The sequence below is a fragment of the Scyliorhinus torazame genome, chromosome 3, assembly GCF_047496885.1.
Source record: "Scyliorhinus torazame isolate Kashiwa2021f chromosome 3, sScyTor2.1, whole genome shotgun sequence".
Taxonomy (NCBI): Eukaryota; Metazoa; Chordata; class Chondrichthyes; order Carcharhiniformes; family Scyliorhinidae; genus Scyliorhinus; species Scyliorhinus torazame.
In genome coordinates, this window is record NC_092709.1 from 333,463,665 (window position 1) to 333,752,022 (window position 288,358).

General features: G+C 47.7%; 2 protein-coding genes across 2 annotated transcripts; one reads left to right on the plus strand and one right to left on the minus strand.

Annotated features, from left to right (window-relative positions):
• Positions 1–9,061: 9,061 nt before the first annotated feature.
• LOC140409636 (snake venom metalloproteinase BjussuMP-2-like) lies at positions 9,062–61,797 on the minus strand. The gene is made up of 15 exons (XM_072497970.1): positions 61,720–61,797; positions 61,254–61,393; positions 54,335–54,450; positions 42,467–42,555; positions 38,631–38,709; positions 36,922–36,998; positions 36,227–36,359; positions 33,974–34,027; positions 31,280–31,351; positions 29,541–29,713; positions 26,855–26,936; positions 23,512–23,648; positions 21,426–21,531; positions 10,735–10,786; positions 9,062–10,296 (listed from the first exon to the last, which is right to left on the minus strand). The coding sequence occupies exons 2-15, from the start codon at positions 61,306–61,308 to the stop codon at positions 10,097–10,099; spliced, it is 1,425 nt and encodes a 474-aa protein (XP_072354071.1). The 5' UTR covers positions 61,309–61,393; positions 61,720–61,797; the 3' UTR covers positions 9,062–10,096.
• A 19,277-nt stretch (positions 61,798–81,074) lies between these two features.
• LOC140409297 (sperm flagellar protein 1-like) lies at positions 81,075–232,170 on the plus strand. The gene is made up of 7 exons (XM_072497677.1): positions 81,075–81,387; positions 86,674–86,785; positions 178,301–178,460; positions 202,693–202,732; positions 204,947–205,034; positions 215,302–215,413; positions 230,375–232,170. Exons 1-7 carry the CDS (start codon positions 81,255–81,257, stop codon positions 230,474–230,476), a joined length of 747 nt encoding a protein of 248 aa, XP_072353778.1. The 5' UTR covers positions 81,075–81,254; the 3' UTR covers positions 230,477–232,170.
• The last annotated feature ends 56,188 nt before the right edge of the window (positions 232,171–288,358 follow it).

Below are 288,358 nucleotides of genomic sequence, written 5' to 3' on the forward strand. Positions count from 1 at the left end.
CAGCCTTACCAACGTTCTATACAACCGTAGCATGACTTGCCAGTTTTTATGCTCGATGCCCCATCCAATGATGGCAAGCATTCCATATGCTTTCTTGACTACCTTGTCCACTTGTGTTGACATCTTTAAAGATCTGTGGACATGCACGTCCAGATCTCTCTGACTTTCAATAAGAGTTTTGCCATTTACGGTATATTTCCCCTCTATGATAGACCTACCAAAATGCATTACCACACATTTGTCCGGTTTAAATTCCATTTGCCATTTCTCTACCCACATCTCCAACCTATCTACGTCCTGCTGTATCTTCTGACAATCCTCAGCACTATCTGCCACTCCATCAACTTTGGTGTCATCCGCGAACTTACTAATCAGACTGACTACATTTTCCTCCAAATCGTTTATGTACTCTACAAAGAAAAAGAGCCCCCAGCACAGTGGAACACCACTAGCCACAACCTTCCATTCAGAAAAACACCCTTCTACTGCTACCCTTTGCCTTCTGTGATCGAACCATTTCTGTATTCATCTTACCACTTCATCTCTGATTTTGTGTGAGTTCACCTTTTGTAACAGTCTGCCATGAGGCACCTTGACAAAGGCTTTACTGAAGTCCATGTAAACAACATCCACTGCCCTCCCCACATCAATCATCGTTGTCACCTCCTCAAAAAACTCGAACAAGTTAGTAAGGCACAACCTCCCCTTCACAAAACCATGCAGTCTATCGCTTACGTGTCCATTTGTATCCAAATGGGAATAAATCCTGTCCTGAGAATTCTCTCCAATAATTTACCTACTACCGACGTGAGGCTCACCGGTCAATAGTTTCCAGGATTATCCCTGCTACCTTTCTTAAACAGTGGTACCACATTAGCTATTCTCTAGATCTCTGGGATCTCACCTGTCGCCAATGAGGATACAGAAATGTCAGTCAAGGCCTCAGACATTTCTTCCCTTTCTTCCCTCAGTATTTTGGGGTAAATTCCATCTGGCCCAGGAGACTTATCTACCTTAATATCTTTTAAAATACCCAATACCTCCTTCTTTTCGATGTTAACATGATTCAGACTGTCCACACACCCTACCCAAGAATCATCTTCCACAAAGTCCCTTTCTTTGGTGAACATTGATGCACAGTACTCATTTAGTACCTCGCCCACTTCCTCTGGCTCAACTCATAGATTCCCCCCACTGTCCTTCAGTGGTCCAATCCTTTCCCTGGCCACCCTCTTGCTTTTTACATATGAATAAAAAGCTTTGGGATTCACCTTAATCCTACTTGCCTAGGACTTTTCATGATCCCTCCTAGCCCTCCTAATTTCCCGCTTCAGTACAAAGAACAAAGAACAAAGAAATGTACAGCACAGGAACAGGCCCTTCGGCCCTCCAAGCCCGTGCCGACCATACTGCCCGACTAAACTACAATCTTCTACACTTCCTGGGTCCGTATCCTTCTATTCCCATCCTATTCATATATTTGTCAAGATGCCCCTTAAATGTCCCTATCGTCCCTGCCTCCACTACCTCCTCCGGTAGTGAGTTCCAGGCACCCACTACCCTCTGCGTAAAAAACTTGCCTCGTACATCTACTCTAAACTTTGCCCCTCTCACCTTAAACCTATGCCCCCTAGTAATTGACCCCTCTACCCTGGGGAAAAGCCTCTGACTATCCACTCTGTCTATGCCCCTCATAATTTTGTGTACCTCTATCAGGTCGCCCCTCAACCTCCTTCGTTCCAGTGAGAACAAACCGAGTTTATTCAATCGCTCCTCATAGCTTATGCCCTCCATACCAGGCAACATTCTGGTAAATCTCTTCTGCACCCTCTCTAAAGCCTCCACATCCTTCTGGTAGTGTGGCGACCAGAATTGAACACTATACTCCAAGTGTGGCCTAACTAAGGTTCTATACAGCTGCAACATGACTTGCCAATTCTTATACTCAATGCCCCGGCCAATGAAGGCAAGCATGCCGTATGCCTTCTTGACTACCTCCTCCACCTGTGTAGCCCCTTTCAGTGATCTGTGGACCTGTACTCCTAGATCTCTTTGACTTTCAATACTCTTGAGGGTTCTACCATTCACTGTATATTCCCTACCTGCATTAGCCCTTCCAAAATGCATTACCTCACATTTGTCCAGGTTAAACTCCATCTGCCATCTCTCCGCCCAAGTCTCCAGACAATCTAAATCCTGCTGTATCCTCAGACAGTCCTCATCGCTATCCGCAATTCCACCAACCTTTGTGTCGTCTGCAAACTTACTAATCAGACCAGTTACATTTTCCTCCAAATCATTTATATATACTACAAAGAGCAAAGGTCCCAGCACTGATCCCTGTGGAACACCACTGGTCACAGCCCTCCAATTAGAAAAGCATCCCTCCATTGCTACCCTCTGCCTTCTATGGCCTAGCCAGTTCTGTATCCACCTTGCCAGTTCACCCCTGATCCCGTGTGACTTCACCTTTTGTACTAGTCTACCATGAGGGACCTTGTCAAAGGCCTTACTGAAGTCCATATAGACAACATCTACTGCCCTACCTGCATCAATCATCTTAGTGACCTCCTCGAAAAACTCTATCAAGTTAGTGAGACACGACCTCCCCTTCACAAAACCGTGCTGCCTCTCACTATTACGTCCATTTGCTTCCAAATGGGAGTAGATCCTGTCTCGAAGAATTCTCTCCAGTAATTTCCCTACCACTGAAGTAAGGCTCACCGGCCTGTAGTTCCCGGGATTATCCCTGCCACCCTTCTTAAACAGAGGAACAATATTGGCTATTCTCCAGTCCTCCGGGACATCCCCTGAAGACAGCGAGGATCCAAAGATTTCTGTCAAGGCCTCAGCAATTTCCTCTCCAGCCTCCTTCAGTATTCTGGGGTAGATCCCATCCTGCCCTGGGGACTTATCTACCTTAATATTTTTTAAGACACCCAACACCTCGTCTTTTTGGATCACAATGTGACCCAGGCTATCTACACCCCCTTCTCCAGACTCAACATCTACCAATTCCTTCTCTTTGGTGAATACTGATGCAAAGTATTCATTTAGTACCTCGCCCATTTCCTCTGGCTCCACACATAGATTTCCTTGCCTATCCTTCAGTGGGCCAACCCTTTCCCTGGCTACCCTCTTGCTTTTTATGTACGTACCTTCCTACTTTCTTTATACTCCTCAAGGGTTCCGACTGACCCCACCCTTCTAGATCGTATAAAAGAATCCTTTTACTTTTGGACGAGGTTCACAATATCTCTCATTATCCAAGGCTCCCTAAACTTCCCATATTTATCCTTTGTTCTCTCAGGAACGTGAATTTCCTGAATCCTAATCAACTGTCGCGTGAAAGACTCCCACGTGTCCGATGTTGATTTACCCTCCAACATCCGCACCCAATCCAAATTCTTCAATTCCTGTCTAATGTTGTCGGAATTTGCCTTTCCCCAGTTTAGCACCTTAACGCGAGGGTTACCCTCATCCCTGTCCAAAAGTACCCTAAAACTTCCAGAATTGTGGTCACTACTCGCAAATGTTCCCCTACTGAAACCTCAACCACCTGTCCAGGCTCATTCCCCAGTACCAGGTCCAGTACTGCCCCTTCCCGAGTTGGACTATCTACATATTGCATCAAGAAGGCTTCCTGGATACACGTTACAACTCTACCCCATCCAATCACCTAGCACAAAGTGAGTCCCAGTCTATATAGGGGAAATTAAAATCCCCTACCACAACAACCCTGTTACGTTTGCACCTATCCAAAATCTCTCTCCCTACCTGCTGCCCTATCTCTCGCTGGCAGCTGGGGGGCCTATAATAAATGCCCAACATCGTGATTGCGCCCTTCCTACTCCTGAGCTCTACCCAGATTCCCTCAAGCCACCCCTCAATCTCCTAAACTCCAGTGGAAACAATCACAGAATTGTTACGGGGCAGAAGGAGGCTATTTGACCCACCATGTCTGCACCAGCTCCCAAACGAGCAACGTGACTTAGTGTCATTCTCCGATATTTTCCCGTCGCCCTGCACATTGTTTCGATTCAAATAATCATCTAATGCCCTCTTGAGTGCCTCGATTGAACCTGCCTCCACCACACTGCCAGGCAGAGCATTCCAGACCCCAAACACTCGCTGTGTGAAAATGTTTTTTCTGACATCACATTTGCTCCTTTTGCAATTACTTTAAATCTGTGCCCTCTCGTTCTCAATCCTTTTACGAGCTGGAACAGTTTCTCCTGATCTACTCTTTCTCGCCCCCTCACGATTTTGAACATCTCTATCAAATCTCGTCTTAGCCTTCTGCTCTCCAAGGGGAACAGTCCCAACCTCTCCAGTCTATCCTCATAACTGAAGTTTCTCATCCCTGGAACCATTCTTGTAAACCTCTTCTGCACTCTCTCCAAGACGTTCACAAGCCCAGTCTATCTAGCATTTCCTCATGGGACAACCCAATCTTTCCAGGTATCAACCTTGTAAACCTCCTCTGAATGGCCTTCACTGACATGCTACATGTCACCACCAAGCGTTGTTGAAGTATTAGCCCTCTGCTCAATGACGTATATTAGCTGCCTGTCTGATAACCTTGATTTTGAAACTCCTGCTCAATTAGATTGATTTCAACTGCAATTAGAGTTGTCAGAGTGTGCCTTGATGTATGTTGCCAAATTGCCAGTGAGAAGTAGACACTTGCATTTATATGGCACCTTTCAAGATCTCAGAACGCTCCAAAGTGTTTAATAGTCCTTTCGATGCTTTTGAAGTGGAGTCAGTGTTGGAACAAAGGAAACATGGCAGCCAATTTGTGCACAGCATGTTCCCACAAACAGCAAGGTTGAAAGTGCTGATTGAGGGATAAATGTTGTCCAGGCATAAATAGTGTTGTCGAATATTTACGTCCACATAAAGAGACAGGCAGGGCCTCAGTTTAACGTCTCAGTCAGAAGGCACCCTCTCAGACAGTGCAGTACTTCCTCACTACTTCACTGGAATTGCAGCATAGGCTTCTATACTCAAGTCTCAAGCAGAATTTGAAGCCACAATCTTCTATCTCAGAAAGCATGCGTATTAGTGGCTGAGTTATCGCTGACATCTGAGCAAACCTTTTAATGATTTATAAGCTGGAAGGTCATAGAACCATAGAACCACATTAAAGGAGTGTGGTAGCTTGATAAGTCACTAATCTTGTGGTAAAAGCTTCTGGGGCGTCATTCTCCGACCCCCCGCCGGGTCGGAGAATGGCCGTTGGCCGCCGTGAATCCCGCCCCCGCCCCCGCCGAAGTCTCCGCTCCCGGAGATTGGGCGGGGGCGGGAATCCAGCCGCGCCGGTTGGCGGGACCCCCCGCTGGATTCTCCGGCCCGGATGGGCCGAAGTCCCGCCCAGAAACTGCCTGTCCCGCCGACGTAAATCAAACCTGGTATTTACCGGCGGGACCAGGCAGCGTGGGCGGGCTCCGGGGTCCTGGGGGGGGGCGCGGGGCGATCTGACCCCGGGGGGTGCCCCCACGGTGGCCTGGCCCGCGATCGGGGCCCACCGATCCGCGGGCGGGCCTGTGCCGTGGGGGCACTCTTTCCCTTCCGCCTCCGCTACGGCCTCCACCATGGCGGAGGCGGAAGAGACTCTCCCCACTGCGCATGCGCGGGAAACTTTCGGCGGCCGCTGACGCTCCCGCGCATGCGCGGGGAAACTGACAGCGGCCGCTGACGCTCCCGCGCATGCGCCGCATTTCCGCGCCAGCTGGCGGGGCAACAAACGCCATTTCCGCCAGCTGGCGGGGCGGAAATCCCTCCGGCGTCGGCCTAGCCCCTCAATGTTGGGGCTAGGCCGCCAAAGATGCGGAGACTTCCGCACCTTTTTGCCGGCGCGATGCCCGTCTGATTTGCGCCGGCTTTGGCGCCAGTCGGCGGGCATCCCGCCGTTGGGGGAGAATTTCGCCCCTGATGTCTAGCTGTGAAATTCGGACGACAGAGAGTTTCTGAAACTAAAACCAGCGCGAGGCACGCGTGTACAATCTTTCTTAAAAGTGGCAAATACGTGAGCTGGCAGGGAGGAAAGATGGTGTTGAGGTTTTTTTTTTCTAGCCTGCCTGTTGCTTGACGGGCTGACCAATCCATGGACCTCACTCGAGGGGCAGGAGTAGGCCATTCAGCCCCTCGAGTCCGTTCCGCCATCCAATACGATCATAGCTGATCTCATGTCGGCCTCAATTCCACTTTCCTGCCCGATCTCCATCACCCCATTACTGCTTAAAAATCTCTCTATCTCCGAATTACCAAATGCAGAAACCTAGGTTTGGTAATTAGGTTCATACGCAGATAGCCTGGCTGTTTATGTTCTCCCCAACATGGCATTCTATGTCATCTAACGTCGAAGAGGGTGACCCACACATATAGCTCTGCTGCAATGGGCAATACGCCAACCAATATCTCCCTTTATGGGTGAGATTTTCCTCTCCTTCCATTGCCTGTTCTGTAGAGTCGGAGTGCGGCTCGCCAGTGGCGGGGCCTACTGGTCCCGCCATTGTCTCATTGATCTGACCCCCTCGCCGCCGGAACCCCGCCAGCATGGACGGCCAGAAACTCCCACCCGATGTCTTTGATGAAGCTTTTGACCACTTGCCCAAGAATCTCCTTATATCTCAGAGGAGGTTTGACAATGTGCCCATGATGTTTTGCTACAGTGAAGGTGCTATATAAATGTAACTCACTGTTGTTGTTGCAGTGTGATAGAGCATTTCGGCTGTTTTTATTTCACCGTTTTCTGCCCTGAGCACACATCATAAGCGGAGGGATTAAAGTGCTAAAAGGTGGGACATGAGGCAGGTCTAACAGCTGACCTCTCTTGTGGTATAGTTCACCTCGTAATACCTCTGCACCTCACCTCCAAATGTAAACATAGTGCCAACTCCATTGGCCGCTTTCTACAGTCTGTGGCTACGGGCAATGTTTCGCCATGAGACCTGGCTTAACGAGAACTGGACTGAAGTCTGTCCAAGCTCAAGAGCAGGACTTTGATCAAAAATCATGGGGAACCCATGTGGGGGAGGGAGATTCTTTTTTTATTAACCCCTTTATGTCTGAACCCAAGGATCCCTTCACGTTTCTAATCCACCGCTTCGTTCTGCATTAATTGAAACACTTCAATGTTTTCGGATAAGTTGTTCAAACTCCCAGTGTGTGTGTGTTATCATGACGGGCTATAATCCCCTGCTTGTTAACCATCCATTCAGAGTCAGAATGATTGCCAACAATGTATAACCTTGGTCGATTTAACTTGGCACTCGCTTTCGGTGCTCTCAAATAGCAATGATATTTTCCTACCCAAGCAATCAGACACCTTAATTTAAATGTATTTCCTCACTTTGAATGTTTGGTGTGTATTGTATAATTCATGAGATAGATTTGAAGGGCAGCGTGACTTCAATGATCCTGACTGACTTGACTTGCTTCGATGGTACCCCTGCAGGTCCTGGAGAAGAAGCAGCACAGTCTGATGTCAAAGGGCAATGATGAGCGTAAGAGATGACAAGTGTAGACACCCTCTGCCCTTCTTCATCAATGACAAGCATGCATTAAGGCACCACAAGGTATGGTATTAATCATGGAGCATCTGTTACCTTGTTCTTCCAAAAGTTAATTCTATTTGGTGTTCATTTGTCAAACATGGAAAGGAATCAATGCCATCGCACGGGTGATAATGAGCAATAGGAGCTCTTGCTCAACTCTTCCCATGTGACGCCGGGCTTTCCAGTGTCAGGAATTTAAGACATTATGAAAGGTGAATGGAAGTGAGGGGTAGATATGAATGGTGCCTGTATATTGCTCACTGAACACTAGATGGCCCTGTGTTGGGAGTGTCACGGCCCCCTGGGCTAGTGCGCTGTCAATTCCAGCCCCACTTGACCCGGAGTCGCAACACAGGTCAAATTAGATTTTGTTTAAAATAACCAAAGTCCTCGGCTGAGTCCAATAAACTACAGTCACCGGATTTGTAACTTCAAAACACAAGTAATATTTTATTATGATAAGCATTATAATTAAACAGGCAGAAAACATAACTGACAGTCTATTACCCCTTTTCCAACCTTCCCTTTCTAACTGAACCCACTCTATACACACACACACACACACACACAGACAAACAACACAGAGGGGAAAGGGTGTTGGAAAGGGATAGAAAAATCTTAATAAAATTAAAAGGATAAGGGTCTTGATGCACTGGGATGACCTCCAGTCAATCTATTTCTGAAGCTCAGGCTTTCAATTTGGTACTTCTTTCTTTTACAAAGAACAAAGAACAAAGAAATGTACAGCACAGGAACAGGCCCTTCAGCCCTCCAAGCCCGTGCCGACCATACTGCCTGACTAAACTACAATCTTCTACACTTCCTGGGTCCGTATCCTTCTATTCCCATCCTATTCATATATTTGTCAAGATGCCCCTTAAATGTCACTATCGTCCCTGCTTCCACTACCTCCTCCGGTAGCGAGTTCCAGGTATCCACTACCCTCTGCGTAAAAAACTTGCCTCGTACATCTACTCTAAACCTTGCCCCTCTCACCTTAAACCTATGCCCCCTAGTAATTGACCCCTCTACCCTGGGGAAAAGCCTCTGACTATCCACTCTGTCTATGCCCCTCATAATTTTGTATACCTCTATCAGGTCGCCCCTCAACCTCCTTCGTTCCAGTGAGAACAAACCGAGTTTATTCAACCGCTCCTCATAGCTTATGCCCTCCATACCAGGCAACATTCTGGTAAATCTCTTCTGCACCCTCTCTAAAGCCTCCACATCCTTCTGGTAGTGTGGCGACCAGAATTGAACACTATACTCCAAGTGTGGCCTAACTAAGGTTCTATACAGCTGCAACATGACTTGCCAATTCTTATACTCAATGCCCCGGCCAATGAAGGCAAGCATGCCGTATGCCTTCTTGACTACCTTCTCCACCTGTGTTGCCCCTTTCAATGACCTGTGGACCTGTACTCCTAGATCTCTTTGACTTTCAATACTCTTGAGGGTTCTACCATTCACTGTATATTCCCTACCTGCATTAGACCTTCCAAAATGCATTACCTCACATTTGTCCGGATTAAACTCCATCTGCCATCTCTCCGCCCAAGTCTCCAGACAATCTAAATCCTGCTGTATCCTCAGACAGTCCTCATCGCTATCCGCAATTCCACCAACCTTTGTGTCGTCTGCAAACTTACTAATCAGACCAGTAGGTTTTTTAGGTTTGAGGTGGTTTTCTCTGGCAAGTTTGTCTACTTTCTCTGCAGACTCAGCATCATTTCAGGTTCACAGCTAAGGATGTGTCGGTCATCCACTGCTTTCAGAAAAATAGAGCAGTTCTTTCTCTTTAGCAAGGAGGAGTGAGAGTGGGAGTTCCCTTCGCTCCCAAGATCTAAACACTTCCGCTAAGTTCTCTCAGAAAGCAAGGCGCAGGAACCAATCGCTGACTGTTGTCAGGCAGAACGCTGTACCTGGCCGACCCATGAGTTGCCAGTTAACCAATTGCGATTTAACCCCTGCCTTAAAACAATGCGTAAAGGAATGTCGTTTGAGTGTGTTTATGTATGATAGAAGATACATACAATGCCGTCCTTCAAACTGCAATACGGTAATAATTCCTGTTTAAAATAAATGTTCACATTTTGGGGGATTATTCAAGTTTCACAGTGACTAAAAAAGAAACCATAGACTGAAATATATCCTCGGTTTCCACTTGAACGTCTTCACTAATGTTAACCAAACAGGTTGGTGTTGAGTTTTCAGTGCAGTCATTCTGGGTTTTAAGATTGCCTCTCTTCAGTTTATTTGGAGGCTTCAAAGCAGCAAAGTCTTCATGGAGAAATCTCTCTGGCAAATCTATAGGCACCTCAGGGCTGGTTTCAATGGTCAGTGGTCACAGATCAGGAGCTCGTCATGCATCTTTTAATATTCCTTCCTATTGGGAAAAAAATTTACAGAAGATGGTTGCAGAAATATCTTTGTGTCACTTCTGCATGACATCCGATCTTCTTTCCATTCCCTAGGCCAAAGCTGGCAAGAATAAAGGGCTGGTCCTGAGAACATGTCTTTCTGGGCACCTTTAGTTAGCTCCCTTGGAAAGTAGATGTGAAGGCATTCTCTTGATCTCGCAGGCAACCCTGTGATTCAACAGTGCATTGCTGAGGGAGAGATCCGAAAGAGTGGTGGGTGCTTACAGTGGTGAATTCTTGGCCTTTCTTCTGGAAACCTACCATCGCAAATCCAGCACTAACGATGAAGAACAACGACACAGAGACAATAGCGCCTATTATTGGAAGCAAGTAAAATGGATGTTAGCATCCATGCTGCAAAAAATCTTTTATAACAATCATAACAATCTATTGAACAAAAAGAACTTTGGGTAGGATTCTCTCGCCCACCCCCCCAGTGCTTCTTGGCGGCTCGCCATTCGCTGGCAGCAGGATTCTCTCTTCCCGCCGCTTGTCAATGGGATTTCCCCACTGAAGCCAGCCCACCCCAACGGGAAACCCGGGGGGGGAAAGCAGGGGGAAACGAGAATCCCAACGGCTGGAGAATTCCGGCCTTTATCCCCCTTCTGGATCTTTTGCGGATTTCCTTATATCTATGTCCTCTGGTTTCAATCCCTCCTTCAAGTGGAAACAATTCCTCTTTCTGCACCCCAGAGTGATTATTCGCATTCTCTGCCCCCCTGTCACTGAAGTTCTTAAGGAGACGTACTTACCAATTTTGTAGTGGTTTGAAATATCGTCATTCACTAATGCTGCTGTGATATTCTGAGAAAGCAAAACAGTGAAACCAGTTACCCTTACTACTCCGTCACTGTCTGAAAATATCCAGGAAAGTTGGTGAGGAGGAACACAAACACAACTGATCAGAGTGGGTAAGAACATAGCCTGGTGAACTCCTGTGTTAATGAGCATCAAGGGCAGCGCGGTAGCATTGTGGATAGCACAATTGCTTCACAGCTCCAGGGTCCCAGGTACGATTCCGGCTTGGGTCACTGTCTGTGCGGAGTCTGCACATCCTCCCCGAGTGTGCGTGGGTTTCCTCCGGGTGCTCCGGTTTCCTCCCGCAGTCCAAAGGTGTGCAGGGTAGGTGGATTGGCCATGATAAATTGCCCTTAGTGTCCAACATTGCCCTTAGTGTTGGGTGGGGTTACTGGGTTATGGGGATAGGGTGGAGGTGTTGACCTTGGGTAAGGTGCTCTTTCCAAGAGCCGGTGCAGACTCGATGGGCCGAATGGCCTCCTTCTGCACTGTAAATTCTATTACATCAAAGCGGTATTTCAGAAGAAATTGGAGCAGCTTTGGTGGGAGGTCATTGAAGGAACTCATGTTACCAAATCCTGTTCCCTCCCTTGAACATGTGTAAATCAATGACCGATTGATGTTAAGATCAGAGTTTCAATATCACACTTAAGGCCAACAGTAAATCAGCAATGCCAGAAAGCGTTCTAACCATGATAAGGGCCTGAACTTTAAAGGTGATGGATAATATGTGAGTTAAGGAAACGGTTTCAGTCAATGGATGTTTTTGTGACTGGAAGGCTGTTTCCAGTAGGGTTGCACAGGGCTCAGTACAAAGTTGCACTTTTTAAAAGTGGCGTCAGTGAGCGCTGGTGGGGCTCTAAATCTGAATATAGATTCCGGATAAAGGCATTCAATAAGTTGCCACACAGAAGATGATTGCAAAAAATAAGAGCTCGTGGTGATGGAGGTAATATATTAACATGGATAGGGGACAGGCTAACAGGAGGAAGAGAGTCGGGTCATTTTCCGGTTGACAAATTGTAACTAGTGGATTGCCACAGCAATCAATGATGTTACCTTAACTATTTATGATCTATATCTATATGGTTGTCGCAGATGAGGGTTTTGTTTGACATTTCGGTCAGGCCGAATTGCTGCCGTAGTTGGTTCCAGGTCTGGAGGGTGGTATCAATGATTTAAATTTAAATGCAGCGGGCATGAATGTGGTTGAAAGTGAAGCAGAATCACAGAGAATCACAGATTTGTTTCGGCGCAGAAGGAGGCCATTTGGCCCATCGTATCTGGACCAGAACGAAAAGTGGTCTGCTGGAAGATATCAGTGTCAGGGGGGCAAAACATTGGCAAATGGAATTCAATCCAGAGAAGTGTGTGGCGAATTTGGGGAGGATTTTCTTTAAATCTGGTAAGCAGCAGATTCATTGGAGATGCTAGGGAAACAAATTTAATCCAGTCCTAATGATCTGCTAGACTACAAAGAACAAAGAACAAAGAAATGTACAGCACAGGAACAGGCCCTTCGGCCCTCCAAGCCCGTGCCGACCATACTGCCCGACTAAACTACAATCTTCTACACTTCCTGGGTCCGTATCCTTCTATTCCCATCCTATTCATATATTTGTCAAGATGCCCCTTAAATGTCCCTATCGTCCCTGCTTCCACTACATTGCTGTCTTTTACTCGGGTCGTGGTGAATAGAGTTTGGGGGATAAAATGGTCAGTTTTCTCTTTGGCAGGACTACAAAATGCAACAACAGGGTCGCAAGTCAGGTTCAAAGAAGATAAACACTTTGGAAAGGGACCAAAAGGATCATCTGCTGCCTGGGCCAGGGTTGCAGTTGCTTCTGCTGCAGCTTCCATTCAATAAAGTTGCCTTCCTGAAAGCAAATGTTCAGGAAGAGCTGCATTCAGTGCAAGAGTCTGAGCTTTAACAAGGGATGACAAGGAAGAGGACTAGGCCGAAACATGGCATCAGCTCTGAAGAAGGTGGAGAGGGAGTTGGGAAATCTTCCATGCTAATGAGAATAACATGAATTGCTTTACTGGCGTTGATGGAGGAGTTAGACAGGGAGACGTTGAACTGCACATGGAACTCTCCAGGGCTGAATATTCGGTCTGGGAGCGGGACCCCGATGTCAGACAAAACATCAGTTATGGCCAGAGGGTGGGCTGACCATCCAATCAGGACAGCAGACGGGTTTTCAAAGCTGGAAGGTTGAGGAAGAGGCCCTCCAATAGTGGTGCAGAAACATTGAATGCGTTGATTCTAATCTTGCAACATTCCCAGATTCCGGAAAGGTCCCAGCAGACTAGAAAACCTCATATTATCAAAAGACAGGGAGACAGAAAGCAGGAAACTATAGACCAGTTAGCCGAACATCTAATGAAATGAAAATCGCTTATTGTCACAAGTAGGCTTCAATTAAGTTACTGTGAAAAGCCCATAGTTGCCACATTCCGGCGCCTGTTCGGGGAGGCTGTTACAGGAATTGAACCGTGCTGCTGGCCTGCCTTGGTCTGCTTTCAAAACCAGCGATTTAGCCCTGTGCTAAACAGCCCCTATCATATTAGAATCCACTTTTAAGGCAGTAGTAGCAGGCCATTTAGAAAATCATAATACTTTCAGGGAAAGTCAACACAGTTTTGTGGAAAGGAAATTGCGTTTGAAAAATTTATGAAGGTTCTTTGAGGATGCAACAAGCAGGGCGGATAACGGGGACTCAGTGGGTGCAGTGTTTTTGGATTTCCAAAAGGCATTCAATAAGTTGCCACACAGAAGATGATTGCAAAAAATAAGAGCTCATGGTGATGGAGGTAATATATTAACATGGATAGGGGACAGGCTAACAGGAGGAAGAGAGTCGGGATAAATGGGTCATTTTCCGGTTGACAAATTGTAACTAGTGGATTGCCACAGCAATCAGTGATGTTACCTTAACTATTTATGATCTATATCTATATTCAGATTTAGATGAAGGTAACAATTATATTATCGCCACATTTGCTGACGATTCGAAGGTAGGTAGGAAAGGAAGTTATGAGGGGGATGCAAAGGTCAAAATTATCCGGCAGTTCCCGCCGGCGGAATATTCCGGCCCTGTTGAGAGAGGCCCACTACCACAGCTTTCCCGGCGGCGGAATGTGTGAACAACGGGAAGACTCGTTGACAGCAGCAGGAGTGGATGAGCCCGCCGCCAGCCAATGGCAGGCCACCTCTCCCACCGCAAAGCATGCTGGGGGAAGGCAGAAAATCCCACCCGATGGGAGCAGCTTTGAGCCTGGAATAGCCGTGCGTGGGATTGCTGACGTGGGAGGAAAATCCAGAGAGAATAATTTCCCGATTTTCCATGCCTCTTGCCGGTGCTGTCAAGGGGTTCGTGCCCACAAAGAGCAAAACCCCATTTTAATGTTTTTGAGTGTATTTCAATGTTACCCACCCTTCGCCACATGATGCCCCTAAGTGAATATTCAAACCTCGCCGGCATGACACAACATCAGCGAGATTTACAACAGCTATTTGAAGACTTGTATCAGTGGAGGGCATTCCCCACCCCCCTCCCCCACCCCCCTACGGTAGGTACAATTATAAGTATAGCCCCCAGGAGGGACTGGGACCTGCCCTGGCACTGCCCCTTGGAAGTGCCCCTTGGCACAGGTTGGCACTGCCAGGTTGGCACATCCAGGTTGGCAGAGTACCAACCCGACAGTGCCAATCTGTACCATGGAGCCCCTGATGATTGTGCAGGGGGAAGGCGGGGGACTTCGGAATGGTTGGAGTAAGGGGCGGGGCAGACAGTAGATTTTCAGTTCTGATCAGTGTGCCCCGATCTCTGTGGGGCCGGCCTTGCCAGTTCTATCATAGAATCATAGAATAATAGAATTTACAGTGCAGAAGAAGGCCATTTGGCTCATCGAGTCTGCACCGGCTCGTGGAAAGAGCACCCTACCTAAGCCACACCTCCACCCTATCCCCATAACCCAGTAACCCCACCCAACCTTATTGGACACTAAGGGCAATTTAGCATGGCCAACCCACCTAACCTGCACATCTTCGGGCTGTGGGAAGAAACCGGAGCCCCCGGAGGAAACCCACGCACACACGGGGAGGATGTTCAGACTCCGCACAGACAGTGACCCAAGCCGGGAATCAAACCTAGGACCCCGGAGCTGGGAGGCAACTGTGCTAACCACTGTGCTATCATGCTGCCCACTATCAGCGCCCCCCCCCTCCCCCCATCCCACCCCCACTGGTGGCAACAACCCCACGCACTAATATTCTTTACGCAGAGAGACTCAAGATCTGGAGTGAAAACTGAGCTGTGCAGCTACAGAGCTGCACAAGATTTCAGTCTGAAGCTGACATTTTGAAAAGAATTTGGTAAAATTGCACTCGCTGATTCTGCAAAGGGATAACAGTTAAGCTGAGGGAATGGTCAAAAACTTAGCGGACGGATTTGGATTTGTTTACTGTCATGTGTACCGAATACAGTGAAAAGTATTTTTCTGCATGCACTCAAACAGATCACTTAGTACATGAAAAGAAAAGAAAAGAAAAGGAAAATACATAATAGGGCAACACATGGTCCACAATGTAAATGCACAGAGAGGTTGGCCCTTGGTGGAAGGAATAGAAAATCAGAATATTATAGAACGTAGAACATAGAAGGGCTGTTTAGCACTGGGCTAAATCGCTGGCTTTGAAAGCAGACCAAGGCAGACCAGCAGCACGGTTCAATTCCCATTACACCCTCCCCAAACAGGCACTGGAATGTGGCAACTAGGGGCTTTTCACAGTAACTTCATTGAAGCCTATTTGTGACAATAAGAGATTTTCATTTTCATTTTTCATGGAACATTACAGCGCAGTACTTTGGCCCTCGATGTTGCGCCAACCTGTGAAACCACTCTAAAGCCCATCTACACTATTCCCTTATCATCCATATGTTTAACCAATGACCAATTGAATGCCCTTAGTGTTGGCGAATCCACTACTGTTGCAGGCAGGGCATTCCACGCCCTTACTACTCTCTGAGTAAAGAACCTACCTCTGACATCTGTCCTATATCTATCTCCCCTCAATTTAAAGTTATATCCCCTCGTGCTAGACATCACCATCCGAGGAAAAAGGCTCTCACTGTCCACCCTATCTAATCCTCTGATCATCTAGTATGCCTCAATTAAGACACCTCTTAACCTTCTTTTCTCTAACGAAAACAGCCTCAAGTCCCTCAGCCTTCCCTCATAAGATCTTCCCTCCATGCCAGGCAACAGTCTGGTAAATCCCCTCTGCACTCTTTCCAATGCTTCCACATCCTTCCTATAATGCGGCGACCAGAATTGCATGCAATACTCCAAATGCAGCCGCACCAGAGTTTTGTACAGCTGCAACATGACCCCATGGCTCCGAAACTCAATCTCTCTACCAATAAAAGCTAACACACCTTACGCCTTCTTAATAACCCTCTCAACTTGGGTGGCAACTTTCAGGGACCTATGTACATGGACACCGAAATCTCTCTGCTCATCCATACTACCAAAAATCTTACTATTAGCCCAGTACTCTTACTTCCTGTTATTCCTTCCAAAATGAATCACCTCACACTTTTCTGCATTAAACTTCATTTGCCACCTCTCAGTCCAGCGCTGCAGCTTATCTATGTCCCTCTGTAACTTGTAACATCCTTCCGCACTGTCCACAACTCCACCGGCTTTAGTGTCATCTGTAAATTTACTCACCCATCCTTCTACACCCTCCTCCAGGTCATTTATAAAAATGACAAACAACAGTGGCCCCAAAACAGATCCTTGTGGTACACCACTAGTAATTGGACTCCAGTCTGAACATTTCCCATCAACCACCACCCTTTGTCTTCTTCCAGCTAGCCAATTTCTGATCCAAACTGCTAAATCACCCTGAATCCCATACCTCTGTATTTTCTGCAGTAGCCTACTGTGGGGAACCTTATCAAACCCTTTACTGAAATCCATATACACCACATCAACTGCTTTGCCCTCATCCACCTGTTTGGTCACCTTCTCAAAGAACTCAATAATGTTTGTGATGCACGACCTACCCTTTGCAAACCGGGTTGACTATCTCTAATCAAACTATTCCTTTCCAGATGATTATACATCCTATCGCTTATATATCTTTCCAAGACTTTGGCCAAAACATAAGTAAGGCTCACTGGTCTATAGTTACCGGGGTTGTCTCTACTCCCCTTCATGAACAAGGGGACAACATTTGCTATCCTCCAGTCTTCTGGCACTATTCCCGTAGACAAAGATGACTTAAAGATCAAAGCCAAAGGCTCAGCAATCTCCTCCCTAGCTTCCAAAAGAATCCTAGGATAAATCCCATCTGGCCCAGGGGACTTATCTATTTCACACTTTCCAGAATTGCTAACACCTCCTCCTTATGAACCTAAAGCCCTTCTAGTCTAGTAGCCTGAATCTCAGTATTCTCCTCGACAACATTGTCTTTTTTCTGTGTGAATACTGACGAAAAATATTCATTTAGCACCTCTCCTATCTCCTCGGACTTCACGCACAACTTCCCACTACTGTCCTTGACTGGCCCTACTCTTACCCTAGTCATTCTTTTATTCTTGACATATCTATAGAAAGCTTTAGGGTTATCCTTGATCCTGCCTGCCAACGACTTCTCATGTCCCCTCCTGGCTCTTCTCAGCTCTCTCTTTAGGTCCTTCCTACCTAACTTGTACCTCTCGAGCGCCCTAACTGAACCTTCATGTCTCATCTTTACATACGCCTCCTTCTTCCTCTTGACAAGTGTTTCGACTGCTTTAGTAAACCATGGTTCCCTCGCTCGACCACTTCCACCCTGCCTGACAGGTACATACTTATCAAGGACACGCAGTAGCTATTCCTTGAACAAGCTCCACATTTCCATTGTGCCCATCCCCTGCAGTTTTCCTCTCCATCCAATGCATCCTAAGTCTTGCCTCATCACATCATAATTGCCTTTCCCACAGATATAACTCTTGCCCTGCGGTATATACCTATCCCTGTCCATCACTAAAGTAAACGTAATCGAATTGTGGTCACTATCACCAAAGTGCTCATCTACGTCCAAATCTAACACCTGTCCTGGTTCATTACCCAGTACCAAATCCAATATGGCCTCGCCTCTCGTTGGCCTATCTACATACTGTGTCAGGAAACCCTCCTGCACACATTGGACAAAAACGGACCCATCTAAAATACTCGAACTATAGCGTTTCCAGTCAATATTTGGAAAGTTAAAGTCCCCCATAACAACTACCCTGTTGCTTTGACTCCTATCCAGAATCATCTTTGCAATCCTTTCCTTTACATCTCTGGAACTTTTCGGAGGCCTATAGAAAACCCCTAACAGGGTGACCTCTCCTTTCCTGTTTCTAACCTCAGCCCATACTACCTCAGTAGACAAGTCCCCATCAAACGTCCTTTCTGCCACCGTAATACTGTCCTTGACTAACAATGCCACCCCTCCCCCTCTTTTGCCACCTTCCCTGAGCTTACTGAAATATCTAAACCCCGGCACCTGGAACAACCATTCCTGTACCTGCTCTATCCATGTCTCCGAAATGGCCACAACATCGAACTCCCAGGTACCAACCCATGCCACAAGTTCACCCACCATATTCCGGATGTTCCTGGCATTGAAGAAGACACACTTTAAACCACCTTCCTGCCTGCCGGTACACTCCAGCAACTTTGAAACCTTACTCATGACCTCACTACTCTCAACCTCCAGTATACTGGAGCTGCAATTCAGGTTCCCAAGCCCCTGCTGAACTAGTTTAAACCCTCCCGAAGAGCATTAGCAAATTTCCCCCCCAGGATATTGGTACCCCTCTGGTCCAGGTGTAGACCATCCCGTTTGTAGAGGTCCCACCGACCCCAGAATGTGCCCCAATTATCCAGAAATCTGAAACCCTCCCTCCTGCACCATCCCTGTAGCCACGTGTTCAACTCCTCTCTCTCCCTATTCCTCGTCTCGCTAGCAGGTGGCATAGGTAACAACCCAGAGATAATAACTCTGTTTGTCCTAGATCTAAGTTTCCACCCTAGCTCCCTGAATTCCTGCCCTACATCCCGATCCCTTTTCCTACCTATGTCGTTGGTACCTATGTGGACCACGACCTGGGGCTGCTCCCCCTTCCCCTTAAGGATCCAACCACGATCCGAGACATCACGGACCCTGGCACCTGGGAGGCAACACACCAACCGCGAGTCTCTCTCGTTCCCACAGAATCTCCTGTCTATCCCCCTAACTATGAGTCTCCAATGACTAATGCTCCACTCCTCTCCCCCCTTCCCTTCTGAGCAACAGGGACAGACTCTGTGCCAGAGACCTGTACCCCATGGCTTACCCCTGGTAAGTCGTTCCCCCCCAACAGTATCCAAAGCGGTATACTTGTTACTAAGGGGAACGACCACAGGGGATCCCTGTACTGACTGCTTCCTCCCAGCCCCTCTCACCATCACCCATCTATCTTTAAATGAAGAGACCGCGGAATGCTGTTAAAATGGGATCTCGGTGTCCTTGCACATGAATCACAAAAGTCAGCATGCAAGGACATTAAGTAATTAGGAATGTGATTGGAGGTCAGCATGTGGCGCAGTGGTTAGCACTGGGACTATGGCGCTGAGGACCCGGGTTCGATTCCTGGCCCTGGGTCACTGTCCGTGTGGAGTTTGCACAATCTCCCCCACAACCCAAAGATGTGCAGGTTCGGTAGATTGGCCAACCTAAATTGCCCCTTAATTGGAAAAGAAAATGATTGGGTACTCTAAATTTAAAAATAGGAATGTGATTGGAATGTTAGCCTTTTTTGCAAGGGGGGTAGAGTATGAAAATAGGGAGTATTACTATACAGGGTATTGGTGAGATCGCACCTCAATACTGTGTACGGTACTGTGTATAGTGGGGAGGTTGTGGCACAGTGGCATTGTCACTGGTCTAGTCAACCAGAGACCCAGAGTAATGTTCTGGGGACCCAGGTTCAAATCCTGCCACTGTAGATGGTGAAACTTGAATTCAATAACAATGGAATTAAAAGTCTAATGATGACCATGAAACCATTGCCAATTGTTGTTAAAAACTCATCTAGTTCACTAATGTCCTTCAGGGAAGGAAATCTGCCGTCCTTACCTGGTCTGGGCTACATGCGACTCCAGACCCACAGCAATTAGCGATGCCTAAGTCCCATGAACGAATAATAAAAGACTCTTTGCTTAAGGTGAGAGGGTTCACAAGGCTGATTCCTGGGATTGTTTCTAATTCCATCGTGTGAGTATCACTGGCTGGGCCACTATTTATTGCCCATTCTTGATTTGCTCTTGAACTGACCGGCTTGCGAGACCATTTAAGAGTCAACCACATTGCTGTGGATCTGGAGACATTGGAAGGTATTTATTTAAATCAAATTTCACCATATGCTGTGGTGGGATTCGAACCCAGGATCCCAGGGCATTATCTTGGGTCTTTGAATGCTTAGCCGAGTGACAATACCACTGAACCACCGGATGAAGCGGTTTGCCTGATGAGGAAAGGGTTTCCCAATTAAGACAGGAATGAAGAGGAATTTCTTCTCTCAGAATATCATTCGTGTTTGGAATTCTTTCCCCCTTCAAACAGTGGAGGGCCAGTGAATGTGTTATAATAATAATAATCTTTATTATCATGAGTAGGCTTACATTAACACTGCAATGAAGTTACCATGAAAATCCCCTAGTCGCCACTTTCCGGCGCCTGTTCATGTACACGGAGGGAGAATTCAGAACGTCCAAATTACCTAACAGCACGTCATTCTGGATTTGTGCGAGGAAACCGGAGCACCCAGAGGGAACGCAAGTTGACAGGGGGAGAATGTGCAGACTCTGCACAGCCAGTGACCCAGCCGGGAATCGAACCTGTGACCCTGGCGCTGTGAAGCAACAGTGCTACCGTACCAGGTATAGTTGGACAGAGAGAGTCAAGGGTTATGGGGGGGACAGGCAGGAAAGTGAGCGAAGGCCTCAATCTGGTTAGCAATGCATCGCGGAGCAGGTTTGAGGGGCTGAATGGCTTACTACGTCTCCTATTTCTGAATTATGATCTCTCCAGCACTGATGGACAGTAACAGGGAGCTGAATGCAGTTAAAGGAGAAAGAGGATGCCTCCACCTTATGGCACATTCAAAAAATGTTTAAAAAAGTAAAATCTCCAAACAGGTCAAAGTGGCACTGTCGAGAGGGAACCCCGCCACTGGCAATCTGTGATCGCACCAGGGGCCTTTAGAAATTGCAGCTGCGGGGGAAGGGAGAGTTTAAAAGGCGCATTGGAGCACTGTCCCACTGATCTGCCACCACAATGTCACCTCCTCTCACTGGCTGTGTTTGATCACTGCATCGGCCCTGCCTGCCAACTGAAAAATTGCATCTGGCATAAGAGCCTTATTGGGCCATAAAATAAACCTTTCTTGGCTACCTGCTATTTTCAGGCAGATAGCCAGATGGCCTCCACCCTGCCTTGGCCTTCCCCTGAATGGATTGGAGCAGGACAGTGCAGGGGACAGCCATTCTTAGTCACCCCCCCCACTCCCCCTCCTCCAGGGGCTTCGAAAATCCAGCCCCAGAAACCAATTTCCTCACTCACCATGGAGGCATCTGGGTGGTCCAGTAAACAGCTGATGTCGTGGTGATTCAAGAACCGCTCGAGGTATGCTTGGCTGCAATTGCTGAATACTGGATTCATCATCCCTCTGCACACAGGGGAGCACATTTTCAAAGGGAAAAAATTACGTGAGGAAAACTGAGGCATTCACCAAATACGCTTCAATCAATTTTTTTAAAAATTCATTCTTGGAGGGGGTCAAAGCATGGTATCGGGGGTGAGGGGCTCAAGTTATCTGGTCAGATTGGAGAAGCCAGGCTGCTTCTCTTTAGAACAGAGAAGGTTAAAAGGAATTATTTTCCCCTTTACTCTTTTAGGGGTTGTGGGAAAGGTGGGCAGCATTTGTTGACTGCCCATGAACTGAGCGGCTTGCTAGGCCATTTCAGAGGGCAGCTGAGAATCAACCACACGTTATAACAATAGTAACTTATCAAAGGGATAAACTTGCAACTGGGAACGAGGAGGGCTAAGAGATATGATCGGGCAGACAGTGGCGTAGTTGCATTGTCACTGGACTAATAAACCAGAAACCCAGGGGAATTCTCTGGAAACCAAGGTTCGAATCCCACCACGGCAGATGGTGAAATTTGAAACCAATAAAAATCTGGAATTGAAGTCGAATGATGACCATGAAACCATTGTCAATTGTTGTTAAAAACCCATCTGATTCACTAGTGTCCTTTAGGGAAGGAAATCGACCATCCTTCCCTGGCCTGGCCTACGTGTGACTCCAGGCCCACAGCAACGTGGTTGACTCTGAACTGTCCTCTCAAGGGCAATTAGGGATGGGAAATAAATGCTGGCCCAGCCGGCGACACCCATGTCCCATGAACGAACTAAAAAAAGGAAAGTGGAGTGACACTGGCTGTGTTGCTCTTGTAGCGATTGGCAGGAACACAATGGCTGAATTGCCTCCCTCTGTGCTGTAACAATTCTATGATCCTAAGGTATAGTTCTTCTAGCATAGTTACATAAAAAGGGTTTTATTGAGCGCCTGTGCACCAGGCCAGCTGTTGGCTGAAGTATTCTTCCTGTTTGATTGTGAGTCCCACCGATCATGTTCATTTGGTTTGAATGACAGTCTTCTCATTGGGCGTTATTCCCCCACTCGGACTTCACATTACAGCAGAGGTGACTTCTGCCAGTAATAGGTAAAGGTAAAGTCGCCATAGTGCCAGATGACCATTAGCTGCTTTCCCCTTTGAGGGGGAGAGCTGACTGGCGATGATTTAACCTGAGGATCACCACACCTCAGATGAGGGTCAAGGTTGAGAAGGCGAGACCTTCATGAATAACGTCAGCCGGTCCGGTGCTGCCAGATTGCTGGCAAAGCCACATTCTGATGGCGTGTCTGCTGTGTGGAATGGAACCTTAACCTACAGGGCTTCTAATGGAGTCACATGCTGGTCCAGCTCAGCTTTATCCCTCATGAGAGTTAAGACGCATAACCCTGGGGAGAGAAGGAATCAATAGCACGACCGTCAACACCAACTTGACGCATGTGTTGATAAATATGATGCCTTTTTATTGCAAGAGTCTGGGTCCTCCTACCCCCATTTACAACAGGGCTCTTTACAATTAGTAGTTCCTTTTGCGTTCAAATGGAGATAAGCCAAATGTACTAGGCATCGTGTTCATCATATTGGCATTATGCGTCAATAGAATAATGACCCTGCTATTAGAGCTACTTTCGCTATTGCTGAGTGGAGGCACAGCCACTTACATAAAGAACAGCCACTGCGTTTTAAAAGATACCTCCACATGCAAAGTGCTTTGAGGCTTCTCAGCAGGCGGACAAGGTGCTACCTGAGCGCATATTTTGGCACATGATGGGGGTCATTTTAACTTTAGCCGATAATCAGTGGCACTCAATGAAGGCGGTGAAAATGATCACCGGGAGAGGTTTACGAGTAGGCTGCTTATTCAATATTGCAGATCAGCCATTGGCAAAATGGCCCCGCTTGGTTTGTACATAATTGTTACACAGAAAACAATTTTTAATTATTTCTAACGAATGATCTTGAAAAGCTCATCGAACAGAATGAAGATAAATGTTAATTGTCCTTACACAGCTGATGTTGCCATCAAGCACCTCCCAGAGGTGACAAGGCAGTGACAAGTGGATGTGTCATGATGCATTCCCAGATTGTGACCTATCTCATGAGCAATATATTTAGCCACTTCTCTGGTGCTAGCCCACGTACCCTGCAGATGTAATGAAAAAATGGCATTCATTAGCATGACACATAAAGCAACAGCTCCACCTTGATATAATCTTCACATACAATGTGAATTCATCGACAGAATCATAGATTATCATAGAATTTACAGTGCAGAAGGAGGCCATTCGGCCCATCGAGTCTGCACCGGCTCTTGGAAAGAGCACCCTATCCAAGGTCAACACCTCCACCCTATCCCCATAACCCAGTAACCCCACCCAACAACCTTAAGGGCAATTTTTGGCACTAAGGGGGGTGGGGAGGTGGGGGGTAGGGGGGTGGGGTGGGGGGGCGGTGGGGGGGGGGTTAATAACAAGGTTAGGTTGGAAAGGCAGGGCTTGTTCTCCTTGGAGCAAAGGAAATTGCGGGTAGATTGAACAGAGGTCTACAAAATTATGACAGGTTTGGCCAAGGTCGCCAAGGAAAAGCTCTTCCCCTTAATTGACTTTATTAAGATTATTGGATACCGATTTAAGATATCGGGTGGGAGATGCAGGGGGAAATGCAGAAGAACTTTTTTACACAGTGAGTGGTAATGGTCTGGAAGTCGCTGCCCACGAGGGTGGTTGAAGCAGAAACAGCCAATGACTTCAAAAGGAAATGGGATGGACACTTGAAGGAAATAGGAGTTGCAGGGACTGAGTGAGAGAGCGGGACTGACTGGATTGCTCTGGGGAGAGCCGGCATGAAATTGATGGGCCAAATGACCTCCTTCTGTTCTGTTATTGATTCTATCTCTCCAATCCCACCGTCCCACTCTCTCCCCTTCAACCTCTCTTCCTCTATTTCAAATATCTCTTCAGAGATGTCAATGTCACTGCCTTATTAACTCCCATTGTTTCAACAGCCCTCTGTGCTGTTTAGCACAGGGGCTCTCAGGGGCTGTTTAGCACAGGGCTAAATCGCTGGCTTTGAAAGCAGACCAAGGCAGGCCAGCAGCACAGTTCAATTCCCATACCAGCCTCCCCGAACAGGTGCCGGAATGTGGCGACTAGGGGCTTTTCACAGTAACTTCATTTGAAGCCTACTTGTGACAATAAGCAATTTTCATTTCATTTCATTTTCAAATAAACATTTTGAGACGTTTCTCACTGACAATTTTAAACTGACCTCGTCACAGACTCGCAAACAGAGGAAACAGTCTAAGTACCTGTTTAAAACTATTCATTGTTTAGACAAATCGGTACTACATTTCTGTTGTAATACAAGGCAAGCAATGAGTCTGTGTTAAATTACTGCGGTGATTTATTTAACTAAGAAGAACTTCATATACAGAACTGTACAACTACTATACAGGCCCAGTCCCTTCGACTCCCAAGCTAACTCTGACCAAACACCAACAGCCAAGTCCGTGCCCAAACACCTGATGGCTAACATTCATTTATTCCGTCCCCATAGGCTCAGGGGCCTACCACGTGACCCGCGAAGGATCACCCCTTAAAGGGACTACGTTACCACAAATTCTTTTTAGCCTTCTCCTAACCGGTGCAATAATCACTCTAGATCTTGATTTTCACCATACTTGACCAATGGTACATATTTCTTTTCTCCCTGATAGCTGTTAAATGAGAAGAGTTTCAATGTCTTAATCTAATTCCACGTGGGAATACACATTTGGCACAGAACTGGTTGTAATTCTGCTCTACTTGGCAATCCTATAGTGAGAGGAATCACGCGATTAGCAGGTGCGAGAATTGGCACACTCACGTAATATTAGAGTTTGGAAAGATTGCAAGGGGGAAGTTAAGAGAGCTGCAGCTGTATCTGACCCATGCTTAATACAATTCTATATCTAACCAGCGTAATAATTGAGCTGTGCTATTTCTGATCCTGGTATATTTAACTTCTGCGACAACTGACCTTTGGATTCATTCTTGGGACGTAAGCATTGCTGGCAAAGGTCATTATTTTTGCCCATCCCTAATTGCATTTCAGATAGTGGTGGTGAGCTGCCTTCTTAAACCGCTACAGTCCACATGCTCTAACTTGAACATCTGTAGCTATTATGTACCATCTTAGTCGATGTTTCATCTGACTCATGCTATATCTAACATTACCTGACCCATGTTATAACTATTTTACACATTAGCTGATTCACGCTCACATCTGATGCCGACTTTATATGATTCTGATTGTACCTGATCCACATTTTATCGATCCACACTTTAGATATGATTCTCTGGCCTCCCCACAGCTGTGTGTTTCTTGGTGGCAGGAGGCAGCCCACCATTGGCCAGCAGCGGGTTCCTCTGGTCCCGGCGCTGTCAATGGGATTCCCATTGAATCCACCCCACGCTGTTGGGAAATCCGCGGCGGGGATTCGCCATCAGCAGGGCCGAAAAATCCCACCGGCGTGAACAGCCGGAAGATCTCCTCCTTTGTCTGATTCAGGTTGTATCAGGGCTACACTTTACCCGATTCACATTTGGTCTGATGCACACTTTATTATCTCCATGAATCCCAGAATTGTTACAGCTTAGAAGGAAGCAGCACGGTAGCATAGTGGTTAGCACAATTGCTTCACAGCTTCAGGGTCCCAGGTTCGATTCCCGGCTTGGGTCACTGTCTGTGCGGAGTCTGCACGTTCTCCCCGTGTCTGCGTGGGTTTCCTCCGGGTGCTCCGGTTTCCTCCCACAGTCCAAAGATGTGCGGGTTAGGTGGATTGGCCATGATAAATTGCCCTTAGTGTCCACAAAGGTTAATTGGGGTTACTAGGTTAAGGGGAGGGGGTGGAAGAGGTGTGTGCTTGAGTGGGGTGCTCTATCCAAGGGCCGGTGCAGACTCGATGGGCCGAATGGCCTCCTTCTGCACTGTTGATTCTATGATTCTATGAAGCCATTAGGCCCAGTGCGTCTGCACCAGCTCTCCAAACGAGCAGCATGATTTAGTGCCGTTCCCCTGCCTTTTCCCACTTACCGCTGCACATTGTTTCCATCCAAGTAATTATCTAATGCCCTCTTGAATATCTCAGTTGAACCAGCCTCCACCACACTTCCAGGCAGTGCATTCCAAACTCCAACCACTCGCTGTGTGAAAATGTCTCAGTGTAAATGGTCCCTGGATTCGGTGTCTCAGACAATGATCACGCCTGTTCTATATCGGACCTTAATGCTGATACAAGGTGCTCCTTTCGGCCACATTCACCTCAACAAGCACAAAACTTCATCCAATAGATCATCCTGTGCAAAATACCTGGACAACTCCTCCGCTTCTCTCCTTTGAGCACATATCATTCAGGTATGCTTCCCCTAGCGACATTCGAAAAGGCACACCACTGGAGGAAAAATAAATAAAGGGGAGAGTTGTTCCATGAAAAGGCAAACAAAGTTTGATATAAAGCAGTATTGGCAGCAAGGCACCCCCTTTAAATAGCGTTGGAAATGTTAATATCTCCAAATACTTTTCATTTGGTCAGCAACCACAGTACTATTACTGAGGACACAGATCTACTGCGGCCAGCCTGTCTCAATAGAAAATGTAAATCAACAGCTCCCCTCAGTGGTACATCACTGTAGAGCCCCAAAACATCCCACAACATTTCTTACCATGTCAATTCAAAAAGCATGCTAATGGAGGTGGACATGCATTTCGCCGCCCTCCTCTCCCACAGTATCTTGAGGAGAAAGAGGGAAAGGTGTTAAGTGAGGGAAGTTATCGAGGTCTGTGGGAGCTGAAGAGCCATGATGTGGAGATACCGGCGTTGGACTGGGGTGAGCACAGTACGAAGTCTTACAACACCAGGTTAAAGTCCAACAGGTTTGTTTCGATGTCACTAGCTTTCGGAGCGCTGCTCCTTCCTCAGGTGAATGAAGAGGTCTGTTCCAGAAACACATATATAGACAAATTCAAAGATGCCAAACAATGCTAGGAATGCGACCATTAGCAGGTGATTAAATCTTTACAGATCCAGAGATGGGGTAACCCCAAGTTAAAGAGGTGTGAATTGCATCAAGCCAGGACAGTTGGTAGGATTTTGCAGGCCAGATGGTGGGGGATGAATGTAATGCGACATGAATCCCAGGTCCCGGTTGAGGCCGCACTCATGTGTGCGGAACTTTGCTATAAGTTTCTGCTCGGCGATTCTGCGTTGTCGCGCGTCCTGAAGGCCGCCTTGGAGAACGCTTACCCGGAGATCAGAGGCTGAATGCCCTTGACTGCTGAAGTGTTCCCCGACTGGAAGGGAACATTCCTGCCTGGTGATTGTTGCGCGATGTCCGTTCATTCGTTGTCGCAGCGTCTGCATGGTCTCGCCAATGTACCACGCTTCGGGACATCCTTTCCTGCAGCGTATGAGGTAGACAACGTTGGCCGAGTCGCACGAGTATGTACCGCGTACCTGGTGGGTGGTGTTCTCACGTGTAATAGTGGTATCCATGTCGATGATCTGGCACGTCTTGCAGAGATTGCCATGGCAGGGTTGTGTGGTGTCGTGGTCACTGTTCTGAAGACTGGGTAGTTTGCTGCAAACAATGGTTCGTTTGAGGTTGCGCGGTTGTTTGAAGGCAAGTAGTGGGGGTGTGGGGATGACCTTGGCAAGATGTTCATCGTCATCAATGACGTGTTGAAGGCTGTGAAGAAGATGACGTAGTTTCTCCGCTCCGGGAAATACTGGACGACGAAGAGTATTCTGTCGGTTGTGTCCCATGTTTGTCTTGTGAGGAGGTCGGTCCGGTTTTTCGCTGTGGCGCGTTGGAACTGTCGATCGATGAGTCGAGTGCCATATCCTGTTCGTACGAGGGCATCTTTCAACGTCTGTAGATGTCTGTTACGCTCCTCCTCGTCTGAGCAGATCCTGTGTATACGGAGCGCTTGTCCATAGGGGATGGCTTCTTTAATGTGTTTAGGGTGGAAGCTGGAGAAGTGGAGCATCATGAGGTTATCCGTGGGTTTGCGGTAAAGCAAAGTGCTGAGGTGACCGTCCTTGATGGAGACGAGTGTGTCCAAGAATGCAACTGATTTTGGAGAGTAGTCCATGGTGAGTCTGATGGTTGGATGGAACTTATTAATGTCATCGTGTAGTCGTTTCAGTGATTCTTCGCCGTGGGTCCAAAGGAAAAAAATGTCATCGATGTATCTGGTGTATAACGTCGGTTGAAGGTCCTGTGCAGTGAGTAGGTCCTGTTCAAACGTACGGAGCTGAAGAGAACCAAGGGATGGGGTAAAAAAGTGAAGTTGAGTTACAAGATCAAAGAGAATGTTTCCTCTGGTGGGGGAAGGACATATCTGGATGCCATCAATGTAAGGTGATTACCAAGAAATCCAGTCGGGAATTCAAAAGAAACCTCTTTATCCAAAGAGTGGCAAGAATGTGAAACTTGTTACCAACAGGCAGTATCGGTACATTTAAGGGGAAGCTGGATACATACATGAGGGTGAATGGAATTGAGGGGTAAGGTGATGGATTTAGATGGGTGGATGCTCGAATGAAGCATAATACCAGTATGGACTGTTTGTCCGAGGTAATCCTATGCATGATCAGTCATGATCATATTGAATGGTGGAGCAGATTTGAGGGGGCCACATGGACATAAGAAATGGGAGGAGGCTCATTTGGAGCATAAACGACAGTTGTTTCTGTGCAGCACATATACTTTTTGGCTGGGATGCTCCGACTCCGCTGTGGTGGGACCCGGCGTGGGGAATGCGGCAAGCCAGCCAAAAATCCATTGACTTTCGGCCACATCGATCCCAGCCGCCAGATAGGCTGGAAAATTCTGCCCTGTGTAATTGAAGAGCGTGGCTGACTTTGGGAGCGGTTTGTGCATTACAATGGGTGCTTTCAGGGCTGTAACCTGCCTACTGTAAAGATTCCTACGCAATGATGCCAGTCTAAATCCAGCAGCCTGGTCATTCTACAATGGCACAGACCCACAATTACCTGATAAGTTGGGCGTTATCATGATGTTTCCTTGGCACAAGCTCTTTGCTTCTCCATTTCATAAAGTTTAGCAGAGCCTTTGAGGTATCCCCGCTGGAGCCAATCTTATTTTCATTTGTCCAGATTTCTATGCCAACAAGAAAAATCTGGATATTTAACTCCTTGTGGTAGATCTGAAAAACACAGAATCCCAACAGTGGGCTTAGAACTTGCAAATCCCCCTGAGAAATTCTCACTCAGGCTTTCCGTCGCTACTGCCCTTCATCACATCATCAATGATGCAGCCATGCCCATTCCTCCATCACGCCTCCTCACTCTTCCACTCGTTTTTAAACTCTACTTCCTTCACTGAACTCTCCATTTCAGTCCCGTGGTGTTTTCACTGACAAGTGCGCTATCTAAATCCAAATAGTTATGGATAGTATTGCCTCAAGCACCGCCATGAAAGGCCCCATCACTACAAGGACTTCAGCAGTTCAAGATGAAGGTCCACCCCACACCTTAACTGGGTTGGGCAATACCTTCTGGAGACAAAATTCCTTTGCTAGAGACACTCACATCCTGTGATCAAAAACTTTACTGTCTTTGCGGAGAGGGAGGGCTCATCGAGGGTTTTTTCACATCGCAAATTACAAAGGCAACCGGTTGCCATGGTTTTATTGAATGGAAGATTGTGCAAAACTTTAAGTGCCTAGTGACCTACAGTGGTAGTGCTTGGTAATTACAGAAAGTGAGGCAGCACTTAGCATGATTCTGAGCAGGAGACATGAGATTGTGAAATGTGCTTCACCGCAAACTTGTCCGATCGCCCTATCGCTGTAGATATGTCCTTTCCAACTCCGTGAAGGATTGCACTGTCTTTTGCAATGAAAATAAGTGCTTATGGAAAATGTTTTAAAAAGTTTACACGGCTTGGTTCTTAATGCCCTGATAACTTTTCTCTCTGCTCGCTCTCGGGAACCCAACATATTTATCATTCACCTTACATTCAAGGTAGTGAAATCAAAACCCGGGACAGTCTCCTACTCGAAACCATTCCTTTCCAGGCCCTCAACTCCTTAAAACAATTGCTCCTCTCTTCCTCTTTTAAAAATCTTTTAAAACCCAAGTTTTTTTTAAATAGATTTAGAGTACCCAATAACTTTTTTCCATTTAAAGGGCAATTTAGCGTGGCCAATCCACCTACCCTGCACATCTTTGGGTTGTGGGGGTGAGACCCATGCAGACACGGGGGGGGAATGTGCAAAATCCACACGGGCAGTGACCCGGGGCTGGGATCGAACCCGGATCCTCGGCCCCGTGAGGCAGCAGTGCTAACCACTGTGCCACGCGCCGTCCCTAAAACCCAAGTTTTGTAAGGAGCAACAGGTCCACACTGAGTTGGTCGGGTAAAAGAGAACTTACTTTATTTCACAATTATCTATTGTGTACAGTTCCAGTAGCTCCTTACTGGGCTTTCACTCGGTGCCTGGCTGTCCGACTCTATTTATACAAAATCAAGTGATAATTGTTAAGGGTCCCCCCACCCCATTATCGGGGAGCTCATACTCTGCGAGCTCCGCGGGGTGATGAATCACCCCTACCCTGCAAGGCCCTTGCGGGTTATAACACCAAGGTTGGCTGTTTTAAGTTAATTATCTTTTGCCATACTCTATACTCTTTCCATCCTCAGTGGGGTGCTGTATGCACTTTGATCTTTCACCTGGACTGCCCAGTAAGGAAGGCATTGTTTCTCTTACCTGATTAACATGATGTGCTAGAGTAATCAATGTCTCCTGCGTCTTTCTGAGGTCCCCTTCATTTTGGAGAAACTGTGAAAAGACAAGATGCGAGCGAGTGGTTCGGATGTGCTTACGAAGAGAATGTCAGTAATGAACTTTTGAAAATTGATCAACGGTTTTTGTTTTGTTCTCTTTTCTCTTTATCCTCCTCCTCCTCTGAAGGGTTTGTCTCACTATGAGATTTAAACCAGACTGTTTTTTTTTTTGGGGGGGGCAGCAAATAAGTTCAATAAGCCCACAGAAAGGCTGGGATTTTCCCACCCCACTCCCCTTGGCAGGTTCTCCCGTGGCCTATGCAGCCTGTCACTGACCACCAGCGGGGTCCCGTCAAAGTCTACGGGCTTTTCCCTGGCTCGCCCGCACCGCCGCCGCCAGGGAACCAGCCACAGGTGGGCGACTTCAACAGGACTGAATGTTGGGCAGCATGGCGGCACTGTGGTTAGCACAGTTGCTTCACAGCTCCAGGGTCCCAGGTTCGATTCCTGGCTTGGGTGACTGTCTGTGCGGAGTCTGCACGTTCTCCCCGTGTGTGCGTGGGTTTCCTCCGGGTGCTCCGGTTTCCACCCACAGTCCAAAGATGTGCAGCTTAGGTGGATTGGCCATGATAAATTGCCCTTAGCGACCAAAAAGGTCTGGTGGGGTTACGGGGATAGCGTGGAGGCATGGGCTTAAGTGGGATGCACTTTCCAAGGATCGGGCAGACTCGATGGGCCGAATGGCCTCCTTCTGCACTGTAAATTCTATGATTCCCACCTGTGGGAAGGGTCTGAAAATCCCACCCAAAGTCTCCTACATTTCTAATGTTTCACCATATTTTGCAATTCTATATCTCTCTCTGGGATCGTATCCAAAGAGCCATTTTTGCAGTTGCCCATACAAACTGTAGTCGAAAACGTGCACGACCATTTAACGATTAGATTGTTCGTATATTGTCATACTTTCTTTCCCCTCTCTTGGAGAATGCTGCAGATAAGTGTTGGAAAAATTTTAAAGGCTGATTTCAGCCACCTGAATGCTCCTTCTGTGGGCAACAAGTCATGAAATGAAAATCGCTTATTGGCACAAGTAGGCTTCAATGAAATTACTGCGAAAAGCCCCTAGTCGCCACATTCCGGTGCCTGTTCGGGAAGACTGTTACAGGAATCGAACCGTGCTGCTGGCCTGCCTTGGTCTGCTTTTAAAGCCAGCGATTTAGCCCTGTGCTAAACAGCCCCTCTGGAGTAAGGCTTGAACCCAAAGCTTCAAACCCAGATCCTTCGGGCGTAATTTACCGGCCGCATTCCGCTGGAATCGGGACGGGCGCAGCCAGTAGATCCCCAGAGAAGCCTCCCCCGGGATTCCCAATGGGCATTACACCTCACGAGATCTAACCAGATCTCGCAAGACGGCGCTATCTAGATCCCGCCCACAATGGGCCGGACCCAATCTCTCTCGGTTAAGTGTGTTTAGAAAACCATTTAAACTCTGCTAACGCCGTATCGATCGGCCACCCGCATCAATCGGCCTCACCGAGAATATCCCAGCTGAGTGTCGATTAGTACAGGTCCCCACACATGGAGACCAGATATACTGGCACTACCAAAATGTATGAGTTTGCAAATACAAAGCTCCCTATCTGTCGTGGAAAATGAGATCATAGTCTCATAAATCCTTTTCCGAACTAAGTTGCACTGATTGTTTCATTGTCCTTCACGATATCTTAGTCCCACAAAACCTCTGCCTGTATAAGCTCTATCGAACCTTGCTTCTTACTTTTAACCTCTGGTTCTTTAACTTGTGCCTCTCTCAGCCACATGAATGGCTTCTTCTCTCATCTGCTGGGATGGTCCCCAGTGCCCCCGTGGCCACACAGTTATTTTTCAGCAGCCGAGCAACGAGCATCGAGAGTCGTGAACACCGCCCAGTCCATCACACGAACCTGCCTCCCATCCATTGACTCCATCTACACCTCCTGCTGCCTGGGGAAAGCGGGCAGCATAATCAAAGACCCCTCCCACCCGGCTTACTCACTCTTCCAACTTCTTCCATCGGGCAGGAGATACAGAAGTCTGAGAACACGCACGAACAGACTCATAAACAGCTTCTTCCCCACTGTCACCAGCCTCCTAAATGACTCTCTTATGGACTGACCTCATTAACACTACACCCTGTATGCTTCATCCGATGCCGGTGCTTATGTAGTTACATTGTATACATTGTGTTGCCCTATTATGCATTTTCTTTTCTTCCCTTTTCTTCCCATGTACTTAATGATCTGTTGAGCTGCTCGCAGAAAAATGCTTTTCACTGTACCTCAGTACACGTGACACTAAACAAATCCAATCCAATCTAAGTCGGTTGTGATTTGGAACAAGAACTTTTACCGATTTCCCCTCCCTGCATCACCCCAGCAAAGTCTTTAACCGTTGGGTGCGAAAGCCAAATTTAGGGAACTCAGGCCAGGAATCAAACCTGGTCCCATCTGTATATTCAGTTACTATAACCAGGCATTGTATTTACCCATTCAGTTAGCAGGACAAAGTTCTTTGAAGGTGAAGGGGATGGCTGTTGAGGGACATGGAGTTCAAGCACAGATTTCCCATGATCTGATGAATGGCAGAGCCAGATAGAGGGGATGAATGGCCTTCTAAGTTCCAATGAAAAAAAAATTACCTCCTCTCTGTCAGCCACAAGGAAGAGCTCGATGCTGAGATTGGCTTTGCGACTCTGGGAAAGAAGGATGAGAAAGATGAAGAGGAAGAACACAATAATGAATACATGTCCCCATTAATCTCTTACTTACACAAGTGAAGAATAGTCTGCACTTATAAGACGCTTCATCGTGTCTCTCAGACACCCAAAATATGCCACATACAAATATAGAGGGAGGTGGCGACGGCACAGTGGTATTATCCCTGGAATTGTAAACCAGAAATGCAGGTTAGTGCTCTAGGGACCCGGGTTCAAATCCGACCATGGCAGATTCAATAAAAATCTGGAATTCAAAGTCTAATGATGACTATGAAACGAGGGTGTAAACCCATCTGATCATTGTCTGGTCTGGCTGTGACACCAGACCTATAGTAATGACCTAGCAAGCCACTCAGTTCAAGGCTGATTAGGGATGGGCAATGAATGCTGGCCTAGCCAGCGATGATCACATCCAATAAATACACAAAAAAATATGTACTCTGAAGTGTCTGCTCCTATGTAAGTCAGCATACTGCCATTTTGGAACACCACACAAACAGTAATGTAACAGTAAATGTCGATGATGGTGCTGTTTAATATTCACACCGGTCTCAGTTTAATTTCTCACTTCAAGGAGAGAACTTCCTCGCTATTGCACAGAGTGTCAGCCCTCGATTGTGTACTCCAATCCTCAGGTGGATTTTGAATACAAGCATTCTGCTATCAGAAGCAAATTAAACACTCCAGTTGAAAGTAGTTACGCCACTGTCAAAAGCTATTCATCAGAGCGTAGGAACAGGAGAAGGCCATTTAGCCCCTCGAGCCTGTTCTGCCATTTAATGAAATCGTGGCTGATCGGTGATCTAACATGCCTTTGCCCGCTATCTCTGAATACATTTTTTTACAAAAATCTATTTGCAGGTTTAAAATTAACAATTGATTCTACCATCAGTTGCCCTTTGCAGAGTAATGTTACAATCATCTGCCATTTTTGCCTGGCTCGAATCTTTAGCCAACCCCCCCCCCCCCCCCCCCAGTCCTAGACTCCCAAACCAGCAGAAATAGTTATTCTCTATTTACTCTATCTGTTCTCCTTAATCACCTTTTAACCGTCTAAATTCCTGGAGACACAGCTGTTGTGTTGTGCTTCTTCATGTAGCATAAGCTGCTTCCTTGATGTATACTCTGACAAAGGAAGGTTCAGACTTGGAGATAGCTTTACACATTTATTGAACAGTTATCAATTCTCCTACTTGAGTTCGGCTCTCCTGCTAATCTTACTATAATAACTCAATCTAACTAACCAGTCTGCTCTAATCCATGCGGTGGGTGTGATGCTTCCTGATCTGCCCCTGTCTCTCTGAGTGTCAACTATGGAAAGAGAAAGAGCATGTGTGCCCTGTCCTTTTATATGGGTAGCCCCCTTGTGGTAGTGTCACCTCTAGGTATGTCTTGACTGCCCATTGGTCGTGTCCTATCTTACTGACCTATTGGTTGAATGTCTGTGTGTCATGATGTCTCTGGTGCTCCCTCTAGTGTTTACCTCGTTGCAGTGTACCTACATTAACCCCTTGTGCATTTACAGTGATGCATATCACCACAGCAGCCATGATTTGTGTCATCTCTACTTGCAATTAAACTTTGATGGACTATAATCATTGTGATAAATCTATACTCTACACTCCCTTCCAAGGCCTTGAGTGTGGTGCCCAGAACTGCTCACAGCACAGTTATCTAACTGGGGCTTTTTTTCACCCTTTCCTTTGCCTCCATACCTTTCTTATATTATGGAGATAAAAACTGTTCACTCTCCTGTACAAGTGTAACATCACTTGAGCACTGAAATTTGTTCACCCATTTTCACATTCTATCTTACCTTTATGCCACTTTGTCTCTTCACGCTGCCTTTAACGCTTCCGTGCTCGATACAACTTTGTTGCAATCTCTTCTAAATCCAACCTATCACCGACCTACTACTTTGCTCCAGCTGCTATCCCGCATCTTATAGAATATACATTTCTCCCTCTCTTTAGCTCTGAAGAAGAGTTACCCGGCCTCAAGACGTTAACTCTTGTTTCCCTCTCTGCTGCTGCTTCCAGGGCTGCTGGGTTTTTCCAGCATTTCCTGTTCTAATTTCAGGTTTCCAGCACGCAGTATTTTGTTTTCATGATAACATCGCTTCTCTGCTTTTCAGTTACCCCCCTCTAAAATTAAAGGTCAGCCTTGATTCCTCACCACCAGTTTCTCGGGGGATGGGGAAAGGTGCCTCTTTGTGCGGACGCGTCCCAGCCGGCTCACTTTGTGGTTGTGACTGCTGCCTCGCACAGGATCGATGCCATACTGCTTATCTCCAATCGATACGTAACCGCTGCAAAAAGAGGCATTCATAGGTTCTCAAAAAAACAGAGACTTAATTTTGGACAAGGCCAATAGATATTGGGTTAACAGAAAGAAAAGACCGGTATTTATGTAATCACATTTCATCGCCTTTGGGTGTCCTTGATACAGCCTATGAAGCATTTCTGGCGTGCAAGCTACTCTTGTTATGTAGGAAACACAGCAGCCAATTTGCTCACAGCAAGCTCCCACAAACAAGCGATAGTGAAGCGATCTATTTCAGTGATCTTGGATGAGAAAAATATATTGACCAGGACAGAGGCGAGAAGTAACCTGTTCTTCTTGGAAACAGTGCCAGATCTTTCAAAGCTACTCGAGAGGGCAGGTGGGGTCTTGCTTTAACATTTCATCCAAAAGGCAGCGCCGCTGGTGCAGCACTCCCTCAACACCTCACTGGAGTGTCAGCCGGGACTGGGGCTATAACCCATGGGAACTTATGATTTGGAGGCAAGAGTTCTACCAATCGGCCACAGCGAACCTCTTAATGAACCAGATTGTGTGGTTCACTCATTGATTTAACTATGAGGCTATACCTGAGACCTTGGCAGGTGCAAAGAGACACTGAAGAGTCTTCTACTCCCTCAACGGAACCCGTGTAGCAGCAGTGATTCTGAAACATGAGAAGTGTCTGATTTAATGCTTCGATTGTCCAAGAGCATTTCATAGATTCATAGAATTTACAGTGCAAAAGGAGGCCGCTCAGCCCATCAAGTCTGCACCAGCCCTTGGAAAGAGTACCATACTTAAACCCACACCTCCACCCTATCCCCGTAACCCAGCAACCCCACCTAACCTTTTTGGACACTAAGGGCAATTTAATTTCTTACATCTTCTTACATCCTTCTTACATCCCTCACAATGTTGGTGCTTACTTTAATAGATATATGTACGGATAAATTACATTTTTCTTCCATTTGCTTTCCAGGTGTTCACACCGCTCCACGGCATTGCTTCAAAGTTACTGGTTACTCTCCAGTTCCTCTTCCAAGGAACCAGATGTGAACTCAGCTATTCAGCAACGATATTCATCACAGAGGAGCACGATCATATATCACGATCATCAACGCATGTGCAATGAATCATAGAATCATAGAACTTACAATGCAAAAGGAGGCCATTCAGCCCATCGGGTGTGCACTGGCCCTTGGACAGAGCACTTAAGCCCCTAACTCCACCCTATCCCCGTAACCCAGTAATCCCACCTAACCTTTTTCGGGCATAAAGGCAATTTATCTTGGCCAATCCACCTAACCTGCACATCTTTGGACTGTGGGAGGAAACTGGAGCACCCGGAGGAAACCCAAGCAGTCACGGGGAGGACGTGCAGACTCTGCACAGACAGTGACTAAGTCAGGAATCGAACCTGGGACCCTGGAGTCGAGAAACAACAGTGCTAACCACTATAACCACTATAAGGGCAGCGCGGTAGCATTGTGGATAGCACAATTACTTCACAGCTCCAGGGTCCCAGGTTCGATTCCGGCTTGGGTCACTGTCTGTGCGGAGTCTGCACATCCTCCCCCTGTGTGCGTGGGTTTCCTCCGGGTGCTCCGGTTTCCTCCCACAGTCCAAAAATGTGCAGGTTAGGTGGATTGGCCATGCTAAATTGCCCTTAGTGTCAAAAATTGCCCTTAGTGTTGGGTGGGGTTACTGGGTTATGGGGAAAGGGTGGAGGTGTTGACCTTGAGTAGGGTGCTCTTTCCAAGAACCGGTGCAGACTCGATGAGCCGAATGGCCTCCTTCTGCACTGTAAGTTCTATGATATGCTACCATGCCACCTGTAATGCTAACAGGGATTGAAAGTAATAATTAATAGCAGGAGTAGGACAATTGCACTCCTGGAACCCCACCCCCTACATCCTCTCATCACCCTACTAATTGATTGGCAGTGATCAGGTTTGGGATTTACAGGGTGCTTTTCCCACCCTCTTCCCCATCCCTAGATTAGGGACTCCAGGAACGTTGAGGACATTTGGCACTCCCCCCTTCACCTCCATGGCTAAGCGCAGCACAGTCCAGGGGACAGGCCTGACAATCTCCATAATGCATATGACTCAGCTGCTTCTAAAGTTAGCCCAGTGAATCATGAGGGCAGCCTTTGGGAAAATATACAATTATGTTGGCAAGGTGAGGTGAGAGGAAGCTTGTATGGGGCAGGTTCACTGGCACAGGAAAGTTGGCTGAATGGCTTGTCGGTGTGCTAATAAGTACAAAGTAATTCTGTGCTAATCACAAGACTCACCAGATGGTGCCGTCCCTCCATCACCATGGAACCATCCGCTAAGTAGTGCGATTCGCTGTAGGTCTTGGTTAACAGCTCTCTGAGGAAATGAAACAAAGAAAATCTGCGTTATAGCAAGTCCCACCACATGTTTGACAAGGAATAACATACAACTCATTATCCTTAAATGTTCAGTGAGGTGATTAAGTTGTTTTATTCGGGCTCAGCGGAGAGCACTCTTCTCTCTAAGTTAATACGTTCTGGTCCCACTCCACAAACTTGAGCACATTCGAAAACTCCAAGTGTTGTACTGAAGGGATGCTGTGCCAATTTGTGGAGGCGATATTAAGTAATTTGCCCCTTCAAGTGGATGTAAAAGATCCCATATTTTGAAGGTAGGCAGGGGGGTTTCTCCCTGATGTACTGGCCATTATGTAGCCTTTGATGTTCATCGCTAAAAACAGATTATCTGGATAGTCATTAACATCTTGTAATTTGTGGGACCTTGCTGTTAAACATTAGGGTGTTCCAAATCCTAGAAAGGAAATGATGGGACGTCTGCCCTCAACTGTTTGGTATAATGTGAGGAAGGATGTGAAGCCCAATGAAGGATGTCCCAGCAAATTTCCTTCGCTTGTGAATCAGATGGGATTTTACGACAATTGACGATGGTTTCATGGTCATCATTTGGCTTTTAATTCTCGACGTTTTTAAATTAAATTCAATCCACCATCTGCCATGGTGGGATTCAAATTGAGGATTACTAGTCCAGTGACTACACCGCTGCGTCACCACCTCCTATCAAAAGTGAATTAGATAAATACTTGAACGAGAAAATAGTTTCAAGGCAGAGGAAAGAGTGGGAAGAATGAGATGGGCTGGACTGGCTTTTGAAATGAAATGAAATGAAAAATGAAAATCGCTTATTGTCACGAGTAGGCTTCAAATGAAGTTACTGTGACAATCCCCTAGTCGCCACATTCCGGCGCCTGTTCGGGGAGGCTGTTACGGGAATTGAACCCGTGCTGCTTGGCCTGCTTGGTCTACTTTAAAAGCCAGCTATTTAGCCCTGTGCTAAACCAGCCCCTAAGATCAGGCACAGAGTCAATAGGTCAAATGGCTACCGTCTGTACTGAACTATTCTATGATTCTATGACAACATTGCCAGGTCTGTCAGTGCCATCTCAGGATCAGGCTATTCCGTCCCATCGAGCCTGTTTCCACCATTCAATTTGATCAAATAATTCAAATAATAGAGACATACTGTCGAAGATTTTTGTCTTGTACTCATCAGGACAGATACTAGATTGCCAAATTTCAAAGGGAGCAATCATTTATACTGCATGCAAAACTGGGTGTTGATTGGATGACAAGTCGATCGATTGGTCAAGGCAATGCCATGAATAATTTAACCGGGAATTATTGCCCGCATGCTTTTGGTCAATTCAAAAAAGGCACAAAGCTCGGACATATTCTGTCTGCTTCCTGGGGACAGATCCCTCCATATGAATATGTGTAGCTTCTAACAATCTTATTTTAAAACATGTAGACTGGCATCTTGGTTCGTTATGAAGAACATTTTCAAGTTCAGGTGATAAAAATGAGCAAAGCTCTGTGTAGTTTGTTCGTTCACCGATTCTGTAGAGCTGTGGAAAGCGTCATGAAGCCAGTGGTAAAACTCTGATCTGCCCGACCCCGTCATTCTAAAGTCAGTGTCTGTTTCAAACCTACAGCCGAACTTATCACCAAGTTACTTATTAATTCAGATTACCTTGCTTTGTCAATAAATAAATGGTCATAAAATATCTACAAATCTTCCAATTATAGGATGGGTTCATTCTCAATCATTTGTGTGCTCATTATGTGGAAGAAGCTGGTTCTTGGAATGGTCATAAAATCCAATCTTGTCTCAAAATTTAATATCTCATAAACACCAATCACCAATTAAAGAGGAACTGCTTCCAGTGATAAGAGGGTGAGTAACCAGAAGTGAACATTTATATAGTAATGCAAGTTGTTATGGTCTGGAATGCGCTGCCTGAAATAGTGGTGGAAGTAAATTCAAAGGTAAATTAGACATTAGGCACAGTGGTTAGCACTGCTGTCTCATGGCGCCAAAGTCCCAGGTTCGATCCCGGCCCTGGGTCACTGTCCATGTGGAGTTTGCACATTCTCCCCGTGTCTGCGAGGGTCTCACCCCCACAACCCAAAGGTGTGCAGGGTAGGTGGATTGGCCACGCTGAATTGTCCCTTAATTGGAAAAAATGAATTGAGTACTCAAAATTTATAAAAGGAAAATTGGACATTTACTTGGAAGGGAAAATATTACCGTGGCGTGGGATTAATTAGAAAGCTGCATCAAAGAGTTAGGTTATTCTATAATTTTATATCATTAATGACACACTTCTGAAGGCCAGAATTAGATTCAAATTGCAATTTACTCCCAGGTATTTTGTATCCCCACCTGAACACACACACACATGCACACACGTGCACATGTACACACGCACACATGCACACAAATGCACACACACTCATGCACATACATTCACACTGATACAAACACGTGGACGCACACATGTACACACACCTACATACAAATGCACGCATGTACACACACACTGTATGCAGACAAACACACCCCCGCACACACCTACAAACACAAACGTGCATGCACACACAAACACGCATGTCATAATATACACCAGTATATCATGGTGCAGACACACACTGATGGACACACAGTGGGACCAATCAACATACACAACACCACAGCCAATTACCAGTGAGAGCACTATAAAGAAAGGGGGCATCAGAGTTCCCGCTCATTCGAGTAGCAGCTAGCTAGGAGCACAGAGCTCACAGCCTGCAACACAGACATTCACCATGTGCTGGGTGCATCAACTGGTTAGGACAAGGCAAAGGTCTTTAGTTAAAGCTAGTATTGTATTTACCCACAGTTCAAGTATGTTTAAATAGTTAACCTTTTAACAAAATAGGGTTGCACTACTTCAAGTATTGGTGACCTGCATGTGATCCAGAACACCCAACACATCAACGCACACATACACTCATGCACACACACCTACATACATACACACACACAAGCACCACACCTACATGTGCAGACACACACATTTGTGTACATACATATGCATGCACACACATGCATGCATGCATACACACCTACGCAGACACACACACGCATGTACACATATCTACATACACACATACGCATTCACCTCCAGGATGTCAATAAGAATCGAGCACTGAATGCACAATGAATTGCCTCCTCTCTTTGTTGGCTGCAAGGATCCACCGTAAAATTGGTTTGGGCACCAATTCCTTATGGGCATGGATGCCCAGCACCAGTTCCAGTCATAGAATGATGGAATCATGCAGAACCAGAATCATTCAGCCCACCCTGCCAGTGTTGGCTCTTTCAAAGATTTATCCAATTAGTGCTTCCACTTCCTTGCTCTTTCCACATTACATTGTATTTCTTTAAATCCGTTCAATTATCTAGCAGGATTCACTTTTGAAAGTTCTTATTGAATCAACTTCCACTGCATGTCAGGCAGTGTATCCCAGTCCACAATAACTCACTGTGTAACAAACAACTCTCCTTCTGGCTCTTTTGTCAGACTATCATAAATCTTTTGTTGGAATTTTTCCATGGGCTGTGGCTGTCATTGGCAAGGCCCATCCCTAATTACCCTTGAAATGAGTGCTTGCTAGTCCATTTCAGTGGGCAGTTAAGCGTCAACCACTTTGCGGTATGGGATCACAGTCAGGCCAGACTGGTGTGGATGGCAATCCTTGTGTCACTGTGTCGTGATAATGAGAGATGAGCTTACCGTGCCTTCACCAGGTGCAAGAGGTGGTCCCCCCCTCCGAACCTCAGCAAGTACCGTACTTGGTCCTCCTGATCATTCTGCAATCCCCACTGAAAAGTAATGGAACAGGAATGGCCCATCACTGGACAGTACAATTACCCGGAAGATACAAAACGGAACTTTCCTGAAGCAAAAGAGCAACAGCGATATTGGAATCTTACAGGAAGCTGAGAAAATGTGTAAGTAAAAACAGACCAGATCTGGCAACGTAAAGGGTCGGGAAGACAGATGGAGAAAGAGAGAGAGACACACACCCAGATAACTGGCTGGATTTTGGCCCCGACATCAGTACCAATTTTGGATCTCACTCCCCACTCAAGGTCATTGTGTAATGTCCATTTCATTTTCAAGAGACGACAAAATACTGCTCCTCCTCCACAATATCTGTCCAATTGTAGGCAGCATGTACAATCAGGAAGCCAGAGTTAGAAGCAGCAGGCCCCATATAAAGGGCATCAATCAGCCATCGATACGGCTGCAGCCAGGCTTTTCTTATCATGGAGGGAGCAGGTTTTCATGGAATATACGCAGCAGTCTCTGGTGGACGGACCGCCCCATGGTTCAGCAACTCACATGAAATGCATCACACATTCTCCTTTTACTAGTTCATAATAATCTGGATTCCCTCATCGCCCAATGAGCCTGTTTATGGCTCCATTCCTTTTGCACTTGTTGAAATGTTCCAAGTCTGTATCTGAAACATCTCTTCCTTGTAAATCGGCCAATGCTCCATTCAGGTTTTTCCTGTCAGTCTCCCATCCCACTTTACCCTGGCGACTTCCCTTGTCATGACATTGAAATTTCTTCCAATTTCAAAGTTCTCTCTTAAATTGTTCCTTGTTCTTCTTTAATAGTCTAAACCTTATGATGCAATGATCGCTCTTACCCAAATGTTGCCCCAGAGGCACTTGGTCCACCTCATTTTCTCGCACTAGATCCAGCAATCCTCTCTAATTGGTCTGAGAACATACTGATCAGGTAAGTTATCCTGAACATAATTCAGAAATTCCTCCTCCTCCCTCGCCTTTATTTTAACATTATTCCTATTAATATTTGGGTAATCAAAGTCCCTCACTCTCACCACTTTATAGTTCTGCCATATATCTGTGATTTCCCTGTAGATTTGTTCCACTATCCCTCTTTCTCATTATTTAGAGGTCTATAAAATATCCCAAAGTATTGCGAACTTGCTTTTTTTGCTTCTCAAATGGATCCTGGCCTTGCCTCCTCAAGGACACCCTCTCTTTCCAATGTCTCAATGCCTTCCCTAATCATTACTGCCAACCTACCTCCCTGTTTTTCCTCTCTCTCTTTTCTGAAAACTATATTGTTGAATATTAAGTGCCCAGCCGTCGCCATTTTTAAGCCATGTTTCTGCTATTGTCAGTATATCATGGGTGGGATTCTCCGGACCCCGCCGGGTCGGAGAATCGCCGGGGGTCGGCGTGAATCCCGCCCCAGCCGGCCTCCGAATTCTCCCACCCCCCAAAGGTCGGCGAGGCGTGAATTGCGCCGCCCGCCTCAGAGAATGGCGGGGACCAGCGCGACTCAATGGGTCCCGGGGCCGCCCGAATTCTCCGGCCCGCGATGGGCCACGTTCCCGCCTGTTTTTGCCGGGTCCCGCTGCCGTATATCAAGGTAGGTCCCTACCGGCGGGAACTAGCTCCGTGTCCGGCCTCCGGGGTCCTCGGAAGGGCGCGGGGCGACCTGGCCCCGGGGAGTGCCCCTACGGTGGCCTGGCCTGCGTTTGGGGCCCACTGATCCGCGGGCGGGCCTGTGCCGTGGGGGCACTCTATTCCTACGCGCCGGCCGTGTAGGCCTCTGCAATGGCCGGCGCAAAGGTGAAACCCCCCTGCACATGCACGGGGATGACGTAAGCAGACACTGACGCTCCTGCGCATGTGCGGACCCGCGCCAGCCGGCGGAGTCCCTAGGGCCCCGGCCGGCGGGGCGCAAACCACTCCGGCGCCGTCCGAGCCCCTGAAGGTGCGGAGGATTCTGCACCTTTGGGGCGGCCCAACGCCGGAGTGGTTCCCGCCACTCCACTGCGCCGTTTCTGCCCGCCCCGCCAATTCCCGGAGAATCCCGCCCCAGATTCCCACATGGTTATTTGTGGTTTAGGTCACCAAGTTACTCACCATACTTTGTGCATTTAAGCATATGCATTGTGATCCTGTCTTTACATTCCTCAAAGTCCTTCCTATTCCGCTCCTATCTAATACGGTATTACATCCTTCCTTAGTATTGTCCAACACTCTCTTTTTTGCAACCTATTCCTCTTTTCCACTTTTACATGCTGGTGCCCACCCTCCTGCTTATTTAGTTTCAACTTTCCCCAACCACATTTGTGAACCTTCCCATGAGCTCCTCGCACTCTGTGGATCCATCATCCTCAGGAGTCAAGTGCCGCCTCCACCAGTGCAGATGCAAGCACCTCTGTGGGGCCTCAGGCGCAAGGTGAGCATCATGCCACACAGGAGTACGATGCAGCTGCAGCTGTGGGCATTGCCTCGGAGGACAGGTGAGAGCTCCATCTATGCTCTTCCTGGCTGTCAGAGATGCTGAGACTCGGGGGCCATAAACAGCAACAGGGGATGCGTGGATACAGGTAAGAGTTTCCTGAGCCAGTGTGGGCCCTTGCAATGAAAATGGGGCAGCACATTCATGACAGGAACACCACAATATCTCAGACGTGTGAGCAAAGGAGCTCCTCCGTTGAACAAGTGGCCACGCTTATGTGGAGTCATGTGAGGAACTCCATTAAGGGATGCAGAAGGGACAGAGTGGCATGAACTGAGTGTATGATAAATTTTGCAGTGATGAATGTTCTGTTGCAATGACAGTGTTGGGATACATCAATGCTGGGTTAGCAGAGTGCTAAATCGCTGGCTTTGAAAGCAGACCATGGTAGGCCAGCAGCATGGGTTCAATTCCTGTACCAGCCTCCCTTAACAGGTGCCGGATTGTGGCGACTAGGGGCTTTTCACAATAACTTTATTTGAAGCCTATTTGTGACAATAAGCTATTATTATTTCATTTCAATAGGTGCTCTCCAACTCCTTTCTAAAATAATTTTTACGGGACGTGGGCGTTACTGGCTAAGTCAGCATTTATTGCCCATTCCTAATTGCCCTTCAGAAGGTGGTGGTGAGTTGCCGTCTTGAACCATTGCAGTCCTTGAGGTGTTGGTACACCCGCTGTGCTGTTAGGGAAGGAGTTCCAGGATGTTGCCCCAGTGACAGTGAAGGAACAGCGATATATTTCCAAGTCAGGGCTATGGGTGACTTGGAGGGGAACCTCCAGGTGGTGGGGTTCACAGGTATCTGCTGCTCTTGTCCTTCTAGTTGGCACAGGTCGTGGGTTTAGAAGGTGCTGTCTAAGGAACCTTGGTGAGTTACTGCAATGCATCTTGTAGATGGTACACACAGCTGCCACTGTTCGTCGGTGGTGGAGGGTTTGAATGTTTGTTGAAGTGGGAGCAATCAAGTGGGCTGCTTTTGCCCTGGATGGTGTATAGATTCTTGAGTGTTGTTGGAGCTGCACTCATCCAGGCAAGAAGGGAGTATTCCATTACACTCCTGAGTTGTGCCTTGTAGATGGTGGACATGCTTTGGCGGGTCGGGAGGAGTTACTTGCCATAGAATTCCTAGTCTTTGACTTGCCCTGATAGAAACAGTATTAATGTGGCTCGTCCAATTTAATTTCTGATCAATAGTAAGCCCCAGGATGTTGATTGTGGGAGATTAAGCGATGGTAATGCCATTGAATGTCAAAAGGCTCTCTTGTAGGAGATGTTCATTGCCAGGCACTTGTGTGGCGCGAATGTAACTTGCCACTTGTCAGCCCAAGTCTTCTATTGTCCGGGTCTTGCTGTATTTGGACATGGACTGCTTCATTATCTGAGGAGTTGTGAATGGTGCTGAACGTTGAGCAGTCATCTGCAAACACCCCCACTTCTGACCTTATGATGGAAGGCAGGTCATTGATGAAGCAGCTGAAGATGGTTGGGCCTGGGACACTACTCTGAGGAACTGCTGCAGTGATGTCCTGGATTTGAGATGATTGACCTCCAACCACCACAACCATCTTCCTTTATGCCAGGTATGACTCGAACCAGCGGAGAGTTTTCCCCCTGATTCCCATTGACTCCAGTTTAGCTAGGATCCCTTGATGCCACACTCGGTCAAATGCTGTCTCGATGTCAAGGGCAGTTACTCTCACCTCGCCTCTGGCATTCAGCTCTTTTGTCCAGTTTGAACCAAGGCTATAATGAGGTCAGGAGTTGAGTGACCCTGCTGGAACTCAAACTGAGCGTCCAATGAGCAGGTTATTGCTGAGTAAGTGCTGCTTGATAGTACTGTTGTTGGCACCTTCCATCACTTTACTGATGATGGAGAGTAGACAGATAGGATGGTAATTGGCTGGGTTGGATTTGTCCTGTTTCTTGTGTACAGGGCACACTTGGGCAACTTTCCACATTGGAAACTTTCGACCAGGGAAACGTGAATGCCAGGAAAGGGCCGAGGGAGGCAGGGATGATGTCCATGGTTTCAGTACTCAAGAGGCCCGTCTTACAATGCCTCCCCCTTGGTCCCTCTGACTGAGACACAAAACCTCAATCCTGAAATCAATGCAAAGTTCTGCCGATTCGGGAGATCTGGAATAAAAACAGAAAGTGCTGGGAAAACTCAGCAGGTCTGCATCTGTGGAGAGAGGGACGACAGTAACATTCTGAATCCAATATGACTCTTCCACACAACTGAAAATCATAGAATCATAGAGTTTACAGTGCTGAAGGAGGCCATTCGGCCCATTGGGTCTGCACCGGCCCCTGGAAAGAGCACCCTACCCAAGTCCACACCTCCACCCTATCCCCGTAACCCAACTTAACCTTTTTGGACATTAAGGGCCATTTAGCATGGCCAATCCACCTAACCTGCACATCTTTGGACTGTGGGGGGAAACCGCGCAAACACGGGGAGAACTTGCCGACTCCGCACAGACAGTGACCCAAGCCGGGATTCGAACATGGAACCCTGGAGCTGTGAAGCAACTGTGCTAACCACTGTGCTACCGTGCTGTAGGAATATGTTGGGCTTTATGTTGTTGAAAAAGTGGGAACAGGTGGAGCAAATAAGAAGGTCAGGGATAGGTTAGGTGGCAGGGGAGATTAAATGATTTCAAGGAACGCAAGACAAAGGAACTGGTAGTGACAGTATGAAAGACACAGAGCATTGGTCCAGAGTAGGTGTTAATAGCAGAATAAATGCCTGAAAACAAGAGAACTGGATACATATTGGCACTTGACCCCATGACAGAGGACTGCCCGTTCAGGGATGTAGTGGTATAGCCTATGGCAACGTCTTCATGGGCACCATGACCCTCAGGATGGGCATTACAGTCACCTCAGTTGGCAGGGTACCACATCTCTTTCAGCCACAGGAGCTCTCGAAAGATGGAAATGGTAGCGCCATCATTTTTCAGTTCACCTGGGTGCAAAGCTTATGTTCACTGCACGCACTTTACTGTCATGAAATGGGCTGGGCCTAATTCCTGTCATGAGTCATGTCATGTTTATTGTGAAACGTTCATTTCATCAGAACATCCCGTCTGTGTCTCAGCTCTATGAGAGGCAATGTGCCAAGGTAAACCTGCTGGAGACTTGACGTATCACGAATGCTGAATCCCATGAATAGTGTCTGTGCCGCTGGCCTCTTGATTAGTGCCTGATAGGTGGCAAGCACCTATCGGAGGATCTTTTTCATAATTTTTATTATTGTCACAAGTAGGCTTACATGAACACTGTAGTGTTACCGTGAAAAACCCCAGTCGCCACATTCCGGCGCCTGTTTGGGTACACTGAGGGAGAATTCAGAATTTCTTAATTGCCTAACAAGCACGTCTTTCAGGACTTGTGGGAGGAAACGGGAGCACCCGGAGGAAACCCACGCGAACACAGGGAGAACGTGCAGACTCCGCACAGACAGTGAACCAAGCCAGGATTCGAAGCTGGGACCCTGGCGCTGTGAAAAAACAGTGCTAACCACTGTGCTACTGTGCAGCCCGTGAGGAGACGTGGCCCTGCGTCTGGACGCCCTGGGCTTCCATGTCAGCCTGGTCGATGTGCTGGCACCCACTGTAAGCTCCGGATGGCCTTGTAATCTTGCTGGATATTCCTGATGCACAGTCCCCTTCCCCCTCGCCCTCCGTCAGCTCCATTTCTCTCCACAGGGCCACCTTGAAGAGCCACACTGGAGTCCACCCCTCATCAAGTCAAAGCACCATAACCACATCTTCGGGAGGAGGATGACCTGCTGAATGGTGGCTGTGAGATGGCGATGGTTTCATCGGCCCTGTACTACCGTTGCAGTGCTGCGTTCAATGGACAGGAGTCGTCTCTTCAAAGCAGAGATGTCTGATGTCGTGGACAGCAGCAGCACCTAGGAGTGCCCGAGGATGAATCAATCAGGAAGCCTGGGTGCAGGCCAGAAGGAACTGTTCACAATGGTAACACACCAGACGCATATTTAATGAGTGGAATCGTTTCCAGTTGATAATTAAATTAAAACCCAGACTGGTGTCTCAGATATAGTTACATGGGTTAGGGTTAGGGTTTGCATGAATCTCTTCCTGGAGGCGGAGCTCACAGTCCTCTGTGCTTGCCTGGCTGTATCTGCGGTAAAGACGATGAAGTCCGATGCCCTCTCGTACAGGACATCCATCACCTGAGGGATTTTTAAAAAATTCATTCATGGCATTTGGGCATCGCCGGCTGTGCCAGCATTTATTGCCCATCCCTAATTGCCCCTTGAGGGGGCAGTTAAGAGTTAATCACATTGCTGTGGATCTGGAGCCACATGTAGGCCAGACCAGGTAAGGATAGCAGATTTCCTTCACTAAAGGACATTTTGTGACAATCAACAATGGTTCCATGGTCATTGTTAGACTTTTAATTCCAGATTTTATTGCAATCAAATTTCACCATCTGGATTTGAACCTGGGTCCCCAGAGCATTTCTCTGGTCTCTGGTTTATTAGTCCACTGACAATACCTCTATACCTCCGCCTCCCTGTGGGCAGTCAATATGAGACCTCACAGAGGTCCGCCTCTGACCCCAAAATGAGGCAGACACTTGGACATTCAAGGTCACTGTCACCAGGAAAGCTGCTGGGAGTGGATGCTCCCCCTACATCTTGAGGCCAAAGGTTATCTTCCAGGTGTGTGCACAGATTATTCATCACCCACCCTTAACCCGCATCGCGGCCTGCAGCACTGATACTCGGACAGGCTCAAAAAGCTGATCATTTTGTGGCACACTCGCTGATGTGGTTATCATCTGCTTATCCCTCCTGCCCCCTCATGCAGCTGTGCAACTCCCCCTTAAATGTGGGGCAGCACGGTGGCGCAGTGGCTAGCACTGCTGCCTCACGGTGCCAAGGACCCGGGTTCGATCCCGGCTTTGGGTCACTGTCCGTGTGGAGTTTGCACATTCTCCCCGTGTTTGCGTGGGTTTCGCCCCCACAACCCAAAGATGTGCGGGGTAGGTGGATTGGCCATGCTAAATTGCCCCTTAATTGGAAAAAAAATGAACTGAACACTCTAAATCTATTTTTTTTTAACTGCCCCTTAAATTCAGCCATGCCATTACTTGCCTCAGCTACTCTTTGAGGTGGTGAGTTCCGCACTCTCACCGCTCTATGAGTGAAGAGGATTCTCCTGAATTTCATATAGGATTTATCACTGACCACCTGACATTGTTGACTCTTTTGTTTTGGTCTCATTTATCAGTGGAGATTTCTTCTGTCACTGCCTCTGTTTCCCGTATGTGATTAAAAATTGAAAATATTACCTCATTCAGTTAATGAATTCAACGGTTAAATGACTCAGGTGCTGCGATCGGGAAACCGGCCTGATTGCAGTAAACGTTGAGCGGTGTGGCAATTCAAAGACAGAAATGTCTTTTTTTATTCTTTAGTCGCAAGATCTGATCACCTGAGATGAAGAAGGTGCTGGTGCCAACTTGCTGGCAGATGGCTGCGATTTGTATTTGCCTCAGGAGCACCATAAAAAGACAACACAATGCAAAATATGTGATTTGCATTTCAGATGAGAATCTCTGCCAGTAAATAGCCTAAGGCCCTGCGTGTGTTGATCTGATCATCGGCCTGCTACTGAGAGTGCCACCAGAGGCAGATGAGGAGAACCTTTTTCCGCAGTGGGTTGATACGACCTGGTACAATCATAGGTTTAGATCGAATTTACAGTGCAGAATTTCCACTGCCTGGCCACTTTCGGAATGGAAATGGATAAAATATGTGAATAAGGAGTTTTAAAGAACGCAGGGCCGCGGGGAAAGAGCGGGAGAGAGGGACCGAGCTGGGCCCGCCATGGTTCGACTCTGAGTCACAAGGCTTTTGTTCAAGTCCTGCTCCAGGGCTTGAAGATAAATATTGGGGCGAACAGTACTGAGGGAGTACTGCATTGCCAGAGGTGCTGCCTTTTGAGCGAGTTGTCAAGCCTCGCGCCCCCCCAACGGTCTGTACGCTTGGACGTAAAAGACTGTTTTGAAGACGAGCAAGGGAATTGTCCCCAGTGTCCTGGCCTCAGTCAACATCACAAAACCAGACCATCTGCTCATTATCACATTAACTATTTGTGGGAGCTTTCTGTGCGCAAATTAGCTGACACGGTTTCAGCAGTGACTACACTACAAAAGTACTTCTCTGGCTGAAAAGTGCTTTGAGAAAACTAGTTGTCAGGAAAGTGTTGTGGGCAGCACGGTAGCACAGTCGTTAGCACAGTTGCTTCACAGCTCCAGGGTCCCAGGTTCGATATCAGGCTTGGGTCACATTCTGTGCGGAGTCTGCACATTCTCCCCGTGTGTGCGTGGGTTTCCTCCGGGTGCTCCGATTTCCTCCCACAGTCCAAAGATGTGCAGGATAGGTGGATTGGTCATGATAAATTGCCCTTAATGTTCAAAAAAAAAGTTAGGTGGGGTTACTGGGTTACGGGGATAGGGTGGGGGTAGGGTAGGGTGCTCTTTCCAAGGGCCGGTGCAGACTCGATGGGCTGAATGGCGTCCTTCTGCACTGTAAATTCTCTGAAAAGTGCAAGTCTTTTAATTGGAAAGTTCTTTCAATAATAATAATCTTTATTATTGTCACAAGTAGGCTTACATTAACGCCGCAATGAAGTTACTGTGAAAATCCCCTAGTTGCCACATTCTGGCGCCTGTTCGGGTACACAGAGGGAGAATTCAGAATGTCCAATTCACCTAACAGCACGTCTTTTGGGACTTGTGGGAGGAAGCCGGGGCACCCGGAGGAAACCCACGCAGACACGGGGAGAACGTGCAGGCTCCACACAGACAATGACCCAGCGGGGAATCGAACCTGGGACCCTGGAGCGGTGAAGCAACTGTGCTACCCACTGTGCTGCCATGCCGCCCAAAGAGCTGGCATGGGCTTGCCGGACTCAGTGGTCTCCTCTTGTGCTGTAAGAATATGCTGCTTTACAGTAACTAAGGTGGCATCATGGCATGGAGAAGGTGCAAGGGCCTGTCCAGTGGGATACCATCAGAGGAAATCTGAATCACGCCATGTTATTTTTAACAGTTTGCTTTATTTATTCTTTCATGGGATGTGGGTGTAACTGGCAAGGCCAGCTTTCGATGCCTGTCCTTAATCGCCCTTGAATTGGTGGCTTGCTGGGCCATTTCAGAGGACAGTTAAGAGTCAACCTCATTGCTCTGGCATCCAGACCACGAGAGGATGGAAGATTTCCTTCCCTAAAGGGCATGAGTGAAGTAAATAGATTTTTGTAACATTCACTCATGGTTGCCATTACTGAAATTCGCTTTCAATTACAGATTATATTAATACAATTCAAATTTCACCAGCTGGGCCTGGTGGTGGAAGATTCCTTCCTGTTACTTCCTTTGTTCCCCTTTTTATATTTCACCTTTATTATTTTTCGTTCCGTGGATCGCCAATTGAGACATACCTTTAAGTCGAGCGAAGCAAGTGGAGTTTCAAACCGCTTGCTGCCTGCAACACGTTGTTGTCAAGTTTTGTATTTGTGTTTGGGATGCTTTGGTGCCCAGCAGACTGGAGGGAATCAGTTCAATTGGTTAAACGCCGACCAATGGGCTGGCCAGGGACAGTGTTCTGCCTGGCAAATAGTCAGCGATTGGTCCCTGTCAGATTTGTTTTTGGGAGAGAAACCTCTACAATCTCAAAGGAAGAGGGGCCTCCCTCTGTCTCTCCTGTCAGTTGCCTGCTGTCTTCGTCGGTCTGCAGTGACGATCGTTACAAGCTGAAGTAAAAGAAAGTAGCCAACTGAAGACCTAACCTTGAGAAAGAAACTAACTGGAAGTCATCCATCTGAATCAAAGATCCTTTATCCCTTTTATTTTATTACAATTTATCTTCACTCTCCACCACCTTTTCCCATCTGTGTTACTTGTGTGTGTGTGTGTGTACAGGGGATGGGGTGAGTTAGAAAGGGGCGAGTTGGGAATCAGATAGTAGGCAGCCAGTTGTATTTTTTGCCTATTTCATTATAATTACTGTGAATAATGACTGGTTGCTTGGTTTGAATTTACTAAACCGGTGACTGTATTCACATTAACTCAACCAAAGCCATGAGTATTAATATAAAATGTTATTCCACCTGTGCTGCGCCTCCGGGTCAAGTGAGGCTTAAATTGACCACGCATTAGCCCAGGGTGTCGTGACAGCGTGATTTGAATCCACATCCCAAGGGTTTCAGCCCAGACCTCGGAATTACTAATCCGGTAACATTACCATTACGCCATTAATAAATTCGCTGGGGAATAGCGTTGCGAGGAAAATATTAGTTTTAGTGCAGGAAAATCGAAAGATTACATCACGATGTAAAAAGAACAGAAGAACTAGGAGCAGGTGTCGGCCATCTGGCCCCTCGAGCTTGCTCCGCCATTCAATAAGAGCTTTTTGTGGACTCAGCTCCACTTACCCACCCGCTCACCGTAACCTTTTATTCCTTTACTGTTCAAAAGTCTAGCTATCTTTGCCTTAAAAACATTTAACGAAGTAGCCTCAACTGTTTCACTGGGCAGGGAATTCACAGATTCACGACCCTTTGGGTGAAGACATTCCTCCTCAACTCAGTCCTAAGAGGCTCTTTCTCAAGTTGGGCGAAACACAGAGGCAGAGTAGTAGGGACTGCATTTTACTTTTTGCTTCTGCCATTCAGAACCACATGTAACTCAACTCCCGAACTAACAACACCGTGGGCATACATGGGTGGCACAGTGGCTAACACTGCTGCCTCACAGTGGCAGGCACTCCGGTTCAATTCCGGCCTTGGGTGACTGTGTGGAGTTTGCACCTTTTCCCCGTGTCTGCGTGAGCTTCCTCCGGGTGCTCCGGTTTCCTCCCACAGTCCAAAGATGTGCAGATTAGGCGGACTGACAATGCTGAGGTTCCCCTTAGTGTCCAAAGATGCGCAGTTTAGGTAGGGTTACGGGGGCAGAGTGAGGAAGTGGGCCTAAGCAGGGTCCTGTTTCAAAGGGTCGGTACAGAATTGATGGGCCAAAAGGTCTCTTTCTGCACTGTCAGGATTTGATAGTTCACCACATGGACCATAACAGGATAAGAAGTTGGCTTCTTAGGGCAACGCGGGATTGGCAATAAATTCTGGGCGTGCCAGTGATGCCCACATCACTTGAATGAATCTACGAAGAAAATCTGATCACCAACATTAACAAGATGAGAAGAGCCAGAACATTCAAAACAAAATTTAAATCAGCCGCTTTTTTCTTTGCAAACCACCGAGAGTCAGCCTTACCTCGGTGATATTCTTCGATAATAAACTCTTGGGTTCAGTCAGCTTTCTTGCTGTGGCTGTTTCGTACACTTGGGAATATACGGAGCGCCTCTTCTGACTCTGAAAGCAGCACCTTCCTGAAAAGGGGAAGTCAAGGTTGTCAAAGCAGAAAGCAGGCAGCAGGCAAACAGAGACAGTGGGCGAACACACCCAGATGGTGTCACCGGTCTAAAGGCAAGCCCAATGGAGTATTGCGCGAACAGAGGTTTGATCCCCTGGCAGCCAAACTGCCGAATCTCAGGCCTTGGTATTAAAACCCAATGAGGGGCTGGAATGAGTGGCCATGGGGGCTACACATGGAACGGGACCTCAATCGGAAATTCGGAGGCGGAAGTATTTCAACCAGTGCTGGCTATTTTCTTGGGAATGTAGCAGAGAAATAGAAGCAGAAACTATTAGCTGTGGAAGACTTTTCATAACACTCGTTGTGGGCCAGGAAAAGTGCCGGAATTCTTGTCCTGGCTCTTCAAAGGAACCTTCCGCCTGCCATCTCCCAGTTGTGGTTTCTGTCTAGCTCCCCCCCAGGGTTGGAGACAAACCCCACCTCAGATCTGCAGCCTGATTGGTGGGAATGGTTTCCCAATGGTCCAAGGTTTCAGCCTCCTGCCATTTGTTTTCTTGCTCAATCTGTCAGTTTAACTGGCTGTCGGGCAGGATTTTGTTTATCTTTGTTCTTTGATGGGATCTGGGCGTCGTTGGCAAGGCCGGCATTTGTTGCCCATCCATAAGTGCCCTTGAACTGTGTGGCTTGCTAAGCCAATTCAGAGGGACACATGGAAACATAGAAAATAGGAGCAGGAGGAGGCCATTCCGCCCTTCAGATCTTCTCCTCCATTCATTATGATCGTCGCTGATCATCCGGATCAAGAGCCTGATCCTGCCTTCCCCCCATATCTGTTGATCTCCCAAGTGATATATCTACTGGCTTCATGAAAACAGTGTTTTGGCCTCAACTGATTTCTGTGGTAACGAATTCCACAGGCCGACCACTCTCTGGGTGAAGAAATTTCTCCTCATCTCAGTCTGAAATGGTCCACCTGTATCCTTAGACTGTGATCCCTGGTTCTGGACACCCCCACCATCGGGAGCATCCTTCCTGCATCTACCCTGTCTATTCCTGTTAGACTTTTACAGGTTTCGATGATCCCCCTCATTCTTCTGAACTCCAGTTAATACAATCCTAACCAACTCAATCTCTCCTCATAAATCAGTCCCGCCATCCCAGGAATCAGTCTGGTAAATCTTCTCTTCACTCCCACTATAGCTAGAACATCCATCCTCAAATAAGAACTGCACACAATATTCCAGGTGTGGCCTTCCCAAGGCCCTGTATAAATACAGCAAGGCTTCCCTGCTCCTGTACTCGAATATTCTCGCTATGAAGGCCAACGTACATTTGCCTTCTTTACCACCTGCTGTACCTTCATGCTTATCTTCAGCAGCTGGTGTACGAGGACACCTAGGTCTCCTTGTACATTCCCCTCTCCTAATTTATGGCCATTCAGATAATAATCTACCTTCCTATTTTTATTATCAAATTTATCCAAATTATACTGTATCTGCCATTCATTTGCTCACTTGCTCAAGTTGTGAGTGGAGCCATCCACATCTCTGTGGCTCTGGAGGCACATGTAGACCAGACCAGGTAAGTGTGGCAGATTTCCTTACCTACAGGGCAATAGTGACCCAGATTGGCCTTTATTTCAATCAATGATAGTTTCATGGTCACTATTACTGAGACTAGCTTTTGATTCCAGATTTAATTAATTGAGTTGGAATTCCACAAGTTGTCGTGGTGTCATTTGAACATATATCCTCAGAATATTGGATGAATTGGATGAAAAGGTTTAATAAAAAAATATAAATCCAGTGGAAACTCTGGATCCCATTCCATGGCCGGTCACAATCATGCTCCCCACACCTTCCCCACCCTCCAGTCAGTATAGAAGCCATAGAACCATACGGGACTGTCATATGAGAAGAGACCAAATCAGTTAGGATCATATTCATTAGAGTTTAGAAGAGGGGATCCTATAGAAACTTACAAAATTCTAACAGGATAAGACAGGGTAGATTCAGAAAGAATGTTTTCAATGGTGGGGAGTCCAGAACGAGGGGGTCATAGTTTGAGGGTAAGGGATGAACCTTTTAGGACTGAAGTGAGGAGAAATTTCTTCACCCAGAGAGTGGTGAATCTGTGGAATTCACTACCACAGAAAGTAGCTGAGGCCAAAACGTTGTGTCATTTCAAGAAGGAATTCGATGTAGCTCTTGGGGCTAAAGCAATATAGGGGGTAAGGCGAGATTAGGGTAGTGAACCTGATGATCAGCCATGATCATAATGAATGGTGGAGCTGGCTCGAAGGGCCGAATGGTCTCCTCCTGCTTCTTTTTGTTTTTGCTTTTAATTTTTTTCTGTTAATTTAGAGTACCCGATTCTTTTTTTCCAATTAAGGGGCAATTTAGTGTGGCCTATTCACCTACCCTGCACATCTTTGGGTTGTGGGGGTGAAACCCATGCAAACACGGGGAGAATGTGCAAATGCCGCACGGACAGTGACCTGGGACCGGGATTTGAACCCAGTTCCTCAGCGCCGCAGGCAGCAGTGCTACCACTGTGCCACCGTGCAGCCCCCTCCTGCTTCCATTTTTGTTGCAAGTTTCTATGCATAGCAGCACAGCAAGCCATTCGACCCATTGTGCTTGTGCAAGTTCTTTGAAAGAACTATTCAGCAAGTTCCACTCCCCTGCTCTTTTCCCATATATTTCCCTTCAAGTACTTTTTCTATTCCTTTTGCAAGTTATTATTGAATCTGCTTCCACCATGTCAGGCAGTGCATTCCAGAATATCACCACAAACTGTCTGAAAAGGTTTCTCCTCATCCCCCTCTGGATCTTTTGGCAGGTTTCTCTGTTGTTGACTTATTTAGTTTTATTTCTGAATTTTGATAAATGGAATCATCGTATTTCTGGAGAATGGAGCAAGGCCTTTATTAGGCTCGTCGTTACTTCAGAGCTCAACCTTGCCTACTCTCCCACTCACTGTGTCTCTCAGTCACCTCTCTTGACAGAAAAACCAATGGAAATACAGACCTGTGCTCCTGATAGCAAGTCAGTAACCAATTCCATCTACTAATTGCCTCTTCAATCCATTTGTACAGAAGGCTTCCCTGGCAACATATTTTACAATTCACAAGAATACCAATAGTACAAGGAACAGCAATTTACACTGCATGAGAAGAGAGTGCTGATTGGAGAATGCACCCGGAAACAGTTAACTGTCAAACTTTTGTTCAAATTCAAACCAGGCAGGTCAACACTGAATGATCAAGGCATTGTCATGGAGAATGAACTAGTAAATGGCTGTCCCCCAAGCTCCAGCAATTTAGATTTAAATTTAAATTTATTGTCACATGTACAGTGAAGTTTATTTGTCACATGTACCGAGATACAGTGAAAAATATTGTTCTGCATACAGTCCCGGCACATCAGTTCAAACATGAAGAAATATCGGATATACATAGAACATACAGTGCAGAAGGAGACCATTCAGCCCATTGAGTCTGCACCGACCCACTTAAGCCCTCACTTCCACCCTATCCCCGTAACCCAATAACCCCTCCTAATCTTTTTGGACACTAAGGGCAATTTATCATAGCCAATCCACCTAACCTGCACGTCTTTGGAATGTGGGAGGAAACCCATGCAGACACAGGGAGAACGTGCAGAATCCGCACAGACAGTGCCCCAGCGGGGAATCGAACCTGGGATCCTGGAGCTGTGAAGCCACGGTGCTAGCCACTTGTGCAATTCGGCAAGCCTTGCTTCAGTGAGAAAAATATCAAACATTAAAAATCAGTTTCTACAACAGCGTACATTCTGTCAAACGATCACTATGCATGTATATTGGATACAATAATATCCACGTATATAGTTCTCTCAAACACAGCTCAACGGGTGAATCTACATGTTGCAATCCTAAATATGCAATGTTAATACATAGACATAGACATCGGGTGAAGCATACGGAGTATAGTGCTACAACGCTAAAGAAGATGTGGAGAGAGATCAGTTCAGTCCATAAGAGGTTCATTCAGGAGTCTGAGAACGGGGGCGGGGGGAGGGGGGAAGGGGGGGGGGTGCGGAAGAAGTTGTTTTTGAATCTGTTAGTGCGTGTTCAATTCTTGACCTGAAAACATTCTGCCTGATTTCTCAATCACAGTGAGAAACTGAGCAAATGCTTTGGCTCCGTGGCACTCACAACTTTAGGAATTATTTAATGCAAAAGTTCTCACTTGAATATAGATTTTTTTAAATATAGAAGTAAACACGCTGCTTTGAATAATGTCAGGCAGCTTTTGTTGTGTCTTGCATCGGGCGCAACAACGGAAATAATTTTCGGAGCAGCTGTTAAAGACTGCAAATAAATTAGATTTTAATTATTTCCTTCCTGAGTTAACAATTAAAGGTAATTGGAAATTAACAACAGAAACTGGAAGCTTAATACACAAGTGCGAGCACACAAAATATTGCCTTTAATGACTACGCGTCATACCATCATTCAGTTGAAACCTAATTGCCACAATCTTTCAGTAAATAATTGTTTATGGTGAGTAAGCACGTACATTTAAGGTTATTAAAACTTAGCGGTATATATGTATATATTTGTGTTTGTGTGGATACTCAATTGTAGGAAATGTAAGAGGATAGCAAGAACAATACGGCGAGCCTTGCTTCAGTGAGAAAAATATCAAACATTAAAAATCAGTTTCTACAACAGCGTACATTCTGTCAAACGATCACTGTGTATGTATATTGGATAATATCCACGTATATGTAAACATGTAGGGTACGATTCTCCACTCCCGCGCCGGTTGGGAGAATTGCCTGGGTCGCCAAAATTTCCCGCGACACCGGTCTGACGCCCTCCCGCGATTCTCTCAAGCGGCGAGAACGGCCCCGTCGAGTTCCGCGCTGCGCAGGCCGGAGAATCGCCCGAGACACCCCAAATGGCAATTTTTCTCCACCACCCCCCCTATTCTCAGGCCCGGATGGGCCGAGCGGCCAGGCCAAAACGGCGGGTTCCCCCCGGCGCCGTCCACACCTGGTCGTTGCCGGCGGGAACAGCGCGGGAACGCTGTGGGGGCGGCCTGCGGAGGGCGGAGAGGGGAACCTGCACCAGGGGGAGCCTCAAATGGGGTCTGGCCCGCGATCGGTGCCCACCGATTGTCGGGCCGTCCTCTCTGAAGGAGGACCTCCTTTCTTCCGCAGCCCCGCAAGATCCGTCTGACCTCATCTTGCGGGGCGGACTCGGAGAGGACGGCAACAACGTATGCGCGGGTGGCGGCAGTTATGCGGCGCCAGCCGCGTCATGTATGCGGCGCCGCCTTTACGTGGCGACAAGGCCTTCGCGTGTAAATGACGTGGCCCCGCTCCTAGCCCATTATCGGGCCCTGAATCGGTCGGGATAGGGGCCGTTTCGCACCGCCGTGGATCTCGACGGCGTTCACGATGGCGTGGGCACTTTGGCGCGGGAGTGGAGAATCCCACCCGTAGTTCTCTCAAACACAGCTCAACGGGTGAATCTACATGTTGCTTTGAAAGTGGGGTGGTGGATTGTTAAAAAAACAAAAGTGAAGTTTCTCTGTGCTTATTAGAAGTAAAATAAATAGGCTAAAACCTTCGCTAAACTAAGGGTATTAAATATTTTTCACCCAGATGATACACAAATATATACATATACACTAATAAGTTTTAATAATCTTAATGCACTTCATTGCAGTGTTAATGTAAGCCTACTTGTGACAATAAAGATCATTGTTAGTAAATTTCTAGACTTCAGCATTATCGCCATCTTCTGTGAGGCAGTTTCCAATCCAACATTTCAACTCGGTGAAAACACTGACATGAAATCTGAGTGAGTTTGTGATTTATATTTGAGATCCAGAGGGCAGCACGGTGGTGTAGTGAGTAGCACTGCTGCCTCATGGCGCCGAGGTCCCAGGTTCAATCCCTGCTCTGGGTCACTGTCTGTGTGGGGTTTGCACATTCTCCCCGTGTTTGCGTGGGTTTCGCCCCCACAACCCAAAGATGTGCAGGGTAGGTGGATTGGCCACGCTAAATTGCCCCTTAATTGGCAAAAAATGAATTGGACACTCAAAATTTATTTTGTAAACAAATTGAGATCCAGGCCGCAGAAATGCGACCTGCATTGTGTTTGAACTTCATGAATTATACGTTCATAAGGCATTTACAGTTTGCTTCTATCGCATGTGCATTTAAGGTTACTAAAGATTAATGTTGTGTGTGTGTGTGTGTGTGTGTGTGTGTGGGTGTATTCAGTTGTAAGAAAAGTAAGAGGACAGTGAATAACAATCCGGTGTCGATGTAGTAAAAATAATCAAAGATTAAAAATTAGTTTCTACAATACTGCACATTCTGTCAACACAGCTCCATTGGACATACATATTGTATGTAATAATATCCATACATATGTAATATACACAGCGATCACAATTAGAGTACAACGAACAAATCTCTACTTTGCTTTGAATACTGAATTACACATTCAAACACATAGCACTCTGCATTTCATTTTTTTTCCCTCACTATTCTTCCATCTTACATTTTAAAATTACTCCTTAATAACATCAATATTTCTGAATAGCAGAAATAAGTTGATCAATAGCGAGAGCTGCCTAGAAACAAATGTTGCCCTTTCATACTTTAATATGACCAGTTAGTGTCCCCTCTGGGAAACGTATAAGATACAAAATAAGCCTATGGTTAGTGAGTCTTCACTGTTGTTGTACAGTAAATTCTCACTGAATCCACTGTCTATTGATGGCCTGTGTCGCTCACTATCTGAATTGTACAGTACCTCTGGGAGCCATGCAGAGCAATACGATGAGGATGAGCAGCTGTAGAGATTCCATTGCAGCTCCAACTTTAGAGGCCTTCACTCCAGGAGCGATCTGTGTTGACAGTTCGGAATGAACTTGCTCTTTCTGATGGTACCTGCTGGATTGTTTATATTAACATCAATGAGAATTTCTAGAATTATGCAAAAGATTCCGTGGAGCTTGATCCCGCCCTCTCTGAAATCTGATCCGTCTCTAACTCTCATTTACTGATTCTTAGAATAGCCTAATCTTCCTGAAAGCATTCTAGCTTCACAAGTTTACAAAGATTACAAATCTTGACTCACACATTCAGAAAAATATACACAACCACAACCGCCACCGCCAACGCCAAACCCCCTCCTCACCCACAAAATAAGTCATTCGCCGACATTCCGGACTAGATTTATACTGCCCACAATGGAAAATTCAAAGCAATAATACTACCTCCTGGAGAGAGCCTGTCACCTCAGGACTTCAGTGCTCGTTATGTGTTCTACCTGTCACTATTTGCATTGATCTACCTGTAAAAACAAGGCGACACTAAATCAACATAGCGTGACACAGAATTCCACCAAATTTGTTGCCACAGAGATGATTGCAACATTCAGCTTACATTTATATCGCACCTTTCAAATGAATTGAGTTAAAATCAGCTAAACCGATGGCCCATCTCTTTCCACAGTCACATAATTGATGCTTCTTCACTATTCTGGTTGGGCGGCATAGTAGTGGGCGGCATGGTAGCACAGTGGTTAGCACTGTGGCTTCACAGCCCCAGGGTCCCAGGTCTGATTCCCGGCTTGGGTCACTGGCTGCGCGGAGTCTGCACGTTCTCCCCGTGTGTGCGTGGGTTTCCTCCGGGTGCTCCGGTTTCCCCCCACAGATCCCGAAAGACGTGCTGTTAGGTGAATTGGACATTCTGAATTCTCCCTCAGTGTACCTGAACAGGCACCAGAGTGTGGCGACTAGGGGCTTTTCACAGTAACTTCATTGCAGTGTTAATGTAAGCCTACTTGTGACAATAAAGATTATTATTAAACATTATTATTGTTATTATTATTATTCTTTACCATTTGGTAACCCTCACACCTCAGCAACTCCAAGTGTCACTTCAGGACTTGAGCACAAAGATCAAGGCTGAGGGGGTGCTGCACTGTCGCCGGTGCCGTCGTTTTCTGGAGACGTTAAACCGAGGCCCTGTCTGGCGGACATAATAGATCCCGTGGCATTATTTCAAAGAAGGGCAGGGGAGTTATCGCTAGAATTGTGGCAGATATTTATCCATCAATCAATGTCACAGGAGCAGAATGCCTGATCGTGATCACCTTGTTGTTGACGGGAGTCGGCTGTGTGTAAATTAGTTACGAAGCTTCTGACATTGCAGCAGCGACTACTCTTCAAAAATACTTCATTAGCTGTAAAGCACAATGAGGTGGCATGAGATCGTGAATGGTGCTACAAAAATGTAAGTCTTTCTTTCTCTTCCAGACAGAGTATCACAAGAGAACTGAGGAAGATGAAGTAGAGCGGAGACATGTGAGAATGATGGAGATAGTTCCAAAACAACAGGTGGCAGTGCGGCCCCTTTCTGGGGGGCAGGCTTGGCGGACCATGTGACCGGCTCGGGGCCAATCGTGTGGGTGCGTGCGAAACATGGCCAAAAGCAAGTTTGCGCGAGGCCCTGAGAGCAGGGGTCTGGGCAGTGTGGACCTCGGAGCCCAAGAGACAAGATCCATCCTATTGTGTTCTGTGTCTGTATTGTTGCCAACTTTGCCTTTTATCAATAAACCCCTTTGTTGCAACTGGAAACCCCCAATGTGTTTCTCGAGTCATTAGGGGAGGCAATGTCGTAGTCGTATTGTTCGTAATCCAGAGATCAGGGTAATGCCCTGGGGAACCGGGTTCGAATCCCACCATGGCAGACGGTGAATTGTGAATTCAATAAAAATCTGGAATTGATTGTCGATTGTTGTAAAATACCCCTCTTGTTCACTAATGTCTTTGAGGGAAGGAAATCTGCCATCTTTACCCAGTCTGGCCCACATGTGACTCCAGATCCACAGTAATGTGGTTGACTCTTAAATGCCCTCAGAAAGGGCCTAGCCAGCCACAGTTCAAGGGCAATTAGGGATGGGCAATAAATGTTGGCCCAGCCAGTGACATCTACTACCCATGAATGAATAATGTTTTTTTTTAAATCGCACAATCAGAAGAGAAAAACTGAAGTTGTGGCATCACAACTAGTGTGGAGGGTGAAGCCCAATGAACAACAGATAAAGCGGGTAAGTATTTCACCATCGAGATTAAGTTATTTATATTATTGGTTAGTATTTTCAAGAGTTAGAGTTAGTTCAGCTATTAAACAGCCGTAAAACAAAATAGTGTTAAATAATGTACCAGAGGAGCTGAAGCACATTGTGTGCACATCCCTGTACCAAACCCATCCGAGCCTCAACTCCACCATCCTGCCCGTTCTCCATAACCCTTCAACCCATTCTAACTTGGTGGAGAAAGTGTAGAAAGAGCAAGAATTAGATGGAATGCATAGGCTGAATTGTGTCTTGTGAAAATTTGAGTGTTTACATCCCCCAGCAACGTAATATCCAGTGCGGTGACCTCAGGTCATGATCCCAATGTCATCACACCAGTTGGCAATAATACAGCAAGTGGGCAGACTTTGAAATCAGGACTCTGTCCGCCATTTTGAAAGTATCAATTAATGGGCATTTAACTTCATTGGTCAGTGCACAAGATAGCACCCTCATGGAACCATCTACAACCCTTTATGCATGGACATCTCCATAACAGTGTCTCACCCACCCTACCAGATCATAAAAGGTCATTGAGGCACTTCCTGTGTCCAAGTCCTCTCGATGGCCCCAAAGATATTGACCTCTGCAACCTCTGCCAAGATCAGGCTGGGGTATCTCCACTTACCCTAAGCTGGCATGAGAATCTTCCATCTGGAGGAAGGCTCACAGGATGCCATCATGAACTTTGAGGCCATCCTTGTCCTTTCACCGGGTCATCAGCTCATCACTTCTCTCATCCAACTGTGGAGAAACAATGAAGTTTACTGCCTGATGGTCCAGGCCTCCCTATAATCATCATGGTTATGCTTGAAATGCATTTGGCTTTTTCATTCCTGTCAAGGTTTCTACCACCTTCCCATCAGTAACTCCATATACATATACATAAAACTTGGCATTCACCCGCATCATTGCTTCAAAATATTTGTCAGCAGCATAAAAAATCTTACTTCACGACTACTTTCACCCCTGGTGCACCTGACATTGGCCCGTGCCAAGGGTCCCACCCTGCCCATGTAACTGTCTAACTGCTTTTTAAAAGACAAAATCGTACCCACCTCTACCACTGCCTCTGGCAGCCCGTTCCAGATACTCACCCTCTGTGTGAAGAAAATAGAGTCATAGATGTTTACAGTATGGAAACAGGCCCTTTAGCCCAGCTGGATATGTTTCACAGAGCATCTGGGTAATATTGATCATAATATAATTAAGCTTAAAGTAGATTTGGAAAGGAACAAAGTGCAATTAGAAGTGAAAATACCCAACGCAAGAGAGAATTTCAGTGATTTGAGTCAAGCTCTAGTGAAGGTAGACTGGAAACAAAGGATTGTCCTGGAAAACAGCAAATGGGAATGGTAGGCCTTTGAGGCAAAACCACTTCAGATGCAACTCATGCATATTCCTAGAAAGTGGAAAGATGATACATTCGAAGCTTATGTTCTCTGGATGGGAAAGGAACTCAAAATTAAAATAACACAGAAAAAAGGAGGTTTATGACAAATGTCGGGGACAGAATATTAATGAAAAAAACAAGCAGGATAACTTCAAGGGATAGGGAAAGGCCAGTGGTGTTGTCACTGGGCTCGTAATCCAGAGAGCCAGTGCAGTGCTCTGGGGATCCGGGTTCAAATTAATTTATTTAAATTCAATAAAAATCTGGGGGAAAAAAACCTAATGATGCTACCATTGCGTAAACAAGTTCAATAATATCTTACCTGTGACTCCAGGTGCAATGTGGTTGACTCTTAAATGTCACAAAATAATTAAAGAGAGTATGAGAAAGGATTAGCTTTTAACATAGAATGTAACTCCCAAATCTTTAATAAACATATAAAAAGTGAAAGGAAAATTTAAAATATCAAATAGAGGTAAAAAATAAAAGTGGTTAGCACAGTTGCTTCACAGTGACAGGGGGCGTCATTCTCCGCCGGCGGGAGTCTCCGTTTTGCCGGCGCCCGGGGGTTTCCCGACGGCGTGGGGCTGTCCCACAATGGGAAACCCCATTGACTGGCCGGTGTTACGGAGACTCCCGCCAGCCGGTCGGGGCAGAAATGTGGTGGGGCGGGTAGGAGAATTTCGCCCAGGGTCCGAGGTTCGATTCCCGGCTTGGGTCACTGCCTGTGCAGATTCTGCACGTTCTCCCCGTGTCTGCGTGGGGTTTCCTCCGGGTGCTCCGGTTTCCTCCCACAAGTCCCGAAAGGCGTGCTGTTAGGTAATTTGGACATTCTGAATTTTATCTCTGTGTACCCAAATAGGCGCCGGAATGTGGCGCCTCGGGGCTTTTCACAGTAACTTTATTGCAGTGTTAATATCAGCCTACTTGTTACAATAAAGATTACTATTCTAAAAGGAAATAAGGAGATAGAAGGAATAGACTCTTTTTACAGTGCAGAAGGAGGACACTCAGCCCATCGAGTCTGCACCGGCCCCTGAAAAGAGCACCCTACCCAAGCCCACACCTCCACGCCATCCCAGCAACCCCACCCAACCCTTTTGGACATTAAGGGCAATTTAGAATGGCCAATCCACCTCACCTGCACATCTTTGGACTGTGGGAAGAAACCGGAGCACCCGGAGGAAACCCACGCACACACGGGGAGAACATGCAGACAGACAGTGACCCAAGCCGGGAATCGAACCTGGAACCCTGGAGCTGTGAAGCGACAGTGCTAACCATTGTGTTACCGTGCCACCCATGATGAATACATTTAACCTGTGCCCACAGATTTGAAGATAATTTTCCAGCAGACGAGTGGGGAGCAGAGAAACTGAATATAATAAAATTAAATCGAAAAGTGGTGCTAAATAGGTTGCCATCACTCAAAGTTAACAAGATAGGATTCCTGAGGATAGCCAGAATGGAGATAACGGAAGATCTGACTACAATCTTTCAATCCTCCTTCTTGACTAGATTGGTACCAGAGAAATAAAAGATTGCGGCTGTTGCACACCTGTTCAAATAAAGGGGAGGAAAGGCTGAGTGGTGGAAAATGCGACTCGGCAAGAAAGAAAAAATTGCAATTAAAAAGCACCTTTCAAAACCCTGGCAGATCGAAAAACACTGTAGAACCAATGAAAATACTTTTTGAAATACTGTAGGAATTGGAGCAGCCAATTTTCACACAGGAAACTCCCACAAAGAACAAGATGACAATGACCAGGAGAATATTGCCTGCTGGTGAAAATGGCAAAAACACGGCAGATGCAAGTTAACATGGATTGGAGTAAAGTGATGCACTTCGGAAGAAACAACATGAGGAGACAGAATTATCTAAATGGCACAATTTTGAGAGGAGGCCCAGCACACCGGGGTCTTCCCTCCCTCTGTAACTTCCTCCAGCCCTATCTCCCTCTGAAATCTCTGCCCTCCTTCGAACCTGGTCTCTCGCGCATTCCCAATTTGCATTGCTTCCCACTGGTAGTGTTAAGGATTGAGGAAAATTGAGTTGAAAAAATGAAATTGGGATACAATATAGGGGATGAAAGGGGATTGGTAAGTGCAGAGATGAGGGAATTGGCACTTATGTGCTCAAAGCCGGATTCACAGGGTGGGTAACATCAAATGGAAAAAAATGATATATTCATTGAGATAACTGAAGAAAGGGACACAGTAGAAACAGCTACCATCATAGCTACACCCAGCTGCAGAAAGCAGCCTCCCGAAAATAAATTATTGACAAAAGGTTGCTGTTTAAAATCCAAAACTTGACCTGAGAAGATTACGCCTTCACTGAAACTGAAGACAACTTTGCCAAACATAAACAAATGACCTGTGCATGGTAATGATCGGCTGGATTTAGCTCGTAGAGTTATATAATATTGGACGTTGTTTGGAAAAAAAGGGCGTCTGTGATTTCAGGGCACACAGGTAGTTGGAACAATGGGGTAACTTCATGAGACACTGTGTGTGTACAGCCATCAGTGTACTGTAGTAGCGTATTATTGCCCCTCTTGTCGTGTGTCTTTCTTTTAAGTTAATAAACATTCTTTATTAATTGATCACAAAATGGCTGGACTGTTCCTCCCTGGTTTGCATATCTTTCCTCACATTATACCAAATTGAAGTATACAGTGTTCCAAGTTACTCTTCTGGGTTTTGGGATACCCTTGTATTTAACATCAGAGGGGTTCTTATAACAGTAGCCATGCCTTCAACTGCCTTGCCCTGAATCTTTGGAGTTCCCTTCATGAACCTGTCCACCTCATTACTTCTCACTATCTCTTCTTCTTTAGGGAGCTTCTATAATCTCGATCTTCAACCAAGTTATTGCCGTCAAATTCTGTTTGATACTGTACCTGTGAAATGCCTCGGGAAGTCTCACTTCACCAAGGTGCCATATAAATGTACGTTTTGCTTGATCCAATGCACATGATGAAAATTTGGATTAGAAATAAAAGCTATTGACAATTTTTTGGTAAATTATAATAATAATCTTTATTAGTGTCACAAGCAGGCTTACGTTAACGCTGCAATGAATTTACTGTGAAAAGCCCCTAGTTGTCACATTCCGGTGCCTGTTCGGGTCCACTGAGGGAGAATTCAGAATGTCCAAATGACCTAACAGCATGTCTTTTGGTACTTGTGTGAGGAAACCGGAGCACCCGGAGGAAATCCACGCAGACACGGGGAGAATGTGCAGACTCCGCACAGACAGTGACCTAAGCCGGGAATCAAACCTGAGACCTGAAGTAAAAAACTCACCACTATTCTTAGAATTCCCCCTATACCAAAAAGGGTCAATAAGACATTTTAAATGGTGAACAGGGAATCTCACTCCCTGACTCCGATGCAGACTTAGGTGGGTGCTATTCAGGTCAAACTATATTTTCAAGTTATCCCCCGGTATAACCCATATTTTCATAGAAGAATTTTAACTACTTACCACTTAGTAGCATCGATCCTGGGCTCCGCATTGCTAAGTAAGTAAAGTAAACTTTGTAATAACCACAGTTTCAGGTTAAAACTTTTAAGTTATTTTATTATTATATTTTTTCTTTTAAAAGATGCAATCATTGTCTTTACAGAAAAGTAAAAACATCTTGCTTCTGGATTCTCCTGGTTGGTTGAAAAGACCTTCAGGTCCACCTTGACAATCTCTCTTCTTTAGCTTTTGGTCTTCCTCAGATGGATTCGCTCTTCCGCTCGGTTGCTATGTTCTATCTGTCCCATGTACTGAGCTATGAGAGCTAACTCTGCTGGCTGTCCCCTGTTTTAGGATTTATATACCCCTTCTATCAGTTATTAAGTTTATATGATATTATCGTAAAGTAACTTTATTTACTCTTGATTGTACAAGATACCTTTAATCTTAATTGTTTCTAACACGACTATGTATTCATATTGAGCATGATTCAGCTCATCGATCTCTGATTACATTGCTTCCTTTGTGATGTTCAAAAGTGCTTTGACCCCAGAGGGGTGTTACACCTGTTTTCTGTAATTTATAAAGTTGCTTTATTATCAAATAGTGCCCCCAGCTCAGAACTCTGACTCCGATTTGAGTCTAACGTGTGTTCCCGTGGACACATTGTCTCCAGCTTCCCATATTCACCTGGTGTCAGCAGAATTTCACACCTAAACACTTGTCACCCAATTCAACTGAAATTCCTAGCCATTCTTTTCTAGCTGCTTACTAAAATAATTAACTTCAAAGAAAGTGCGAAATATTGCTTTTTTCCATATAACTAAAAGTTCAATCTGCTGTGACTTAAAAGACATACATCAGTTTTACAGCTTGAATAGTCACAAGCTGTTTTCTTAAAGCCTGTTTGATAAAGGCTATCTGCATTTCAAAACCGTCTTTTGCAGCTGCTGTTAACCCTTCGTAGGATTTTCTCCTACATTCTCTCATGTAGCCTTAGGCCAGGTATTGCCAGATGCCAAAAATATGTTTCAAATGACATATTTTCCCATTTTTTCTTTTACAGACCCCGGCGCAGTGAAGCAACTGTGCTAACCACTGTGTTACCATGCCAAATGGAAACAAAGAATATTGCAAGTGTGCTTTCGACACTTGTGGAAAGACCTTCAGAGAGTGTTGGGGTTTCAAGGTCCATTGTAATGAGCACATGAAAGAACCTGCCAGAAGGAGGGACGTGAAATGATTGGAAATCATTGGAAGGTAAAACAAAACAAAGATAGGGTTAGTGTAATTTTGGGTGTCTGTCTCATCAATAGCTCTGTCCAAAACATTAACCTCGTGCATTTTTACTTTCACCAGACATGCTTTGTGTTCTTCTAATTATGGTTCTTACTTCAATGTATTGATGCATAGTTTGGATCTTACTAATGCTGCTAACCTCCGGACTTGCAGTACAGATCCTGAGTCTGTGGTTTGATATTACGTGTCAAGACTTACTTGATTAGCGGTGACTTTTTTTTTCCACATTGCACTGCTGGGGCTGGTTTAGCACAGGGCTAAATCTCTGGCTTTGAAAGCAGACCAAGCCAGGCCAGAAGCACGGTTCAATTCCCGCACCAGCCTCTCCGAACAGGCGCCGGAATGTGGCGACTAGGGCCTTTTCACAGTAACTTCATTTGAAGCCTACTTGTGACAATAAGCGATTTTCATTTCATTCACAATTCTGCTGTGCCTGTCACTCCAGCCGGGGTGTGTGGAATGCTGGCGATAAATGTTGGGGTGGTAGGGGGGTGATAGGAATGTTGGTGAGGATGGAGGGGGTCGGGGGGGGGGGGGGGGGATGTTGGAGAGCCCCAGAAAGCTCCGTGGGTCTGTGGATTGTCAGGCTAAGGTTCTGATCGGCACTCCCCATCTCTGTGGAGTTGCTTGCTGGCTTTATGAGGCCCCGCCCCACCCCGTCAGGGCGATGTTGTAAACCACGTCTACTGATTTGTTTCTCTCTAAGTGACTCACTATCTGGAGAGAAAACTGGGGTGGGATTTTCCGAGCTTGCACACCAAATCGCGATCGGCACGGGGCAGAGAATGGGCGTTGACACTGAATATCGGCACGACACCGCTCCTACGATTCTCCATTCCTCGGATAATCACCGCGAATACTAGGCGCCGATTCACCAACGAAAATTGGCAGAATTCCCGACGGCGGGTTCTAACCACGTTTTGCCTGTCGGGAATGTCATAATGTACACACAGGTATAAGATGGTGCACAGACAGGCAGTGATTGACACACAGGATCACCAGTGAACACACAGAACACAGCAGCCAATCACCAGACAGGACACGATCACTATAAAGCCAGTGGGCACTAGTTTTCCCGCTCTCTTGGGATCCAGCCTCTGAGACAGTCAGAGCCCATGAGCAGCAACTAGAACATACACCATGTGGTAGTAAGATAGTCTGGTTAGGTTAGCCTCAGGTCTCCAGTCAAATCAGCACAGTGTCAACACACAGTTAAAGTATTATGATAATTAAGAGTTCAATGAAATCAAGTTGCATTTCTTCAAGTGTTGGAAGCCTGTCTCTCTCACTGCTGCACTAAACGCAGTCCTCGCAGACCCGGCATACCCAACACATCAGGGAATGGCCAGTGGCGGCTGCGGAGTCAGGGACAGCCAGGCTAGGGGTCGGGGGCCACCGATCCGCGGGCGCGCGCCATCTTGTGGGGGTCCTATATTTTCAGGGCGGTCCACGGTGTGAGTCCGCCATGTCACGCGGGGGGCCGCCGAAGTCCGCCGCCGTGCGCATGTGCGGACCCCCGACCGTATGTGCAGGGCCCTGTATCGGCAGCCAGAGCTGCGAGGAGTACTATATAAATACTATATGTATTATAAAAACTGAATATACTGGAGCGGCACACAGAAGGATCATCAACCAGAAATGTTAACTCTCTGGTCAGGATTTTATATTCGAGGGTCAGATGGGCTCTCCACCCAACCAAACGTACAATATCATTAAATTATGTTCGGTGGGTTTGCTGACCTCTTTTTGCAAGTGTGTAATTTTGAGGTAATCGGGGTACGTGCGTGAATCGGATGCGCCAATTAATGTCACTAATAATCCAATAGACAGCGCTGCCTTGGTGATTTTTACTTCATTGCACGGGCAAAGCAGGTGGGCGGAAGCCATGTCCTTATCATTCCCTCATCCAAGGGCAGGATGAAAGGCTGCTGGAGCAGCAGCACTTCCTCTATCATTGCAAGTTCAATGCTGAATGGGAATGGATACATACAAAGGTCCTGAGGCTTTCAGTAGCTTTCCCAGGCTGCCTTTCAGCATTTCAGCACTTCATATTTGCTGGATGGTTTCCCTGAGGATTACAGCACAGTGCTCCCTCATTTGCAAGGCACTGGTCCTCTGCATCCCGTCTCATGGGGATAGTGAATTCTGCTGGTGGGACCTTCTCTGAAAACTAAGAGAGGGGCAGGAGGGAGGGGGGGGATGGGTGCAGGTGAGTGTGGGCAGTGTCCCAGGGAGAGACCTTGAAGGGGAGAGGCACAGGCTCAGTTGGTTTAGGACCAGCAGGGAGGCCAAGGTGAGAGGGTGCGCCGAGGGCACCATTGCCCAACAGGTAGAATGCACAGGCATCGTTCCAGCTACCTCCAACTATCCAGCGCTGCATGAAGCATGTATATGTCACACCGCCTCCATCTGCGCGGGTGGACATCCCACGCTGGTGGCTTTGAAGGTCACAGGGTTTAAAAAAATATTTTATTCAAGGCATTTTCACATAAAAACACAAAATATCAGAACAACAAAACAACTCAATAAAGAACCACAACATGCCTGCACCGCATCCCCCCCCCCCCCCCGGCAGCAACACCCTGCCACATCTCGCTTTCTCCATTTTAACCACCTCCCTAAACAACCCCCACCTTGCTAACCCATCAATCCTCCATAAACAAATCGATAAACAGCTACCACCTCTTGAAGAACCCCTCTGCCGACACTAGCAAAGCGGACCTGACCTTTTCCAGCCTCGGGAATTCTGCCAGGTCGCTCCGAGTCCCACCAACCTAGCAAAATCCATCTCCGGGCTATCAGGGAGACAAAGGCCAAAACATCGGCCTCTCTAACCCCCAGGACAACCGGGTCTTCAGACACCACAAATATCGCCACCTCTGGACTCGGAATCACCTTCACAACCAACACCTTGGACATCACGTCCGAGAAACCCTACCAGAACTCCCTCAGTCTTGGACATGCCGAGAACATGTAGACATGATTCACGGGTTCCCCCACCCCGCACAACGCCCACACCTACCGTCTACCCTTTCAAAGAACCTATTCATCCTCACCACCATCACCTGAGCCCTGTGCACCACCTTAAACCTCACACACGGCGAGGACGCGTTCACCTTCTGCAAGGCCTCCGCCCCACGTCTCGGCCCGTAGCTCCCCTCCCAGCTCCTCCTCCCATTTACATTTAAGGTCCACCAAGGCTCCATCCCACTCCATCAATTCCTTATAGATATGCGACACCTTCCCCACCCCTATTTGATCCTTTGACAGCACCTGGTCCTGCAGCCCCATGGGCGGCAGCCCAGGAAAGGACGGCACCTCTTTCCTCATGAAATCTGAACCAGCAGGTACCTAAAGCCATTCCCCCTGAGCATACACTTCCTCCAAGTCCTCCAGCCCCGCAAATCTTTCCCCGATAAATAAGTCCCCAAAACTCTCAATTCCGGCCTGCCGCTACCCACTAAGTCTCGCATCCAGCCCTGCTATTGCGATACCAATGGTTGTCGCAGATCAGCGCCCACACCTAGCCACCCTCCACCCCAAATGCTGCCTCCACTGCCCCCACACCCTTCGGGCAGGCACTGCCACTGGGATCGCGGAGTCCCTGGTCGGCGAGAACGGTAAAGGAGCCAACAACAAAGCCTGTAAGCACGTACCCCTGCCACCTCCACCCGCCCCCACGCCGTCCCCTCCCCACGGCCCATTTCCTCACCATTTCAATGTTTGCTGCCCAGTAATAATTTATCATATTCGGCAACGCCAGCCATGCCCCCTTTCTCCACCCCCACCCCCACCCCACCCCCCCGCCCCCCCCCTCACCCCGGCCTGGCCTCGTCCCCTTTCCGAAAAAGCCCACCTCACCCGCGTGGTCTTATCCGCCCACACAAGCTGAAGATCGGTCCATTGACCTTTTTAAAGAACGACTTGGGGACAGAGATCGGGAGGTTCTGAAACACAAACAGAAACCTAGGCAACCCTGTCATTTTCACTGCCTGCACCCACTCCGCCAGTGACAGCGGCAGCACATTCCACCTCTTAAACCCCACCTTCATCTGCTCCACCAATCGGGCCAAGTTCAGCCCATGCAGCTGTGCCCAGCTCCTCGTCACCTGGATACTCAAATACCTGAAACTAGCTCCCACCGCCCTAAACAACTACTCCCCCAGTCTTCTTTCCTGCCCTCTGGCATCAATCGGAAACACTTCACCCTTTCCCATGTTCAACTTAGATCATAGAAACGGCCAAATTCCCTCAAAATGTCCATAGTACCTCCAATGGTTCGAGATATACGCTGTTGCTCTGTTTCGGTCCTAACAGCGTCGCCAATACTGTGGGTATTTCTATTTACCTTAGTGAACCACAAGCCTTCCCTTATATCGATCAAATGACCACACAACCAGTTAGTTAGTTCAAAAGATGGTTTATTTACATACACAAGAGTTATCTCAACATGCAAACACAATATCTACTACAAGTTAAACTACACCTATCAGCTACAATAACCTATACTTAGTTTCAGGGCGACCGGCACTGTGCAAATGGATAAGGCCTTTATCTGGATTTCACTTGCCTGGTTCGAACAAAGCGGCTCTGTCTCTGCTGGGCTCATCTGTCAGGTAGCAATCGTTGGTCTTGAACGTAGCTGGCTGTTCCTGCTGTAATTGGGTTTGGCACAGGCCAGATCCAAAAGAGACAGAACACATGGCTGTGCTCTCTTTCATCCCTCTGGGATTTCACGCTCTTTGGGGCGGTCCTTAACCTTGGACTCAATAGTTCGACAGGGCTCTGATCACTGTCTTCGATTTTGGCCAATAAAGGGGCGGGTTTCTTGGTAGCTGGGCGGGTCCTTAGCGGTCATTGACCTTGGCAGTTGTGCTTTCTGAGTAAGGGGAATGATGCCGATCAGTCTGTGGCTGTACCGGTTGCTTGATTGGAGTTCTATTGTCCAGGGAAAATGGGCCATTGAAATGTAAACGAGCGAGGGTTTCGGTCAGGTCTGGTTACCTATGTTTTAGATGCACTTCGGCTGTGTATCTGTCTGAGTCCTGGGTTGGCCATAATTCCCATGGTCCTTTGAAATGAAAATGAAAATCGCTTATTGTCACAAGTAGGCTTCAAATGAAGTTACTGTGAAAAGCCCTTAGTCGCCACATTCCGGCGCCTGTTCGGGGAGGCTGTTATGGGAATTGAACCATGCTGCTGGCCTGCCTTGGTCTGCTTTCAAAGCCAGCGATTTAGCCCTGTGCTAAACAGCCCCTCAGGTGGCCATCTTAGATGGCCTCAACACTAACAGGTCGTCCGCGTACATCGAGACCCTATGCTCAGCACCACCCAGCTCAATCACTCTCCAATCCCTTAGCGCCCTAAGCGCCATTGCCAGTGGCTCTATCACCAAGGCATAAAGCAATGGGGAGAGCGGGCAACCCTGCCTCGTCCCCCGGTTTAGCCCAAAGTTTCCCGAGCTCACTCGGTTTGTCCACACGCTCGCAACCGGCGCCCTATATAGCAGGCGGACCCAATCCACAAAACCCCTGCCCCAACCCGAACCGACCCAGCACCACCAACAAATATGCCCACTCCACCCTATCAAAAGTCTTCACCACTACCTCTACCTCGTGCCCCTCCAAAGACACAAAGACATGGCAATTACATTGAGTAGCCTCCGCACAATCGCCGAAAACTAACTCCCTTCACAAACCCCATCTGATCCTTGCCTATCACCCCCGGCACACAGTCCTCAATCCACAATGCCAACTCCTTCGGCAATAACTTGGCATCTACATTCAATAATGATATCAGGCGGTATGACTCACAGTTCTCCGGATCATTACTGTTTTTTAAAATCAGGGAGATGGAAGCCTGTGACAATGTAGGGGAGAGTTCCTCCTCTCCCTCCATTCATTATACGCCCTCACCAACAGTGGCCTGAGATATGCCCCAAACCTTTTGTAAAACTCTACCGGGAACCCATCCGGCCCCGGGGCCTTACCCACTTCTATAACCCCATACCATTCATCAGCTCCCTCAGCACAACTGGTGCCCCCAGCCCCTGAACCAGCCCCTCCTCCACTTTGGGAAACTCCAACCCATCCAGGAACCGTCGCATCCCCTCCTCCCCGGTTGGGGGCCCCGACTTGTAGAGCCTCCTCTAAAAGGCCTCATACATTCCATTCACCCCCTCCGGGTCCATCACCACCTTACCCTTATCATCCCTAACTCTGCTAATATCACTCGCTGCCTCCTGCTTCCTCATCTGATGGGCCAACATCCTACTTGTTTTTTCCCCGTACTCATACACTGCCCCTCTGGCCCCCTGCAACTGCCCCATCACCTTCCCCATCGACACTAGTCCAAACTCCATCTGGAGCCTCTGCCTCTCCTTCAGCAACCCTGCCTCCGGCGCCTCCGAATATCTCCTGTCCACCTTCAAAATCTTATCCACCAGCCTTGTCCTCTCCTCCCACTCCAACTTTTCCCTGTGCACCCAAATCGATATAAACTTTGCCCTAACTACAGCCTTGAGTACCTCCCACAGCGTGGCGGCTGTAACCTTCCCCCGTGTCGTTCAACTCCACGTAGCCCCAAAAGGCAGCTGGCAGCCACTCACAGACCTCCTCGTCCACTAGCAACCCTACTTCCAGCCTCCACTGCGGTCATTGGGCCTCCCCTGAGCCACCCGTAAATCTACCCAATGCAGTGGGTGTTCGGAAACCACAACCATCAAATACTCCGAGTCAGCCACCCCCGCCAGCATCACAAAAAAATGACAATCTAGGACTACACCCGGTGCACATGGGAGAAGTATGAAAACTCCTTCGCCCTCGGCCTCCCAAACTCCATGGGTCCACCCCCCATGCACTCCATGAAACCCCTCAGCTCTCTCACCACTGCCGACACCCTCGATGACTTGGAACACAATCGGTCCCAGCTTGGATCTATGACCGTATTAAAACTATTGGACAATAGAACTACTTAAAGGCAGGGAACAGTTTGGTTGTGTCAGTAAAATTAATGCTTTGGATATGTTGATGGTCCTAACAACACCGCAAACAGATGTTTACCTAAGGCAAAGTGGTAACAATGGGGAAAAAAACACAAAGGGTTCAAAGGACAGGACAAGGTGTGAAGTTTGCATTAAAATTCTAAAAGGTAGATTTACAAAATGGAGGTAATTAGATATGACTTCTGAAGTGACTAGTTCACATAAGGGAAAACCTAAAGGGAAAAACTGTATATCAGAAGCGTCCATCTTATGCAAGGGTAGCTGTTTGAAACCTCAGCCAACAGCAGGAATAGTTGTTTTGACTCCCACCAAACCATGTCTGTGAAGAATACCTCCCATGTATAGCCAGGTGTTTTGTCCTATATCAGAAGCAAAAAGCCTGGTGTAGTAACTGTTACTGGATTTTGTTTATAGTTCTTAAAAACCTGGAAGATGTTGTGGAAGTTTGGGGAAAATGAGCTCTGAATGAAATAAAGGAATTGGATAAAGTTAGTGCTACCGTCTGTAGCCATTGTTTTAGTTAAGTGTACTTCTATTGTTGTCTATTTTATTTAAAATCATCACTAAATGTCTGGGACATCACTTTCTGGATTTAAAATCTTTCCTCAATTATATAAAATTGTAAAATGCAGTTGAGGGCAGTTTTTTCCGAGTGTCCTTTTTGGAATTTGGAATAACCCAGCGTTTACCATCAACCGTGTTCTTCACATATGCCATCTCTGCACTCACCCTTGCCAACTGTAGAAGATCATTGAACTTTTTTCAATGCTGTAGCCACGTGCAGTGCTCCACATCATGCCCACTGACCCGGACGGAGGCCGCTGTCCAGGCATTTGTTGTCAGATGGGACGACCTTCTCTTGCCATCCCTGTGCATTAGCTTTTGCCGCCTGGCACATGCCTCTTCCACCAGCGCTCCCAGGCACTCATCTGAGAAATGGGGGGAAGAGCGCCCACCTGACTTAGCCTCCTGCATTCCATGGCCTTCGAGCGCTGAGGCCACTGACAAATAACAGGATAGTTATTTTAATGATTGCAGCCAACTCCCTCAGCCTCCCCCACAACTCCTGGGAGCCGCCGCTACAGTTTTCCAACCTTCTGCCGGGTCACCATCGGGCCTAACGTCCGACACATTTCCACATCCGCAAACTGAAAACCCAACCGACCATTGCGTTTCCCGCTTTAATTGGGCAACCATCGTAACATCATGTGGATAGCCCGATCTTGGTCGGGAGCAGGTTTGACAGGAACTCAGCAAAGCTCCTTTGACAGCACTTTCCAAACCCATGACCACCACCATCTAGAAGGACAAGAGTAGCAGATATCTGGGGAGCCCACCACCTGGAGGTTCACCTCCAAGTCACTCACCACCCTGACTTGGAAACATATTGCTGTTCCTTCACTGTCACTGGGGCAACATCCTGGAACTCCCACCCTAAAGCACTGTGGGTGTACCTACCCACATGGACTGCAGCGGTTCAAGAGCAATTTGGGATGGGCAATGAATGCTACAGCCTGGGGCCAGCGACACCAACATCCAGTGAATGAATAAGAAGAAAAATTCCATCTGCCATGTTCTTGCTCAATCACTTAGTCTGTCCAAATCCTTGTGAATCTTCTCTGGATTCTCCTCACAGCTCATATTCCCAACAGTTTTGTGTCATCAGCAAACTTGGAAACATTACATTTGCTCCTCACATCAAAATCAGTGATGTAGATTGTGTAAAGCTGAGGCCCAAGAGCTGACCTTCCAGTACCCCACTAGTTACAACTTGCCAACCTGAGAATGGCACGTTTATTCCTACCCGCTGTTTTCTGCCCATTAACCAATTCTCAAACCATGCCAATATATTACCATGATATATATTATCATGAACTCTAATTTTCCTTACTACCCTCTTGGGTGGGACCTCATTGAAAGCCTTCTGAAGTTGCAAATCTGTCACATCTGCAGCTATTTATTCTGATAGTTACACCCTGAAGAAATTCCACCGGGTTTGTCAAGCATGATTTCCCTTTCATACATCCACATGATTCTGCTTAATCCTACCATTATTTTCTAAGTGTCCTTTTATCACATTTTTAATAATAGATTCAAGCATTTTCCTTACGGCCATCCCCTAGTCACCCCCACTGACCCCCTGCTGCCCCCCTCCGCCTCCCCTTCCCCCCATCCAGGCCTGGCGGAGGCGCCGGGCCCGCCAACCCCCTCCTCTCTGCCAGCCCTGAGAACCGGCAGGACCGGCAGCCCCTGCGTGTCCGACCTCCTCTCTCTTCCTGATCATCCTCGGCGCCCGTTTCCCGATTATTAAAACCACAAGTGAAACTTGCCGTCGGTAATTCCCCCCCGGCGGAGGTGGAGCATCGCGGAGACCCCGAAGAATACTGTGTCGGGCCCGTTACTGATATGGAAACGCCGTTTACTGTACGTGCCGAGTAGAAAGCATTACCACTGCTGCCGAGGCACCTGAGCATGGAAATCTGGTCTGCGCCTGGCGCTCACCACGATTCTAGACCGATTCTCCGCCCAATCGCCTTTATCGATTTTGGGGTTGGCCCACTGAGAATCACACGCTATACCTTCAGTAAAAAGTAGCTGGAAAAACTCAGCAGAGCAGTTCACAACTGTTTAGAGGAAAGCAGAGCTAAAGGTGTAGGTCAGTAACCATTAGTCAGAACCATATCATTAAAGCAATGTGCATCAGTGATCTCATGCACCATGCCCATTTTGGTAATTTACTCTCTAAGGCTCATTAGTAAGTCCTCCCAACCTATGGATTTCATGAGAAGTATTTAAATATAAATATTGGGGGGGGGGGGGGGTACTAAAAAATGCTATCTTTGAAAATCTTCAGAATATTAGTGTCAACCAACTTCCAGATGATAAACTATGGTAGAATTCTGCGCAGCAAGGACTGACATGCACAGCAGGTAATAGTACTAAAATAGTGATTTAATTTTGTAAGTTTGCTCTGTTTTGGTAATTAAGTTATTTGTGTGGCTTTTGTTTCTATGTTTGTTTTTTGTTTTATAATGCTCTTGTGAAGCAACTTTTGTTACCTTCAAAGCACTTATATGAGTTGCGGATTGTGATGTTACCGGAATAGCAATCCACCAGCCCAGGCTAATGCTCTGGATTCAAATTCTATCACAGCAGCTGGTGGAATTTAAATTCAGGTAATAAAATCTGTAATTGAAAGCTAGTCTCAGTAATGGTGACCAATGATGACCAATGAGCAGCACGGTAGCACAGTGGTTAGCACAGTTGCTTCACAGCTCCAGGGTCCCAGGTTTGATTCCCGGCTTGAGTCACTATCTGTGCGGAGTCTGCACGTTCTCACCGTGTCTGAGTGGGTTTCCTCCGGGTGCTCTGGTTTCCTCCCACTCCAAAGACGTGCAGGTTAGGTGGATTGACCATGCTAAATTGCCCTTCATGTCCAAAAAGGTTAGGTGGGGTAACTGGGTTATGGAGATAGGGTGGAGATATGGCCTTAAGTAGGGTTCTCTTTCCAAGGGCTGGTGCAGACTCGATGGGCTGAATGGCCTCCTTCTGCACTAAATTCTATGAAATTCAATCTGATTGATTAATGTCCTTCAGAAAAGGAAATCTGCTATCCTTCCTTGATCTGGCCTACAGATGACTCAAGACTCACAGTATTGTGATTGACTCAACTGCCCTCTGGAATGGCTGAGCAAGTCACTCAGTTCAAGGGGCATAAAGGAATGGGCAGCAAATGTCGGCCTTGTCAGCAATGCTTACATATTCCATGGAATAATAAATTTAAAATGTTGTTTACGAGTTGTACCCCTTAAAAAGTAAGAAGTCTTACAACACCAGGTTAAAGTCCAACAGGTTTGTTTCAAACACTAGCTTTCGGAGCACTGCTCCTTCCTCAGGTGAATGAAGGAAGGAGCAGTGCTCCGAAAGCTAGTGTTTGAAACAAACCTGTTGGACTTTAACCTGGTATTGTAAGACTTCTTACTGTGCTCACCCCAGTCCAACGCCGGCATCTCCACATCATCCCTTAAAAAGTGGTGGGGGAAGGGGAGCACACGTTTGTTTGTTATTTTTGTTGGTTGGCAGTGGGATAACTCAGTTCCTGTTGCCTTCAATCAATCAACACAGGCAGGATGGGCAGAACGGCCTCAAGCTGGCAGCTGCGTCCATTCACTGAAGGCACAAAGCCTGTCGGGAGTAGTAGTTTCCCGCGGCGCCTCCGTCCAGCTTCGCGGGGGGCGGGTTCCACGGGACGGAAACTGCAAGTCCCAGGTTGCCACCCACCGGAAGTGTGGCGAGAAGGTCGGTTACCATGGCAATGCGAGAAAAACAACATGGCGTCCCTCCGCAGGTGACCAAGGAAGGGAATCGCCTGCCAGCCCTGTTCTGTGGTCGCTAAAAGTCGGGCGTCCAGTTCGTTGTTGTTGTTTTTTTTTTTGGGGGGGGGGGGGGTTCAGCACCAAGAAGCGTTTGTGAATAGTTTGGAGGTGTGTGTGTGGGAGAGTCGGCATGACAGCATGTGGGAGAGCCGGCATGACAGCAGGGATGGATGAGGAGAGCCTGCAGGACCTGTACTCCTGGGTGGATACCATCCACCTGTCCAGAGCCAAGCGCAACATCGCCAGGGATTTCAGTGATGGAGGTGAATGTGGGGCCCACCGAGACCGAGAGAGAGCTAACCAACCAGTCAAATTGGCAACTTCACCCCCATGCCCATCCCACACCATTTCCCCTGTGATTTATTTTTTTAAATGTCACTGGCTTTAACCTGACTGCAAATACAGGAAAGGAAAACGCATGGGCAGATGTTGGCAATCTGCACACACACACAGGTGCAGAAACACATGTAACACACATTGCATGCAACAATAATAATCTTTATTAGTGTCACAAGTAGGCTTACATTAACATTGCAATGAAGTTACTGTGAAAATTCCCTAGTCGCCACATTCCGGCGCCTGTTCGGGTACACAGAGGGAGAATTCAGAATGTCCAATTCACCTAACAGCACATCTTTCGGGACTTGTGGGAAGAAACTGGAGCACCCGGAGGAGACACACGAAGGCTTCACACACACGTGCATGCTGCGCTCACATGCTGTGCACACATTCACATGTACAGGCACATGTTTAGCACACATTATGAAAACAGACATGCTTACATATAGATACATGATTAACACATACTCAGCCATGCAGCAACAGGTGTTTGCTTAAACATACCTACATATGCACATGAAAGGCACAGATAAAAACATATAATGGGTCGTAGACACACATAGTAAAGTAAAGTGGCCATAATCCCTGATGACCATAGGCTGCTTTCCCCTTTGAGAGGGAAGGCTGACTGGTGGTGATTTGACCGGAGGATGATAGGCACAGATAAACATATATTTGTAGACACACATACACAATCTTACATAGGTACAGACAAAAAGGAAAATATTGCAGATTTCTAAAAATCAGAAAGAAAAAAATGAATAATGCAAGATACACTAAGTAGGTCTAGCAGCACCTATAGAGATAAAAAAATAGTTAACATTTCAGGTTTCTTTCATCAGAATTGACATAGATGCATAAATTGTGCACACGTACTTGTACACACACAGAGATACAAACTCACATATACATATTAATACAAATATATATGTATCATGCATACATACACATTGATTGCATATTTATGCACTTATATATTTACACACATACACCACTCAAAATATATAACACAACATACTTGAAGCATACCTTGCTGTAAGAACCTGATACAATCACGTAAGTAAAACGGGTTACTGAAATTAAGCATATTTCCCCATTCATTAGAAAGTAAAGCAATAATTCTATTATTTTGTAAATGCATTGAACTTCATTAGGAAAAACATTATTGTAACCTCATTTTTCATTGTTTAAATCAGTTTGCTTCGAACTTTTCTGTGTCGGGGTGCAGGAACGATTTACCTGAATAGAACAAGGGATGAGGGACTTAATTTATGGAGAGAGACTAGAGAAGTTGGAATTGTTCTCTCCAGAAGATTTAAGGGAGATTTAGTAGTCAGAGTGATATAATGGTGCGAGGAGGTCATTCAGTCCACCAAATCTCTGCAAAGCAATCCAATCAGTCCTTTACCCCATTCTATCCCCATAATCCACTATGTTTATTTACCTCAAGTGCCCATCCAATTTCCCTTTAAAATCATTGATTGTTTCTGGTTCCACCACGTTCCTGGGCAGCAAGTTCTAGATTGTTACCACCTACTGGAGAAAAAAATTCTTCCTCACGTTCTCACCCCCTCCCGTATCTCTCACATGGTCCTTGTGCCATGATGGAATGGGAACAGCTTCTCTTTGTCTACCTTACCTAATTCTGACATAATCTTGTACATGTATCAAATTTAGCCTCCTTTGCTCCATGCAGAACAGCCCCAGTTTCTCCAACCTAATCTTGTAGCTAAAATCCCCCATCCCTGAAATCATTTTGGTAAATCTTTTCGGCATCCTTCACAGAAAGGAGGCGATCACAATTACAATGGGTTTTGATAGAGTAAATAGCGATAAACAGTTTCAACTGGAAAGGAGGTTGTAACAGATGAACACCGATTTAAGGCAATTGGCAAAAGAATTTGAGGGGCGATGAGGAGAAATATATTTATACAGTGAGTTATTATGATCTGAATTCACTGCCTAAAAGGGTGGTGGAAGCAGATTGAACAGTAACTTTCAAAAGGACACGAGAGATATACTTGAAAATTTAAAATTTGCAGACAAAGAACAAAGAAAAGTACAGCACAGGAACAGGCCCTTTGGCCCTCCAAGCCTGCGCCGACCATGCTGCCCATCTAAACTAAAATCTTCTACACTTCCGGGGTCCGTATCCTTCTATTCCCATCCTATTCATGTATTTGTCAAGATGCCCCTTATCGTCCCTGCTTCCACCACCTCCTCCGGCAGCGAGTTCCAGGCACCCACTACCCTCTGTGTAAAAAACTTGCCTTGTACATCTCCTCTAAACCTTGCCCCTCACACCTTAAACCTATGCCCCCGAGTAATTGACCTCTCTACCCTGGGAAAAAGTCTCTGACTATCCACTCTGTCTATGCCCCTCATAATATTGGAGACCTCTATCAGGTCGCCCCTCAACCTCCGTCATTAATGATTTGGATGAAGGAGTTGAAGGGTGGGTCAGTAAATTTGCAGACAATACGAAGATTGGTGGAGTTGTGGATAGTGAGGAGGGCTGTTGTCGGCTGCAAAAAGACATAGATAGGATGCAGAGCTGGGCTGAGAAGTGGCAGATGGAGTTTAACCCTGAAAAGTGTGAGGTTGTCCATTTTGGAAGGACAAATATGAATGCGGAATACAGGGCTAACGGTAGAGTTCTTGGCAATGTGGAGGAGCAGAGAGATCTTGGGGTCTATGTTCATACATCTTTGAAAGTTGCCACTCAAGTGGATAGAGCTGTGAAGAAGGCCTATGGTGTGCTAGAGTTCATTAACAGAGGGATTGAATTTAAGAGCCGTGAGGTGATGATGCAGCTGTACAAAACTTTGGTAAGGCCACATTTGGAGTACTGTGTACAGTTCTGGTCGCCTCATTTTAGGAAGGATGTGGAAGCTTTGGAAAAGGTGCAAAGGAGATTTACCAGGATGTTGCCTGGAATGGAGAGTAGGCCTTACGAGGAAAGGTTGAGGGTGCTAGGCCTTTTCTCATTAGTACGGAGAAGGATGAGGGACGACTTGATAGAGGTTTATAAGATGATCAGGGGAATAGATAGAGTAGACAGTCAGAGACGTTTTCCCCGGGTGGAACAAACCATTACAAGGGGACATAAATTTAAGGTGAATGGTGGAAGATATAGGAGGGATGTCAGAGGTAGGTTCTTTACCCAGAGAGTAGTGGGGGCATGGAATGCACTGCCTGTGGAAGTAGTTGAGTCGGAAACATTAGGGACCTTCAAGCAGCTATTGGATAGGTACATGGATTACGGTAAAATGATATAGTGTAGATTTATTTGTTCTTAAGGGCAGCACGGTAGCATTGTGGATAGCACAATTGCTTCACAGCTCCAGGGTCCCAGGTTCGATTCCGGCTTGGGTCACTGTCTGTGCGGAGTCTGCACATCCTCCCCGTGTCTGCGTGGGTTTCCTCCGGGTGCTCCGGTTTCCTCCCACAGTCCAAAGATGTGCAGGTTAGGTAGATTGGCCATGATAAATTGCCCTTAGTGTCCAAAATTGCCCTTAGTGTTGGGTGGCGGTGTTGACTTTGGGTAGGGTGCTCTTTCCAAGAGCCGGTGCAGACTCAATGGGCCGAATGGCCTCCTTCTGCACTGTAAATTCAATGATAATTTATGATTAATCTAGGACAAAGGTTCGGCACAACATCGAGGGCCGAAGGGCCTGTTCTGTGCTGTATTTTTCTATCTTCTATGTTCAGTGAGACCTATGGGGAAAGAGCAAGGGAAGTGAAGCGAATTGGATAGTTCTTTCAAAGAACCAGCACGATGGGCCGAATAGTCTCCTCAATGTGCTGTCTGATTCTGTTGGACTGACTGTCCAAACATGAAAACACCATTAGCTGCCCAAAGCAAAAACTTACTGCAGGGATAAAATGCAAGTACATCAGCAACTACAGAAACTTTCAGATAATGCTAAATCTGACTTCCTCGAGGATCTGAGAATTTAAATTGATTACCGTCAGGAGGCATCACAATGTTTTAAGGGCTAAGACCATTCACTAAAATAACATCAAAAATCAACAGCGCGAATGTCATAGAATCAGAGATTGATACAGTGCAGGAGGCCATTTGGCCCATCGCGCCTTTGCTGTTGAATGGCAAACACACTGCACATTCTGGCAATACAACTACTCCTGTTACAATAATAATCTTTATTAGTGTCATAAGTAGGCTTACATTAACACTGCAATGAAGCTACTGTGAAAAGCCCCTTGTCACCACATTCCGGCGCCTGTTCGGGTACACAGAGGGAGAAATCAGAAAGTCCAATTCTCCTAACAAGCACGTCACCTGGGGACCTGTGGAAGGAAACCGGAGTACGCGGAGGAAACCCACGCAGGCACGGGGAGGACGTGCAGATTCCACACAGACAGTGACCCAAGCCGGGAATCGAACCCGGGTCCCTGGCACTGTGAAGCAACAGTGCTAACCTGTTGCAGCATGTATTTTATAATAGAGTTTAAAGTTTTTTTAAACTACCATGTGGAGTTAATATAAACTCCTTTGATGTAGTGTTTGAATTGTTGGTGAGTTTGGATGAAGAAAGCTTTTCAGCCCCACTCCAGAATACCAACATTACAGTAAATTGAGTTGAGCAATTCCCCCAAAGACTCAAACTAACTGTGCTCCCACTGAATCAGCCGTTTTGTTTTCTGTCTGTTTCCAGTGGGGACTTAAAATTTCATGATGTTGATGGACAAATTATTTCCGTCAGCTCCTGTCTTCCATTCAATTCAGTGCTGCACTCCCATATAGTGCATCTTCTCTCATATGTGTGCATTTTCCATCATAATAAGTGGGCATTGTACAGAATTATGTTCTGCTGGATTTGCTGGGGTGAGTGGCATTGAAAGTCATGAAAATTCAGCATCTAGAAAGTGTCCAATGGGTACGTTTCTCAGAGAAGGGTCGGTTTGGGGACTGCGGTAACTCCTTATGTTTGACAGTCTGCCAGTGTAAACTCACAAACGAGAAGTAATTAATTAGGGCAGGGCTGCCTGCATCCACAAAACTGCAGCCTGCAAGGCATAAGTGCCTTCAGGAGAGCAGGAGACAAAAATACATTTCAAATTTCAGTCAATCCCTTCTATATTGTGAATTTAGGAAAATGGGCAGGTTTTGTGCCTGTATTTTGAGTTCAGTGTTACTCCATAGTTTCTGTCTATGCGGCCTGAAATTTACTGTGCTTTGATTCCAGTTTTAATCGCTGAAGTGGTGAAGTTTCATTTCCCCAAACTGGTTGAGATGCACAACTACACACCAGCCAATTCAACCCAGCAGAAACTGAACAACTGGACTCACCTGAACAGGTAACAGATTGACATCAACAAATGCACAAAAGAAAGACCATCAACCACTGATGGGCATGATATATTAAAACAGTTGCATGGGCTTTTGTTCAGATGGTCCAATGCAGAGATCTCAGTAGTTCACCAGAATATTGTGCATGCCTGAGGCCAGGTGTAAGCAGGCGTGCTTTGCAGACAGTGTCTCATTAGGGGACATAGTCCAGAAATTAGAGGTCGATGTTTCAGGATTGAAATTTGTGATATGACCATGTGAGGAGGGGTAAAAATTACTCCCTTGCTCTATTACTCCCGGCCTGACTGTAACAGGGTTTCAGTTGTGAATTTAAAGAGGATGCGTTTTGCCATCGTCATAGAGTCATGGTCATAGAGTCATACAGCACAGAAAAGGCCATTCGGCCCACCGAGTCTGCGCTGGTCAAAAACAACCAGCTTCTTTTCTGTTTTATTTTTTTTCACCCGCGGACTTCTGGGAAGGCCCCCCCCCCCCAACCAATAAATTCTGGTGGAGAGGAAACCCGAGACACAACACGTGTACTGTCTCCCACCCACCCTCCTCCTCTAACCTAATAATAAGATCCATTGGTGTGAGGTAAGTGCCATATTATATTATTATTATTAGCATTATTATATTATATTATTAGCATTGCACAGGTCAAGGAGACACAGCCGGAGTGAGAGAGATACAGACAGTGAGAATTTGGTACTTTGGTGCAGTAAGGTAACCAGGAAAGGTAAGTGGTTAATCTAATTGTGCTGTTTTTCAGTTAAAAGTGCAGGGTAGTGTCTGATTGGCTGAAGCTGCCCCCACCATAAACTTAAATTAACTAATTAATTAATTAGTGATGGCTGGTCAGGTGATGTGCTTGAGCTGCTTGATGTGGGAGCTGGCAGATCCCATTGCGAGCTGCAGCGACCACATCTGCAGTAAGTGTTGGCTGCTCGAAGAGCTCCGGCTCAGAGTTGATGAGCTGGAGTCTGAGTTTCAAACACTGAGGCACATCCGGGAGGGGGAGACTTACCTGGACACTGTGTTTCAGGGGGCAGTCACACCTGTCAGAGTAAGTAGTTTAAATCCTGCCAGTGGCCAGGGACAGCAGGGTGTGACTGCAAGTCAGGCAGGTAAAGGGAACCAGCAGTCAGAACTCAGGAGCCTCAGCCCTTGACTCTGTCCAACAGGTATGAGGCACTTGCTCCCTGTGTGGATGGCGAAAAGGGCTGCAGGAAGGATGAGTCAGCTGACCAAGGCACCATAGTTCAGCAGGCCATTCAAGGGGAGGGAGTAAATAGGCAAGTTGTAGTTGTAGGGGATTCTATTATCAGGGGGATAGATAGTATCCTTTGTGAGCAGGATAAAGAGTCCCGCATGGTATGTTGCCTGCCCGGTGCTAGGGGAGCGGGACATCTCTGACTGGCTTGAAAGGATACTGGAGAGGGAGGGGGATGATCCAGTTGTTGTGGTCCATGTCGGTACCAACAACATAGGCAAGTCTAGGAAAGAGGACCTGTTTAGAGATTATAAAGAGCTAGGATTCAAATTAAAAAAACTGGTCCTCAAGAGTCATAATCTCCGGATTACTGCCCGAGCCACGTGCAAATTGGCATAGGGAGGCAAGAATAAGGGAAGTTAACACATGGCTGAAAGAGTGGTTTGGGAATGAGGGGTCCCTTTTCATGGGACACTGGCATCAGTTTTGGGACAGGGGGGACCTATACCGTGGGGATGGTCTCCACCTGAACCGAGCTGGGACCAGTGTTCTGGCGAAAAGGGTAAATAGGGTGGTCAATAGGACTTTAAACTAAAAATTGGGGGGGAAGGGAAAGTCAGGGAACCAAGAGGTGAAGTAATCAGCGGGGAGCGTAGCTGCTTAGGAATAAAAAAAAACACGAACAGACAAAACTCAAGAGTGGTTACGATTGTCCCCATCCCACAAAATATGACACAGTGTATGGATAGGCTCAGTAAACCAAGGTCCACCACACTAAGAAAACAAAAAGGGACGGCCAATAGAGAATTAAAGGTGCTATATTTAAATTGGTGCAGAGTACGGAACAAGATAGATGAGCTTGAGGCCCAGATTGTGACTGGCAGGTATGATGTGGTAGGCATCACAGAGACATGGTTGCAGGGGGTTCAAGACTGGCATTTAAACATCCAGGGATTCACAACCTATCGAAAAGACAGAGAGGTGGGCAGAGGGGGCGGGGTTGCCTTGTTAATTAGCAATGAAATTAAATCAATAGCACTCAACGACATAGGGTCGGATGATGTGGAGTCTGTGTGGGTAGAGTTGAGGAACCACAAAGGCAAAAAAAACATAATGGGAGTTATGTACAGGCCTCCTAACAGTGGTCAGGACCAGGGGCACAAAATGCACCACGAAATAGAAGATGCATGTCAGAAAGGCAAGGTCACAGTGATCATGGGGGACTTTAATATGCAGGTGGACTGGGTAAACAATACTGCCAGTGGACCCAAGGAAAGGGAATTCGTTGAATGTTTACAGGAGGGCTTTTTGGAACAGCTTGTGATGGAGCCCACGAGGGAACAGGCCATTCTGGACTTAGTGTTATGTAATGAGCCAGGCTTGATTAAAGATCTTAAAGTAAGGGAGCACTTAGGAGGCAGTGATCATAATATGGTAGAATTCAATCTCCAATTTGAGAGAAAGAAGGTAGAATCAGATGTAAAGGTGTGACAGTTAAATAAAGGTAACTACAGGGGCATGAGGGAGGAACTGACGAAAATCGACTGGGAGCAGAGCCTAGTGGGAAAGACAGTAGAACAGTAATGGCAGGAGTTTCTGGGAGTAATTGAGGACACAGTACAGAGGTTCATCCCAAAGAAAAGAAAGGTTATCAGAGGGGGGATTAGGCAGCCATGGCTGACAAAGGAAGTTAGGGAATGCATCAAAGCAAAAGAGAAAGCCTACAATGTGGGAAGTCAGAAGATTGAGAAGGCTACAAAAACAAACAGAGGATAACAAAGAGAGAGATAAGGAAAGAGAGGATCAAATTTGAAGTTAGGCTAGCCAGTAACATTAGGAATGATAGTAAAAGTTTCTTTAAATATATTAAAAACAAACGGGAGGCAAAAGTTGACATTGGGCCGCTCCAAAATGACGCTGGTAATTTTGTGATGGGAGACAAGGAAATAGCTGAGGAACTGAATAAGTACTTTGCGTCAGTCTTCACAGTGGAAGACATGAGTAATATCCCAACAATTCCGGAGAGTCAGGGGACAGAGTTGAATATGGTAGCCATCACAAAGGAGAAAGTGCTAGAGAAACTAAGAGGTCAAAAAATTGATAAATCTCCAGGCCCAGATGGGCTACATCCTAGAGGAGATAGCTGAAGAAATAGTGAAGGCGCTTGTTATGATCTTTCAAAAGTCACTGGAGTCAGGGAAAGTACCAGAGGATTGGAAAATCGCTGTTGTAACCCCCCTGTTCAAGAAGGGAACAAGGAAAAAGATGGAAAATTATAGGCCAATTAGCCTAACCTCGGTTGTTGGCAAGATTCTAGAATCCATTGTTAAGGATGAGATTTCTAAATTCTTGGAAGTGCAGGGTCAGATTAGGACAAGTCAGCATGGATTTAGTAAGGGGAGGTCATGCCTGACAAACCTGTTAGAGTTCTTTGAAGAGATAACAAATAGGTTAGACCAAGGAGAGCCAATGGATGTTATCTATCTTGAGTTCCAAAAGGCCTTTGGTAAGGTGCCTCACGGGAGACTGCTGAGTAAAATAAGGGCCCATGGTATTCGAGGCAAGGTACTAACATGGATTGACGATTGGCTGTCAGGCAGAAGGCAGAGAGTTGGGATAAAAGGTTCTTTTTCGGAATGGCAACCGGTGACGAGTGGTGTCCCGCAGGGTTCAGTGTTGGGGCCACAGCTGTTCTCTTTATATATTAACGATCTAGATGACGGGACTGAGGGCATTCTGGCTAAGTTTGCCGATGATACAAAGATAGGTGGAGGGGCCGGTAGTATGGAGGAGGTGGGGAGGCTGCAGAAAGATATAGACAGTTTAGGAGAGTGGTCCAAGAAATGGCTGATGAAATTCAACGTGGGCAAGTGCGAGGTCTTGCACTTTGGAAAAAAGAATAGAGGCGTGGACTATTTTCTAAACGGTGACAAAATTCATAATGCTGAAGTGCAAAGGGACTTGGGAGTCCGAGTCCAGGATTCTCTAAAGGTAAACTTGCAGGTTGAGTCCGTAATTAAGAAAGCAAATGCAATGTTGTCATTCATCTCAAGAGGCTTGGAATATAAAAGCAGGGATGTACTTCTGAAGCTTTATAAAGCATTAGTTAGGCCCCATTTAGAATACTGTGAGCAATTTTGGGCCCCACACCTCTGGAAGGACATACTGGCACTGGAGCGGGTCCAGCAGAGATTCACACGGATGATCCCAGGAATGGTAGGCCTAACATACGATGAACGTCTGAGGATCCTGGGATTATATTCATTGGAGTTTAGGAGGTTGAGGGGAGATCTAATAGAAACTTACAAGATAATGAATGGCTTAGATAGGGTGGATGTAGGGAAGTTGTTTACATTAGCAGGGGAGACTAGGGCCCGGGGGCACAGCCTTAGAATAAAAGGGAGTCACTTTAGAACAGAGATGAGGAGAAATTTCTTCAGCCAGAGAGTGGTGGGTCTGTGGAATTCATTGCCACAGAGGGCGGTGGAGGCCGGGACGTTGAGTGTCTTTTCGACAGAAGTTGATAAATTCTTGATTTCTCGAGGAATTAAGGGCTATGGAGAGAGAGCGGGTAAATGGAGTTGAAATCAGCCATGATGGACTCGATGGGCCGAATGACCTTACTTCCGCTCCTATGTCTTATGGTCTTATGGTCTAACCACCTAACTATTCTAATCCCATTTCCCAGAAGTTGGTCCATAGCCTTATATGCCTTGGGATAGCAAGTGCACATCTAAATACTTCTTAAATGATATGAGGGTCTCTGTCTTCACCACCCTTTCAGGCAGTGAGTTCCACACACCCGCCACCTTCTAGGAAAAAGGTTTTTCCTCACTTTCCCTCTAAACCTCCTGCCCCTCACCTGCCCCAAATCTATCCCCCCTAGTCATTGATCCCACTACCAAGGGAAAAAGTTACTTCCTGTCGACTCTATCTATGCCCCACATAATTTTATACATCTCAATCATGTCCTCCCTCAGTCTTCTCTGCTCCAAGGAAAACAATCCAAGCCTATCCAATCTCTCCTCCTAGCCCAAACACTCCAGCTCTGGCAACATCCTGGTAAATCCCTGCACCCATTCCAGTGCTATCACATCCCTCCTGTAAAGTGAATTCCGGAACTGCACACAATACTCTATCTGTGGCCGAACCAACATTTTATACAGTTCCAGCATACCCTCCCTGCTCTTAAATGGGCGGCATGGTAGCACAGTGGTTAAGTCTGTGTGACAATAATAAAGATTATTTTCTGTTCTTTCTACTAAAATGGATGACCTCACATTTTTCAAATTATATTCAATCTGCCACGTTCTTGCCCACTCACTAACTCTGTTTAAATCCTCTTTACGTCTTCCTTACAACACACATTCCTGCCCACAGAGGTAGCAACGAGAAGCTTCAGTAGATGCTGTGGCTCAGTTGGCAGCATTCTCAGACTGCAAAGGTTCTAAGTTCCAACCCCACTCTGTAAAACTCAAAGCTGAATCCCCAGTGCAGTGTGATGCACTATCAATTACGATGAGACGAGAGTAGAGAGTAATCGAGGCTTTATTAAGCAGAGATGTGTTGCCTCCTGCAGCTGCTACCGAAATGGCAGCAGTTCGGTGAGCATACACATTTATACTCCACCTACTGGGCGGAGCCAGCAGGCAGGGATCTATCCCCATACCTGTAGTACAGGAGCCTTACCATATTACCTCTAATACACGTATTATACAAACAGTGGTGACTACAACATTCACCCCCTGTAAAAAAAATGAGTCCAGCGGGGGTGGTGGAAAAACTATTTACAGGTATGTGAGAATTTTTTAAGTGTACAGTTTGGTGGAAGTTTACAAATTTAGCTGGTCGGGTGCCTTGATCCTCCGCTGTGAGCGCCGCAGTCACGGTGGTGATGCAGGCGCCGGCTTGGTCGCCTGTGACTCCGGGAGCGTGTAGTCCTCATCTTCATCCCCGGGTGACCAATGGGAGGACGGATCGTACTGGGGCAGGGACTGTAGTGAGGTGCGCAGGGGGGGAGGATGGGTGGCGCCGGGGCAATCGGAGAGGGGGGGAACCAGCTGGTGCCAGGTCCCTGAGGGAGACTGTGTCTTGGCGGCTGTCGGGGTAGGCCACATACGCGTACTGCGGGTTCGCATGCAGCAGCTGTACCCTTTTGACCAACGGGCCCGCCATGTGGAGCTGCACGTGTTTGCGGAGGAGAACGGGTCCTGGAGCTGCCAGCCAAGTTGGGAGTGAAACCCCGGAGGTGGACTTCCTAGGGCAGGCAAGGAGACGTTCTTGGGGGGTTTCATTAGTCGCAGTGCAAAGTAGCGATCGGATGGAGTGGAGCGCGTCGGGGAGGACCTCCTGCCAGCGGGAGACCGGGAGATGTTTAGACCGTAGGGCCAGCAGGACGGCCTTCCAGACCGTCCCGTTCTCCCTCTTCACCTGCCCGTTTCCCCGGGAGTTGTAGCTGGTCGTCCTGCTCAAGGCCATTCCCTTGCTGAGCAGGAACTGACGCAGCTCATCACTCATAAAGGAGGATCCCCGGTCGCTGTGGACATAAGAGGGGAAACCTAACAGGGTGAAGATACTATTGAGGGCTTTGATGACTGTGGCAGACGTCATATCGGGGCATGGAATAGCGAAGGGGAATCTGGAGTATTCATCGACTACGTTCAGGAAGTACGTTCGGTCGGAGGAGGGGAGGGACCCTTTGAAGTCCATGCTGAGGCGTTCAAAGGGACGGGAGGCCTTAACCAGGTGCGCTCGATCTGGCCGGTAGAAGTGCGGTTTGCACTCCGCGCAGACCTGGCAGTCTTTGGTGACCGCCCTGACTTCCGCAATGGAGTAGGGTAGGTTACGGGCCTTTACGAAGTGAAAGAACCGGGTGACCCCTGGGTGACAGAGACCATCGTGTAGGGCCTGGAGTCGGTCCACTTGTGCGCTGGCACATGTATCTTGGGATAGGGCCTCGGGGGGCTCGTTGAGCTTACCGGGGCGATACAAAATCTCGTAATTGTAGGTGGAGAGCTCAATCCTCCACCTTAAGATTTTATCATTTTTGATCTTGCCCCGCTGTGTATTATTGAATTTGAAGGCAACCGACCGCTGGTCAGTGAGGCGAGTGAATCTCTTGCCGGCCAGGTAATGCCTCCAATGCCGCACAGTTTCTACGATGGCTTCGGCCTCCTTTTTGACAGAGGAGTGCCGAATTTTGGAGGCATGGAGGGTGCGGGAAAAGAATACCACGGGTCTGCCTTCCTGGTTGAGGGTGGCGGCCAGAGCGACGTCTGATGCATCGCTCTCGACCTGAAAGGGGAGGGTCTCATTGACCGCATGCATTGCGGCCTTTGCGATGTCATCCTTGATACAGTTGAAGGCTTGATGGGCCTCAGCCGTCAGGGGGAAAACTGTGGAGTGGATGAGTGGGCGGGCCTTGTACGCATAGTTAGGGACCCACTGAGCATAATAGGAGAAGAACCCCAGGCATCGTTTGAGGGCCTTGGGGCAGTGGGGGAGGAGAGTTCCATGAGGGGAAGCATGCGGTCGGGGTCGGGCCCTTGAACTCCACTTTGCACAACATAGCCAAGGATGGCTAAGCGGTTGGTGCTGAACACACACTTCTCCTTGTTATACGTGAGGTTCAGGAGTTTGGCGGTGTGGAGAAATTTGAAAAGGTTAGCGTCGTGGTCCTGCTGGTCGTGGCCACAGATGGTGATGTTGTCTCGGTACGGGAAGGTGGCCCACAGTCCGTACCGGTCAACCATTCGGTCCATCTCCCGTTGGAAGACCGAGACCCCATTAGTGACGCTGAAAGGAACCCTAAGGAAGTGGTAAAGGCGGCCATCTGCTTCGAACGCAGTGTATTGACGATCCGCCTTGCGGATGGGGAGCTGGTGGTAGGCAGATTTCAGGTCCACTGTAGAGAAGACCCGGTACTGTGCAATCTGATTGACGATATCAGATATGCGTGGGAGGGGGTACGCGTCGAGCTGCATGTACCGATTGATGGTCTGACTGTAGTTTTTCCCCAGTCTTTACAACTACCACTTGGGCTCTCCAGGGGCTGTTGCTGGCCTCAATGATGCCTTCATGCAGTAGCCGCTGGACCTCCGACCTGATGAAGGTCCTGTCCTGGGCACTGTACTGTCTGCTCCTGATGGCGACGGGTTTGCAATCCGGGGTGAGGTTTGCAAACAGGGAAGGTGGGTCGACCTTAAGGGTCGTGAGGCCGCGTACGGTGAGGGGTGGTAGGGGTCCGCCGAATTTTAGAGTTAGACTTTGGAGGTTGCACTGGAAGTCCAGGCCGAGTAGCAAGGCAGCGCAGAGGTTGGGGAGGACGTAGAGCCGGAAGTTGGTAAACTCTACGCCCTGGATTGTGAGCGTGGCGATGCAGTACCCCCAGATTTCCACGGTGTGGGATCCGGAGGCCAGGGAAATTCTCTGGATAACGGGGTGTACCGCGAGGGAGCAGCACCTTACCGTAGAGAAGCGGATAAAGCTCTCCGTGCTCCCGGAGTCGAGAAGGCAAGGTGTCTTGTGGCCATTGACTTTCACCGTCGATGTCGCGGTTGCGAGGTTGTGCGGCCGGGACTGGTCGAACGTGATGGAGGCGAGCTGCGGCTGGTGTTGGTGCTCGATCCAGCTGACCCTCCATCCTGAGATGAACCCCAGGGCCCTATGGGCACCGACTGGGAGAAGGGAGCTCTGGGTGCCAACCCGGAGCCACCCTACAGAGTGGTGCCGCTGGCCACCAGCTCCCCAAGATCAACTCACCCCCCAACAATGACGCATCTCGGTGTCAGCACCTGGAAGTGGGGCGGGGCCCTCTAGCCACAGGGCCCCCGGAGGACTCCCGCCAGGATTCTCGAAGGCCACGGGATGCGGTAGGCAGCAGGCTGCCTCCACCTCTGATGTGCATCTTTGCTACACACCTAAGCACAGCGATAGAGCACGGAAGGCTTAGCAGGTCCAGGATCACGGAGAGGGCACTGGGGGGAACTGGGTAGAGGGTAGGGTGAGGAGAGTGCGATAGGGGAAAGGGGTGGGGAGAGGGTTTGGGAGGAATGTGGAAGGTGGGGCGGCACAATCGGGGCAGTTGGGGGACACATATGTACAGCATTAAAAAACATTGCACTCGAGAAATATGAAGCCTCTGGCACTTTCCATCGCAGTGCGGGCTTACCACCAATCCCCTGCCCAAGCCCCCCCCGAGCATGGAGATATTGGATGTCTCTCACTGTCCCCCTGCCAGACACACCACCTGCAGGTGATGGGTGTGAGCAAACACTCAGCAGACAGACGGGGCTCAAACTATGTCATAGATTAAGGCGCACTGGCGCTCAGCTCTCTGCGGGTTATTATCACCTCCCTGCCCTCGACAGTGACCCCTGACAGTGCCGACAGTCCCATCAGCCTGGAGTGATGTTACACAGACCTTGGGAGGGTGGAACAGGATGGCTGGGGGTGGTAGAGAATGAAGGGGGGGGGAGGGAAGGTGGCGGGAGAGATATGGTAGAGGGGGAAAGAGCGAAAGGGAGGGAAGGGGGAGGGAGGAGGACGTATGGGGCCGGGATGGGATGATAGATGAGGTCACGTCCTATGTGAAGTGGGCAAGGATGAGCGCCTCCCTCGCCCTCCGGGATTGCCAGACCCTCGCCGCTGCTGCTTGTCATCCATCCTCCAGCTGGTCCTGCGGGTCCACTCCAGGCTCATTCTCCAGCCCCTCCTGGTCCGGCGCCTCCTCGTCCTCCTCTTCGGAGCTGGCCACATATTCCTCCTCCATTTCCCCTCCAGCATATTGCCCACTGTTGTGCCAGGTTGTGGAGGGCACAGCAGACCACCACAAAAAATGGGTGACCCTCCAGGGGGTGTTGAAGTGCACGACAAGAACGATTTAGGCATCGGAACCGCAACTTGAGTCCGATGTAACGTTCAATGACAGCCCGGTTGGGCGCATGAGCCTCGTTGTATCGGGTGTCCGCACCCATCACCGAACGGAGCACTGGCCCCTTATCCCCCAAGTGCTAACCGGCCATCCTGGCGTGGTCCTCAAAGAGGCCAGGGATGTCCAACTGCCCCAAGATGGAATTGTTGTGCACACTCCCTGGGTAGCATGCACAAACCTGCATGATCTTCGTGTGGTGGTCGCACATGGCTGTTCAGGGAGTGGACCCCCGTCCTGGTGATGACGGGCACTCCCTGATTGCCTGTTGAATGCAAGGCAACATGCTTGGCATCCAGTACCCCCGGGAGCTGGGGAATCCGGGCGATGGCAGAGAACCCTGCTGCCTGGCATCTTGTTGGGACTGGTCCATGTCAAAGTTTATATAGTTCACAGTCCGGGCAAACAGGGCATCTGTGACTTCACGGATGCACTTCTGGGCTGTAGCTTTTGACATGCCACACAAGTCCCCGCTCAAGCCCTGGAATGATCCTGAAGCGTAGACATTCAGGGCTACGGTGACCTTGACGGCCACCGGGAGCGGGTAACTTCCACCTCCACGTAGTGCCAAGTTCGCGAGGCCATGGCACAGGTGCCACACCATCCCCTTATTGAGAACATAGAACATACAATGCAGAAGGAGGCCATTCGGCCCATCGAATCTGCACCGACCCACTTACGCCCTCACTTCCACCCTATCCCCGTAACCCAATAACCCCATCTAACCTTTTTTGGTCACTAAGGGCAATTTACCATGGCCAATCCACCTAACCTGCACGTCTTTGGACTGTGGGAGGAAACTAGAGCACCCGGAGGAAACCCACGCAGACATGGGGAGAAAGTGCAGACTCCGCACAGACAGTGACACAGCAGGGGATCGAACATGGGACCCTGCGCTGAGTAGCCACAGTGCTAATCACTTGTGCGACCGTGCTGCCCTCCTGCGGCACGCGCTGTCTGTCATCTGTTTGAAAGATCAGCAACGCCTGTGTATCTTGGGCCGTCGCCAGTTTCCCCCTCTGGGTCCCTCCCTGATCTGATGGGCGGTCAGGTCATCAGGGTGTGGGGCGGAACCCTGCACATGGGCCACCAGCTCGAGCCTCTGTTGATGCAGCACAGTAGTACAATGATAAGCACAGTTGCGTCACAGCTCCAGGGTCCAGGTTCAATTCCCGGCTTGGGTCACTGTCTGTGCCGAGTCTGCACGTTCTCTCTGTGTCTGCGTGGGTTTCCTCCGGGTGCTCCGGTTTCCTCCCACAGTCCAAAGATGTGCAGGTCAGGTGGATTGGCCATGATCAATTGCCCTTAGTGTCCAAAAAGGTTGGATGGCGTTACTGGGTTACCAAGATAGGGTGGAGGCGTGGGCTTGGGTAGGGTGCTCGTTCCAAGAGCTGGTGCAGACTCGATGAGCTGAATGGCCTCATTCTGCACTGTACATTTTATGAATCTATGCTACCGCCACCGTCTCTGGTGTCTGGCTACCTGGTCTGCCAGTAGAGCCACCAGGGCAGCCTCCGCAGGGTCCAAGATATCATCCATCTTGTGTGATATCTGCAAGGAATTGGAGAGGGTGTGAGCCTGACAACCAACCGTGTTTTCCACCTTGGGACCCTGCATTCCCCCATTGCTTCTCCCCTCCCCCCACCCACCCCACAACTCCTGCCATGCGACACGCCCTGCCCACGCACCCCCGGCCACAGCAGGCGACCCTGATCACTGGACCCCACAACCTGTACCCTGACACCTGCACATAACATTACCTGTACCGGTTGCTGGTCCCCACACCGATGTACAGACCCACCCCCTGGTCGCGGAAATGTCCCCGTTGCTGGGGCCCAGCCCCGTGGCGTTCGAATGTTGTCTGCTGCGTCCATGGTGTTTCTTCCTGCAGTGTTCAGGCACAGTGACCAGGCATCACGGTCTGATTGGGATGCTGGGCAATAACTCCCACATGCTACATGGCATGCCTACCCTTGGGAATCCACTTCGGAGCTAAGGAGTGCTCACTTAAACATGATTGCCAACTTCCTATTAGCAATAGCCTTCAGCCACGCAGCCCGAAGCCTGCACGTTCAGTGGTAGTTATGGGTGGTCGGTGGTGCAGGCAGGCAGGGGCATATCAGGTCCACACGATCCAGGAGGTGACATGGCTGAGGCACCCACCCCCACCGCCCACCCCAATCGAGGCTGGCCCCACTGGGGGCTCCCCACCCTACCGCCAACCCCTGAATACCGGAAAGAAACCCCAGTGCCCCCAGACTCATTGCGAAGATGGCTACTCACATCCTGGGGTCTCCGCAGCAGCCATTCCACCAGCTTCACGTTTTTAAAAAGGTGTACCCCATATCCTCAGACTGTGACTCCTGGTTCTGGATACATCCATCATCGGGAACATTCTACGCTGTCTAGATCTGTTAGAATTTTATAGGTTTCTATGCGATCTTCCCTCATTCTTCTGAACACCACCGAATACAATTCTAACTGATTCAATCTCTCCTCATACATCAGTCCTGCCATCCCAGGAATCAGTCTGGCAAACCTTCGCTGCACTCCCTCTGCAGCTAGAACAACCTTACTCAGATAAGGAGACCAAAACTGCACATACTATTCCAGGTGTGGCCTCACCAAGGCCCTGTAAATTACATCGACACCCCTGTTCCTGTACTTGAATCCTCTCGCAATGAAGGCCAGCATATCATTTGCCTTCTTTACTGTCTGCTGTACATGCATGCTTACCTTCAGTGACTGGTGTTCGAGGACACCCAGGCCTTGTTGCACATTCCCCTCTCCTAATTTATGGCCATTCAGATAGTAGTCTGCCTTCCTTTTTTTCGACCAAAGTGAATAACCTCAAATTTATCCACATTTTACTGCATCTGCCATTCATTTGCCCACTCAATCAATTTGTTCAAATCGCACTGAAGGTCTCTGTATCCTCCTCAGAGCTCACCCTCCCACCCTGTACATAAGTTCAAATACATACAGGCAGTATCTCTACTGAACCTATGACTAAGAAGTCAAAAAGGTGAGGTAGTTATTGATTTTAACCATTTACTTTTTTACATATAGATGGTCAACAGAATATTGTTTATGTTACAGAGGTTCCTGGGGTGTAGATAATTTATGAGGGATTGTGTTTAGTCCCAGCTAAGCACATCATGGGACATCTTAGTCGGAGGAGGCTGAAGAATGCCTTATGCTTGGGATACAGATCATGTAATTAATGGGAGGTGCCAAGTCTGTATGTAGTTTTGCAGTCTGCTGTAAGATTTTAAGTTGAACAGGATTTTAGTCTGACAAGACAGAAGGATTTTCAGATTGTTCCTGAAAGGGGTTCTCGCCAAAGGTTTGTGCAGAGAAGCAAGTAGCCCTGATTGCTAACTTTATTTATAAGTTGCATTTGAACTGCATTGGGTTGCTTAATTGGAATATACAGGCACGTGTAGAAAGGGAGTTAAAGTTTTTTTTTCCTTTTATTTAAGAACTGTTTTAACTTTTTTATTTGTTCATGGGATGTGGGCGTTGCTGGCTGGGCCATCATTTATTGCCCATCCCTGGGAGCATTTAAGAGTTAACCACATTGCTGTGGGCCTGGAGACACATGTCGGCCAGACCAGGTAAGGAAGACAGATTTCCTTCACCTGGGAAATTAGTGAACAAGATGGGCTTTTCTGACAATCGACAATGGTTTCATGCTTACATTTAGACTTCGAATTCAAGATTTTTATTGAATTCAAATTCCATGGCAGGATTTGAACCTGGGTCGTCAGATCATGGGCAGGATTTTCTGATAATGGGGCTAAGTGCTGACGCCGTCGTACATCCCGGTGCGTTTTAGAACGGCGTCAACGGGCCTCATAGTCCACCGATTCAGCGGCCCACAAGGTGCTAGCGCGGGCGCCACGAGAAGCACCCAGGGGAGTGGCCTGCGATCGGTATCCGATCCACGGGTCGCGTCATTGACGCGACGCTGCAGCGTCTTAAAAAAACGCATCCCCCACACACAGTCGTCAGTGGGAAGATGACCACCCGCTGTGCAGCGCCAAGGTTCCGGGATGGGGATTTGGACACTCTCCTGGACGCCGTGGAGCAGAGGAGGGGGCTCTGTACCCCGGACCCGGCCACCGTTCGGCATCTGTGGAGGGAGGTGGGCGAGGCCTTCAGCGCCATTGGGCCGATTGCCAGGACAGGCGAGTAGTGCCGAAAAAAGGTGCACTACCTCCTCAGGGCAGCCAGTATGAGTAACCAGCACTGTGCCCCTGGCACCAACACCCCTACCCCCTACACATGTGACACCCCTCCCCAGGGGGACGGTCCAACCCCCGCCCTGACCCACATGGCTGCACCTACCCATGCCAGCCGCATTGGCCGGGTGCCCTGTGCACCTATGCCATCATAGACCCGACCGCTGGGCTGCATGCGTCGGACCGCCTAACACTGTTGATGTTTGTGTGCTCCCCCCCCCCCCCCCCCCCCAGGCGAAGAACATCCATAACCACAGGAGGCGGGAGAAAGCCGGAGGGGGTGAACCTGAATTGCACCCCCTCACCGTGCATGAGCAGAGGGCACTGGACGTTGCTGCCGGACCAGAGGACCGGGAGGTTGCCGATGCCAAGATCGGAGGCGCACCACCAAGTGAAACCCCCCTGCCTGGCCGCGTCGCCTCACCCTACCCCCTCACCCCACCCCCTCACCTCAGTCCGCCTGTCTAACTATACATGCTGTCTTGTGTCTTACAGAACCAGCCGGCAATGGTCCCGGCCCAGCCGGCACCCCCCACGCCCCCAGCCAATGCCAGGGACGCAAGCGCCCATGGGGAGGGCAGCCGTCTCAGCATTGTGGCCCAGTCTCTGCGCCCAACACGAGCCAGGACACAGAAACTCAGGACGCAGAAATGCAGAGGACGGACACACAGAGGACGGACACACAGAGGACGGACACACAGAGGACGGACACACAGAGGACGGACACACAGGGGACGGACACACAGGGGACGGACACACGGGGGGCGGACACAAGGGGGACGGACATACGGGGGGCGGACACACGGGGGGCGGACACACGGGGGATGGACACACTGGGGACAGACACGGGACGGACACACGGGGGACGGACACACGGGACGGACACACAGGGGATGGACACACAGAGAACGGTCACACAGGTTACGGACACAGGACAGGACACACGGGACGGACACACAGGGGACGGACACACAGGGGACGGACATACAGCGGACAGACCCACAGATGATGGACACACAGGGAACGGACACACAGGGGAAGGACACACGGGGGGCGGACACATGGGGGACGGACACACGGGGGACAGACACACAGGGGACAGACACACAGGGGACGGACACACAGGGGACGGACACACAGGGGACAGACACACAGGGGACGGACACACAGGGGACAGACACACAGAGGATGGCCACACGGGACGGACACAGGGGACGGACACACAGGGGACGGACATACAGCGGACAGACACACAGTGGATGGACACACAGAGGATAGGAACATGGGGTACGGTGACACAGGGATCAGGAACGCACCACAAAACAACACAGGAGACCCCGGACTTTGGCTCTGATTAGGACATTGATTTTCTGTCAATGCTATCTCCTACACTATCTCAGTGACTATCACCTTGGTTGGTATCATTAGTGATGAGGCTTCTAGGACACTTACTGGTGCGCATCACACAGCTGCCCCTGGTTCAGCAGGTGGAGGTAGGAGCAGCTGAGGGGCCGGATGGCCGGAATGCAGCCCGGCCCCAGCAACCAGCTGCCTCCCAGACGGGTCCCGGGTTCGTGGAATTTCGACACCCACCCATAGACCCGATGTAGTCAGAGACCCAGGGATGAGAGAAGGGAATGACGGCCGGCTTCCAGCACCTGCAGACACAGGTGGAGTGCATCCGCGTGCAGGAGCAGGGAGTGGTGCCGGTCATGCTTGCCACCCAGGCCAAAACTGCACGGGTGGTGTCCGCGGTGGAGGCAATGGGGGCGACGGTGTCGGACATGGGTCAGGTTATGCAAGGCCTGGGGCTTTCTGTGCAGGCAGTGTCCTTGTCAGGGCGGCCCTCTCACAGGCAGCCATGAGCCAGAGCTAGCTGCTGATCGCAGCGGCGCTCCTCATTGTGGCCCAGTCTCAGCAGGCCATCACTGAGAGCATCGGTGGCATCGCCCAGGTGCTGACCCAGAGGGAGATGGCGCAGTCCCAGACAGGGATGGCCCACTCCCTGAGCTCCATGGCTGCTAACGTACAGACCCTGGTCAATACCCGAACGGACCTCCAGGACTGGCAGCGCCAAGTGTCGGGGGTGCTTCGGGGGATGGCTCCGCTCGCACCCCCGTCCCATGGAGAAGCCCGGGGACCATCGAACACCCCGAGGGAGGAGGAGGTGCTTGCGTCTGTGCCGGTGACTCCTGCAGGGGAGGTCCCGGAGCACCGCGGCACCTCGGACTCCCCCCTACCTTCCTTGGGAAGAACAGGGTGGCACCACGCCAGCTGGGACGCCCGAGGAGCAGCCTGGTCCATCCAGGCCGGGCCGCCCAGGAAACGAATGCCAATGGGGACTCTACTCGCAGGGCAGCAATCCACCTCCACTCCTGCTGAGCCGTCTGGGGATCTACCGAGACGTAGTGATAGGGCCCGTTAGGCCAAAAAGGTGGACACCTAGTAAGTTGGCAGGGGTGCAGGGCACAGCTTAGTTATGGGGGCTAGCGCACATGTACATAACGTTTGTAATTAAACACACTGTACCATCAATGAAAGCTGCCTCTGTGCTCTGTCCGATGCGTGTGGGGGTCGGACAGGAACTGAGTGCCACTGTGGGTGAGGAATGATGGAACGTTGAGCCCCAGTGGGTGTGACGTGCGTCCCTCGGAAGTCCACGCCACCCCGCCCCCAGCGGAACGACAGGGCAATGTGATGCAGTGTCCAGCCCGCACAGAGGGACCACGCAGGTGGAGGGTGTTACTGTGGCAATGAGTCAGACATTGTCTAACGATGTGGAGCTCAGAGCTCATCTCAGAACGGGCTGTAATCATCCTCCATGGCATGGACCAGACCCGCTGTCACGAGGAGCCCAGCTCATTGTGCCGCAGGTGGATGTGTAATGGAGGGGTGGTGTGCATGTGGGTGATGCGGTGGTGTGGGAGCTAAGGTTGGTCGATGGTGGGGGAGGTGAGTCTTATTAATGATGTGGGAGGTGAGGACGGTGGGTGGTGAGGTGGTGTGGTGTGGTGTATGTGTCCCTTTTCAGCAAACCCCCCCCTAGTTGGTGAAATGTGCAGCAATTAAACAGTCCCGTGCTCGCTGGCCCTTCCGGTGGCGTAGTGCAGCCTCCCGTCCATATCCAGCCACCATGTCCCATACATTGCCTCCCCGCTCTCCCCTTCCTCGTGATCCCCCCCCTCCCCTTCCCCCTTCCCCTCCTCCTCCTCTAGCACATCACCCATCTGCTGGGCCATATTTTGGAGGACGCATCAGACCACAACGATGTGGCTGACCCTCTTTGACTGGTACTGGAAGGCCACTCCAGAGCAGTCCAGGCACCTGAAGTGCTTCTTCAGCAGCCCAAAGCTCTTGGTCGCATAATGGGCCTCATTGTAGCAGTTCTCCACGTTGGTCTGTGGCCTCCGTATAGGCTTCATCAGCCACGACCGCAACAGGTAACCCCTGTCGCCCAGCAACCAACCCCACAGCCGGGGGCCGGGTGTCCCTCGAACAAGGCAGGGATGAATGATTGCACCAGGATAAACGAGTCATGTACACTGCCCGGGTATCGGGCACAGACGTGCAGGATCTTCGTCTGCTGGTCACAGACCACCTGAATGTTCATGGAGTAGGATCCCTTCCTGTTCATAAACGTCGGCCTGTTATATGATGGTGGCCGCATGGCGACGTGACCCCATTGATTACCCCCTGCACTGGGAATCCTGGCGACGGCAATGAAGCCCACTGCCCGGGCATCCTGGTGGCCGCGGTCCACAGGGAACTGAATGTACCGGTCCGCAAGGTCATACAGGGCGCTAGTCACTGCACGGATTAACCTGTGCACCGATGCCTGGGAGATGCTGTACAGGTCCCCACTCAGCGATCCTGTTGCATAGAAGTTCAGGGTGACCGTCACCTTTACAGCCACTGGGAGAGGGTGTTCCCCCCTCCCCAGTCCCACGCGGTGCCAGGTGTGCCATCATCTGCAGCCTCCGCCTCCTCTCTGTGACACCCATGCTCCAGCTCCCACAGGGCTGCATACAGGGCAGTGGCCCCTGCCATGGCGACCAACAACGCTGGAAGATGCCCAAATATGATCTGCAGTGGGTGGGTAGACAACATTTCATCATTGTGCCTACCCCCCGCCACAAACAGGTGCCATGGGCTACATGGGCACCCCGGTTGGCAGCTCGCGCCCCAGCCAAGCATGCCCTCCACCCCCAACTCTGCCCGCCCCCTCGGTGCCCCGACTGCTGTCACCCGTCCCTCCTGCCAGGGCCACCGTTTAATGGCACTGCCCTCACTGGGGGCTGCCGTGGGTGTGGCCCTGGATCTAACTACCAGTGGGGTGCCCCATGAGGGGTCTGGCACCCATCCAAACGGTCGAGAGGCCTGCGCTGAGGCAGCGCCCGGGGTGGGTGCCTATCAGCGTGGCCGCTGTAATGGCGTCCGTGGCGTTGGCAATGCCCTGTCATGGTGGTTCCCGGCTGCCACGACTGTCTCCCCCCCCCCTTCCCCGACAACGCCCTCCCGACCCTCGAACCGCTCCCTTTGCAGCAGCCATGGCCGTGTCTGTTTTGCCAGCCCGAGGTCCCCCCACTCCAACCCCTACCTCCTCTGGACGCCTCTGGCTGACGATTTCTTATAGGTGGTTAGAACCACGCTGTCGGAACTTCGGCCCATCCGGGGCGCAGCAAGCATCGTTGGGGGCTGGGAGAATCGCTCATCGGGCCAACTCCCGTTATTCTCCGGGCCGCGCAGTGCCAGCCGTGGTCCCGTCGTGGGCCGTTTCGATGTAAACGCCTATTCTCCGGCCGAGCACGGCCTCGGAGAACCCCGCCCCATGACTCTGGGGTCTCTGGATTACTAGTCCAGCGACAATACCACTACGCATCTGCCTCCTTTGAAAGCGATTACCCTGGTGTTAATTTGATTGATTCTGTGTTTAAATTAAGGTTTGTTTTAACATAAAAGATACCTATTGGAAAGTGTTATCACTCCTGTGGTTTAGTCGTATTCCCTCACAGTGTTACAAATTACTATTTGTTGGGATTCTCGAACGGGGGTCCTAATACTGAGAACTCATGTTTCGTGTGGAAGCAAATCACTCAACTCTGGGGTACTGCCCAAAAGAAGAAGCCAGCGATGCTCAATTTTCATGGGAAATTGAAAGAAAAGATGCACTCCGCCTCCGCAGAACACAGAGCGGTGCACGGATGGAAATTCTGGCCAAATTCTCACTACCACCAAATGCCTGGGGATAGCAGTGTCTAACATTGGTTGCACTACAGCTCAGGTAATAATGGCCTACACCATACTAGTCTGAAAACGCCCGATCTCGTCTGATCTCAGCAGCTATACAGACTCAGGCCTTGTTGGTACTTGGATGGGAGACTGCCTGGTAATACCAGGTGCAGTAAGCTTTATGGGTGGCACAGTAGCACAGTGGTTAGCATTGTTGCTTCACAGCGCCAGGGCCCGGGTTCGATTCCCGCCTTGGGTCACTGTCTATGCGGAGTCTGCCCATGTCTGTGTGGGTTTCCTCCAGGTGCTCCGGTTTCCTCATGAAAGACGTGCTTGTTAGGTGAATTGGACATTCTGAATTCTCCCTCAGTGTACCCGAACAGGCGCCAGATTGTGGCGACTAGGGGATTTTCACAGTAACTTCATTGCAGTGTTAATGTAAACCTACTTGTCACACCAGTAAAGAGCATTATTATTATAATGACACCTCAGTTCTGGTTCCTGTAGTTATATGGATGAAAGAGAGTGGTTGGGACAAGGAAATTAGGCCTGCTGCTGAAAATAGCAATACGAGTCCGCAACAAGAAAGTGCCCTTTGGCTGGTGGCTGTTTGCCCATCACGCTTGACCTGATAAAGTGAAAGTTGCAATGATCACCTGTCACCCTATGGTCCCTAAACTGCAGGAGTTATCAGTCTGGCAATGCCTCAATTTTAAATTCTCATCCATGTTTTTCAATCCCTTCCTGTAACCTCTTGCAGCCCTTACTGTCATGATATACAGACAGGCAGCTAATGAACACAGAGAACAGGACATGACCAATGAGCAAGCAGGACACTCAGGGGTGGTTTCTCACTATAAAAGGCAAGAGGCACACACTCCGCCTCTTTCCACTGATGAACATCTACAGAGTGAGTCAGGGTGTATGTACAGTATCACACCTCCAGCACGTGGCTAAGAGCTAGTTTGGTCCAGTCAGACAGAGTAACCACACTTAGGTTAGCAGAGAGTCAAACTCATAGAGAACTGTGCTAACTGTGCTACTGGTTCAATAGATCAGATTGAACTACCTTCAAGGTCTGGAGTATCTTTTGGTTAAAGATGCATCCAGTTACAGCCCGTATTATCCCAGAGTACATAACACGACACTTACAACCATTCGCAATCGCTTCACTGTTGCACCTCCCCAATTTTAATTGCTCCTGTATTAGAGGTGGCTGCAGCCCCAGCCCTAAGCTGTAGATTGATCTTCCTAAACTTCTACAATTCACTACCTATTTGTCCCCTTTCAAGACACTATTTAAAGCATAATCCTTTGGCTAAGTTATTGGTCCCCTGTCCCAATATCTTTTAATACAGCTCAGTGCCAAATTTTCTTTGTTTATACTATTTGAAGTGCCTTGGACAGTTGGGAGGCTTTAAAGGTGCTAAATAAATGCAAGCTGTTGTTGTATGACATTGCTGCCAGTGGGGCATGATGTACGAGGCTGTCAATGAGGTTTTTTAGGGGCAGTCAGTCCTGTGCAATGCTGAGAGTTTTTGGCACAATTGAATGATGAGGTGAGTAAGTTTGTGGTTTAACTGTTTGTTTTGTAAGTTTTTAAGGAGGATTTGGTGATTAAAATTTAATACGGCAGGATGATGAGTAGCTCCTTTTGCTGGTCCATGAAATTCCGTCCTGCCCACAACAATTCCCGAACCAGGCGGATCGGAAAATCTCGCCGGACAGGTTAAAGAAAGTACCTTTTTCTGCTGTATGATTGGGCAGCAGTTTGCTTTTGGGAGCAAAGCCTTGTGCAGTGTGTTATGGACCCCAGACGAAGTAAGTTGTATTTGTATTTATGGGTGTTAGGGATAAGATATAGCTTTAGGTTTTAAGTTTAATTTGTATTTCTGTAATTGTGTGTTAAGAAAAGGGGAGCTTGAGTTTTGGTTTCACTTCGAAAGATGACTGAATTTTAATGAGGTTTTACACCCTTGAAGAGAAGTTAAAGCAAACACAGGGTTGAAAAACTGGACTGTTGCCCAACAATAAAGAGGTCATTGGGAACAGATAATAGTCTGAAGTTCAGTTGGTGATTATGGTCAAAAGTGAAGGAAGCAGTGTAAGTCTTTCTAACTGGACACACTGGCAGGTTGGTGATGAAAATAAGTCTAAGAATCTTCGATGAGTTGCTTTAAAGTTAAAGGAACAGTGAGAGCAAGTGAGTTCTAGATCTGAAGCGAGATACCTAGTCTATTGGGAGAGTAAACTGCAGGGAGCAAGTCCTCAAAGAAAATGAGACAGGTCCCAAGAAGACCTTTAAGTTAGGTCAAAGGACGAGGACAAGAAGCCTCAAAAATATCCTGTTCTGTTAAGTTGAAATAAGAAGCACAATAAGAAGCACAGGGCAGCACAGTAGCATTGTGGATAGCACAATTGCTTCACAGCTCCAGGGTCCCAGGTTCGATTCCGGCTTGGGTCACTGTCTGTGCGGAGTCTGCACATCCTCCCCGTGTGTGCGTGGGTTTCCTCCGGGTGCTCCGGTTTCCTCCCAAAGTCCTGTGCAGGTTAGGTGGATTGGCCATGATAAATTGCCCTTCATGTCCAAAATTGCCCTTAGTGTTGGGTGAGGTTACTGGGTTATGGGGATAGGGTGGAGGTGTTGACCTTGGGTAGAGTGCTCTTTCCAAGAGCCGGTGCAGACTCGATGGGCCGAATGGCCTCCTTCTGCACTGTAAATTCTATGATGTAAATTCTATGAAAAGTCTCTGAATTAAAGAGAGAAAGCTGCGGGAAGCAGTCTTAAAGCAAGTGGGCTTGTGCGAAGCCAGAAGATCCAGGGGGACAGCTGAAGTTCTGTAACTCTTTACTATTGGGCTGTGAATCTCTTGGCCTGGCTGAGTACCTGAGAGAGAGTGGATAGAAGGTGAAGCTTGAACATATGTGGCGATCCAGGAGAGAGGAATATCAAAAGGAGAGGTAGAAATCCTGGAGGTGGATCCTTTGTGAAGACATCTAAGAGAAAGCCTTGTTTGGAAAAAGATTCCAAGGTGTGTTCTTTGAGAGTGCAGATCTGAAAACATTGTGTGAAAGACAAGGGGCTCGATTTAGTGGGCCCGTTAGCTACAGTCACAAATATTATGAAAGGTCGATGAGATTTTGGTTTTGAAAGTCTGCTTTTAATATTGTGCGAGTTTGCTCTCTGTGTTTGTGAGACTGCTGTCTGTGCTGTATCAATCTGCTTTCAGTGCTGTGCAGTGAAAGCATGAAGGGAAGCATCCAGCAGAAGCCAGTAGAGCGGAACTGCTGATTGGCTGTTGCGGGGAGAATATTTGAATCCGTGCATTGCGCTCACTGCATGCAGAAAGTGTCCCTGAGCAAGACACCCTAAGTGTTCAAGTCAAGGCAAGAATCCAGCAGAGGGCAGTAGAGTGGAACTGCTGATTGGCTGTTGCGGGGGAAATTTGCATCCATGCATTGCGGTCACTGTATCCAAAAAGTGTCCCTGAGCAAGACACCCTAAGTGTTCAAGTCAAGGCAAGTATCCAGCAGTGGGCAGTAGAGCGGAACTGCTGATTGGTTGTTGCGGGGAAAATTTTAATTTGTGCATTGCGGTCACTGCATCCAGAAAGTGTACCTGAGCAAGACACCACAGGTGTTCACGTGAAGGGAAGCATCCAGCAGAAGCCAGTAGAGCGGAACTGCTGATTGGCTGTTGCGGGGAGAATATTTGAATCCGTGCATTGCGCTCACTGCATGCAGCAAGTGTCCCTGAGCAAGACACCCTAAGTGTTCAAGTCAAGGCAAGAATCCAGCAGAGGGCAGTAGAGTGGAACTGCTGATTGGCTGTTGCGGGGGAAATTTGCATCCATGCATTGCGGTCACTGCATCCAGAAAGTGTCCCTGAGCAAGACACCCTAAGTGTTCAAGTCAAGGCAAGTATCCAGCAGTGGGCAGTAGAGTGGAACTGCTGATTGGTTGTTGCGGGGAAAATTTTCATTCGTGCATTGCGGTCACTGCATCCAGAAAGTGTACCTGAGCAAGACACCACAGGTGTTCACGTGAAGGGAAGCATCCAGCAGAGGGCAGTGGAGCGGAACTGCTGATTGGCTGTTGTGGGGAGAATATTAGCAACCGTGCATTGCGGTCACTGCATCCAGAAAGTGTACCTGAGCAAGCCACCCTAGGTGTTCAAGTCAATGCAAGCATCCAGCAGAGGGCAATATAGCGGGATTTCTGATTTTCCTTTGCGGGGAAAATTTGCATTCATGCATTGTGGCAACTGCATCCAGAAAGTGTACCTGAGCAAGACACCAAAGGTGTTCAAGTCAAGGTAAGCAGCCAGCAGAGGGCAGTAAAGTGGAAATGCTGATTGGCTGTTGCGGGGACAATTTGCACCCTGCATTGCGGTCACTGCATCCCGAAAGTGTACCTGAGCAAGACATCCGAGGTGTTCAAGTGAAGGCAAGCATCCAGCAGAGGGCAGTAGATCGGAACTACTGATTGGCTGTTGAGGGGAAAATTTGCGTCCGTGCATTGCAGTCACTGCATCCTGAAAGTGTACCTGAGCAAGACACCACAGGTGTTCACGTGAAGGGAAGCATCCAGCAGAGGGCAGTGGAGCGGAACTGCTGATTGGCTGTTGTGGGGAGAATATTAGCAACCGTGCATTGCGGTCACTGCATCCAGAAAGTGTACCTGAGCAAGCCACCCTAGGTGTTCAAGTCAATGCAAGCATCCAGCAGAGGGCAGTAGAACAGAACTGCTGATTGGCTGTTGAGGGGAAAATCTGCATCCGTTCATTGTGGTCACTGCATCCAGGAAGTGTACCTGAGCAAGACACCATAGGTGTTCACGTGAAGGGAAGCATCCAGCAGAAGGCAGTAGAGCGGAACTGCTGATTGGCTGTTGCGGGGAGAATATAGAACATAGAAAATACAACACAGAACAGGCCCTTCGGCCCACGATGTTGTGCCGATTCTTTGTCCTAGATTAATCATAGATTATCATTGCATTTACAGTGCAGAAGGAGGCCATTCGGCCCTTTGAATCTGCACCGGCTCTTGGAAAGAGCACCCTACCCAAACTCAACACCTCCACCCAACACCAAGGGCAATTTTGGACATTAAGGGCAATTTATCATTGGCCAATTCACCTAACCTGCACATCTTTGGACTGTGGGAGGAAACCGGAGCACCCGGAGGAAACCCACGCAGACACGGGGAGGATGTGCAGACTCCGCACAGACAGTGACCCAAGCCGTAATTGAACCTGGGACCCTGGAGCTGTGAAGCAATTGTGCTATCCACAATGCTACCGTGCTGCCCTTAAGAACAAATAAATCTACACTATATCATTTTACCGTAATCCATGTACCTATCCAATAGCTGCTTGAAGTCCCTAATGTTTCCGACACAACTACTTCCACAGGCAGTGCATTCCATGCCCCCACTACTCTCTGGGTAAAGAACCTACCTCTGATATCCCTCCTATATCTTCCACCTTTCACCTTAAATTTATGTCCCCTTGTAATGGTTGGTTCCACCCGGGGAAAAAGTCTCTGACTGTCTACTCTATCTATTCCCCTGATCATCTTATAAACCTCTATCAAATAGCCCCTCATCCTCTCCGTTCTAATGAGAAAAGGCCTAGCACCCTCAACCTTTCCTCGTAAGACCTACTCTCCATTCCGGGCAACATCCTGGTAAATCTTCTTTGCACCTTTTCCAAAGCTTCCACAACCTTCCTAAAATGAGGCAACCAGAACTGTACACAGTACTCCAAATGTGGCCTTAAAGTTTTGTACAGCTGCATCATCACCTCACGGCTCTTAAATTCAATCCCTCTGTTAATGAACGCGAGCACACCATAGGCCTTCACAGCTCTATCCACTTGAGTGGCAACTTTCAAAGATGAATGAACATAGACCCCAAGATCTCTCTGCTCCTCCACATTGCCAAGAACTCTACCGTTAACCCTGTATTCCGCATTCATATTTGTCCTTCCAAAATGGACAACCTCACACTTTTCAGGGTTAAACTCCATCTGCCACTTCTCAGCCCAGCTCTGCATCCTATTTATGTCTCTTTGCAGCCGACAACAGCCCTCCTTACTATCCACAACTCCACCAATCTTCGTATCGTCTGCAAATTTACTGACCCACCCTTCAACTCCCTCATCCAAGTCCTTAATGAAAATCACAAACAGCAGAGGACCCAGAACTGATCCCTGCGGTACGCCACTGGTAACTGGGACCCAGGCTGAATATTTGCCATCCACCACCACTCTCTGACTTCTATCGGTTAGCCAGTTCGTTATCCAACTGGATTATCCAAATTTTCCACTATCCCATGCCTCCTTACTTTCTGCATAAGCTTACCATGGGGAACCTTATCAAATGCCTTACTAAAATCCATGTACACTACATCCACTGCTTTTCCTTCATCCACATGCTTGGTCACCTCCTCAAAGAATTCAATAAGACTTGTAAGGCAAGACCTACCCCTCACAAATCCGTGCTGACTATCCCTAATCAAGCTGTGTCTTTCCAGATGCTCAGAAATCCTACCCTTCAGTACCCTTTCCATTACTTTGCCTACCACCGAAGTAAGACTAACTGGCCTGTAATTCCCAGTGTTATCCCTAGTCCCTTTTTTGAACAGGGGCACGACATTCGCCACTCTCCAATCCCGTGGTACCACCCCTGTTGACAGTGAGGACGAAAAGATCATTGCCAACGGCTCTGCAATTTCATCTCTTGCTTCCCATAGAATCCTTGGATATATCCCGTCAGGCCCGGGGGACTTGTCTATCCTCAAGTTTTTCAAAATGCCCAACACATCTTCCTTCCTAACAAGTATTTCCTCGAGCTTACCAATCTGTTTCACACTGTCCTCTCCAACAATATCGCCCCTCTCATTTGTAAATACAGAAGAAAAGTACTCGTTCAAGACCTCTCCTATCTCTTCAGACTCAATACACAATCTCCCGCTACTGTCCTTGATCGGACCTACCCTTGCTCTAGTCATTCTCATATTTCTCACATATGTGTAAAAGGCCTTGGGATTTTCCTTGATCCTACCCGCCAAAGATTGTTCATGCCCTCTCTTAGCTCTCCTAATCCCTTTCTTCAGTTCCCTCCTGGCTATCTTGTATCCCTCCAATGCCCTGTCTGAACCTTGTTTCCTCAGCCTTACATAAGTCTCCTTTTTCCTCTGAACAAGACATTCAACCTCTCTTGTCAACCATGGTTCCCTCACTCGACCATTTCTTCCCTGCCTGACAGGGACATACATATCAAGGACACGTAGCACCTGTTCCTTGAACAAGTTCCACATTTCTCTTGTGTCCTTCCCTGCCAGCCTGTGTTCCCAACTTATGCACTTCAATTCTTGTCTGACAACATCGTATTTACCCTTCCCCCAATTGTAAACCTTGCCCTGTTGCACGTATCTATCCCTCTCCATTACTAAAGTGAAAGTCACAGAATTGTGGTCACTATCTCCAAAATGCTCCCCCACTAACAAATCTATCACTTGCCCTGGTTCATTACCAAGTACTAAATCCAATATTGCCCCTCCTCTGGTCGGACAATCTACATACTGTGTTAGAAAAGCTTCCTGGACACACTGCACAAACACCACCCCATCCAAACTATTTGATCTAAAGAGTTTCCACTCAATATTTGGGAAGTTAAAGTCGCCCATGACTACTACTATTTGAATCCGTGCATTGCGCTCACTGCATGCAGAAGGTGTCCCTGAGCAAGACACCCTACGTGTTTAAGTCAAGGCAAGAATCCAGTAGAGGGCAGTAGAGTGGAACTGCTGATTGGCTGTTGCAGAGAAAATTTGCATCCGTGCATTGCGGTCACTGCATCCAGAAAGTGTACCTGAGCAAGACACCATAGGTGTTCATGTAAAGGGAAGCATCCGGCAGAGGGCAGCAGATCGGAACTGCTGATTGGCTGTTGTGGGGAGAATATTTGCATCCGTGCATTGCGGTCACTGCATCCAGAAAGTGCACCTGAGCAAGACACCCTAGGTGTTCAAGTCAATGCAAGCATCCAGCACAGGGCAGTCGAGCGGAACTGCTGATTGGCTGTTGCAGGCAAAATTTGCAACCGCGCATTGGGCTCACTGCATGCAGAAAGTGTCCCTGAGCAAGACACAGGGGCTGTTTAGCACAGGGCTAATTCGCTGACTTTGAAAGCAGACCAAGGTTCAATTCCCGTAACAGCCTCCCCGAACAGGTGCCGGAATGTGGCGACTAGGGGTTTTTACAGTAACTTCATTTGAAGCCTACTTGTGACAATAAGCGATTTTCATTTTTTTTTTCAAGTGTTCAAGTGAAGGCAAGCATCCAGCAGAGGGCAGTAGAGCGGAACTGCTGATTGGCTGTTGCGGCGACAATTTGCATCCATGCATTGTGGTCACTGCATCCAGAAAGTGTACCTGAGCAAGACACTCTAGGTGTTCAAGTGAAGGCAAGCATCCAGCAGAGGGCAGTACAGCGGAACTGCTGATTGCCAGTTGCGGGGAAAATTTAAGGGCAAGTCCACATTTGAAATGTGGGAGTCTTTTAATGAAAGGTTGATTAGAGTGCAGGACAGACATGTCCCTGTGAAAATGAGGGATAGAAACGGCAAGATTAGGGGACCATGGATGACGGGTGGAATTGTGAGACTAGCGAAGGTGAAAAAGGAAGCATACATATGATCCAGGCGACTTAAAACTGATGAAGCTTTGGAGGAATATCGGGAAAGACGGACAAATTTCAAACGCGCAATAAAGAGCGCTAAAAGGGGTCATGAAATACCTTTGGCTAACAGGGTTAAGGAAAATCCCAAAGCCTTTTATTTGTTTATAATGAACAAGAGGGTAACTAGAGAAAGGATTGGCCCACTCAAAGACAAAAGAGGGAATTTATGCGTGGAGTCAGAGGAAATGGGTGAGAGTCTTAATGAGTACTTTGTATCGATATTCACCAAGGAGAGGGACATGACGGATGTTGAGGCTAGGGATGGATGTTTAAATACTCTAGATCAGGTTGGCATAAGGATGGGGGAAGTTTTAGATATTCTAAAAGGCATTAAGGTGGACAAGTCCCCAGGTCCAGATGGGATCTATCCCAGGTTACTGAGGGAAGCGAGGGACGAAATAGCTTTAACAGTTTTCTTTGCAGCATCCTTGAGCACGGGTGAGGTCCCGGAGGACTGGAGAATTGCTAATATTGTCCCTTTGTTTAAGAAGGGTAGCAGGGATAATCCAGGGAATTATAGACCTGCGAGGTTGACGTCAGTGGTAGGCAAGCTGTTGGAGAAGATACTGAGGGATAGGATCTATTCACATTTGGAAGAAAATAGACTTATCAGTGATAGGCAGCATGGTTTTGTGCAGGGAAGGTCATGTCTTACAAACCTAATAGAATTCTTTGAGGAAGTTACAGAGTTAATTGATGAGGGAAGGGCTGTAGATGTCATTTACATGGACTTCAGTAAGGCGTTTCCCATGGCAGGTTGATGGAAAAAGTGAAGTCATATGGGGTTCAGGGTGTACTAGCTGGATGGATAAAGAACTGGCTGGGCAACAGGAGACAGAGAGTAGTGGTGGAAGAGAGTGTCTCAAAATGGAGAAAGGTGACGAGTGGTGTTCCACAGGGATCCGTGCTCGGACCACTGTTGTTTGTGATATACATAAATGATCTGGACGAAGGTATAGGTGATCTGATGAGCAAGTTTGCAGATGATACTAAGATTGGTGGAGTTGCAGATAGCGAGGAGGACTGTCAGAGAATACAGCAAAATATAGATAGATTGGAGAGTTGGGCAGAGAAATGGCAGATGGAATTCAATCCAGGCAAATGCGAGGTGATGCATTTTGGAAGATCTAATTCAAGAGCGGACGATACGGTCAATGGAAGAGTCCTGGGGAAAATTGGTGTACAGAGAGATCTGGGAGTTCAGGTCCATTGTACCCTGAAGGTGGCAACGCAGGTCGATAGAGTGGTCAAGAAGGCATACAGCATGCTTGTCTTCATCGGACGGGTATTGAGTACAAGAGTCGGCAGGTCATGTTACAGTTGTATAGGACTTTGGTTAGGCCACATTTGGAATACTGCGTACAGTTCTGGTCGTCACATTACCAGAAGGATGTGGATGCTTTCGAGAGGGTGCAGAGGAGGTTCACTAGGATGTTGTCTGGTATGGAGGGTGCTAGCTATGAAGAAAGGTTGAGTAGATTAGGAATGTTTTCTTTGGAAACACGGAGGTTGAGGGGGGACCTGATTGAGGTCTACAAAATTATGAGAGGTATGGACAGGGTGGATAGCAACAAGCTTTTTCCAAGAGTGGGGGGGGTGTCAATTACAAGGCGTTATGATTTCAAGATGAGAGGGGGAAAGTTTAAGGGAGATGTGCGTGGAAAGTTCTTTACACAGAGGGTGGTGGGTACCTGGAATGCTTTGCAATTGGAGGTGGTAGAGGCGGGCACGATAGCATCATTTAAGATGCTTCTGGACAAGTATATGAATGGGCGGGGAACAGAGGGAAGTAGATCCTTGGAAAATAGAAGACAGGTTTAGATAAAGGATCTGGATCGGCGCAGGCTGGGAGGACCCAAGGGCCTATTCCTGTGCTAGAGAACACCAAAGTGTATCATGGAGTTCACCTGACCCGCAACTTTTAATAGATTGTGGTTATGGGGAGCACACGGGCCTACTTTACAGGTGTAGTGCAACAGAGAGCTAAAGTACTTTTAAGTTAAAACAATGTTTATTTATGAAACCAGTTAACACTTTATAAACCCACATAAAACATCTTAACAACTATCAACACCAATCACCCCCACAGATACAATATTCTGTAAGTAACCCTTAATCTTGCCTTGCAACATCCATAAGACAAAAGACCCTTTAAACACAAAGATCAGGTTTAGATTCACTACTGAGAGCAGTTATCATTTCAAAATCACCCAAATGATCTGGAGCTAGTCTTTAGATTGCAGAGAGATCCTTATACAGCTGCTGGCTTTTCCTGCAACTATCCAGCTCTCAAAACAAAACTAAAAACCCTGTAGCTGCCAGCCCAAAGCGAAAGTGAATGACAGACAACCCAGCTCCACCCACACTCTGACATCACTGCAGCTGTCTGACAAACACCCATTTCTTAAAGGTACTCTCACATGACACCATATCTATATAGTTTAGCCCACCCTTATCTATACTCCTGTTCACCTCCTTAATAAATTCAATCAAGTTGGTTTGGCATGACCTCCCTCTCACAAAGCCATGCTGACTGTCCCTGATCAAAACTTGCCTCTCCAAGTGTAGATTGATTCTGTCTTTCAGAAGTTTCCCCAACAGTTTCCCTTCCACTGATGTGAGACTTAGTGGTCTGCAATTCCCTGATTTATCGCTACCACTCTTCTTGAGAAGTGGAGCCACATTAGCTGTTCTCCAATCCTCTGGTACCCCCAAAAAAATTTGGGTCAAAGCTCCTGTAATTTCCTATCTTGCCTCCCACTGCAGCCTGGGATACACCTGATCTGGACCTTGGGATTTGTCCACTTTTCCATTTGTGAATACATTGATGGGCATCTTCCAGGATTCTATAGACTGCTGAATTGTTTGCAGATTGGAGAGTGGCTAATGTAACTCCACTATTTAAAACGGAAGGTCGAGAGAAAGCAGGGAACCATAGACCAGTAAGCCTGATGTCAATAGTGGGGAAAATTTTAGAAACCATGACCAAAGGTTTTATAGCAGAGCACTTCAAAAACAGTGGTAGGATTGGACAGAGTCAGCATGGATTTATGAAGGGGAAATCATGCTTGACAAATCTACGAGAATTCTTCCAGGATGTAACTAGTAGAATTGATGAAGGGGAGTCAGTGGATGTGGTGTATTTGGACTTTCAGAAGGCTTTTGACAAAGTCCCGCATGAAAGATTGGCGGGTAAAATTAAAGCGCATGGGATTGAGGGTCGTGTATTGAGCTGGATAGAAAAGTGGTTGTCAGACATGAAACAAAGAGTATGAATTAACGGGTCTTTTTCAAATTGGCACGCAATTACTGGTAGGGGATCGCAGGGATCGATGCTAGGGCCCCAGCTATTCACAATATAAATAATTTAGATGAAGGAACAAAATGTCATGGGCTGGATTCTCCATTTTTGAAACTCTGTCCCAACGCCGTCATGAAAACTGTGGTCTTTTACGCCAGGAAAACTGCCATCAAAAGGCCACAGCCTTGTAGGGGGATATCAGACAGCTGTCGTGGAGTTCGCAGCTCCAGCTGCCAATATACCCACCATACGTTCGGGTCAGAGGCCGTTCATGCGCACGGTGGCGGCCTCCAGCAGCCGCGCCGTGCTCCATGGTGGACTCAGACCGCAAACCTGGATGGGCAAAGTAGTGCCCCGCATCAGCCGCTCGCCTGATCCACACCGCGCGCACAAAAAAACCCAGTCCCGAATGAGGCTGCCCCTTTCCTCCGATCGGCCCTCCCCCGACTGTGGCGGCCCCGGACTGAGTCCGCAGCCGCCATGCGGGTGTCACGGATGGTGGTACCATGAGTGGTCCACGCTGTTGGGAAGTCGGCCGGTTGGGGGCGGAGAATAGCTGGGTGGGCCTCGGGCAATGGCCTCAGGTGGTGGATAATTGGCGTGGAGTACGCCGCTTTAAACTGGATTCTCCGCCCCATCGCCGAACGCGATTACGGCGTCGAGGTGCGGAGAATCCAGCCCCGATCTCCTTATTTGCAGATGACATCAAGTTGGGTGGGAGGGTGAGCTATGAGGAGAATGTAGAGATCCTTCAGTCTGATTTGAACAGTGAGTGGGCAAATAATTGGCAGAAGTGGTACAATTTGGATAAATATGAGGTGGGGGTTATCCACTTTGGTAGCTAAAAGAAGGCAGACTATTATCTGAATGGCCATAAATTAGGAGAGGAGAATGTGCAATGAGACCTGGGTGTCCTTGTACACCAGTCACTGAAGGTAAGAATGCAGGTATAGCAGACAGTAAAGAAGGCAAATGGTATGTTGGCCTTCATTGCGAGACGATTCGAGTGTAAAAACAGGGATGTCTTGCTGCAATTATACAAGGCCTTGGTGAGGCCACATTGGAACATTGTGTGCAGTTTTCATCTCCTTATAGAACATAGAACATAGAACGATACAGCGCAGTACAGGCCCTTCGGCCCACGATGTTGCACCAAAACAAAAGCCATCTAACCTACACTATGCCATTATCAACCATATGCTTATCCAATAAACTTTTAAGTGCCCTCAATGTTGGCGAGTTCACTACTGTTGCAGGTAGGGCATTCCATGGCCTCACCACTCTTTGCATAAATAACCTACCTCTGACCTCTGTCCTATATCTATTACCCCTCAGTTTAAAGCTATGTCCCCTCGTGCCAGCCATTTCCATCCGCGAGAGAAGGCTCTCACTGTCCACCCTATCTAACCCCCTGATCATTTTGTATGCCTCTATTAAGTCTCCTCTTAACCTGCTTCTCTCCAATGAAAACAACCTCAAGTCCATCAGCCTTTCCTCATAAGATTTTCCCTCCATACCAGGCAACATCCTGGTAAATCTCCTCTGCACCCGCTCCAAAGCCTCCACGTCCTTCCTATAATGCGGTGACCAGAACTGTACGCAATACTCCAAATGCGGCCGTACCAGAGTTTTGTACAGCTGCAACATGACCTCCTGACTCCGGAACTCAATCTCTCTACCAATAAAGGCCAACACTCCATAGGCCTTCTTCACAACCCTATCAACCTGGGTGGCAACTTTCAGAGATCTATGTACATGGACGCCTAGATCCCTCTGCTCATCCACACTTCCAAGAACTTTACCATGAGCTAAATATTCCGCATTCCTGTTATTCCTTCCAAAGTGAATCACCTCACACTTCTCGACATTAAACTCCATTTGCCACCTCTCAGCCCAGCTCTGCAGCTTATCTATGTCCCTCTGTAACCTGCTACATCCTTCCACACTGTCGACAACACCACCGACATTAGTGTCGTCTGCAAATTTACTCACCCACCCTTCTGCGCCTTCCTCTAGGTCATTGATAAAAATGACAAACAGCAACGACCCCAGAACAGATCCTTGTGGTACGCCAAGAACAAAGAACAAAGAAATGTACAGCACAGGAACAGGCCCTTCGGCCCTCCAAGCCCGTGCCGACCATGCTGCCCGACTAAACTACAATCTTCTACACTTCCTGGGTCCGTATCCCTCTATTCCCATCCTATTCATGTATTTGTCAAGATGCCCCTTAAATGTCACTATCGTCCCTGCTTCCACCACCTCCTCCGGTAGCGAGTTCCAGGCACCCACTACCCTCTGCGTAAAAAACTTGCCTCGTACATCTACTCTAAACCTTGCCCCTCTCACCTTAAACCTATGCCCCCTAGTAATTGACCCCTCTACCCTGGGGAAAAGCCTCTGACTATCCACTCTGTCTATGCCCCTCATAATTTTGTATACCTCTATCAGGTCTCCCCTCAACCTCCTTCGTTCCAGTGAGAACAAACCGAGTTTATTCAACCGCTCCTCATAGCTAATGCCCTCCATACCAGGCAACATTCTGGTAAATCTCTTCTGCACCCTCTCTAAAGCCTCCACATCCTTCTGGTAGTGTGGCGACCAGAATTGAACACTATACTCCAAGTGTGGCCTAACTAAGGTTCTATACAGCTGCAACATGACTTGCCAATTCTTATACTCAATGCCACGGCCAATGAAGGCAAGCATGCCGTATGCCTTCTTGACTACCTTCTCCACCTGTGTTGCCCCTTTCAATGACCTGTGGACCTGTACTCCTAGATCATAGATCAGATCATAGAATTTACAGTGCAGAAGGAGGCCATTCAGCCCATCGAGTCTGCACCGGCTCTGGGAAAGAGCACCCTACCCAAAGTCAACACCTCCACCCTATCCCCACAACCCAGTAACCCCACCCAACACCAAGGGCAATTTTGGACACTGAGGGCAATTTATCATGGCCAATCCACCTGCACATCTTTGGACTGTGGGAGGAAACCGGAGCACCCGGAGGAAACCCACGCATACACGGGGAGGATGTGCAGACTCCGCACAGACAGTGACCCAAGCTGGAATCGAACCTGGGACCCTGGAGCTGTGAAGCAATTGTGCTATCCACAATGCTACCGTGCTGCCCTCTTTGACTTTCTTTGACTTTGATCTCTTTGACTTTCAATACTCTTGAGGGTTCTACCATTCACTGTATATTCCCTACCTGCATTCGACCTTCCAAAATGCATTACCTCACATTTGTCCGGATTAAACTCCACCTGCCATCTCTCCGCCCAAGTCTCCAAACAATCTAAATCCTGCTGTATCCTCCGACAGTCCTCATCGCTATCCGCAATTCCACCAACCTTTGTGTCGTCTGCAAACTTACTAATCAGACCAGTTACATTTTCCTCCAAATCATTTATATATACTACAAAGAGCAAAGGTCCCAGCACTGATCCCTGTGGAACACCACTGGTCACAGCCCTCCAATGGGAAAAGCATCCTTCCATTGCTACTCTCTGCCTTCTATGGCCTAGCCAGTTCTGTATCCACCTTGCCAGCTCACCCCTGATCCCGTGTGACTTCACCTTTTGTACTAGTCTACCATGAGGGACCTTGTCAAAGGCCTTACTGAAGTCCATATAGACAACATCCACTGCCCTACCTGCATCAATCATCTTATTGACCTCCTCGAAAAACTCTATCAAGTTAGTGAGACACGACCTCCCCTTCACAAAACCGTGCTGCCTCTCACTAATACGTCCATTTGCTTCCAAATGGGAGTAGATACTGTCTCGAAGAATTCTCTCCAGTAATTTCCCTACCACTGAAGTAAGGCTCACCGGCCTGTAGTTCCCGGGATTATCCTTGCTACCCTTCTTAAACAGAGGAACAACATTGGCTATTCTCCAGTCCTCCGGGACATCCCCTGAAGACAGCGAGGATCCAAAGATTTCTGTCAAGGCCTCAGCAATTTCCTCTCCAGCCTCCTTCAGTATTCTGGGGTAGATCCCATCAGGCCCTGGGGATTTATCTACCTTAATATTTTTTAAGACACCCAACACCTCGTCTTTTTGGATCTCAATGTGACCCAGGCTATCTACACACCCTTCTCCACACTCAACATCTACCAATTTCTTCTCTTTGGTGAATACTGATGCAAAGTATTCATTTAGTACCTCGCCCATTTCCTCTGGCTCCACACATAGATTCCCTTGCCTATCCTTCAGTGGGCCAACCCTTTCCCTGGCTACCCTCTTGCTTTTTATGTACGTGTAAAAAGCCTTGGGATTTTCCTTAACCCTATTTGCCAATGACTTTTCGTGACCCCTTCTAGCCCTCCTGACTCCTTGCTTAAGTTCCTTCCCACTTTCCTTATATTCCACGCAGGCTTCGTCTGTTCCCAGCCTTTTAGCCCTGACAAATGCCTCCTTTTTCTTTTTGACGAGGCCTACAATATCTCTCGTCATCCAAGGTTCCCGAAAATTGCCGTATTTATCCTTCTTCCTCACAGGAACATGCCGGTCCTGAATTCCTTTCAACTGCCACTTGAAAGCCACCCACATGTCAGATGTTGATTTGCCCTCAAACATCCGCCCCCAATCTATGTTCTTCAGTTCCCGCCTAATATTGTTATAATTAGCCTTCCCCCAATTTAGCACATTCATCCTAGGACCACTCTTATCCTTGTCCACCAGTACTTTAAAACTTACTGAATTGTGGTCACTGTTACCGAAATGCTCCCCTACTGAAACATCTACCACCTTGCCGGGCTCATTCCCCAATACCAGGTCCAGTACCGCCCCTTCCCTAGTTGGACTGTCTACATATTGTTTTAAGAAGCCCTCCTGGATGCTCCTTACAAACTCCGCCCCGTCTAAGCCCCTGGCACTATGTGAGTCCCAGTCAATATTGGGAAAGTTGAAGTCTCCCATCACCACAACCCTGTTGTTTTTACTCTTTTCCAAAATCTGTCTACCTATCTGCTCCTCTATCTCCCGCTGGCTGTTGGGAGGCCTGTAGTAAACCCCCAACATTGTGACTGCACCCTTCTTATTCCTGATCTCTTCCCATATAGCCTCACTACCCTCTGAGGTGTCCTCTAGCAGTACAGCTGTGATATTCTCCCGAACCAGTAGCGCAACTCCGCCTTCCCTTTTACATCCCCCTCTATCCCACCTGAAACATCTAAATCCTGGAACGTTTAGCTGCCAATCCTGCCCTTCCCTCAACCAGGTCTCTGTAATGGCAACAGCATCATAGTTCCAAGTACTAATCCAAGCTCTAAGTTCATCTGCCTTACCCGTAATACTTCTTGCATTAAAACATATGCACTTCAGGCCACCAGACCCGCTGTGTTCAGCAACTTCTCCCTGTCTGCTCTGCCTCAGAGCCACACTGTCCCTATTCCCTAGTTCTCCCTCAATGCTCTCACCTTCTGACCTATTGCTCCCGTGCCCACTTGTAACTGAACTCCATTCTGAACATTTCTCATCAACCACCACCCTCTGTCTTCTTTCAGCTAGCCAATTTCTGATCCACATCTCTAAATCACCCTCAATCCCCAGCCTCCGTATTTTCTGCAATAGCCTACCGTGGGGAACCTTATCAAACGCTTTATTGAAATCCATATACACCACATCAACTGCTCTACCCTCGTCTACCTGTTCAGTCACCTTCTCAAATAACTCAATAAGGTTTGTGAGGCATGACCTATCCTTCACAAAGCCATGCTGACTATCCCTGATTATATTATTCCTATCTAGATGATTCTCTTGTCTCTTATAATCCCTTTCAAGACTTTACCCACTACAGATGTGAGGCTCACCGGTCTATAGTTGCCGGGGTTGTCTCTGCGCCCCTTTTTGAACAAAGGGACCACATTTGCTATCCTCCAGTCCTCTGGCACTATTCTTGTAGCCAATGATGACATAAAAATCAAAGCCAAAGGTTCAGCAATCTCTTCCCTGGCCTCCCAGAGAATCCTAGGATAAATCCCATCAGGCCCCGGGGACTTATCTATTTTCAGCCTGTCCAGAATTGCCAACACCTCTTCCCTACGTACCTCAATGCCATCTATTCTAATAGCCTGAGTCTCAGCATCCTCCTCCACAACATTATCTTTTTCCTGAGTGAATACTGACGAAAAATATTCATTTAGTATCTCGCCTATCTCTTCAGACTCAACACACAACTTCCCATCCCTGTCCTTGACTGGTCCTACTCTTACCCTAGTCCTTTGCTTATTCCTGACATACCTATAGAAAGCTTTTGGGTTTTCCTTGATCCTACCTGCCAAATACTTCTCATGTCCCCTCCTTGCTCGTCTTAGCTCTCTCTTTAGATCCTTCCTCGCTACCTTGTAACTATCCATTGCCCCAACTGAAACTTCACACCTCATCTTCACATAGGCCTCCTTCTTCCTCTTAACAAGAGATTCCACTTCTTTGGTAAACCACGGTTCCCTCGCTCTACGCCTTCCTCCCTGCCTGACCGGTACATACTTATCAAGAACACGCAGTAGTTGATCCTTGAACAAGCTCCACTTATCCAGTGTGCCCAACACTTGCAGCCTACTTCTCCACCTTATCCCCCCCCAAGTCACATCTGATGGCATCATAATTGCCCTTCCCCCAGCTATAACTCTTGCCCTGCGGTGTATACTTATCCCTTTCCATCATTAACGTAAACGTCACCGAATTGTGGTCACTGTCCCCAAAGTGCTCTCCTACCTCCAAATCCAACACCTGGCCTGGTTCATTACCCAAAACCAAATCCAACGTGGACTCGCCTCTTGTTGGCCTGTCAACATATTGTGTCAGGAAACCCTCCTGCACACACTGTACAAAAAACGACCCATCTAATGTACTCGAACTATATCTTTTCCAGTCAATCTGAGGAAGGATGTTCTAGCTGTAGAGGGAGTGCAGTGAAGGTTCCTGGGATGGCAGGACTGACGTACGAGGAGAGATTGAAACATTTTGATTGTATTCACTGGAGTTCAGAAGAGTGCGGGTGGATCTCACAGGAACCTATAAAATTCTAGCAGGACCGGACAGGGTAGATGCAGGAAGGATGATGGGTGTGTCCAGAACCAGGAGTCTGAGGATACATGGTAGACCATTTAAGACAGAGATGAGGAGAAATGTCTTCACCCAGGGAGAGGTGAGCCTGTGGAATTCATTGCCACAGGAAGTAGTTGAGTCCAAAACATTGTATGTTTTCAAGAAGCAGTTGGATATAGCACTTGGGGCAAAGGGGCTCAAAGGATATGGGGGTAAAATGGGATTAGGCTATTGAATTGGCTGATCAGCCATGATCATCATCAATAGCGGAGCGGGCTTGAAGGGTTGAATAGCCTCCTCCTGCTCCTATTTTTTCTATGTTTCTATTATCCCCTTTGTCCCTAATGGGTTCTACGCTTTCCCTGGTTATCCTCTTCCCCTTGAAATACTTATGAAATATTTTGGTATTTTCACTAACCTTACTCGCCAGTGCCCTCAGGAGGGCCGAGTCCAAGTGGGCCCTGGCCTATTTTTGGGTGTCGCTGGTGTTGTAGTGTCACCCTGTTCTGCAGGCTATGCCTGAGTTTCAACGGTCTCAGGAAGGGAGTATTCAGATTGGCTGGGCACTCCCCGGGTCTCCTGGATGGAAGGCCCAGGCTGTGCTCCAGTAGATCCTTCTCCCTTTGGATATTTGTACTGCATGGAATGGAGGGGCAGCTGGAGTTAGATCCAGAAGCCTCAATGTCATCTGGCGCTGCCAGTCCTGGAGGCTTGCCATTATCTGAACCATGCAGGTGAATCCCTCAGCCATGGCCCTCAGACCATGAAGCCACATCTGGAGTATTGTGTAAAGTTTTGGTCTCCTCACTTGTTAAAGGATGTAATGACACTGGAGGGAGTTCAGAGAGATTCACTCTGTTGATTCCAGAGTTGAGAGGATTGGTTTATGAGGAGAGACTGAGTAGAATAGGACTTTACTCACTGGAATTAGAAGAATAATGGGGGATCTTATAGAAACATGTAAAATTATGAAGGGAATAGATAGGGTAGCTGCAGGTCGATTGTTGCCACTCGCATGTGAAAATACAACTAAAGGCCCCGCTACTGATGAGAACCTTCAATGAGGCGAGGGAAAGGGGGCAGCTGTCCCCGACTATGTCAGAGGCAACGATATCGCTCCTCCTAAAGAAGGAAAAAGACCCGCTGCAATGCGGGTCCTATAGGCCCATTTCCCTCCTGAATGTGGACGCTAAGATTCTGGCCAAGGTAATGGCAACGAGGATAGAGGATTGTGTCCTGGGGGTGGTTCATGAGGACCAAACTGGGTTTGTGAAGGGGAGACAGCTGAATACAAATATACGGAGGCTGCTAGGGGTAATGATGATGCCCCCACCAGAGGGGGAAGCGGAGATAGTGGTGGCGATGGATGCCGAGAAAGCATTTGATAGAGTGGAGTGGGATTATTTGTGGGAGGTGCTGAGGAGATTTGGCTTTGGAGATGGGTATATCAGATGGGTACAGTTGCTGTATAGGGCCCCGATGGCGAGCGTGGTCACGAATGGACGGGGGTCTGATTATTTTCGGCTCCATAGAGGGACGAGGCAGGGATGTCCTCTGTCCCCGTTATTGTTTGCACTGGCGATCGAACCACTGGCCATAGCATTGAGGGGTTCCAGGAAGTGGAGGGGAGTACTCAGGGGAGGAGAAGAACACCGGGTATCTCTGTATGCGGATGATTTGTTATATGTGGCGGATCCAGCGGAGGGGATGCCAGAGATAATGCGGATATTTGGGGAGTTTGGGGATTTTTCAGGGTATAAACTGAACATGGGGAAAAGCGAGTTGTTTGTGGTGCATCCAGGGGAGCAGAGCAGAGAAATAGAGGATTTACCGTTGAGGAAGGTAACAAGGGACTTCCGGTACTTGGGAATCCAGATAGCCAAGAATTGGGGTACATTACATAGGCTTACAAAGAACAAAGAACAAAGAAATGTACAGCACAGGAACAGGCCCTCCAAGCCCGTGCCGACCATGCTGCCCGACTAAACTACAATCTTCTACACTTCCTGGGTCCGTATCCCTCTATTCCCATCCTATTCATGTATTTGTCAAGATGCCCCTTAAATGTCACTATCGTCCCTGCTTCCACCACCTCCTCCGGTAGCGAGTTCCAGGACCCCACTACCCTCTGCGTAAAAAAATTGCCTCGTACATCTACTCTAAACCTTGCCCCTCTCACCTTAAACCTATGCCCCCTAGTAATTGACCCCTCTACCCTGGGGAAAAGCCTCTGACTATCCATTCTGTCTATGCCCCTCATAATTTTGTATACCTCTATCGTTCCAGTGAGAACAAACCGAGTTTATTCAACCGCTCCTTATAGCTAATGCCCTCCATACCAGGCAACATTCTGGTAAATCTCTTCTGCACCCTCTCTAAAGCCTCCACATCCTTCTGGTAGTGTGGCGACCAGAATTGAACACTCTACTCCAAGTGTGGCCTAACTAAGGTTCTATACAGCTGCAACATGACTTGCCAATTCTTATACTCAATGCCCCGGCCAATGAAGGCAAGCATGCCGTATGCCTTCTTGACTACCTTCTCCACCTGTGTTGCCCCTTTAAATGACCTGTGGACCTGTACTTCTAGATCTCTGTGACTTTCAATACTCTTGAGGGTTCTACCATTCACTGTATATTCCCTACCTGCATTAGACCTTCCAAAATGCATTACCTCACATTTGTCCGGATTAAAGTCCACCTGCCATCTCTCCGCCCAAGTCTCCAAACAATCTAAATCCTGCTGTATCCTCTGACAGTCCTCATCGCTATCCGCAATTCCACCAACCTTTGTGTCGTCTGCAAACTTACTAATCAGACCAGTTACATTTTCCTCCAAATCATTTATATATACTACAAAGAGCAAAGGTCCCAGCACTGATCCCTGTGGAACACCACTGGTCACAGCCCTCCAATTAGAAAAGCATCCTTCCATTGCTACTCTCTGCCTTCTATGGCCTAGCCAGTTCTGTATCCACCTTGCCAGCTCACCCCTGATCCCGTGTGACTTCACCTTTTGTACTAGTCTGCCATGAGGGACCTTGTCAAAGGCCTTACTGAAGTCCATATAGACAACATCCACTGCCCTACCTTAATTTAACACGGTTGGCGGAACAGATGGAGGAGGACTTTAAGAGATGGGACATGGTGTCCCTGTCACTGGCAGGTAGGGTGCAGGCGGTTAAAATGGTGGTCCTCCCGAGATTCCTTTTTGTATTTCAGTGCCTCCCGGTGGTGGTCACGAAGGCTTTTTTCAAAATAATCGAGAAGAGTATTATGAGTTTTGTGTGGGCCGGGAAGACCCCGAGAGTGAGGAGGGGATTTTTGCAGCGTAGTAGGGATAGGGGGGGCTGGCACTACTGAGCCTAAGTGAGTACTACTGGGCTGCCAATATTTCAATGGTGTGTAAGTGGATGGGAGAAGGGGAGGGAGCGGCGTGGAAGAGATTGAAGAGGGCGTCCTGCAGGGGGACTAGCCTACAAGCAATGGTGACGGCACCGTTGCCGTTCTCACCGAAGAAATACACCACAAGCCCGGTGGTGGTGGCTACATTGAAAATTTGGGAGCAGCGGAGACGGCATAGGGGAAAGACATGAGCCTCGGTGCGGTCCCCGATAGGAAATAACCATAGGTTTGTTCCGGGAAGAATGGATGGGGGATTTGGAGCATGGCAAAGAGCAGGGGTAGCACAATTGAGAGATCTGTTCGTGGATGGGACGTTTGCGAGTCTGGGAGCGCTGACGGAAAAATATGGGTTGCCCCAAGGGAATGCATTTCGGTATATGCAACTGAGGGCTTTTGCAAGGCAACAGGTGAGGGAATTCCCGCAGCTCCCGACGCAGGAGGTGCAGGATAGGGTGATCTCAGAGACATGGGTGGGGGATGGTAAGGTGTCGGACATATATAGGGAAATGAGGGACGAGGGGGAGATCATGGTAGATGAGCTGAAAGGGAAATGGGAAGACGAGCTGGGGAAGGAGATTGAGGAGGGGCTGTGGGCTGATGCCCTACGTAGGGTAAACCCATCGTCCTCGTGTGCCAGGCTAAGCCTGATACAATTTAAGGTGTTACACAGGGCGCATATGACTGGAGCACGGCTTAGTAAATTTTTGGGGGTAGAGGATAGGTGTGCGAGATGCTCGAGAAGCCCAGCAAATCACACCCACATGTTCTGGTCATGCCCGGCACTACAGCGGTTTTGGGTGGGGGTGGCAAAGGTGCTTTCGAAGGTGGTGGGGGTCCAGGTCGAACCAAGCTGGGGGTTGGCTATATTCGGGGTTGCAGAAGAGCCGGGAGTACAGGAGGCGAGAGAGGCTAATGTTTTGGCCTTTGCGTCCCTAGTAGCCCGGCGCAGGATATTGCTTATGTGGAAGGAAGCCAAGCCCCCGGGTGTGGAGACCTGGATAAACGACATGGCAGGGTTCATTAAGTTAGAACGGATTAAGTTCGTATTAAGGGGTTCGGCTCAAGGGTTCACCAGGCGGTGGCAACCGTTCATTGACTACCTCACAGAAAGATAGAGGGAATGGAAAAGAAGAAGACAACAGCAGCAACCCAGGGGGGAGGGGGGGCGGGGTGGCTGGTGGAGGAACCGGACGGACTCTCAGGGATGTTAATGTATATATATAGACATTTGTTATAGGTAATTGTATATTAGACTGTTAGATTGTATCTTTGGAGAGTATTTATTTTTGACAAGGCAGTTGCCATTTAGTTTTGTTTTTGTTTCTGTTCATATATTATTTATTTATTTGTTTAAAACTGGCCACTGTTATTTATATTGCTTTATTGTTGTTTAAAAGAAACACTACGTACTGTTATGTTTGGCCAAAAAATCTTGAATAAAATATATTTTTTAAAAAAGAAAATACAACCAAGAAGCATAGCCTCAAAATGAGGGGGAGCAGATGTAGGACTGAGCTGAGGAGGAACTTCTCCACCCAAGGGTTGTAAATCTGTGGAATTCCCTGCCCAGTGAAGCAGTTGAGGCTACTTCATTGAATGTTTTTAAGGAAAAGATAGATTGATTTTTGAACAGTAAAGGAATTAAGCGGTAAAGGAAGTAAAGGAATTAAGGTGAGCAGCTGGGTAAGTGGAGCCAAGTCCACAAAAAGATCAGCCATGATCTTATAGAATGGCAGAACAGGCTCGAGGGGCCAGACAGCCTACTCCTGATCCTAGTTCTAATGTTCTTATGTTCCGGAGTTCTCCCACTATGTATCTAACCCTGCAAAGTGGCATTATGTGAAGTCAAGGTGACATTCCGAGGGGTGACGGCAATGTGAGAGGATACAGGGAGCAATTACTGTGTTCATTTTATTGCAGCATTGCACCTCTGTCCTCTTGCGCAGGCTGTTGGCACTCACCAACATCTCCAAGCCAGGGAATGTGATCTTGCTGGAGAGTCTCCTGCCAGATCGAGGGCATATTGTTGCCCTTACTCCTCCATGGCATCCAGCATATGGGTAAGGACCCCGCCATGAAGCGGGGATCTGCTTTTTCCGGTGCCATCCTCCTGGCTTGAATGAGAGAAAGTGCTGTGGACCTGTTTAAACGCAGTGCCCCATTAATTAAAGTGATCAGTTTATCACCGGGGCAGGCAAATCCAACACTTTGTGCTACAGGCGCAGTATTTTTCAGGTGGGAAAAATTATTTTTTTCTTACATTCCAAAAAGTTGCGGTCCAGATCGTGCCATCGCTCCGGTCTTCGCACCGAAAGTGACACTTTGACGTTTTTTTGGAAAATTGTATGCATGAGTTCCAGTGCGACCAGTTGGCTCACAATGTGACCAGAATCTGGGGAGTTGATCAGAAATCCGTAGAAGTTACTTTGGGTGGTATCTGTCACTGGATTTCAGAGTGCGGAGTCTGATCAGAAGTCACCTATTCGTTTACTGGACTGTGTACTTGCTGTGAAGATTAGAGCATAAAATAGATTTTGTAAGTTGCGTTGTCCTTACTAATTTTTTTTTATCTGTAAAAGTATGGTTGTGTGTGAAGGAGTAGTGCATTAAAGTTCATTTTTTCTTGTTTGACAAATGTTTTCTACTTTTGTCAAAAGTTCAGTGGCTGCCCTCCACGTTTCTAAACAAAAGATAAAAGTTAGGTCCATCAAGCTGGGTTCCACCCTAGAATTCAGCTTGTCCGGTGGTAACATCAGCTGGGATCGTAATAAGGGTGAATGATTATCTCCTGGTATCATCAATTAGAAAGCATAAAATAATAGACGTGCATAACCAGGAATAGATTCCCTACAGACCCCAAACCTCTAGTTACACAGAAGCCTCTTATCTTAATGATTTAGCTTGTCACAAACAGATGTGCAGATTTTGAATATTTTTTTGAAAAGATCTTATCAGTATTTCTTTGGAAACAGATTTCTTCACAATGAGGGTTGGTGTTCTGCCAAGGCTTTCTTTTTTGTGTGTTCCGTGCATGCCAGTTCATAATATGCACCTCATGACCTTCGAATAATGTCTTAATTAACATCCTTTTTACCTGTTCCAGTGAATCTTCTGTGGCATTTTTTGAAGAACAGTGATCACCTGGCCAGCATTCATTCCTCAACTAACATCACCAAAATCAGCTTTACTAATTATTGCTGGTTGTGCGTTTCTGCTAGAATAGCTTGGCCTACATGGCAATATTTATTGGACTTCAAAGTAACATTATAAATAAAGCAATGTGATATGATTCAAATCTGTTCTTCCTTTTCTTTCCTCTCTCTCTGCATCTGTTTTGAGTGACTTTTCATTTGCTTGCTGATTTATATCTTCACCTTAGCTCCCCTTGCTCACTTCCATGGATATCCTTTTCTGAGCCAGTCGCCCCATATAAAACCTGTCCAAACCAAGTATCACAATCTGTATTTATAAAGGAGTTCTAACATAGTAAAGCTTCACAGAAGTGTCTTCGGACAAAACCTTTCCATATGCTACCTAAGGAGGCATATGTCTAAAAGCTTGGTCAAAGAGCTAGTTTTTAAGGAGGCATTCCTTAAACAGGGAAATATACAAACATGGAAATTAGGAGAAGGAGCAGGCCACTCAGTCCCTCGAATCCGCTCCACCATTCAACAAGATTATGGCGGATCCGATTGTAATCTCAACTCCACATTCCTGCCTTTCCCAATAACCTTGCACCCTCTTGTTCTATCAAGAATACATCCAGCTCTGTCTTAAAAAAATTCAAAGACTCTGATTCCTCTGAGGAAGAGAGTTCCAAAGACTCGCAACCATCTGAGAGAAAACATTTCTCCTCAGGGCTATGGGGATAGTGTGGGGCAGTGGGATTAGTTTGTGGTATGATACATGGGTATGGGGAGAGAACGGGGCACTGGGATTAGTTTGGAATTGATACAGTGCTATGGGAAGAGAGCAGGGCAATGCGATTAGTTTGGGGATTGATACAGGGCTATGCAGAGGAAGCGGGGCAGTGGGATTAGTTTCAAGACTGGCACTGGGCTATGGGGAGAGTGCGGGGCAGATGATGAATTACTTTTGGGATTGATAGAGGGCTGTGCGGTAATGCAGGACAATGGAATTAGTTTCGGGATTGATCCAGGGCTATGCAGAGGAAGCGGGGCAGTGGGATTAGTTTCAAGACTGGCACTGGGCTATGGGGAGAGTGCGGGGCAGATGGATTACTTTGGGGATTGATAGAGGGTCATGGGGTAATGCAGGACAGTGGAATTAGTTTCGGGATTGATCCAGGGCTATGGGGATAGTGCAGGACAGTAGGATTTGTTTGGGTATCGATACAGGGTGATGGGGAGAGCGTGGGGCAGTGAGATTAGTTTGCAGATTGAAATAGGACTACGGGAAGAGAGCGGGACGGTATGAATTGTTCGGTGAGATTATTTCAGAGATTCATACAGGGCTGTGTGGAGGGGGCGTTGCATTGGGATTTATTTTGCATTTTCACTGGGCCATGGGGAGAGAGCTGTACATTGAGATTCATTTGGGGATTGATAAAGGGCTATGGGGAGAGAGCGAGGCAGTGGGATTAGTTTGGTGATTGAATCAGGGCTATGGGGAAAGAGTGAGGTAGTGGAATTAGATTGAAATGGATACATGGCTACTGGGAGAGAGTGAGGAAGTGGGATGAGTTTGGGGATTGATACATGGCTATGGGGAAAGAGTAATGCAGTCAGATTTGCTTTGGGATTGATCCAGGGCAATGGTCAGCAAGCCTCACAGTGCCAGAGACCCTCGGTTATGACCTCGGGTGACTGACTGTTTGCAGTTTCCACATTTTCCCAAGGTCTGCGTGGGTTTCCTCCCGGTGCTCCGGTTTTCTCCCAGAGTCCAAAGATGTGCAGGTTAAGTGGATTAAATGGCCGTGCTAAATTGGCCCTTAGGGTGAGCATGGGTAGGTCCGGGGATTGGATTTAGGTATGGTGGTCTTTCAAAGGGTCACTGCAGACTCGATGGACTGACTGGCCTCCTTCTGCACTGTAGGGATTCTATGAAATCTCTGTCTGAAATCGGTGACTCTTTATTGTTAGGCAGTGACCACGAGTTTGTGGTTCTCCCACAAAAGCAAATATCCTCTCCACATCCACCCTGCCAAGGCCTCTCAGCATCTGTGTTTAAAACAAGTCGCCTCTTAATCTTTTAAACTCCAGTGGATACAACCTAGTCTGTCCAATCTTTCCTCATCAGGCAACGTACCCATTCCTGGTATTAGTCTAGTAAATGTTATTTGAACTGCTTCTAATGCATTCATATTCTTCCTTAAATAAGGAGACCAATACTGTGCACACATTTTACACATCACCCTCTGTGTAAAAAATCTGCCCCGCACATCTCCTCTAAACTTTGCCCCACGGACCTTAAACCTATGCCCCTAGTGATTGACCCCTCCACCCTGGGAAAGAGTACCTGCCCATCCACTCTATCCATGCCCCTAATAATCTTGTAGACCTCTATCAGGTCGCCCCTCAACCTCCGTCGTTCTCATGAAAACAGTCCGAGTCTATTCAGCCTCTCCACAAAGGGCAGCACGGTAGTTTGGCGGTTACCACTGTGGCTTCACAGTGCCAGGGTCCCAGGTTCAATTCCCTGCTGGGTCACTGTCTGTGTGGAGTCTGTATGTTCTCCCCCTGTCTGCGTGGGTCTCCTCTGGGTGCTGCGGTTTCCTCCCACAGTCCAAAGTCGTGCAGGTAAATTGCCCTTAGTGTCCAAAAAAGGTGAGGAGGGGTTATTGGGTTAGGGGGATAGGTGGAAGTGAGGGCTTAAGTGGGTCGGTGCAGACTCGATGGGCCGAATGGCCTCATTCTGCACTGTATGTTCTATGTTCTATAGCTAACACCCTCCAGACCAGACAACATCCTGGTAAGCCACCTCTGTACCCTCTCCAAAGCCTCCACATCCTTTTGGGTAGTATGGCGACCAGAATTGTGCGAAGTATTCTAAGTACGGCCTTACCAAGACACTATACATCTGTAGCATGACTTGCCAGTTTTTATACTCAATGTCTTGGACCAACTCTTCTCTCCTCAAACTGAATGTAGAATTCATTCATATTATGAACCCCTCCAGCATATGGAGAGGCAGGATGAGCATGCTGAGTATTGTTGGAGCTGCATTCATCGGGGCAAGTAAGAGTACACCATCACACTGCAGACCTGTGCCTTGTAGACAGTGGATAGGCTTTGGAGAGCCTTGAAGTGGGTTACTCGCCGCAAAACTCCCGTCTTCCAACCTGCTCTTTTGGCTACTTGTGGTGGTATGTATTAGGGGTAATACGGTACACCATGATGCCGAGAGGCTATTGGTGGATAGTTGATGGTCCTACACTACTATTATGTGTTGTTTCAGTTAAGTTTTAGATCAGTTACGACCCTCGGGAAGTTGATAGTGGAGGATGTGCGGTACCCATGAATGTCAAAGATAAATGGTTAAACTCACTCTTTTTTGTCTTGTGATTGCTGTTCCATTGAGTGAAACGTATTTGCGACTTGGCAGTGTTGGGATTTTTGAGTAAGGTTTACTTTGAGTTGATTGCAGCAACTTCATTGAAGCAAGTTCATGGGAAAGTCGATTCCACTGTTAAGTGTTAAAAAAAAAGTAAAAGGGAAGTTGTTTTGTCAAATAATTTTTTGGTAAACGTGCTTCCGAGGAGTCTGAAATTGCTGTGGTAATTGTTAGCTCCAAACCACCACATCCAAATGTTTTGCATTGAAAGCCAATTGATACAAAAGCAAAATACTGCCTGAAGAAATAATGAAGTCCTTCAATTGGTCAAATAACTACTCTGAATGTAAAGGCTTGCTGTGTTCTATTTTTTTTTCAAACATCAATCTGATGCAGAAACCTAGGGGCAAAAGATTTCTCCTCACAGATCCCTTCCCCAAGTGGCTCAAAGCCTTATCTGCCTGTTCGTGTAACACAGATGCTACCACAAAAACTCTTGTCGAACAAGTTCTTCTGTGTTGTGGAATGTTGTTAGTGATCTGTAGTGATAATGGAGGTGCACCATTTGTGGTCCAGCACATAAAAATCACGTGTACCATTTTAGCCACGGAACAGACAGACGTTTCTTATCCCATGCCCCCCATACACAGTTCTCAATGAGTTCTTAATGCATCAAGGACTGAATTATTCAAGGCACAGATTTTCCACACCGCTAACCCAGCCAAAATGTGAGGTGGTGGTGTGTGTGTGGGGGGTGGGGGGCAGGGGTGGTGGTGAGGCGGTTGCGGGGGGGGGGGTGCAGCAGTGGGGAGGGGGGGATGGAGCCTGCTGAGGGAAACACCAGTTGCCCAACAGCCATTGAACAGCCAATCGGCCATAATAGGCTGGATCCTTCTGAATCAGGAAATCCCACCTCAGACAGTTGCTGGTCACTCAGAGACTGCAGTTTTCTAGCATTTTGGAACAGACATGCTGAATCCATGATTTGGTTAAGTATTTGGTGATCTCGCAGGCCCTGGTGAGAGGGGTGGAGGGAGGTGGGAAGCTGAGGTTTGAGATGCCATGGAGGGAGGATAATCTGGGAAGGGTAATACCCAGGGGGCCCATTAAGGAGAGACCCCGCCTCCCCAGGTCATCACAGCCCACACAGGGGCAATTGCTGGGCTAGCCGCTGAGCATGGGCCTCTCTAGCCAATGGTTACTTCCTGGCGGCAGATTGGGTAAGGCTTTCAAGTGCAATTAATTATCCATTTCAGAGCCTCAATCAGCCCATTGGCACACAGACCACCTGAAGCTATGGGGAGGCAGTGGTGTGGTGGTATAGTCGTTGCATTGGCAATCCAGAGACCCACGGTAATGCTCTGGGGACCCGGGTTTGAATCCCACCACGTTAGATGGTGAAGTTTGAATTCAATAAAAATATGGAATTAAAAGTTGAATGATGACCATAAAATCAAATTATGACCATAAAATCATTGTCAGCTGTTGTAAAAATCCATCTGGTTCTCTGATGTCCTTTTGGGAATTAAATCTGTCATCCTTACCTGGTCTGGCCAACATCTGGCTCCAGATCCACAGCAACGTGGTTGACTCATAATTGCGCTCAGAGGTGAGCAATAAACACTGGCCCAACCACATCCCATGAACAAATTTTTAAAAAACCACCTCCATCGCTGATGGGGGCAGGGGGTTGGGGGGGGGGGGGGAGCGGGGACAGGCCACCTGCTGGATTTAATGTGCTTCTCCCCTCCGTCCCCTCACCGTCTTCAAACCTGTCAATGCGGGAGCCATAAACCACCGCCAAGTTTTTAAATGCAAGACTGGTTTGTACTTCTCTTGTCTGTAGTTTTGAACTGAATGTTCTTAATCAATAATGAATGTGGCAAACTGCCAAGCATATATTACCCTCACTTATCTGTTCTAAAAGGATAAATGAAATGGATTTATTGAGCGTATGGGGGGGCGTAGGTGGGGGCAGACAGGACAGTTGACTTGAGGCCGCAATCAGATCAACTTTGATCTTATCGAATGGCGGAGCAGGTCCAAGGGTCCAAATGGCTTACTCCTGCTTCCATTTCTTGTGTTTTTGTGTTCTTGTAGCTGAGGACTATCCAATTAATTTGTGACCTTACTAATGTCCTCCGGTGATCTTAAATCTCAATTCCACTTTCCCACCCAATCCTCATTTCCTTGATTTCCCCTAAAGTCCAAAAGTCTACCTCAGTATTGAATATAATGAATGACTCAGCATCCACAGACCTCAGACTTAGCGAATTTCAAAGATTTACAACACACTATGTGAAGACATTTCTCCTCATCTCAGTGATGAAAGATCCTGACGTAGTTGGAAGCCAGGAAAAGCAACCTCTCAGTTTCTACCCCGTCAAACCCCACTCAGGTTCATTACCCAAAACCAAATCCAACGTGGACTCGCCTCTTGTTGGCCTGTCAACATATTGTGTCAGGAAACCCTCCTGCACACACTGTACAAAAAACGACCCATCTAATGTACTCGAACTATATCTTTTCCAGTCAATCTGAGGAAGGATGTTCTAGCTGTAGAGGGAGTGCAGTGAAGGTTCCTGGGATGGCAGGACTGACGTACGAGGAGAGATTGAAACATTTTGATTGTGTTCACTGGAGTTCAGAAGAGTGCGGGTGGATCTCACAGGAACCTATAAAATTCTAGCAGGACTGGACAGGGTAGATGCAGGAAGGATGATGGGTGTGTCCAGAACCAGGAGTCTGAGGATACATGGTAGACCATTTAAGACAGAGATGAGGAGAAATGTCTTCACCCAGGGAGAGGTGAGCCTGTGGAATTCATTGCCACAGGAAGTAGTTGAGTCCAAAACATTGTATGTTTTCAAGAAGCAGTTGGATATAGCACTTGGGGCAAAGGGGCTCAAAGGATATGGGGGTAAAATGGGATTAGGCTATTGAATTGGCTGATCAGCCATGATCATCATCAATAGCGGAGCGGGCTTGAAGGGTTGAATAGCCTCCTCCTGCTCCTATTTTTTCTATGTTTCTATTATCCCCTTTGTCCCTAATGGGTTCTACGCTTTCCCTGGTTATCCTATTCCCCTTGAAATACTTATGAAATATTTTGGTATTTTCACTAACCTTACTCGCCAGTGCCCTCAGGAGGGCCGAGTCCAAGTGGGCCCTGGCCTATTTTTGGGTGTCGCTGGTGTTGTAGTGTCACCCTGTTCTGCAGGCTATGCCTGAGTTTCAACGGTCTCAGGAAGGGAGTATTCAGATTGGCTGGGCACTCCCCGGGTCTCCTGGATGGAAGGCCCAGGCTGTGCTCCAGTAGATCCTTCTCCCTTTGGATATTTGTACTGCATGGAATGGAGGGGCAGCTGGAGTTAGATCCAGAAGCCTCAATGTCATCTGGCGCTGCCAGTCCTGGAGGCTTGCCATTATCTGAACCATGCAGGTGAATCCCTCAGCCATGGCCCTCAGACCATGAAGCCACATCTGGAGTATTGTGTAAAGTTTTGGTCTCCTCACTTGTTAAAGGATGTAATGACACTGGAGGGAGTTCAGAGAGATTCACTCTGTTGATTCCAGAGTTGAGAGGATTGGTTTATGAGGAGAGACTGAGTAGAATAGGACTTTACTCACTGGAATTAGAAGAATAATGGGGGATCTTATAGAAACATGTAAAATTATGAAGGGAATAGATAGGGTAGCTGCAGGTCGATTGTTGCCACTCGCATGTGAAAATACAACTAAAGGCCCCGCTACTGATGAGAACCTTCAATGAGGCGAGGGAAAGGGGGCAGCTGTCCCCGACTATGTCAGAGGCAACGATATCGCTCCTCCTAAAGAAGGAAAAAGACCCGCTGCAATGCGGGTCCTATAGGCCCATTTCCCTCCTGAATGTGGACGCTAAGATTCTGGCCAAGGTAATGGCAACGAGGATAGAGGATTGTGTCCTGGGGGTGGTTCATGAGGACCAAACTGGGTTTGTGAAGGGGAGACAGCTGAATACAAATATACGGAGGCTGCTAGGGGTAATGATGATGCCCCCACCAGAGGGGGAAGCGGAGATAGTGGTGGCGATGGATGCCGAGAAAGCATTTGATAGAGTGGAGTGGGATTATTTGTGGGAGGTGCTGAGGAGATTTGGCTTTGGAGATGGGTATATCAGATGGGTACAGTTGCTGTATAGGGCCCCGATGGCGAGCGTGGTCACGAATGGACGGGGGTCTGATTATTTTCGGCTCCATAGAGGGACGAGGCAGGGATGTCCTCTGTCCCCGTTATTGTTTGCACTGGCGATCGAACCACTGGCCATAGCATTGAGGGGTTCCAGGAAGTGGAGGGGAGTACTCAGGGGAGGAGAAGAACACCGGGTATCTCTGTATGCGGATGATTTGTTATATGTGGCGGATCCAGCGGAGGGGATGCCAGAGATAATGCGGATATTTGGGGAGTTTGGGGATTTTTCAGGGTATAAACTGAACATGGGGAAAAGCGAGTTGTTTGTGGTGCATCCAGGGGAGCAGAGCAGAGAAATAGAGGATTTACCGTTGAGGAAGGTAACAAGGGACTTCCGGTACTTGGGAATCCAGATAGCCAAGAATTGGGGTACATTACATAGGCTTACAAAGAACAAAGAACAAAGAAATGTACAGCACAGGAACAGGCCCTCCAAGCCCGTGCCGACCATGCTGCCCGACTAAACTACAATCTTCTACACTTCCTGGGTCCGTATCCCTCTATTCCCATCCTATTCATGTATTTGTCAAGATGCCCCTTAAATGTCACTATCGTCCCTGCTTCCACCACCTCCTCCGGTAGCGAGTTCCAGGACCCCACTACCCTCTGCGTAAAAAAATTGCCTCGTACATCTACTCTAAACCTTGCCCCTCTCACCTTAAACCTATGCCCCCTAGTAATTGACCCCTCTACCCTGGGGAAAAGCCTCTGACTATCCATTCTGTCTATGCCCCTCATAATTTTGTATACCTCTATCGTTCCAGTGAGAACAAACCGAGTTTATTCAACCGCTCCTTATAGCTAATGCCCTCCATACCAGGCAACATTCTGGTAAATCTCTTCTGCACCCTCTCTAAAGCCTCCACATCCTTCTGGTAGTGTGGCGACCAGAATTGAACACTCTACTCCAAGTGTGGCCTAACTAAGGTTCTATACAGCTGCAACATGACTTGCCAATTCTTATACTCAATGCCCCGGCCAATGAAGGCAAGCATGCCGTATGCCTTCTTGACTACCTTCTCCACCTGTGTTGCCCCTTTAAATGACCTGTGGACCTGTACTTCTAGATCTCTGTGACTTTCAATACTCTTGAGGGTTCTACCATTCACTGTATATTCCCTACCTGCATTAGACCTTCCAAAATGCATTACCTCACATTTGTCCGGATTAAAGTCCACCTGCCATCTCTCCGCCCAAGTCTCCAAACAATCTAAATCCTGCTGTATCCTCCGACAGTCCTCATCGCTATCCGCAATTCCACCAACCTTTGTGTCGTCTGCAAACTTACTAATCAGACCAGTTACATTTTCCTCCAAATCATTTATATATACTACAAAGAGCAAAGGTCCCAGCACTGATCCCTGTGGAACACCACTGGTCACAGCCCTCCAATTAGAAAAGCATCCTTCCATTGCTACTCTCTGCCTTCTATGGCCTAGCCAGTTCTGTATCCACCTTGCCAGCTCACCCCTGATCCCGTGTGACTTCACCTTTTGTACTAGTCTGCCATGAGGGACCTTGTCAAAGGCCTTACTGAAGTCCATATAGACAACATCCACTGCCCTACCTTAATTTAACACGGTTGGCGGAACAGATGGAGGAGGACTTTAAGAGATGGGACATGGTGTCCCTGTCACTGGCAGGTAGGGTGCAGGCGGTTAAAATGGTGGTCCTCCCGAGATTCCTTTTTGTATTTCAGTGCCTCCCGGTGGTGGTCACGAAGGCTTTTTTCAAAAGAATCGAGAAGAGTATTATGAGTTTTGTGTGGGCCGGGAAGACCCCGAGAGTGAGGAGGGGATTTTTGCAGCGTAGTAGGGATAGGGGGGGCTGGCACTACTGAGCCTAAGTGAGTACTACTGGGCTGCCAATATTTCAATGGTGTGTAAGTGGATGGGAGAAGGGGAGGGAGCGGCGTGGAAGAGATTGAAGAGGGCGTCCTGCAGGGGGACTAGCCTACAAGCAATGGTGACGGCACCGTTGCCGTTCTCACCGAAGAAATAGACCACAAGCCCGGTGGTGGTGGCTACATTGAAAATTTGGGAGCAGCGGAGACGGCATAGGGGAAAGACAGGAGCCTCGGTGCGGTCCCCGATAGGAAATAACCATAGGTTTGTTCCAGGGAGAATGGATGGGGGATTTGGAGCATGGCAAAGAGCAGGGGTAGCACAATTGAGAGATCTGTTCGTGGATGGGACGTTTGCGAGTCTGGGAGCGCTGACGGAAAAATATGGGTTGCCCCAAGGGAATGCATTTCGGTATATGCAACTGAGGGCTTTTGCAAGGCAACAGGTGAGGGAATTCCTGCAGCTCCCGACGCAGGAGGTGCAGGATAGGGTGATCTCAGAGACATGGGTGGGGGATGGTAAGGTGTCGGACATATATAGGGAAATGAGGGACGAGGGGGAGATCATGGTAGATGAGCTGAAAGGGAAATGGGAAGACGAGCTGGGGAAGGAGATTGAGGAGGGGCTGTGGGCTGATGCCCTACGTAGGGTAAACCCATCGTCCTCGTGTGCCAGGCTAAGCCTGATACAATTTAAGGTGTTACACAGGGCGCATATGACTGGAGCACGGCTTAGTAAATTTTTGGGGGTAGAGGATAGGTGTGCGAGATGCTCGAGAAGCCCAGCAAATCACACCCACATGTTCTGGTCATGCCCGGCACTACAGGGGTTTTGGGTGGGGGTGGCAAAGGTGCTTTCGAAGGTGGTGGGGGTCCAGGTCGAACCAAGCTGGGGGTTGGCTATATTCGGGGTTGCAGAAGAGCCGGGAGTACAGGAGGCGAGAGAGGCTAATGTTTTGGCCTTTGCGTCCCTAGTAGCCCGGCGCAGGATATTGCTTATGTGGAAGGAAGCCAAGCCCCCGGGTGTGGAGACCTGGATAAACGACATGGCAGGGTTTATTAAGTTAGAACGGATTAAGTTCGTATTAAGGGGTTCGGCTCAAGGGTTCACCAGGCGGTGGCAACCGTTCATTGACTACCTCACAGAAAGATAGAGGGAATGGAAAAGAAGAAGACAACAGCAGCAACCCAGGGGGGAGGGGGGGGGGGCGGCTGGTGGAGGAACCGGACGGACTCTCAGGGATGTTAATGTATATATATAGACATTTGTTATAGGTAATTGTATATTAGACTGTTAGATTGTATCTTTGGAGAGTATTTATTTTTGACAAGGCAGTTGCCATTTAGTTTTGTTTTTGTTTCTGTTCATATATTATTTATTTATTTGTTTAAAACTGGCCACTGTTATTTATATTGCTTTATTGTTGTTTAAAAGAAACACTACGTACTGTTATGTTTGGCCAAAAAATCTTGAATAAAATATATTTTTTAAAAAAGAAAATACAACCAAGAAGCATAGCCTCAAAATGAGGGGGAGCAGATGTAGGACTGAGCTGAGGAGGAACTTCTCCACCCAAGGGTTGTAAATCTGTGGAATTCCCTGCCCAGTGAAGCAGTTGAGGCTACTTCATTGAATGTTTTTAAGGAAAAGATAGATTGATTTTTGAACAGTAAAGGAATTAAGCGGTAAAGGAAGTAAAGGAATTAAGGTGAGCAGCTGGGTAAGTGGAGCCAAGTCCACAAAAAGATCAGCCATGATCTTATAGAATGGCAGAACAGGCTCGAGGGGCCAGACAGCCTACTCCTGATCCTAGTTCTAATGTTCTTATGTTCCGGAGTTCTCCCACTATGTATCTAACCCTGCAAAGTGGCATTATGTGAAGTCAAGGTGACATTCCGAGGGGTGACGGCAATGTGAGAGGATACAGGGAGCAATTACTGTGTTCATTTTATTGCAGCATTGCACCTCTGTCCTCTTGCGCAGGCTGTTGGCACTCACCAACATCTCCAAGCCAGGGAATGTGATCTTGCTGGAGAGTCTCCTGCCAGATCGAGGGCATATTGTTGCCCTTACTCCTCCATGGCATCCAGCATATGGGTAAGGACCCCGCCATGAAGCGGGGATCTGCTTTTTCCGGTGCCATCCTCCTGGCTTGAATGAGAGAAAGTGCTGTGGACCTGTTTAAACGCAGTGCCCCATTAATTAAAGTGATCAGTTTATCACCGGGGCAGGCAAATCCAACACTTTGTGCTACAGGCGCAGTATTTTTCAGGTGGGAAAAATTATTTTTTTCTTACATTCCAAAAAGTTGCGGTCCAGATCGTGCCATCGCTCCGGTCTTCGCACCGAAAGTGACACTTTGACGTTTTTTTGGAAAATTGTATGCATGAGTTCCTGTGCGACCAGTTGGCTCACAATGTGACCAGAATCTGGGGAGTTGATCAGAAATCCGTAGAAGTTACTTTGGGTGGTATCTGTCACTGGATTTCAGAGTGCGGAGTCTGATCAGAAGTCACCTATTCGTTTACTGGACTGTGTACTTGCTGTGAAGATTAGAGCATAAAATAGATTTTGTAAGTTGCGTTGTCCTTACTAATTTTTTTTTATCTGTAAAGGTATGGTTGTGTGTGAAGGAGTAGTGCATTAAAGTTCATTTTTTCTTGTTTGACAAATGTTTTCTACTTTTGTCAAAAGTTCAGTGGCTGCCCTCCACGTTTCTAAACAAAAGATAAAAGTTAGGTCCATCAAGCTGGGTTCCACCCTAGAATTCAGCTTGTCCGGTGGTAACATCAGCTGGGATCGTAATAAGGGTGAATGATTATCTCCTGGTATCATCAATTAGAAAGCATAAAATAATAGACGTGCATAACCAGGAATAGATTCCCTACAGACCCCAAACCTCTAGTTACACAGAAGCCTCATATCTTAATGATTTAGCTTGTCACAAACAGATGTGCAGATTTTGAATAGTTTTTGAAAAGATCTTATCAGTATTTCTTTGGAAACAGATTTCTTCACAATGAGGGTTGGTGTTCTGCCAAGGCTTTCTTTTTTGTGTGTTCCGTGCATGCCAGTTCATAATATGCACCTCATGACCTTCGAATAATGTCTTAATTAACATCCTTTTTACCTGTTCCAGTGAATCTTCTGTGGCATTTTTTGAAGAACAGTGATCACCTGGCCAGCATTCATTCCTCAACTAACATCACCAAAATCAGCTTTACTAATTATTGCTGGTTGTGCGTTTCTGCTAGAATAGCTTGGCCTACATGGCAATATTTATTGGACTTCAAAGTAACATTATAAATAAAGCAATGTGATATGATTCAAATCTGTTCTTCCTTTTCTTTCCTCTCTCTCTGCATCTGTTTTGAGTGACTTTTCATTTGCTTGCTGATTTATATCTTCACCTTAGCTCCCCTTGCTCACTTCCATGGATATCCTTTTCTGAGCCAGTCGCCCCATATAAAACCTGTCCAAACCAAGTATCACAATCTGTATTTATAAAGGAGTTCTAACATAGTAAAGCTTCACAGAAGTGTCTTCGGACAAAACCTTTCCATATGCTACCTAAGGAGGCATATGTCTAAAAGCTTGGTCAAAGAGCTAGTTTTTAAGGAGGCATTCCTTAAACAGGGAAATATACAAACATGGAAATTAGGAGAAGGAGCAGGCCACTCAGTCCCTCGAATCCGCTCCACCATTCAACAAGATTATGGCGGATCCGATTGTAATCTCAACTCCACATTCCTGCCTTTCCCAATAACCTTGCACCCTCTTGTTCTATCAAGAATACATCCAGCTCTGTCTTAAAAAAATTCAAAGACTCTGATTCCTCTGAGGAAGAGAGTTCCAAAGACTCGCAACCATCTGAGAGAAAACATTTCTCCTCAGGGCTATGGGGATAGTGTGGGGCAGTGGGATTAGTATGTGGTATGATACATGGGTATGGGGAGAGAACGGGGCACTGGGATTAGTTTGGAATTGATACAGTGCTATGGGAAGAGAGCAGGGCAATGCGATTAGTTTGGGGATTGATACAGGGCTATGCAGAGGAAGCGGGGCAGTGGGATTAGTTTCAAGACTGGCACTGGGCTATGGGGAGAGTGCGGGGCAGATGAATTACTTTTGGGATTGATAGAGGGCTGTGCGGTAATGCAGGACAATGGAATTAGTTTCGGGATTGATCCAGGGCTATGCAGAGGAAGCGGGGCAGTGGGATTAGTTTCAAGACTGGCACTGGGCTATGGGGAGAGTGCGGGGCAGATGGATTACTTTGGGGATTGATAGAGGGTTATGGGGTAATGCAGGACAGTGGAATTAGTTTCGGGATTGATCCAGGGCTATGGGGATAGTGCAGGACAGTAGGATTTGTTTGGGTATCGATACAGGGTGATGGGGAGAGCGTGGGGCAGTGAGATTAGTTTGCAGATTGAAATAGGACTACGGGAAGAGAGCGGGACGGTATGAATTGTTCGGTGAGATTATTTCAGAGATTCATACAGGGCTGTGTGGAGGGGGTGTTGCATTGGGATTTATTTTGCATTTCCACTGGGCCATGGGGAGAGAGCTGTACATTGAGATTCATTTGGGGATTGATAAAGGGCTATGGGGAGAGAGCGAGGCAGTGGGATTAGTTTGGTGATTGAATCAGGGCTATGGGGAAAGAGTGAGGTAGTGGAATTAGATTGAAATGGATACATGGCTACTGGGAGAGAGTGAGGAAGTGGGATGAGTTTGGGGATTGATACATGGCTATGGGGAAAGAGTAATGCAGTCAGATTTGCTTTGGGATTGATCCAGGGCAATGGTCAGCAAGCCTCACAGTGCCAGAGACCCTCGGTTATGACCTCGGGTGACTGACTGTTTGCAGTTTCCACATTTTCCCAAGGTCTGCGTGGGTTTCCTCCCGGTGCTCCGGTTTTCTCCCAGAGTCCAAAGATGTGCAGGTTAAGTGGATTAAATGGCCGTGCTAAATTGGCCCTTAGGGTGAGCATGGGTGGGTCCGGGGATTGGATTTAGGTATGGTGGTCTTTCAAAGGGTCACTGCAGACTCAATGGACTGACTGGCCTCCTTCTGCACTGTAGGGATTCTATGAAATCTCTGTCTGAAATCGGTGACTCTTTATTGTTAGGCAGTGACCACGCGTTTGTGGTTCTCCCACAAAAGCAAATATCCTCTCCACATCCACCCTGCCAAGGCCTCTCAGCATCTGTGTTTAAAACAAGTCGCCTCTTAATCTTTTAAACTCCAGTGGATACAACCTAGTCTGTCCAATCTTTCCTCATCAGGCAACGTACCCATTCCTGGTATTAGTCTAGTAAATGTTATTTGAACTGCTTCTAATGCATTCATATTCTTCCTTAAATAAGGAGACCAATACTGTGCACACATTTTACACATCACCCTCTGTGTAAAAAATCTGCCCCGCTCATCTCCTCTAAACTTTGCCCCACGGACCTTAAACCTATGCCCCTAGTGATTGACCCCTCCACCCTGGGAAAGAGTACCTGCCCATTAACTCTATCCATGCCCCTAATAATCTTGTAGACCTCTATCAGGTCGCCCCTCAACCTCCGTCGTTCTCATGAAAACAGTCCGAGTCTATTCAGCCTCTCCACAAAGGGCAGCACGGTAGTTTGGCGGTTACCACTGTGGCTTCACAGTGCCAGGGTCCCAGGTTCAATTCCCTGCTGGGTCACTGTCTGTGTGGAGTCTGTATGTTCTCCCCTGTCTGCGTGGGTCTCCTCTGGGTGCTGTGGTTTCCTCCCACAGTCCAAAGTCGTGCAGGTAAATTGCCCTTAGTGTCCAAAAAAGGTTAGGAGGGGTTATTGGGTTAGGGGGATAGGTGGAAGTGAGGGCTTAAGTGGGTCGGTGCAGACTCGATGGGCCGAATGGCCTCATTCTGCACTGTATGTTCTACGTTCTATAGCTAACACCCTCCAGACCAGACAACATCCTGGTAAGCCACCTCTGTACCCTCTCCAAAGCCTCCACATCCTTTTGGGTAGTATGGCGACCAGAATTGTGCGAAGTATTCTAAGTACGGCCTTACCAAGACACTATACATCTGTAGCATGACTTGCCAGTTTTTATACTCAATGTCTTGGACCAACTCTTCTCTCCTCAAACTGAATGTAGAATTCATTCATATTATGAACCCCTCCAGCATATGGAGAGGCAGGATGAGCATGCTGAGTATTGTTGGAGCTGCATTCATCGGGGCAAGTAAGAGTACACCATCACACTGCAGACCTGTGCCTTGTAGACAGTGGATAGGCTTTGGAGAGCCTTGAAGTGGGTTACTCGCCGCAAAACTCCCGTCTTCCAACCTGCTCTTTTGGCTACTTGTGGTGGTATGTATTAGGGGTAATACGGTACACCATGATGCCGAGAGGCTATTGGTGGATAGTTGATGGTCCTACACTACTATTATGTGTTGTTTCAGTTAAGTTTTAGATCAGTTACGACCCTCGGGAAGTTGATAGTGGAGGATGTGCGGTACCCATGAATGTCAAAGATAAATGGTTAAACTCACTCTTTTTTGTCTTGTGATTGCTGTTCCATTGAGTGAAACGTATTTGCGACTTGGCAGTGTTGGGATTTTTGAGTAAGGTTTACTTTGAGTTGATTGCAGCAACTTCATTGAAGCAAGTTCATGGGAAAGTCGATTCCACTGTTAAGTATTAAAAAAAAAGTAAAAGGGAAGATGTTTTGTCAAATAATTTTTTGGTAAACGTGCTTCCGAGGAGTCTGAAATTGCTGTGGTAATTGTTAGCTCCAAACCACCACATCCAAATGTTTTGCATTGAAAGCCAATTGATACAAAAGCAAAATACTGCCTGAAGAAATAATGAAGTCCTTCAATTGGTCAAATAACTACTCTGAATGTAAAGGCTTGCTGTGTTCTATTTTTTTTTCAAACATCAATCTGATGCAGAAACCTAGGGGCAAAAGATTTCTCCTCACAGATCCCTTCCCCAAGTGGCTCAAAGCCTTATCTGCCTGTTCGTGTAACACAGATGCTACCACAAAAACTCTTGTCGAACAAGTTCTTCTGTGTTGTGGAATGTTGTTAGTGATCTGTAGTGATAATGGAGGTGCACCATTTGTGGTCCAGCACATAAAAATCACGTGTACCATTTTAGCAACGGAACAGACAGACGTTTCTTATCCCATGCCCCCCATACACAGTTCTCAATGAGTTCTTAATGCATTAAGGACTGAATTATTCAAGGCACAGATTTTCCGCACCGCTAACCCAGCCAAAATGTGAGGTGGTGGTGTGTGTGTGTGGGGTGGGGGGCAGGGGTGGTGGTGAGGCGGTTGCGGGGGGGGGGGGGGGGGGGAGTGCAGCAGTGGGGAGGGGGGGATGGAGCCTGCTGAGGGAAACACCAGTTGCCCAACAGCCATTGAACAGCCAATCGGCCATAATAGGCTGGATCCTTCTGAATCAGGAAATCCCACCTCAGACAGTTGCTGGTCACTCAGAGACTGCAGTTTTCTAGCATTTTGGAACAGACATGCTGAATCCATGATTTGGTTAAGTATTTGGTGATCTCGCAGGCCCTGGTGAGAGGGGTGGAGGGAGGTGGGAAGCTGAGGTTTGAGATGCCATGGAGGGAGGATAATCTGGGAAGGGTAATACCCAGGGGGCCCATTAAGGAGAGACCCCGCCTCCCCAGGTCATCACAGCCCACACAGGGGCAATTGCTGGGCTAGCCGCTGAGCATGGGCCTCTCTAGCCAATGGTTACTTCCTGGCGGCAGATTGGGTAAGGCTTTCAAGTGCAATTAATTATCCATTTCAGAGCCTCAATCAGCCCATTGGCACACAGACCACCTGAAGCTATGGGGAGGCAGTGGTGTGGTGGTATAGTCGTTGCATTGGTAATCCAGAGACCCACGGTAATGCTCTGGGGACCCGGGTTTGAATCCCACCACGTTAGATGGTGAAGTTTGAATTCAATAAAAATATGGAATTAAAAGTTGAATGATGACCATAAAATCAAATGATGACCATAAAATCATTGTCAGCTGTTGTAAAAATCCATCTGGCTCTCTGATGTCCTTTTGGGAATTAAATCTGTCATCCTTACCTGGTCTGGCCAACATCTGGCTCCAGATCCACAGCAACGTGGTTGACTCATAATTGCGCTCAGAGGTGAGCAATAAACACTGGCCCAACCACATCCCATGAACAAATTTTTAAAAAACCACCTCCATCGCTGATGGGGGCAGGGGGTTGGGGGGGGGGGGGGGGGGCGGGGACAGGCCACCTGCTGGATTTAATGTGCTTCTCCCCTCCGTCCCCTCGCCGTCTTCAAACCTGTCAATGCGGGAGCCATAAACCACCGCCAAGTTTTTAAATGCAAGACTGGTTTGTACTTCTCTTGTCTGTAGTTTTGAACTGAATGTTCTTAATCAATAATGAATGTGGCAAACTGCCAAGCATATATTACCCTCACTTATCTGTTCTAAAAGGATAAATGAAATGGATTTATTGAGCATATGGGGGGGCGTAGGTGGGGGCAGACAGAACAGTTGACTTGAGGCCGCAATCAGATCAACTTTGATCTTATCGAATGGCGGAGCAGGTCCAAGGGTCCAAATGGCTTACTCCTGCTTCCATTTCTTGTGTTTTTGTGTTCTTGTAGCTGAGGACTATCCAATTAATTTGTGACCTTACTAATGTCCTCCGGTGATCTTAAATCTCAATTCCGCTTTCCCACCCAATCCTCATTTCCTTGATTTCCCCTAAAGTCCAAAAGTCTACCTCAGTATTGAATATAATGAATGACTCAGCATCCACAGACCTCAGACTTAGCGAATTTCAAAGATTTACAACACACTATGTGAAGACATTTCTCCTCATCTCAGTGATGAAAGATCCTGATGTAGTTGGAAGCCAGGAAAAGCAACCTCTCAGTTTCTACCCCGTCAAACCCCACTCAGAATCTTCATGAAAGGTAATTGACCTAAAAACTAAATCTGTTTTACTCTTCACAGACGCTGCCTTACCTGCTGCGCCTTTCCAACATTTTCTGTTTTTAGATTTCCAGCATCCACAACATTTTACTTTTGTTTCCTCATGTGGTCTTATGTTTCATTGAGACCACATCGCAGTCTTCCAAACTCCAGAGAGTTCAAGCCCACTCAACTCGAGGCAGCTTTATCCTTAGCTGCACCAGAAAAGTGGCATATTCTTAGCCAAACCTTATTCCTACCGTCCTTTTGTCTCCTCTTGTGTAAGTACAGCATCACTAACTAGGAAATTAATGGAACTAAAGAGTGACAAATCCCCAGGACCTGACGGTTTCCATCCGAGGGTGTTAAAGGAAGTAGGGGAACACATTCTAGGTAACAAAGAATAAAGAACAAAGAAAAGTACAGCACAGGAACAGGCCCTTCGGCCCCTCCAAGCCCGTGCCGACCATGCTGCCCGACTAAACTACAATCTTCTACACTTCCTGGGTCCGTATCCCTCTATTCCCATCCTATTCATGTATTTGTCAAGATGCCCCTTAAATGTCATTATCGTCCCTGCTTCCACCACCTCCTCCGGCAGCGAGTTCCAGGCACCCATTACCCTCTGTGTAAAAAACTTGCCTCGTACATCTACTCTAAACCTTGCCCCTCGCACCTTAAACCTATGCCCCCTAGTAATTGACCCCTCTACCCTGGGGAAAAGCCTCTGACTATCCACTCTGTCTATGCCCCTCATAATTTTGTAGACCTCTATCAGGTTGCCCCACAACCTCCGTCGTTCCAGTGAGAACAAACTGATTTTATTCAACCGCTCCTCATAGCTAATGCCCTTCATACCAGGCAACATTCTGGTAAATCTCTTCTGCACCCTCTCTAAAGCCTCCACATCCTTCTGGCAGTGTGGCGACCAGAATTGAACACTAGACACCAAGTGTGGCCTAACTAAGGTTCTATACAGCTGCAACATGACTTGCCAATTCTTATACTCAATGCCCCGGCCAATGAAGGCAAGCATGCCACATGCCTTCTTGACTACCTTCTCCACCTGTGTTGCCCCTTTCAGTGACCTGTGGACCTGTACATCTAGATCTCTGTGACTTTCAATACTCTTGAGGGTTCTACCATTCACTGTATATTCCCTACCTGCATTAGACCTTCTAAAATGCATTACCTCACATTTGTCCGGATTAAACTCCATCTGCCATCTCTCCGCCCAAGTCTCCAAACAATCTAAATCCTGCTGTATCCTCTGACAGTCCTCATCGCTATCCGCAATTCCACTAACCTTTGTGTCATCTGCAAACGTACTAATCAGACCAGTTACATTTTCCTCCAAATCATTTATATGTACTACAAACAGCAAAGGTCCCAGCACTGGTCCCTGCGGAACACCACTAGTCACAGCCCTCCAATTATAAAAACATCGTTCCATTGCTACTCTCTGCCTTCTATGACCTAGCCAGTTCTGGATCCACCTTGCCAGCTCACCCCTGATCCCGTGTGACTTCACCGTTTGTACTAGTCTACCATGAGGGACCTTGTCAAAGGCCTTACTGAAGTACATATAGACAACATCCACTGCCCTACCTGCATCAATCATATTTGTGACCTCTTCGAAAAACTCTATCAAGTTAGTGAGACACGATCTGTCCTTCACAAAACCATGCTGCCTCTCACTAATACGTCCATTTGCTTCCAAATGGGAGTAGATCCTGTCTCGAAGAATTCTCTCCAGTAATTTCCCTACCACTGAAGTAAGGCTCACCGGCCTGTAGTTCCCGGGATTATCCTTGCTACCCTTCTTAAACAGAGGAACAACATTGGCTATTCTCCAGTCCTCCGGGACATCACCTGAAGACAGTGAGGATCCAAAGATTTCTGTCAATGCCTCAGCAATTTCCTCTCTAGTCTCCTTCAGTATTCTGGGGTAGATCCCATCAGGCCCTGGGGACTTATCTACCTTAATATTATTCAAGACGTCCAACACCTCGTCTTTTTGGATCTCAATGTGACCCAGGCTATCTACACACCCTTCTCCAGACTCAACATCTACCAATTCCTTCTCTTTGGTGAATACTGATGCAAGGTATTCATTTAGTACCTCGCCCATGTCCTCTGGCTCCACACATAGATTCCCTTGCCTATCCTTCAGTGGGCCAACCCTTTCCCTGGCTACCCTCTTGCTTTTTATATACGTGTAAAAAGCCTTGGATTTTCCTCAACCCTATTTGCCAATGACTTTTCGTGACCCCTTCTTAAGTTCCTTCCTACTTTCCTTATATTCCACAGAGGCTTTGTCTGTTCCCTGCCTTTTAGCCCTGACAAATGCCTCCTTTTTCTTTTTGACGAGGCCTACACTATCTCTTGTTATCCAAGGTTCCCGAAAATTACCGTATTTATCCTTCTTCCTCACAGGAACATGCCGGTCCTGAATTCCTTTCAACTGCCACTTGAAAGCCTCCCACATGTCAGATGTTGATTTACCCTCAAACATCCGACCCCAATCTAGGTTCTTCAGTTCCCGCCTAATATTGTTATAATTAGCCTTCCCCCAATTTAGCACATTCACTCTAGGACCACTCTTATCCTTGTCCACCAGCACTTTAAAACTTACTGAATTGTGGTCACTGTTCCCGAAATGCTCCCCTACTGATACTTCTACCACCTGGCCGGGCTCATTCCCCAATACCAGGTCCAGTACAGCCCCTTTCCTAGTTGGACTGTGTGCATATTGTTTTCTGAAGCCCTCCTGGATACTCCTTACAAACTCTGCCCCGTCTAAGCCCCTGGCACTAAGTGAGTCCCAGTCAATATTGGGGAAGTTGAAGTCTCCCATCACAACAACCTTGTTGTTTTTACTCTTTTCCAAAATCTGTCTACCTATCTGCTCCTCTCTCTCCCGCTGGCTGTTGGGAGGCCTGTAGTAAACCCCCAACATTGTGACTGCACCCTTCTTATTCCTGATCTCTACCCATATAGCCTCACTGCCCTCTGAGGTGTCCTCCCGTAGTACAGCTGTGATATTCTCCCTAACCTGTAGCGCAACTCCGCCACCCCTTTTACATCCCCCTCTATCCCGCCTGAAACATCTAATCCTGGAACGTTTAGCTGCCAATCCTGCCTTCCCTCAACCAGGTCTCTGTAATGGCAACAACATCATAGTTCCAAGTATTAATCCAAGCTCTAAGTTAATATGCCTTATCCGTAATACTTCTTGCATTAAAACATATGCATTTCAGGCTACCAGACCCGCTGTGTTCAGCAACTTCACCCTGTCTGCTCTGCCTCAGAGCCATACTGGCCTTATTCCCTAGTTCTCCCTCAATGCTCTCACCTTCTGACCTATTGCTCCCGTGCCCACCCCCCTGCCATACTAGTTTAAACCCTCCCGTGTGACACTAGCAAACCTCGCGGCCAGGATATTTATGTCTCTCCAGTTTAGATGCAACCCGTCCTTATATAGGTCACACCTGCCCCTGAAGAGCTCCCAGTGGTCCAGATAACGGAAACCCTCCCTCCTACACCAGCTGTTTAGCCACGTGTTTAGCTGCTCTATCTTCCTATTTCTAGCCTCACTGGTAAGTGGCACAGGGAGTAATCCTGAGATTACAACCCTAGAGGTCCTGTCTGTTAACTTTCTGCCTAGCTACCTGAACTCCTGCTGCAGGACCTCATGCCCCTTCCTGCCTATGTCGTTAGTACCAATATGTACAACGACCTCTGCCTGTTTGCCCTCCCCCTTCAGGATGCCCTCTACCCTTTCGGAGACATCCTGGACCCTGGCACCAGGAAGGCAACATACCATCCTGGAGTCTCTTTCACATCCACAGAAGCGCCTATGTGGGCCCCTGACTATCGAGTCCCCTATGACTATTGCTCTTCTGCGCTTTGACCCTCCCTTCTGAACATCAGAGCCAGCCGTGGTGCCACTGATAGTTAGATGCCCTAACTATAATATTCCATAGTTCCCTAGATTCAGGAGTAGTCCCTCTGGATTGGAAAATTGCACATGTCACTACACCTTTTAAGAAGGTTGAAAGGGGAAACCAGGGGATTACAGATCGGTTAGCCTAACATCTGTGGTGGGGAAATTGCTGGAGTCTATTATCAGGGATGGGGTAAGTGAACACATTGAAAAATTTGGGGCGAACAGGGCGAGTCAGCATGGATTCATGATGGGACGAATGCCTGACTAATCTTATTGAATTTTTTGAGGGGGTGACTAACATAGCACACAGGGCAATGTCTCTGGATGTCATTTATATGGATCTCAGAAAGGCATTTGATAAAGTCCCACACAAGAGCCTGTTAACAGTTGCTAACTTTTGGTTGGCTCTTAATTGGTAATTTGCTCCGTTTGTTTAACCTTTGCTCTAGAGTCGCCAGGTATCTTTATGATACTGCCACGAGGTTCAAATTCAAGTAACGATCAATAACTCAACACACCAATTAGTAAGACTCAAATCAAAACACATTTATGATACACAGTAAATCACTACTCATGCATAAACTCTGCTTTCTAGACTATTCCTATCACTAAAAGGCCTATACTTAGCTTCGGAATTGGCCCACCAGATCAGGGGAACAAATGGCCTTTTGTTCAGGTCCTGAGTCTGCAGGATTCAAAAGCTGGTATGGACTTGTAGCTAGGAGCGCCTATCTCGTAGCGAGCGTTGACTGGAGACTTACTTGGTTGATGCGGCAGCTTAGACAGGTCACTCTCACGGGTTGATTCAGGTTGCTGAGTGACCCTGCCAAAGAAGGATGATTTGAACTTGGGGGATTTACGTTATAGTCCCCAGGGGCTTCCCGCCCTTCGGGGCGGACCCCATACCTGGTTCCAAATGATTGGACTGCGTTCCGATCATTTGGATCGATTTCTCCAATACTGGAGTTGTTCCCTGATCGCGGGGCGGTCCCTAAATGTCCGTTGGCCTTCCTTTGTCTTTGCTCCTGCTGGCGCCGAGGAGTCTGGCTTGGCTTTATTCACCTTAAGTGTTGCGATTGTGCCTTGGAATCGCTCATTACTATGCAGATGGCTGCTGGTTTCAGTGCTGTCTGGTTTTTGCAAGTTTCAATACACATGATTTCTGCACTTGCTAGTCTTTGCCTGTGTTGGCTGAATTTCCCTTCAGTCTTTGCGGTTCTCCATTTTAAGTCGGTAAGTGGCCAATCCAAGTGGCTACATAACTAAGGTGGAAGCCCACGGAGTTGAGGGCAAATTATTGACATGGTTAGGAAATTGGTTGAGTGGCAGGTGACAGAAATTGGGGATAACGGGTAATTACTCAAATTGGCAGGGGCTGACTAGTGGTCTACCACAGGGCCGCAGTTATTCCCATTCATCATTAATCACTTGAATGATGGTACAGAAAGTCATATATCCAAATTTGCAGATGATAAAAAGTTAGGTGGCATTGTAGACAACCTAGATGATAGCATAAAATGGCAACGTGATATTGACAGACTAGGTGAATGAGTAAGACTGGGCGGCACGGTAGCACAGTGGTTAGCAGTGTTGCTTCACAGCGGCAGGAACCCGGGTTCGATTCCCGGCTTGGGTCACTGACTGTGTGAAGTCTGCACATTCTCTCCGTGTCTGCGTGGATTTCCTCCGGGTGCTCCAGTTTCCTCCCGCAAGTCCCGAAAGACGTGCCTGTAGGTAAATTGGACATTCTGAATTCTCCCTTCGTAAACCCGAACAGGCGCCGGAATGTGGCGACTAGGGGCTTTTCACAGTAACTTCAGGTGCATAGATCCATAAAATGCCAGGAACAAGTACAGAAAATAATCAAAAAGGCTAATAGACTGCCAGCCTTTATATCTAGAGGATTGGAATATAAAGACCCAGGCGATATGTTGCAGCTATACAAAACTCTGGTATGACCCCACTATGAGTATTGTGAGCAGTTCTGGAAGGATATTTTGGCCCAGGAGGGAGTGCAATGTCCGTTTACAAAAATAATACCTGCCTTACAGGAGTTGAGTTACAAGGAGAGATTACTCAAATTAGACTTCACTAGAATCTAGAAGATTAAGGGATGGTCTGATCAAAGTATTCAGGACATTAACAGGGAAAGACAGGGTAGATAAAGATAAACTATTTCCACTGGTTCGAAATTCTAAAACTAGAGGGCATCGTCTAAAAATTGGGGCTAGACCATTCAAGAGAGATGTTAGGAAGAACTTCTTCACAAAGGGTAGAGGTTTGGAACTCTCTCCCACAAACAGCAGTTGAAGCTAGATTAGTTAATTTTAATTCTGAGGTAGATAGATCTTTATTAAGCAAAAATATTGAGGCATATGGGCCAAAGGTAGGTGTATGGAGTTAGGTCACAGATCAACAATCATCTCATTGAAAAGCAGGACAGGCTCGAGAGGCTGAATGGCCTACACCTGTTGCTATGAATCACCCAGTTCCAGATCTTCACTAACAATACCTCATTACCCCTTCCCCCAATTCTGAAAGTATCTGGCCCATGTATTTCTAGCATGGTTCAGTTCTGTAGAGCATAGGCAGTAAAACCATAGTCAAGTTGGCTCGAGTCCAGACTCAATTGCTGCTTGGAATTTTGGTGATAGCAAGGGCCAGATTCTCTTCTGGGCTTACAAAAATCCAACCAGTGCACTTTTGCGGCTGGCAAAATGCACTCAGGACCCATGTGTGACTTTACGAGGGATTCTCATCTTTTCACACAGGAGTTAGGTTAACAGTGAAAGCCACGATGGAGTATGTGAGGAGTGTACTTGCAGAGGCGGGCCTGTTAGAAAGCCCACCTTGGTTGTCCAACATAGCAACCCAGCACACAACATTGTTTTTCAGCCCCCTAAACCTCATTGCTCACCGTTCTCATGCCAGATTCTGCCACTTCACATTCCACAATACTGACTTATGTCCCCTCAGATTTTTCACAGGCCACCTCACATTCCTCCATGCCATCCAAGCACCCAAACAACCTTGCCCGAGATGACACTTCGAATGATTTCTGTTGAATCACGCAGATAACCTATTATTTCAGGTCTCCCAAAAGTTTCCATAGCTCTTGGATCAACATGACAGCCTGCTGTGCTGAAGCTTTTGAAACCCAGCAAAATATTCACTATGACATAGCTGCCATGACAAAAGCTTCCAACTCCACTGATTGAACAGAAATCAGTTTCCATTTCAAAGCAGAATTCCCCAGAATCAATGGAGGGGAGCAGGTGCAGGCCATTTATTCTACTTTTAGAAGCAGGGTTTAAAAAGAAAACCGATTTCCCCGTCTAGTTAAATCAGAGCACAAAAATATGACAGCAGAAGACATCATTCTTTTGCATTTTTTAATATATTATGGTACTTTCCTCCAATGCATGACAACAAGTACTCAGTCAATGTTAGGACCAACTTACCTTTGCAGATCCCTTACATTAGGATTGTCCAAAGTTTTCGCTCGGGGGCTACATCTGCATATTTTTCTCAGTCAAGGGGCCGATAAGCATATTTTGGAAATATGAGGATCGGCACAAAAGTAAACTTAGTTTCAAAACAAAAGATTGAGAATTTAAGGAAAGAAGCAATTGCTGGACAAAGGTAAAGCAATGTCAAAGTGATAAACTGTTGAGTTAGAAAAAGAGTAAGCAATAAAAATGACCGGAATGTTGGAGGGTAAATGTATGTGGGTGTGAGTGTGTATGTGTTTTGATGTGAGTGAGTGAGAAAACTGAGACTGGGCATAAAGCAGACTCACACTCACCCCCACCCACACAGTCACTCACTCCCACACACACACAGCCCCTCACCCCACCACACACACACAACCACTGACTGCCCCACATTTATTGCCCGTCCCTAATTGCTCTTGAGGGGCAGTTAACCACATTGCTGTGGCCTGGAGTCACATATATATAAATCTTTATTGTCACAAACAAGTAGGCTTACATTAACACTGCAATGAAGTTACTGTGAAAATCCCCTAGTCGCCACACTCCGGCACCTGTTCGGGTAGACGGAGGGAGAATTCAGAATGTCCAAATTACCTAATAGCACATCTTTCAGGACTTGTGGGAGGAAACCGGAGCACCCGCAGGAAACCCAAGCAGACACGGGGCGAACGTACAGACTCCGCACAAACAGTGACCCAAGCCGGGAATCGAACCTGGGACCCTGGCGCTATGAAGCAACAGTGCTAACCACTGTGCTATCGTGCCGCCCAAGGCCAGACCAGGTAAGGATGGCAGATTCCCTTCCCTAAAGGACATTCGTGAACCAGATGGGTTTTTACGACAATCGGCAATGGTTTCATAGTCATCACTGGATTATCAATTCCAGATTTTGTATTGAATTTAAATTTCACCATCTGCAGTGGCAGGATTTGAGAGTACTCTGGGTCTATGGATAACTAGTCCAGTGACAATACCACTACACCACTGCCTCCTCTTAAAGATCAGAGGTATCATGACCATTTTACCCAAGTCTGAACCAATGTTTTTCTTTATGTGAACCATCTATTTCAAAAGCATAAAAAATAGGAGCAGAAGTAGGCCATTCTGACTTTGAGTCTGCTCCGCCATTCAATATGATCATGGCTGATTCTTCCAATTCAGTAACCTGTTCCCGCTTTCCCCCATATCCATTGATCTCTTTAGTCCCAAGAAATATATCTAGTTCTTTCTTGAAAACATATTGTTTTGGCCTCAACTCTTTCTGTGGGAGAGATTTCCACAGGGTCACCAATGTCTGCGTGAAGAAATGTCTCCTCATCTCAGTCCTAAATGATTTACCCTGTGTCCTTAGACTGTGATCCCTAGTTCTGGACTCCCCGCTATCAGGAACATCCTGCTTGAATCTACCCTGTCTAGTCCTGTTAGAATTTTTAGATTTCTTTGAGATCCTCCCTCATTCTTCTAAACTCCAGCGAATATAATCCTAACCGCCTCAATCTCTCCTCATACGTCAGTCCCCCCCAACCCAGGAATCAGTCTGGTAAACGTTCGCTGCACTGCCTTCATAGAAAGAACATCCTTCCGCAGAGAAGGAGACCAAAACTACACACAATACTCCAGGTGTGATCTCACCAAGGCCCAGTGTAATTGCAGCGAGACATCCCTGCTTCTGTACTCGAATCCTCTCACTATGAAGGCCAACATGACATTTGCCTTCTTCACCGCCTGCTGCACCTGCATAATTAGTTTCATTGACTGGCATACAAGGACATTCCCCTCAATCTACAGCTATTTGGATAACAATCTATCTTCCTGTTTTTGCTACCAAAGTGGATAACCTCACATTTATCCACATTATACTGCATCTGCCATGCATTTGCCCACTTTCCTGTTCACTCCACTTCTAATATTCATCTTTTTCAAGCAACCATCAAATTCATTTTCCAATAGCAAAATTTGTAAAAGCGCAACACTGCGTGTGCTGGAAATCTGAAATAAAGTCACAAAATGCCAGATAAGCTCAGCAGGTCTGCCAGCATCTGTGCAGAGAGAAACAGAGCATTTTAAAATTCATTTGTGGGATGTGGGCGTCGCTGGTTAAGCTAGCATTTATTGCCCATCCCTACTTGCCCTTCAGAAGGTGGTGGTGAGTTGCCTTCTTGAACCGCTGCAGTCTCTGAGGTGTAGGTATACCCACAGTACGGTTAGGGAGGGGAGTTCCAGAATCTTGCCCCAGCGACACTGGTGATATATTTCCAAGTCAAAAGTGGTGAGTGACTTGGAGGGAAACCAGATGGTGTGGTTCCCAGGTATCTGCTGCTCTTGTCCTTCTAGATGGTAGTGATCATGGGTTTGGAAGGTGCTGTCTAACCAACCTTGGTGAGTTACTGCAGTGCATCTTATAGATGGTACACATGGCTGCCATTGTCCGTCAGTGGTGGAGGAATTGGATGTTTATGGAAGAGGGGGCAAGCAAGCAGGCTGCTTTGTCCTGGATGGTGTCGAGCCTCTTGAGTGTTGTTGGAGCTGCACTCATCCAGGCAAGTGGAGAGTATTCCATTACACTCCTGACTTGTGTCTTGTAGATGGTAGACAGGCTTTGGTGGAGTCAGGAGGTGAGTTACTCACTGTATGATTCCTAGCCTTTGACCTGCCCTGGTAGCCACAGTATTAATATGGCGAGTCCAGTTCAGTTTCTGATCAATGGTAACCCCCAGGATGTTGATAGTGGGGGATTCAGCGATGGTTAGATCCTCTCTTGTAGGAGATGGTCATTGCCTGGCATTTATGTGGCATGAATGTAACTTGCCACTTGTCAGCCCAAGCCTGGATATTGTCCAAGTCTTGCTGCATTTGGACACGGACTACTTCATTGTCTGAGGAGTTGTGAATGGTGCTGAACATTGTACACATCTGCAAACATCCCCACTTCTGACCTTATGATGGAAGGGAGGTAATTGATGAAGCAGCTGAAAATGGTTGAGCCTGGGACACGAGCCTGAGGAACTTTTGCAGTGATGTCCTGGAGCGGAGATGATTGACCTCCAACCATCAGAAGCATCTTCCTTTATGCCAGGGATGACTCTAACCAGCGGAGAGTTTTCTCTCTGATTCCCATTGACTCCAGTTTAGCTCGGGCTCCGTGATGTCATGTTCGGTCAAATGCTGCCTTGACAGCAAGGGCAGTCATTCTCACCTCACCTCTGGCATTCACCTCTTTTGTCCATATTTTAACCAAGGTCTGGAGGTGAGAGTTCCTGGCGGAACACAAACTGAGTGCCTGTGACCAGGCTATTGCTGAGTAAGTACCACCGGCTGGCACTGTTGATGACTCCTTTCATCACCTTGCTGATGATGGAGACTGATAGGGTGGTAATTTGCTGGGTTGGATTTGGCCTGTTTCTTGTGAATGAAACACACCTAAACAATTTTCCACATTGCCGGGTAGATGCCAGTGTTGTAGTTGTACTGGAACAGCTTGACTCGAGGTGTGGCAAGTTCTGGAGCACAAGTCTTCAGTACTATTGCTGGGACATTGTCAGGGCCCATAGCCTTTGCAGTATCCAGTGCCTTCAGCCATTTCTTGATATCACGTGGAGTGAATCGTATTGGCTGAAGACTGACATGTGTGATGCTGGGGACCTCCAGAAGAGACCAAAATGGATCATCCACTCCACACTTCTGACTGAAGATTGCTGCCCACGCTCAAAAATCTTTTGCACTTATCTGCTGGGCTCCTCCGTCATTGAGGATGGGGATATTTGTGATTGCTCATCCTCCAGTGAGTTGTTTAATTGTCCACCACCATTCATGGCTGTATGTGGCAGGACTGCAGGGCTTAGACCTAATGCGTTAATTGTGGAATCGCTTAACTCTGTCTATTACTTGCTGCTTATGCTGTTTGGCACACAAGTAGTTCTGTGTTGTAGCTTCACCAGGTCAACACCTCATTTTTAGGTATGCTTGGTGTTGCTCCTAGCATGCCCTTCTGCACTCTTCATTGAACTAGGGTTGATCGCTTGGCTTGGTGGTAATCGTAGAGTGGGGGATATGCCGGGCCATGAGGTTGCAGATTGTGGTTGAGTAAAATTGTGTTGCTGCTGATGGTCCACAGCGGCTCATGGATGCCCAGTATTAAGTTGCTAGATCTGTTCAAAGATCAGCATGGTGCTGGTGTCACACAACAGGATGGAGGATATCCTCATTGTGAAGGCAGGACTTAGTTTGCACAAGGACTGTGCGGTGGTCACTTCTATCGATACTGCAGCAGACAGGTTAGTGAGGATGAGGTCAAGCATGTTTTTCCCTCTTGCTGGCTCCCTCACCACCTGCTGCAGTCCCAGTCTAGCAGCTATGTTCTTTAGGACCCGGCCAGCTCGATCTGTGACTACTGAGCCACTCTTGGTGATGGACATTGAAGCACCCCATCCAGAGCATATTTTGCATCCCTGCCACCCTCAGTGCTTCCTCCAAGTGGTGTTCAACATGGAGGAGTACTGACACATCAGCTGATGGTGGCCAGTACATGGTAATCTGCAGGAAGTTTCCTTGCCCATATGTAACCTGAAGCCATGAGACTTCATGGGGTCCAGAATCAATGGTGAGGACTCCCAGGCAACTGCTGCTGGGTCTGTCCTGCCGGTGAGAAGGACATACGCAGGAATGGTATCTGGGACATTGTAAGGTATGATTCTGTGAGTATGACTATGTCAGGCTGTTGCTTGACTAGTCTGTGAGACAGCTCTGCCAACTTTGGCACAAGCCCCCAGATGTTAGTAAGGAGGACTTTGTAGGGTCGACTGGGCTGGGTTTGCCGTTGTTGTTTCCGGTGCCTGGGTTGATGCCAGGTGGTCCGGTTTCATTTCTTTTTTGTGTTTTCAAAGCAGTTGAATACAACTGAGTGACTTGCTCAGCCATTTCAGATGGCATTTTTTCTTAATAAATTTAGAGTACCCAATTCATTATTTCCAATTAAGTGGCAATTTAGTTTGGCCAATCCACCTACCCTGCACATCTTTTGGGTTGTGGGGGCGAAACCCACGCAAACACGGGAAGAATGTGCAAACTCCACACGGACAGTGATCCAGAGCTGGGATCGAACCTGGGACCTCTTCGCCGTGAGGCTGCAGTGCTAACCACTGCACCACCGTGCTGCCTCTTCCGATGGCATTTAAGAGTCAACCACATTTCTGTAAGCCTGGAGTCACATGTCGGCCAGATCAGGTAAGGATGGCAGATTTCCTTCCCTAAAGGACATTAGTGAACCAGATGGGTTTTCAACGACAATCAACAATGGTTTCATGGTCAGACTTCCGGTGACGGCGGGCAGGAGGTGGCCACACAATGGAGGGCTCCCATTCGGGAACGGCATTTTCGGGGCTTTAAGCCCGGTCCCAGAGTCCACGGAGGGGGCAAAAGCAGGGAGAAGGCACAGAGGCAGCACAGTGAAGAAAAATGTCGAGGGTGAGCAAGAAAACGTCAGTAAAGAAAACAGCTGAAGGTCCGTCGGGGAGTGGAAAGGTCACCGCGGGGTCACCAAGGAAAATGGAGGCTGGAGCACCAGGGGAGGCCGCATTGCTTACGGCTGAAGAAATAACTAAGGTGATGGCTGCGGAATTCGAAAGACAGTTTACAAGATACATGGAGACAATGAGGAAGGAGATGAGAGAGGTTTTGAGTGCGCTGGTGGAGGAAGCGATTTCCCCGGTGATGACAGCGGTGGTGAGCGCAGTGGCGGAGGTGCGAGAGCAACGGGGGGCGTTGAAGGAAGTGGAGGAGACGTTATTGCAGCACGGTGATCAACTTGCCTCGATGGGGAAGGAGGTGCGGAAGGTGATGGACATTAACAAGGATCTGCGAGGAAAAATGGAAGACCTGGAAAATAGATCCAGGCAACAGAATTTGAGGATTGTGGGGCTGCCCGAAGGAGTTGAAGGACCGAGGCCGACTGAGTATTTTGCCGCGATGCTGGTGAAACTATTGGGGGAGGGGGAGGATCCCTCCCGATATGAACTCGATCGGGCTCATCGGTCGTGGAGGCCTGTACCAATGGCGAGTGAGCCGCCAAGGGTAGTGACTCTGTGCTTCCGTAGGTACAGTGTGAAGGAGAAGGTCCTGAGCTGGGCCAAGCAGAAGCGGGTGGTGCAGTGGGCTGGAGCTGGTATACGTGTATACCAGGACTTTACGGTGGAGCTGGCAAGGAGGCGGGCTGCCTTCAACTGGATGAAGAGGGCACTGTACATTAGCAAGGTGCAGTGTGGCATTGTATATCCAGCGAAGCTGAGGGTGACTTACAAGCTCAGGGACTTTTATTTTGGAACGGCAGAAGCAGCGGAGGAGTTTGCGAAGGCAGAAGGACTGTGGCAGAACTGAGAAATTGAGAAATGGCCATGTGCCGATGTAACCTTATGACTGTATTTTCTTCTTTTTTTGTTTCACTGCGTGCGGGTGTATGGGCTAAAGGAGCCAATGTTGTATATATTTGGACAAGGGAAGTGATGGGACTTTCACTTGAAATGAGGGCTCTTTGGGGTGTAGGTGGATATGCGGGGTTTGTGTGCTAAAAGGGGATTTCTGGGCTTTCCTAGGGCCAGGCAAGGGGGAAAGGGACCCCTGCGGGGGCCTCCACGCTGGCCGGTTTAAGCCGGCCAGTGAACGGGAGTGAGGTGGGGGGAGGGGCTGCGGCCATCGGAGCCTGGCAGAACAGGGCCCGAGTGGTCTAGCCGGGGTGGAAAGTTGGGGGGGAAGGAATTGAGGTTGGGGGGAGGAGCTTTACAAGAGGCAGTGGACGGGAGGAGTTGGAGACTGGGGGGTGGGGGCGGTGTACAACTCTTGGGTATCATGTATGGTAGTCTTTCAGAGGTTGGATGGCATTGAGTGTAGGGGGAGGGGGAGTGGACTCTATAGGTTAATGGTGACCACGGGCGGTCCCAGACTCCTTTTTCTTTTTCTCCTTTGTTTTTTGTTTCCACCGTGGGAGGGTTTGTTTTATAGGATCCCTATATTGACAGGTGGGCCGTTGTTTGGGGTGGTGGGAGGATGGGATCGTTGGTATTATTAAGGGGATTGATTTTGTATTTGTTACCGTTTACTGTTTGTGGGTGGGGTGTAAAATTTGAAGGAAAATGTGAAAATGGAGAATAAAAACATTTTTTTAAAAAACCAATGGTTTCATGGTCATCATTAGATTTTTATTCCAGAAATTTTATTGAGTTAAAATTCTACCACCTGCCAAAGTGGGATTCGAACATGTGTCCTCAAATCATTACCCTGAGTCTCTGGATTAATAATCCAGCAACAATACCTCTGTGCCACTGCCTCTAATGTTCCTATATGACCTTCTGACATTTCTATCCCCTTTTAGTTCTGTAGAAGGGTCACATGGACTTGGTCAAATGTGTTTCTCTTCCCTGTGATGAATGTAAGAAATTGATATAAATTGTATTTCATATTTGTGGCAGTAATGTTATATTCGTTGCAGCCATATTTTTAAAAAAGTAAGCTTAAGGTATGCAGACTGTGTATCTGCTAAAGCTGTAATTAAGGAGTCGTAGAAGGTGAGGTTATGATTGATTCTATCCATTTGTTTACATGTGGAGGGCTAATGAGATATTGTTATGATTGCTGGAGATTCCCTGGAGAGTAGATAATTTCTGAGTGGAATGGTGTTTAGTCCTATTTTAGAACATAGAACATACAGCGCAGAAGGAGGCCATTCGGCCCATCGAGTCTGCACCAACCCACTTAAGCCCTCACGTCCACCCTATCCCCGTAACCCAATAATCCCTCCCAACCTTTTTGGTCACTAAGGGCAATTTATCATGGCCAATCGACCTAACCTGCACGTCTTTGGACTGTGGGAGGAAACCGAGCACCCGGAGGAAACCCAAGCTGACACGGGGAGAACGTGCAGACTCCACACAGACAGTGACCCAGCGGGGAATCGAACATGGGACCCTGGCGCTGTGAAGCCACAGTGCTATCCACTTGTGCTATGATGCTGCCCACGATCCTAGTCCTAGTTAACTAGTCCTAGTTAAGCAAGGCATGTGACATCTTAGTGGGATACAGATTATGTAAATGATTGGAGCAGCCAGGTCTGTCTGTAGTTTTGCAGTTTGTCATAGGATTTGATCTGACGAGACAAGGAATTTAAGTTAGTCAGCAGTTTTGTTAAATGCTATAGGTTGCTCAGACGTTTACTGGTTCTGCTCTTGAAAGGAACTCTGTCGAAAAGTCTCTATACAGCTAAGAAACAACTCTGTTTGTTAACTTTATTTATAGGTGGCATTTGAACTGTATTGGGTTGCTTAATTGGAATTAGTAACAGGTATGAAGTTCAAGTTTTTCCTTTTGTTGAAGAACTCTTTAGCTGATAATTGTAAAGCGATTCTTTTTGATGATAATATGGTTAATTATGTATTTAAATTAGTTTGTTTTAACACAAAGGATACCTATTGGTCAGACTTATCACTCCTGGGGTGAAGTATCCTTTCCTCACAGTTTTGAAAATTAAAAAATAATTGTTTGGGGTTCTCATCCGGTATCCGAACAAAGGTTGGGATCTGGTCCGGTATCCTAACAAAAGGTTGGGATCTGGTCCGGTATCCTAACAAAGGTTGGGATCTGGTCCGGTATCCGAACAAAGGTTGGGATCTGGTCCGGTATCCTAACAAAAGGTTGGGATCTGGTCCGGTATCCTAACAAAAGGTTGGGATCTGGTCCGGTATCCTAACAAAGGTTGAGATCTGGTCCGGTATCCGAACAAAGGTTGGGATCTGGTCCGGTATCCTAACAAAAGGTTGGGATCTGGTCCGGTATCCTAACAAAGGTTGAGATCTGGTCCGGTATCCTAACAACGGTTGGGATCTGGTCCGGTATCCTAACAACGGTTGGGATCTGGTCCGGTATCCGAACAAAGGTTGGGATCTGGTCCGGTATCCGAACAAAGGTTGAGATCTGGTCCGGTATCCTAACAACGGTTGGGATCTGGTCCGGTATCCTAACACTCCACAGATACTGCCAGATCTGCTGAGTTTATCCAGCAAAATATGCATGTTGTGCAGATGATGGGAGATGGATGGGGTTGGGGTAACTCTACTTTCAACTACTGATTTTATCCTTTTCAAATTCCAACTCTTCCACGATAGTCCTCAATATCGGTGCCCCGCAAGGCTGTGTACTTAGCCCCTACTATACTCCCTGTACACACATGACTGTATGGCAAAATATGGCTCCAACTCTATCTCCAAGTTTGCTGACGATACGACCATAGTGGGTCTGATCTCGAATAACGACGAGTCAGAATACAGGAGGTAGAGAACCTAGTCGAGTGGTGCAGCGACAACAATCTCTCTCTGAATGTCAGCAAAATTAAAGAGCTGGTCATTGACTTCAGGAAGCAAAGTACTGTACACACCCCTGTCAGCATCAACAGGGCCGAGGTGGAGATGGTTAGCAGTTTCAAATTCCTCGGGGTGCACATCTCCAAAAATCTGTCCTGGTCCACCCACGTCGACGCTACCACCAAGAAAGCACAACAGCGCCTATACTCCTCAGGAAACTAAGGAAATTCAGCATGTCCACATTAACTCTTACCAACTTTTACAGATGCACCATAGAAAGCATCCTATCTGGCTGCATCACAGCCTGGTATGGCAACTGCTCGGCCCAGGACCGCAAGAAACTTCAGAGAGTCATGAACACCGCCCAGTCCTTCACACAAACCTGCCTCCTATCCATTGACTCCATTTACACCTCCCGCTGCCTGGGGTAAGCGGGTAGCACAATCAAAGACCCCTCCCACCCGGCTTACTCACTCTTCCAACTTCTTCCATCGGGCAGGAGATACAGAAGTCTGAGAACACGCACAAACATACTCAAAAACAGCTTCTTCCCCGCTGTTACCAGATTCCTAAATGACCCTCTTATGGACTGACTTCATTAACACTACACCCTGTATGCTTCATCCGATACCGGTGCTTATGTAGTTACATTGTACCTTGTGTTGCCCTATTAAGTATTTCCTTTTATTCCCTTTTCTTCTCATGTACTTAATGATCTGTTGAGCTGCTCGCAGAAAAATACTTTTCACTGTACCTCAGTACACGTGACAATAAACAAATCCAATCCAATCCAATAACTGCGATGTGATGCCTTCTAAAGCCAAATAACCTCCCAGCACGTTCTGCCTGTCCACTTTTTTTAATTCATTCATGGGATGTGGGCTTCACTAGCTCAGCCAGCATTTATTACCCATCCTAATTGTCCTTAATGAGAGGACAGTTGTCCTTGAGGAGAGGTCCCTGAGCTGCCTTTTCGAACCAGTGCAGTCTATGTGGTGTACGAAGCGAGTTCCAGGATTTTGATCCAGAAGTATAGCAATGGTGGCTATTCCCACTTTCTCCCCTCCCCCTGCCACCTCCAATGTCGGCTTTGTTGTGTTATGCTTCTTCATGTAGCATAAGCTGCTCCCTTGATGTATGCTCTGACAAAGGAAGGTTCAGACTTAGACATAGGTTTAACACATTTATTGAACAGTTAACAATTCTCCTACTTGAGTTTGACTCTCCTGCTAATCTTGCTATAGTAACTCAGTCTAACTAATCAGTCTGCTCTAAGCCATGCGGTGGGTGTGATGCTTCTGATTTGCCCCTGTCCTCTCTGAGTGTCGCCTGTGGAAAGAGAAAGAGCATGTGTGCCCTGTCCTTTTATATGGGTTGCCCCCTTGTGGTAGTGTCATCTCTGGGTGTCTTGACTGCCCATTGGTCGTGTCCTATTCTATATGTTCATTAGCTGTATGTCTGCATGTCATGATGTCTCCGGTGCTCTCTCTAGTGTTTACTTAGTCTTAGTGTATTTACATTAACCCCTTGTGTATTTACAGTAATGCACATCACCACATCCCCCCTTTTTTCATGTTACATATTTTCTGTACAGTGTAAAAGAAAATTGAACAAAATAGGTAGATAAGTGATGACATGTACAAATCATGATGACAGTGATGATTATACAATACCAAATAATATGTATGAGTCCAAAGTTCATGACCTCTGGGTGTCTTGACTGCCCATTGGTCGTTTCCTTTCTATGTATTCATTAGCTGTATGTATACATGTCGTGATGTCTCTGGTGTTCCCTCTAGTGTTTACTTAGTCTTAGTGTATTTACATTAACCCCTTGTGTATTTACAGTGATGCATATCACCACAGGTTTACACCCCTGTCCATCTTTAGGAGCTGGAAAGAAAAAGATACAAATGTAAATAACAAGCTGACTGTATGATAAATAATTTGTTTAGCAATAAAGAATATCAAAGATCCGACTCTGATGTGCATCATGGATGTGCAGAAATAGTAAAAGCCCAGACTGACGTTATTATGGTCATGTGAGGAGGTGTAAAAATGATTCCTCGATTATGCCAGTCCAAGCCTGACTGCAACGGATTTTTTTTGTGTACATGAAGGATGAATTTACTTCATGTCTGCGCTGAACATTTGGTCTCTCATTGCAAAGAAACTAGTCTGGCAAGCTTTCTTGAGTTTAAAGCAAAAGGTCATTTTTATTGGGTTAAAACCCCACCCAGGTAAAAATATAAAAGTGTGTCCAACCTTCACAACACGCACACACTTGCGTGCAGAGTTGCAAGCTGTCGAGTTGGAAGTTGCTGGGCGCAATTCTCCCATTGGGAGACTAAGTCCCGACGCCGAAGTGAAAACCAGAGTGTCGGAGGCCGTTCCAAGCCCCCGCGCATGCGCGGTTGCCGTCCTCCCCGCGGCCGCCCTGCAAGAAGATGGCGGATCGATCTTGCGGGGCAGCGGAGGAAAAGAGGTCCTCCTTCAGAGAGGCCGGCATGCCGATCGGTGGACATCTTTGGACTGTGGGAGGAAACCAGAGCACCCGGAGGAAACCCACACAGACACGGGGAGAATGTGCAGACTCCGTACAGACAGTGACCCAGCGGGGAATCGAACCTGGGACCCTGGCGCTGTGATGCCACAGTGCTATCCACTTGTGCTACCGTGCTGCCCATTGGGCACCATAGGGCAACATGCATCCCGTCGATCGCCCCATCGATCACCCCATGGGCTCGGAGCATTTCGACGATGGCGGCAAATCCTATTGCCCTGGCATCCTGGTGCGTTTGGTCCACATTGAAGTAGATGTATTGTGCCAACTGTGCATATAGGACCACAGTGATGGCACGGATGCACCAAGCTCTGAGAGATCCCAGACAGGCAACCAACTCGGCGCCTGGAAGGACTGTGGCATAAAATTTCAGGGCTACTGTCGGCTTGATGGCCACCGGGAGTGGGTGTCCTTCCCCTTAACCCCACAGTGCCAGGTGCACCATGATCTGGCAGATATGTCGCACTGTCTCCCTGCTCAGCCGGAGTCTCTAATAAATCATCCGGTAGGTCCTCGAATGACAGGCGCTGCCACTACACAAGAGGACTCATGCAGTGCCTGCACTGTACTTCCTCCTCCTTGGCCTGTTGGACGGCCGGCTCTCCATCCTCAGCGGCTGACTCCTGTTCCTCTGGGGCATGCTCTGCTGCTGCAGCTTCTTCCTCCTCGCGCAGCTCCAGCTCATGCACCTGCAGAGCATCCCCAAGGGCAGCAGCGACTAGGAGGAAGTATACCGTATCCGGTTGAATTACAACATCCATTATCTGCAGGGGGCAAAAGGCCGACGTGTTAACATGGTGCGTATTCCCCGTGTCCAACCAGGTCCAACAGGCGAGATGGTGGCCCTGCTGGTACGCGGCCTGATCCCGCTTGTCCCCCCCCATCCCCATACCCCGGTCCCATTGGTCCCCAAGGGAACTCTGGCCCTGGCACCCATCCCAGCTGCCAGGGTACCACTTGTTGGCGCTGCCCTTGCCAGCGGTACACTTCGCGCCCTCTAGTAGCGGCTACGGTGAGCATTGCCTTTGGGTGGGCTGTGTGATGCGCCGCCGCTGGGTGGCGGCCTGTTGGGGAGGTGGTATGGCGGAGGATGGGATGAAAGGGTGGTGGGATGGAGGGTGGGGGCTGGGATATTTGATTTGATTTGATTTATTCTCACATGTATCGAAGTACAGTGAAAAGTATTTTTCTGCGGCCGAGGAACATACATAGTAGACAAAAGAATAATCAACAGAGAACATTGAAGACTTCCGGTGGCGGCTATGAAGGAGTAAGTCGCACATTTGGTGGCTCCAGCTCGGGTCGGACTTTTGGACCTTTTCCCCCGATTTTCTACCGGACTTGAATTGAAAAATTAATGACAGAGGCAATTGTGTACTGAATTCCCACATTGGTGCATGGAGAGTAGGACTAGAAGTGCTCGTAAAGGCAGAAACAGAAAGACAGAGAAGGCTTGGGCTGAAGCTGAAACAGGAGATAGCATGGCGAGGACTGGACCTCTGGCTTGTCGACCCAGCGGTCAACGGAGCAGCTGATGCAAGTTATTCAGGAAGGCTTCGCTGAGCAGAAACAGGACTGTTTGGACCTGATAAAAGAGTCAATTGAGCGGCTGGAGCTTAGATTGGATGCCCAAGATCGGGTGATCCAGAAGGTAGAGAAGGCGCTGGCTGAGCAGGAGGAACACCAAACTGCGGTGGAGTTGGAGGTGGGGATGCTGAGAGACCAGCAGAAGAAGCTCCTGCAGAAGGTGGAGGATCTAGAGAATAGGTCCCGCCGGCAGAACTTGAGAATCGTTGGGCTCCCGGAGGGGTCCGAAGGAGCAGACGCTGGGGCATACATCACGGACATGTTTGAGAAGCTGCTGGGGGATGGGGCATTCTCCCGACCGTTGGAGGTGGACAGAGCTCACAGAGCACTCACGAGGAAGCGGCGAATGAGAGACCACTCCGAGTGCAATGGTGATGAGAGTCCATAGGTACTTGGATAAGGAGCGCATTCTACAGTGGGCCAAGCAGACACGGGACAACAGTATCCTGCGGATCTACCAAGACCTGAGTAGGAAGGTGGCCAGGAGAAGAGCGGGCTTTAACCAGATCAGGTCGACCCTTTTTAAGAAAAAGGTGAAGTTCGGACTGTTGTATCCGTCCCGTGACTGGGTCATGTACGAGGAACAGCACTTTTATTTTGAGTCACCTGAGGACGTGCTGGAATTCGCGAAAAGGAAAGGACTGGTGGTGGACTGAGAACTTTTGAATTTTGCTGCAACGTTCATGTTTTTTTAAAAGTTTCTCGTTTTTCATTTTCGGGAAGCTGTCTGTAATGCCTTCTGTATTGATTTGGGACCAGTGGCAGAGCTGAGTGAGTTAAGGTTTACATTTGCACTGTTGGGGGATGGAGGTGTGCTTGTTAAGATTTTGGATCTCTTACTTGATCTTTGTTAGCGCTTTTTTTTCTTCCTGTTTTTTCTGTCTGGCAATTGTGTTGGGATTGTTTGTCATGTTGGAGTATGTATGAGCGGGGGGGAGGGGGGAACATTAGGTGGGAGACTTTTCGGCGCCAGGGATGGAGGCCACCAAGCTAGCTGGGCGGGCTAGCTTATGGAAGCGTAGTGGGGGCGGTGCATATGTTAGGTTTATTAAAGGAGTTGAGCTATATTGTGTTGTTACTAGGGGGGGGAGGGAAATGTTCTGCTGACGAGGGAGGGACTTGTGCTAAGGGACGGAGAGGAGGTTGGGGGTGGAGGCTGCCTGAGCGTGGGCCGGTGGGGGCGCCCAAAAAAGTGGATGGCTGATCGGCGAAGGGGGGGCAATGAGCCCCCCAACTAGACTGATCACCTGGAATGTACGAGGGCTAAATGGGCTGGTCAAGAGGGCACGCGTGTTCGCGCATCTGAGGGGACTGAAGGCGGATGTGGTAATGTTGCAGGAGACGCACCTTAGAATAGCTGACCAGATTAGATTGAGGAAAGGCTGGGTCAGTCAGGTCTTTCACTCGCCACTAGATTCAAAGACTAGAGGGGTCGCGATCCTGATCAATAAGCGGGTGGTGTTTGAGGTGGGTAGAATAGTCTCGGATGTGGGAGGTCGGTACATTATGGTCAGTGGGAAACTGGAGGAGGTGCAGGTGGTATTAGTAAATGTGTATGCGCCAAATTGGGATGATGTGGAGTTCATAAAGAGGATGCTGGGGTAGATACCGGACCTGGACTCGCACAAGTTGGTCATAGGAGGGGACTTTAACACAGTTATTGACCCTGGCTTAGACCGGTCAATCTCAAAAGCGGGCAGGGTGCCAGCAATGGCAAAGGAACTAAAAGGGTTCATGGAGCAGATGGGGGGTGGACCCATGGAGATTTGGGCAGCCGAGGGTGAAGGAGTTCTCCTTCTACTCGCATGTGCATAAAGTGTACTCCCGGATTGATTTCTTTATTCTGAGCAGGGCTTTACTGACAGGGGTGGTGGACACGGGGTACTCGCCGATCATAATCTCAGACCATGCTCCGCACTGGGTTGACCTGCAGGTTAGTAAGACAATAACCAGCGCCCGCACTGGAGGCTAGATGTGGAACTTTTAGCTGACGAAGGAGTTTGCGAGCGGCTGAGGAAATGCATTCCGAACTACCTGCAAGTCAACGACATGAGGGAAATGTCAGCAGCAGTGGTCTGGGAAGCACTGAAGGCGGTGGTTAGAGGGGAGCTGATCTCGATACGGGCCCACAGGGAGAAGGTAGACAGGGCAGAAACGGATCGACTGGGAAAGGAGATACTACAGATCGATAGGAGGTATGCGGAGTCCCCAGAGGCAGGGATTTTAAGGGAATGGCAGAGGTCACAGGCGGAGTTTTGGCTTGTTAACCACAGGGAGGGCGGTGGAGCAGTTGAGAAAGGCGAGGTGGTGATCTATGGGCATGGAGAGAAGGCCATCAGAATGCTTGCACAGCAGCTTAGAAAGAGGGAGGCAGCCAGGGAGATAGGAAAAGTAAATGATGGAGATGGGAACCTGGTTGGAGATTCAGCAGGGGTGAATAAGGCGTTTAGGGATTTTTACAGTAGGCTGTATGGGTCGGAACTCCCAACGGGGCCGGAGGGGATGAGGCACTTCCTAGGGGGGCTGAATTTCCCAAAGGTGGACAGGGAGCTGGTAGAAGGGCTGGGGGCCCTGATTGGGTTGGAAGAGATAGTCGAGGGTCTGAAGGCCATGCAGTCGGGTAAAGCCCCGGGGCCAGACGGATACCCAGTGGAGTTCTATAAAACGTTCTCTGGGATATTGGGACCGTTGTTGATGAGGATGTTCAATGAGGCAAGGGAGAGAGGGGTGCTGCCCCGACGATGTCACAGGCCACCATTTCGCTGATCCTGAAGCGGGACAAGAACCCGGAGCTGTGTGGGTCCTACAGGCCGATATCCTTGTTGAATGTGGACGCCAAACTGCTGGCCAAACTTGTCCTCCAGGATTGAGGATTGCATCCCGAACATTATTTGGGAGGACCAGGTGGGGTTTGTTAAGGGTAGGCAGTTGGTGGCCAATATCAGAAGGCTATTAAACGTGATCATGATGCCCGGTGGACGTAGTGGTCGCAATGGACGCAGAGAAGGCTTTTGATCAGGTAGAATGGGAATATCTGTGGGAGGTACTGGATGGTTCGGATTTGGGGGGGCTTTATTGACTGGGTTAGGTTGCTGTATCAGGCTCCTGTGGCAAGTGTAGGATAATATTGGACTACTTTAGACTGCACCGGGGGACGAGACAGGGATGCCCCCTCTCCCCATTGTTGTTCGCGCTAGCTATAGAGCCACTGGCAATTGCTCTGAGAGCTTCAATGGGGCTGAAAGGGGCTGATCCATGGTGGGGGGTGGAGCACAGAGTCTCGCTTAATGCAGACGACCTGCTTCTGTATGTATCAGACCCAATAGAGGGGATGGAAGAAATCATGAGGATTCTAGGGGAATTTGGCCGGTTTTCGGGGTATAAGCTAAATATGGGGGAAAGTGAGATGTTTGCAATCCAGGCGAGGGGACAGGAGAGGCGATTGGGAGAGCTGCCGCTTAGATTAGTAGGGGGAAGCTTTAGGTATCTAGGCATCCAAGTGGCGCGCGAATGGGACGGGCTGCATAAATTAAATCTGGTCCGACTAGTAGACCAAATGAAGGACGATTTTCGGAGATGGGCGGGCTTCCTTTGTCATTAGCTGGGAGGGTGGAGACGGTGAAGATGACGGTCCTCCTGAGATTCCTGTTTGTATTTCAGTGTCTCCCCATTTTTATTCCACGGTCTTTTTAAAAACGGGTCAACAAAGTGATCACTGGCTTTGTTTGGGCGGGAAAGACCCCGCGAGTAAGAAAGGTAATGCTTGAGCCGAGCCGTGGGGGAGGGCGGGCTGGCGCTGCCAAATTTTAGTAACTACTACTGGGCAGCAAAAATAGCCATGATCAGGAAGTGGGTGGTGGGGGGAGGGTCGGCATGGGAGCGTATGGAGGCGGCTTCATGCAAGGGCGCCAGTCAGGGGGCGTTGGTAACTGCGCCTCTGCCGTTCCCGCTGGCACGGTACTTCACCAGCCCCGTGGTGGTGGCGGCCCTGAGAGTCTGGGGGAAATGGTCGAGACATGTGGGAGCAGATGGAGCATTGGTCTGGTCCCCAATCTGTAATAATCACCGCTTTGCCCCGGGAAGTATGGACGGGGAGTTCCGGAGATGGCGGAGAGCAGGAATTAAGAGGATGGGGGATATGTTTATAGAGGGGAGCTTTCCGAGCATGAGGGCGCTGGAGGAGAAGTTTGGGTTGGCGAGGGGAAACAAATTCAGGTACCTGTAGGTGCGGCACTTCCTACGTAAACAGATGTCAACCTTCCCGCTCCTACCACCAAGGGGGATTCAGGACAGGGTAATTTCCAGAGGGTGGGTAGGAGAAGGGAGCGTCTCTGACATTTACAAGGAACTTATGGGGTCAGAGGAGACGCAGACCGAGGAGCTGAAGTGCAAGTGGGAGGAGGAGATGGGAGGAGAGATAGAGGACGGTTGAGTAGAGTCAACGCATCCACAACATGTGCCAGGCTCAGCCTGATACAATTCAAGATCGTTCACCGGGCTCTCATGACAGTGGCCCGGATGAGCAGATTCTTTGGGGTGGAAGACAGGAGTGTGAGAGGACCAGCGAACCATGTCCACATGTTCTGGACATGTCTGAAGCTTAGGGGATTTTGGCAGGGTTTGCAGATGTCACGTCCACGGTGTTAAAAACAAGGTGGCACTGAGTCCAGAGGTGGTGATTTTCGGGGTGTCGGAAGATCCGGGAATCCAGGAGGAGAAAGAGGCAGATGGTCTGGCCTTTGCTTCCCTGGTAGCCCAGAGACGGATACTATTAGCTTGGAGGGACTCAAAGCCCCCGAAGTCGGAGACCTGGCTATTGGACATGGCTAGCTTTCTCTGTTTGGAGAAAATTAAGTTCGCCTTGAGTGGGTCAATGTTAGGGTTCGCCCGGAGGTGGCAACCATTCGTCGACTTCTTTGCGGAAAATTAATCGGCAGCAGAAGGGCGGGGGGGGGTTAGTTTAGCTCAGAGTAGGGGATTCATAAAGGTGGAACCTGTAAGGAAGGGAGATGGCTTTTGCACTATGTTTATAGGTTCATGTACATTGTTTATTTTGGTGTTGTTGTCATACCAAAAATACCTCAATAAAATGTTTATTTTAAAAAATCAGAGAACATTGAAAAATGGTACATCGACAAAACAGTGATTGGTTACAGTGCGGAACAAGGGGCCAAACAAAGCAAATACATGAGCAAGCGCAGCATAGGGTGTCGTGAATAGTATGTGTGAATATCAGGGTGATGGGGCAGAGCGGTGGGGGCTCAAATACAGCCAGTGTCGCTCTGCAGAACCAGGAGCCAAGGTGGGTGGTTAGTCTGGTGTACAGGAAGGTGACTTGCCTTGCAGGTCGCGCCGGTGGTAGCCCATGCCTGGACACCGCCCCAGTCCCATGGGAGTCACTCCGGCTCCACAGCCCATCTCATGGTTATGTGCACCACCACCACACCCCCCCTAACCCCCTGGCCCACCCAGTGTCCAGCCCGACAGCCCATGATTGCGCCTCTCCGTGACCTACCACTTTTCTCTCCCTCATCTGCCACGGCGCCTGTTTCTCGATTTTTAAAGGCACAAGTGAACTTCGCCATCGGGAATTCGCCCCAGTGGGGGCAGAGTATCATGGAGGCCCCCAAAGAATACCGGGTCAGGCTTGCTAATGATATGTCGATGGTGTTTACTGTACTTGCGGAGCGGAACAGATTGACACCACTGTCGAGGCACCAGAGAATTATAAATTGGTGTGAAACTGGCACCCGCCACAATTTTGGCGTCACAAACGATTCTCCGCCCATTCGCGTTTTTCGACATCAGCCAAAAGAATCCCGCCCGTCATTTCTCAACGTTCATCCCTGACATTATTATTCTTTTCCATTTCCAAACACCTGCACCCAAGCACATCTGTTGTGCACGTTTGTGTGGCTGCAGTAGAATCATTTAATGTTACAGCCTTAACAAATCCATTCAACCCGTCATGCTCCTGCTGGCTTCTTGCAAAAGCTACCCAATTAATTCCACTCCCTGGCTCCCCGCAGCCCTGAGATTTTGCTTTCCTTTTCAAGGATTTTGTCAATCCCTTTTTGAAAGTAATTATTGAATCTGCTTCAAAGAACAAAGAACAAAGAAATGTACAGCACAGGAACAGGCCCTTCGGCCCTCCAAGCCCATGCCGACCATGCTGCCCGACTAAACTACAATCTTCTACACTTCCTGGGTCCGTAATCCTCTATTCCCATCCTATTCATGTACTTGTCAAGGTGCCCCTTAAATGTCACTATCGTCCCTGCTTCCACCACTTCCTCCGGCAGCGAGTTCCAGGCACCCACTACCCTCTGCGTAAAAAACTTGCCTCGTACATCTACTCTAAACCTTGCCCCTCTCACCTTAAACCTATGCCCCCTAGTAATTGACCCCTCTACCCTGGGGAAAAGCCTCTGACTATCCACTCTGTCTATGCCCCTCATAATTTTGTAGACCTCTATCAGGTCGCCCCTCAACCTCCGTCGTTCCAGTGAGAACAAACCGAGTTTATTCAACCGCTCCTCATAGCTAATGCCCTCCATACCAGGCAACATTCTGGTAAATCTCTTCTGCACCCTCTCTAAAGCCTCCACATCCTTCTGGTAGTGTGGTGACCAGAATTGAACACTATACTCCAAGTGTGGCCTAACTAATGTTCTATACAGCTGCAACATAACTTGCCAATTCTTATACTCAATGCCCTGGCCAATGAAGGCAAGCATGCCATATGCCTTCTTGACTACCTTCTCCACCTGTGTTGCCCCTTTCAGTGACCTGTGGACCTGTACTCCTTCCCACCTTGCTTCCGTCCCATTTTCAGCCACTCTGTAGTGGAGTTGATTGGGGAGTTGATTGCGTGGTTGAAAACTTAAAAGTTTCTTTTGATTCTGAATGTAGGAAAGTTTTCAACAGACTCAACTTCTACATCCCCGATGACGTGGTTCGCAAGGTTACCCAGTGTTCTCCCGGAGTTGTGGAGCTTGTGCTGAGCACATTACGACTGAAGATTGGAGAAAAGCTAAAAGAGAGAAAGAATAAGATGGCATCATCACCACAGGTATGGAGAAATGCCAGAAACTTCTAGAAAACTGCCAAGGATTTGTTTTTTGGCGGAGCTGCAGCAACTAGCTCATCATGTTGAATGAATGGAAAGGTTTTACATGGAAAATAGAAGCAGGAGGAGACCATTCTCCAACATACTTTGTTTAAGAGCCATTCCTCATGCTTTGGGCGATGGTTTACCTCTACATTCATAAGATTTTTTTAACAACAGATACAATAGATAGCATTTGGCCCAGCTATGTGGTTGCATTCAACATATTCACGTTTTCGCCACAACCCTCCATCATTTGTCTCTCCCAAATGCAACTCACTGCCCCCAGCGGCTAATTAGCAAGATTTAGTGCAAATCCTAAGAATTGCAAACACTTTGATTTACGAATAAAGCGCTGTCTAACTTCCCTTCATTTTCCGAACAAACTCCACAATCCATTTAGCTGTAATATTACGTACTGGAATGGCCTCTGGAAACCTAGTAGATACATCCATTACAGTCAAAAGATATTGATTCCCACTTTTTGTTTTAGGAAGCGGTCCTACACAATCGATTCGGACCCTTGTAAAAGGTTCCTCAAATGCTGGAATGGGTATTAAGGGCGCTGGTTTTGTCACTGCTTGAGGTTTCCCTATTACTTGACATGTGTGACATGATTGACAAAATTTAACTACATCTTTATGTAGTCCAGGCCAATAAAAATGTTTCTGGATTTTAGCTTGAGTTTTCCTTATTCCCAAATGACCTCCCACTGGTACCTCATGTGCAATTCACAACACCTCCTTTCTATACCCGACCGGCAATACTACTTGATGAACTTCGGCCTACTTTTCATCCGCCTGCATATGTACAGGTCTCCATTTTCTCATCAAGACATCATTTTTACGGTAATAACACTCTGTATTACTCTGAGGCTCCTTCTTTAAAAGTTTTTAAGAAAAAGATAGATACCTTTCTAAAGAATAAAGGGATTCGGGGATAGGGTGTATGGGCGGAGAGTGGAGCTGAGTCCACAAAGATCAGCCATGATCTCATTGAATGGCGGAGCAGGCTCGAGGGCCCAGATGGCCTATTCCAGTTCCTAGTTCTTATGTTCTTATGGTGTAGTCTCAGATTCCTCTTCCGTATATGCTTTCTGATATATCCGTTTTATTTCTACAATTTTCTGTTGTAACTCCGCCAATTTTCCTGAACTAAAAATATCCGCCTCATCCTCCACCTGTTCTTGTTCTTTTTCAACCATCTGATCAAAAATCGTTTCTGATAATTGCACTTCAACTTCAACTTCACTCTTTGATTTCTCCTCTTGTCTTAACCTGTGACTTTGCGACCTTGTTACTACACAATCTGGAAAAATCCCAGGATAATCGTCCTTCAACACTTCAGTTGTCTGATTTACCACTGGCTTATCAACCACAGTAGGCATCACTCCCACCTGCGATCCAGCTATATCATTTACCAAGATAAACTGTATTCCTGGACAAGATAGTTTATCTATTACTCCTACTACCACTTCACCACTCTTTACTGGACTTTCCAACCTTACCTTATATAATGTAACGCTCCTCCTCTCACCCTGAATTCCACATATCACCACCTTTTCTGGCAACATTCTTCCCAAACTACATAATTCCTCATCTCTTACCATTAAAGATTGACTAGCCCCTGTATGTCTTAAAATTGTGACTTCCTTACCTGCTCCTCCTGATACACATGAGTAAACTTTACCCACACAAGTAAATTCTTTAAAGACATCTGGCACCTTCTTAACAATTACTTTTTGAACAGGCTGTACAATCTTTTGCACCTCCTTCGCTTCCCTTGGGCTTTCCTTTACCACTCTAACAAACCCCACTGTCTTATCCTGTTTTACCACATCAGCCTTCCCAGTGCTTTCCTTCAACCACCAACACTGTGACTTTACATGGCCTAGTTTATTACAGTGAAAACATCTGAAACTTTTCATTTCTTTTCCACCCTCCTGGATTTCTTTTTTAATCTGAGGTATACTCTCTTTATTGTCTCCCATCAGATCACCTTTACCTTTACCACTTGAGTATTTCTCATGTCCCCAGTTTCTATCCCTCACCGGCTGAAACTGATGTCGGAAACCAATCTTTGATTTATGAACGAATTCATAATCATCTGCCATTTCCGCTGCTAATCTCACAGTTTTAACCCTCTGTTCTACCACATGAGTTCTCACTACATCAGGAATTGAATTTTTAAACTCCTCCAAAAGTATAATTTCTCTGAGAGCTTCATACGTTTGGTCTATTTTCAAAGCCCTTATCCACCAATCAAAATTACTCTGTTTGAGCCTTTCAAACTCCATATATGTTTGACCAAATTCTTTCCTTAAATTTCTAAACCTTTGTCTGTAAGCTTCACGCACTAGCTCATATGATGGATTTCTTCACCTCCTCATACGTTCCAGATACCTCCTCCGGTAGTGATGCAAACACTTCACTAGCTCTACCTACCAGCTTTGTTTGAATCAGTAACACCCACATGTCCTGTGGCCATTTTGTTTGTTTAGCTACCTTCTCAAATGAAATGAAAAAGACTTCCACTTCCTTCTCGTCAAACCTTGGCAATGTTTGGACATATTTAAATAGATTCCCACCAAGCCTTCGACTATGACCTTCTTTCTCACCATCCTCATCACTATCATCCAACTGTACGTTTCCCTTTACGTCTGCCAATTTTAACTGATTTTCATGTTTCGTTGCCATTTTCTGAAGTTCAAACTCTCTCTCTTTATCTTTTTCCCTGATCTGTATCTCCCTTTCTTTTTCTTTTTGTTCTGCCAGGGCTATTCTTTCTTTTCTCCTTTCTTCTCTCTCCTTTTGTTTTTCCTCTCTCTCTCTCTTTCTTTTTCCTCTCTCTCACTTTCTCTTTCTTTTTCCTCTCTCTCTCTTTCTCTTTCTTTTTCCTCTCTCTCAATCTCGTATTCCAGCCGCTTTAATTCTTTCTCATGTTCCATTTGTTTAATTTGCAACTGAATTTTTGCCATTTCCAATGAGTCAAACTCTATCTCAGGCAACTTTAAATGCTTAACCACTGCCATAATTACCTCACCTTTTCGCATTTTGTCAGGTAATGTTAACTGCAATGTTCTTGCCAAATCTAACAGTCTGCTTTTCGTTTCTGTCTGTAAAGTACTACGTGTGATATTCTCCACCCCGAAAAACTTCTGAGCCTCTTAAAGAGCCATTGTTCACAACACTCTCCCCACTTAAACTAAAATACCACACCGGAAAAGCAGCAATCCTTCACTGTCTTTAAGTTCACAAAAGCCAATCCAATAGATAGATTTTTATCCCCCTCGAGCCCCCAATTGTTATTGGCGAGGTGTTTTAAGAACCCCAAAATGTATCATGGAGTTCAACCAACCTCTCCCTTAATGGATTTGTTGCTTTTCCTAGCACACGGCTTTTCTTAGGTGTGATATTACAATTATGGACACGTGGGTTTTTAAACACAAAACACTGTTTATTCCATGAACTCAACTTAACATCTTAAATAAACATTGGATCTCTTAACACCCCTTATTTCAAAGAAAATATTGCAACAGTAAATAACTCCTTAAAATGTTCCTTCAAACTTCCAAGAGACTTAACACCTTTAAACAAAGTCACATCAGGTTAAAGGATATATATATTTTCTGCAGAATGGCAGAGATATATATGCTTCGTTGATTTCAGCTCCAGCACCTTGTTTTTTTCCTGTAGCTCTCTGGACACACACAGACACACAGAAACTGCTTTCTCCAACGAATCAGCTCACAGCAAACTAGAACTTCTCAAGCTGCTGTCTCAAACTGGCTTTCTCCTTTTAATCAGCTCACAGCAAAACAACCAGTCACTTTTAAACTGCTCTCAGCAAAACCAACCAGGCACTTTTCAAAACTGAAACTTCAAAATGGCTGAACTGAGCTGCGCTCCACACAGTCTCTGACATCACTGTTTTCTTACAGGTACATTGCTTACACATTAATTTCTTAAAGGCACTCTTGCATGACACCTACACATCTTTGGACTTTGGGAGAAAACCGGAGCACTTTGAGGAAACCTACGCAGACACGGGGAGTACGTGCAGACTCCGCACAGACAGTGACCCAAGCCGGGAATCGAACCCGAGACCCTGGAGCTGTGAAGCAACAATGCTAACCACTGTGCTATGTGCCCCGAGGTGTTATATTTCCAAGCAGAGCATCCTCATAAATCTGAATTGTTCTATCTCCATTGCCTCAGAATCCTTCTTACATAATGAAGCCCAGAGTTGGTCAAGGTGCTCCAAATGTGGTCTTACTGCAGGTTTATACAGTTGTGGTGAATGTATTATGGCAACCATTCACCACTGTATTGCATTGTACTATGTTGTTGCCCTTGTGGGCTCCGCCCCCTCAGGGGCGGAATATAGATCTGCTGCCCTGCAGGCGGCTCTCAGTGCAGAGCAGTCACAGGCAGGCACAGTTCTAGCTGATTAAAACCACTGTTCACTTCAACTCTCTGTCTCATGTGAATTGATGGTCGCATCAACAGTTTCGGCATTATACCTCGAACTTTAGGGGCAACTGAAGGCATGGTCCAAGAGACAAACTTTCAGCGACTTTTGTAAAGCAGGAGAGGGAAGGCACAGTGGTTTCGGAAGACAATGCCAGGAAAGTCAACGCCAGGTGATAGGTTGGAAGCTGCAGCAATAAAACAACAGTCTGAAGTCAAGGGGACCAAATCTGTGGGCTAGGATGCATGGCTGGAGGGTAATTTGAAATCCAATGATAAATAGTGGACGGATTTGACAGGAATCTTAGAGACATTTTGCTGGGGCACAGGGAACAGGAAGGTCAGAGTGATAGGGATCTCCACAACTACGTAATGGAGAGGACCAGGAATGTGTAGTTTAATTAGAGTGGACACAGGAAGGCTGATGAGGTGAGAAAACTGCTCCAGCATCAGTTTACATTAACTTAGATAAGTTCCAAAAACAGTTGTCGAGTAACATTGTATTGACTAGTTATTAATGGGATATTTTCTATTAACATTTGGAGCTAACAAAGTTTTGCACATGATTGGATATGGTACAGTCGTTGAGCGTTTTATCACCTCGATTATGCACACATATTTTGTTTTTCTTTGACTTTTCTGTTGTTTGGCAATCTGCAATTTCTTTAATTCTATTTCAAGGACACAGGCGATATTCAACATTGACACAAAGAGTTGCTCAGTTGCACCAGCACCACTAACCTGTCATTGTCAGAATTGGTCTGCATCGGTGCAGGAACCAATGTAAGGAAATAATCTACTTGACTTCATCCTCACTAATCGACCTGTCACAGACATACTTGTTCTAACTGTTCCCTTGGATACAGCCCTCCTCCCCTACTCACTTCAATCTCGGAATGTTTGGACTCCTTCAACTGTGCCTGCTGTTGTTGGAAAGTTGCTGACACCCCCTCCTGTAGATCCTGACTCTGCTTCTGCATCTCCACCAGTGAGATGATCATACTTTCCAGAAGCACGATAGTGGCTGGATTACAGCTGGTTCCTGGGAACACACAGCTCTCCGAATGCCCACTCCCTCGGGAGACCCTACCTCCAGCTGAATCAGCATGTGTGACGTGCGCACCTTTCAGTAGCCCACAGTGATAGTCTCTGTGATGGTGGACGGTGCAAGTGAATGCAGTGCCGAGAAGTCGGGTCGTCCCCGGACTAGGCCTGGGGGTGTGTTGGGGTTGTTGCTGGGTGCGAGGTGTCTCAGACAGGTCAGCTTGATCTGATGGTGTTCCTGCAAGACAAAAGACAAGATACACGGTGAGATCTTAGACAGGTCTGGGGGAGAGGGGTGATTCTCTTGCTATAGGGACATCATTTTGCATTAGGGGCTGACTTAGTTGTCTCATGCCGACCTCTGCTTTGGAGAAAGCACCTCCCCGGATTAATATCATTGTCCTCTACTTAGCGGGGGTGAGAGTCTGAAGGTCCTGGATGCCCCCTCTGGTCTCCTCCCACTCCCTTCTGTTATGGGCCGACTTTCCCTAGGGGACAGATAAAGTACATGGTGAGATGCATGGTGGCGAGTTACATGGGAGGCCTGCAGTTGGTGGCATGTGTGTGAAAGGCCCCTGGCCAAAGAGGCTAATACAGCTGCTGGTATTTGGTGCAGGGATGTGACGGAGATGCAGGTGGGTTTTTATTTGCCTCTATGGGAGTGGGGTGTGATATGAGGAGTGAGGGACAGTAGTGATGCCAGGGAAACAGAGGTGATGACTCACCCAAGCTACCCTAAGAAGGTTGTTCATCTTTCTTGCGGCACTGCTTGCCAGTGCGCCTGGTGAGGTTCATCATGCTGAGCACCTCGGCCACCTCTGCCCCAGCCCGGTTAACATAGAAACATAGAAAATAGAAGCAGGAGGAGGCCATTTGGCCCTTCGAGGCATTCATTATGATCATGGCTGATCATCAAGTTCAATACCCTGATCCCACCTTCCCCTCCCATATCCCTTGATCCATTTAGCAAGAGTTATATCTAAGTCTTTTTTGAAATTACACAACGTTTTGGCCTCAACTACTTTCTGTAGTAGCAAATTCTACAGATTCACTACTCTCTGGGTGAAGAAATTTCTCCTCACTTCAGTCCTAAAAGGTTTACCCCTTATGCTCAAACTATGACTCCTATTTCTGGACTCCCCACCAGCAGACTTTAACTTCAGTCTGTGAATCGCAACGTCTGTGATCTCTTTCCTTTACCTTGAGTGCAGCCTCATCAAACCTTATTGACCTACCTGCTTTAAGTTCCCTTTTAAGAATGATTTCCTTATGTGCAATCGCTCTCAATATTCTGTACCTTCTTCAGTTCATCTGCATTTTCCCTCATTTGTAAAAATAATACCAAATATTTAAATGTTTGTCATGTCTTCCGATTCTACAATTAAGCATTCTTTCATCTGTTTAACTATTCTTTTATTTTTTAATGAAATTATTTCCCTTCATTTTCCCTTCTAATCTGAGTATATATTTCTCCACTACATTTCCTGAATTCTTCAGCATTGATCACCGTAGTGTTATCACGCACCTCAGTTTTAAGTTTCAGGTTCTCTGTAATCTATTGACAGACTTCAATTCTTTTTGCCTTATTTAAATTTCGCTGAACCGTATAGGTAATCTTTTCTTTAGAATGATTTAGAGAGCAGAAGATAAACAAAATCAACATCATTTTTCACACACCGTCCCCACAAAGTGCTGACATTTTTCCAAAGAAAAACAAGTTCCATTTTCAAAATAGGTCACCTTTAGGCAGTCAAACACTAAGAATTTGTTGATCTTATCACAACACCCTGTGTGAGTGTGTGGTCAGTTACAACCCCACAGACTCCGGAGTGCCAACATAAGTGAATTAACAAATAATCCGTGTTTTCCTAAGATCTTTAACCCTTGATTGCTCCAATCAGTTCCAGATACGAGATTTATAAGTAAAACATTAGATCTGTTTATTAATAATAAGAGGAAAAGATTAATATATGTACATATACACATCAGAACGGAATCATTGGCAGTCTAGTTGTGTGAGACCCCTTGGGGAGGAGCGACCATAATATGTAAGAATTTTTCATCAAGATGGAGAGTGAAGCAATTGGTTCTGAACTAGGGTCCTGAATCTTAACAAAGGAAACTACGGTAAAATGCCGTGTGAGTTGGTTATGCTCGATGGGGAATGTTACTTACATGGATGACATATTTGCAATGGCAAATATTCAAAAAGTGCATGGAGGAATTGCAACAATTGTTTATTCCTGTCTGGCACAAAAGTAAAATGGAAAGGGTGGCAAATCCATGACTTACAAGGGAAATTAGGGATCGTATTCGATCCAAGGTAGTAGCATACAAATTGGCCAAGAAAAACAACAGGTCTGAGGATTGGGAGCTGTTTAGAATTCAGCAAAGAAGGGCCAAGGAATTGATTAAGAAGGGGAAAGTAGAGGACAAATGTAAGCTGGCGGGGAACATAAAAACTGACTGTATAAGTTTCTATAGGTATGTGAAGAGAAAAAGATTGGCGAAGACAAATGTAGGTCCCTTGCAGTCAGAAACAGGGAATGTATTATAGGGGACAAAGAAGTGAGTGAGCAACTAAATACATACTTTGGTTCTGTCTTCACAAATGAGGACTCAAATCAGATACCAGAAATGTTGGGGTTAGCAGGGTTTAATGAGAAGGAGGAACTGAAGGTGATCAATATCAGCAGAGAAATTGTGTTGGGGAAATTGATGGGATTGAAGGCTAATAAATCCACAGGGCCTGATAATCTACATCCCAGAGTGCTGAAGGAGATGGCTCTCGAAATAGTGGATGCTCTGGTGATCATCTTCCAGGATTCTATCGACTGCGGAGCAGTTCCTGCAGATTGGAGGGTGGCTAATGTAACTCCACGATTTAAAAATGGAGGTATAGGGCAGCATGGTAACATAGTGGTTAGCACTGTTGCTTTACAGCGTCAAGGACCCGGGTTCGATTCCTGGCTTGGATCACTGCGTGCGGAGTCTACACTTTCTCCCCCTGTCTGCGTGGGTTTCCTCCGGGTGCTCCTGTTTCCTCCTATGAGTCCTGAAAGACGTGCTGTTAGGTGAATTGGACATTCTGAATTCTCCCTCAGTGCAACCGAACAGGTGCTGGAGTGTGGAGACTAGGGGATTTTCACAGTAACTTTATTGCAGTGTTAATGTAAGCCTACTTGTGACGCTAATAAAGATTATTATTGGAGAAAAAGCAGGGAATTATAGACCATAAAGCCTGATGCCAGTAGAGGGGGAAATTCTAGAATCCATTGTCAAAGATTTTATCGCAGAGCAGTTAGAAAACAGTGGCAGGATTGGACAGAGCCCAAGGGGAAGGGGAAATCCATTTGACAGATCTACTGGAATTCTTCGAGGATGTAACTTGTAGAATTGAAGAAGGGGCGCCAGTGGATGTGGTGTATGTTGACTTTCAGAAGGCTTTTGACAAAGTTCCACATAAAAGATTAGCGTGTAGAATTAAAGTGCATGGGATTGGGGGTAATGTATTGAGCTGGATAGAAAACTGGTTGGCAGACAGGAAACAAAGAGTAGGAATTAATGGATCTTTTTCAAATTGGCAGGCAGTGAGTGACTAGTGGGGTAGCCCAGGCATCGATACTAGGACCCCAGCTATTCATAATATATATTAATGATTTAGATTAGGGAACAAAACATCATATCTCCAAATTTGCAGATGACATCAAGTTGGGTGGGAGGGTGAGCTGTGAGGAGGATGCAGAGATCCTCAAGTGTGATTTGGACAAGTTGATCGAGTGGGCAAATGAATGGCAGATGCAGTACGAAGGCAGACTATTATCTCAATGGCCATAAATTTGGAAAGGGGAACATGCAACGAGACCTGGGTGTCCTCGTACACCAGTCACTGAAGGTAAGCATGCAGGTACAGCAGGCGGTAAAGAAGGCAAATGGTCTGTTGGTCTTCATTGGGAGAGGATTCGAGTACAAGAGCAGGGAAGTATTGCTGAAATTATACAGGGCCTTGGCGAGTAGTGTGTGCAGTTTTGGTCTCCTTATCTGAGGAAGAACGGTCTAGCTATAGAGGGAGTGCAGTGAAGGTTTATCAGACTGATTCCTGGGATAGCAGGACTGACATATGAGGGGAGATTGAATCGGTTAGGATTATATTCGCTTGAGTTCAGAAGAATGAGGGGGGATCTCGTAGAAACCTATAGAATTCTAACAAGATTGGACAGGGTTGATGCAGGAAGGATGTTCCCGATGGTGGGTGGGTCCACAACCAGGTGTCACAGTCTGAGGAGACGGGGTAGGCCATTTAGGGCAGAAGTGAGGAGAAATTCCTTCACCCAGGGATTGGTGAGCCCCTGGAATTTGTTACCACAGGAAGTAGTTGAGTCCAAAACATTGTAAGGTTTCACGAAGCAGTTCGATATAGCATTTAGGGCAAAGAGGATCAAAGGATAACAGGGAAAGCGGGATTAAGCTATTGAGTTGGATGATCAGCTGTGATCATAATGAATGGCGGAGTGGGCTTGAAGGGCCAAATGGCCTCCTTCTGCTCTTACTTTTTATATGTTTCTATATAAAGAAGTAACAGGACAGTGGTCTACTAGTCTATCTAATCCCAAAACCCGTCTCCCCCCCCCCTCCCCCTCCACCCAGATACACAGAAGATCGACTGGAAAGGATCCAAAAAAATGGGGATTAAAGGGAAAAGTTTGAGGTGAGTCTTCACTGACGTGGTTGTGGCCTCCGGGGATAGATTCGCTCAAGAAATTCAGGTCGGCACAATTCCGCCTTTCCGCCACCGAATGGAGCTTGGTACAGGGGACGGCATTCTCCCACACTCGGCAGCATGGCCCGACGCTGGTGCCAAGAACGGCGCAAACCACTCCGGCATCAGGCCACCCGGAAGTTGTGGAATCCTACGCACTTCCAGGAGCTAGGCCTGCGGCGAAGGGCCGCAGTGGTCCCGTGCATACGCAAAACCGCCGACATGTTCTTGCGCATGGGCAGGGGGTTTCTTCTCCGTGCCAGCCATGGCTGAGCCCTACAGAGGCTGGCGCAGAGGGAAAGAGTGCCCCCAAGGCACAGGCCCGCCCGCAGATTGGTGGGCCCCGATCGCGGGCCAGGCCACTGTGGGGCCCCCCCCTCCCCTGGAGCCGGATCCTCCCCGCACCCCCGAGGACTCCGGTAGACGGCCTACCAGCCAGGTCCTGCCGTGATAGAACATAGAACATAGAAAATACAGCACAGAACAGGCCCTTCGGCCCACGATGTTGTGCCGAACCTTTGTCCTAGATTAATCATAGATTATCATTGAATTTACAGTGTAGAAGAAGGCCATTCAGCCCTTTGAGTCTGCACCAGCTCTTGGAAAGCCAAGATGGACCATGTCCATTTCACGCCGGCAGGACTGGCCAAAAACGGGCGCTGCTCGGCCCATCGGGGCCCGGAAATTTGCCGGGGGGGCCCAGCCAACGGTCCCAACCTGCACGGCGTGAACCCCGCCACCGCCCGAAAACCGACGTCGGAGAATTTGGCAGCCGGCGTCGGAGCAGCGGGGCGGGATTCATGCCACCCCCTGGCGATTCTCCGACCAGGCGGAGGGTCGGAGAATCCCGCCCCCGGGTGTTCAGGCCTGTGCAATTCCAATCGCCGGCTACCAGATGGTGCTGTACACAGGATGTTCAGATCAGTGCAATTCTGCTCTTCTAACACCAAATGGGGTGTTCGCCTCCCTGTGAGATTACCATTGCTTTAACTCTGGGATTAGCAGGCTTTCCCTTGCCTGATATCTGTGCAAAACTCTGGCTATTTGGCTAGGAAATTTGGACATTTTGAATTCTCCCTCTGTGTACCCGAACAGGCGCCAGAATGTGGCGACGAGGGACTTTTCACAATAACATCATTGCAGTGTTAATGTAAGCCTACTTGTGACAGTAAAGATTATTTTATTATATTTTATCAGAAGCGCTCTCACCTTACACTTCAATTTTGAGCTCGTTCCAGCCCCTGAGACACAGAGTTAGATTCTTACCGACCTGTAGAAAACAGCTGGCACTTTCACATCCAAAAGATCTCTTTCCCAGATCTGATGGTTGTCTGTGCCCTTTTAACTAGAAAGTCTCCACAGATTTAGCTAGAATATCACTTGAAATCATCTGGCAAAGAGAGCGAGAGACAGAGGGAGATTCTCCACTACCTTTTACCTAAGTAACCTTCACATAACTGAAACATAAGATGGAACTCTTCAAAAGACCCCCTTCTTTCTGGAAGCTTCTAACTGGCCCCACCAATCACAGGCAACAATACGAGCTGGCTGAGAATCCTAGATTCACCGATTGGCTGCTTGCCAATTCTAGCAAATTGACATCACAGGTTCTGCCATTGAGTCTAAAGGGGACATCTTGGACTGGCCCATCAGGATAGGCGGTTTCAGTGTCAAAAAACTGTAATTTAAACAGAAATCCCAAAGGATGCAGCAATGTTGTAGATGCTAACCCGAAGACTGTAGACGCAAGCAGGCAGCAGGACGGGAATAAAAAGGGAACACAAGACAGAAAAAAGAGTTTTGCAGCAGTATCCTAACAATCTGGAAACCCAATCAAGAAATTCTGAGGAATTTATCAAATAGTTAACAATCATCAGCAGAATTACACCTTCCCGGAAGTAAATAACATTTTTTTGTAATCTTGTTGTAGGGTCAGTTGCCGATGGCGATGAAACCATAGTGGTCTGTAGCAGCACTACAGTTTGTGTTCAGCACAAGGTCATTTTAACTCCTGCCACTGGTACTTCTGGCTCCACTGGGATGTTTAAAATAAATAAATATCCCTCGGGGTTTTTGCTGGCAGCCGTGATTCAGACAACATGAGATGCTACAAAAAGGAGCAGCTCCACTCAAAGCCAGCCACTAGAAAGCAGAAACAGGCAATAGGTCTGTTATTTACAAGTGTAATTGGCTGAATATTCCATCACATGGATCTTTATCTGTACTGGTATGGTGGTGCCAAATCCTTGCTCAACGTCAGAGAGAGAGAAATCATGGGCTGCTTCATCAATTTACAGGCCCCTTGTACACACCCCATAAACCACCCCCGCTCCCACACCACACTACCACTCCCCTTGACATTCTTTGGGTCCGCAGTACTGGGAACCATATGTCACTGTAGGGTCAAACTGTTTTACATTGGTTTAACATACAGCAACACTGATTTGAATGATAAATATAGCAGGTGTCACTGTGGTACAGTGGTTAGCGCTGCTCCCTTAAGGTGCCAGGGACCCGGGTTCAATTCAGGCATTGGGTGACTGACTGTGTGAAGTTTGCACTTTCTCCCCGGGTCTGTGATGGCTTTCCTCCGGAAGCTATGATTGCCTCCCACAGTCTAATGATATGCAGGTTAGGTGGATCGGTCATGTTAACTATTCCTTAGTGTCCAAAGATTTGCAGGTTAGATGGGGTTGCCTGTTGTAGCTTAACATTCCTGTACACTCGCCTGGGCTTCAGCAACAAGTAAGAATCTGGCTTCAACTGATGAAACCGATAAATCTTCGTAATTTGGATTATACAAACTTTATTGAATTCAACTTTATCTAACTCAATAAGACTTTAGTTATGTGTATATTTGAACAGTTACATAGGTTTCGAGACTCACAACTTGAATTCAGAATACTATCCGATGGAGAAAACTGGCCAAGCCCGCCAAGGGTGTCATTCTTCTCCAAGAATTTCTTTCTCTAAGAAAAACTCAAGATCTCTTCTCCGTGAATGTTGATCCCAAGGTTATCGCTGCTGAAACCTTGGAAGCTTCTTATTAAACAATCCTTCACCACGTCGACATCAGTTGCCCTTTGAGAGTCTTGTTTTCACTGTTTTAATACAAAGTGTTACCAGTGAAGAGTCCAGGTGTACAAGCCGCTGTTCTTAATTTTCCCACGAAACTCATTTTGCTGAGCTGCAGTTTTCACACGCACATGTCTGTTAGCCTCTTTTACCATCATGCCCCACAGCACAATGTTAGCCATTTCTCTGCCTCAACAAATCTCTCTCGTTAGTGGCATTATCTCCACTGCCAGAATTCCACCTCACGTTGTCAAAACCCAAACACCTGACTCGATACAGGATCAGAAATACAGACTTGAGCCCCAAGACCTCATGGTCAACAGTTAGGGAATGGCAGGGTGGGCTACCATGGGTCCAGGCCAGAGTGCAGTGAGAATTAACTGGGTTATATAGAAACACTGCACAATCTGATACCTAAACAGTCATTGATGATTTGTCGAGAACCTGCTTCAAAGTATTGATGAGACGGAGCTGAAACACTTTTTCACAGGCAATATGGTGGAACTTCATGTCAGTTCCCAAGCAAACTTGAATAGTGCTAAATGAACATGCAACTGCCATGTCCACTGAGTAAATTAAACAAGGGCTGTGAAGTCACAGCATGGGTTTGTGCAAACAATTAACATGCCCATCTGGTCTCCTGTGTCGTGTTCTCTATGATATGAAATTCTTTCCTCTCCTATTTCAGTGATGGAGAAAGTAGCTTGGGTTGAAAATGTTAACATTTTTTTTCTGCCAATCTTCTTAAGCATAGCCTCAAAGCTGAATTAGAATTATCTTCAGTTAAAAGGTGTGGAACTTACAAGTGTAGATCTCCAACAGGTTTGGGTTTGCTTGTACAAGCAATGCAGGAAGCTAACATACTGGTGCAGCAAGCAATTAGGGAGGCAAATGGCCTTTATTGCAAGGGGATTGGAATAAAAAGGTGTCGCCAGCCCTTTCGAAAGACTGCCACAGGCAAATCTGTCTTCTCTGCTCCTATTTCATGTTCTTGTATGTAACTTTAAAACACCTTTAAAATTGTCAAACATCCCAAGACATTTCTTGGAGTGTTACCAAGCACAAATTGACAACGAATGACATGAGGAAATATTAAGGTAGGTGAACGTGGTCAAAGAGGTAGGCTTTAATGAGAGTCTTAAAGGAGGAAAAGAGAGGTAGAAAGGCTGAATAGTTTCGGGAAGCAATTCCAGAACTTCGGGGCTGTACCGCTGAAGATATGGCTGCCAATGGTGGAGCTGTCATGATATGCAGACACACACATAATGATATACAGACAAGCAGCTAATGGACACAGAGAACAAGACATGACCAATAAGCAGGCAGGACACTCAGGGGTGGGATCTGACTATAAAAGACACGAGGCACTTACACTCCGCTTCTTTCCACTGATGAACATCTAGAGAGCCAGTCAAGGGTGTTATTACAATCTCACACCTCCTCCACGTGGCTAAGAGCTAGTCTGGTTCAGTCAGACAGAGTAACCACACTTAAGTTAACAGAGAGTCAAACTCATAGAGAACTGTGCTATTAGTTCAATAAACCTGATTGAACTAACTTCAAGGTCTGGAGTATCGTTCTGATTTAAGCTGCGTCCAGTTGCAGCCAATGTTAGACTGTACCTTACACGACATGATACCTGGAGACGACTAATTTAAGGTGGCTTACCTCAGTCCATTCCGTGATGACCAGCAAATGTATCCCGGCACCATGGAGAAGATTCAGGCTCCTCACCAGCTCAGGACCTCCGGCAATCTCAGTGCGAACTGGTGGATATTCAAGCAAACGTTTCTGCTGAACATCAAAGCCTCAGACCTCGAGGGTGAGTCTGAGGAAAGAAAGATCGCGCTTCTCCTCTCAACAGCGGGTGATCAAGCCATCGAACTCTTCAACTCGTTTAACTTCACCGAAAGCCAGGACAAGACAAAGTTTCAGACCATCCTGGACAAGTTCGATAGTCACTGTGAAGTGGACACCAATGAAATCTTTGAGCGCTACATATTCAAGGTAAAAATGAATCTTTCAATGCCTTCTTAACGAGCCTCCGCCTGCTAGCGCTGTCCGGCAACTTTGATGATGTTGCTGACTCCATGATCAGAGACCAAATCGTGTTTGGAGTTCACTCTGATCCTCTGAGAGAGCAGCTCTTAAAAATCAAGCATATGACCCTGCCAGTGGTGATTGAAACATGAGCACGCAAAAAAATCGGTATTCCCAATACAGATTGGCTGAAAATGAGAAACCTGCCTCCCACGAGGCAGTGAGTTTGCAGGCCATCTCCCGGATGCAGCGCCTCAGCATGGAAGACAGCGGCCATTTTGCATGCTTTTCCCGGAGCCCCACGCATGCGCGATGCGAACGGGATAACGAAGCGGCCGACCCCACACTGCGCAGGTGCAGACGTCTGCCGACCGCACTGCGCATGTGCGACAACGTGCACCGTGTCATGACGCCAACGACATGACATGCCCGAACTGTGGCAACACCCACTTAAAGGGACACTGCCCTGCAAGAGGCAGGCGATGTTTAAACTGCGGGAAACCTGGACACTATGCAGCCTTGTGCAGGTCTGCACCACCAGTCAGAGGCCAGCGCTCCCAATTCCGACGACGGTGTGTCCAGAATGTGCAACGACGAGTCCAGGATTCTGACCCTAGCAGTGCAACAGATCCAGAGGACGAGTGCCTACCAAGTGGGCATCATTACCACACGTGAACATGCCACACCTAACTCATCTCGCATTCAGTCCATCCTCGCTGTGGATTCGGAGGACGAATGGCGTGCGGTGATGCAGGTCAACCGCTGGTCCATCCAGTTCAACTGGACACAGGTGCTTCTGCCAACCTCCTCTCACAGGCAGCCTTCAAACGCCTCAAGAAGCCCCCCAAGGTCCTTCCAGCAGCCTGCCAGCTCCTGGACTATAATGGTAATGCCATCACGGCACTGGGGTCCTGCCATCTACTCGTCTCCAACCGGAGTACCCATGCACGGCTAAGGTTTGAAATTGTCAAGCCGGACAGGGAATCCGTACTGGGCGCGCATGCCTGCAAAAAGCTAAACCTGGTGCAGCGGGTTTATTCAACGGCATCTTCCAATGTGGATCTTCAAGCTGGCATTGGCGACATCCTCGCTCAGTATCCAGACATGTTTGATGGGATGGTCACTTTGCCATATCGGTATAAGATCCTACTGTGACCTGATGCCAAGCCAGTGGTCCCGGCTCCGCTGAAGGAGCGCCTGAAGGAACAGCTCAAGGAGCTGCAGCAGCAGGGGATTGTTTCCAGGGTAACCGAACCGACTGACTGGGTCAGCTCGATGGTGGTGGTTAAAAAAACCTCTGGAAATCTGCGCATCAGCATTGATCCCAAGGATCTCAACCAGAATATAATGCGTGAACACTACCCCATCCAGAAGGGGGAGGAACTCACCAGTGAGATGGCACATGCACGGTTTTTCACAAAGTTAGATGCGTCACATGGATTCTGGCAAATCCAGCTGGATGGGTCCAGCTGAAGGCTCTGCACCTTCAACACATCGTTTGGCAGCTACTGCTATAACCATATGCCGTTCGGCATCGTCTCGGCATCGGAGATATTTCATTGCATCATGGAGCAGATGATGGAGGGCATCGAAGGAGTTTGTGTGTACGTGGACGACATCATCATATGGTCCATGACCCCTGAGGAGCATGTTTCCCATCTCCAGCAGGTATTCCGTCTTGTCCACGCCAATGCCCTGAAGCTGAACAGGGCCAAATGTTGCTTTGGCATGACGACACTGAAGTTCCTAGGAGACCAGATCTTTCAGCAGGGCGTGTGCCCCGACACAGACAAGGTCAAGGCCATCGCAGCCATGAAGGTCTCGGAAGACAAGAAGGCGGTCTTGCGCTTCCTGGGCATGGTCAATTTTCTGGGCAACTTCATCCCAAACATGGCCTCACACACTACAGCCCTACGAAACCGAGTGAAGATGTCAACTGCCTTTGAGTGCAAGGCGGCCCACCAGGCAGAGTGGGTGGAGCTGAAAGCCAAGCTCACCACTGCACCAGTATTGACATTTTTTGACCCAGACAGGAAAACGAAAATCTCGACCGATGCGAGCCAGGATAGCATCGGTGTGGTCCTGCTGCAACGCGATGACACTTCATCCTGGGCACTGGTTGCCTACGCATCAAGGGTAATGACGCCCACCGAACAAAGGTATGCACAAATCGAGAAGGAATGCCTGGGCCTTCTCACTGGCATTCTCAAGTTTCACGACTACGTCTACGGCCTGCCGTCATTCACAGTCGAGACGGATCACAGGCCCCTGGTCCACATTATCCACAAGGACCTTAATGACATGACACCTAAAGGATAACACTAAAGCTTTCTGTAGATATGTCAGGAATAAAAGAATGACTAGGGTAAGAGTAGGGCCAGTCAAGGACAGTAGTAGGATGTTGTGCTTGGAGTCCGAGGAGATAGGAGAGGTGCTAAATGAATATTCTTCGTCAGTAATCACACAGGAGAAAGACAATGTTGTCGAGGAGAATACTGAGATTCAGGCTACTAGACTAGAAGGGCTTGAGGTGCATAAGGAGGAGGTGTTTGCAATTCTGGAAAATGTGAAAATAGATAAGGCCCCTGGGCCGGATGGGATTTATCCTAGGATTCTCTGGGAAGCTAGGGAGGAGATTGCTGAGCCTTTGGCTTTGATCTTTAAGTAATCTTTGTCTATAGGAATAGCCAGAAGACTGGAGGATAGCAAATGTTGTCCTCTTAACATAGAACATAGAAAATACGGCACAGAACAGGCCCTTCGGCCCACGATGTTGTGCCGAACCTTTGTCCTAGATTAATCATAGATTATCATTGAATTTACAGTGCAGAAGGAGGCCATTCGGCCCTTTGAGTCTGCACCAGCTCTTGGAAAGAGCACCCTACCCAAACTCAACACCTCCACCCAACACCAAGGGCAATTTGGACATTAAGGGCAATTTATCATTGGCCAATTCACCTAACCCGCACATCTTTGGACTGTGGGAGGAAACCGGAGCACCCGGAGGAAACCCACGCAGACACGGGGAGGACGTGCAAACTCCGCACAGACAGTGACCCAAGCCGGAATCGAACCTGGGACCCTGGAGCTGTGAAGCAATTGTGCTATCCACAATGCTACCGTGCTGCCCTTGAGAACAAATAAATCTACACTATATCATTTTACCATAATCCATGTACCTATCCAATAGCTGCTTGAAGGTCCCTAATGTTTCCGACTCAACTACTTCCACAGGCAGTGCAATCCATGCCCCCACTACTCTCTGGGTAAAGAACCTACCTCTGATATCCCTCCTATATCTTCCACCTTTCGCCTTAAATTTATGTCCCCTTGTAATGGTTTGTTCCACCCGGGGAAAAAGTCTCTGACTGTCTACTCTATCTATTCCCCTGATCATCTTATAAACCTCTATCAAGTCGCCCCTCACCCTCCTCCGTTCTAATGAGAAAAGGCCTAGCACCCTCAATCTTTCCTCGTAAGACCTACTCTCCATTCCCGGCAACATCCTGGTAAATCTTCTTTGCACCTTTTCCAAAGCTTCCACATCCTTCCTAAAATGAGGCGACCAGAGCTGTACACAGTACTCCAAATGTGGCCTTACCAAAGTTTTGTACAGCTGCATCATCACCTCACGGCTCTTAAATTCAATCCCTCTGTTAATGAACGCGAGCACACCATAGGCCTTCTTCACAGCTCTATCCACTTGAGTGGCAACTTTCAAAGATGTATGAACATAGACCCCAAGATCTCTCTGCTCCTCCACATTGCCAAGAACTCGACCGTTAACCCTGTATTCCGCATTCATATTTGTCCTTCCAAAATGGACAACCTCACACTTTTCAGGGTTAAACTCCATCTGCCACTTCTCAGCCCAGCTCTGCATCCTATCTATGTCTCTTTGCAGCCGACAACAGCCCTCCGTACTATCCACAACTCCACCAATCTTCGTATCGTCTGCAAATTTACTGACCCACCCTTCAACTCCCTCATCCAAGTCATTAATGAAAATCACAAACAGCAGAGGACCCAGAACTGATCCCTGCGGTACGCCACTGGTAACTGGGATCCAGGCTGAATATTTGCCATCCACCACCACTCTCTGACTTCTATCGGTTAGCCAGTTCGTTATCCAACAGGCCAAATTTCCCACTATCCCATGCCTCCTTACTTTCTGCATAAGCCTACCATGGGGAACTTTATCAAATGCCTTACTAAAATCCATGTACACTACATCCACTGCTTTACCTTCATCCACATGCTTGGTCACCTCCTCAAAGAATTCAATAAGATTTGTAAGGCAAGACCTACCCCTCACAAATCCGTGCTGACTATCCCTAATCAAGCAGTGTCTTGTTCAAGAAGGGGAGTAGAGACAACCCCCGTAACTATAGTTCAGTGAGCCTTACTTCTGTTGTGGGCAAAATCTTGGAACGGTTTATAAGAGATAGGATGTATAATCATCTGGAAAGGAATAATTTGATTAGAGATAGTCAACACGGTTTTGTGAAGGGTAGGTCGTGCCTCACAAACCTTATTGAGTTCTTTGATAAGGTGGATGAGGGTAAAGCAATTGATGTGGTGTATATGGATTTCAGTAAAGCGTTTGATAAGGTTCCCCACGGTAGGCTACTGCAGAAAATACGGAGGCATGGGATTCAGGGTGATTTAGCAGTTTGGATCAGAAATTGGCTAGCTGGAAGAAGACAAAGGGTGGTGGTTGATGGGAAATGTTCAGACTGGAGTCCAGTTACTAGTGGTGTACCACAAGGATCTGTTTTGGGGCTACTGCTGTTTGTCATTTTTATAAATGACCTGGAGGAGGGCGTAGAAGGATGGGTGAGTAAATTTGCAGATGACACTAAAGTCGGTGGAGTTGTGGACAGTGCAGAAGGATGTTACAAGTTACAGAGGGACATAGATAAGCTGCAGCGCTGGGCTGAGAGGTGGCAAATGGAGTTTAATGCAGAAAAGTGTGAGGTGATTCATTTTGGAAGGAATAACAGGAAGACAGAGTACTGGTCTAATGGTAAGATTCTTGGCAGTGTGGATGAGCAGAGAGATCTCGGTGTCCATGTACATAGATCCCTGAAAGTTGCCACCCAGGTTGAGAGGGTTGTTAAGAAGGCGTATGGTGTGTTAGCTTTTATTGGTAGAGGGATTGAGTTTCGGAACCATGAGGTCATGTTGCAGCTGTATAAAACTCTGGTGCGGCCGCATTTGGAGTATTGTGTGCAATTCTGGTCGCCGCATTATAGGAAGGATGTGGAAGCATTGGAAAGGGTGCAGAGGAGATTTACCAGAATGTTGCCTTGTATGGAGGGAAGATCTTGTGAGGAAAGGCTGAGGGACTTGAAGCTGTTTTCGTTAGAGAGAAGAAGGTTAAGAGGTGACTTAATTGAGGCATACAAGATGAGCAGAGGATTGGATAGGGTGGACCAGGCAGGCTGTCTACTGGCCCGGGATCAGCCAGGACATCGCAAACATGGTCCTTAACTGTGCGACCTGTCAATGCTTCCAGCGAGCGCAGAGTAAGGAGACACTTCAGCAGCATGAAATCGAAACGTCTCCGTGGTCCAAGGTTGGCATCGACCTCATTCATGCAAATGGTCGTGATTACGTGCTAATCATTGATTACTTTTCCAATTACTCTGAAGTCGTGAAGCTCTCAGACCTCACATCTCGGACCAGCATCAAGCCTGTAAGGAGACGTTCTCCAGGCATGGTATCCCACTCACTGTCATGAGTGACAATGGCCCGTGCTTCAGCAGCCAAGAATGGTCTCTGTTTGCCCAGTCGTATCAGTTCAAACATGTCACTTCCAGCCCACACTATCCAGTGAGAGCCTTTTTCCCCGGATGGTGATGTTTAGCACGAGGGGACATACCTTTAAATTGAGGGGAGATGGATATAAGATAGATGTCAGAGGTAGGTTCTTTACTCAGAGAGTAGTAAGGGCATGGAATGCCCTGCCTGCAACAGTAGTGGACTCGCCAACACTAAGGGCATTCAAATGGTCATTGGATAGACATATGGACGATAAGGGAATAGTGTAGATTGGCTTTAGAGTGGGTTTCACAGGTCGGCGCAACATCGAGGGCCGAAGGGCCTGTACTGGGCTGTTATGTTCTACGTACACCTCGGTTGCAGCGCATCCTCCTCAAACTCAGAAGGTACGACTTTGACATGGTCTATACACCTGGCAAGGAGCTCACCATTGCTGATAATCTGTCCCGCTCCATCACCGTGTCTAGTGAACCACTGAACGTCATCCGTCAAATTGAGTCACAGGTTGAGTCACATCTGATGAGAAGGTGATTCGTATCCCTGAGGAGACAGCCAAAGACCCACTCTTGCAGCGTGTTATGCAACACCTAGCCAGTGGCTGGCAAAAAAGGGCAGTGCCCTCAATTTTTCAATGTAAAGGACGACCTGATGGTGGTTGATGGTATCCTCCTCAAACTGGACCGGATTGTAATTCCACACAGTCTCCAGAGCTTGGTGCTCCGTCAAATCCATGAGGGCCACCTGGGTGTGGAAAAGTGCAGATGCAGAGCCAGGCAGGCTGTCTACTGGCCCGGGATCAGCCAGGACATCGCGAACATGGTCCTTAACTGTGCGACCTGTCAATGCTTCCAGCGAGCGCAGAGTAAGGAGACACTTCAGCAGCATGAAATCGAAACGTCTCCGTGGTCCAAGGTTGGCATCGACCTCATTCATGCAAATGGTCGTGATTACATGTTAATCATTGATTACTTTTCCAATTACTCTGAAGTCGTGAAGCTCTCAGACCTCACATCTCGGACCAGCATCAAGCCTGTAAGGAGACGTTCTCCAGGCATGGTATCCCACTCACTGTCATGAGTGACAATGGCCCGTGCTTCAGCAGCCATGAATGGTCTCTGTTTGCCCAGTCGTATGAGTTCTAACATGTCACTTCCAGCCCACACTATCCGCAGTCAAACGGAAAAGTTGAGAAAGGGGTGCACATAGTGAAGCAGCTCATCTGCAAGGCTGCGGATTCTGCGACATTCACCTTGCACTGCTTGCCTACAGGGTGACCCCACTGTCCACTGGCAAATCTCCGGCTCAACTCCTGATGAACAGGGACCTGCGAACTACACTTCCAGTCATACATGTGCCCAACCTGGATCACCTCCCGGTGCTGCAGAAGGTGCAGCAACTCCGAGACCGGCGAAAACAGGGCTATGATGATCATCCACCGATTTTCCTGTGTTATCCCCATCAGACACTTTCGGGTCAAGATCCCTGATGGAGGCTGGTCAGCTTCAGCTGTCATTGTTTGACAGGCTGCCCCCCATTTGGATGTTGTGCGTCTGGCTGATGGTTCTGTTGTGCGACGAAACAGACGGGCACTGTGCAAAGTTGTCTGCCTGCAACCACATTCTTCTCCGTTTCTTTCTGTTGTTTTGCCACCTCCTGATACCTCTACTCACGAGGCCACCAGTCATGCGTCAACCCCGCCCATCAAGGTGCTGTCGTCCCCACCACCACCTCTCCGGCGGTCGACCAGGATCAGACGCAAGCCACAGAGACTGGACTTATGAACATTTGTTCTGTTTGCTATGTTCTGTGTTCTCACATTAGACAGCTGTTTTCACATGTACATATGTTCACATCCACTGCATGTATAGATCATAGAATTTACAGTGCAGAAGGAGGCCATTCGGCCCGTCGAGTCTGCACCCGCTCTTGGAAAGAGCACCCCACCCAAGGTCAACACCCCCACCCTATCCCCATAACCCAGTAACCCCACCCAACACTAAGGGCAATTTATCATGGCCAATCCACCTAACCTGCACATCTTTGGACTGTGGGAGGAAACCGGAGCACCCGGAGGAAACCCACGCATACACGGGGACGATGTGCAGACCACACAGACAGTGACCCAAGCCGGAATCGAACCTGGGACCCTGGAGCTGTGAAGCAATTGTGCTATCCACAATGCTACCGTGCTGTTAATATTGGCCTATTCTTGTAAATACTTCACATATGTCATTCAAACATATGATGGTGGGCTGTTGTGTGGATGTCCTCTGCAGGACACTCAGGGGTGGGATCTGACTATAAAAGACATGAGGCACTCACACTCCGCCTCTTTCCACTGATGAACATCTAGAGAGTCAGTCAAGAATATTGTTACAATCTCACACCTCCACCACGTGGCTAAGAGCTAGTCTGGTTCAGTCAGACAGAATAACCACACTTAAGTTAGCAGAGAATCAAACTCATAGAGAACTGTCCTAACTGTGCTATGAGTTCAATAAACCTGATTGAACTAACTTCAAGGTCTGGAGTATCTTTCTGATCTAAGCCGCATCCAGTTGCAGTCAGCATTAGACCAGTATACCTAATACGACAGGAGCGATTAAACTCCGGAATGTTCAAGAGGCCATTGCTGGTTTCAAATTTCAATCTCATCTAGCACAGTGGTTAGCACTGTTGCTCCTCAGCTCCAGGGTCCCAGGTTCGATCCCCGGCTTGGGTCACTGTCTGTGCGGACTCTGCACATTCTCCCCGTGTCTGCGTGGGTTTCCTCCGGCTGCTCCGGTTTCCTCCCACAAGTCCTGAAAGATGTGCTTGTTCGGTGAATTGGACATTCTGAATTCCCCCTAAGTGTATCCGAACCGGCGCCGGAATGTGGTGACTAGTAACTTCACAGTAACTTCATTGCAGTGTTAATGTAAGCCGATTTGTGACAATAATGAAGAATATTTTTATTACTCATTTTGTTGTAACATTGCTGAACAAAGCGTTTCCAATTATTGTTTTGCCTTAATGTTTTTCATAGGACCTCGAGTATTATAGCACAGCAATGGAACAAGACATGGGTAAGAGTTTATTTTAAACGCAATTTGGTGCTCGGTATCATGTGAATATCTACGTCAGTTGTCCAGTAGGTGCTGTGCTGAGATTGACAAAATGAATGAACGAACGTCAGGGCATTGTTCCACAGAAAACCATTTTCAATGTGAAGTACGTAGCTCCCATGGGAACTGTTTCCTCAGACGTATTTCAATTTTTCAGAGAAATTATTATTAAAGTTCATCAACCTTATAATTAAGATTGGATATGCATTTAATTGCTGTAAGGGGAAGGTTTATACACACTTATGTTATATGTTAAGATCCCAACTCTGGGCCTCCTTCCTTCAGTAGTGTGCCTCGTAAGAGGCTATGAAGCAAGTGCTGGTTTCCATGGGAGAAAAGGTAGAATGATCAGCATGTTCATTTGCCTGAGTAAGATCATTGATTTCTTTGGGGAAGTAGCTTGCAGTCCTGTGGGCGAGAGAGGTTGCACTCAACACGGAAATTCCTTTTCTTCAGATGGCACAAGAGACATTTGTTTTTGGAGGCTTTTTCCCAAGGGCACCCAGAAGTGTATAAACCTTCCCCTTATAGCAATTAAATGCATATCTGCTAACTGAAGTGTGTCCCCAGTTGCTTCTTTGGCAGACATTCTTGGAAAGCGCCACAACTCCTGAAGCATCCTGTCAAACGACCTGTCAATGAACTGAATAGGGCAAGCACTTTAAGACTTAGCTATTACTCCTTCACCTTACTGAATTGTAAGTCTGAGCTAGCTTTTAAAGACTGCACTCAAATTTCCAAACCTGGTTAACCCCATTTCATATGGGGCTTACACCAGTGATTCCTCCAATGAATATACAACTGGAGCTGGATCGGTGAGCTGCGTGGACCAGAATTTGGCAGATGGAGTTTAACGTGGTAAGCATTAGGTTATCCATTTTGGCCAGTGGAATAAAAAAGCAACTTGTTATCTAAATGGAGAGAAACTTCAAAATGCATTGGTGTAGAGGAATTTGGGTGACCTTGTGCATGAATCACAGAAAGTTAGTATGAAGGTGCAGCAGGTAATAAGGAAGGCAAATTAAATTTTGGCATTCATTGCTAATGGAATAGAGCATAAAAGTAGGGAAGTGCAGTTGCAACTGTATGGAAAATTGGTGAGACAATGGCCAGAGTTCTCTGGCCGTTTGCTGACGGTGGTTCAGAGAAGGTTCACTAGATTGATTCCAGGGCTGAAGGACTTGTCTTATGAAGAAAGTTTGGGAAGTTTAGGCCTATACTCACTGGCGTTTAGAATGAGGGGAGGTATATAAGATACTAAAGGGGATTGGCCGGATAGATGTAGAGCAGATGTTTCCCCTTGTTTGACATTCTAGAATGAGAAGCCATAGTTTTAGGCTAAGGGGTGGCAGATTTAAAACAGAAATGAGAAGGAATTACCTCACTCAAAGGGTTGTGAATCTGTGGAAATCTCTACCCCATAGTGCAGTGGACTCCAGAACGCTAAACAAATTTAAGGAGGAGATCGCTAGTTTTTTAATTAGTAGAGGGATGAAGGGCTATGGGGAGCGGGCTGGAAGAGTCCGAGATGAGGTCAAGATGAGGTCAGCTGTGAGCATATTGAACAGCGGAGCGGGTTTGAGGGGCTGAATTGCCCACTACTGCTCCTAGTTCTTATGTTCTTATATTTTTCCTACATTGTGTATGTTAACTTCTCATAATTATTGATTTGGGCCTAGTTGTGACTTCCTCCAAGATAGTTTAGATTGCTGATTTTCTCAAGGCTCACACCTCAAGAATGGCTAAGAAATGCCAGAAACTGGCTTGATCATTGGGAGCCTGGGACTTTAAACCAAAATGGGATGACAAACTGCACTACTTATTTCAAATGTAGACCCTCAAGTGAGTTATCCCCATGTTGTTTTGTGACCAGTCACTTGTCCTTGGAATGATCAGGTGAATGAGATGGTAGAAAGCTGCCAAAGTCACCTAACATAACTCCATACCTTCAGGAACGGACATTGGAAAAATAAAAGATGTCACCAGATGTGAAAGTATGCAGGTCGGCAGTTTTGGCAATAATTATAGTTTATCTCTCTTTTTCATTACTTGACAGTAAATCTCACTCCCGGCGTCTTTTCCTCTTCACTTCTGTGTAATTCCAAGGCTACCCGTTTGAAAACTATTCTGTAAAACCTACCATGATATTGACTTTTCTTTTTAATTTCCCACAAGGTCACTATCCGGTATCACCACGGTCAAAGGGTTATGCAACAGAGGATCATCACTATATTCAACTACGAGCTGACCATCCAGCATTGAGGTACTGCCAATTCATAACTCTGTGACTAGATAAGAGACAGCTGTATATACATGTTTGCTGATGGCACCAAGGGCAGAATTTTCAGGGGAGGGGGTATTTTGGTCATGCCTGCGGTGTGGAGGGAGGGGTGTGTGTGTTTGGCGGGTTACAATCAGGTTGGGGGTGGAAGTCATACCAGTGAGGAGGTGGGTGAGGGGGTGGTTGAGGAGTCTCTTGTGATTGGGGGAAATTCAAAGGGGGTCGGCGGGGTGCAGAATACCATGGGGAAGTGATGGTTCGTCGGGTGTTGGGATTGTGGGGAGAATACCATGAGGGTATGGGGGGTTAGGAAATATCGTGGAGGGGTGCAGTGGGTAGTTAGTTGAGGGCTGGGAGAGTCCTGTTGGGGTATCGTGGATGTGCCAGGGTGTCTCCTGGGGGGAGTTCAGGTTGTTGGGGGCATCCCATGGAGTAGCCAGTCTGTGTCTCTACAACAGTTACCCAGAAGTTAGAAGAGGTTCAAATTCTTCTTTTTCTGAGTAACTATTAGTGTAACCCAGTCAGAACCATCCGAGGTTTGTGATTTAAATCGCATTTTTGGATGGTTCACAGCACAGCTCAGTTGCCATGCAAATGCTTACTGTAAAATTCTGAGAGGGATTTCCCAGCGCATCTTTGGGTTACCCCCAAATCCGGCACTGGGGAGCTCAGAAGTTACTTCCCAACTCTGTTTCTCTCTCTCTACTAATGCCATCAGAGCTTATGTGTGTTTCTAGCATTTTTTGTTTTATTCCATGTTTAAAAATACTTGCTCTCAGCTGTCAATTGGTACCTCGATGTCCATTCTTCAACATTGCTATGGAGCCCTTTTGAATTCCCCCTCTCATCTTTACTCTCCACCTGCTGGACCACCAGTCATTTTGGATTCTTATTCCTGAAAGCTATCCAAAAAGCCTCCGCTTGTTTATACACCTTTACCAACCTTCAAAAGCCTGCTCCAAACAATTGTTTTGCCCATGCTCAAGACAACTTCCCCTCGTTTTCCTTTAACTTTTCAAAGTCTATCTTCACCTCTTTGAAATGAGTCGGGGCACATATTTCGTTGGGGGTGCATATCAATGCAAGAAGTTTTAAGGCCCGACGTACTGCCTGGCTACGTACAGCCTCTGGTGACACACATTGCCCGTCTGCAGGTTGTGTGACATGTGTCCATTGACTGGTTGTATGCATTGCCTGGCTGTGCATGTACAAGGAATGGGTTGGGCAATTTGGCTGGGCTCCTTGTGATTCAGAAAGGTGCAATCGATGAGCACAACCTTGCATGCCATGTTCTGCCCACAAGATATTCAAACCGTTGTGTGGAGGCAAACGTAGTCTGCCAACACTTGCCGGAAAAGTTCCACATACGGTGTAACTATATTGAAAAAGGACAGTCTGAAACACAATTCTTTCTTACAGAATTATCAATTTTGGCTTATTCACCATGGATTCCAAGAAAGTAAATTGATTCAGAGATATAACCAGGCTGCTGCCATATGAAATTGTTATAGAGTGCTATTATTATACATCTACTTACTTAAATCCATTGCTGATGCCATCAGTAAGTTCTGTCTTTAGTTGTTGTTACCTGTGTATATTGGTATTTCATTGTCATTAGTTCTAATTCTATTCTGTTACTGTTATATCGATGTTTAGCTAGTTGCTCCCGGTTTTGAGTCCATATTGTATTTTAAACGTCGTCACTTTTGTATATTAAAGACGATTCAACTTTCACCACATTGTTTCAATTACCTTTTTGTGGTCAGGTTACCACACATTCTTGACAACATGAATAAAGAAAATTGAGTTTCAGCATGTTCAACACAATGGGCGCAATTCCCATGCCCTGCTCCTTGAGCGAAACGAGGCCAGTGAACAGTGGGAGAGGCCGAAAATGAGAACTGCACAAGGTGCCAAACAGTTTGCGATGCAACCAGCCCACTAGGGATCTCACCGTAGGGTGGCGAAAGCCAAATATCACCACTAAAGCCCTATTTCCATACAATTAAAGGGAGCCACCCCATATCCAATGGCCCCCCCGTCATTCAGCAGCTTCCTCAGTAAGTGGTCATTCTGGTGCTGATTAGTACTCCTTTTGAAAAACAGGAACCTGGCAGAAGGGCTTCTGTGGGGAGCCAAGGAGTGAGTAGCCATCTTTGCTCACAAACAAAGGACCCGAGGGCACTCGGCAGGGGGACCCTCAACTGGGTGGGGGGGCACCTTCCGGAGGGTTGGGCCGCCATAGAAAGAGGGGGAGGGGAAGGCGCTGGGGGGTGGGGGCATCTGCTGGTGGCAGCAGAATGCCAACCCCTGGATCGTGTGTACCCGTTCCGGGGGCAAGCCTAGCCCCTACCCACCTGCCCCACCGATCACCCATAACCCCTACCAACTGCCGAGGCCTCTGGCCGTGTGGCTGAAGGCTATTACTATTAGGGAATTGGCAATTGTGGTTAAGTGAGCACTTCACACAACCCATGGATTTCCGTGGGTGGGCGGGCCATGTAGCATGTGGGAGTCATTGCCCAATCACACCTTGATGCCTGGACACTGTGGTTGAACACTGCGGGAGGGAACACCACACACGCAGCAGCCAACATCTGAACACTCAGGGGATGGGAGACAGCTCCGGGGACATGCGCACGGTGAAGTCGAGACATCCTGAATGAGTGAGACAGCTAGAGTGAGGTGAAACTTGGTAATTTGGTGCAATGGGGTAATTCGGTGCAGCGTGGGAGGAGGTGCTTGTTCCCTATCGTTTGGTTTTCCTTCTTCTGGCTTGTAACTGTTAATCTGCAGGGAGAGATCCAGAGACCATCCTGGGAAGGTAAGTGATTTTAATGCCTTTTCAAATTCAGGGGGAGGGGGGGGGACTGAAGTGACATCACAGTAAAGCTGTGACCTGATTGGCTGGTTGGGAATCTGTTAAATTTGAAAAAAAATAATATTGCAAAACAAATCTAATTGATTAACTAGATAGTGGAGTAACTAAACCTGAGGGCAGAGATTAGTATTTAGCATTTAATTTTACAGTAAAAATCTATCAATAGGGCCATATAGTTAATTGTAACTCAATCTATCAATAATTCAAGTGTTTATTTCAAATTAATTAACTGGTGCTTAAATGTCACTCAGCGGGATTCAGTACTCCAACTGTGAGATGTGGCAGATCTGTGACGCTTCCTGCGTTCCGGTCGACTACATCTGCAGCAAGTGTGACCAATGGCAGCTCTTCACATACAGCGTGGTTCGGTTGGGGCAGCAGTTGGATGAACTTAGGAGCATGCAGGTGGTGGAAAGTGTCACAGATAGGAGTTATAGAGATATGGTCACACCCAAAGTGCAGGCAGACAGATGGGTGACCACTAGACAGGGCAGGCAGTCAGTGCAGGAATCCTCTGTGGCTGTTCCCCTCTCTAACAGGTATACCTTTTTGGATACTGTTGGGGGGGATAGTCTATCAGTGGAAAATAACAGCAGCCAGAACAGTGGCACCACAACTGGCTCTGTTGCTCAACAGGGGAGGGCAAAGTGCAGGGGGGGGCAAAGTGCAGGAGGGGACTCTATAGTAAGGGACATAGATAGGCGCTTCTGTGGAAGTGAAAGAGATTCCAGGGTGGTGTGTTGCCTCCCTGGTGCCAGGGTCAAGGATGTCTCTGAATGAACACAGGACATCCTGAAGGGGGAGGGTGAACAGCCAGCGGTCGTAGTACACATAGGCACCAATGACATAGGCAGAAAGAGTGATGAGGTCCTGCAGAAGGAGTTCAGGGAGTTAGGCAGAATAGTAATCTCAGGATTGCTATCTGTGCCACGTGCCAGTGAGGCAAGAAATAGGAGGATAGTGCAGCTAAACACGTGGCTAAACTAGTGGTGTAGGAGGGAGGATTTCTGATTTCTGGACCATTGGGATCTCTTCCGGGGCATGTGCGACCTGTACAAGAAGGACAGGTTGCATCTAAACTCGAAGGGCACCAATATCCTGGCTGGGAGGTTTGCTAGTGTCACTTGGGAGGATTTAAACTAATATGGCAGGGGGGTGGGAACAAGAGCATGAGCTTAGAAGGTGTCATAACTGAAGGGGAAATAGAGCACAAAAACAATAGAACATCACCCTCAGGCAGAGCAAAAAAGGTGACAAGTGTGAGAAAGAAGGTGGTCGATGCATGACTGAAGGTATTTTATCTTAATGCACGCAGTGTAAGGAAGAAGATAAATGAGCTTGTTGCGCACATCAAAATTGGCCGGTACGATGTTGAGGGCATCACAGAGATGTGGCAGCAAGGGGATCAGGGCTGGTATCTAAATATACAAGGATATGTGTCCTTTCGAAAGGACAGACAGATGGACAAAGGGGGCGAGGTTGCATTGTTAGTAAGGAATGAAGTTAAATCGATAGCAAGGAACGATATAGAATCAGAACGCAAAGGTAAAAAGACCCTGATGGGAGTTATGCAGGTGGATTGGGAAAATACGGTTGGTAGTGGATCCCAAGAAAAGGAATTTGTGGAATGTTTAAGAGATGTTTTTTTGGAGCAGCTTGTGGTAGAGCCCACTAGGGAACAGGCAATTCTGGATCTGGTGATGTGTAATGAGGCAGACTTGATTAGGGGTCTTAAGGTGAAAGAACCCTTAGGGAGCAGTGACCACAATATGATAGAATTTACCCTGCAGTTTGAGGGGGAGAAGCTGCAATCAGATGTAACGGTATTACAATTAAATAAGGGTAATGACAAAGACATGAGGGAGGAGCTGGCCAGAGTTGAAGGGAAAAGGAGACTAGCAGGGAAGACAGTGGTATAGCAATAGCAGGCGTTTTTGAGGGTTATTCGGGAGGCACCGCAGAAATTCATCCCAAGGAGGAAGAAACATGTTCAGGGCAGGACAAGGCATCCATGGTTGACGAGGGAAGTCAAGGACAGCATTAAAGGAAAAGAAAAAGCATACAAAGTGGGAAGGATTAGTGGGAAGCCAGAGGATTGGGAATCATTTAAAAGCGAGCAGAGGACACTAAAAAAGCAATAAGGGAGAGAAGATGAAATAGGAGTGCGAGTTAGCTTGTAATATGAAATAAGATAGGAAGAGTTTCTTTCAATATATAAAAGGTAAGAGAGAGGCAAAAATAGACATTGGACCACTGAAAAACGTGGCTGGAGAAGAAATAATAGGAAACAAAGAAATGGCAGATGAACTGAATAGTTACTTTGCATCAGTCTTCATGGTGGAAGACACCAGTGGGCTGCCAGAGCTCCAGGAAAACCAGGGGACAGAGGTGAGTGCAGTGGCCATCACTAAGGAGAAGGTTCAGGGGAAACTGAAAGGTCTGAAGGTGGATAAGTCACCTGGACCGGATGGACTACACCCCAGGATTCTAAAAGAGATAGCTGAGGAAATTGTGGAGGCATTGGTGGTGATCTTTGAGGAATCACTAGAGGCCGGAAGGGTCCCAGAGGACTGGAAAGTGGCTAATGTAACACCACTGTTTAAGAAGGGAAGGAGGCAGAAGACGAGAAATTATAGGCTGGTTAGCCTGACTTCGGTCATTGATAAGATTTTAGAGTATGTTATTAAAGATGAGATCGCGAAGTACTTGGAAGTGCATGGTAAAATAGGACTGAGTCAGCACGGCTTTGTCAAAGGGAGGTCATGTCTGATAAATCTGTTAGTGTTCTCTGAGGAGCTAACAAGGAAGTTAGACAAAGGAGAATCAGTGGACGTGATTTATTTAGATTTATTTATTTTGACAAGGTGCCGCATAGGAGACTGTTAAATATGTTCAGAGCCCATGGTGTTAAGGGTAAGATTCTGGCATGGATAGAGGATTGGCTGACTGGCAGAATAAAGAGAGTGGGGATAAAGGGGTCTTTTTCAGGATGGCAGCCGGTGACTAGTGATGCGCCTCAGGGGTCTGTACTGGGACCACAACTTTTCACAATATACATTAATGATCTGGAAGAAGGAACTGAAGGCCTGTTGCTAAGTTTGCAGATGATACAAAGAAAAAATGAAAATGAAATGAAGATCTGTAGAGGGGCAGGTAGTATTGAAGCAAGGGGGCTGCAGAAGGATTTGGACAAGTTAAGAGAGTAGGCAATGAAGTGGCAAATGAAATACAATGTGGAAAAGTATGCGCTTTGGAAGGAGAAATGGAGGCATAGACTATTTTCTAAATAGGGAAATGCTTTGGAAATCAGAAACACAAAGGGACCATTAACATTAAGGTTAATGTGCAGGTTCAGTCGGCAGTTAAGAAGGAAAATGCAATGTTAGCATTCATGTCAAGAGAGCTAGAATACAAGATCAGGGATGTACTTCTGAGGTTGTATAAGGCTCTGGTCAGACCCCATTTGGAGTATTGTGAGCAGTTTTGGGCCCCGTATCTAAGGAAGGACGTGCTGGCCTTGGATAGGGTCCAGAGGAAGTTCACAAGAATGATCCCTGGAATGAAGTACTTGTCATATGAGGAACGGTTCAGGACTCTGGGTCTGTACTCATTGGAGTTCAGAAGGATGAGGAGGGATCTTATTGAAACTTACAGGATACTGCGAGGCCTGGATAGAGTGGACGTGGAGAGGATGTTTCCACTTGCAGGAAAAACTAGAACCAGAGGACACCATCTCAGACTAAAGGGACGATCCTTTAAAACAGCGATGAGGAGGAATTTCTTCAGCCAGAGGATGGTGAATCTGTGGAATTCGATGGGCCGAGTGGCCTAATTCTGCTCCGTTGTCTTATGCTCTTATGGTCTTATGAAAAAATATCAGCCATGATTGAATGGTGGAGCAGACTCGATGGGTCGAGTGGCCTCATTCTGCTCATATGTCTTATGGTCTTATGTCCTTGGCCAGAGGGTGGGTGAGTGCTACGGGGAGAGGAAGATGCCTGGAGAGATGGGCCAAGGGTTCAGAGGTTATCCTGCATAGCGGAAGAAAGTGACAGAGGTGTCATACTGGCTGTGCTCAAGGGTTTTTAATGTGTCACAGGTGTCATACAGTTCCCCACTCCTGTTGGTGCCGCCCAACTCTCCCCAAATTTCTCCAACAAACCCCCCCTCCCCCTCCCCCGGTACCCTCAGTGATCCTGAACCTGCTTCACCTTCCTAGCTCTCTCCCAGGATGCACTTCTGAGATGGAGGCAGCCAGCTGCTTACCTCGTCCCATGGCCTTCGATGTCCCTGGTGGGCGTCTTCTAGGGGCTCTGGGGCCGGAGGACCTCGGCACACTTGTTGATCGCATTTGCACAGCCGTGCCGCCCTGTCCTGTGTGCTGACCTCGAGACGTAGCCTCATCAGAGGGGTGGAACTCGGGGGAGTGGGTGGTCACCATCCCTACTCCATGGGACGGGTCCGGTTTGGCACCCAGTGCCCCCCTCCTCCTGCTCGGTGCCGATAGGGCTCTGGGGTTCATCTTGGGAAGGAACGGCAGCTGAGTCAAACCCTGGCTGCCCCTGCATCATCTGGCTCTGCCAGCCATGGTGGCTCCCCGATACCTGCATCGAGGTGTTGATGCCCTCGGCGATGCTCCTCAGTGACTGGGACATGCTCTACAGCGCCTCAACCGTTGCCATCTGAGAGCAGGACATGTCCCACAGAACCTCATCAAGGTCAGCCTGGTACTGGATCACATCTCCCAGCGAGTCAGACAGTCTGCCAAGGCCCTCAGACATGGCCATCACCGACTGCGCAACAACTTGGAAACCTTCAGTCATGGTGCCGCGTCGTGCTCCAGGCTTTGCACTGCTGACGCCACCCTAGCAGTGTTGGCTTCAGTGCCACGCATTGCCACTCAGTTCAGTAGCAATCAGGAATGGACAACAAATTCTGGCCCAGCCAGCGACGCCCACATCAAATGAAAGAATAAAGAAGAAAGAACATGGGCGGGATTCTCCAGTGGCCACTCCAAAATCGGAGCATGCGATCCGGCAGAGAATAGCTCCCGATGCTGAAATCGCGCCAGTTTGACGCCAGATCGCAATGTTTCGCCCCCTCAAGGACAGCATCATTGCGACGCACGCCATGCGTAGTTGCAACCGTGTTCGCATAGAATCATAGAATTTACAGTGCATCTCATTAGCAGACCCACCTGCAATGCTCTGACTCCAATGGGCTGTATTCCCGGTGGCCCGGTCCAAGTGTGCTCTCAACAGTCTTGTGCCTGTTGTGATGGCTGCGGAGAGAGAGAGGGGGCGTACGGTCAGTGTCCAGCACCGCCATACTTCGCCGACAGTCATGCCACTGACCGGGGAGCTTCTGCCAGGGTTGGGGGGTGGCCTGGAAGTGGGCTGTGGGGTCGGGGTGGACAGAGGCGCGGTCCAGCACAACCAATGCCATCTTTTCAGGCGCGATCGGTGTGTGTGCGAGGGGTATATAATGTATGCGCGGCTGCAGATTGTAAGCCTTCCGTGTGTCCATCACGGACAAGGCGATTCCTGTACCGCTTTTCGTGTGTTCTGTGGGTGTACCACGCGGCGTCAGTGCTAACCCCTCACCGGTAGCGGAATCGGTGCGGGTGTGGTGCCGATTATTCTGATGTTGGCGTCAGCACTTAGACTCAGGAACAGAGAATCCAGCCCCATGTGTTTCTGGAAATGCTTTGCAAACACATTCATCCAGTGTTGACACCCTTACCGATGGTCAATTATGGAGAAAAGAACCTCTGAGGAGCAATCAGGAGTGGAGAACCTGGCTGATCGTCGCAGCCTCACCCCCATGGCACAGGGACAACAAGTCTGTGAATTGCAGCACCCGTATTATTGCAGCTGAGAGTAGTACTTCAGCACTGCCTTGAGATCAGGGGTTCGATTCTCCGATCCCCGATGCCGAAACCGCGTTCGGCGAGGAGGTGGAGAATCCCCGATGATGCCAAAATCGGGGGGCGGTGCCGCTTTTGAAATGCTCCACCCCCTGAAAAACGGCATACTCCAGGAGTACGCCGGACACGGTATCCACAGCCTCAGGCCGTTGCCTGAGGCCCGCCCTGTGACGCTCCGACCTTGACCGGCGGAGTTCCCGGCGGTGTGGGACACTCATGGTCTCAACTTAGCGTGGCGGCTGCGGACTCAGTCCGGTGCCGCCACAGTCGGGGGTGGGGGGGACTGATTTGTGGGTGGGGGAAGCTTCATTCGGGGCTGGGGGCACTGTGGGGGTGCGGTCCGGGGCACGCGAGCAACTGGAGGTTGGTTCCATTTTTGTGGTCCGGGTCCGCAGGCGAGTCCACCATGAAGCACAGCGCGGTCGCTGCAGGCCGCCACCGTGCGCAAGAGCGGCCACGGACCTGGCAATGCTCCGGGCCAGTTTTCCTGGCGTAAAACACCACCGTTTTCACGCCGACATGGGGATATAGTCTCCCAAACGGAGAATCTAGCCCCAGGCCTTTCACTTCTGGTCTGTATGGCCTACGACACACAACTCGTAGCTGGAGGTTTATCCCTCTGATGCATGCAGAGCTTTGACTGGACTGAGACTCAGCCAAAAGGTAAGAGAGGGAATCAGATTCAGATGCAGGGATATCCCAATCTGCTTATTTACTCCAATTCAAGAGAAACTAGCATAGGAATATCTTTTCACAACTTCAAATCACAGACAGTGATTGTGAAAAACAAAGTATTGTTATGTAGGCAAATGTGACACCAATTAATGCACAGTTAAACCCCACTTATCAATTAAATAAAAGCCAACATAATATCGAACAAAAGGTGGCACAGTGGTTAGCACTGCAGCCTCACAGCACAAGTGTCCCAGGTTCGATCCCGGCTCTGGGTCACTGTCCATGTGGAGTTTGCACATTCTCCCCGTGTTTGCGTGGGTTTCGCCCCCACAACCCAAAAATGTGCAGGCCAGGTGGATTGGCCACGTCAAATTGCCCCTTAATTGGAAAAAATGAATTTGGAATTTAAAATTTTTTTTAAATAATAATATCGAACAATCTGCTAGCACTATTGTTTCTATTTCCTTTGTCCTCAGCTTGGCTCTCTAGAAGCGAAGAATTGAAAAAGGTTTTGATGGCGTGAGAAAGAGAATCTGCTTCCACTGGCAGTGGCCCGGTATCCAGAGGCTATAGAATTTGGTTAATTGGCGAAGAAGCCAGAGGGCAGATGAGTTTTTCACCGAGCCAGAACAAATTCCCTTTGGTCGCTGTGCCACCCAGAAATTGGTCAAGGGACAGGGATCTGTTTGCTGAATCTCATTTAATTTTCTACACAAGTTCTTGTTCCAGTGACGAATAACATTTTCGGATACTGTCCTTATTTCCAGCCCAATGAAGGCTCAACTCGGATGTGGACAGAAAAGCCAACTGAGCCCAGAAGTACGGATCTTGATGGAGGAGAAAGAACAGGCTCTGCTGGCCTTTCAGGAAACTATCCAGGTAGGAGCAGGTACAAAAACAAAATATGATGCCGGACAACCTCAACAGGCCGACAGCATCCGTGGAAAGAGAAGGCAGCCAACGTTTCGAGTCTGGGTGGCTCTCTGTCAGACAAAGAGTCATCCAGACTCGAAATGTTAGCTCCCTTCTCTCTCCGCAGATGCTGTCAGACCTGCTGAGATGGTCCAGTATTTTGTGTTTTTGTTTCAGATTCCAGCATCCCCAGCCATTTGCTTTTAACATAGGAAGAGGAGTTAGCCCCTCGAACTAGTTCTGCAGTTTAATTAGATAGTGGCTGTTTGAGTGACAGAGTCATTATTATGACGCAGAAGGAGACCATTTGGTCCATTGAGTCCAAATGTATTTGCCTTTGACGAGCAATGCAGTCAGTCCCATCCCCCCACTCTATTCCCGTAGCCCTGCAAATTTATTTCCCTCAAGTCGCCATCCACTTTCCCTTTGATATCATCCTTCGATACCTTGACTCCATCTAACCATCTAGGTTCGTCAACCCTTAATACTCTCGCCGATCATAAATCTCAACGTTGAAATTTTCTGTACACCACCAGCCTCAACAACTATTTTTGATGGTGGGAGTTTCAGGTTTCCTGGCAATAACCCCCGAATGGCCAAGCCCCAATTGTAAGGTTAATGCCCACTTGTTTTGTCCACCAGAGGAAAATGTTTTTCTCTATCCAGTCCACCAACTCCTTTTTAATCATCTTATTAGATCATCCCTGGATCTTCTAGACGCAAGGAAATTCAAGCGTAGTCTATGCAAATTCAAAATACTGCAGAAGCTGGAGATCTGAAATAACAATAGAAAATGCTGGCAATACTCAGGCACCATTTGTGGAGAGAGGGATAGAGTTAGTGTTTCAGGTTAATAACCTATTGACAATATTGTTTTCATGTTCTGATGAAGTGCAACCTGAAACATTCCCACAATTTTTCTCTCCACAGGCGCTGCCTGACCTGCTGAGTGCTTCCAGCAGTTTCAGCTTTTACTCCGAGTCCATTCAACTTGTCCTCATAATTCACCCGACTGAGAATAAATTTAAACAATACAACTCTTATTTTTATTACTATTGCTTCGGGAAATGTGTAACACTGCTGAGGTAGATGTCATTGCCCTACCCTGAAAAAGTCATAGAATCATAGAGGGCTACAGCATAGAAAAGGTCATTCGGCCCATCGCGTCTGCGCTATTCTAATCCCATTTTCCAGCACTTGGTCAATAGCCTTCTATGCCTTGGCATCCATCGCAAGTGCACATCTAAATATTTCTTTTTTTTTTATGTGTTTATTCAAATTTTCCAACAAAATTTTTAACAACCCCCCCCCCAAACAATAAAAAGAAAGAAACGCAAACACAACTGTCAAAAATTAGACAAAACTGAGGACTTCCGGTTGCGGCGATGCGGAGCTAAGCCCACGTTTCGGCAGCTCCCGCGAAAACGGACTTTCGGACTCACCAGAGGAGCCCCAACGGAGTTTTTTTTTGACTGATCCCGTGTGGGAAGGAGCAGTGAGGTCCCCCCCCCCACAATATTTGGCAGGGAGCAGCAGTGGAGCAACGAGGAAAGAGGCCATGGAGCAGAGAACAGAATGGGGAGAAGAAGGCAAGATGGTGGAGAGCGGAGTGCAAGCAGCATGGCGGCCAGACCAGCAGGAGTTCTTCATGTGATGCGTGGAGTTGCTGAAAAAGGAGGTGCTGGCGCCGATGCTGTTGGCGATCGAGGGGCTGAAGGTGACCCAGAAGACCCAGGCGGTGGAGCTTCGTGAGGTGAATGATAAGGTGAACACCAACGAGGACGATATCCAGGGCCTGGCGGTAAAAATGGAGGCGCACGAGGTGGTGCACAGGACGTGGGCCGAGACAATTGAGGTCCTGGAGAACAGGTCGAGGAGGAAGAACCTCCGGATCCTGGGTCTTCCCGAAGGAGTGGAGGGAGCTGATGCTGGGGCATACGTGAGCACGATGCTCCATTCGCTGATGGGTGCGGAGGCCTCTCCGACCCCCCTGGAGCTGGAAGGGGTTCACCGGGTCCTGGCGAGGAGACCCAAGGCAAATGAGCCGCCAAGGGCGATAGTGGCAAGGTTCCATCGCTTCGTGGATAAAGAAAGTGTGCTGAGATGGGCCAAGACGGTGCGGAGCAGCAGATGGGAGAACTCGGTGATCCGAGTATACCAGGATTGGAGCACGGAGGTGGCAAAGAGGAGAGCTGGCTTCAACCGGGCCAAGGCGGTGCTGCATAGAAAAAGAGTCAGGTTTGGCATGCTGCAGCCTGCGCGACTGTGGGTCACTTATCAGGACTGACACTATTATTTTGAAACGCCAGAAGAGGCTTGGACCTTCATGCAGACGGAAAAACTGGACTCGAACTCATGGGATGTAGTTGGATAAGGGGTTGTAAATATGGGTAAAGAATATTTTGTGGGTGGGATGATGGATGGGGATGTGGGTAGAGTTATTCCTAAAATTTCCTTTTTTCCTGTCTGTAGACAAAATGATGATGATGGGGAATGTGGGCGTCGGTCCTGGAGGGAGGTGAGACTCGGGGATGAGGGAACTGGGATGATGGCCGCAACAGGAGCTGCGCCACAGGGGGCGGGGCTGGTTCAGGAAGGCGCGGGCTTTTTTCCCGCGCCAAAAGAGGGGGGGGATGGAGGAAGGTGAGGAGGAGAGACTCCCACACGGGGAGATCAACGGGAAGGCGGGGGAAGCCGGGGTCAGCAGAGGTCAGCTGACTCACGTAAGTAATATGGGGGAGCAAAAGTGCTAGATGTAGATCTAGATGGGGGGGAGGGGGGGGGATTCTAGGGTTGTTCCTGCACTGTCCGAGGGGGAACTGAAAATGGAAGAGATGGTCGGGGCGGGGGTTCCCCACCTGGGGGACTGGAGGGAGTGGGAGGCGCGAGCATGGGACTGGCCTAAGATAGGAGATGGCTAGTCGGTGGGGGGGGGGGGGCCTCTCACATTCACGTGGAATGTGAGAGGCCTAAATGGGCCGGTTAAGAGGGCCCAAGTGTTTGCGCACCTAAAGGGACTGAAGGCAGACGTGGCCATGCTTCAGGAGACACATCTGAAGGTGGCAGATCAGGTCAGGTTAAGGAAGGGATGGGTGGGACAGGTGTTCCATTCAGGTCTGGATGCGAAGAATAGAGGGGTGGCAATACTGGTGGGAAAGCGGGTGTCATTTGAGCCCAAGAACATAGTAGCGGACAAGGGAGGCCGATACGTGATGGTGAGTGGTAGGTTGCAGGGGACGGAGGTAGTACTGGTGAATGTATATGCCCCAAACTGGGACGATGCTGGATTCATGAAACGGATGTTGGGGCGTATACCGGACCTGGAGGTAGGGAGCTTGATAATGGGTGGGGATTTTAACACGGTGCTGGACCCAGCATTAGATCGTTCCAGATCTAGGATGGGGAGGAGGCCGGCTGCGGCCAAGGTGCTTAGGGGGTTTATGGATCAGATGGGGGAGTAGATCCGTGGAGATTTGCCAGACCTTTGGCCAAAGAATTTTCTTTTTTCTCCCACGTACATAAGGCCTATCCCGGATAGATTTTTTTGTTTTGGGCAGGGCACTGATCCCGAAAGTGGAGGGAACGGAGTATTCGGCCATTGCCATTTCAGACCATGCCCCGCACTGGGTGGAGCTGGAGCTAGGGGAGGAGAGGGACCAACGCCCGTTGTGGAGGTTGGATGTGGGACTGCTGGCAGACGAGGAAGTGTGCGGGAGGGTGCGGGGGTGTATTGAAAGATATCTGGAGGCTAACGACAACTGGGAGGTGCAGGTGGGAGTAGTATGGGAGGCGCTGAAGGCGGTGGTCAGGGGAGAGCTAATCTCCATCAGGGCTCACAGGGTGAAGAGCGAGGGCAGGGAAAGGGAGAGGTTAGTGGGGGAGATTTTACAGGAGCTATGCAGAGGCTCCGGATGAGGGACTACTCAGGGAGAGACAAAGTCTCCAGACGGTGTTCGACCTGTTGACCACAGGGAAGGCAGAGGCACAGTGGAGGAAGGCACAGGGGGCGATATATGAATATGGGGGGAAGGCGAGCCGGATGCTGGCACACCAGCTCCGTAAGAGGATGGCAGCGAGGGAAATAGATGGAGTCAAAGATGGCAGGGGAACTACGGTGCGGAGTGCTGGGAAAGTGAATGAGGCTTTTAAGGCCTTTTACGAGGAACTGTATAGGTCCCAGCCCCTAGGGGGAAAAGAGGGGATGCGGCAATTCTTGGATCAGTTGAGGTTCCCAAGGGTGGAGATGCAGGAGGTGGCTGGTCTGGGGGCGCCAATTGGGGTGGAGGAGCTGGTTAAAGGACTGGGGAGCATGCAGGCAGGGAAGGCCCCGGGGCCGGATGGGTTCCCGGTGGAGTTCTACAGGAAGTATGTAGACCTGTTAGCCCTGTTGCTGGTAAGGACCTTCAATGAATCAAGGGAGGAGGGGACCCTGCCGCTGACAATGTCGGAGGCGACGATCTCTTTGATCTTAAAGCGGGATAAGGACCCACTGCAATGTGGGTCATATAGACAGATCTCGCTCCTTAATGTAGATGCTAAGTTGCTGGCAAAAATGTTGGCCATGAGGATTGAGGACTGTGTTCCGGGGGTGATTCATGAGGACCAGACGGGATTCGTAAAGGGTAGGCAGTTAAACACTAATGTGCGAAGGCTCTTAAATGTGATAATGATGCCATCGGTGGAGGGAGAAGCGGAGATAGTGACAGCCATGGACGCGGAGAAAGCCTTTGATCGGGTAGAGTGGGACTATCTCTGGGAAGTGTTGAGGAGGTTCGGGGGAGGGTTTATTAGTTGGGTTAAGCTCCTGTATAAAGCCCCGGTGGCGAGTGTGGGCACGAACCGGCGGAGGTCGGAGTATTTCCGGCTGTATCGAGGGACGAGGTAGGGGTACCCCCTGTCCCCTCTGCTGCTCGCATTAGCAATTGAACCTTTGTCCATGGCGCTACGGGAGTCGGGGAAATGGAAGGGGGTGGTTCGAGGGGGAGAGGAACGTCGAGTGTCGCTGTATGCAGACGACCTGTTGCTGTATGTGACGGATCCAGTGGAGGGGATGGTTCAGGTAATGCAGATCCTACGGGAGTTTGGAGACTTTTTGGGCTATAAGCTCAATGTGGGAAAGAGTGAGCTCTTTGTGATCCATCCGGGGGACCAGGGAAGCGGGATAGAGGACCTACCGTTGAGGAGGGCGGAAAGGAGCTTTCAATATTTGGGGATTCAGGTAGTTAGGATTTGAGTGGCACTGCATAAACTCAATTTGACACGATTGGTGAAACATATGGAGGAGGATTTTAAAAGGAGGGACATGTTTCCACTCTCGCTGGCGGGTAGGGTACAGTCGGTTAAAATGGTGGTCCTCCCGAGATTTCTTTTTGTATTCCAATGCCTCCCAATTGTGATTACTAAGGCCTTTTTTAAGAGGATAAGCAGGAGCATTACGGATTTGTGTGGGCGAGCAAGACCCCGGGGGTAAGGAGGGGGTTCTTGGAGCGTAGCAGAGATCGAGGAGGGTTGGCATTGCCGAATCTGGGTGATTATTATTGGGCAGCCAACATGGCAATGATCCATAAGTGGGTGATGGAGGGAGAGGGGGCGGCGTGGAAGAGGTTGGAGATGGCGTCCTGCAAAGGAACGAGCCTGGGGGCGCTGGTGACGGCACCGCTGCCGCTCTCGCCGACAAGGTATATCACGAGCCCGGTGGTGGCGGCAACGCAAAAGATCTGGGGGCAGTGGAGACGGCACAGGGGTGCGACGGGAGCCTCGGTGTGGTCCCCGATCAGAGACAACCATCGGTTTGTCCCAGGAAGGATGGACGGGGGATTTCAGAGCTGGCATCGGGTAGGGATTAGATGAATAGGGGACCTGTTCATTGACGGGACGTTTGCGAGCTTAGGGGCGCTGGAGGAGAAGTTTGGGCTACCCCCGGGAAACACTTTCAGGTACATGCAAGTGAGGGCGTTTGTGAGGCGGCAGGTGAGGGAATTTCCGCTACTCCCGGCACAGGGGATTCAAGATAGGGTGATCTCGGGCGTATGGGTTGGGGAGGGCAAGGTGTCGGCAATATACCAGGAGATGAAAGAAGAGGGGAGGCTTTGGTAGAGGAGCTGAAGGGTAAATGGGAGGAGGAGTTGGGGGAGGAGATTGAGGAGGGGCTATGGGCTGATGCCCTAAGTAGGGTTAATTCCTCTTCCTCGTGTGCCAGGCTTAGCCTGAAACAATTTAAGGTGGTTCATAGAGCGCATATGACGGGGGCGAGGCTGAGTAGGCTCTTTGGGGTGGAGAAAAGATGTGGGAGGTGCTCAGGAAGTCCGGCGAACCATGTGCATATGTTTTGGTCATGCCCGGCACTGGAGGGGTTCTGGAGGGGAGTGGCGGGAACAATATCTAAGGTGGTGAAAGTCCGGGTCAAGCCAAGCTGGGGGCTAGCACTATTTGGAGTAGTGGACGAGCCGGGAGTGCAGGAGGCGAAAGAGGCCGGTATTCTGGCCTTTGCGTCCCTAGTAGCCCGGCGAAGGATCTTGCTAATGTGGCAGGAGGCGAAGCCCCCCAGCGTGGAGGCCTGGATAAATGATATGGCTGGGTTTATCAAGTTGGAACGGATAAAGTTTGCCTTGAGAGGGTCTGCGCAGGGGTTCTACAGGCGGTGGCAACCGTTCCTAGATCATCTCGCGGAGCGTTAGATGAAGGTCGGACAGCAGCAACAGCAACCCAGAGGGGGGGGGGTGCGAAGGGGCGTTCCTGTGGGGGGCATGTGAGCAAGAAAGCACATGAATGATCCGGAAACTGACATGTACGGGAAGAATCCAATGTACAAAGTTCTGTATTTTATTGACTTGCCATGTTCATGTCTTGCCACGCGAGTTCTTTTTCTTTTCTTTGTTACGGGGAGGTGGCGGGGGAGGTTTGTTTGTAAGGTGGAAAATATTGTTCTTGCAAAATTCTTGATAAAAATATATATTTTTTAAATTAGACAAAACTTTTACATTGGGTTTCCCCATATACAGTAACCCCCCCATATGACACTCAAAGGTACCCGTAGGGACGCTCCCCCCACCCACCCGAATTCCACCCCCAAAAGAGAACACCCCCACCCCACCCTTGGGTTGCTGCTGCTGCTGACCTCCTCCTAACGCTCCGCGAGATAGTCTAGGAACGGTTGCCACCGCCTGAAGAACTCCTGCACAGACCCTCGTAAGGCAAACTTTATCCTCTCCAGCTTAATGAACCCTGCCATGTCATTTATCCAGGCTTCCACACTGGGGGGCTTCGCGTCCTTCCATAATAGCAAGATCCCCCGCCAGGCTACCAGGGACGCAAAGGCCAGGATACCGGCCTCTTTCGCCTCCTGTACTCCCGGCTCGTCCGTTACCCCAAATAATGCCAACCCCCAACTCGGCTTGACCTGGACTTTCACCACCTTGGACATAGTCCCCGCGAAACCCCTCCAAAACCCATCCAATGCCGGGCACGCCCAAAACATGTGGACGTGGTTCGCCGGGCTTCCCGAGCACCTCCCACATTTATCCTCCCCCTCAAAGAACCTACTCAACCTCGCCATTGTCATATGCGCTCTGTGAATAACCTTGAATTGTATTAGGCTGAGCCTGGCGCAAGAGGAGGAAGAATTAACCCTACTCAGGGCATCAGCCCACAGACCCTCATCTATCTCCTCCCCCATCTCCGCCTCCCACTTGCCCTTTAACTCCTGTACCGAGGCCTCGTCCTCTTCTTTCAGCTCCTAGTAGATCGCCGAAACCCTGCCTTCTCCAACCCATACACCCGAAATCACCCTGTCCTGAGTCCCCTGTGCCGGGAGCAGCGGGAATTCCCTCACCTGCCGCCTCACAAATGCCCTCACTTGCATATACCTGAAAGCATTTCCCGGGGGTAACCCAAACTTCTCCTCCAGCGCCCCCAGGCTCGCAAACGTCACACCTATAAACAGGTCCCCCATTCTTCTGATCCCTGCCCGATGCCAGCTCCAAAATCCCCCATCCATCCTTCCCGGGACGAACCGATGGTTCTCCCGAATCGGGGACCAAACCGAGGCTCCCACCTCGCCCCTGTGTTGTCTCCACTGCCCCCAGATCTTCAACGTCGCTGCCACCACCGGACTCGTGGTGTACCTTGTCGGCGAGAGCGGCAGCGGTGCCGTCGCCAGCGCCCTCAGGCTTGTGCCCACACAGGACGCCCTCTCCAACCTCTTCCACGCCGCCCCCCTCGCCCTCCATTACCCACTTACGGATCATCGCCACATTGGCTGCCCAATAATAGCCGCACAAATTCAGCAGAGCCAGCCCTCCCCTGTCCCTACTACGCTCCAGAAACACCCTCTTTACTCTCGGGGTCTTATTTGCCCACACAAAACCCATGATACTCCTACCTACCCGTTTGAAAAAGGCCTTGGGAATCATAATGGGAAGGCACTGGAACACAAAGAGAAATCTCAGGAGGACCATCATTTTAACCGACTGCACCCTGCCCGCTAGCGAGAGTGGCAGCACATCCCATCTTTTGAAATCCTCCTCCATCTGCTCCACCAACCGCGTCAAATTGAGTTTGTGCAGGGCCCCCCAACTCCCAGCCACCTGGATCCCTAAGTACCGAAAGCTCCTTTCTGCCCTCTTCAACGGCAGGTCGTCTATCCCCCTTCCTTGGTCCCCTGGATGCACCACAAAGAGCTCACTTTTCCCTACGTTAAGCTTATACCCCGAGAAGACCCCAAACTCCCTTAGGATCCGCATGACCTCCGCCATCCCCTCCACTGGGTCTGCCACATACAGCAACAGGTCGTCCGCAGACAGCGACACCCGATGTTCCTCTCCCCCTCGGACCAGTCCCCTCCATTTCCTGGACTCCCTTAGTGCCATGGCCAGAGGCTCAATTGCCAATGCAAACAGCAAGAGGGACAGGGGGCACCCCTGCCTCGTCTCTCGATACAGCCAAAAGTACTCCGACCTCTGCCAATTCGTAGCCACACTCGCCACCGGGGCTCTATATAGCAATCTGACCCAGCTGATGAACCCCTCCCCGAACCCAAACCTCTGCAACACTTCCCAAAGATATTCCCACTCCACCAGGTCGAAGGCCTTCTCCGTGTCCATAGCTGCCACGACCTCTGCTTCTCCCTCCACCGAGGGCATCATAATCACATTGAGGAGCCTCCGCACATTAGTGTTTAGCTGCCTGCCCTTCACAAATCCCATCTGGTCCTCATAAATCACCCCCGGGACACAGTCCTCAATTCTCGTAGCCAGCACTTTTGCCAGCAACTTAGCATCCACATTGAGGAGCGAGATCGGTCTATACGACCCACACTGCAGAGGGTCCTTGTCCCGCTTCAGGATCAGAGAGATCAGCACCCCGGACATTGTCGGGGGCAAGGTCCCCCCCCTCCCTTGCCTTATTGAAAGTCCTCACTAGCAACGGGCCTAGCAGGTCCGCGTATTTCCTGTAAAACTCGACTGGGAACCCATCTGGCCCCAGGGCCTTCCCCGTCTGCATGCTCCCCAATCCTTTAACCAGCTCCTCCAGCCCAATTGGCACTCCTAAACCAGCCACCTCCTGCTCCTCCACCCTCGGGAACCTCAGCTGATCCAAAAACGTTGCATCCCCTCTTCCCCCGCTGGGGGCTCAGATCTGTACAGATCCCCATAGAAGTCCCTAAATACCTAATTTATTCTCACCGCACTCTGCACCGTATTCCCCCCGCTATCCTTAACTCCACCTATCTCCCTCGCTGCCTCCCTCTTACGAAGCTGGTGTGCCAGCATCCGACTTGCCTTCTCCCCAGACTCATACATCGCCCCCTGCGCTTTCCTCCAGTGTGCCTCTGCTTTCCCTGTGGTCAACAGGTTGAACTCCGTCTGGAGATTCCGCCGCTCCCTGAGTAGTCCCTCCTCGGGGGCCTCTACATATCTCCTGTCCACCCTTAAGATCTCCCCCACCAACCTCTCCCTCTTCCTGCTCTCTCTCTTCTCCCTGTGGGCCCTGATGGAGATTAACTCTCCCCTGACCACCGCCTTCAGTGCCTCCCAGACTACCCCCCACCTGCACCTCCCCGTTGTCATTGGCCTCCAAATATCTTTCAATGCACCCCCGCACCTGCCCACACACCTCCTCATCCGCCAACAGTCCCACATCAAGGCGCCACAGCGGGCGCTGTTCCCTCTCCTCCCCCAACTCTAGCTCCACCCAGTGCGGGGCGTGGTCTGAGATGGCTATGGCCGAATACTCTGTTACCTCCACTTTCGGGATTAGTGTCCTACTCAAAATGTAAAAATCTATCCGGGCGTAGGCTCTATGGACGTGGGAAAAGAATGAAAATTCCCTGGCCTGGGGCCTGACAAACCGCCATGGATCCACTCCCCCCATCTGGTCCATAAACCCCTTGAGCACCTTGGCCGCAGCCGGCCTCTTACCCGTCCTGGACCTAGAGCGATCCAGTGCTGGGTCCAGCACCATGTTGAAATCCCCCCCCATTATCAAGCTTCCTACCTCCAGGTCCGGAATCCGACCCAGCATGCGTTTCATAAATCCAGCATCATCCCAGTTCGGGGCACATATATTTACCAGTACCACCCGCACCCGCTGCAACCTACCGCTCACCATCACATATCGACCTCCATTATCCACTACAATATTCATTGCCTCAAACGACACCCGCTTCCCCACCAGTATTGCAACCCCTCTGTTCTTCGCATCCAGCCCTGAATGGAATACCTGTCCGACCCATCCCTTTCTCAGCCTAATCTGATCTGCCACCTTCAAATGTGTCTCCTGGAGCATAACCACGTCTGCCTTCAGTCCCTTTTAGTGCGCGAACACCCGGGCCCTCTTAACCGGCCCGTTCAGGCGCCTCACATTCCAAGTTATCAGCAAGATTGGGGGGCTGCTCACCCCCCCCCCCTTCCCCTCCCCCCGCCGACTAGCCATCTCCTTTTCTAGGCCAGCCACGTGCCCGCGTCTCCCGCACTCTCCAGTCCCCCAGACGGCGGACCCCCGCCCCGACCACCTCTCCTACTTCCAGCTCCCCTTTGGCCAATGCAGCAGCAACCCGATACCCCCCTTATACCCCCCCTCCCCTGCTAGATCCACATCTAGCCCTTTTGCTCCACCCATAACACTCCCGTAAGTCAGCTGACTCCTGCTGACCCCGGCCTCTCCCTCCATTCCATCGACCTCCTCCCGTGTGAGAATCCCCCCTCCCCCTCCCTGGCAGTCAGTGTGCGCTCCTCTCCAGCACCGCCCATCCCCCCCCCCCCCCGACCCCCACCCCCGTCCTTCCCTAGCGCTGGAAAAAGCCCGCGCTTTCCTGAGCCGGCCCCGCCCCCTCTGGCGCAGCTCCTTTTGCGGCCCTACCCCAATTCCCCATCCTCGGGCCTCCACTCCCCCTCTTCCTTCGTGGGGGTCTGTCCCTCCAACACCGACGCCCACCCTCTCCCACAGTCTCCCCATCAAATCCCTTCACCCATCCCCATCCAGCACCCAAACCAGAGGAACATTCCCTAAATGTAATGCACACCATATACACAGGAAACATCCCCCCACAACAAACCCTCAATTTGAGTCCAACTTTTCAGTCTATATAAAGCTCCATGCCTCATCAGGCGTTTCAAAATAGTGGTGCCGATCCTGGACCGTGACCCACAGTTGCGCTGGCTGCAGCATACCGAACTTCACCCCCTTTTGATGGAGCACCGCCTTAGCCCTATTAAAACCAGCTCTCTTCTTAGCCACCTCTGCACTCCAGTCCTGGTAGATTCGGATCTCCGTGTTCTCCCACCTGCTGCTCCGCGCTTTCTTGGCGCATCTCAGGACACACTCTGTCCATAAAGCGGTGAAACCTCACCACCACAGCCCTCGGCGGCTTGTTGGCTCTGGGTCTCCTTGCTAGGACCCGGTGAGCCCCATCTAGCTCCAGAGGCCTCAGGAAGACTCCCGCGCCCATCAGCGAATTGAGCATCGTGCTCACATATGCCCCAGCATCGGGCCCCTCCACTCCTTCGGGGAGACCCAGGATCCGAAGATTCTTCCTCCTCGACCTATTCTCCAGGTCCTCAAATCTTTCCGCCCACCTCTTGTGCAGCTCCTCGTGCGCCTCCACCTTCACCGCCAGGCCCAAGATCTCGTCCTCGTTCTCCGAGGCTTTTTGCCGCACCTCCCGGATCGCCGCCCCTTGGGCCTTCTGGGTCTCCACTAGCTTCTCAATCGCCGCCTACATTGGCGCCAGCATTTCGGTTTTCAGCTCCTCAAAGCAGCGTCGAAGAAACCCCTGCTGCTCCTGCGACCACTGTGCCCATGCTGCTTGGTCTCCACCCGCCGCCATCTTGTTTTTTCTCCCTCTCACTTTTCGCTGCTCCAAGATCACTTTTTTCACCGCTCCACTCCTGGTCCAATCCATATAATGTCGGGGGGACCTTGCTGTCACCTTCCCACACTGGAAGCCGTCGAACAATTTCCGTTGGGGCCCCTCTAGAGAGCCCAAAAGTCCGTTCCCGGCGGGAGCTGCCGAACGTGCGACTTACCTAGGCAAGCCGCAACCGGAAGTCCATCTAAATATTTGAAAAACGAAATGAAATGAAAATCACTTATTGTCACGAGTAAGCTTCAATGAAGTTACTGTGAAAAGCCCCTAGTCGTCACATTCCGGCGCCTGTTCGGGGAGGCTGGTACGGGAATTGAACCATGCTGCTGGCCTGCCTTAGTCTGCTTTAAAAGCCAGCGATTTAGCCCAGTGAGCTAAACCAGCCCCTTCTTAAATGTCATGAGGGTCTCTGCCTCCACCTCTCTTTCAGGCAGCGAGTTCCAGACTCGCACCACCCTCTGGGTGAAAATGTTTTTCCTCACATCTCCTCTAAACCCTCCTGCCCATTATAAATCTCTAACCCCGGTCATTGATCCCTCCACCAAGGAGAAAAGTTACTTCCTGTCTACTCTACCTATGCCCCTCATAATTTTATACATCTCAATCACGCCCCCCCACTTCTGTCTCCTTTGCTCCAAGGAAAACAACCCCAGTCTATCCACTCTCTCTTTATAACTAAATCTCTCAACCCAGGCAACATCCTGATAAATCTCCTCTGCACACTGCTCAGTGCTATCACATCTCTCCAAAAATGTGGATTCCAGAACTGCACACAATAATCTAGCTGTGCCCTAAACAACAATTTATACAGTTCCACCATAACCTCCCTGCTCTTAAACTCTATGCCTTGACTAATAAAGGCACGTATACCATTTGCCTTCCATTTGTCACTGATCAGCCCATCTGACCAGCCCCGTCTATATCCTCCTGTAATCTAAGGCTATCTTCCTCATTATTTGGCACCCCGCCAATTTTTGTATAATCCGCAAATTTACTGATCCCCCCCTCCTACATTCATGTCTAAATCATTTATATAAACCACAAACAGCAAGGGCCCAACACTGATCCCTGCAGGACTCCACGGGACACAGGCTTCCAGTCAGAAAAACACCCCCCAACCATCACACTCTGCTTCCTGCCACTCGAGATCCAATTTTGCCAATTCTGGATCCTATTTGCCAAATTTCCTTGGATCCCATGGGCTCTTACCTTCGCTATCAGTCTCCCATGTGGGACCTTATCAAAGCCTTGCTGAAGTCTAAGTAGACTATGTCTAATGTGTGTCATTTGCACATCTGATTTTCTTCAAAAATCAAATCAAGTTGGTCAGACATGACCTCTCCTTAACAAAAACCATGCTGACTGTTCTTGATTAATCCCTGCCTCTCCAAATGCAGATTAATTATGTTTCTCAGAATTGCTTCCAATAGTTTCCCCACCACTGAGGTTAAACTGACTCGCCTGTGATGAAAATCACTTATTGTCACGAGTAGGCTTCAATGAAGTTACTGTGAAAAGCCCCTAGTCGCCACATTCCGGCGCCTGTTCAGGGAGGCTGGTACGGGAATTGAACCGTGCTGCTGGCCTGCCTTGGTCTGCTTTAAAAGCCAGCGATTTAGCCCAGTGAGCTAAACCAGCCCCTTCCTGGTAGTTTCCTGATTTATCACTTCTTCCCTTTTTGAATAATGCTACCACATTGGCTATTCTCCAGTCCTCCGGCACCTCTCCTGTGTGGGAAGCCTTCTTGAATTGTTTTAATCCTACTTATTGGTGATTATTCTCAAATTATTTGTAACTCATTTGCTTACCAGGGGACATTTCTTTTTTTTTAAATTTAGAGTACCCAATTTTTTTTCCCATTAGGGGCAATTTAGCGTAGCCAATCCACCTAACCTGCACATCTTTGGGTTGTGGGGGTGAAACCCATGCATAGTCAGAGGACATTTCTTAGTCTAATAATAACTGCACTTCAAAAAATTGCTCTGTTCGCTGTAAAGTGCTTTGCAGTGCCCTGAGATGTGCTCTACAAATACAAGTCTATTTTTTGCTTTACTTCATTAAAATTCAGCCAGATACCGGCCCTTTGTTCATGCCTTTCATTGTTCTGTATCACATCTCCTCTTCAATCTTCTCCAGTGGAAGTAAGGGGTCATTCTGGGTAATTCTTCATCACCTAGAAGGGATGGAAGACTCTCAGTTACACGTCCGTCCTTTCATGACCAAAGAAAATCCCAAAGCGCTTTTCAGACAAAGAAGTACTTTTTTTTAAAGTGTGGGGCAGGATTTTCCAGCCCGTCTGGCCAGTGGGATCTTCCCGTCCTGCCGAAGGTGCCCCACCCCCTGCTGTGGGTTCCCCCAGCGGCGGGACGGGTGAACTATCGGCAGGGCCGGAAGATCCCCACCACCCGCCGATGGCAAGCTGCCTCCACCGCCAGCAAACACACCACAGCGGGTGCTGGAAAATCCCACCCATAGTTACCGTTCTAATGTTATAACTGAGGTTCTGAGATCTGGGATGATGTGGAAACCGCCGTTTGAAATGTAGTCTGGGTATTGTGTTTCAGATACTCCAGGTGAAAGTTCGCCGGCTTGAACATCTTCTGTACCTGAAAAACGTTCGGATTGATGATCTCACGCGGCGCGTGCAGCAAGCAGAACAAAAATAAAAGTGCCTACCCTCTCTCTTATTTCAGCCATGACAACCCTGTTAAAGCTTTTACAGATCAGTGTTTAAATGATAACGACAACAAAAATCTCTGGTATTTACCAGCCTGACTGAAAACGTACAGCAGACATTCAATGGGAATTACGAACCTGGCCTCAATTGCAGCAGCTAATTTGGGCAGTTAGGCATCACAACCAAGTCTGAGTCTGTCCTCACCTGACATCAACACAGATGCACCTTGTGGCTTAGTCTACTGGATTGTGACAAGCATTTTCCACTGCCTAATCCAGTACACTGAAGCTGCTCCTAGAACCCTCTTCAGCATTGTAGCTAAGGTCATCAATTTCAGCAAATTTACCATGATGAGTTGGAAGGCCTCTCTCCTGTACATTTTGTTCCACGGTGGAACCTAGGGCAGGATTTCCCACCCGTGCCCATGGCGTTTTTCGCAACAACAAAATCAGCCTGCCATTGGCTATGACGGGATCTTCTGATCTCTCCGCTGTCAACTGGGTTTTCCCCTGTAGCCGGGAAACCCACCGGAAAATCCTGCCAGTGAGAATGAACGGAAAATTCCAGCCCCAGCAATTGTGGCACGCTTTCAGCTCTCATCTCAGCTATTGTTGTGGTAATAGTGACTCGGATCACAAAAGAGACACAAATGAGAAAGACCTTCTTCATCACCTTAGCTAATTCCTCCAAAAAGGCCCCACAATGTGTCACATCCTACCTTCTGAGTATTTCTAAAACAACTGCAGTGTTTTGTTTTCAATGCCTTATCTAGATGTCGGTTGGAAGACATGATCACACTTTTAGAAGTAAGAACTGTCTGCCATCTGTCCTCAATTTGTTTTCAGCTAATTTGAGTCTGTGCCACTTGTCCTAGAGCCACCAATAGGGAATCACAAAATTGTTTAGGCACAAAAGCAAGCCTATTGGCCCATTGTGTCTGCACTGGCTCTCGAAACAAGCATCATGTCTTAGTGCCATTCGCCTGTCTTTTTTTGTACCCCTACACATTGTTTCTATTCAAATACTCATCTAATGCTCACTTGGGCGGCACGGTAGCACAGTGGTTAGCACTGTCGCTGCACAGCATCAGGGACCTGGGTTTGATTCCCGACTTGGGTCACTGTCTGTGCGGAGTCTGCATGTTCTCTCTGTGTCTGCGTGGGTTTCCTCCGGGTGCTCTGGTTTCCTCCGACAAAATCGCAAAAGAAGTGCTCGTTAGGTGAATTGGACATTCTGAATTCTCCTTCTGTGTACCCGAGTAGGTGCCGGAGTGTGGAGACTAGGGGATTTTCACAGTAACTTCATTGCAGTGTCAATGTAAGCCTACTTGTGACAATAATAAAGATTATTATTATAAATGTCTCAATCAAACAGGTCGCCACGACACTTCCAGGCAGCATATTCCAGATCTGTTTGAAATCACCTCCACAATTGATTTTCCTCCCCACTGCTATGGGGTCAGCAGTTTTGACCACCTCCTTTCAAGGGTAAAAGATCAAGCTTCTTCCAAACTAATATTCCTCCCTCAGCCAACGTTACCACGGGGGAGAAAGAAATTCGTCATTTATCATGTTACTGTTTGTCAGATCTCAGTATGTACAAAATGGCTGCTGTGTTTGCCCGCAGACACTGAATTTCATGGACATTCATGACATTCAAAACCCCTTGAGATATTGCGGGGAGGGGGGGGGGGTGGGCGGGGGGTGGTGGTGAGCTCAGGATGGTATTCATTAACTCGGATTAGCAATTACTGTGATCATAGTGAATAATTCGAGAAGTTGCTTTTCCTTTGCATATGGTAACCAGCAGAACACACCTTGCTTCCTTTATTTCCAAATCCAATTAACAGTTTCAGCAAGCCGCAATGCACTCAGAGCTTTCAGGCAAGAGCGTGCTGTGATCCCATTCACAACCACAATAGGTGCTTTCTTCAACAATTTTAATATTGAGTGTCTTGTATACCACCAGTAGGTTGAATATTAATTGTAGGAAATTGATTTTCTTGATGTGAACAACTAACATTATTGGAGGATATAATCATTAAATGGTTGGTTGGGAGCAGGGAATTCTCCTTGGATTTCTCACACACCTTTTTAACACACCAAGATGGCGCCGGAGCGAGGCGACTCTCTGCGAGCTCTCCCCAACAGATCCACTTTTTACATAACTTATACGCGTCCTATTATGTATTTTCTTTTATTCCCTTTTCTTCCCATGTACTAAATGATCTGTTGAGCTGCTCGCAGAAAAATACTTTTCACTGTACCTCGGTACACGTGACAATAAACAAATCCAATCCAATCCAACATAAGACCATAAGACATAGGAGCGGAAGTAAGGCCATTCGGCCCATCGAGTCCACTCCACCATTCAATCATGGCTGATTTCAACTCCATTTACCCGCGCTCTCTCCATAGCCCTTAATTCCTCGAGAAATCAAGAATTTATCAACTTCTGTCTTAAAGTCACTCAACGTCCCCGCCTCCACCGCCCTCTGTGGCAATGAATTCCACAGACCCACCACTCTCTGGCTGAAGAAATTTCTCCTCATCTCTGTTCTAAAGTGACTCCCTTTTATTCTAAGGCTGTGCCCCCGGGTCCTAGTCTCCCCAGCTAATGGAAACAACTTCCCTACATCCACCCTATCTAAGCCATTCATTATCTTGTAAGTTTCTATTAGATCTCCCCTCAACCTCCTAAACTCCAATGAATATAATCCCAGGATCCTCAGACGTTCATCGTATGTTAGGCCTACCATTCCTGGGATCATCTGTGTGAATCCCCGCTGGACCCGCTCCAGTGCCAGTATGTCCTTCCTGAGGTGTGGGGCCCAAAATTGCTTGAGTATTCTAAATGGGGCCTAACTAATGCTTTATAAAGCTTCAGAAGTACATCCCTGCTTTTATATTCCAAGCCTCTTGAGATGAATGACAACATTGCATTTGCTTTCTTAATTACAGACTCAACCTGCAAGTTTACCTTTAGAGAATCCTGGACTAGGACTCCCAAGGCCCTTTGCACTTCAGCATTATGAATTTTGTCACCGTTTAGAAAATAGTCCATGCCTCTATTCCTTTTTCCAAAGTGCAAGACCTCGCACTTGCCCACGTTGAATTTCATCAGCCATTTCTTGGACCACTCTCCTAAACTGTCTAAATCTTTCTGCAGCCTCCCCACCTCCTCCATACTACCTGCCCCTCCACCTATCTTTGTATCATCGGCAAACTTAGCCAGAATGCCCCCAGTCCCATCATCTAGATCGTTAATATATAAAAAGAACAGCTGTGGCCCCAACACTGAACCCTGCGGGACACCACTCGTCACCGGTTGCCATTCCGAAAAAGAACCTTTTATCCCAACTCTCTGCCTTCTGCCTGACAGCCAATCGTCAATCCATGTTAGTACCTTGCCTCGAATACCATGGGCCCTTATTTTACTCAGCAGTCTCCCGTGAGGCACCTTATCAAAGGCCTTTTGGAAGTCAAGATAGATAACATCCATTGGCTCTCCTTGGTCTAACCTATTGTTATCTCTTCAAAGAACTCTAACAGGTTTGTCAGCACGACCTCCCGTTACTAAATCCATGCTGACTTGTCCTAATCCGACCCTGCACTTCCAAGAATTTAGAAATCTCATCCTTAACAATGGATTCTAGAATCTTGCCAACAACCGAGGTTAGGCTACTTGGCCTAGAATTTTCCATCTTTTTCCTTGTTCCCTTCTTGAACAGGGGGGTTACAACAGCGATTTTCCAATCCTCTGGGACTTTCCCTGACTCCAGTGACTTTTGAAAGATCATAATTAACGCCTTTCTTCAGCTAACTCCTTTAGAACTCTAGGATGTAGCCCATCTGGGCCCGGAGATTTATCAATTTTTAGACCTCTTAGTTTCTCTAGCACTTTCTCCTTTGTGATGGCTACCATATTCAACTCTGCCCCCTGACTCTCCGGAATTGTTGGGATATTACTCATGTCTTCTACTGTGAAGACTGACGCAAAGTACTTATTTAGTTCTTCAGCTATTTCCTTGTCTCCCATCACTAGATTACCAGCGTCATTTTGGAGCGGCCCAATGTCAACTTTTGCCTCCCGTTTGTTTTTAATGTATTTAAAGAAACTTTTACTATCATTCCTAATGTTACTGGCTAGCCTACCTTCATATTTGATCCTCTCTTTCCTTATTTCTCTCTTTGTTATCTTCTTGCATTGCAGTTTCTGTTATCGCACTTTCTCTGACGCCTAATCATAAAAGGCAAATATCATGTAGCTAATTAGCACATTTGCTGATTCCAAGTGAGTCTAACCGGATGTTGCCTCTGAGCACAGTCATCACACCTTGTAGTAGCTAGCCTGTAAGGAACATGCAACTACAATTTAGTGAGAAACAATACACTGTATATTGCATAATACAAAACAATCCTGCCCTGACAAAACAGCACTGCAAGTACCTTCCCGAGAGATCCACCAGTAACATCCTTGTCCTGCATCGTTCAACACTAGCCTGATGTGAGAGCCATGAATCTTGTTGGCTCTCATTACTGCTAAGACACTGTAGTGATGTGACTAACAAAGCAGCTCTGTTGATGCCAGTAGGAGGGCGACAATTTCAGATCAATCTGCTTCGTTATTTATCTCCTCAATTCAATTACATCTTTTAAACTTTGGACTGTTGAGCAACCACTAAGAATTTTATCATTGACATTTTTTTTTCAATTTCTTCCAACCACCCAAACTTCCCATTCTCTGAGTTGAGGCCCAATGAGTGTTAGCTGTATCAGTGAATTGAACACCCTCACAATCTGTGGTCCAGGGCCAAGATGGTATTAATGTCCAGCCTTGTTGTATGATCTTCTGCTGTTAAAAGTTGTCATGACACAAAGGGTTACATCATATAGAGTATTTACATGAGATGCATTGATTTAATGACTTTGGATTGAAACCTGATTGAAACCTGAGTTGCAATCATCAAAAATACTTTTCTCAGTATCTGACAATTTACTTTCAGAAAATGTATGATTATATTCCACAAAATGGTACATTAATGGAACATTATGTTGTTGATTTAGAATTGTTTGCCTTGATTTTAACAAGTTTTGGTGCAAAATCATACCTACATTATGATATACATCCTTTAAATAAATATGTTCACAAAGAATTGCAAATATTTCTTCAACAATAATTCAGGATTTTCACTTTCAGCAATGTTTGTGATCACCAGGACTGCAAAATGAACTGAGACTTTTCCACTTCCCACTCTCGTCGTCCTGTGAGATTGTTAATTTATTGCTAACATAGACAGAGATTTGAATTATATATCCAGTTAGGAAGTCAGTTCAAACTGCTTCAAGCCAAATTTATGTAAGAGACCATATGACCATGGGCGGGATTCTCTAAAAATGGGGCTATGTCCCCACGCCGGTGGGAAAACCGGCGACAACGACTCCGGCGTCAACGGCCCCCCAAGGTGAGGAATTCTCACCTATCTAGGGGGCTTGGTTGCTGCCGGATTGGTCCCCACAGCTCCAGCCAGCGAGGAACAGCCCGCGCGAGTCCGCGCATGCGCAGAATGACCGGCGTATTTCCGCGTATGCACGGAACGACCGGCGTATTTCCGCGTATGCGCGGAACGGTCGGCGTATTTCCACGAATGCGCGGGGGTTGCCTTCTCCGCGCCGGCCCCCGGGCAATATGGCGGAGCCCTATAGGGGCCCGGCGCAGAGTTTTTCAGGTCCCGTTGTGTGGTACCTGAATAATCTAAGCCGGTGGGACTGGGCCAGGCTCGTCGGCCACTCGGCCCATCGGGGCCCGGAGAATCGCCGGGATGGCCGCTGTCAACGGCCCAAGACCGGCGCGGCAGCGATCTCGCTGGCCCCCGAAAATGGTGCTGGAGAATGGGGAGGCCGGCGGCGCGGCAGCGGGGATTCTCCGACCCGGCGCCGGGTCATAGAATCACGGCCCACATGTTCAAAAGGCCTCTCGACAAATACATGGATAGGATGGAAAGTGCTGCGCGTTTTGGCCAAGGGTGGTATCATGACTGGTACAGGCTTGGAGGACCGAAGGGCCTGTTCCTGTGCTGTATTGTTCTTTGTTGATATAGAGCATAATTATGCCATTCGGCCCATCGGGTCTGCTCCGCTATTCAATCATGGCTGATATGTTTCTCATCATCATTCTCCTGCCTTCTCCCCATAACCCCCTGCCCAGATGGGCCGAGTGGCCGCTCTAAAAAGGCAGAGTCCCGCCGGCGGCGTCCACACCTGGTCGCAGCCGGCGGGAACGCTGCACGCAAGGCCGGGGGGAGGCCTGTTGGGGGGAGGGGTCTCCGACCCTGAGAGGGCCTCCGTTTGGACCTGGCCCGCGATCGGAGCTCACCAATCGGCGGGCCGGCGTCTCGCTCCCCGGGCCTATTTTCTTCCGCGCCGCCCCTGAACTCCCGCGCCATGTTGCATCGGGCCCGACGCGTTGAGGGAGGCCACTGCGCATGTGTGGATCCCACGGCGCACAGTTCGTGGCGGTCACGCCGTCGTGAAACACGACGGCATTTCCGACGGCATGGACATTCTGCTGCTGAATGGGAGAATCCTGCCCGCAGTGCCTGCCTGGGTGGCAAGCATGACCGGCACCACCCTTTGCTCCTGCACACGGATGGACTCCTCCACCTATTTCCTCCAACCTGCTGATCACGCCCAGTGACCGCTGTTCGGACATGGTGAAGGGCCGCAGGTCTGTTGGTCGCCCTCTGGGTCTCTCCCGCTCCCGGCGGTTGTGTGCGGCCCTCTCCTGGGGGGGGTTGGAGTGGGGGGGGGGGGGGGGGGGGGGGGGGCGGGGGGCCAAGGCCAGCACAAAAAGCGACAGTGTTAGACATTCCGACACATGCAGCCCAAGGGTTGGGTAGATGGTGGCCTCAGTGGCCAGGGCACTTGGCCATGGCATCTGGCATGGGTGCTGGCATGTGGGGCAGGATTATCATAGAATTTACAGTGCAGAAGGAGGCCATTCGGCCCATCGAGTCTGCACCGGCTCTTGGAAAGAGCACCCTACCCAAGGTCCACACCTCCACCCTATCCCCATAACCCAATAACCCCACCCAACACTAAGGGCAATTTTGGACACTAAGGGGGGGGGGCTAGTGTTGGTTGTGGGACGAGTGTGTGCCAACTCACCCTGGCCTCCCTGAGGAGGTTGTGGAGTTTATTCCGGCACTGCTGGTCAGTCCGGACCACTGCCACCTGCGTTCAGGCACGGCAAACGACGGCGCCTGGTGGCCTTCCTCCCAGGCCGGATGAAGGATCATCCATCTCTCCTCCACAGCCTCCAGGAGGGTCTCCAGCCCGGCGTCCCTGAACCGTGGCGCTGCTCTCCTTCCAGCCATCTTGTTGGCTGGGACAGTGTGTGTGGGGGAGAATAGATTTTTTAAGTGTGGCTGTGGCATCTGAGTCTCGTGGCAATCACGGACATGGCGAATCCGGCGCCATTTTGCATGGAATTTGTTGTGTTCCACGTGATGATGCCGCTAGCCCATTTAACGTAGCTGAATCGGTGAGGTTGTTGCGCCGTTTTTCCTGACATAAAACACCGCTGATCCCATGCCGGCGTCAGCACTTCGTCTCAAACTCGGAGAAACCAGCCCAGTATCTCCCGTACAGTGTGTTAAACATGTAGGGGTTTTTACTTGCATCATTTAGGGCAGCACAGTAGCACAAGTGAATAGCACTGTGGCTTCACAGCGCCAGGGTCCCAGGTTCGATTCCCTGCTGGGTCACTGTCTGTGCAGAGTCTGCACGTTCTCCCCGTGTCTGCGTGGGTTTCCTTCGGGTGCTCCGGTTTCCTCCCACAGTCCAAAGACGTGCAGGTTAGGCGGATTGGCCATGATAAATTGCCCTTAGTGACCAAAAAATGTTCGGAGGGGTTATTGGGTTACGGGGATAGGGTGGAGGTGAGGGCTAAAGTGGGTTGGGGCAGACTCGATGGGTCGAATGGCCTCCTTCTGCACTTTATGTTCTTTGTTCGACTTTTAGTTGCCAGAAACCCCTGGACGCGTCTAGCTTGGTAAACATCTTGGCACCTGACATTTCACTAGTAATTTCCTCCCTTTTAGGAATTGGTACTACTTCCGCTTAATATTCTGATTCAGATCCTTGGGATCGATACTCATTCTCAGGTCACCATTGGCTTTCTTCACACAAATCAGAGAACTGACCCAGTCAGTTGGTTCTTCTACTTTGGTGATTATTCCCAACCGCTGCTTATTTTAAACGTTCCCTCAAAGGAGCTGGTATCCTCCTAGATAGATAAAGTACTGGTTTGGCATTTGCTTTTAACTGGATTTTGTATTCAAATGGTCGTGTTCCCATATCATGAAAGCCGTGAGTAAATTTCTGAATAATCACGTCAATCTGGTCATTGCAATTGTACGAAATCCAATCCGAACTGTAAATGCACTTCACGAGCTGCATAATCTCACATGCCTGAACACCAAGTAACAATGATCTATTTGGTTCAACAATCCCGAATGTAATTGGGTTTTTTTTTCTTTAACCTCGACATTTAAATAACAATACCCATTGTGGTTATCAAGTTGCCATGATAATCTCTCAGTTGACAATCATTCTCGTCAATCACTGGTTTTATCCTTAATCTGTAGAGAGTAGTTAGCACTGTTGCTTCACAGCGCCAGGGTCCCAGATTCGATTGCCAGCTTGAGTCACTGTGCAGAGTCTGCACGCTCTCCCCATGTCTGCGTGGGCTTTCTCCGGGTGCTCCGGTTTCCTCCCACAAATCTCGAAAGACATGCTGTTAGGTGAATTGGACTTTCTGAATTCTCCCTCTGTGTACCCGAACAGGCGCCGGAATGTGGCGACTAGGGGCATTTCACAGTAACTTCATTGCAGTATTAATGTAAGCCTACTTGTGACACTAATAAATATTATTATTATTATTATTAAAATCTGGCTCTATCTTTTTGATTGATTTGGTAGGCTCTTGCTCCTGTATTTAATTTTACATTGATGTTGGTTCCATTTATCAGCAAAGGAATCTTCCATTCATCTGTATTCTAAACGATGGAAGTTTGTTTCAAAGTTTACGAATTGGTAATTTTTTGATGTGCTTTTTCTATGCTTTCCACTATTTCAACAAAGAAGGTGTCCTCAAAGTCAAATTCATCTGCTTCTGAGTCAGGTTTGATCACTTGTTTTAAATTTTTTTAGATGCTTACTTCTTGCACAGCTCTTCCTTTGTTTACTGTACTAAGCTTTTTAAACTGCTGTGACTTTGTTCCCGATCTACATTGGAATGCGTAATGGTTTCATTTGTGACATTTAGCACAGGTTTTTCCATATGCAGGGCATTTTTTAATTTGATGCTTATTGCCACACCTTTTACACGTAATGGCGTTCGCAAATTCATTCGGCTGTCATTCTTAAACTGGCTGCCGTCTGGAGTATGTTTCTTTTATAGGTGCGCCACTGCATTAATGGCGTCGGCCACGTTGTCAGTTTTCACGCCACTTTCTCCGACAATCATATCTGAAAATTGTTTCCTTTCAAGTTCGCTTGCTCTACAAATTCTGATTTTGCCTTCTAAAGTCATATCAGACTCTCCCAATAACCTTTCTCGCAATTTTTCACATTTTACTCCGTGGAGTATCTGATCTTGCAAAAGTGAGTCGAGGAGAATCGAAAAATTACAAGCATTTGCCCTGCTTTTTTGCCTGAACACATACCGTTAAAACGTTTTGTTGCAACTGGCAGTGCTTGTCAAACTTTTCAATGACTTTGACATACCTTTTTTCAACCTGCCTCACCCTCAAACTGGAACGAGTTAAAGATTTTAATGGCTTGTGAACCAGCCACTGTTAGAAACAGTACTATTTTGCACTGGTCACTGGCCGTTTCTAGGTCTACGGCAGAGATATACAATTCAAACCTGCTTGAAATTGCACCAATTAACGTTTACTTTACCCGAAGTACGAAATTGCCGTGGAGTTTGCAGATCTTCCATCTCGCTTCGACTGGGACTTGCTTTTACTTCGCCGTTGAAGTCAGACTCTGGTTAGAAAGTTTTTTAAGTTTTTTTCGCGGAACTTTCTTGTGTTATGGGCGAGGCTTTTCAGAACCCCAAATTGTATCATGGAGTTCAACCAACCTCTCCCTTTAATGGATTTTGTTGCTTTTCTGAGCACACGGCTTTTCCCTAGGTGTGGGATTACAATTATGGACACATGGGTTTTTAAACACAAAACACTGTTTATTCCATGAACTCAACTTAACATCTTAAATAAACATTGGATCTCTTAACACCCCTTACTTCAAAGATAACTCAGAAAATATTGCAACAGTAAATAATTCCTTAAAATATTCTTTCAAAATTCCAAGAGACGTAACACCCTTAAACAGTATCACATCAGGTTAAAGGATATATATATATTTTGTAGAATGTCAGAGACTGTCGCAAACTGGCTTTCTACTTTTACCCTGTTTTCAGAAAAACCAGCCAGGCACTTTTTAGCTGCTCTCAGCAAAACCAAACTGCAAATCTTGCAGCTCTCTGGAAACACACAGACACTGCTTTTAAACTGAAACTAAAAACCTGCAAAACACAGACTGCAAAATGGCTGACCTGAGCTGAGCTCCACCCACTCTATGACATCACTGTTTTCTTAAAGGTACATTGCTTAAACATCCAGATCTTAAAGGCACTCTCGCATGACACTTGCAAACTTCTCTTTTCTTTCTGTACCTTTCCACTTATCTTTAGCATGCACACCTGGTTCCTTATTACCTTATGATGTCCACACCTGGTATCATGTGATGTTCTTTGATTTCTTAATGAGGATTGCTTCGAAGTGTAGTGTCTTACAAAGAACATCAGGCTTTGTTTTGAACAAAGTTAATTTATTTACACTACAAATAAATGGATTTGTCTTGCTTGCTAAGATATAAAAGATCACAGATTGACTAAAACTGTAATACTAACTACAGAGCTCCTGATAACACCACTGTTCATTATCTCGCCTAACAACCTTCTCCCTGAATCAAGAGTATCACGTGATCCACGTGTATGCGCTTGATCTCCATCTAGTGGTTGGATGTAATTCCAGTAAATTGTTAACCCTTCATTATCCTTACAATACACATCTTGTCACAGCTATAGTGGACGGTAAGTAACAGAAAATATGCTTCTGTAATGATATGTATATAGTCAGGTTAGTGAAGAGTTAATCTCTGTGCAAATCAAACACTAGAGGGCATTACCACTTCTCTGTATTTAAGTCAGACTCTGAGGGATTTCTGGGAGTAGCATAAGGAGAAAGCATGGTGAAAGCATAAGAAGAAGATTAGAGTAGATAGAGTTAACACGAGGTTAGATCATAGCATAGTTAGTGACTACTTAGATTATTGAGTACTGTAAGACAGATTCAATATCACTTAATTATTATCTGTAGCTCAGTAGAGTGTGCGAACTTCATTTAATTAGTAGTGTAATATTAAATTAGTTTTGTTTCAATCTTTTGATTGATATATTCCTTGTCAACACTACATTGGGTCATTCTGGAAGAAAGGACAAAGAATACAATAACAGCTTCAACATGGAGGCGCCTTTCTCCAACATTTAAAAAAATGTACTTTTGAAGCTCTCAAGTTTTTACAATTATTGCATCAAAACAAAAGAAAAAGAGAAAAAAGCCTCAGATATCAATGCAAAACAGGTACAGCACACAACAGAAGTCATTGCAAACATAGTAATAGGTAAGACCGGATGAGTCAGGGACAACGTGTTCCTTCCACAGATACAAGATCCCTCTGCACCAAAGCAGAATTCAGTCAACAGCATAGAGTTACATCATACCCATAAAAAAAGGAGTAAAAAAACCACAACAGCCCCAGAGCTAAGAGGGAATTACACTGACAACCACAACGCAATCAAACTCGCTTCCAGACCCAGGACAGAGCAGACAACCATCCTATAACTACAAGACTACAGTAAGAATTCTTACAACACCAGGTAAAAGTCCAACAGGTTTATTTGGAATCACGAGCTTTCAGCGCATAGCTCCTTCATCAAGTGAGTGAAGAGGTAGGTTACACAAACACAGCATATATAGACAAAGCCATGATGCAAGATGATACTTTGAATGCGAGTCTTTGCAGGTAATTAAGTCTTTACAGGTCCAGCTGGTACGACTGAAGAGAGGGATAATCACATGTTAAAGAGGTGTGAGTTGTCTCAAGCCAGGACAGTTGGTAGGATTTCGCAAGCCCAGGCCAGGTGGTGGGGGTTAAATGTAGTGAGACATGAATCCAAGGTCCCGATTGAGGCCCACTCATGAGTGCGGAACTTGGCTATCGGTTTCTGCTCGGCGATTCTGCATTGTCGTGTGTCCTGAAGGCCGCCCTTGAGAACGCTTACCCGAAGATCAGAGGGAGAGAAAAGAACACAAATTGAGGGAGGAAAAGAAGGAGGGAAAATACAAAATGTGAAGAGTAGACCAGTCAACCCCTCGAACCTGATCTTCCGACCATTAAGACCATGCCTGATTTTCTCCCGGCACTATTGCTTGACTGCTCCAGGGTCCCGGGTTCGATTCCTGGCTTGGGTCACTGTCTGTGCGGAGTCTGCACGTTCTCCCCATGTCTGCGTGGGTTTCCTCCCGGTGCTCCGGTTTCCTCCCACAGTCCAAAGATGTGCAGGTTAGGTGGATTGGCCGTGATAAATTGCTGCCAGGAGACGAACAAGGAAGCTCAAGATTTACCAGAAAAGGTGGAAGGAGGAGTTGAGGCCTTAATCAGATCAGCCATGATCGCATCGAATGGCGGAGGAGGCTCGAGCGGCCGAATGGCCTACTCTAGATCCTAATTTGAATGTTTGTATTAGTTGGAGATGGGAAGACAGGGGAGATTATGACTAATTCCTTTTGCTTTTCCACTGTCCAGTTACATTTATTGAAGATTCTTCATGACTAACGTTGCCACGATAAAGAAAATAATCCCGAAAGACAGAGTTTTAAGCCTTTGATTCCATCTGGTAAAGCGCAACTACAAAATTTCCCCTTTACACTAATTGGGTGCCATTCCTGATGACAGAGCCAGCCACGTGTGCCACTTACTCTCTACTCCTCTTTCCATTTTCCATGTGACTCTCAATAAAAACATAAGTGCTGGTGAAATTCCACAGTGGAAGCTTTTCATTGGTCAAACCTGCTATAATCCACTTTATAGGAGGGATGTGATAGCACTGGACAGGGTGCAGAGGAGATTTACCAGGATGTTGCCTGGGTTGGGGAGTTTTAGTTACAAAGAGAGATTGGATAGCCTGGGGTTGTTTTCCCTGGAGCAGAGGAGACTGAGGGGAGACATGACTGAGATGGATAAAATTATGATAGGCATAGATCGAGTAGACAGGAAGAAACTATTCCCCTTGGTGGAGGAATCAATGTCCAGGGGGCATAAATTTAAGGGAAGGTGCAGGAGGTTTAGAGGGGATGTGAGGACAGGGTGGTGGGAGTTTGGACCTCGTTGCCTGAAAGGGTAGTGGTGGCAGAGACCCTCAGGACATAAGAAGTATTTAGATGTGCACTTGCAATCCCAAGGCATACAAGTGCTGGAAATTGGGATGAGAATACTTAGGTAGTTGTTTTTGACTGGCCCAGGCATGAAGGGTCGAAGGGTCTTTTCTGTGCTGTACACCTCTATGTGTCTGCAGGTAGCTGACAATGCTGCGGTCACTGGTGAGCTTTAAAGCAGTCCCCTGAACAGAAAGGGAAGCTAGGGCTAAATCGCTGGCTTTGAAAGCAGACCAAGGCAGGCCATCAGCACGGTTCGATTCCCGTAACAGCCTCCCTGAACAGGCGCCGGAATGTGGCGACTAGGGGTTTTTCACTGTAACTTCATTTGAAGCCGACTTGTGACAATAAGCGATTTTCATTTCATTTTATTTCATGGTCATAACATTGCTGTCAATTGCCAGTGACCATCTTCCACAATGCTTCCCTGGATGGCTACACCCTAATCTGTCTTCTGCTCTGGTGTTGCCTGTTACGGTTATCATAGGCTCTGTTGTTGACCAGAAATAGCCCTCCTGCGGTGCATCCTCCCTCCTGCTCCCAAGGCTGTAGGATTATTTGACATACGAGACCTGCAGGGATTTCAGCATTGGACTGTGCGAAGAAGGCAAACAGGTAGATGGGAACATATAATAATAATAATATAATAATAGCTTATTGTCACAAGGTAGGCTTCAATGAAGTTACTGTGAAAAGCCCCCAGTCGCCACATTCCGGCACCTGTTAGTGGAGGCCAGTACGGGAATTCCTTCCAAGCCTCCCACAACATCCTGGGATACATTTCCTCAGGTCCCGGGGATTTATCTACCTTTAAGACTTCCAGCACCTCCTTCTCCATAATATGTACACTCCTCAAGACACACTATTTATTTCCACAAGTACCCTAACGTCCATGCCTTTCTCAACAGTAAATACCGATGAGAAATATTCATTTAGGATCTCACCCATCTCTTGTGGATCTGCACATAGATGACCTTGTAGAACCTCAAGAGGCCCTACTCCCTCCCTAGTTACTCTTTTGCCTTTTATGTATTTGTAGAAGCTCTTTGGATTCTCCTTTGTCTTATCTGCCAAAGCAATCTCATGTCCCCTTTTTGCCCTCCTGTTGTCTGTTAACTCTACTCCGACAACCTCTATACTCTTCACGGGATCCATTTGATCCCAGCTGCCTATGTATATCACATGCTTCCTCCTTCTTTTGGGTCCCAATATCCCGAGTCATCCAAGCTACTTCTACCAGCCATACCCTTCACTCTAAAAGGAATGTGCTTACCCTGAACCCTGGTTAACACACTTTTGAAAGCCTCCCTCTTACCAGCCATCCCTTTACCTGCCAACAGAATCCCCCAATCAACTTTTGAAAGTTCCTGTCTAATACCATCAAAATTGGCCTTGCCTCAATTTCATAGAATCATCATAGAATTTACAGTGCAGAAGGAGGCCATTCGGCCCATCGAGTCTGCACCGGCTCTTGGAAAGAGCACCCTACCCAAGGTCAACACCTCCACCCTATCCCCATAACCCAGTAACCCCACCCAACACTAAGGGCAATTTTGGACACTAAGGGCAATTTATCATGGCCAATCCACCTAACCATCACATCTTTGGACTGTGGGAGGAAACGTAGCACCCGGAGGAAACCCACGCACACACGGGGAGGATGTGCAGACTCCGCACAGACAGTGACCCAAGCCGGAATCGAACCTGGGACCCTGGAGCTGTGAAGCAATTGTGCTATCCACAATGCTACCGTGCTGCCCTAAAATTTAAAATTTTAACTTTCGGTCCAGACCTATCATTCTCCGTAGCTATCTTAAAACTAATGGAATTATGGTCATTGGTCCCAAAGTGATCCCTCACTAACACTTCTATCACCTGCTGATAGATTATAGATTTATTGATTTACTGATTATTTGGGACCCTTAAGAATTGATGCAGAATAATTTTTAAATTCAGTACTCAGACAGAAAATGGAACATCCACAAAGCCAAAGTCATGGTTTCAGATAAGAAAATCTGAGAATCGCTGTGCAAAGCTAATATTGTTTCAAAAGAAAAGTTGCATAAAGGCCTCCATAATGAATAAGTCATTGTTCCGCAATACATTTAGTAATAAGAAAGTATCACAGCCTAGCAACATAATAAAAGCAAATTACTGCGGATGCTGCTATTTGAAACGAAAGAGAAAATGCTGGAAAATCTCAGCAAGTCTGGCAGCATCTGTAGAGAGAGAAAAGAGCTAACGTTTCGAGTCCGATGACTCTTTGTCAAATTCACAGCCTAGCAACAGAAGCATTTAGTAAAAACCGATGAGAAATATTCATTTAGGATCTCACCCATCATAAAAATGTATCAAAAGTAAGTTTAATGCAAGCACCTTATCTTTGTAGAAATGGCATATGTGAGGGCAGCACGGTGGCGCAGTGGGTTAGCACTACAGCCTCACGGTGCTGAGGTCTCAGGTTCGATCCCGGCTCTGGGTCATTGTCCGTGTGGAGTTTGCACATTCTCCCTGTGTTTGCGTGGGTTTCTCCCCCACAACACAAAAATGTGCAGGATAGGTGGATTGGCCATGCTAAATTTCCCTTAATTGGAAAAAATGAATTGGGCACTCTAAAATTTAAAAGAAAAAAGAAATGTGATTTGTGCACGTAGACATTTAATTAATTTGGTGGACATTAGTGAATCTTAAGTATTGACCAATGCTTGGGTAACAAATCATGTCCTAAGTGACAGACAGTTGTTTGAATAAATCAGAAAGCCTCAGCTGAGAATTAGAGCCAATGAGAGTAAATAAGGGGTTAAGACCATAGATACATGGATTCCTTTAAAAGTAATACCTTGTGGATGAGGTTTTGTGCTTGAATTCCTGCCTTCCTGATCTTGAATCATCTATCTGCTTCTGTTTAAAGTAATTTCTTTATGCTTTTATGTTTAATGGTTTGTGCTATGTTCTGACCAGCTTATTTCTTATTTTGATCTAAGTTTTCGATTTAATTTTGTGCAAATGTATTAAAGGAACTCTTGAAAAATAAAGAGTGTTTTGGATACCTCTCCAACTGGACTGAGTACCTTATCCCGAGTAGAGATGAGAAGATCTTACGCCTGCCCTTCCTCATTTCTCAAGAGAAGGTCAAGTTTTGCTCCCTCTCTCGTCGGGCCATCCACAAACTGAATTCCTCCTGAATACATTTAACAAATTTCTCTCCATCCATGTGCCTAATGCTACGGCTGTCCCAGTCAATGTTGGGAAAGTTAAAGTCCTATTACCACCCTATTTTTCTTTCAGCTGTCTGTAACTTCCTTACATATCTGCTCCTCGATTTCCCGCTGCCTACTTGGGGGCCTGTAGTATAATCCTATCAAAGTGATCTCTACCTTCTTATTTTTCGGTTCTACTCATATAGATTCAGTGGCAAACGTTTGGCTATATCCCCTCTCAATACTGTCTTTAAAGTCACAGCACTAAATCAGTTCATTCCCCACTCTTTCCTTGTGGTACTGCAATTTTTTTCCTTTTAAAGTTACAGAGCAGATAAACGTGGGATAAATTTTCCCCTTTCCCGCCTCTTGGTTGACTGCAACGAGATGCATTTTTGAGAAAGAGTGTTTTTACTCTTTTTAGTACTGTGACTTTAAAGGACAGGCATGAAACAAGCTTCCTTCTAATTTTAACCCAGAAGTAAAGATAAACATTTATTTTTCATAACACTCAAAAGGTAAATATATTCACTCCTCAAATGCACAGAGGCATATGCAGAAGAAAAGGTTATTTCTATAGATGCAGCATGCACTTAAATTACTTGAAAGGTAGAAGAGGAAACAGGTCACTTCTTTACACAGTCCTTAACATTGTGGTTGAAACATTGCAGCTCTGAAGAATTCTCTCTTGGGTTTGCTGAGGACAAAGAAGGTTGCCTACTTCTGGCTTTTCAGGTGAAATTCTGGTTGAGCCTCTGTCGTGAAGAAATGTTTGTGGGTAAAATTAATACACCCCAATTATTTTCCTAAGGTGCTTTTTAAGGAAGGATCCTCCCTTATGCTGGGCGAGAGATAGATAGCTTCCCTCTCGCCTTCGTATCCCAGGCTGACCCATCGGGCTGCCTTGTGGATCAATAAGGTACTTCCAGGTATTACTTATCACATATCGTATTATGTCATGTGATCTCAGTGTCAATGCTTTCCATTGCCCATGCAATGAGTTGCTGGCTAAGAAATTCACCACAAAATGGAGAGTGTTTCCAATCTCATCAACACTCCAGCTATTGTCAGGAAACAGGAGCTTTTTAATGATCCAAATTTGCATTTGTGGGTACTAGAAGGTATAGTTTTAAGTAAGTTTAATTTTGTGTTTCTGTGTAAGAAAGGGTTAAAATTTTAGTTAACTTTATGGTAAACAACATGCCTGCATTTTTGTGGTTTAGTTTCATTTCAAACTGCCTGCATTGTAATTAAAGGTTTTTTTTTTTCAGTATTTTGATTGGCATTTTTTAAATAGTACAGAAAAAGTTTTTAACGAATAGTGCACCAGATATTTACATGTTGTACAGTTTCTTTTTAACATACTTTTTGACATTCAGCCTCCCCCCTCCCCCCGCCCCCCCCCCCCCCCCCTCCCTGCCCCCCATTGGTAGTCCCCTCTTCCGCCCTGGCTGTCACACTACTGAGCTCCGCTCCTCTTTTCGGTGTTTTTTGTTGTTGCTCTTGTGGGTTGGAGCGGGGGCGGGGGAGGTTGGGGGGATAGACTGCCACTCTCGGGTACGACTCCACCCTCACAACCTTGGATATCGCCTTGAATAAGGCTGTCCAGGACCCGACAAGTTTGGGACATGCCCAGAACATGTGGGCGTGTTTGGCCGGGTCTCCTGGCACCGTTCACATTTGGCCTCCACCTCCTGGAAGAACCTGTTCATTCGGGTTCTGGTTTGGTGCTCTCAGTGCACCACTTTAAACTGCATGAGGCTTAGCCTTGCGTAGAAGGAGGTGGAATTGGTCCTACTCAGTGCTTCGCTCCAGAGTCCCCAACCCACTACCATCCCCAGTTTTGCCTCCCATTTTCATCTGGCTTTGTCCATCGGTAGTCTTGCCCTATCCAGTAACCATCCATAGATGTTCCCACAGTTCCCCTCTCCTTACTGTCCGTGTTTATTAGTTCCGCTAGTAGTGTGTCTCTCGGTGCCCTGGGGTATCTTGCCGTCTCCTTGCGGAGAAAGTGTTCAATGTGGAGGTATCTGAGTTCCTGTCCTGTCACCATAGAAAGCATCCTATCGGGCTGCATCACAGCCTGGTATGGCAACTGCTCAGCCCAGGACCGCAAGAAACTTCAGAGAGTCATGAACACCGCCCAGTCCATCACACAAACCTGCCTCCCATCCATTGACTCCATCTACACCTCCCGCTGCCTGGGGAAAGCGGGCAGTATAATCAAAGATCCCTCCCACCCGGCTTACTCACTCTTCCAACTTCTTCCATCGGGCAGGAGATACAGAAGTCTGAGAACATGCACGAACAGACTCAAAAACAGCTTCTTCCCCATTGTCACCAGACTCCTAAATGACCCTCTTATGGACTGACCTCATTAACACTACACCCTGTGTGCTTCATCTGATGCCAGTGCTTATGTAGTTACATTGTATATGTTGTGTTGCCCTATTATGTATTTTCTTCTATTCCCTTTTCTTCTCATGTACTTAATGATCTGTTGAGCTGCTCGCAGAAAAATACTTTTCACTGTACCTCGACACACGTGACAATAAACAAATCCAATCCAATCCAATAATTCCAGGCCCTCCATCAGTTCGTCCAAGGCCGCTAGTCTGTCCCCTATGTAAAAGTCAGTGACTGCTAGCGTCCCCTCATCCTGTCTCCATTTTTTAAAGGAGGCATCGAGAATGGCTGGTGGGAATTTATGGTAGCCGCAGATGGGGGCGATAGAGGACATCTCGGTTAGACCGAAATGCTGCCTCATTTGATTCCATGTCTTCAGTGTGGCTACCAACACAGGGCAGGATGTGTATTTCGTCAGAGGGGATGGGAGCGCTGCCGTGGCGAGGGACTGGAGGAGGAGGACTCCTCCAACCTCATGTTGGGTTCACATATCCATCCCCTTACCCTCTCCGCCGTAGCTGCCCAGTGGTGTCTCCCCCCCCCCCCCCCCCCACCCCCACCCCACGTTTGGGTTCACTGGGACTGTCTTAGTCTTGCCCAGGTTGAGTTTGTAGCCCGAGAAGGCCCTGAACTCTTCCAGGAGCTTCATGAATGCTTTCAGGCCATTCTGTGGGTCTGAGACGTAGAGGAGCAGATCCTCCGCATAGAGTGAGACTCTGTGCTCTCTGCCACCTCTTCGGATGCCCTTCCAGCTTTTCGCATCTCGCAGAGCAATCACCAGAGGTTCAATTACCAGGACGAACAGGAATGGGGACAGTGGGAATCCCTGCCATGTGCCTCTGTGCAGCTGGAAGTATTCAGAGCTGGTGGTGTTGGTCCAAACGCTCGCCTTTGGGGCATTAAGATTGGGGGTGTCAAGATTCAGAACAGAGATAAAAAAGCCAACATAAGTGTACTTTACCTGAATGCTCGTAGTATTCGGAATAAGGTAAATGAGTTGATGGCGCAAATCATCGTGAATGACTATGATTTAGTGGCCATTACTGAAACATGGTTAAAGGATGGTCACGACTGGGAGTTAAATATCCGAGGGTATCAAACTTTTCGGAAGGACAGAGTGGATGATAAGGGAGGTGGTGTAGCTCTGTTATTTAAGGATGACATCCGGGCACAGTAAGGGATGACATCAGTGCTATGGAGGATAAGGTTGAATCCATTTGGGTGGAAATCAGGAATAGTAAGGCGAAAAGGTCACTGATAGGAGTAATCTATCGGCCACCAATAGTAACATTATGGTGGGGCAGGCAATAAACAAAGAAATAACAGATGCATGTAGAAATGGTACAGCAGTTATCATGGGGGATTTTAATCTACATGTTGATTGGTTTAACCAGGTCGGTCAAGGCAGCCTTGAGGAGCGGTTTATAGAATGTATCCGCGATAGTTTCCTAGAACAGTATGTAATGGAACCTACGAGGGAACAAGCGGTCCTAGATCTGGTCCTGTGTAATGAGACAGGATTGATTCAGGGTCTCATAGTTAGGGATACTCTCGGAAGGAACGATCACAATATGGTGGAATTTAAAATACAGATGGAGGGTGAGAAGGTAAAATGAAACACTAGTGTTTTGTGCTTAAACAAAGGAGATTACAATGGGATGAGAGAAGAACTAGCTAAGGTAGACTGGGAGCAAAGACTTTATAGTGAAACAGTTGAGGAACAGTGGAGAACCTTCCAAGTGATTTTTCACAGTGCTCAGCAAAGGTTTATACCAACAAAAGGAAGGACGGTAAAAAGAGGGAAAATCGACCGTGGATATCTAAGGAAATAAGGGAGAGTACAGCTTCAACATGGAGGCGCCTTTCTCCAACATTTAAAAAAATGTACTTTTGAAGCTCTCAAGTTTTTACAATTATTGCATCAAAACAAAAGAAAAAGAGAAAAAAGCCTCAGATATCAATGCAAAACAGGTACAGCACACAACAGAAGTCATTGCAAACATAGTAATAGGTAAGACCGGATGAGTCAGGGACAACGTGTTCCTTCCACAGATACAAGATCCCTCTGCACCAAAGCAGAATTCAGTCAACAGCATAGAGTTACATCATACCCATAAAAAAAGGAGTAAAAAAACCACAACAGCCCCAGAGCTAAGAGGGAATTACACTGACAACCACAACGCAATCAAACTCGCTTCCAGACCCAGGACAGAGCAGACAACCATCCTATAACTACAAGACTACAGTAAGAATTCTTACAACACCAGGTAAAAGTCCAACAGGTTTATTTGGAATCACGAGCTTTCAGCGCATAGCTCCTTCATCAAGTGAGTGAAGAGGTAGGTTACACAAACACAGCATATATAGACAAAGCCATGATGCAAGATGATACTTTGAATGCGAGTCTTTGCAGGTAATTAAGTCTTTACAGGTCCAGCTGGTACGACTGAAGAGAGGGATAATCACATGTTAAAGAGGTGTGAGTTGTCTCAAGCCAGGACAGTTGGTAGGATTTCGCAAGCCCAGGCCAGGTGGTGGGGGTTAAATGTAGTGAGACATGAATCCAAGGTCCCGATTGAGGCCCACTCATGAGTGCGGAACTTGGCTATCGGTTTCTGCTCGGCGATTCTGCATTGTCGTGTGTCCTGAAGGCCGCCCTTGAGAACGCTTACCCGAAGATCAGAGGGAGAGAAAAGAACACAAATTGAGGGAGGAAAAGAAGGAGGGAAAATACAAAATGTGAAGAGTAGACCAGTCAACCCCTCGAACCTGATCTTCCGACCATTAAGACCATGCCTGATTTTCTCCCGGCACTATTGCTTGACTGCTCCAGGGTCCCGGGTTCGATTCCTGGCTTGGGTCACTGTCTGTGCGGAGTCTGCACGTTCTCCCCATGTCTGCGTGGGTTTCCTCCCGGTGCTCCGGTTTCCTCCCACAGTCCAAAGATGTGCAGGTTAGGTGGATTGGCCGTGATAAATTGCTGCCAGGAGACGAACAAGGAAGCTCAAGATTTACCAGAAAAGGTGGAAGGAGGAGTTGAGGCCTTAATCAGATCGGCCATGATCGCATCGAATGGCGGAGGAGGCTCGAGCGGCCGAATGGCCTACTCTAGATCCTAATTTGAATGTTTGTATTAGTTGGAGATGGGAAGACAGGGGAGATTATGACTAATTCCTTTTGCTTTTCCACTGTCCAGTTACATTTATTGAAGATTCTTCATGACTAACGTTGCCACGATAAAGAAAATAATCCCGAAAGACAGAGTTTTAAGCCTTTGATTCCATCTGGTAAAGCGCAACTACAAAATTTCCCCTTTACACTAATTGGGTGCCATTCCTGATGACAGAGCCAGCCACGTGTGCCACTTACTCTCTACTCCTCTTTCCATTTTCCATGTGACTCTCAATAAAAACATAAGTGCTGGTGAAATTCCACAGTGGAAGCTTTTCATTGGTCAAACCTGCTATAATCCACTTTATAGGAGGGATGTGATAGCACTGGACAGGGTGCAGAGGAGATTTACCAGGATGTTGCCTGGGTTGGGGAGTTTTAGTTACAAAGAGAGATTGGATAGCCTGGGGTTGTTTTCCCTGGAGCAGAGGAGACTGAGGGGAGACATGACTGAGATGGATAAAATTATGATAGGCATAGATCGAGTAGACAGGAAGAAACTATTCCCCTTGGTGGAGGAATCAATGTCCAGGGGGCATAAATTTAAGGGAAGGTGCAGGAGGTTTAGAGGGGATGTGAGGACAGGGTGGTGGGAGTTTGGACCTCGTTGCCTGAAAGGGTAGTGGTGGCAGAGACCCTCAGGACATAAGAAGTATTTAGATGTGCACTTGCAATCCCAAGGCATACAAGTGCTGGAAATTGGGATGAGAATACTTAGGTAGTTGTTTTTGACTGGCCCAGGCATGAAGGGTCGAAGGGTCTTTTCTGTGCTGTACACCTCTATGTGTCTGCAGGTAGCTGACAATGCTGCGGTCACTGGTGAGCTTTAAAGCAGTCCCCTGAACAGAAAGGGAAGCTAGGGCTAAATCGCTGGCTTTGAAAGCAGACCAAGGCAGGCCATCAGCACGGTTCGATTCCCGTAACAGCCTCCCTGAACAGGCGCCGGAATGTGGCGACTAGGGGTTTTTCACTGTAACTTCATTTGAAGCCGACTTGTGACAATAAGCGATTTTCATTTCATTTTATTTCATGGTCATAACATTGCTGTCAATTGCCAGTGACCATCTTCCACAATGCTTCCCTGGATGGCTACACCCTAATCTGTCTTCTGCTCTGGTGTTGCCTGTTACGGTTATCATAGGCTCTGTTGTTGACCAGAAATAGCCCTCCTGCGGTGCATCCTCCCTCCTGCTCCCAAGGCTGTAGGATTATTTGACATACGAGACCTGCAGGGATTTCAGCATTGGACTGTGCGAAGAAGGCAAACAGGTAGATGGGAACATATAATAATAATAATAATATAATAATAGCTTATTGTCACAAGGTAGGCTTCAATGAAGTTACTGTGAAAAGCCCCCAGTCGCCACATTCCGGCACCTGTTAGTGGAGGCCAGTACGGGAATTCCTTCCAAGCCTCCCACAACATCCTGGGATACATTTCCTCAGGTCCCGGGGATTTATCTACCTTTAAGACTTCCAGCACCTCCTTCTCCATAATATGTACACTCCTCAAGACACACTATTTATTTCCACAAGTACCCTAACGTCCATGCCTTTCTCAACAGTAAATACCGATGAGAAATATTCATTTAGGATCTCACCCATCTCTTGTGGATCTGCACATAGATGACCTTGTAGAACCTCAAGAGGCCCTACTCCCTCCCTAGTTACTCTTTTGCCTTTTATGTATTTGTAGAAGCTCTTTGGATTCTCCTTTGTCTTATCTGCCAAAGCAATCTCATGTCCCCTTTTTGCCCTCCTGTTGTCTGTTAACTCTACTCCGACAACCTCTATACTCTTCACGGGATCCATTTGATCCCAGCTGCCTATGTATATCACATGCTTCCTCCTTCTTTTGGGTCCCAATATCCCGAGTCATCCAAGCTACTTCTACCAGCCATACCCTTCACTCTAAAAGGAATGTGCTTACCCTGAACCCTGGTTAACACACTTTTGAAAGCCTCCCTCTTACCAGCCATCCCTTTACCTGCCAACAGAATCCCCCAATCAACTTTTGAAAGTTCCTGTCTAATACCATCAAAATTGGCCTTGCCTCAATTTCATAGAATCATCATAGAATTTACAGTGCAGAAGGAGGCCATTCGGCCCATCGAGTCTGCACCGGCTCTTGGAAAGAGCACCCTACCCAAGGTCAACACCTCCACCCTATCCCCATAACCCAGTAACCCCACCCAACACTAAGGGCAATTTTGGACACTAAGGGCAATTTATCATGGCCAATCCACCTAACCATCACATCTTTGGACTGTGGGAGGAAACGTAGCACCCGGAGGAAACCCACGCACACACGGGGAGGATGTGCAGACTCCGCACAGACAGTGACCCAAGCCGGAATCGAACCTGGGACCCTGGAGCTGTGAAGCAATTGTGCTATCCACAATGCTACCGTGCTGCCCTAAAATTTAAAATTTTAACTTTCGGTCCAGACCTATCATTCTCCGTAGCTATCTTAAAACTAATGGAATTATGGTCATTGGTCCCAAAGTGATCCCTCACTAACACTTCTATCACCTGCTGATAGATTATAGATTTATTGATTTACTGATTATTTGGGACCCTTAAGAATTGATGCAGAATAATTTTTAAATTCAGTACTCAGACAGAAAATGGAACATCCACAAAGCCAAAGTCATGGTTTCAGATAAGAAAATCTGAGAATCGCTGTGCAAAGCTAATATTGTTTCAAAAGAAAAGTTGCATAAAGGCCTCCATAATGAATAAGTCATTGTTCCGCAATACATTTAGTAATAAGAAAGTATCACAGCCTAGCAACATAATAAAAGCAAATTACTGCGGATGCTGCTATTTGAAACGAAAGAGAAAATGCTGGAAAATCTCAGCAAGTCTGGCAGCATCTGTAGAGAGAGAAAAGAGCTAACGTTTCGAGTCCGATGACTCTTTGTCAAATTCACAGCCTAGCAACAGAAGCATTTAGTAAAAACCGATGAGAAATATTCATTTAGGATCTCACCCATCATAAAAATGTATCAAAAGTAAGTTTAATGCAAGCACCTTATCTTTGTAGAAATGGCATATGTGAGGGCAGCACGGTGGCGCAGTGGGTTAGCACTACAGCCTCACGGTGCTGAGGTCTCAGGTTCGATCCCGGCTCTGGGTCATTGTCCGTGTGGAGTTTGCACATTCTCCCTGTGTTTGCGTGGGTTTCTCCCCCACAACACAAAAATGTGCAGGATAGGTGGATTGGCCATGCTAAATTTCCCTTAATTGGAAAAAATGAATTGGGCACTCTAAAATTTAAAAGAAAAAAGAAATGTGATTTGTGCACGTAGACATTTAATTAATTTGGTGGACATTAGTGAATCTTAAGTATTGACCAATGCTTGGGTAACAAATCATGTCCTAAGTGACAGACAGTTGTTTGAATAAATCAGAAAGCCTCAGCTGAGAATTAGAGCCAATGAGAGTAAATAAGGGGTTAAGACCATAGATACATGGATTCCTTTAAAAGTAATACCTTGTGGATGAGGTTTTGTGCTTGAATTCCTGCCTTCCTGATCTTGAATCATCTATCTGCTTCTGTTTAAAGTAATTTCTTTATGCTTTTATGTTTAATGGTTTGTGCTATGTTCTGACCAGCTTATTTCTTATTTTGATCTAAGTTTTCGATTTAATTTTGTGCAAATGTATTAAAGGAACTCTTGAAAAATAAAGAGTGTTTTGGATACCTCTCCAACTGGACTGAGTACCTTATCCCGAGTAGAGATGAGAAGATCTTACGCCTGCCCTTCCTCATTTCTCAAGAGAAGGTCAAGTTTTGCTCCCTCTCTCGTCGGGCCATCCACAAACTGAATTCCTCCTGAATACATTTAACAAATTTCTCTCCATCCATGTGCCTAATGCTACGGCTGTCCCAGTCAATGTTGGGAAAGTTAAAGTCCTATTACCACCCTATTTTTCTTTCAGCTGTCTGTAACTTCCTTACATATCTGCTCCTCGATTTCCCGCTGCCTACTTGGGGGCCTGTAGTATAATCCTATCAAAGTGATCTCTACCTTCTTATTTTTCGGTTCTACTCATATAGATTCAGTGGCAAACGTTTGGCTATATCCCCTCTCAATACTGTCTTTAAAGTCACAGCACTAAATCAGTTCATTCCCCACTCTTTCCTTGTGGTACTGCAATTTTTTTCCTTTTAAAGTTACAGAGCAGATAAACGTGGGATAAATTTTCCCCTTTCCCGCCTCTTGGTTGACTGCAACGAGATGCATTTTTGAGAAAGAGTGTTTTTACTCTTTTTAGTACTGTGACTTTAAAGGACAGGCATGAAACAAGCTTCCTTCTAATTTTAACCCAGAAGTAAAGATAAACATTTATTTTTCATAACACTCAAAAGGTAAATATATTCACTCCTCAAATGCACAGAGGCATATGCAGAAGAAAAGGTTATTTCTATAGATGCAGCATGCACTTAAATTACTTGAAAGGTAGAAGAGGAAACAGGTCACTTCTTTACACAGTCCTTAACATTGTGGTTGAAACATTGCAGCTCTGAAGAATTCTCTCTTGGGTTTGCTGAGGACAAAGAAGGTTGCCTACTTCTGGCTTTTCAGGTGAAATTCTGGTTGAGCCTCTGTCGTGAAGAAATGTTTGTGGGTAAAATTAATACACCCCAATTATTTTCCTAAGGTGCTTTTTAAGGAAGGATCCTCCCTTATGCTGGGCGAGAGATAGATAGCTTCCCTCTCGCCTTCGTATCCCAGGCTGACCCATCGGGCTGCCTTGTGGATCAATAAGGTACTTCCAGGTATTACTTATCACATATCGTATTATGTCATGTGATCTCAGTGTCAATGCTTTCCATTGCCCATGCAATGAGTTGCTGGCTAAGAAATTCACCACAAAATGGAGAGTGTTTCCAATCTCATCAACACTCCAGCTATTGTCAGGAAACAGGAGCTTTTTAATGATCCAAATTTGCATTTGTGGGTACTAGAAGGTATAGTTTTAAGTAAGTTTAATTTTGTGTTTCTGTGTAAGAAAGGGTTAAAATTTTAGTTAACTTTATGGTAAACAACATGCCTGCATTTTTGTGGTTTAGTTTCATTTCAAACTGCCTGCATTGTAATTAAAGGTTTTTTTTTTTCAGTATTTTGATTGGCATTTTTTAAATAGTACAGAAAAAGTTTTTAACGAATAGTGCACCAGATATTTACATGTTGTACAGTTTCTTTTTAACATACTTTTTGACATTCAGCCTCCCCCCTCCCCCCGCCCCCCCCCCCCCCCCCCCCCCCCCCCCCTGCCCCCCATTGGTAGTCCCCTCTTCCGCCCTGGCTGTCACACTACTGAGCTCCGCTCCTCTTTTCGGTGTTTTTTGTTGTTGCTCTTGTGGGTTGGAGCGGGGGCGGGGGAGGTTGGGGGGATAGACTGCCACTCTCGGGTACGACTCCACCCTCACAACCTTGGATATCGCCTTGAATAAGGCTGTCCAGGACCCGACAAGTTTGGGACATGCCCAGAACATGTGGGCGTGTTTGGCCGGGTCTCCTGGCACCGTTCACATTTGGCCTCCACCTCCTGGAAGAACCTGTTCATTCGGGTTCTGGTTTGGTGCTCTCAGTGCACCACTTTAAACTGCATGAGGCTTAGCCTTGCGTAGAAGGAGGTGGAATTGGTCCTACTCAGTGCTTCGCTCCAGAGTCCCCAACCCACTACCATCCCCAGTTTTGCCTCCCATTTTCATCTGGCTTTGTCCATCGGTAGTCTTGCCCTATCCAGTAACCATCCATAGATGTTCCCACAGTTCCCCTCTCCTTACTGTCCGTGTTTATTAGTTCCGCTAGTAGTGTGTCTCTCGGTGCCCTGGGGTATCTTGCCGTCTCCTTGCGGAGAAAGTGTTCAATGTGGAGGTATCTGAGTTCCTGTCCTGTCACCATAGAAAGCATCCTATCGGGCTGCATCACAGCCTGGTATGGCAACTGCTCAGCCCAGGACCGCAAGAAACTTCAGAGAGTCATGAACACCGCCCAGTCCATCACACAAACCTGCCTCCCATCCATTGACTCCATCTACACCTCCCGCTGCCTGGGGAAAGCGGGCAGTATAATCAAAGATCCCTCCCACCCGGCTTACTCACTCTTCCAACTTCTTCCATCGGGCAGGAGATACAGAAGTCTGAGAACATGCACGAACAGACTCAAAAACAGCTTCTTCCCCATTGTCACCAGACTCCTAAATGACCCTCTTATGGACTGACCTCATTAACACTACACCCTGTGTGCTTCATCTGATGCCAGTGCTTATGTAGTTACATTGTATATGTTGTGTTGCCCTATTATGTATTTTCTTCTATTCCCTTTTCTTCTCATGTACTTAATGATCTGTTGAGCTGCTCGCAGAAAAATACTTTTCACTGTACCTCGACACACGTGACAATAAACAAATCCAATCCAATCCAATAATTCCAGGCCCTCCATCAGTTCGTCCAAGGCCGCTAGTCTGTCCCCTATGTAAAAGTCAGTGACTGCTAGCGTCCCCTCATCCTGTCTCCATTTTTTAAAGGAGGCATCGAGAATGGCTGGTGGGAATTTATGGTAGCCGCAGATGGGGGCGATAGAGGACATCTCGGTTAGACCGAAATGCTGCCTCATTTGATTCCATGTCTTCAGTGTGGCTACCAACACAGGGCAGGATGTGTATTTCGTCAGAGGGGATGGGAGCGCTGCCGTGGCGAGGGACTGGAGGAGGAGGACTCCTCCAACCTCATGTTGGGTTCACATATCCATCCCCTTACCCTCTCCGCCGTAGCTGCCCAGTGGTGTCTCTCCCCCCCCCCCCCACCCCACGTTTGGGTTCACTGGGACTGTCTTAGTCTTGCCCAGGTTGAGTTTGTAGCCCGAGAAGGCCCTGAACTCTTCCAGGAGCTTCATGAATGCTTTCAGGCCATTCTGTGGGTCTGAGACGTAGAGGAGCAGATCCTCCGCATAGAGTGAGACTCTGTGCTCTCTGCCACCTCTTCGGATGCCCTTCCAGCTTTTCGCATCTCGCAGAGCAATCACCAGAGGTTCAATTACCAGGACGAACAGGAATGGGGACAGTGGGAATCCCTGCCATGTGCCTCTGTGCAGCTGGAAGTATTCAGAGCTGGTGGTGTTGGTCCAAACGCTCGCCTTTGGGGCATTAAGATTGGGGGTGTCAAGATTCAGAACAGAGATAAAAAAGCCAACATAAGTGTACTTTACCTGAATGCTCGTAGTATTCGGAATAAGGTAAATGAGTTGATGGCGCAAATCATCGTGAATGACTATGATTTAGTGGCCATTACTGAAACATGGTTAAAGGATGGTCACGACTGGGAGTTAAATATCCGAGGGTATCAAACTTTTCGGAAGGACAGAGTGGATGGTAAGGGAGGTGGTGTAGATCTGTTATTTAAGGATGACATCCGGGCACAGTAAGGGATGACATCAGTGCTATGGAGGATAAGGTTGAATCCATTTGGGTGGAAATCAGGAATAGTAAGGCGAAAAGGTCACTGATAGGAGTAATCTATCGGCCACCAATAGTAACATTATGGTGGGGCAGGCAATAAACAAAGAAATAACAGATGCATGTAGAAATGGTACAGCAGTTATCATGGGGGATTTTAATCTACATGTTGATTGGTTTAACCAGGTCGGTCAAGGCAGCCTTGAGGAGCGGTTTATAGAATGTATCCGCGATAGTTTCCTAGAACAGTATGTAATGGAACCTACGAGGGAACAAGCGGTCCTAGATCTGGTCCTGTGTAATGAGACAGGATTGATTCAGGGTCTCATAGTTAGGGATACTCTCGGAAGGAACGATCACAATATGGTGGAATTTAAAATACAGATGGAGGGTGAGAAGGTAAAATGAAACACTAGTGTTTTGTGCTTAAACAAAGGAGATTACAATGGGATGAGAGAAGAACTAGCTAAGGTAGACTGGGAGCAAAGACTTTATAGTGAAACAGTTGAGGAACAGTGGAGAACCTTCCAAGTGATTTTTCACAGTGCTCAGCAAAGGTTTATACCAACAAAAGGAAGGACGGTAAAAAGAGGGAAAATCGACCGTGGATATCTAAGGAAATAAGGGAGAGTACAGCTTCAACATGGAGGCGCCTTTCTCCAACATTTAAAAAAATGTACTTTTGAAGCTCTCAAGTTTTTACAATTATTGCATCAAAACAAAAGAAAAAGAGAAAAAAGCCTCAGATATCAATGCAAAACAGGTACAGCACACAACAGAAGTCATTGCAAACATAGTAATAGGTAAGACCGGATGAGTCAGGGACAACGTGTTCCTTCCACAGATACAAGATCCCTCTGCACCAAAGCAGAATTCAGTCAACAGCATAGAGTTACATCATACCCATAAAAAAAGGAGTAAAAAAACCACAACAGCCCCAGAGCTAAGAGGGAATTACACTGACAACCACAACGCAATCAAACTCGCTTCCAGACCCAGGACAGAGCAGACAACCATCCTATAACTACAAGACTACAGTAAGAATTCTTACAACACCAGGTAAAAGTCCAACAGGTTTATTTGGAATCACGAGCTTTCAGCGCATAGCTCCTTCATCAAGTGAGTGAAGAGGTAGGTTACACAAACACAGCATATATAGACAAAGCCATGATGCAAGATGATACTTTGAATGCGAGTCTTTGCAGGTAATTAAGTCTTTACAGGTCCAGCTGGTACGACTGAAGAGAGGGATAATCACATGTTAAAGAGGTGTGAGTTGTCTCAAGCCAGGACAGTTGGTAGGATTTCGCAAGCCCAGGCCAGGTGGTGGGGGTTAAATGTAGTGAGACATGAATCCAAGGTCCCGATTGAGGCCCACTCATGAGTGCGGAACTTGGCTATCGGTTTCTGCTCGGCGATTCTGCATTGTCGTGTGTCCTGAAGGCCGCCCTTGAGAACGCTTACCCGAAGATCAGAGGGAGAGAAAAGAACACAAATTGAGGGAGGAAAAGAAGGAGGGAAAATACAAAATGTGAAGAGTAGACCAGTCAACCCCTCGAACCTGATCTTCCGACCATTAAGACCATGCCTGATTTTCTCCCGGCACTATTGCTTGACTGCTCCAGGGTCCCGGGTTCGATTCCTGGCTTGGGTCACTGTCTGTGCGGAGTCTGCACGTTCTCCCCATGTCTGCGTGGGTTTCCTCCCGGTGCTCCGGTTTCCTCCCACAGTCCAAAGATGTGCAGGTTAGGTGGATTGGCCGTGATAAATTGCTGCCAGGAGACGAACAAGGAAGCTCAAGATTTACCAGAAAAGGTGGAAGGAGGAGTTGAGGCCTTAATCAGATCGGCCATGATCGCATCGAATGGCGGAGGAGGCTCGAGCGGCCGAATGGCCTACTCTAGATCCTAATTTGAATGTTTGTATTAGTTGGAGATGGGAAGACAGGGGAGATTATGACTAATTCCTTTTGCTTTTCCACTGTCCAGTTACATTTATTGAAGATTCTTCATGACTAACGTTGCCACGATAAAGAAAATAATCCCGAAAGACAGAGTTTTAAGCCTTTGATTCCATCTGGTAAAGCGCAACTACAAAATTTCCCCTTTACACTAATTGGGTGCCATTCCTGATGACAGAGCCAGCCACGTGTGCCACTTACTCTCTACTCCTCTTTCCATTTTCCATGTGACTCTCAATAAAAACATAAGTGCTGGTGAAATTCCACAGTGGAAGCTTTTCATTGGTCAAACCTGCTATAATCCACTTTATAGGAGGGATGTGATAGCACTGGACAGGGTGCAGAGGAGATTTACCAGGATGTTGCCTGGGTTGGGGAGTTTTAGTTACAAAGAGAGATTGGATAGCCTGGGGTTGTTTTCCCTGGAGCAGAGGAGACTGAGGGGAGACATGACTGAGATGGATAAAATTATGATAGGCATAGATCGAGTAGACAGGAAGAAACTATTCCCCTTGGTGGAGGAATCAATGTCCAGGGGGCATAAATTTAAGGGAAGGTGCAGGAGGTTTAGAGGGGATGTGAGGACAGGGTGGTGGGAGTTTGGACCTCGTTGCCTGAAAGGGTAGTGGTGGCAGAGACCCTCAGGACATAAGAAGTATTTAGATGTGCACTTGCAATCCCAAGGCATACAAGTGCTGGAAATTGGGATGAGAATACTTAGGTAGTTGTTTTTGACTGGCCCAGGCATGAAGGGTCGAAGGGTCTTTTCTGTGCTGTACACCTCTATGTGTCTGCAGGTAGCTGACAATGCTGCGGTCACTGGTGAGCTTTAAAGCAGTCCCCTGAACAGAAAGGGAAGCTAGGGCTAAATCGCTGGCTTTGAAAGCAGACCAAGGCAGGCCATCAGCACGGTTCGATTCCCGTAACAGCCTCCCTGAACAGGCGCCGGAATGTGGCGACTAGGGGTTTTTCACTGTAACTTCATTTGAAGCCGACTTGTGACAATAAGCGATTTTCATTTCATTTTATTTCATGGTCATAACATTGCTGTCAATTGCCAGTGACCATCTTCCACAATGCTTCCCTGGATGGCTACACCCTAATCTGTCTTCTGCTCTGGTGTTGCCTGTTACGGTTATCATAGGCTCTGTTGTTGACCAGAAATAGCCCTCCTGCGGTGCATCCTCCCTCCTGCTCCCAAGGCTGTAGGATTATTTGACATACGAGACCTGCAGGGATTTCAGCATTGGACTGTGCGAAGAAGGCAAACAGGTAGATGGGAACATATAATAATAATAATAATATAATAATAGCTTATTGTCACAAGGTAGGCTTCAATGAAGTTACTGTGAAAAGCCCCCAGTCGCCACATTCCGGCACCTGTTAGTGGAGGCCAGTACGGGAATTCCTTCCAAGCCTCCCACAACATCCTGGGATACATTTCCTCAGGTCCCGGGGATTTATCTACCTTTAAGACTTCCAGCACCTCCTTCTCCATAATATGTACACTCCTCAAGACACACTATTTATTTCCACAAGTACCCTAACGTCCATGCCTTTCTCAACAGTAAATACCGATGAGAAATATTCATTTAGGATCTCACCCATCTCTTGTGGATCTGCACATAGATGACCTTGTAGAACCTCAAGAGGCCCTACTCCCTCCCTAGTTACTCTTTTGCCTTTTATGTATTTGTAGAAGCTCTTTGGATTCTCCTTTGTCTTATCTGCCAAAGCAATCTCATGTCCCCTTTTTGCCCTCCTGTTGTCTGTTAACTCTACTCCGACAACCTCTATACTCTTCACGGGATCCATTTGATCCCAGCTGCCTATGTATATCACATGCTTCCTCCTTCTTTTGGGTCCCAATATCCCGAGTCATCCAAGCTACTTCTACCAGCCATACCCTTCACTCTAAAAGGAATGTGCTTACCCTGAACCCTGGTTAACACACTTTTGAAAGCCTCCCTCTTACCAGCCATCCCTTTACCTGCCAACAGAATCCCCCAATCAACTTTTGAAAGTTCCTGTCTAATACCATCAAAATTGGCCTTGCCTCAATTTCATAGAATCATCATAGAATTTACAGTGCAGAAGGAGGCCATTCGGCCCATCGAGTCTGCACCGGCTCTTGGAAAGAGCACCCTACCCAAGGTCAACACCTCCACCCTATCCCCATAACCCAGTAACCCCACCCAACACTAAGGGCAATTTTGGACACTAAGGGCAATTTATCATGGCCAATCCACCTAACCATCACATCTTTGGACTGTGGGAGGAAACGTAGCACCCGGAGGAAACCCACGCACACACGGGGAGGATGTGCAGACTCCGCACAGACAGTGACCCAAGCCGGAATCGAACCTGGGACCCTGGAGCTGTGAAGCAATTGTGCTATCCACAATGCTACCGTGCTGCCCTAAAATTTAAAATTTTAACTTTCGGTCCAGACCTATCATTCTCCGTAGCTATCTTAAAACTAATGGAATTATGGTCATTGGTCCCAAAGTGATCCCTCACTAACACTTCTATCACCTGCTGATAGATTATAGATTTATTGATTTACTGATTATTTGGGACCCTTAAGAATTGATGCAGAATAATTTTTAAATTCAGTACTCAGACAGAAAATGGAACATCCACAAAGCCAAAGTCATGGTTTCAGATAAGAAAATCTGAGAATCGCTGTGCAAAGCTAATATTGTTTCAAAAGAAAAGTTGCATAAAGGCCTCCATAATGAATAAGTCATTGTTCCGCAATACATTTAGTAATAAGAAAGTATCACAGCCTAGCAACATAATAAAAGCAAATTACTGCGGATGCTGCTATTTGAAACGAAAGAGAAAATGCTGGAAAATCTCAGCAAGTCTGGCAGCATCTGTAGAGAGAGAAAAGAGCTAACGTTTCGAGTCCGATGACTCTTTGTCAAATTCACAGCCTAGCAACAGAAGCATTTAGTAAAAACCGATGAGAAATATTCATTTAGGATCTCACCCATCATAAAAATGTATCAAAAGTAAGTTTAATGCAAGCACCTTATCTTTGTAGAAATGGCATATGTGAGGGCAGCACGGTGGCGCAGTGGGTTAGCACTACAGCCTCACGGTGCTGAGGTCTCAGGTTCGATCCCGGCTCTGGGTCATTGTCCGTGTGGAGTTTGCACATTCTCCCTGTGTTTGCGTGGGTTTCTCCCCCACAACACAAAAATGTGCAGGATAGGTGGATTGGCCATGCTAAATTTCCCTTAATTGGAAAAAATGAATTGGGCACTCTAAAATTTAAAAGAAAAAAGAAATGTGATTTGTGCACGTAGACATTTAATTAATTTGGTGGACATTAGTGAATCTTAAGTATTGACCAATGCTTGGGTAACAAATCATGTCCTAAGTGACAGACAGTTGTTTGAATAAATCAGAAAGCCTCAGCTGAGAATTAGAGCCAATGAGAGTAAATAAGGGGTTAAGACCATAGATACATGGATTCCTTTAAAAGTAATACCTTGTGGATGAGGTTTTGTGCTTGAATTCCTGCCTTCCTGATCTTGAATCATCTATCTGCTTCTGTTTAAAGTAATTTCTTTATGCTTTTATGTTTAATGGTTTGTGCTATGTTCTGACCAGCTTATTTCTTATTTTGATCTAAGTTTTCGATTTAATTTTGTGCAAATGTATTAAAGGAACTCTTGAAAAATAAAGAGTGTTTTGGATACCTCTCCAACTGGACTGAGTACCTTATCCCGAGTAGAGATGAGAAGATCTTACGCCTGCCCTTCCTCATTTCTCAAGAGAAGGTCAAGTTTTGCTCCCTCTCTCGTCGGGCCATCCACAAACTGAATTCCTCCTGAATACATTTAACAAATTTCTCTCCATCCATGTGCCTAATGCTACGGCTGTCCCAGTCAATGTTGGGAAAGTTAAAGTCCTATTACCACCCTATTTTTCTTTCAGCTGTCTGTAACTTCCTTACATATCTGCTCCTCGATTTCCCGCTGCCTACTTGGGGGCCTGTAGTATAATCCTATCAAAGTGATCTCTACCTTCTTATTTTTCGGTTCTACTCATATAGATTCAGTGGCAAACGTTTGGCTATATCCCCTCTCAATACTGTCTTTAAAGTCACAGCACTAAATCAGTTCATTCCCCACTCTTTCCTTGTGGTACTGCAATTTTTTTCCTTTTAAAGTTACAGAGCAGATAAACGTGGGATAAATTTTCCCCTTTCCCGCCTCTTGGTTGACTGCAACGAGATGCATTTTTGAGAAAGAGTGTTTTTACTCTTTTTAGTACTGTGACTTTAAAGGACAGGCATGAAACAAGCTTCCTTCTAATTTTAACCCAGAAGTAAAGATAAACATTTATTTTTCATAACACTCAAAAGGTAAATATATTCACTCCTCAAATGCACAGAGGCATATGCAGAAGAAAAGGTTATTTCTATAGATGCAGCATGCACTTAAATTACTTGAAAGGTAGAAGAGGAAACTGGTCACTTCTTTACACAGTCCTTAACATTGTGGTTGAAACATTGCAGCTCTGAAGAATTCTCTCTTGGGTTTGCTGAGGACAAAGAAGGTTGCCTACTTCTGGCTTTTCAGGTGAAATTCTGGTTGAGCCTCTGTCGTGAAGAAATGTTTGTGGGTAAAATTAATACACCCCAATTATTTTCCTAAGGTGCTTTTTAAGGAAGGATCCTCCCTTATGCTGGGCGAGAGATAGATAGCTTCCCTCTCGCCTTCGTATCCCAGGCTGACCCATCGGGCTGCCTTGTGGATCAATAAGGTACTTCCAGGTATTACTTATCACATATCGTATTATGTCATGTGATCTCAGTGTCAATGCTTTCCATTGCCCATGCAATGAGTTGCTGGCTAAGAAATTCACCACAAAATGGAGAGTGTTTCCAATCTCATCAACACTCCAGCTATTGTCAGGAAACAGGAGCTTTTTAATGATCCAAATTTGCATTTGTGGGTACTAGAAGGTATAGTTTTAAGTAAGTTTAATTTTGTGTTTCTGTGTAAGAAAGGGTTAAAATTTTAGTTAACTTTATGGTAAACAACATGCCTGCATTTTTGTGGTTTAGTTTCATTTCAAACTGCCTGCATTGTAATTAAAGGTTTTTTTTTTTCAGTATTTTGATTGGCATTTTTTAAATAGTACAGAAAAAGTTTTTAACGAATAGTGCACCAGATATTTACATGTTGTACAGTTTCTTTTTAACATACTTTTTGACATTCAGCCTCCCCCCTCCCCCCGCCCCCCCCCCCCCCCCCCCCCCCCCCTGCCCCCCATTGGTAGTCCCCTCTTCCGCCCTGGCTGTCACACTACTGAGCTCCGCTCCTCTTTTCGGTGTTTTTTGTTGTTGCTCTTGTGGGTTGGAGCGGGGGCGGGGGAGGTTGGGGGGATAGACTGCCACTCTCGGGTACGACTCCACCCTCACAACCTTGGATATCGCCTTGAATAAGGCTGTCCAGGACCCGACAAGTTTGGGACATGCCCAGAACATGTGGGCGTGTTTGGCCGGGTCTCCTGGCACCGTTCACATTTGGCCTCCACCTCCTGGAAGAACCTGTTCATTCGGGTTCTGGTTTGGTGCTCTCAGTGCACCACTTTAAACTGCATGAGGCTTAGCCTTGCGTAGAAGGAGGTGGAATTGGTCCTACTCAGTGCTTCGCTCCAGAGTCCCCAACCCACTACCATCCCCAGTTTTGCCTCCCATTTTCATCTGGCTTTGTCCATCGGTAGTCTTGCCCTATCCAGTAACCATCCATAGATGTTCCCACAGTTCCCCTCTCCTTACTGTCCGTGTTTATTAGTTCCGCTAGTAGTGTGTCTCTCGGTGCCCTGGGGTATCTTGCCGTCTCCTTGCGGAGAAAGTGTTCAATGTGGAGGTATCTGAGTTCCTGTCCTGTCACCATAGAAAGCATCCTATCGGGCTGCATCACAGCCTGGTATGGCAACTGCTCAGCCCAGGACCGCAAGAAACTTCAGAGAGTCATGAACACCGCCCAGTCCATCACACAAACCTGCCTCCCATCCATTGACTCCATCTACACCTCCCGCTGCCTGGGGAAAGCGGGCAGTATAATCAAAGATCCCTCCCACCCGGCTTACTCACTCTTCCAACTTCTTCCATCGGGCAGGAGATACAGAAGTCTGAGAACATGCACGAACAGACTCAAAAACAGCTTCTTCCCCATTGTCACCAGACTCCTAAATGACCCTCTTATGGACTGACCTCATTAACACTACACCCTGTGTGCTTCATCTGATGCCAGTGCTTATGTAGTTACATTGTATATGTTGTGTTGCCCTATTATGTATTTTCTTCTATTCCCTTTTCTTCTCATGTACTTAATGATCTGTTGAGCTGCTCGCAGAAAAATACTTTTCACTGTACCTCGACACACGTGACAATAAACAAATCCAATCCAATCCAATAATTCCAGGCCCTCCATCAGTTCGTCCAAGGCCGCTAGTCTGTCCCCTATGTAAAAGTCAGTGACTGCTAGCGTCCCCTCATCCTGTCTCCATTTTTTAAAGGAGGCATCGAGAATGGCTGGTGGGAATTTATGGTAGCCGCAGATGGGGGCGATAGAGGACATCTCGGTTAGACCGAAATGCTGCCTCATTTGATTCCATGTCTTCAGTGTGGCTACCAACACAGGGCAGGATGTGTATTTCGTCAGAGGGGATGGGAGCGCTGCCGTGGCGAGGGACTGGAGGAGGAGGACTCCTCCAACCTCATGTTGGGTTCACATATCCATCCCCTTACCCTCTCCGCCGTAGCTGCCCAGTGGTGTCTCTCCCCCCCCCCCCACCCCACGTTTGGGTTCACTGGGACTGTCTTAGTCTTGCCCAGGTTGAGTTTGTAGCCCGAGAAGGCCCTGAACTCTTCCAGGAGCTTCATGAATGCTTTCAGGCCATTCTGTGGGTCTGAGACGTAGAGGAGCAGATCCTCCGCATAGAGTGAGACTCTGTGCTCTCTGCCACCTCTTCGGATGCCCTTCCAGCTTTTCGCATCTCGCAGAGCAATCACCAGAGGTTCAATTACCAGGACGAACAGGAATGGGGACAGTGGGAATCCCTGCCATGTGCCTCTGTGCAGCTGGAAGTATTCAGAGCTGGTGGTGTTGGTCCAAACGCTCGCCTTTGGGGCATTAAGATTGGGGGTGTCAAGATTCAGAACAGAGATAAAAAAGCCAACATAAGTGTACTTTACCTGAATGCTCGTAGTATTCGGAATAAGGTAAATGAGTTGATGGCGCAAATCATCGTGAATGACTATGATTTAGTGGCCATTACTGAAACATGGTTAAAGGATGGTCACGACTGGGAGTTAAATATCCGAGGGTATCAAACTTTTCGGAAGGACAGAGTGGATGGTAAGGGAGGTGGTGTAGATCTGTTATTTAAGGATGACATCCGGGCACAGTAAGGGATGACATCAGTGCTATGGAGGATAAGGTTGAATCCATTTGGGTGGAAATCAGGAATAGTAAGGCGAAAAGGTCACTGATAGGAGTAATCTATCGGCCACCAATAGTAACATTATGGTGGGGCAGGCAATAAACAAAGAAATAACAGATGCATGTAGAAATGGTACAGCAGTTATCATGGGGGATTTTAATCTACATGTTGATTGGTTTAACCAGGTCGGTCAAGGCAGCCTTGAGGAGCGGTTTATAGAATGTATCCGCGATAGTTTCCTAGAACAGTATGTAATGGAACCTACGAGGGAACAAGCGGTCCTAGATCTGGTCCTGTGTAATGAGACAGGATTGATTCAGGGTCTCATAGTTAGGGATACTAACTATGTTTTTAACGAATAGTGCACCAGATATTTACATGTTGTACAGTTTCTTTTTAACATACTTTTTGACATTCAGCCTCCCCCCTCCCCCCCCCCCCCCCCCTCCCTGCCCCCCATTGGTAGTCCCCTCTTCCGCCCTGGCTGTCACACTACTGAGCTCCGCTCCTCTTTTCGGTGTTTTTTGTTGTTGCTCTTGTGGGTTGGAGCGGGGGCGGGTGAGGTTGGGGGGATAGACTGCCACTCTCGGGTACGACTCCACCCTCACAACCTTGGATATCGCCTTGAAGAAGGCTGTCCAGGACCCGACAAGTTTGGGACATGCCCAGAACATGTGGGCGTGTTTGGCCGGGCCTCCTGGCACCGTTCACATTTGGCCTCCACCTCCTGGAAGAACCTGTTCATTCGGGTTCTGGTTTGGTGCTCTCAGTGCACCACTTTAAACTGCATGAGGCTTAGCCTTGCGTAGAAGGAGGTGGAATTGGTCCTACTCAGTGCTTCGCTCCAGAGTCCCCAACCCACTACCATCCCCAGTTTTGCCTCCCATTTTCATCTGGCTTTGTCCATCGGTAGTCTTGCCCTATCCAGTAACCATCCATAGATGTTCCCACAGTTCCCCTCTCCTTACTGTCCGTGTTTATTAGTTCCGCTAGTAGTGTGTCTCTCGGTGCCCTGGGGTATCTTGCCGTCTCCTTGCGGAGAAAGTGTTCAATGTGGAGGTATCTGAGTTCCTGTCCTGTCACCATAGAAAGCATCCTATCGGGCTGCATCACAGCCTGGTATGGCAACTGCTCAGCCCAGGACCGCAAGAAACTTCAGAGAGTCGTGAACACCGCCCAGTCCATCACACAAACCTGCCTCCCATCCATTGACTCCATCTACACCTCCCGCTGCCTGGGGAAAGCGGGCAGTATAATCAAAGATCCCTCCCACCCGGCTTACTCACTCTTCCAACTTCTTCCATCGGGCAGGAGATACAGAAGTCTGAGAACATGCACGAACAGACTCAAAAACAGCTTCTTCCCCACTGTCACCAGCCTCCTAAATGACCCTCTTATGGATTGACCTCATTAACACTACACCCTGTGTGCTTCATCTGATGCCAGTGCTTATGTAGTTACATTGTATATGTTGTGTTGCCCTATTATGTATTTTCTTCTATTCCCTTTTCTTCTCATGTACTTAATGATCTGTTGAGCTGCTCGCAGAAAAATACTTTTCACTGTACCTCGACACACGTGACAATAAACAAATCCAATCCAATCCAATAATTCCAGGCCCTCCATCAGTTCGTCCAAGGCCGCTAGTCTGTCCCCTATGTAAAAGTCAGTGACTGCTAGCGTCCCCTCATCCTGTCTCCATTTTTTAAAGGAGGCATCGAGAATGGCTGGTGGGAATTTATGGTAGCCGCAGATGGGGGCGATAGAGGACATCTCGGTTAGACCGAAATGCTGCCTCATTTGATTCCATGTCTTCAGTGTGGCTACCAACACAGGGCAGGATGTGTATTTCGTCAGAGGGGATGGGAGCGCTGCCGTGGCGAGGGACTGGAGGAGGAGGACTCCTCCAACCTCATGTTGGGTTCACATATCCATCCCCTTACCCTCTCCGCCGTAGCTGCCCAGTGGTGTCTCCCCCCCCCCACCCCACGTTTGGGTTCACTGGGACTGTCTTAGTCTTGCCCAGGTTGAGTTTGTAGCCCGAGAAGGCCCTGAACTCTTCCAGGAGCTTCATGAATGCTTTCAGGCCATTCTGTGGGTCTGAGACGTAGAGGAGCAGATCCTCCGCATAGAGTGAGACTCTGTGCTCTCTGCCACCTCTTCGGATGCCCTTCCAGCTTTTCGCATCTCGCAGAGCAATCACCAGAGGTTCAATTACCAGGACGAACAGGAATGGGGACAGTGGGAATCCCTGCCATGTGCCTCTGTGCAGCTGGAAGTATTCAGAGCTGGTGGTGTTGGTCCAAACGCTCGCCTTTGGGGCATTAAGATTGGGGGTGTCAAGATTCAGAACAGAGATAAAAAAGCCAACATAAGTGTACTTTACCTGAATGCTCGTAGTATTCGGAATAAGGTAAATGAGTTGATGGCGCAAATCATCGTGAATGACTATGATTTAGTGGCCATTACTGAAACATGGTTAAAGGATGGTCACGACTGGGAGTTAAATATCCGAGGGTATCAAACTTTTCGGAAGGACAGAGTGGATGGTAAGGGAGGTGGTGTAGCTCTGTTATTTAAGGATGACATCCGGGCACAGTAAGGGATGACATCAGTGCTATGGAGGATAAGGTTGAATCCATTTGGGTGGAAATCAGGAATAGTAAGGCGAAAAGGTCACTGATAGGAGTAATCTATCGGCCACCAATAGTAACATTATGGTGGGGCAGGCAATAAACAAAGAAATAACAGATGCATGTAGAAATGGTACAGCAGTTATCATGGGGGATTTTAATCTACATGTTGATTGGTTTAACCAGGTCGGTCAAGGCAGCCTTGAGGAGCGGTTTATAGAATGTATCCGCGATAGTTTCCTAGAACAGTATGTAATGGAACCTACGAGGGAACAAGCGGTCCTAGATCTGGTCCTGTGTAATGAGACAGGATTGATTCAGGGTCTCATAGTTAGGGATACTCTCGGAAGGAACGATCACAATATGGTGGAATTTAAAATACAGATGGAGGGTGAGAAGGTAAAATGAAACACTAGTGTTTTGTGCTTAAACAAAGGAGATTACAATGGGATGAGAGAAGAACTAGCTAAGGTAGACTGGGAGCAAAGACTTTATAGTGAAACAGTTGAGGAACAGTGGAGAACCTTCCAAGTGATTTTTCACAGTGCTCAGCAAAGGTTTATACCAACAAAAGGAAGGACGGTAAAAAGAGGGAAAATCGACCGTGGATATCTAAGGAAATAAGGGAGAGTATCAAATTGAAGGAAAAAACATACAAAGGACTGGGAAATCTTTAGGGGGCAACAGAAAGCTACTAAAAAAGCTATAAAGAAGAGTAAGATAGATTATGAGAGTAAACTTGCTCAGAATATAAAAATAGATAGTAAAAGTTTCTACAAATACATAAAACAAAAAAGAGTGGCTAAGGTAAATATTTGTCCTTTAGAGGATGAGAAGGGAGATTTAATAATGGGAGATGAGGAAATGGCTGAGGAACTGAACAGGTTTTTTGGGTCGGTCTTCACAGTGGAAGACACAAATAACATGCCAGTGACTGATGGAAATGAGGCTATGACAGGTGAGGACCTTGAGAGGATTGTTATCACCAAGGAGGTAGTGATGGGCAAGCTAATGGGGCTAAAGGTAGACAAGTCTCCTGGACCTGATGGAATGCATCCCAGAGTGCTAAAAGAGATGGCTAGGGAAATTGCAAATGCACTAGTGATAATTTACCAACATTCACGAGACTCTGGGGTGGTCCCGGCGGATTGGAAATTAGCAAACGTGACACCACTGTTTAAAAAAGGAGGTAGGCAGAAAGTGGGTAATTATAGGCCAGTGAGCTTAACTTCGGTAGTAGGGAAGATGCTGGAATCTATCATCAAGGAAGAAATAGCGAGGCATCTGGATGGAAATTGTCCCATTGGACAGACGCAGCATGGGTTCATAAAGGGCAGGTCGTGCCTAACTAATTTAGTGGAATTTTTTGAGGACATTAACAGTGCGGTAGATAACGGGGAGCCAATGGATGTGGTATATCTGGATTTCCAGAAAGCCTTTGACAAGGTGCCACACAAAAGGTTGTTGCATAAGATAAAGATGCATGGCATTCAGGGGAAAGTAGTAGCATGGATAGAGGATTGGTTAATTAATAGAAAGCAAAGAGTGGGGATTAATGGGTGTTTCTCTGGTTGGCAATCAGTAGCGAGTGGTGTCCCTCAGGGATCAGTGTTGGGCCCACAACTGTTCACAATTTACATAGATAATTTGGAGTTGGGGACCAAGGGCAACATGTCCCAAGTTTACAGACGACACTAAGATGAGTGGTAAAGCAAAAAGTGCCGAGGATACTGGAAGTCGGTCGAGGGATTTGGATAGGTTAAGTGAATGGGCTAGGGACTGGCAGATGGAATACAATGTTGACAAATGTGAGGTTATCCATTTTGGTAGGAATAACAGCAAAAGGGATTATTATTTAAATGATAAAATATTAAAACATGCTGCTGTGCAGAGAGACCTGGGTGTGCTAGTGCATGAGTCGCAAAAAGTTGGTTTACAGGTGCAACAGGTGATTAAGAAGGCAAATAGAATTTTGTACTTCATTGCTAGAGGGATGGAGTTTAAGACTAGGGAGGTTATGCTGCAATTGTATAAGGTGTTAGTGAGGCCACACCTGGAGTATTGTGTTCAGTTTTGGTCTCCTTACTTGAGAAAGGACGTACTGGCACTGGAGGGTGTGCAGAGGAGATTCACTAGGTTAATCCCAGAGCTGAAGGGGTTGGATTACGAGGAGAGGTTGAGTAGACTGGGACTGTACTCGTTGGAATTTAGAAGGATGAGGGGGATTTTATAGAAACATATAAGATTATGAAGGGAATAGATAGGATAGATGCGGGGAGGTTGTTTCCACTGTCGGGTGAAAGCAGAACTAGGGGGCATAGCCTCAAAATAAGGGGAAGTAGATTTAGGACTGAGTTTAGGAAGAACTTCTTCACCCAAAGGGTTGTGAATCTATGGAATTCCTTGCCCAGTGAAGCAGTAGAGGCTCCTTCATTAAATGTTTTTAAGATAAAGATAGATAGTTTTTTGAAGAATAAAGTGATTAAGGGTTATGGTGTTTGGGCCGGAAAGTGGAGCTGAGTCCACAAAAGATCAGCCATGATCTCATTGAATGGTGGAGCAGGCTCGAGGGGCCAGATGGCCTACTCCTGCTCCTAGTTCTTATGTTCTTATGTTCATTGTACAGGAGTTTCACCCAGGAGGTGAACCCTGCTCCTACCCCAAACCGCTCCAGTACTTCAAGGACGTATTTCCACTCGACTCTGTCGAAGGCTTTTTCTGTATCCAGGGAGATGATCACCTCTGGTGGGGTCATTATTTCATTCAGCACCCGCCTGATATTCACAGTTAGCTGTCTCCCCTTGACAAAGCCCATCTGGTCCTCTGCGACTAGCCCTGGTACGCAGCTCTCCAGTCGCTTGGCCAGGACCTTCGCGAATATCTTTGCGTTCACATTGAGTAGCGAAATGGGTCTGTATGATCCACATTCCGTCGGGTCTTTTTCTTTTTTGGGTATCAGCGATATCGTAGCCTGTGTTAGCGTAGGAGGCTGAATGCCCCTCGCCAGTCGGTCTGCAAACATGTCCCTTAAATGTGGGACCCGAGCCGGTGCAAATTTTGTATAGAAGTCCGCCGGGAACCCATCCGGTCCCAGCGGCTTCCCCGCCTGCATGGAGCTGATGCACTCCATGATCTCTCCTGTCATAATATCCACGCATGTATATAATGAAGTGCAGACAGGCAGTGATTGACACACAGGATGACCAGTAACCACACAGCAAAGTGCAGCCAATCACCAGACAGGACTACCACTATAAAGCCAGAGGGCACTAGGTTTCCCGCTCTCCCTGGACCCAGCCACTGAGACAGTCAGAGTCCACGAGCTAGCAAGTGCAAACACCATGCGGTAGCTAGTAAGTCTGGTCAGGGTACTTCAAGGTTTCCAGTCAGTTCAGTATAGTGTCGACCCACAGCTGAATATGTACATCAGTTCTATCGTTGAATAAAACAGTGTTGGATCTTTTCCAGTGTTAGACGTCTGTTTCTAGCTTCCCTTCATCGAGTGCAGTCCACATCGAACCTACCTGCCAAACACATCATGGTACCAGAGTGATACTGATCTTGACGGACCTACCTCGAGTGAATCAGCATTGACCAGCAAACAGCCATCTGGTGAAATGGAGAACATCCAGCCTCCTCCGCATCTCCGGCAACCTCGGCGCCAATTGGAAACTCTTCAAGCAAAAGTTCCTCTTGTACATCGAGGCCTCTGACCTCAAAGCAGCATCGGATGCCAGGCAGATCACGCTATTTCTCTCCATCACGGGGACCACACCATCCACATCTACAACTCCCTTACGTTCATGAATGGCGAAGACAAAACAAAATTTAAAACAGTCCTGCTGAAGTTTGACAGCCACTGCGACATTGAGGTGAATGAGAGCTTTGAACGGTACGTTTTCCAGCAGAGGCTTTGGGGTAAGGATGAACCTTTTCAGTCTTTCGTGACCCATCTCCGCATGCTAGCGCAGTCATGTAACTATGACTCGACGGCTGATTCCATGATCCGGGATCAGATCGTTTTCGGGGTCCACTCCGACTCCCTTCAGCAGCAGATCCTGAAAGTCAAACAGTTGATCCTCTTTGTCGCTATCGAGACGTGTGTTGTCCATGAGTATGCTAAGAATCGTTACTCCCACATCAGGGTGGCAGAAACTGCAAAGCTGGCCTCCCATGAGGTGGAACGGGTGCAGGCCATTGCACAAATGCAGGGCCTGAGCATCGAGGAGAGTGGCCATTTTGCTAATTTTTCCCGGGTCCCTGCGCATGCGCGCCACGACCGAGTGGAAGATGAGGCCAACAACCCGACTACGTAGGTGCGTACGTCGACCGACCGCACTGCGCATGCGCGATGGCGCACGGAACGTGCTGACATCAGCGTCATAAGAACTTAATAGAACATAAGAACTAGGAGCAGCAGTAGGCCATCTGTCCCCTCGAGCCTGCTCCGCCATTCAATAAGATCATGGCTGATCTTTTGTGGACTCATCTCCACGTTCCGGCCCGAACACCATAACCCTTAATCACTTTATTCTTCAAAAAACTATCTTTAGCTTTAAAACATTTAATGAAGGAGCCTCTACTGCTTCACTGGGCAAGGAATTCCATAGATTCTCAACCCTTTGGGTGAAGACGTTCTTCCTAAACTCAGTTCTAAATCTACTTCCCCTTATTTTGAGGCTATGCCCCTTTGTTCTGCTTTCACCCGCCAGTGGAAACAACCTGCCCGCATCTAACCTATCTATTCCCTTCATAACTTTATATGTTTCTATAAGATCCCCCCTCATCCTACTAAATTCCAATGAGTACAGTCCCAGTCTACTCAACCTCTCCTCGTAATCCAACCCCTTCAGCTCTGGGATTAACCTAGTGAATCTCCTCTGCACACCTCCAGTGCCAGTACGTCCTTTCTCAAGTAAGGAGGCCAAAACTGAACACAATACTCCAGGTGTGGCCTCACTAACACCTTATACAATTGCAGCATAACCTCCCTAGTGTTAAACTCCATCCCTCTAGCAATGAAGGACAACATTCCATTTGCCTTCTTAATCACCTGTTGCACCTGTAAACCAACTTTTTGCGATTCATGCACTAGCACACCCAGGTCTCTCTGCACAGCAGCATGTTTTAATATTTTATCATTTAAATAATAATCCCTTTTGCTGTTATTCCTACCAAAATGGATAACCTCACATTTGTCAACATTGTATTCCATCTGCCAGACCCTAGCCCATTCACTTAACCTATCCAAATCCCTCTACCGACTTCCAGTATCCTCGGCACTTTTTGCTTTACCACTCATTTTAGTGTCGTCTGCAAACTTGGACACATTGCCCTTGGTCCTCAACTCAAAATCATCTATGTAAATTGTGAACAATTGTGGGCCCAACACTGATCCCTGAGGGACACCACTCGCTACTAATTGCCAACCAGAGAAACACCCATTAATCTCCACTCTTTGCTTTCTATTAATTAATCAAACCTCTATCCATGCTACTACTTTCCCCTGAATGCCATGCATCTTTATCTCATGCAACAACCTTTTGTGTGGCACCTTGTCAAAGGCTTTCTGGAAATCCAGATATACCACATCCATTGGCTCCCTGTTATCTACCGCACTAGTAATGTCCTCAAACAATTCCACTAAATTAGTTAGGCACAAGCTGCCCTTTATGAACCCATGATGCGTCTGCCCAATGGGACAATTTCCATCCAGATGCCTCACGATTTCTTCCTTGATGATAGATTCCAGCATCTTCCCTACTACCGAAGTTAAGCTCACTGGCCTATAATTACCCGCTTTCAGCCTACCTCCTTTTTTAAACAGTGATGTCACGTTTGCTCATTTCCAATCCGCCGGGACCACCCCAGAGTTTAGTGAATTTTGGTAAATTATCATAGTGCATTTGCAATTTCCCTCGCCGATTCCTTCAGCACTCTGGGATGCATTCCATCAGGGCCAGGAGACTTGTCTACCTTTAGCCCCATTAGCTTGCCCATCACTACCTCCTTAGTGATAACAATCCTCTCAAGGTCCTCACCTGTCATAGCCTCATTTATATCAGTCACTGGCATGTTATTTGTGTCTTCCACTGTGAAAACCGACCCAAAAAACCTGTTCAGTTCCTCAGCCATTTCCTCATCTCCCATTATTAAATCTCCCTTCTCATCCTCTAAAGGACCAATATTTACCTTAGCCACTCTTTTGTTTTATATATTTGTAGAAACTTTTACAATCTGTTTTTATGTTCTGAGCAAGTTTACTCTCATAATCTATCTTACTCTTCTTTATAGCTTTTTTAGTAGCTTTCTGTTGCCCCCTAAAGATTTCCCAGTCCTCTAGTCTCCCACTGATCTTTGCCACTTTGTATGTTTTTTCTTTCAATTTGATACTCTCCCTTATTTCCTTAGATATCCATGGTCGATTTTCCCTCTTTCTATCGTCCTTCCTTTTTGTTGGTATAAAGCTTTGCTGAGCACTGTGAAAAATCGCTTGGAAGATTCTCCACTGTTCCTCAACTGTTTCACCATAAAGTCTTTGCTCCCAGTCTACCTTAGCTAGTCCTTCTCCCATCCAATCGTAATCTCCTTTGTTTAAACACAAAACACTAGTGTTTGATTTTATCTTCTCACCCTCCATCTGTATTTTAAATTGACGTGTCCGAATTGTCGCTCCGCCCATTTAAAGCGGCAATGTCTGGCAAAAGGACACCGGTGTCTACAGTGTGGCAAGCTTGGCCACTATGCAGCCCTTTGCAGATCTGCTCCACCGCTCAGCAGCCAGTGATCCCAGCTGCGGCGCAGAAGTGTCCACTCAATACAATAAGGCATGCCAGATTCCGATCCCGACAGCCCAACAGACCTGATGCTGAGTGCCTCAAGTCCCCATACCGGGTGGGCATCATAACTACACATGCGCTGCCTTCCACCACAATGGCGAAACGCCTCTCGATCCTCAGTGTGGATCCCAACGACGAGTGGTGTGCTGATCTCACAGTTAACAAGGCTCGCATCCGATTTAAACTGGACACTGGCGCATCAGCGAACCTCACCTCAAAATCCGACCTCGACACCATCCGCGCCAGACCAAGCATTCTTCCACCAGCCTGCCAGCTCCTTGACTACAATGGCAATGCCATAGCTGCCAGTGGCTCTTGTCAACTAGGGGTATCCAACAAGGCGATCAAGGCAACACTGCGGTTTGAAATCGTCGGGCCTGACAGAGCGTCCCTGCTACACGGTGCTCAAGCCTGCAAGCTCCTGAACCTGGTTCAGTGAGTCCACACCATGTCATCTTCACCGGCGATGGCCTCGCGTGATGGAAACTTGCAAGCCGACATAGAAAACATTATCACGCAGTACCACAGTGTATTCGATGGAATGGGCATGCTCCCATACCGATATAAAATCCTGCTCAAGCCGAACGCCACCCCTGTAATTCATGCACCACGTCGGGTGCCGGCACCCCTCAAGGATCGTCTGAAGAAGCCATTACAGGACCTCCAAGACCAGGGCATCATATCGAAGGTCACAGAGCCAACAGACTGGGTCAGCTCCATGGTCTGCGTTAAGAAGCCGTCAGGGGAGCTTCGCATTTGCATTGACCCTAAGGATCTAAACTGCAACATCATGCGGGAGCATTACCCGATACCAAAACGTGAAGAATTGACCAGTGAGATGGCTCATGCCAAAATCTTTACTAAGCTGGACACCGCCAAGGGTTTTTGGCAAATACAGCTGGACGCGTCCAGTCGCAAGCTGTGCACGTTCAACACCCCGTTCGGTCGCTACTGCTACAACCGGATGCCTTTTGGGATCATATCTGCCTGCGATATTTCACTGCATCATGGAGCAGATGATGGAGGGCATCGAGAGTGTGCGAGTATACGTTGACGACATAATTATCTGGTCCACAACGCCCCAGGAACACATCTCTCGCCTCAAGAAAGTATTCCAAAGAATTCATGAACATGGTCTCCAGCTCAACAGGGCTGGTCAATCATTTGGACAATTGGATATTAAGTTCCTTGGTGACCACATCTCGCAGCAGGGCGTGCGGCCAGATGCCAACAAGGTCTCGGCGATCAACGCCATGAAGACCCCGGAGGCCAAGAAGGAGGTCCTCCGCTTCCTCGTGGTGGTCAGCTTCCTCGGGAAATTCATTCCCAATACGGCATCCCACACCACGGCCCTCCGCCATACAAAGAACAAAGAAATGTACAGCACAGGAACAGGCCCTTCGGCCCTCCAAGCCCATGCCGACCATGCTGCCCGACTAAACTACAATCTTCTACACTTCCTGGGTCCGTATCCCTCTATTCCCATCCTATTCATGTATTTGTCAAGATGCCCCTTAAATGTCACTATCGTCCCTGCTTCCACCACCTCCTCCGGTAGCGAGTTCCAGGCACCCACTACCCTCTGCGTAAAAAACTTGCCTCGTACATCTACTCTAAACCTTGCCCCTCTCACCTTAAACCTATGCCCCCTAGTAATTGACCCCTCTACCCTGGGGAAAAGCCTCTGACTATCCACTCTGTCTATGCCCCTCATAATTTTGTAGACCTCTATCAGGTCTCCCCTCAACCTCCTTCGTTACAGTGAGAACAAACCGAGTTTATTCAACCGCTCCTCATAGCTAATGCCCTCCATACCAGGCAACATTCTGGTAAATCTCTTCTGCACCCTCTCTAAAGCCTCCACATCCTTCTGGTAGTGTGGCGACCAGAATTGAACACTATACTCCAAGTGTGGCCTAACTAAGGTTCTATACAGCTGCAACATGACTTGCCAATTCTTATACTCAATGCCCCGGCCAATGAAGGCAAGCATGCCGTATGCCTTCTTGACTACCTTCTCCACCTGTGTTGCCCCTTTCAATGACCTGTGGACCTGTACTCCTAGATCTCTTTGACTTTCAATACTCTTGAGGGTTCTACCATTCACTGTATATTCCCTACCTGCATGAGACCTTCCAAAATGCATTACCTCACATTTGTCCGGATTAAACTCCATCTGCCATCTCTCCGCCCAAGTCTCCAAACAATCTAAATCCTGCTGTATCCTCTGACAGTCCTCATCGCTATCCGCAATTCCACCAACCTTTGTGTCGTCTGCAAACTTACTAATCAGACCAGTTATATTTTCCTCCAAATCATTTATATATACTACAAAGAGCAAAGGTCCCAGCACTGATCCCTGTGGAACACCACTGGTCACAGCCCTCCAATTAGAAAAGCATCCTTCCATTGCTACTCTCTGCCTTCTATGACCTAGCCAGTTCTGTATCCACCTTGCCAGCTCACCCCTGATCCCGTGTGACTTCACCTTTTGTACTAGTCTACCATGAGGGACCTTGTCAAAGGCCTTACTGAAGTCCATATAGACAACATCCACTGCCCTACCTGCATCAATCATCTTAGTGACCTCCTCGAAAAACTCTATCAAGTTAGTGAGACACGACCTCCCCTTCACAAAACCATGCTGCCTCTCACTAATACGTCCATTTGCTTCCAAATGGGAGTAGATCCTGTCTCGAAGAATTCTCTCCAGTAATTTCCCTACCACTGAAGTAAGGCTCACCGGCCTGTAGTTCCCTGGATTATCCTTGCTACCCTTCTTAAACAAAGGAACAACATTGGCTATTCTCCAGTCCTCCGGGACATCACCTGAAGACAGTGAGGATCCAAAGATTTCTGTCAAGGCCTCAGCAATTTCCTCTCCAGCCTCCTTCAGTATTCTGGGGTAGATCCCATCAGGCCCTGGGGACTTATCTACCTTAATACTTTTTAAGACACCCAACACCTCGTCTTTTTGGATCTCAATGTGACCCAGGCTATCTACACACCCTTCTCCAGACTCAACATCTACCAATTTCTTCTCTTTGGTGAATACTGATGCAAAGTATTCATTTAGTACCTCGCCCATTTCCTCTGGCTCCACACATAGATTCCCTTGCCTATCCTTCAGTGGGCCAACCCTTTCCCTGGCTACCCTCTTGCTTTTTATGTACATGTAAAAATCCTTGGGATTTTCCTCAACCCTATTTGCCAATGACTTTTCGTGACCCCTTCTAGTCCTCCTGACTCCTTGCTTAAGTTCCTTCCTACTTTCCTTATATTCCACGCAGGCTTCGTCTGTTCCCAGCCTTTTAGCCCTGACAAATACCTCCTTTTTCTTTTTGACGAGGCCTACAATATCTCTCGTTATCCAAGGTTCCCGAAAATTGCCGTATTTATCCTTCTTCCTCACAGGAACATGCCGGTCCTGAATTCCTTTCAACTGACACTTGAAAGCCTCCCACATGTCAGATGTTGATTTGCCCTCAAACATCCGCCCCCAATCTTCAGTTCCCGCCTAATATTGTTATAATTAGCCTTCCCCCAATTTAGCACATTCATCCTAGGACCACTCTTATCCTTGTCCACCAGTACTTTAAAACTTACTGAATTGTGGTCACTGTTACCGAAATGCTCCCCTACTGAAACATCTACCACCTGGCAGGGCTCATTCCCCAATACCAGGTCCAGTACCGCCCCTTTCCTAGTTGGACTGTCTACATATTGTTTTAAGAAGCCCTCCTGGATGCTCCTTACAAACTCCGCCCCGTCTAAGCCCCTGGCACTAAGTGAGTCCCAGTCAATATTGGGGAAGTTGAAGTCTCCCATCACCCTGTTGTTTTTACTCTTTTCCAAAATCTGTCTCCCTATCTGCTCCTCTATCTCCTGCTGGCTGTTGGGAGGCCTGTAGTAAACCCCCAACATTGTGACTGCACCCTTCTTATTCCTGATCTCTACCCATTTAGTCTCACTGCCCTCTGAGGTGTCCTCCCGCAGTGCAGCTGTGATATTCTCCCAAACCAGTAGCGCAACTCCGCCTCCCCTTTTACATCCCCCTCTATCCCACCTGAAACATCTAAATCCTGGAACGTTTAGCTGCCAATCCTGCCCTTCCCTCAACCAGGTCTCTGTAATGGCAACAACATCATAGTTCCAAGTACTAATCCAAGCTCTAAGTTCATCTGCCTTACCCGTAATACTTCTTGCATTAAAACATATGCACTTCAGGCCACCAGACCCGCTGTGTTCAGCAACTTCTCCCTGTCTGCTCTGCCTCAGAGCCCCACTGTCCCTATTCCCTAGTTCTCCCTCAATGCTCTCACCTTCTGACCTATTGCTCCCATGCCCACCCCCCTGCCATACTAGTTTAAACCCTCCCGTGTGACACTAGCAAACCTCGCGGCCAGGATATTTATGCCTCTCGTCAAGAAGTCGACGGAATTCCAGTGACTGCCCACGCATGTAGAGGAATGGCGTGAGCTGAAAGCAAAGCCCACACAGCCCCGCTTCTAGCATTCTTCGACCCAATCAAGGAAACCAAGATATTGACTGATGCAAGCCAGGACAGTATTGGGGCGGTGCTCCTTCAGCGAGATGACTCCTCGTCCTGGGCTCCAGTGGCGTCTGCCTCCAGGGCTATGACGCCCACTGAGCAACGGTATGCTCAGATTGAGAAGGAGTGTCTGGGCCTCCTGACAGGGATAGTCAAGTTTCACGACGACGTTTACGGCCTGCCAAAATTCACGGTCGAAACGAACCACAGGCCTCTAGTCCATATAATCCAGAAGGATTTAAATGACATTACACCTCGGTTACAGGAAATTCTTCTTAAGCTATGTCGCTACGACTTCGAACTGGTCTACACGCCAGGCAAAGAGCTGATCGTTGCAGATGCCCTATCCAAGTCCATTACCACACCGTGTGAACAAAGTGACTTCATCTGCCACATAGAAGCGCAAGTGCAGTTGTGTGCCACCAACCTTCCGGCCTCTGACGAACGGGTGGTCCAAATTCGTGAGGACACGGCCAAGGATTTCCTGCTGCAGCGTGTGATGCAGCACCTTACCCATGGCTGGCAGAAGGGACAATGTCCCCAGTTCTGTAACGTAAAAGACAACCTGATGATGGTGGAGGGAATCCTTCTGAAACTCGACAGGATCGTAATTCCTCAGAATATGCATGCTATGGTGCTGGGCCAACTCCATGAGGGTACACCTTGGGGTCGAGAAATGCCGACGCAGAGCTCGGAGGCGGTCTATTGGCCGGGCATCAGCCAGGACATTGTCGACACAGTCTCAACTGCCCTACCTGTCAGACTTTTCAACCAGCTCAATCCAAGGAAACGCTGCAACAGCACGAGATTGTGATCTCTCCGTGGTCCAAAATAGGTGTAGACCTTTTCCGCGCCAAGGGGCGTGACTCCGTACTCCTGGTCGACTACCTCTCCAGTTACCCAGAAGTGGTGAAACTGTCCGACCTCACGTCGAAGGCGATAATCAAAGCATGCAAAGACACATTTGCCAGGCATGGGATTCCGTTCACGGTACTGAGCGACAACGGTCCTTGCTTTTACAGCTGGAATGGTCTGATTTTGCACAGTCCTACAACGTCCGTCACGTAACCTCCGGTCCCCACTACCAACAGTCAAACGGGAAGGCAGAGAAAGGGGTCCATATTGTAAAGCGGTTGCTGTGCAAAGCTGCAGATTCAGGTTCCGACTTCAACATGGCGATGCTGGCATACAGGGCAACCCCACTGTCCACTGGGTTGTCTCCAGCGCAGCTGCTCATGAATCGCACTCTGAGGACCACAGTTCCAGCCATCCATGTTCCAGACCTTGACCACCTCATGGTCTTACAGAAAATGCAGCAGTCACGGGCCCAACAGAAGACCACATACGATGCTCATGCCACGGATCTACCCGAGCTGGCCCCAACTGATCATGTTTGTGTCCAGTTGCCTGAGGGCGGCTGGTCAGCCACAGCTGTTGTGATCAAACAAGTGGCCCAAGATCGTTCCTTGTCCACATGGCTGATGGCTCCCTGCTATTGTGGAACAGACGGACACTGCGAAGAGTTCCACGCCCGCCACCTGATCAAAGTGCACCGCCGCCGCCGATGCTTCCACTGGACGTACCCTGCCACGAGGCCACCGATCTACCAGAAATCCTGCCGGCCCATGTGACCACCGTGTGGTATTATCAGGTATTGCGGTACCTAAAAGGCTGATGACCATTGGTTAAACTTAGGAGTTTACCATTGGCTGTCGATACATAGCTCCGCCCTGACAGGCGGAGTATAAGAACCGGTGCCGTCCCAGCAGCCTTCACTTTCTGTACCGAAGCTGCTGGGGAACAAGTTCTAGTCGATTAAAGCCTTCAGTTATCAAATCACTTTGTCTTGAGTGTAATTGATCGTGCATCAATTTAATCGACTAGACTTAAGCTGGAAGGATGGATCTCCGAATCAAACCGGAGTGCCTACAACTCAGCCCCAAACGGAGAACTCGGCTGCAATATTTAAACACTGGCTGGCGTGTTTTAAAGGCTACCGCGAGACGGCCGGAGGCACCCCCTCAGAAGGACAGAAAATGCATCTCCTGCGCTCAAGGGTCAGCCCTGGGATCTACACCCTTATCGAGGAGGCGGAGAACTATGATGCCGCGATCGAACTGTTAAAAGGACATTATATCCGCCCTGTAAATCAGGTCTACGCACGTCACCTGCTTGCAACTAGACGGCCCCGGGGAATCTTTGGAGGATTTCTACCGGGCGCTACTGGTGCTGGGCCGAAACTGTGGCTGCCCGCATGTTTCGGGGAGCGAGCACACGGAACTTTTAATCAGGGATGCTTTTGTAGCAGGTATGAGCTCCTCAGTGATCCGCCAAAGACTCCTAGAAAAGGACACCCTGGGACTTAGAGAGGCACGGGCCCTGGCAGGGTCCATGGACGTAGCCTACCAAAACGCGCAGTCCTATGCGCCCAACCGCGCGGCGGCCCCCTGGGCTGCGTGGCACCCCGCAGCGGCAGCCCCACAGACCTTCCCCCTGACCCCGCAGGCCTGCGCGGTGAGACGGCCCGCTAACGCCGCCGGGCCCCGCTGTTTCTTCTGCAGGAAGGCGAATCATCCCCGCCCACGCTGCCCGGCTCGCACCGCCATCTGCAAAGGGTGCGGGAAGAAGGGCCACCTTGTGGGGGGCTGCCAGGCCCGCATCTCCAGCGGCTCCGGACCGCCGCGGCAACCCCCCCTTCAGGCCCCGACCGGCCAGCGCTCACCGCCACCCCCCTATCCTAGGGCCACGTGCGACCCACTGGCGTGGCCATCTTGCCCCTCGGACACCACGCTGGACGGTTGGGCGCCGCCATTTTGTACAACCCTGCCGCCATTTTGTCCATCCTCGACCACCATGTGCGACCCATGGGAGACGCCATCTTGGATGGGGCCCCATGCCCCCAGCACGGCCGACTACACGCTGCCCTATCAGAACTCGCAACTGCTTCATCTGGCCTCGGTGACGCTGGACCAAAGTCGACCTCGGACACTCACAACAGCAACAACGACGGTCTTCATCAACGGCCACAAGACGTCTTGCCTGATTGACTCTGGGAGCACGGAAAGCTTTGTTCACCCCGTCATGGTAAGGCGCTGTTCACTTGTTACCCACCCTGTAAACCAAATAATCTCCCTGGCCTCCAGGTCACACTCGGTGGAGATAAAGGGGTTCTGCCTAGCGAACCTCACTGTCCAAGGCAGGAGATTCAACAATTTCCACCTTTATGTCCTGTCGCACCTCTGCGCGGCTACCCTCGTAGGGTTGGACTTCCAATGCAACTTGCATAGCCTGACCTTTAAATTTGGCGGCCCTATACCTTACTGTCTGCGGACTTGCGACCCTTAAGGTCGACCCGCCTTCCCTGTTTGCGAACCTCACCCCGGATTGCAAACCCGTCGCCACCAGGAGCAGGTGGTACAGTGCCCAGGACCGGACCTTCATCAGGCCAGAGGTCCAAAGGCTGCTGAGGGAAGAGGTCATCGAAGCGAGCAACAGTCGCTGGAGAGCTCAAGCAGTGGTGGTAAAGACCGGGGAGAAACATAAGATGGTCATTGACTACAGTCAGACCATCAACAGGTTTACACAGCTGGACGCGTACCCTCTCCCCCGTATAGCCGACTTGGTAAAAAGGATCGCGCAATACAAAGTCTTCTCCACGGTGGATCTCAAGTCCGCCTACCACCAGCTACCCCTCCGTAATAGTGACCGCAAGTACACTGCCTTCGAAGCAGATGGGCGGCTCTATCAATTTTTAAGAGTCCCCTTTGCTGTCACTAATGGGGGGCGAAATCCTCCCGAAACAGCGCGATGTCCGCCGACTGGCGCCCAAAACGGCGCCAATCAGACGGGCATCGCGCCGCCCCAAAGGTGCGGAATGCTCCGCATCTTTGGGGGCCGAGTGCCAACATTGAGGGGCTAGGCCGACGCCGGAGGAATTTCCGCCCCGCCAGCTGGTGGAAACGGCCTTTGTTGCCCCGCCAGCTGGCGCGGAAATGACATGCCGGGGCGGCGCATGCGCGGGAGCGTCAGGGGCCGCTGAAAGTTTCCCGCGCATGCGCAGTGGAGGGAGTCTCTTCCGCCTCCGCCATGATGGAGACCGTGGCGGAGGCGGATGGGAAAGAGTGCCCCCACGGCACAGGCCCGCCCGCGGATCGGTGGGCCCCGATCGCGGGCCAGGCCACCGTGGGGGCACCCCCCGGAGTCAGATCGCCCCGCGCCCCCCCCCCCCAGGACCCCGGAGCCCGCCCACGCCACCTTGTCCCGCCGGTAAATAGGTGCTTTAATTTACGCCGGAAGGACAGGCAATTTATCGGCGGGACTTCGGCCCATCCGGGCCGGAGAATTGAGCAGGGGGGGGCCGCCAACCGGCGCGGCGCGCCCTCCCCGCCGAATCTCAGGTGCCGGGGACTTCGGCAACCAGCGGGGGCGGGATTCACGGCAGCCCCCGGCGATTCTCCGACCCGGCGGGTGGTCGGAGAATGACGCCCGGGGTCTCGGTCTTCCAGCGAGAGATGGACCGAATGGTTGACTGGTACGGCTTACGCGTAACAATCCCATATCTGGATAACGTCACCATCTGCAGCCATGACCAGCAGGACCACGA

Bases quoted from the DNA above. Each gene is read 5' to 3' on its own strand.
- LOC140409636 (XM_072497970.1), bottom strand. From the start codon at position 61,308: ATGGAATCTCTACAGCTGCTCATCCTCATCGTATTGCTCTGCATGGCT. The intron at 36,999-38,630 runs GTGAGTCTTGTG...CTCATGTTTCAG, and splicing joins TGGAGGGACGGCACCATCTG to AATCACTGCTGCTACACGGG. The intron at 23,649-26,854 runs GTATTTTGCACA...TTACATCTGCAG, and splicing joins GAAGCGGAGGAGTTGTCCAG to GGTACGTGGGCTAGCACCAG.
- LOC140409297 (XM_072497677.1), top strand. From the start codon at position 81,255: ATGACAGCATGTGGGAGAGCCGGCATGACAGCAGGGATGGATGAGGAG. The intron at 202,733-204,946 runs GTAAGAGTTTAT...ATTTCCCACAAG, and splicing joins AGCAATGGAACAAGACATGG to GTCACTATCCGGTATCACCA. The intron at 205,035-215,301 runs GTACTGCCAATT...CCTTATTTCCAG, and splicing joins GCTGACCATCCAGCATTGAG to CCCAATGAAGGCTCAACTCG.